The sequence below is a fragment of the Sinohyriopsis cumingii genome, chromosome 2 (genome assembly GCF_028554795.1).
Source record: "Sinohyriopsis cumingii isolate HCF-2022 chromosome 2, ASM2855479v2, whole genome shotgun sequence".
Taxonomy (NCBI): Eukaryota; Metazoa; Mollusca; class Bivalvia; order Unionida; family Unionidae; genus Sinohyriopsis; species Sinohyriopsis cumingii.
In genome coordinates, this window is record NC_142962.1 from 57,758,249 (window position 1) to 57,997,770 (window position 239,522).

At 35.0% G+C, this 239,522-nt stretch overlaps 3 protein-coding genes across 8 annotated transcripts; all 3 read left to right on the plus strand.

The window, feature by feature from the left end:
* The first annotated feature begins 2,050 nt into the window (after window positions 1-2,050).
* On the plus strand, window positions 2,051-212,153 carry LOC149804938 (uncharacterized). 6 transcript variants are annotated; one of them, XR_016417271.1, is made up of 20 exons: window positions 2,051-2,174; window positions 28,379-28,686; window positions 89,383-89,507; window positions 151,244-151,445; window positions 159,976-160,167; window positions 167,807-167,991; window positions 168,600-168,691; window positions 169,518-171,713; window positions 180,274-180,346; window positions 183,756-183,858; window positions 186,157-186,246; window positions 189,100-189,215; window positions 191,819-191,894; window positions 192,784-192,915; window positions 194,880-194,931; window positions 196,505-196,704; window positions 197,740-197,863; window positions 200,116-200,190; window positions 201,834-209,454; window positions 209,537-212,153. XR_016417271.1 is itself a non-coding variant. In XM_089945993.1 (19 exons), the coding sequence occupies exons 2-19, from the start codon at window positions 28,606-28,608 to the stop codon at window positions 201,965-201,967; spliced, it is 4,248 nt and encodes a 1,415-aa protein (XP_089802119.1). In that variant the 5' UTR covers window positions 2,051-2,174; window positions 28,379-28,605; the 3' UTR covers window positions 201,968-212,153. The 6 variants fall into 6 exon arrangements, 4 of the variants coding, with proteins under 4 accessions (XP_089802119.1, XP_089802133.1, XP_089802147.1 ...); XR_016417275.1 differs by having other exon boundaries at window positions 201,834-209,426; window positions 209,510-212,153; XM_089945993.1 differs by having other exon boundaries at window positions 201,834-212,153.
* On the plus strand, window positions 210,540-215,304 carry LOC149804939 (uncharacterized). The gene is made up of 3 exons (XM_089933375.1): window positions 210,540-210,608; window positions 213,054-213,469; window positions 213,509-215,304. The coding sequence occupies exons 1-3, from the start codon at window positions 210,540-210,542 to the stop codon at window positions 214,212-214,214; spliced, it is 1,191 nt and encodes a 396-aa protein (XP_089789501.1). The 3' UTR covers window positions 214,215-215,304.
* A 2,535-nt stretch (window positions 215,305-217,839) lies between these two features.
* LOC149804940 (ribonuclease P/MRP protein subunit POP5-like) lies at window positions 217,840-235,930 on the plus strand. The gene is made up of 5 exons (XM_089946078.1): window positions 217,840-217,950; window positions 224,591-224,736; window positions 231,539-231,676; window positions 233,752-233,835; window positions 234,886-235,930. The coding sequence occupies exons 1-5, from the start codon at window positions 217,931-217,933 to the stop codon at window positions 234,963-234,965; spliced, it is 468 nt and encodes a 155-aa protein (XP_089802204.1). The 5' UTR covers window positions 217,840-217,930; the 3' UTR covers window positions 234,966-235,930.
* Window positions 235,931-239,522: the final 3,592 nt, after the last annotated feature.

Consider the following 239,522-nt stretch of genomic DNA (forward strand, 5'->3'; position numbering starts at 1 on the left):
TTTTAATTTCTAAAGTAAGAAAGCAAGAAAATATGGATCTTCTCATCATAGTGTATTCATTCATGAAGGATAATACAAATCTGTGTGAGTACTGCCACATCTAAATTTTCCTCAAAGAATATTACAAACCATGAAATTGTCACAAATTATTTTAAGCCTGAAAAAGGATTCAGTTAACAGATTTTAGTAGTTGATATTCACAGCTGTTCATAGTCTCCCTTAGACTGTTCATGAAGTGGATGCAATCAGTTTATAAAGTTTTACACATTTATTGAGAAATGGTATGCATAGAATATGCAGAATGGTATGTATAGAACATTTAAAATGGCATGTATAGAATATGTAAAATGGCATGTATAGAATATGCAAAATGGTATATATAGAATACGTAAAATATTATATATAGAATATGTAAAATGATATGTGTAGAATATGCAAAATGGTATGTATAGAATATGCAAAATGGTATGTATAGAATATGCCAAATGGTATGCATAGAATATGCAAAATGGTATGTATAGAACATTTAAAATGGTATCTATAGAATATGTAAAATGGTATATATAGAATATGTAAAATGGCATGTATAGAATATGTAAAATGGTATGTATAGAATATGCCAAATGGTATGCATAGAATATGCAAAATGGTATGTATAGAACATTTAAAATGGTATCTATAGAATATGCAAAATGGTATATATAGAATACGTAAAATATTATATATAGAATATGTAAAATGATATGTGTAGAATATGCAAAATGGTATATATAGAATACGTAAAATATTATATATAGAATATGTAAAATGATATGTGTAGAATATGCAAAATGGTATGTATAGAATATGCAAAATGGTATGCATAGAATATGCAAAATGGTATGTATAGATTATGGAATATTGTATGGATAGAATATGTAAAATAGTATGTATAGAAAATGCAAGGTGGTATGCTTAGAATATGCTAAATGGTATGCATAGAATATGCAAAATTGTACAGAGTGCAGGAGTTTCATTTACATAGCTTGGTTTAATATATTTCTGTATGCAATGGTCCTCAGACTTTAGATAATACATGCAATAATAATAATAATAATAATAAAGATTTTATTTAGAGAAGGTAACTCATTTAGTTACAGAACTAATCTACCTTGAGGCCTTCTATCTGTTATGTACAATATATACGGTATATACAACACTACATGATAAATTTGGCTTGACATGAAAGAATTAAGTGATTCTAAAAGTCAAAATATCAAGCCTTGAACATATGCACTGGCATCTGTACATAAATATATATAAAATATAAATATCACCCTGTATTGACGAAATTCAACTGTGAAAACGATGCAAAAGTACAGAAAAGCAGGCAGTAGTTATATTACTAGAACTTTTCAGTTGTCTTAAGATAATTCATTTCAGGCATGGATTATGAAAAGAAGACGTGCTAGGAGCCTGCCTTATGTCGCTGAGAATGTTGTTCCATACCAATAGACCAGTATATTGAAAACTTTTTTTTTAAACAGGTCCTTCTTTGGCCTTGGTGTTAATGCAATTCTTACTTGTAACTAAACCCATTCTGTCAGCTGAAACTAAGTTAGCTTTGATAAATCATAGTGTCTAATGACCTAAATTGATTTATTTTTGTTCATTACCTATAAACAAAAACCTTGTTAGAGAAATTTATGGTTGTTTTGAAGGAAAGTTATCACAGTGTGTTAAGAGAAGTATTGTTTTGCATAACTCATTGAACTATTTCCTATCCCAATTGCTGGGGTGTTATTTAACAGCAACGACCCACTGAATTCCATTTGCAATCTAGATGACCCTCCAAATTCATGGCTTGGTTTTGAGCTGAAATTCTTCCCTGTGAAGAATTTAAATGAATGACTTCCATACTAGACAATGGGTATGAAGCTAAGTCTGCCAGACGTTTTTAAAAAAATATAGAAACAAAGGAGAATCTGTATAAATTTGGCACAGTATTATTCTAAAGTTATCTGTCTGAACAAATTCACCTTATAGTCAAAGTGTTTACTGTTTTTGTTCTAGGATGGTTAACACCAAGGGAAGGACTAGTGTTACTCAAGTATTCATCTGACTTGCATCATTTCCTGCAGATGTAAGGAGAATATTTCTACAGGTGGTACCATTCACTGAGATACTTACAAAAGGTATGAGTGCTTGTCATAGTTTGATGATTTACTCATACCTCTGTTAATACAGATGTTCAAGGGAAAAGTCCATGAAAATTTTCACTCTTTGTTATTTGATAGATATTAATTTACACATATGGAAGATGTAAATGAAGTTCAGGGATACTCATGTTTATGGGGTTTTATTTTCAAAATTTTAAAAATCTGGCATTCATACTGGGCGTCCATTAATACCATATTGTAGAGGTAAAATCCGTGAATGAAAGCATCATCAGATCTCCAAATGGTTTGTTGCATAACAGGGCTGTTTTTTGTTCACTGTTATTGCTATTTGATATAGAAGTCCTGTAAACAAACTGACCTTGTGACATCACAGTCTCTAATGGCAGCCGACATTGAATGATGATATAGTGCAGCTTTCAGGTGAAATTTTCTGTAGAAACGAGAAAGCAAAAGCAACATTTTTTCTTGTGTAACAGTTCACTGTTTATTTGCATAAATAGCTTAGTTTAGTTTATTGCCTTTACATATTTACAAAGTTGGTTACCATGCCAACAAACATGCATATGGTACATCTTGTCATATAGCATGGACTTGTTCAGGCAGTATGTACAGTTGCATGATTGATTTTTTTTGTTTCATTATATAAATTTATTTACAAACCAATTTCACAACAATCCTGAGTATTTATCGCCTACATTGTCTAATTTATTCAGCAAAATCATCTTAACATCATACAAAATGAATCCGGGAGCCATGGTGACTCAGTGGTTAGCTTACCAGACTCATAACCAAAAGGGTGTGGGTTAAAATCCTACCATCAGACCATCCTGGGTCATTTACCATTGTGTGTCAATGGACAAGGCACTTTTATTCCAATTGCCTTGGTGCTAAATAACCTATGTGTGTTTCTGTGCCGTAAAGCACCATACCAAGCAAACTGAATCTTGTCATAATAGGAGGCAAAAGATGTTCAGCAACTGAAACGATTGAAAGTACAATGATGTAGAGCATGCACATTGCTAGTAGCTCACATGTAAATAGCTTTCAGCAGAAAACTTATGATGTAGTCTCCTCTTTGTGTCCAATGGAAAGGCATTTTGCTCTCATTTCTTTGATATATGATTAATAATGTGTTTAAAGCCAACAAAGAAACAAAGCCAACTAATCCAACATAAATTGTTTAGATGTTTACTTATATGTATAAAACAGTTTTGTTCATTATCACTGAGTCTGTTTTTTAACAGATGACAAATTACAATTATTCCATACTTTTCCACTGTTGACAGTGACAGTAAGGCAGCAACAGTATGGTTCAGTGTTAAGGTCTTGTGCAGTTTAGTCTGTTAGGTTGAATCTTAGCACAGCCCTTGAATGACAGAGACGTTAAGTCTAATACGGTTAGGTTGAATATTATCATGGTCCTTGAATGACAGAAGTCTAATGAATAACACAGTTGGCAGTCCTTGAATGACAGACATAACAACTCAAGGATATTTTTGAAGGTGCAGTTATATTTCCTATTTCATACATTTTGTGCTTACTCAGAACAGTGTGTAACAAGGGCTCAAGAGGCAACTCAGCTTTTTTTAAACAATTTTTTTCTTCATCTTTTTGGTGTACAAAGTTAAACAGTTTTGTCAGCCTTGAGTTTCACTCTCTCAACTATAATGTGGAGTTTCACTTTCTCAACTGTTCCTCGAAACTTAAAATAGTATGATTACCTGCTAATATGGGCCTGTGGAGTCCGCAAGCTGTTGATCAGATCCTGATACCATGTAAATTTTGTCTGTAACTTGCTGAAGTGCCAATATACATGCTAACACACACACACACACACACACACACACACACACACACACACATTAATATTTTACAAACATTTACATATTCAAAATTTTCAAAAAACCATGTCACCATACCTCCTATTTATACAGTGTATTCTCTTTAAATTTCAGTTCTAAATTAACTAAAACTAACAGTTTAAAACTTAAAAATATCAGATGGAAAGCGTCAAATACCAAAATAATACAGATCTCATTTGCAGTTTAAATGTCACATAGTGAAACATTTGGGAAAACAACTCATAAAGGCAACTTGTATACAGTGAGTAGCCCCAAAAGTAGCAAATTTACTTGAGAGATACTCAAGTTCAGATGAACTATACTTTGGCCTCGTATGAGTGCATGTATCCAGTGCCATATTTTCTCAAAAGAAAACAGCCAATGGACAATGGCCTCATCACAACAGTATTCATCCAGTTATGGTCCCTCGGACATCAAAACTAGTTAGGAAAATTCTCCTGGGTCAAGGAGGTCCTCAAGTCAATCTTCCCATAGTTTATTATATTAAATTAACAAACACTGGTAGATTGGGAGATGGTGAACATGAATTCAGTCATTCAGTCAACTTAGCTATAGCTGTGTTAGCAATTCACGCCCCCCACAAGGAGCCCCGGATGGCTGAGTGGTCTAAAGTGCTCACCTTTACCAATCTCACCTGTGTCTGTCTGTGGGTTCAAGTATTAGGCTTTGTCATTGTGGGTATTTGAGAAAGCATGTCAGGAGGTTCTTACCCGGGTTCTTCCTCCACCAGTTTTACTGGCCATCATGTGTAGCCTATCATGCACTACAAAATGGCATTAAACCCCAAACAAAATCAACTCTTCCCCAACACACTCCTGCATGCACACACACACACCATGAAGACAAGAAGAGGGTTGACTTTCAGGGAACTGACATGCAGTTCTAGTTCAAGCGAATGCCTATTTAGTATTGTCAGCATGTCTTCCTCTGAGAAGTACATTTTCACAACAGATTCATGCATGAGATGCATTGAATCATATCATTAGATTTGTGAATTTCAGTATTGTCCAAAGCCATTCAAGGAAATTCAACACTGATGGTGTTTTGATTGGTTCTTACTTTGGATCTTTGGTATACTAAACTGTGGTATCCATCATTACTGGCACTTAATTACACTTGTGAAAAGTAACTTTCACACAGTCCCTTGAATGAAACAGTACCAGAAACTTTAGCTACATGTCATGCTGAATTTAAGCAGAAATACATTCATTTTCTTGCCATTGTTGGTCTTCAGGGCACTTGAATCAGTAGATCTTCAGTCTGGACAGGTCAGCAGTGATGGGCAAATAGAAGCATCAGATATACAACTTTCTTCAGAGATTTTGTGTCATTAAGTTACCATGGTTGCCAAGAAGAGGATGCATACTCAAATAATTTGCCTTCAGGTTCTTGTCAAGAACATTGTAGGACTCTTTCCCTACTTACCATATGTACTCGATTATAAGTCAATTCAAACTGCAAACAACAAAGATCATGACCTGCCATAGCATAATCAGTGTCTACATTGCTTGTTCTACTGATTACTCCTTAGAAACTGCACAGACCCAGATCTGCCAGCACATTATGCAATGGCAGATTTGGGTCTGTGCAGCTTGCAGTTGGACTCGTCCTATAAGCAAGTATGTATGGTACTGCCACCAAGCTCTTTTGATGGAGCTGCAGTTTGCGGAGTCAATTTCAATCATATTTACTTCTCCTCATTCATACCTCCTTTCAGGTGAGAAACTGTAAAATCCAAATATGCCCTTGATGATATCTACAAATACACAAGAATTGCATAAAGGTTGACGTATTATTTGCATTTAATGCATTCGGTTTTAATTTATGAACCGTACTGTGTGTGGCAATGGTATCTATTACATCCTCCTTTAGCTGTTTAACAATACCAGCCTTTGATTCAAAAGTCACAGAAGCTTAATCAAAATTTGCACAAACAGGCAATAAATGTTTCACATACTTTTTTGAAAGAAAATAATTTAATGAGGACACTATTTAAGACCACCTTTATTGTAGCATTAACATAGCTGTTGAAGCTCGTACCAGTAGGATAAATAGGTGTGCATCATATCTGCACATAAGATATACTTTCCTTGTCAACAATGATGTCCATCTTGTCTGCCAATTAGTTATTTGTCTCATTTCTGTACAACAACTCAGTATCTTCAGCATCTACAATTATCAGACGTGGATGGATTGCACTTATGGTAATAAGAAAGCCTATTGATTTTGGGGTCAGATGTCAGGGTCACTTACTGAAAAACAGAAAAGTTTCCACAGAATAAAATTAGCTCTACATCACATACTTAGGCCGGGGCCCCATGTGGCGGAGTGGTCTAAAGCGCTCACCGTTACAGATCACTGCCATCTCACCTCTATCTGCGTGAGTTCGAGTCTCAGCCTCGGCTAACGTTGGTACGTGAGAAAGCCTGCCAGTAGCTTCTCGTGGGTCGGTGGTTCTTCCCGGGGTTTTCCAGGGTTCTTCCTCCACCAGTTATACTGGCCGCCATGTATAGCCTATCTTGTGCTGAAAAATGGCGTTAAACCCTACACCAACAACAACAACAACAACATACCTAAGCCAGAAATTTTGGCTGGTTTGCACCCAAGGAAAAGAAGAAATCTATTGTTTTTGGTCAAAAGGTCACAGGTCAGAGTTAGTATGTCGTTGTGACTGAAAGAAGAAAAATACTGCAAAATAACATTTGACCTATGTGAAACTCTATGGATGGCTTGCTATAGGGAAACGCATTCAGTCTTTAGATTTTGGGGTTCAAATGGTCAGAGATCATGGTTATTGGGATTTAATAAAAATGTTTTTTTCAGAATTACTTTGGTTCAAAACCACATACCTTGACCAGAGTTTGTGGAAGGCTTACACTTATGGTATGGAGGCCAATTGACTTTGGGATTAAAAAGTCCATAATCAGAGAAAAATAGGCTTTAAAAAGAATAACCCTTGTTCTGTAGTAAGTTCCTTGACCAAACTTAGTGGATGGCTTGCACTTAGGGTAATAGAGAAACCTATATACTGGGGGTGGGGGTGTCTAGGGATCAGATGTCATGGCCATGATAATGGTTTGATTTAAGACCCCATACCTTTGCCAGAAATTACAGTTCATTTAGACATGTTCGTCCAAACTCTCCTGAGTCTACCATGTCCTATTAGTGCCTGCATAGACAACTACTCTGCACTGAATGGGCACATAATATACTTTTGTTCAAGAATGGTCTGATCTGTGCTACCATCGGCAGGTATAATGGTACCAACTGAACAAACCCAGGTGGATGGAGCTTAAGGCGTAGGGAACATTGTATTCAGAAATAAACAACAACACTAGCTGTGATTGGTGCATTATGTAAGAGTTAAACTTTCCATTAGGCTTACAAAATGTTGAGCCTCTTGGCAACATGTGAGAATATGTTAATTCATATCTAGATTATATTTTGTTTGTTTTAAGATATTTTTAAAATGTGGTACACATGGCTGAAAATGTGTGTGTTGTGACTGGATACATCTTACCCCTGTCTAGTTCCAGTAAAGTTATCTCTCTTAAATGCAAGGAGTACCTGGTTTTGTCCTTGTCTAATTGACAATCTAGCATTGTTCTCTATGAAACTGTGTGACATGCTTGCTGAGGTCAGATAGAAAGTATATTTATTTCACAAAACATTAGCATTGAGGTATATGGAAAAACATTTGGTACCGTGATACCAGCAAGAATGATAAATTAAAGACCACATGAGTATCTGTCTTTGTGTTGGTTTCTTCTGGAAATAAACTATGGAGTTGTGGAAATATGTACAGTAGCGCCTGTTCATGGAATTTTTTGTCTTAAATCTTGACCATTATTTTGCTGAATGTTACAGGCTGACTAGGAATCAGAGAAAGATTTATTAGATTTAATGACCCCATATTGGATGTAGAAAAGATGTTCAAGTCTTTCGTCAGATCTGCACCTAGCTTTTGACAGCTGGGATTGGGATGAGGTATGTTGGATTTACTCACAATAACCTAAGATGCAGGGAGCTTTGTCTTCTGAATTGAGGACACTCCTTATTAAGACCACTTTTTCCCTTTTAATTTTCATATCATTTTTAACCTAAATAATTATAGGATACCTTCCCATCAGGTACAGATTTATTTGGTTTTAAAGTGTCCTTTATTCTTACATTTGGTTTTATAATGAATCTGTGCCAGGGAATATAGGCTTATGGCTGAGTGTCACTTTTTAGATGTAAGATATTTTTACCGAGTGAGTGTCTAGATGCCTACACATATCCCACACTTCATGGGCCCAGGTGGCCTAGTGGTCAAAGGTTCTTGCCTGTACAGACTACTCACATGTCTCACTTCGGTTTGCACGAGTTCAAGTCTTGGCTTGACCAACATAGGTATGTGAGAAAGCTTTCCATTTGCTTCCCTTGTTTGGGTGGTTCTTCCTTGGGTCCTCCACTGGAAAAACTGACTGCCATATATAGCCTATCGTGTGCTGAAAAATGGCATTAAACCCCACAAAATGCAAACACACAGTTCTCTTTAAAGCAACAGGTCTGTTTGTCCATGTTTCCTCAGGCAGATGGTTGAGTTGAATTTTGCACAGCTCATTTGGGTGCAACAGTAGCCACGCTGTCTAGCTAGAACAAAAGCAGAGACATGCCATGTTAAATACAGTCATAGAAGGGTTATAGACATTGGCATAAATTCAACTACCTGGTTTTTCAATGCATACAATCTTTTTACTGTCAGAAAAATACATTAATGCATGAAAACTAGAAATTGCGCATATATTTTTGCTTGAAAAAAAATTACAAAATTCTAAGCAATTCCTCCATTTTAATTATAACTATAGGCCTTAAGATTTTTCTGTTGATTTCATCTAAATAATTATTATTTAAGCTACCATTGATAATATTATTCATTTAGTTTTAAATTTCACACCAGTCTTATAATTAAAAGGACTGCACATTGAAATGGATGAACAAACAAAGGTAGAGGCAGATAAGTGGACAAGTTAAAGAGTGTGGACGCAGGAATAAAATTAATGAAAGAACGAACAATAAATGAATGTAAAAATGAGTGATAAATAGGAGAATTATGAATTTAGATATATGAAAATAATGAAGAGGATAATAAATGAGCATAACATTTTGCAAATGGACATTGTAATTTTATTGAAACCAAGAAGGAAAATGCAAAAGCTTGCAAATTATGATAGTTCACACAGTATGAGAACGTCACATACTTTAGTGTAAGCATTACATTCAGTACACACCAATGTTATATTTGTCCAAAAGCAATATGACGGTGTACCCAAGGTGTTGTGGGTAAATTGCATTAATTCTATTTATGGCAAGAATTTTGAAGTCATAACTTGCCCTATTCTGCCACCCATTCCCACCACTTTACTCAAATATCTTGTAATTTTTTAATAATAAGCACATGCTTGTCATAAGTTTTCTGTTTTGTGGTTCTCTTTGTGAGGCAATACAGAAATTCCTGTTATAGACAGACTTAATGATGGGTCAGACAAAGGCATAGATTCTCTTCATGTTATGATAGTTTTAAGTGTTGGGTTTTGTCTCGGTATTGTCTAGAAGGCTTTTGACTTGTCATGGGCAAAGAGGTGTGTCAAACACAGTTTTTATTCAGCTGGTTAATACACCCAAACTATACCAGTGGCTGAATGAACAATCATTACCAAATCATTGGGCAATAAATTATTCCAAAGTTTTGATACTAGGGATCAATTTAGACAGAGAGCTGTAAAAGATCCAAGAAGTTGTGATAACATTGAGTTTTAAACCCAGTATTTATTCTGAATGTAAAAGTTATATATGGATTGTGTGCCGTGGATTAGCTAATCTAGACCACAGGTAAGGTATATTATTAGACTAAGGGTTGAAACTGATCTTATTGAACCTGTTAGAGATTTTGTTTAAATTTTTGCTAATGGAAGTAGGTTTGTTGACTCAGAAGACTAGATTAATAAAACACAGTGTCACACCAATATCATCATGTGTGTAATTTGGTTAAGAGTAGACATAGCATGAGGGCAGTGTTAGTACATGTAATTAATTAGTCAAGGTAGCAATTAATATTATTGAGAGTTAATGTACTTCCCTGTTCAAGATATCAAATATGATGCATGACCCAATACTGTTTCACCTTAACTGTAGGGTAGTGGGTTCTTCCTGACCAATATTCTGATGGGCTTAATTGAGAGTGTGTGTGTAATTTAAATTTTTAATGTAGCTTTAACAATGTTTCTGTCATATTACTATGATGTCTGCAGTGTGACAGGTTAAAATGCTGGTCTAGCCCTGGGGCATCATGCCACAGACATGTAGCATCATGTCCCACCCAGTCACATTATCCTGATGCTGGGCCGACCAGTCCTAGCGCTAACCTCTTAATGCTGAGTGCCAAGTGAGACAGCTGATAGTACTATTTTTATACGTCTTTGGTATGACTCAGACGGAGTTCAAACCCATGACCTCCCGCATCTGAGGCAGACTCTAGACCACCAGAATGGTCTTAATTGAGTGGCTTTACTGTATATCAGTTGACATAAATTGGACATAGAGCTTGTTCTTTGCATCTACAGGTGGTCATATTCAGCAGGCAGTTGTTAAAGCACTGGTCTTACTGTAAATGCAGTGGTTGGATAATTGGTGTTTGTGTGTGTGATTTGGATTTTTAACATAGCTTTAACAATGTTTCAGTCATATTGCTATGATGTCTGCATTGTGACAGTTTATAGTGATGTCTAGCACTGGGGCATCATGCCACAGACATGTAGCATAATGTCTCATCCAGCCACATTATTCTGACACCAGGTTAATCAGTCCTAACACTAACCTCTTAATGCTGAGTGCCAAGCAAGGCAGATGTTAGTACCATTTTCATAAGTCTTTGGTATGACTTGGCCGGGGATCAAACCCACAACCTCCCGCATCTGAGGCGGATATTCTAACCACTAGGTCACCGGAGCGGTCCTGGATAATTGGTCAATAGAAACATGATACAGTAATTTTACTGTATACATTGAAGTATTCTTTCTTAGATGCCTCCATATAAATGAAACCTGCTCATGTAATAAAATGTTTTTGGGTCCCTTTTGTTAATTTCATATCAGTTTAACCAGAATATACAGGATACCTGCCCACTGTGAATTGTTTAGCTCTACTGGCCATAGACCAGGAGAGGTTAGGGATGGTCTGTTATCCATTATCTGTCATCCATTAGGCCATTAGAACAAGTTTGATACTGCTTTTTCCTCCTAACCTTCTTGGAAGATTGGTTTATTGCTACTCGTCCTGAATGGAGAGTCATATCTTGAAACTTTTGTTACCTCTCTATTCCACTCCAGAAGGATGGCTATAGCAACATGTGGTTTTCACCTAGTTGGTCCTAAAGAAAATGGTTCTAATCATACATTGAATATGATGACTGGTGTTAAAAATCTTGTTGTCACTACTTCCGCTGAATTGATGATCATTATGAAGCAGTCCCAAATGACAATGGTTCAATCCAATATGACCACCACAATGATTTTCTAAATAATCTCCTTGAATGGATGATCATTATGACATGGGATTTTCACCAAAAGACTTCTAATGATGTCTATTTTGTCTTATGTGAAAATGGTGTCAAGCCGAGATCTAGTATGTGTACCACAGCAGGTGATTTGAAAATCTTGTTATCGCTAATGAATATCAGAGATGGTTTCAACACTCAGCAGTTTAAAGGAAGAAATGATCTTATTTTAAATTCCTGGAAATTCTTTATTGTCCAGTAGAGCATTAGCCCGTTTGTGGGACTCTTGTATATTGATTCTGTGGCAGTGAATATGGGTCTTTGGCTGAGTGTCACTCTTTAGGTGTGAGAAAATTTTACCTAGGGAGTGTCTTGATACCTTATACATATCCCACTTGTCTTTGAACCCACAGGTCTGTTTGTCTGTGTTTGCTCAGATAAATGGCTGATTTGAATGTTACACAGCTTATTTGGGTGCAAATACTGGCCGCACTGTCTAGCTAGAACAAAAGCAGAGACATGCTTGTTAAATATAATTGTAGAAAATACATAGATGTTGGCATAAAATCAACTACCTGGTTTGTCAACACAAAATTGGACAATATGAAGAGAGAATAGATATTTAGGCAAGGAGGCTTTCCGAAAATTGTTTTGTTTGATTACTTTTCCTAACTTGTTTACTGGAATGCTATTATATTTATCCATTATAGAATGGCTTGTTTGAAGATCTTGTTTTTTCATGTTTAGCTATTTACACTGTATCAGTATAAGGCATAATGATATCAACAACTGGTCCCTGATGATAAAGTATCAGCCTGTGAATATCAGCAGTGTATCCTCAATTGTTTTGTTTAGGTTTATATCTTGGTAATAAACAAGATGTACATAAAGTAATAACTTTTAGAGACTCAATTTAGTACAACTACACTTGACAGGTCTCTGATGTTTACACTAGCAATTGGCTGCCATGTGCTCTGTCACAGACTGGCTCATCAGTTGTCATTTACTTCATAAAAAAATTCAAACTTGGTTTCATTAAGTAAGGAACCAGTTAAAGAAGGACACACTAAAATTTGCAACTGATTGACATTGTAAAACCACTCAAGACGATCAAGCAGTTTTAGTGGCACTAAACTAAATTCTACAAGTTGTTACTTTTCAAATAGAAAATGGTAACCTATTTGATGTATGTTGTGTTTATTGCAAACATTACCATTTGTATAAAATCGTTTTAGAAACATGCTCTTATCAACTGTTCTCAAGCTTATTTTAGTTTTAAATCAAAATTTGTGTCCTTCATTCTTAAGTAATTCTTCTCCAGCCATTGGTGAACAAGGGCAATAATAAATTAATTATTCTGTCCAGATATATATGGGCTGGTGCTAGCTATATGCGAGCAGCGTGCATGCATAAGGAGACATTTTCTGAGGGGTGCCAATTTGGAGAAGAAAAGGGGCATGACAGTTCAGACAAGGAATCTAATACTATATATATATATATATATATATATATATATATATATATATATATATATATATAGAGAGAGAGAGAGAGAGAGAGAGAGAGAGAGAGAGAGAGATACCATGGTGTGGGAGAATGTGTCCGTTCTAAGCTGCATGTGTGCGCAGCCACACAGCTGCTCAGACATCCCAGCACATCGCAATTGATGATCGAAAGATTTTGCTCAAATCAGGCTAATGCTTGCACAATGCAGTGTGCATAGCATGCACATCTACCATTTGCTTAGAGGGAATGTTGGTCCTTTCTAGCATCAAATTGGGATTTTGTGCATTTCAAACCTCCCAGAATATAATGCAATTTATTTCACACAAATATAATGAATAATAATGAAGATAAAATTACTGAAATGCATGGTGCAGCAACATTGTTAAATTGCAAATTACTTTGTATGATGTCAGCTTTTTACATATATAAAAATGATGAAAGTTACAACATTTTCTTACTTTAATGTTAAATTTAAAATTATCTGTAAAGGGCTTGTTTCAAATAATGAGGATGTGATACAATGCATAATTACCCCGCACCTAAAAATAGCATGGACAATGTATTGACCCCTACACACAAACTGTGGAAGAAAACAATCTTCTGAGGGCCTAAATAATCATTTTGTCTCATACAAAATCACGCAGGACCACTCCGGTGGCCTAGAGGTTAGAGCATCCACCTCAGAAGTGGGAGTTTGTGGGTTTGAACCCTGGCCAAGTCATGCCAAAGACTTACAAAAATGGTACTAACAGCTGCCTCGCTAGGCGCTCAGCATTAAGAGGTTAGTGTTAGGACTGGTTGGCCTGGTGTCAGGATAATGTGACTGGGTGGGACATGAAGCTACATGTCTGCAGCACGTTGCCCCATTGCTAGACATCACTATAAACTGCCACACTACAGACATCATAGCGATATGACTGAAAAATTTATAAGATACGTTAAAAATCCAAATCACACACACAAACACACACACACACACAGAGTCACTCAGTTATACAGCTGAAAGGGTGGCTACAGTGTTATATCTAAGCAAGTTGAAAGCAAAGGAAATTTATATTCTTTATTTCAGTAATTTTGGCTTCTGTCTTATAATATATTTATAAAAATGGTCAGTATTTTGTAGAGCAATTGATGCACTTCTTATAGTATAACTGACAGGAATTATTTAAAGTTTTTTGTCTGGCTAATAAATGGTATATAAACAGTGAACTTTGAGATGACATCATATTATGCAATTTTCTAAAAATGGATGGTCACACCAATGTTGATCTAATATTATTTTCCTCATATCTTGGTCAATTTCAGAAACAAAAGCTGCGTTATATTCATCATTAACTAATTGTAAGTTATTTCTGGAATATAGGTTTAAAAACACACCCTGAAGCAATATCACCTTTATATCTACCTGCCTCAATAAATATCGAAAAGTCCAGAGGAATGTAAAAAGGTATCATAATTATATGTATAGAATAGATTTTTTTCAACAATGCAGCAAACCAAAATATAATTAACAGCAAGCCCCCTACTAATTATGTAAGGTGGCCAAAATCATAATCACATATAAGACCTCAAATTAACACACTACATCTAAATGCTTTGACATGCTACCCAACAAAATTTAATCAACAGACCTACTAAGCCCATTCTCCCTCATTCTGTTACAAGACAGCATCACGCACCTCATTCCAAATTGTGCAGAGGTGATACTCTAGGACATTAAATCACCTAGGAGGGTGGGTGTGCCTGCTGTGATGCGGTGCAGCTCTCCAGCTGTCCTCCTCACTTGCTACTGCCAGACATGAGAAGTAAGTAGTGTGCTCAGCACACAGAAATGCGCAGGGAAGGGCTCTCATTCCTCCCTACTCGATGAATTGAAAATCCCACTGTGTGGATAAACTAGTTGTGCATGCCCTGTGGAGGAATGCGACTTTAGTCAAGGATCTTATCATAATGACTTGTGTTGTTTATAGATTTTGTTAACTGATTTACCTTTTGATGCCAATTTTGATACATACAATCTTTTTACTGTCAGAAAAAAATGAATGCATGAAAAGTTGTGTATTTTTGTTTCTTTGAGAGAAAAAAATCAACTAATCTTCATAATTTATTTCACCACAGCTGTATCAATTTAATATAACCATATGCCTTAAGATTTATGGGATTATATTTTCTTTTAAAAAATTATTATTCAAGACTGCCATTAATAATCTATGATTTTGTAGTATATGATCCTCGGGGCAAAATTGATTGATAAAAAAATGAAATTGTGTTATATTTTTTAATTTTCTGTATTTTAATTAGGCTCAGTATTCTGCGATTTCTACATTCAGTTTCAAAATACTGCTAAAAGGGAGATTGATTGTCATGCCATCTAGTTTTGCCCAGCCAACATATACATCTGACTCGTATTTGACACCATTTTCAAGCTCAGAATCACTCACTGGTATCCCCATTACACTTTCCTGTCTCCATTAATCCTATGTACTTCATAACTTAAAAAATTATTGTCATCATCACTACCATCAGCCAGTACTTGCCAAAAGAAATCGTAATGAGCCACACTGGGAATAAGACATTTTGGGTTTTCTTGGTAGCCCCTGTTTTAAACATGCATGTATAAAGCATCCTTCATGGTAGGTTCACTACGCGATAATAATGCTTATTCCTGGGCACCATGTGCCAATCAAATTTAGTTTAACCATTAATGACATGTTTAAAGAACTCAGATGAGTAATCAGTTGCCTACCGAAAAAACACATATCGCGACAAGAACAAATAAATAAAAATTTATATACTTTGCCAAGCACATTTTCATATGTGGTACTTTCAACTAATTTGCGGGAGTTCTCGCACATCACTGTTCTCCAAGTTTATGAATTCGTACAAATTTTGCATGATTCATGCAATTGCACACCCTGACAGCATCTCTGTTTAAGTACTTTACATATCAATTAATGAATTTTGTGTGAAGTTTCTCTGTTGCTTTGCCAAAACTTTCTGTTTGTCACACAGGGAATAAGCTACATTAATTTCTGATTGGTGGTTATTGTTTAACCTGGTCCAGAGCAAGCAATAACCACTAATGAGAATTCAGTGTAACATATTTCACAGAGCAAAACACCAGTAGTGTAGCGTTCAAATCGACCAAAGTAGACATAATACAAGTAGAAATTTTCACGTAAAAGCGGTCATTAATGATGAGTAAAGTAGTTCATTATACATGTGGAACCTTATTACTTTGTGTTAATTTATAGATGGTGAATGAGTATTCTGAACAGTCTTTTTTGTTTTTACTAAAAAAAATGAGTGCCTGACTGTAGATGCTGTTTCCGATGAATTCTAATTTTAAAGAATAATAAGGCAAATAAAAATTATTCATTACTACTGAAGACTAAAATAACTTGCATACAGTATCGTTTTGTATAGATTCTCTGTCTCTTATATTGATGTGTTTTGTTACAGCAAAAGTGTCGATTCATCGATATATTGATGAATTGTTTCACCCCTCATCACACCGCTCCAGTGGCCTAGTGGTTAGAGCATATGCCTTGGATGCAGGAGGTCGTGGGTTCGATCCCTGACCGAGTCATACCAAAGACTTACAAAAATGGTACTAACAGCTGCCTCACTTGGCACTCAGCATTAAGAGGTTAGTGTTAGGACTGGTCGGCCTGGTGTCAGGATAGTGTGACTGGGTGGGACATATGCTGCATGTCTGCGGCATGATGCCCCAGTGCTAGACATCACTATAAACTGCCACACTGCAAACATCGTAGCGATATGACTGAAAAATTGTTAAAGCTATGTTAAAAATACAAATCACACACACACTCACCCCTAGTCACAGGACTTGACATGCAGAATCTGGTCTTGTCTTTCTTTAGAATGAGTTACAGGTGCATATTTGTATGAATTAATACATATTTTATAGCAGAAAGAATGGAGATAGTAAATATGTAAGTAAGTAGTTATATTGTTTTCAATATAAATGTTTAGTTCAGAAAATTAATAGCTGGACTGAAAACTTGTGTTAATTCTCTGCAAACTACATGTATTTCCATTACATTGTGGGATAAATGGATAGGATTCAGAAACACCTGCAATATCTTAAGTACCTGTGTACATCCACCTGCATCCACTTCAGAATCAGCTCTACCATGTAGGTCATTGTGTTGTTGGCTTGAAATCAGAAGTAAAAATGAACAACATAGACCCTGCTATGCCTGTTCATACCATGCCAGACAGATCAGTGCATAGTTGGCTTGGAATCAAATTTAGAACAAACAATATCGGCCAGTTAATTCTGTACGAAGTAAATCAATGTATATACCTACATTGTTGGATAGCAGTCAGAAGCAAAATGAACAATATATACCCAGAGGACCCCCTCCCCTCAAATATATTTGTTTCTGCCAAGGGTGTGGACAAAATAAATAGGGTAGGAAGGGTGGTACTGTTATTAATTTTAAATGACCTTTTTTTATTGAGTTCCTGCTCATTTATATCACTTTTCAATCTACATTTACTCGTTAATATGTATTTAAAAAAGCCACCACTGCAGCTTTCTTTAACTCTTGTTATTGTTACTCCTTCAAAATAGATGGTCATATCAACATGGGTATTTAACTTATCAACTTCTTCTAATGCAAGGGTATCAAACGTGGCTCATGGGCTGCATGCAGCCTGCCAAGCCATATCCTGTGGCCTGCAAAATGATTGGCTTCACAAGATGTCATAAGAGATAAAGAGGTGGTTCAGTCCTTGAGACATCAAAAATGCCTACATGTGGCCCTCAGGGTGGTTTGAGTTTGAGACCCCATTTCTAATGTCAGCTGATATAATAAAAATGGTGTCAGTCTCACATCCGCCTGAACAGAAAGTCAAATCAGCATTGGGTTTTCACTAAAAGACTTCTTACTGTGACTAGTTGGTTTTAAATAAAAATTGTGGCAATCTAATATCCAATATGGCCACCATAGTGGCCATCTTGAAGATATTGTTATTTTTTCTTCTTCTGAAGGTAAGTTATATCAGCATGGGGTTTTCACCAGGAGACTACTCTATCATATTTAATTGGTCTTCAATGAAAATGAACCTGTCATTCAAGCATTTGTGAAGGATGAAGGGCATTATTGGAGTAAAGCCGGAGGCTGAGCATGTATACATAGCATGTTGCTCTGTCATTGGCGGGAACGGGCGTTCTTCAAAGAAAAGAAAACTTTTTTATCAGTCATATGATGTGTCACCTGAAGTATCCAATATAAACAAGCCACCCGCATGAGGTATCTCATAGTGTTTTGTTGTCTATATAAGACAGGGAGGGAAAAACCAACTGTAGTAAAACCTCAACTTGCAACAAAGAATGGGTGGTTGTATAAATGCTTGGCCTCCAGCTTTACTCCAATAATGCCCCTCATCCTTTACAAATGCTTGGATGAAGGGTTCATTATTTTTCATAAAGTCTTTGGCCTAACATGTATACATAGCATCTTTAAAGATTGACAACAAAACAACTGCTAAATACAGGAAAAAGGAAACACTTGTTAACCTGTAAATCATAATCAAACAAAAACTATTATTTATATGCTATTAATAACTGCTTCAGCAAAACCCTTACTATTAGTCTGAATATCCCTTAGATAAAATTTGTGAAAAGTCTTTACTGATGTCCATTGTGCTGTTTTCATTATACTGTGCAAGGAACAGCCTTGTCTGAAAGCAACTGATGCTGCAGCAGTTCTCTAAGAATGAGCTTTGAATTTAGATGTATCAATTCCTGATTGTTCTGAAACTGTTTTTAACCACCTTGCAATAGTACTAGATGTCACAGCTCTATAGGAACAATAAGATACGAGAACTTGAGTAGATTTCTGACAATTTTTAGTCCTGTCAAGATAATGCAACAAAGTATGCATAGCACAAAGCTTCTCATCCTTATAATGTAGTAGTTCCAACTGGAAATTCTTACCTGGTCTTTAAGTTTTCAACAGATTCGAAAAATTGAATACTATTTTATCTGCCATATGAGTCATGTTATGTAAATTCAAAGATTTTAGAGTTTGTGCTCTCGGAGCTGTAGATAAAGCAATAACAGCAACCAGCTTCATTGTTAATAACCTTAAAGATATAGTTTCCAAAGGAGAAAGGGTACACTGGTATTTTAAGACTAGGTTTAAATCCCAAGTGTCAGCATATCTTGGTTTTGGTGGACTTTTGTTAAACAGTCCTTTCAGGTATCTATTAATCAACAAAGGGTTGAGGCACCGTGCATTATCAAACATTCTCAAAGCAGTAAGTAACATTGCCTTGTGAGTATTGAGACTTACCTTTAGTTATCAAAGAATCTAAGTATGAAATAACTGTTACCTCAGAGACACAAAAGGGATTAATTTCCCTGATCTTACACCAGAAATTCAATTTTGTCCATGCCAAATTATATTGTTTAGTTGCTCCTGGTCTCCATAAATTGCTAATGATGTCCACAGCTGTTGGTAAAAGTCCTTGGTTTTGGAGCAATCTCCTGATACAGTCACTGAGATTAAAGATAGGTTCCTCCGTAGAGGATGAGTTTGACCATTGCGTGGAAGAGTCAGTATATTTTTGTGCCTTGGAAGTCTAATTGGAAGAGAAATTAAACATGGCAAGAGTAAAGGAAACAAGGATTGTGATGTCTAATGTGGAACAATAAAGAGTGCTTTATCAACATTATCAGCAGTAATTTTATTCAATATTTTCCCAGCAAGATTAAAAGGAGGATAAATGTATGGGATTAAATCATGCCAGGAGAAAGAAAAGGCATTAATTTGAAAAGCACCTGGTTCTGGAAACCACGAGGTGAACTTTATCTGACAGTTTGACCTAGGTGCAAAAAGATCTATGTTCGGGACAAAAGTCTGTGCACACAATATTTGAAAAATGTCTTTCTTTAGCATCCATTCAGTGGAGTCAGAAAAGTTCCTTGACAGGCATAAGAAATTGCTAATAACTCTAGGTAATTTATGGAAAAAATGGTTTCCCTCTTGTTCCATCTACCAGAGACTGATCTGTTTGAATCACGTGCATAAGCACCCCACCCTGAGAGTCATGCATCAGTTTGAATATTAAAAGCAAAATTGTTCTGTCCAACAGATTTCCATTCCTGTCTGCCACATTTAGATACCACCATTTAAGTTTCTGGACACTTTGTGGAGATAACTGTACTGCACTATCAAAATGTTTGTTTTCACTAAGTTCTTTTATTTTATCATGTTCAAAATACCTGTAGTGCATTGGGGCTTCCAGGATTGCATAAATTGCATTAATAAGCATACCAATAAATGGTGCCAACTCTTGTACTCTAGCATACTTTCTGTTAATGAGCTTCTTGGCAAAAACATGGATCTTTTCCACTTTCTGCTCGGTAAGAAAAACCTTAAACTGTACAGAGTCTAAAACTGATTTTTCGAAATTGATAGTGAAACCAAGAGATTTTAATGTCTCAGTCATAGTCCATGTGTTTTGCAAGCAGATGTGACTATCACCATCCAAATTCAATGAGTCGTCAATATAATAGGAACACCTAATGCACTGCTGCCCAAACCAAGCATAAATAGGTTTGAGAATCTTAGCAAAACTCTTGGAGCAGAGAAAAGCCCAGAAGGTGAACATACAAACTGAAAAAGTTGACCGTTCCAAGTAAACTTTAGAAATTTCTGATAATCTATCTGTATTGCATGGAATACTAAAATACGGTAAGCATCCTTTGGATCAATAGAAGTAAAGAAATCATTTTTTTCTGGATGAAATCTAAAACAGTTTGAATTGTTTCTTGCTTAAAATGTTCATCATGAACAAATTTATTCAACTGTTTTAGGTTAATAACTGGCTGAAATTTTCTATTAGGTTTGGGAACAATAAAAGTGTTCAAAAGAAATTGATTTCTCTCACATTTGGATCGAACTATAGCTCCTTTGTGTAGAAGTTCATTGATTTCATTGGATATAATGGTTCTCTGCTCATTCGAAAAGGGATTTTATTTGTTAAAAAAAAGGACTGGAAAGACATGGAATCAAAGTTTTCCCATAGAACTTACCTCTATAGATTTTAATTTGTGGGCTCGTTTGGGGGACTTGTATAAGCAGCTTTCCTTCCTCTATTGGAACTTTGGTATTGATACCTGTACATATTTTGAGCACTATACGGTTGAGATCGAAATCTTGCCCTCTGATTGAAATCTGGACCTCGTATGGGTCCACCACCTCTAGCACCATGGCCTCTATTGAAAGCTCTGTGAATAAGGGCAAAATTTTCTTTCACAATTGCAAACCCAGTGTCACATCTTTTAACTTCCTTGGCCACATCGTCGCCAAAAAGCATGGACGTTATGTGGGTATGCATATTACAAAGATTGGAATATTTCCTTTTCATATGTGGTCGAATCATATATCTCCTTCTTAGGGAGACATGATATAGCACCTGACCCATAAGGGTGATAGCATCTGAAATTAGGATCGTTGCTTTTTCATTAGTGGCAATCTGAGACTTTAATTGGACAACTGGTATAATGCCTGCAGGAACAAGATTTTGTATATCCCTAAAGGCTTTGTCATAAGAGTGAACTCAGTTTGCTAAGGTCATTCCAAATTTCTTGATTGACAAGTGGGCAACCCAACTTATCACAGTTTTCTGGGATATTGTACTTCTGTACAATATCATCTGTTGCACATATAGAAGTGCATGCAGTACTAATCAGCTCTGCTAAGGATTTAGGTATTGGCTCTCCTTTTTCGGGAGTTTTCAGTTTGGGTAACTGCCACATATTATGAGCACTGGTAGTATAAATATGGTTGTAATTAGGCTGCAAAGCATCAAACAATGCCTCATTTATTTTTCCACTCAAAGAAATTTGCATGAGTGGTCTACTTGCATCACCCTCTGCTGGGGTAACATCAACATCGCTATATGGCCCTTCACCTTCTACATCTAATTCAGGTAAGGGCATCAATTTCATTGTCATCTATCATAACAGGCTACATTTCATTTAGACCCACAAAAAAATCTTCAAAAGCTCAATATCTGTTTCCAACAAGTTATTTATGTCTATGAGACTGGATGTCTTCGACTGTCCAACAGTTTTTGCTTGTTCAGTCGCCATAACAGGCTTGCATTTTGCCACTTTCTGAACTTTAGTCACAACAGACTTTAATATTTTCTCTTTATATTTCTGTTTTTGTGGCTTCTTAACTCAACTCTCTTTTGAGAAACTTGCCTCAACTTCGCAAAAGGCTGAATATCCTCAGGCCCGAAATCTGAAAATTGTGAGTTGTCTTCGAGGTCAGTAATTGAGAGGACTTTGTCCTCTTCAGTAGCCATTACAAATAAACAAAAAGAAACTATGACAAACAACATGTATAGCTTGGACTGCGTCATAAGCTGGCTATGACACCACATAATATGTGCCTATTATTGTACCTACCGCTCTGCTACAATGCCAGAATAACTACGAGATACCTCGTGATGGTGGCTTGTTTATATAGGATACTTCAGGTGACACATCATGTAACTGATAAAAAGTTTCCTTTTCTTTGAAGAGTGCCGGTTCCCGTCAATTTCAGAGTAACATGCTATGTATACATGTGAGACCAAAGGCTTTACAGAAAATAATGGTACTACTAAGACATCCAATATGGCCATCACAATGGCCATCTTGAAACTGTTGCTGTCGCTACTTTCCTAATGGGTGGTCATATTGGCTTGGGATTTTCCCCAAATGTCTTCTGATGGTATCTAGTTTGTCCTAAATGAAAACCATGTCAACTTTAAATCCAATATAGCTGTAACAGCTGATAATTTGAAAATCTTATTGCCCAAGAATATTGGAGATGGCTTCAACACTCAACAGTTATAATAATCAAATGGTTTGTCTGGAATTCCTGGAAATTCTTTTTGGACAAAAAATGTGCCAGTCCCTTTTAGAGACTCTTGGTTTTGTGTTGGTCTCATCCGCCAGCATAGTATATGATGACAGATTGGAGTATAATCTGTCTTCAATAAGGGTCCATGGGTAGCCATGTGGTCTACCTTATTCACCTCTTCATATCACTGACACCTCATGGTTTGAGTCTGCTCAGCCAACATGGGTATGTGAGAAAGCTTGCCATTGGCTTCCTGTTTTTCAGTAGACTTTCCCTGGGAATTTCCTTGGGTTATTCTGCCACCAAATATACTTGTCACCATGAAAAGCCTGTTATGTGCTGATAATATTGTTAAATCCACAAAATCAAACTTACATACTTGATAGGTATACATGTAATCTGTTTGCAGGTGGGTATAACTTATACAGAAGCAAATAATGTAAATATATTTCCAATGTATATGCATGATAGGGAAACTGGTGTGGAATTAATAAGAGGTAGTTTTTTGTGTTGTTTTGATCATTGATTTTGATTAAAATATTCATGATAAAATGACTCAAATATTCGTCTACCTCCGGTTTCCGGATTTGCTGCCAGAGCCTCAGTGATTCAGTAGTTTAATCATAGTGATATAGGTTTGATTTCCATCATTGAATCAGCTCTGATATGCTTCCTTGTGTATGGCATTTATCTACTTGTCTCAGCAGGATATAAGCTTTATGTGTTGCTGTGCCATATAACTCCAACCCAGTTCAAAATGGTTGCCTGCTTGCCAGCTCAAAATTGGCAAATTTCAGAGCGAACATTAACATTTATAGAATTCTGATATTTGTTAGTTGTTGCTAATCCAGCAAAGTCTTAATTTTGAATACTGTCAGTTTAATTTTATTTTGTGAGAAATGCTGAACTCAGGGTATTTTACAGCCTTACCACCAGTATCTCTATATCTACATTGAGAAAGAATTTGAAATCAAGAACAGTTAATTTGTGTCAATCTCTAGATGTGTGTCATTTCAGAAGTTTTGTGCTCTTGTCCTGGTACAGTAGCTCTGTCTTGGTTTTCCTGTATCCTGGTGTAATCCAAGATAGGGTTATGTGTATGTATCCCATCATGTGTCAACAGTACACATTTATGACTCCTCCTGACAAATTGACAGTCATGTTTGCATTGATTCCATGAAATTGCATAAAGCAGAAGTTAGTTTATTATTTTTTAAAAAATGGATAATAGAGAGCATGGAAACTTTACATAGGTGGACACGGAAGTCACCTAGTTATTCTAGCAGTGTCTCATTGTGAAATTTTTACACTTTAATCCTCAAAAATAATGAATCTAATTAATCAGTTGAATGGAATTATTAATGTTAATTTAATAAGATATATACATATTTCTAAACAAAAAGTCTGACCTCCCTAGACACACTATATGGCTAAAGGTTTGAGTGATTTTGATTGGGTAATTATGGTAGAAGTTGCAGGGAGGTGTGTTAGGGATAGTACTAGACTTTCATGTTACAGGAAGATTGACAAAGATGTAGCTGTTTGTTTTGTGTTGGACAATCTTGATATGAAAAGTCATTGTCTATCTTTTGTTTGCTGGAATTTCCTGTCTTTTCAACACGTATCACTCAATCTCTTTCCATAGTTTCATTGTAGCAGAGACACATTAAATCACATCTGCTTTACCATATATGCTTGTTTAATTTAACTTGATTTTAATGAAATCATTGTATATACAGGTTTTAAAAAGTTGGCACTCTAAGAATTATTCCAAAGGCCTTGGTAGTTGTGAAGAATGGTCTTGCAAATGGAAGGAAAATGAGAACCCAGAGAATTTTGTTTTTAAATCACCAGTCATGAACATGTGATTACTAATCTTTATGCATGAAGGTTGGCACTGTAAATGGGGCCTGGACAGTGTAATCATAATTCAGAAGCTTGGTATCTTCATGGTCAATACATTATGCTTCAACCCTAAACATTTTTATCTTTGCCAAAACTGTTCAACAGAATTGGACTGAATTTTGCATGTGGTATTCTAACATGTATTTATTTATCACATATTTGTATAGATGATTCTGATCCACCATCAAATATGGCTACCATTACTAAAAATAGTAATACAATTTTAAATGACTTCACAAAAATCCATAATAGAATTTGACTCAAATTTGACAGAAAGCAACGTGGCATGAAGGGCTTTATAACTGGTGCAGATGAAGCTAATATGCCATCAGACATGGCCACCATTACTAAACTTAGAGACTGCTCCAGTGGCCTAGTGGTTAGAGCATCTGCTTTGGAAGTGGGATGTCGTGGGTTTTAAACCCGGCCATAGACTTACAAAAATGGCACTAACAGCTACTTCGCTAGGCCTCAGCATTAAGAGGTTAGTGTTAGGACTGGTCGACCTGGTGTCAGGATAATGTGACTGGGTGGGACATCATGATACAAATCTGCAGTATGATGCCCCAGTGCTAGACATCACTATAAACTGGCACACTACAGACATCATAGCAGTATGACTGAAAAATTATTAAAGCTACGTTAAAAATCCTAATCACACACCTGCTAAAATTTGAAAAGCTTTAATCTGCTTCTCAAAAATCAATCAACAGAATTTGGCCAAATTTGACTTAAAGTATCCAGGCAAGAAGGGTTTGAATTTTTTTACAAATGATGCCGAGTTGCATGAAATATGGCTGTCATTACCAAAAATTAGTAAAATATTTAAGCAACTTCTTTTTATAAACATGCATAGCAGAATTTTACCAAATTTGAAGAAAAGCAGCCTAGCATAAAGAGCATTTAAGTCTGTACAAATCATGCTGACCCAAAATTAAAAGTACACAGAAAAGCCTTTTATGATCTTAAAAATTTGACCAACATTGACATAAAGTGTCCAGGCAAGGTGACCTTTAATTTTTGTTTACATGCAATGATGCTAATCTGGTATCATATAGGATTGCTGTTATTAAAAGTAAAACTGACTTTTTTGCTACTATTTCTCAAAAACCACTGAGCAGGAATTTGACCATCTTCAACCCTGGTATACAGGCCATGCAGTATTGGACACATGATGCTGATCTGCCTTCAAATATGGAAGAAGGTAAACAGTAAAGAGAAACTTTGATACATTTGTTTCCCTAACATTTGTGATCAACAGCAGAGGATGAAATTTCTACAGAAAGAATCCAGATGATCCAGATTACTTGTCCAGCTGCTCTTGCAGTTTGCTTTAAGATAGATGTCATTGAGGGGAGTGATCTAAACCTCAGTTGGGCCTCTTAACTTAAATCTTTGTTTAATTTTTTGGAAAGGATATTTGGTGACTATACGGACAGGCTAGGTGAACAGAGGGTTTATAATTGTAGGTCAACTTTATTCTAGCTGCTTCTATCCAAACTAACAATCAGCTTTGTTAGCACATGATGCAGTAGCATGTCAAGGTCAGCATGTCAAGGTCTGCATGACAAGGTCAGCATGTCAAGGTCTGCATGACAAGGTCAGCATGTCAAGGTCTGCAGTTTATTTGATTGCTTTGATTTTTCTAAAGGGGATACATCATTCTCTGCTGACCATAGGGTCGAGGAATGTTTATGATTTGGGTTGATTTTCTGGATCCACAAGTCTATTAATGGAGTATCAACTTGGTACCTATTTTTTTTAAGGTAGTAAAACTCAGGAAGAACTTTTCATTGCTGTGATGACACATAGGGAACAGCACATTTTCTGATCTACCATTCCTAAGGCTAAATAATTTTATGGATTTAAATTTCTGGCTTGAGTCTGTTTGGTGCTGTATAATACATGACTGTCTGACTTTATGCATTTCCTTCTGTAGATATTATCTTAGTACAACAACTTTGATAGAAAGGGTCCTTTATATCTGGTGTTGAGGTGAGGAAGTACATGCACATTGCCCAAGGGATGCTTTAAGAGAAGTTCTGGACAGGTCAGTTTTAGTGTGATTTGGTTTATTACTCCACCTGACTTATTTTCTTGTTATCAGTTTGATAGGGAGGCACACTAGCTCAGATTGGTAGAGGGAAAGACTTAAAATCCAAGTGGACACAGGTTCCATACCCACAAAAGCCAGCCTGAGTAACTTTGGATGCTTTGGTGTGTTCTTCAGAATGCACTTAGCTCCAAATTTCTTGACATGATATAGATAATAATGTGTTAAAACTTCTGTTAAAGACAACAAGAAACAAAATCAGTTTGATATTTTACCTATGGCTTCGATCTTTGGGCTCAGGGATAATGATAGGTCTGATGCACCCTCCTGCCTGAAGTTAGAGGTCTGAATGATACAATTTTGGACATTTTTTTAAAGAGTAGGTTAATAAACAATATGTGGACTTTGTATGTGTATTTGTAGAATTTTACCCCTGTATTGGGCTGTTATCTTTGTTTTGTATGCCACTTTTAGGATGCCTACACTTGCCACTATATAGCCATGGTTTTGCTGCAGTGCCATTCAACACTAGCTACATAGAGTACCATGGTTGGCATGTGACTCTAAATTGGATAAATATGGTATTGTTGGTAGCACTGAGGCATATCTGATGTCAGAGGAAATGACCCTTGACCCATTATGTTACAAAATACTAGCTATTGCAGACAGTGAAAGGTAAACTATCTCTTAAAGTGTGATTTAGTTTGAGCAGTCTAGAGGTTAGAGAATATTTAACTGTCTGCTTTGCAGGGCACAAGCTACATTTAAAACTGAAAAAAATCCACAGATTTGTGCAAAGGTATCACCACAGATAATTTGTATTTGGGGTTTTAGGTCCATAGAAATTTAAGTTCCATAGCTGTTTGGAAATGTTGTGGTTGAATGGAAATTTTGCAAAAATGGAAGTTAAATGCCACAAGCATGATGAGACTGCATGTCAGTAGCCTGTGGAACAGTTGGATAAAGTAAAGAAAAATAGAAGAAAAACTGGATCAATATTTTAAAGGAATTGCTATCATTCAAGAGGAGATATTTTTAATTTGAGATGTATTTTGGTGAACACATTTTTTTAAAAATGTAGTTGAAATTAGTGATTCTTTGATGATTTTGGAGATATACACTTATGTGTTTACTGGTATGATTTGTGTTAACAAAAAATTCAGTTGACTTGGTGCAAAATGGCTCTATTGAGACGTCTTGCAGTGTTTAAGAAACACAGACTAGATTGAAACTTTGCAAAAAAGCAGAAGAAAGTAGATAATACTTTTTTGCATCATCATTGATAAGTTATTCTTCTATGTATTTCAAATTCCTTAAGTGACATAGTTCCTTCAGAAATTATATATATATATATATATATATATATATATATATATATATATATATATATGTATATATATATATAATATGGAGAGTGATAATTGTAATTAACTATAAAGATGTTTTTTGTTGTATTTTGCCAGGTTCTGAGGAATGAATATCCATGACAGTTGTAGTTATGAATATGCTTCATATCTGATAGCACAAGACATGCTGGACTTATAACCCTTTAGATGTACAGTATATCAGTGTGAAGATAGGAGGAATACATACTGCCAGTGCTGACAAGTTTTAAACCAGATTTACATATCCAAGACTGGGATTTATGTGTGAAGACTTCAGTTATTTTGGCTTCATGGCCTGATTCCACATGACCATGGATAAAAGGAACCATCAAGATATGGACGATGTACAGGTGGACCATGCACCACAAAGGTCAAATTACCTTGTGGTAGGTACCTCATTGTTAGATCACACTTTCTAAACCATGTCTTGTAATTAGCAAGTTGAAACTGAGTTAGTCTGGTTTACATTATTTACCTTCTTTTCTTGAGTAAAATATACATGAACTAACTGCAGAGTAGACCCAGTCACATATGTCAGTTTAAGGTCTACACTGTTTTTTTCCTCAAAGCTCATGTGAACTGCATTAAACAATTGTTTATATTGTGTTCCAGGAGTTGGTATCAAAAGAATTTAAAGAGTCAAAGATTTATATCACTTTAGTATATTTTAAATCTTTTAAGTTAACAGTGACTGGGAAGCATCCTTACACATGGATGAGTCTGTCGAGCTACATGATATTGTCTACTGTTTAATCTGCATCTTCTGGTCTATGGACACATTGGCATCAAGGATGAGTCAATCATCTATTGAAATGTGGCCAGTAGCCTTAAATTTAGTTTATAGCTCCAGTGTGAACTTCACCTCTGCATTACCTTCCTAGCGAAATGCAAGTATATTAATTTCATAATTTTCCTGGGTGATTTCATTCATAAATGATGCGGTCAAGTGGTTTTGCTTTTCCGTTGGGCACCAGTTTGTACAAGATTTCAGGTTCCAGCAGGGCTGGATCAGCAAAGAGTTTGTTTCTTCTTCTTATCAAATTTCAAAAAGGCTCTGACTACTTGAAAGGGCACTAAAGCAAAAGTTTTTTTCTGTTTACTCAGCATGTGCATAACACCCAGCAAACATGCGCAAGAATAAAATGACGGTTGAATTTCAAGTGACTTTATGTTTCTCTGTGTGTGTGTGTATATTGGGTTTTTTAATAGTTTTTTTTTATAGCTCCCCCCCCACCATCTGGCCCTAAAACGGGTTATAATGTGCAATTCAACTATTTTCTTGGTGGACACATCACAGAAATATGGTTTTGGTTTAAGAACACCAGATATTGAAAGAGACAAACAAAATTTTAAATAAAACAAATTAAGGCTGAGCAGAAATATTTTGCTGTGTACTATTTATATAAAATTGTGCAATTTCTGGATTTTTGGCAAAATAATAGTATTAGGCATACCAGCTGGATTTGTAGCAAAGTGTATAAAAATACCAGTTTCAGTCACATTCTCCTAATGTGTACAGAAGTGTGAGTTTTCAATGTTTGTACAGTTTGCCAGAGTAGATACCCCATGTGTGATCAGTTCTTTACATTGAGAAGCTTTTGAAGTATTGGACTTTTTGGCTTTCTTAAAAAGTGATATTTACGATAGCAATTCAAAATCACTTTAAACTTTTTAGGTTCATGTTTGTTTTCTTTCAATCTTCATAGCTGAATATATACTCTTAAATAAGGGTCTTTACATAGAAAAGCATGGGGTACAAGTACCCTGCCACCAATTATCCACCAGTAATAGCTGAATGATTATTTAACAATTCATCACATTTGTACTGATTAAAGATGATGGAGTTCGATAGTCAAGTACATAATGAAAGGTGTTATAAATTTCAGTATAATATGTTTAAATCACAACAGAAAACCAGCACAGTCAGTTAACATCAGGCGATAAGTTGCTGATGAGTTTCCATGTTCTTATATACCTTTCATTGACTTTATCATTTTCTTTCAGTATTTTTTTGTTGTTGCAATCATTAAAATTGTTTATTCAGTTTTGTTTTTCATTCTTTCAAAACAGACCAAATGATACAACTGTGTTATTTTAGGTCTGATTTCTTCCAAGAGTTCATAGCACGATGATATATTTAAATAAACAGTGACATCGTATGAATGATGTCATAAATATAGTTAAATTAGTGAATAGCAAGCTTTGATTTACAAAGTGGACATACTTGGGAATCATGGCATCTGGTTTCTTTGTACACTTCTTGAGTATATTGTTGAAGAATATTCTTTCTGTTAGACCTGCAGGAATGTTACCAGTATCGAAATTTTTGTGTCAGTCATTACTGGAGAAAATTTCATTAAATGGTACATGGTACATGGTAACAGTCTGATCAACAAAGGATGGAGCCTCAGGCACAATCTCAGAAAAATATAGACCTGCTTTGCTTTTTGCAATAACAAGGCTGTGGTATTCATATCACATTTTATTGTTTAAAACAAAGAAGTTTCAGTTCTCAGAAATGTTTAGTCTATCCACTGACTCATTTCTGTTAGGAAGCATGTATAGCATAAGTAACCTGACTATTCCAGTAACATTTAACATGACTTTTGTGTCAGATTCACATAGTGTTTACTGGGCATGCTAGATTTGTTCAGCACAACAATTTTCATCTCTGTACAAGTTGACATAATAGATGACTGGTGTATTTAAGAATCTGCCAGAATTCATAAAAATTGGGAGCATCTCTTAATGCCATCGTCATCAGAACATGTACCGTATGTACTCACTTATAAGTCTAGGCAAACTGCAAACAACATAGAACCTGATCTGCCATAGCATCATGCTATGTTGTTTATTCTAATGATTTCTTCTTGCAAACTGCACAGACACTGATCTGCCAGTGCATTATGCAAAGGCAAATCTGGGTCTGTGCAGTTTGCAGTTGGATTTACCTTATAAGTGAGTATATATGGTATACAGTGGCGTCACTCGGGTTGGTGTCACCCAGTGCGGTAGCTCATGGTGTCAACCCCATGGTCCTCCTTCCATAACAGACCATACAGAATCCTTAGTAATGTCATTTTGGTGTCACCCCCTCTGATGGTGTCACCCGGTACAGTCCGCACCCCCGCATCCCCCTAGCGACGCCACTGCTGTGCCTGCTAGTCATGTATTTAACTATGATCGGTTATCCGCTTATGAAATCCGACTAGACCGAGCAGTGTGTGCTCTGTAAAATTTGTACTTTTTCATTTTGGTGTCACCCCTCTGAGATGGTATCACCCGGTGCGGTCCGCACCCCACTAGCGATGCCACTGATGGTATACACTTTTTGTTAGTCTATATTCTGTATATAATACAAGTTTTTTTATCTTTCCATTTTGCTGCCAAATTTAAACCATTTGTATACACCCCAACCTTACAGTATGTCAGTCATCATATTAGTTATCATAAAGCCATTTATCTTCTGAACATTACCATATATACTCAGAAGTTGAGTCAAGCTGCAAATAACAAAGATCCTGATCTGATGTTGCATAATGAACCAGCAGATCTGGGTCTATATTTGTTTTACTGACTACTCCTATCAAACTGCACTGACCCAGATCTGCCATCACAATATGTACCAGTAGATCTGGGTCTGTGCAGTTTGCAATTGGACTCAACATATTAGTGAGTATGTATGACACAATCAACTTTCCATTTTATTTGTATGTAACACACAGAGCACTGTAAAGCATGGACCCATTTCTACATTTATATAACATGACAGAAAATCAAGGTACACAAATATGTGCTGTTTGGTTTGAAGAGCATAATAAAAAAAAAACAGTGAAGACTATGTTCTTGCTTGGAAATGAAAATGGTGTGATGTTGTTTTGACCAATTACAAATTATATTACTTTTGAAAGCTCATTTTTTATTGCCTGTCAATGTAAAGTCAATTACACACTATAATTTCCATAACCTCTGAGCATAATTTGGTAGCAGAAGTTGAGAGTTTATTATATACAAAGACATCACTCTTGATATTACTTTCAAAAGTTTTTCTATCTTTAAAAGAAAACTTAAAAAATTGATTATTCCACTAACTGTGTGGATGGCTTGAATTCAAGACATAATAGACACCTGTTTATTTGTAATGAAATGGTCAGCGGTCACGGTGATATAACCTGAAAGAAGGATAAAACATTTTCTTCAGAACTTCCTGTAAATAAATTATATGCCACATGCCTCTTGTAAACTTTGTAGGTTGGCATTAAGAGGTCAAAGGTCAAGGTCTGATGGATTCCAAGAATGAAAACAGTTTCTACAGAATAACTTATGGTACAAACCTTGACCAGTTTAATTGAATGTCTTGTATTTAATATAAGAAAGGAACCTATCAATACATTGGTCAAATGATAAATGAAGAAGAAAAAAGGTTTCTGCAAAATAATTTGAGTTCTGTATCCTTGACCATGACAAAATGTTGTGGATGGCTTGCGTAAGAAATAAGGAAGACACCTATTGATTTTGGATTCAAAATGTCAAAGGTCATGGTTACAATGAGTTCAGGAAAAGTCATGTGACTTAGTCCAAAGTTTATTTATAGTTTCATTTTGGAAACCTTTCTGGTTGGCTTGAATAGGCAAGGAAGAAATCTGTGTATTGAGGGGATTAAGGGGTCAAAGGTAAAAGAAGTATAACAGTACTATTTACAACATGGTAGGTGAATAATGTACCATTTATGGTACTGTTGTTTGGTAATTGTAACCATATTGGATGTTGAATAAGTATCTTTTATGCAAGGACGTTTTATGTGAAATTTGGTACTTCTTTTGTTCAGTACTAATTTTAGTAACAATATCCATATGAAAGAATGGATCAGCATCATTTACAAAAAATTGAAAAGCCATTTTGCCATAATATTTTCTGTCACAATTGGTTAAATTTGTAAGCAGTTCTTTTAGTAGAAGTGATTTCAAGTTTGTTTTCTTTATTTTGTAGTTTTAGTAATGCAGCTGATGTAAGGTCAATATTATTTGTACATATTTGAAAGGCCTTCTTGCAGGGATGTTTCTCTTCCCCTTCAGATTTGGTCAAATTCTGTCCAGCCTTTTCTGAAAAGAAATTATAAAAAGGGTTTTCTGTTTTTAGCTTACCTGGCCATAAGGCCAAGTGAGCTTATGGTATGGCTCAATGTCCACCAATAATTGTTTATAACAGCTTTGGAGTCCATATTTCTGGCCCAATTTCAGTAGAACTTGGAAAATCAGTTTATGTCATCAAAATCTCTGGCAAGTTAAGTATTGGGTGAGATCCATGCATAATAATGATGTAATCTTGTATCTGATCATTAGCCTTGTTTCCAGGGTCAGATTGAGTTCCTTGTAGGCCCTAGGCACATAGGTATGCACTTTTAAGCAACATGGTGTTGGTAGGCCCTAGGTATACACTTTTCACTAACATGGTGTTCATAAGCACAGTGCCAATTATGGCCCATGGCTAATGATGTTGGCTTAGCCCAACCCAAGCAACCATGGTAACAGTTTTAAACATCATGCTAATTTATGTGTTTAATATATTTATTAGTACGTCTTGGACATGGAAAGCATGATTCACAAATGACTGCCTTAGCATACTGTTTCCTAATCACACATGGTTACAATTTACAGCAAGTTATATCAGACAAATGCATATTATTCAAATAATTATGTAGGAAATGTACATCAATCAGAAAACGTAGTGCTGTTTAGTAATACTGACATGGTCTTTATTCAGAGGAATAAATGTAGGTCCTGCAACCATGGTTTACTTTTGGTATCGTAAATGGAGAGGAAACATTAGTTTTAAGAAATCTTGTTCCAGCTAACCAATCCAGTCTCTTTTAGCATGAAACCAGAAACACACTAATGTTTGATTAGGTGTAATCATAATTGTGGCAACTTAAGATTTCAAACATTTTTTTCTCACTCCACAGTGTGACTATATGTATGGACTTGGTTTCACAACCATACAGTTAGGTTAGCAATATCAGGCCCACTTGGTCCTCTTCTTTAGCAGCAGCAGCCGTATTTGATAGGGAACTGGCATCATTTGTTCAAATTTAGAAGGTCATTACATGCAGGGATGCTTTCCTTCAAACTTAGTAAAATTCCAGTCATTGGTTTGTGAGAAGTTGTTTGCTTTTTCTGCTTTTTTGTATTTTATGGCAAATTGATATCATTAATATAAATTTAAAAGGTCTTCAACCCCAGATACTGCCTGTCAGATTTAGTCTGTTTTTGAGAAGTAGTATAGAGGTTATTCAACTTTTAGTAATGGTGGATCAAATTTGAATAAAAAGTTTCTGTCAGATTTGGAGTATTTGAAGCAGTTTGGCTCCTGTTTGCTTAACATTAAAACGTCATGATACAAATTGGTAAATGAAAGCTTAACATTAAAACGTCATGATACAAATTGGTAAATGAAAGCTTAACATTAAAACGTCATGATACAAATTGGTAAATGAAAGCTTAACATTAAAACGTCATGATACAAATTGGTAAATGAAAGCTTAACATTAAAACGTCATGATACAAATTGGTAAATGAAAGCTCAGGATGTTGTTTTTTTATGAAATTCACACATTTTAATAAGAAGTCATGTATTTTTTAAGATTTTCTTTAACAAAAATATTTTCTCAGTAAATAAAACAGTATCTATTGTATTATCAATTAGCAAAATAAAGTTAGAAAATGCTTGCTTGTGACAACACTAAAATATAAATAACAATTGTATCATGGGCAACTGAAGTTTCTTTTGATGTTAAGACACTTTTAAATCACTTAAATTATAATTATTCTGGAGGCAGAGTCTAAAAAAAAACAATTACTGACTTTCAGATATTGAAAGCTACAGTACAGCTTAGCTCCACACCCTTCCCTTGTTATCTGATAAAGTACTAGTGTACTTTCACCTCCAGAATATATTACCAGTAGATACAGACAGGAGGGATGAAAAGAGTCAGTGTTAAAACTAGAGCACTAAGTAGTTCAACAAGAAGTTCAGCTATAAACATTTATTCTTGAAAAACAAATTTTAACCCTAACACAGGCATTCTCCTTTTCATAATTGATCAAAATGAATACAGAGAGAGAGAGAGAGAGAGGGAGGGAGATAGAGATGCTTCAATCAAGACAGAATAGAAGAAAATAAAGTGGATTTGATTTGATATATTGTCAAGCATTAACTTTATTTTTTACAACCTTTTGCATCCATTAAAAATCGTAATCCATGAATTCAAAAAGAATGAAGATAGTGAATTATAATAAACTGTCTAGTTTTATTACAGGATATGTGACACTGCATTCATATTGAATTATCTGCTAAAGAAACTCTGTATTATAGTCAGCTAAAATATAGCTACAAATTATTATGAAAGCTCCTGTACTTACACTCACCAGTAAAATGAAAATATATGTTAAACTCAATACACAAATAATATCCCACAAAATTACCTTTCAGTTATCACCAACACTTTTAAATATAAATTACATGACATGAGCAACAACTGCCTGCATGTGTCAATTTTAGTGTTTCCTTGTGAGTACATACATATCTCTTCCATCACTGCCTTTTATGACATTCTTCTGTTCTGCTCTTCTATACTTTATTAACTACCAATTTTAAACATGACTAATATAAAATATCCTAACATTTCTTGGTAAACATTTCCTGGTAAAATCTTTATTCAAGTTCCCAGTGTTTTGTTGAAACAAGTCAATTTTTTGCCATCTTTTGATGTATGCAATACATCTTCACATTAAGTGGGTCAGTGTTGGTGATGCCTAGGGCATCAGCAGCCAATATTTGACATCAAAAGGTCAACTTATAACTTTTAAAGGATCCCATTATGGAATTTATAAGCATAGACAAAAGGAGATTAGCAAAGTTTGAAAATTTCACTGACCCATAATACAAGGCAAGTAGATGTGATTTGATGTGATTTGGATTTTTAATGTAGCTTTAACAATTTTTCAGTCATATCACTACGATGTCTGCAGTGTGGCAGTTTATAATGATGTCTAGCACTGGGGCATCATGCCGCAGACACGTAGTATAATGTCCTACCCAGTCACATTATCCTGACACCAGGCCGACCAGTCCTAACACTAACCTCTTAATGCTGAATGCTAAGAGAGGCAGCTGTTAGTACCATTTCTGTAAGTCTCTGGTATGACTCGGCCGAGGATCGACCCCATGACCTCCTGCATCCGAGGTGGACGCTCTAACCACTAGGCCACTGGAGTGGTCAAGGCAAGTAGAGACAATGCATATGTATTATCCAGTGTAACTTGTGTCATGTTTGGTGTTCCCTCATTGAATTGAATTGGATAATGCATGTGTCCCGTTCTCTTTGTACAAATTGGAAGACCTTGCATTCATCATCACCTACACATCTGCAGTCTTCCAGGACACATGGTCCTAATTGTATGGAAAAATGGGAACCAGCCTGGAAATGGGTGAACATAAAGTAGAGTATATGTGGATTTGGCTGGCAGGATTGGTTAATAACGTAAGTTATGTTTTAGGAAAAAGAATCTTTTGAGAGCTTATCCTATTTGTAAATGAAAGAAATAGAGACAATGTTTTATTGATGGAATTTTAGTCCTTTAACAGTCTTGAGTTTGGAACACTCATTACTGAAATTAGCACCTGACTCTGGTGCGGAATGGAACGCACATGTGCAGGTCCAGAAAATGCTGTGGCTCATATTATTTTCTCTATGCAGAAGCTGACATCCAGGTTTCATCTATACTGATAAATATAAGTTTGATCATGAGCACTGAAAATTTTTAAGTTATTGAATTTTTAATATCATGGTGTTTGCATTGGTTTACTGTGGGAACTGAATTAGTACTGCAAGTCCTATAGATGGCTACAGCAATGCAGTGACTCCACGTATGCAAGTGCAGTTAACTTTACTATAAATGCAGTCATATGGTTCTGTTTGTAGATAACAAGCAAAATGAATACCTTTTGTAAATCAGAGTGACTTTTAGTGGGATATTAAGCACATATTCAGACAGATAAGCTGTTGTCAAGTAGGGGGGATTGGAACAGTGTGTAGATTTGACTATGTTAGGTGGGGTGTTTTGCACTTTGGTTTATATCAAACACTACATATATAAAATTTGTACAATTTACCATTTATAGAGTAATTACAGTAAGCAATATGATATTTCCTAGTTGTATTTTGAAATATAATGCTTTAGATATGATCATTTAGGTCTCTTCCACCATGCTTAAATATGGGTTTCATCATGAGCACTCAGAAATTTTAAGTTATTGAATTTTTAGTATCATGGTGTTTGCATGGGTTTACTATGGGAACTAAATTAGTACTGCGAGTCCTCCAACCATGGTTTACCAGTCTGTTTCCTGTATACCATATAAACTCACTTATAAGTCGAGTCAGACTTCAAGCAACAAAGATCCTGATCTGCAATATCATAATACTCCTGCAGATCAAGGTCTATGTTGTTTGTTCTACTGATTACTTCTACTACTGGACTCATCTTTTAAGTGAGTATATACAGTACTCAGTAAACAAACTGATCAAAACCATCTATATTGTCAGGTTGCATACAAGTATTAAATTGGTACAAACATATCTGAGGTATATTTTCTTTTGTTATACCTGATTTTGTATTGATTATAAAGAAAACAACACTAATTTACTGCCACCATCAACAACAAAAATACTAATAAAAATAATCGTGATGATGTTACTTTTTTTGATTATGGTTGATATAAGATAAAACATTCTTAAAATATCATCAGTGAGCACCCATTGAAGCAAACTGAAAAAAATAATATCATATATATATATATATATATATATATATATATATATATATATATATATATATATATATATATATATATATATATGAATGATCAAACTGCAAATAGACCCAGATATTCCTTTGCATTATGTACCTGCAGGTCTAGGTCTATACAGTTAGGACTACTCAGTAGATGCAGCATAGACTCAGATCTGCTAGCACATTATATGATAGCAGATCATGGTATTTGTTCTTTGCAGTGAGATCTGTCTTATATATGAGTTCATACAGTGGTTCTTTTGGTTCACTGTTTCTTAGCAGATGACAAGACAGGTCCAGCTATTGTATGAATGATATATTTAAAGGGACTTGGTCTAGTCAATCCATTTAGTCTGGACTGTCCTAGGACCAGGTTAGAACTTAGCATGTAAACTTTGTAGGGTGAGCCATAGTGTTTGCGATCTAATACTAAATTATTTGGACTGAACATTTTTATATGAAAAAGGGCCCATTGGTACTGTATCACTTTTCTGCTAGTGATTTTTCCTTTAACATCATTGTTGTCAATGTTTAAAAAATTGTGCTAAAGAGTTTAAAAGTTTATTTTGGCAGATGAGAGGTACATGTTGTATCTTAATGAATAGGTTACATGAATTTTCACTCAGATACTTGTAAGTAATGCACATTCAGACATTTATGCACTTGAACTTTAGGTGAATGTATGGTTTTTGACCAGATCATCCCCTAAGTTGTGCACCTTGGGAAGGTTGTTTGCACACTTTGGCCTACTTTCAAATACTGTATTAGTTTGGGGATGAGTGGTCCACTTGACTGGTACAAGCATTTTATAATGCTTGTCCATGGGACAAGTCTTTACTGTGAAATAAATAGTGAAGTACCATGATTTACTTGCATAAGATAGATCAGATTTTGATCGTTGTCCTTAGTGTTAATTTGATTTGTATGGTACAAACTTTAGCAAACAGGTCTGGATCCCCACATTGGCATCAGAAATCAAATGACAAAGATGTAATGTTTTTCAGGAGTATGGAAGAACAATGTATTGCAACAATAACTACAGCAAGTGTTTAAAATCAAACTTATTTCCAGATGATAAACTTTAGGGTCACACTGCCATTTGCTGCAACCACTCTGGTAGCCTAGTGGTTAGAGTGTCTGCCTCGGATGCGGGAGTTCGTTGGTTCGATCCCCGGCCAAGTCATACCATAGACTTACAAAAATGGTACTAACAGATGCCTCGCTTGGTGCTCAGCATTAAGAGGTTAGTGTTAGGACTGGTCGGCCTGGTGTCAGAATAATGTGACTGGGTGGGACAGCATGCTACATGTCTGCAGCATGATGCCCCAGTGCTAGACTTCACTATAAACTGTCACACTGCAGACATCATAGCGATATTACGTTAAAAATCTAAATCACACACACACACACACCATTTGTTGTCATATTCGCTAAGGCTCTGTTACAAGAGGAGATGTCTACAAAACATTATTGGTAGTAAGAGGGGTGAATAATTGCATGTCTGCCTTTTCATACATTATATTATCCATATATTTAGTATTTTACTTACAATTCATGATAGATATAAGCCCCTACTCAGCCCCTAATTCCTCATGGCTTCCCGTTTCCTCAAGATTGCTAAAGTGTCTCATTAAAGTTAATTTTTTCAGTCTATTCCATATATCTTCAGGTTAATTTATTCCCGTGCTTACAAAGAAGTGCAGGATTATTGTGATCAGATCCATCATTGTTATATGTAATTGTAACATCACCTTCTTAGAAAGAGGGGTGGTTAATTGGATTTAGCTTGCATTATCTAGGGGATGACCTTGTTTGATTTTATAGCCCGGTGTGAATGGATAGATAGAACATCAACAGAAAACTGAGCAAGACTGTTGGGAAGAAATATTGCAATACAAGCCCCCCTTTGACGAGAAAAGTAAAAAAAATTAATCATTAACACTTAATAGTGGCAACTCTAATTCAATCTAAGCTAGTGAATGCAATGTCCACAGCTGATTGCATCAACTTCCTCTCTTAACCCGTGTATCGCGTCATCCTATTCTGAATGCTTCATCTCTCTCCAGACTTCCGTCTTCAGACTACCATGTCTCTCCCAGAAAGCTGTTTTCTTAATGCTGTTCTCTTTCATAAATTGTGTGTCCTAGCACTAAAACCTGTCTTTTCTTGCAAGACGGCCACCTGGTCCCCTTTTCTTGTTTAATGAGGAAATCACTATTCTTTTTAGGCTTCCTCAGAGCCAAAATTCTTCTCTCTCAGGAATTTTGGACTAAAGAATTTTGACTAAGGTCATCACTTTAAATACACATTATTTCCAAAGTGTACGCCTTAATTTTCTCTGTCCAATTGTATGCAGCGGTTCTTAAAGTTTCCCAAGATAATCATTTCTTTCGTCAGATTTTGGACAGCCTAGAATCTCTCAACCATGTTGCAATCAACTTCCCTTTGAAAATGACTATTTGACATGGGTTCCTATCTAATGGTTATGGTTGGTAGCTCAAATGTTTACTTTCTCAGGACAGTTTTTCAAAGCCCTGGTCAAATCTCAATGAGTTGTAGATGTTGGTCTTTCAATTTTAGCACTGACATAGGGGTAGAAAAGAAGAAAGGTTGAAGTGACACTTCACAAAGACTTTTCTGGCTTAAATGTGATAAAATTTTAATGTTCAGTGTATTTAACTTTAATGGCCGAGTGGTCTAAAGCGCTCTCCGTTATGGATCACTGCCATCTTACATCTGTCTGCGTGGGTTCGAGTCTCGGATTCGGCTAATGTGGATATGTGAGAAAGCTTGCCAGTAGCTTCTTGTGGGTTGGTGGTTCTTTCCGGGGTTTACCCGGGTTTTTCCTCCACCATTAATACTGGCCGCCATGTATAGCCTATCTTGTGCTGAAAAAATGGCATTTAAGCCTACAACAACAACAACAATTTAACTTTAAGGTTCAGTACTATTCAAAATCCGACACTTTACAGTAATCAGTCATCAAAGTCTTAAAACGTTTCAGACTGACCTCACTTGGTGATGCTATGGGGTAATTCCCTGCCCTAAGATGCTCATCCCCAGGGTCAAAACATAGACATTTTTGAGATCCCCACCATAAAAAATAAAACATAGCTTTACTAGGCAGGAAGATAAAAGTTTATATATATATGCAAATGGTGTTGACCCTTGGGTCTATTCTTACCACCAGGAATTCAGCCCCTTTTTTAATAATTTGGAAATTATTGAGATCCCCACCTCGTAAACAGTTTTACATTTGCTGGCCATGAAACAGCAAATTCAATTATGTATCTGACTTGGACCCTGAAGTTGATCACTACTACCATGGACTAACCTTAAAGGTCATTGTTTTTTTGGTGAAAATTATTACGATATCTCTGTAACAACATATACACGTACTGGACATGTACACACCTGACACATTTACTTCTAACGCAGCCCTTAACCTCGGGTACTTACCCAGCAGGCTCAAAGCTTGAAATCTAGGTCAGATAGAGAGATGTGTTTTAGTTGATGCTAGTTCTTAAAGTTACAGGATATGTTACATGCTAACGTCAGGAAGTTTTATATCAGTTCTTAAATTTATATGATAATATTTTAAAATATCTTCAGTTTTACAAAATTTCCATTCATCGTGAGAAAAAATCAAATGTATTCAATGCAGTTTACGAATTCATTTAACATTTAAGATATAACAATGAATGTTTGCAAATCTTTTCATAGAGCAATTTTGAACTATCTTTTCAAAGAGGGAAACATAAAATATGACCCTGACTGAACTTTCTGTTACCTGTAATGTTTCTAAACTTACTGAATGAGAAATAGATTAGCTTTCAGGTTAACAGGGATCTTTCCTGCAAAGCAGTGGACATGTTTTCTATGTCTTTAACAAAAAGATCAAAAGTTAAGGAAAAAAATAATGATAAAATGGTTTATTGATCAAACATATAACATAACATAAACATTTACCATGTCCACATGTATCCAACTGTAAATCAACTCGTCTGTTAATAATGTGTACCAACTCTACTTCTCTACTATTGTCTTAATTGCTATAGGCCATTAGTATTCATTTATAGTAGAAATAATTGTTTTCATTATATATATATATATATATATATATATATATATATATATATATATATATATATATATATATTTATATATATATATATATAGTTAACAAAGTGTGTTAAAGCAATGATTTCACAGTAGGTAACTTGTGTGGTAGGGTTCTGTGGATTGTTAAGTCACTGAAATATAATATTTACTATTCTTTCTTTCATGAACCTTGAAGCATTCATTCAGCCAATGGGAATTTGAAATGGTAAGTGATCAAGGAGCACAGAAGTGTATTGCAAATTGCACCACTGTACTCAGATTCGTGGCTTTTTCTAATAAACATAATTATTTATGCCAAGGTATCACATGGTTTTGGTGGCCAGTTTGTTTGGGTTTTTTATTTAAAAATTTGGAGAGTGTAATTGTTTATTTGCTTCATTCTGACAGAGTACCATAGCACTCATTGTTTTTAGACATTTAGACATTGTATTTTAATAGTAAAATAATAGGTTTAAGTTCCAAGAAAAAGTTACCTAGAGGTACCCTGTTTATCTTTGTTGAGGAAAATAGGCATACAGATGTAAAGTTGGTATAGACCTAGATCAGCCATTGCATTATGTGCCATACACAGTAATCCCCCATTATATTGCAATAGGTAACGGGCATTGCAGACCTAGATCTGCCATTACATGATGTGCCAAATACAGTGATTCCTCTTGATACTTGTGTGGTGGATAATGGGCATACATCTGTATAGACCTAGATCTGCCATTACATGATGTGCCCCATGTGATTTCTCATTACACTTGTGTGGTGGATAATGGGCATATAACTGTGCAGTGTATACCTAGATCTGCAATTACATGATGTGCCACATGTGATTTCTCCTTACACTTGTGTGGTGGATAATGGGCATACAACTGTGCATTGTAGACCTAGATCTGCAATTACATGATGTGCCACATGTGACAGTTCCTCATTACACTTGTGTGGTGGAAAATGGGCATATAACTGTGCAGTGTATACCAAGATATGCCTTTAAATAATGTGCCACATATGGTGATCACCCATTATAATGCAATGGATAATATGCATATAGCCATGCTGTGTAGACCTAGATCTGCCATTACATAATGTGCCACGTATGGTGATCTCACATTATATCTGTGGTGGATAATGGGCATACAGCTGTGCATTGTAGACCTAGATCTGCCTTTACGTAATGTGCCACATATGGTGATCCCACATTAAATGGACCCATACAAGTGTAGCATGTTACAGGTGAGGTCACCTCATATTGAGGTACATTGTACGTAATATTAATGTCACAAGATGCAATGGGTTCCATAACCTAACCACATTATAAAGAGAGTGTATTATACTGAGGTACCCTAAAGTGAGGGACTGTTGTAACAGGCTCTACACTATCCACTCCAATCATTATGTGATGGCAGACCTGACTCTAAGCTTTATATAATTGAATGTGTTATACATCAATATGATATTTTTGCCAAGATATGACTAGGAACCAACCTAATGATTTTGGCCCCCAGAAATGTCTGTGTGTGAATTTGTCCCCTAAGATGTGTCTATGTTTGAATGGGTCCACTAAAATGTGTCTTGTGTGAATATGACCCCTAAAAATGTGTGTGAATTTGTCCAGAACAAAATGTGTCTGGTGTGAATTTGTCCCTTATAAATGTGTCTTTGTTTCAATGTGGCCACTAAATGTGTCTTGTGTGAATATGTCCCCTAAAAATGTCTCTGTGTGTATGAATTTGTTTCTTAAAAATGTGTGTGTGTCTTATCATTAAGCTGGGGTTTATCACACAGTAAATAAAGTAATATGGTATTGTATGTTTAGAAGATCCTAGTGTGACTAGACTACTTATGGGTGGGGATTAGATGAAAAAGCATTAGATAAAAGTGTAATATTGTCTCCGTCAAAACAAATTGCAGAGTCAGCAAAAAGCCAGTAAGTAATGCACCCATGGTAAATTTTGTTTAAGTTTTGAAGAGATCATTGATTATTGCAAACAAAACTGAAATATTCACTGAACAAATTAGTTCCTCAAGAATGTAAATATATAATTGGTAAGTAATTTATAATGTTATCTACATAATATTGTCAGATGAGTTATGACAATAGCTTACTTCACTTGTAAATGTTTTATTGTCTGACACTAACATCTATAATTAATTATTCTTGCTTCTAAATACTTTTTAATGTAAATCGTAAAAGTTGTATTTCAAAGAATAGTATCTGTAAAATAATGTAACCTTTTAAGCAAAAAAAGTAAGATCACTACCATATATACTCACTTATAAGTCAAGTCCAACTGCAAACTGCATAGACCCAGATCTGTCTTTGTGCAGTGTGCCGGTAGATCTGGGTCTGTGCAGTTTATTAGGAGTAATCAGTAAAACAAACAACTTAGACCTTGATCTGCTGGCACATTATGTCATTGCAGGTGTTTGATGTTTGCAGTTGTACTGGAATTGTAAGCAAGTATACATGGTTGTTGTTGTTGTTGTTGTTGTAGGGGTTAACACCATTTTTCAGCACACGATAGGCTATACATAATGGCCAGTATTAAGGGTGGCGGAAGAACCCGGGAAAACCATGGAAAGAACCACTGACCCACGAGAAGCTTCTGGCAAGCTTTCTCACATACCCACATTGGCTGAATCCGAGACTTGAACCCATGCAGACAGAGGTGAGATGGCAGTGATCTGTAATGGAGAGCGCTTTAGACCACTCGGCCACTCTGGGCCCCAGTATACACGGTGTATGTTTGGAAAAGATGTAATTATAACCGTGTGTGACACTATGATTTTAAGAAGATATCATGTTAAACAAATTTGTAATAAAGACAACAGTTTTTAGGAATCTGCAAAAAAATGAAGACAAATTATCACTATACAGAGATGGCCTACGCAAATACACATAAGCTAAGATATAGTGAGTATGATCTCATAAGGAATGATTCTGTTCTTTAAAAAATACCAAATAGGGTATTCTGATTGCAATTTTGAAGAGCCTCTCCCCTTTTTATTCTGTTCATTTATGCAGTACCGGTAGTTTATATCATTTATTTTCATTTAATTTTAAAGTAACCATGTTGAATTTACATTTACAAGTTGGCAATTTCTTTAATTTTCGATCCAGTTCCCATTTTGTTATGTTTATAACTGAATTGTTCCATGCAACATCATACTCAAAATATCATACCCAATGTGTAACAAAAAAAAATCGCTTTAACTGGCTAATTTGGAACCAGTGGCTTGCTTACCTGGCTTCAGCTTAAATTCAAATGAAAATTTAACTGCTTTTACTAACTACATTAAATTTGGATAACCCAAACAGCTTTCACACAAATACTTCATTAGCAAAACACAAATTATTTCTCTTACCTGTTGTGGGAACTCTGAAAACTTTAAACATTCCAAACCTTTTGACAAAATTGTAGCGCCCACAGCACTTCCAAGTTTAATGAAAGTTTGACTGTATAACTAATTCATCCTGCGAGAAATTAATACTTCAGACAGGTGTGAACTTTTTTAATTTAATTTTTGTTGCAGGAAAGAAAGAGAGAAGAGAACTTTTTATTTTAGGACAGATATCTAGGAAGATGCCCTTCCGTAATAGGTTGATAGATTGTGTGAGTGCGATGTTTTTTTTGGAGTACGATACTTGTGTATTTGTTGGGTCCAACTGCAAACAACACTGACCTTGATTGGGCATCACATAATGCACTGGCAGATCAAAGTCTTTGTTGTTTGTTCTACAGATTAGTCTTAATAGAATGCAAAGACCCTATATGCCAGTGCCTTGTGTGGTGTTACATCTGGGTCAGTGCAGTTTCTAGTTAGATTCAGCTATATACAGTACAGTATTGTGAAACCATATAGTTAAGTTTTGTAACAATGAAACAATATCTATTGTTATTAATCAGTACATTGATGGATACCATACTATCCTTGTGAACTAGTTTATTATCGTTTTGTAATAAACCATTTAATAGTTTTGTGACTGTTCCAAAAATCTGGGGCAAAACATTTATACTTAACTGTTAACATGGGGTAATTGATTTTGCAATTGGATCACTAAAACCTCAGCAGTCATTACACTGAAAAGTTCCACTGGTCACTATAATAAAAGTTAACAAGTAGTCTTGTGTCCCATGTATCAGATAAAAGGAGGAGACCCCATTCCCTTTTATGATTCATTGATTCATTTATTGTTCTAACTGAATAACTAACAATATCTTGGACTTAATGAGGTACAATAAATCCCCCATTGGAAATGGACAGGTGTTTTCATGGATCAAATAATTTAGGGTGATTAATTGTCAAAACAGTCTGTGCTCACATAGAAGTAGCTTGGTATGCTGGCCTTGAACACTGATTTCATTACCGAAGATAACAAGATAAAGTACCAGGTTATTATTGGCATATCAGAAAAGTTTGCATTGGTTGCCTCAACAAATAATCCAATATTATACCAAATGATGTGTTTTAATATTTACATTCTTATTGATAAACACTTGATACATAGTTTAGTGAAGATTGGAAAGTACATATGTATGCACATATGTAGTAGGGTTTTATGGTGTGGCTATTTGGTGCCAACTAAAGGTTACAAGCCTGAAAAATGATAAATAGTTTTTTTTAAAAGCAGTCACCACCAAAACATCAGAAATTAAAAGATGACATGAGAAAGATCATAAATATAATCAACAGAGGAGAGTAAGAAAGTACCCTGAGTGCTGGAAAAATTTACACAAATGATTAAAATATGGAACATGAGAGAATAGGATGTTATACACTTTCTGCACTGATTATTCAGAAAAATACAAAAGTGCAGTGCTTAGCATGCCAGATTCACAACAGAAAGTGTGCGAATCCTACAGTTGGACCAGCCTGTGTTAACTACTATTATGATTCCTTTATAGGTCATAAACTTGTCCCATAAATGACACTAATATTAGTGCTCCTTAACTCGCCAGACCCAAGAGATGGCACGAAGCTCTGGCATGCTGAAGAAACAGAAGGTTAGTGATTAGGTCTCGTTGATATGGATGTGCTGTTGAATATGACACATAAAATGAATATCAACTTAGCCTTGGTGTGAAATATAGTTGTTGTTTTGAGTTAATGTTCATGGCTAATAAATGTTGAATTAGCAACTCTGTTTTTTGCAAGATCAGTGAAATTTATGCAGGATCAGTAAAAATGTAATTAGGGGTTATTGAAAACAAAATTTTAATTTAAAACTCTGACACATCTTTTTACAGTTTTATGTATATGACATTGGCAGAAGCATAACACAGAGATCTCTTGGGCATCGGTGTATGAGTGTGCCTATGCCCTAGATTAAGCTCCATGTTAAAGTTATACTTTGCAGCTAAATACAAAATCGGACTTGAATAAATGTGGATCTTGTGTATTATGTACTTAAAGCTGACTGCTGAAAAAGTATTTACCATTGTTTCAGTACTTTCACTCAGTGAAATACAGACAGTAATATCCTGGTTGCAGAGAACAAGTGTATGAAGAAATAACCCATTCTGGAGGGTTTGTGATTTTATAAAAAAATTTGATTATCGGGCACTCACTACTAATTAAGAAATTTATTTCTACTGACCCTTGTACCCAGACATTAGGCATAGTTCCCCTTCTTTTCATCCATGACATTTAAACCTTTAGAACACTCACATTTTAGTATTAATTCTTCTCTGAATAGAACACCTTTGTATTCAGCAGCTGTTGATTTCAGATTCAAATGTCTGATAAATGCATGGAAAGCAACATCACCCCAAGACAAGGGCAATGCGTCTCTAACTGTCCCACACTTTGGTTACTTCCTAGTGGTATAGGCTTTGGAGACTGTTAAGATGCTGCTTTCCAAAAATGTCAACAGTGCAAATCCAAGGTCAGCATCTGTTGAATGAACATGTTCTTTTCTGACAGGGATTAAAAGGGATTTCAAAACAGGTGCAACTATAGTAGCGAGTGGCTTGAAATTTCATATGTAAAACATAGAACATCACAGACCCCTAAAATGGACTGTGTCTTACTACAGTTGTTTTCTGCCACCAGTCATGTTAAAAAAAAAAAAGAAATGATGCAGAGAACAAATTCTTTGTCTAGTCTGTCATGGATGGTCATCTTTGCTGCACTTTCTGTGAGGAGCTTCATCGAATGTTGACTGGGTTTTTAATGTGTGTGCGTGAGAGAGAGAGTTGGATTTTTAATATTGCTTTAACAATTTTTCAGTCAAATCACCGATATCTGCAATGTGGCAGTTTATAGATCTGTCTTGCACTAGGGCATATTCCTGCAGACATGTATCATCATGTCCCACCAGTCACATTATCCTGACACCAGGCTGACCAGTCCTAATACTAACCTCTTAATGCTGAGCACCAAGCAGTGCAGTTGTTAGTATCATTTTCGTAAAAGTCTTTGGTATGACTTGGCTGGAGTTTGAACATGCAAGCTCCTGCATCCGAAGCATCCACTCTAACCACTAGGCCACCAGAGCGGTCAGCTGTGTTTTTATGCCTCACATTTGTTTACATAGGTGGGAAATTGCATCTAATGAAGAAATGCTCAGTGCAGTCTAATATTTCATGTATTATGACATTACGACTTTGTTTCATATTTGACCATTTATGGTTGCATTATAATGATTCACTTCAATCTAACAATAAGTACAACTGTATTATTTTATCAACAGTGAAAAAGATATGTATATGACTTTTAAAATTTAAAAGAATGATGCAGTGTAGCATAACATAATATAAAATTTGACAGGTATCTAACAAAAAACTCACTCGTTGGCTGCCCCTCATTGATAAGTTCCTTGAAATGGGGCAGTTGTGAATTATTACTTGCAATCACTATGCAAACATATCCTTGTACAGTTATTCATCCCTGACAATCGCTACTTGCTGACACCTCTGTTTTTGGACACCTGATACAAATGTACAAATCTGTTGTTTTTTTATCATTTATGAAGCAATGCAGTTGTTAGTATCATTTTCTTAAAAGTCCTTGGTATGACTTGGCTGGAGTTTGAACATGCAAGCTCCTGCATCCGAAGTGTCCACTCTAACCACTAGGCCACCAGAGCGGTCAGCTGTGTTTTTATGCCTTGCATTTGTTTACATTGGTGGGAAATTGCATCTAATGAAGAAATGCTCAGTGCAGTCTAATATTTCATGTATTATGACATTACGACTTTGTTTCATATTTGACCATTCATGGTTGCATTATAATGATTCACTTGAATCTAACAGTAAGTACAACTGTATTATTTTATCAACAGTGAAAAAGATATGTGTGTGACTTTTAAAATTTAAAAGAATCATGCAGTGTAGCATAACATAATATAAAATATTTGACAGGTATCTAATAAAAAACTCACTTGCTGGCTACCCCTCATTGAAACGTTCCTTGATCAGGGGCAGTTGTGAATTATTATTTGCAATCACTATGCAAACATATCCTTGTACATTTATTCATCCCTGACAATCGCTGCTTGCTGACATCTCTGATTTTGGACACCTGACACAAATGTACAAATCTGTTTTTTTTGTCATTCATGAATCTCAAGTTTAGATATTTTGCCTCATTATACAGGACAACTTAGTAAAAGACAAAATTGTGTTGATATTAGGGTGTCCAGTACAAATATTTTTTTATTGTATTTGCTTATGTGTGCATGTGTTTCTTCATCTGGGCATTTTATTTCCATGAAAGGCTCATAACAAGTATAATCAGAAAAAAATATTTCTGTATTCAGAGAGGACAGACCTATCCTTTACAAACAGAAGCTTCAAAAAATGGATTTAAAAGAAAATCATGCATGGTTTAGATTTTAACATATTGTAAATTATCAACTGATAAATACTCTAACTGGTCAGGTGTGGCTCACTGCATTGTTGTAGTTATGCTGAGATCTTGATGGCACTTAATGTCATATAAAAACTGAAAGCTGAAGCTTCATGTATGAGCCCAAATATGCAGGGAAACTCAAATTGAAAGTTTGAAATAATAATTACTGAGCAGTGTTCAAGTATACTGGATATATATATATATATATATATATATATATATATATATATATATATATATATATATATATTATTGTTATTATGCCACTATAAGGTGGAGCATATTGTTATGATATTGCTTGTTCATCTCTCTAACCTTGTGTCTGTTTCAAGCCTTGTGCCCTCACAGTAACTCGAGAGATGTCTACCATGGTTTGCACTTGGGGTAAGAAAGAAGCATATTGATTTCATGGTCAGAAGGCTGAAAGGTCAAGGTCACTGACAGAAAGAAGAATAATAGCTTCTGCACAGTGACTTGAGTTCTCCACCATCTATAGTTACCTCATGTTTTTGGACAAAGGTCAAGGAAAATAACTTGAGTTCACAATCTACTACCATACTCAGTGGGTGGTGTGCACTTCTGATAAAGAAGAAGCCCATCAATTTGGAGTCAGAAGGTCAAAGTTTAAGGTCACTTAAGCTGAAACAATAAAAATAGTTTCTGTGCAATATTAGTTCTACATCACATAACTGAATCAAAACTTTTTTTGATGGATTGCACCTAGAGTAAGGAAGATGTTTATTGGTGTTGAGATCTAAGGTCAAGCTTACTGTGGTTGAAAGAAGAACAATGGTTTCTACACAATAGCATTAGTTCGATAGCACAGACCTGAACCAAACATTGTGGATGGTTTGCACTTGTGGTAAGGATGAAGCCTATTGACCTTTGGATCAAAAAGTCAATTTTCAAGGTCATTGTGACTGAAAGAAGAAAAACTTTCTCAACAAAATTATTGTTATTTATATGGAGGACTGTTAACATAGAGTAGACATACAATCTTTGCTGGTTGGTTGGTTTTGATGGCATGTTTAAGATATTATTGGCTATATCATAATAATAATAATGAGGACTTTGTATAGCACCTAATCATTAGAAACTCTAAGTGCTTTACAACATTAGACAACACCTATAAGATAAAAAAACATATAATAATATTATTACAAAAACAATCACCATGAAATTAGAAAAAAACATTAAAAAATAAAAAACATGCTGAGAATATTTCAGGTAGGAAACATTATTAGATCTTTAAGTTTGTTCTTGCAGTCAGAATAAGTGAGTTTTGAGAGCCTATCATGCCAAGGAAATGGGAGCAAAGTGCCTTTCCCAAAGACACACTGAGGCAGCTGATCTGGACAGTATCAAACCCTGACCTTTTTTGTAACATGTCTAATGCTCTACCAAATGTACTTTTGAATGCTATAATCTGTTTAGATTTGGGAAAGTTTATTATTTAAAAAAACAGGTTTGAAATCAGGATTTTTTTTCTTCAAACCCATTGTGTCTCCAAAATTAGATTTGTACTGATTTTGCCTAAATTTCACTGATCCTGTTAAAATAAAACAGAAGCCAGTTCATTTTCTCATCAACAACATTTATTATTCATTAACAGATTAGGTTTAATTTCAGGTCCTGAATAAAGCATAGTTGAATAAAACCCTTTCGTTTCCATGTTTACAAGTAAAAGTTGTACTTTACACTATGCGATTCTGAAGAGGTAATGAGCCATTAAAACCTTCTCCATTGTCAAAAGTTGCAAGCTGCATTTACAGTTTGAAGAATCTGCAAATACATTCTGGCATATTGATGTCTGTCTATATGTCTCTATCTCTCTCAACATACACACACACACACACACAGAGGTAGATAAAGAGATGAGATAGGTTGTAAATATACCAGTATAGTACCTCTAACTGATTTAAATCATTACACGTGCCAATAACAGACTGCTGTTATGTGACTACCAATGTTTGCTATGTTGTTATGGTATCATTCCTTGCACACTTGATGCAATAGGAGGAATGTTTCAGTGTTTGCAGGTTTTACATCCATAACTTGAAATATCATCTACGCTAGTGGACTACAGATTGTGTTAAACATCTGGACAATTATATCAAGGTGTAATCTTTTAACTTGACATTGTGATTATGTAAACATTCTCTTTAAATAAATAAATGCAACATTTCCCAACACATTTTCACTGAATGTTCTGTGTGTTTGTTGTTGAATTCATATCATTTTGTATGAATTTATAATTAAGAAAAAAATCTTTTATCTTTTATAAATGCTGGTGGAGCTGCAGTTAGTCAATCAGGTATATGCAGAACTAAACAGAACTGGATCTGATTTTAGCACAAAACATTTCAACCTGAAACCAGCCTGGCAAATCTGTTGTAACAGCCAATAGAGAACAGATCAGATTGCTACACATTCTTATTATTTCTTGGTCATTGCCCGCAAAATCAGTGTCACATCATTCATTAAATACAACTTTTTCTTTGACATGTTGACAGCCACTAACACAAGTGAAAATCAGAACAGGTTTCTTATTTCACAAACTAATGTATCAGTAATTAAAATTCATTTTCCACTTGATAAAATTTAATGCTAAATAATCTGCTTTTAGGTGTACCATTGTTGAATGACAGTATTATAGTTAAGTGGAGCTGAATAATTGGGACACAAAGGGCATATATTACTCTTTTCTTGACACAGGTATTGAATAACTACTCCCTCCACTTTTAACCCCATCCTAACTCCAAAAAAGCAGCACCTGTCCAATGAAGTTCTTAAGTTTCTGTGGCTTATTATAATGCTGATGACCATATCTGACCTGAAAGGTCAATATTGTTATTATTCAGTTCTACTTATTTACCATATGCACTCTCTTTTTAGTCATGTCCAACTGCAACAACATAGATCCTGACCTGCTGTCACATAATGCATCAGCAGATCAGTGTCTGTGTTGTTTGTTCTACTGGTTATTTCAAACAAACTGTATCTGTGCAGTTTGTAGTTCGACTCGTAAGTGAATATATATGGCAGTTATCAAGAAGGAAAAGATTAATTGTTGTGTTCATTGACTCCAACTGACCTACTAATACAAATCAAAGATGTAGCAAGTAAGCTTAAGTTTGACATAACTTTAAAGATATACTTACTAGGAGTAATACAACACCTGTTGCTACTGTCTAACTCATACTTTTCTGTGTGGAAAATACCTCAACCATATGATGAGAATCAGGGTGAACAAGAAGATTCTAGAACATGAGATCACCGTTGATACACAGCAGATAGCTTGCCCATGTCTTCATCCTTTTCTGGTCATAGTCATTACATGTTGTGTCATAGAGAAAAATGTCCTTTGCTTTGTGTTTTAAGTTGCAACTTGAGTTGTCAGTGTGCATTATATTTAACTCTACTGGTCATAGAGGAGAAGAGCTGCTGGGATGTTTGTCCATCCATTAAGACAACTTTGTTATCACTACTCCTCCTAAACTACTTGAAAGATTGCCTTGAAACTTTACACACATTCATCCATTTGTGCTGATTGGACATCTGGTATGGACATGATGTTTTCACTAAAAGACTTCTTATGATGCCTACCTGGTCTAAAATCAGATGCTTCATTTGATGTCCATTGTGGCCACCACAGTCACAATTTTGAAAATCTTGTTATTACTACTTTTGCTGAATAGATATCATATCAACATAAGGTTTTAACTAAAAGACTTCTTATGATGTCTAGCTGGTCCTTTATAGAAATGGTGCTGATCCAATATGGCCATCATGGTGGCCATCTTGAAAATCTTGTTAAGGCCACTTATCCTGAATGGATGATTGTATCAACATCAGGTATTTAACTAAAATACTTCTTATGATGTATTGTTGGTCTTATATAAAAGCAATGCTGATATGATATCCAATATGGCCACTGTGGTGGCTATCTTAAAACTCATTGTCACAACCCTGCTTAAATGGAAAGTCATATTGATGATGGGTTTTCGTCAGTAGACTTATCATGATGGTACCATCTGTTACAGTCACCACAGCAGCCATCTTGCAATTCTTATTGCTGCTACTCCTACTGAATAGAAAGTCATATCTTGAAAATATTGTTATCTCTTCTCTCCAAATGGATGGCTATACCAATATGTGGTTTTCACCATTAGACTTCTTATGATACATTGTTGGTTCTAAATGAAAATGGTGCCAGTTGTATGTAAAATATGGCTGCGATGATGACTGTCTTAAAATTGTTGTTATCACTACTCTCCCCCTGAATAGATTATCATTTTGATGGAATTTTCACCAAGTCCGAAACAAAAACACTGCCAATCATGCATCCAATCTTCTTTTGATTACTCCCTCTGAATGGATGATTATTATGACACAGGTTTTTTTTACCAAAGAACTTATGATATCCACTTTGTCCGAGATGAAAATGTTGCCAAGTTGACATTCAATATGCATACCATGGTAGCTACTTTAAAAATCTTGTTATTGCTGAAGAATATTAGAAATGGTTTCAACACTCGACACTTAAAAGGAAGAAATGGTCTGAACTTGAAATCCTCTGAATTCTTTTTATCTTTGGATGGATGAGCCCTGAAACCTGGCTGAACTTAGTCAGCTTTTTCAGGATTTTCTGAGTTTTCTTTTCCTGGGTTCCTCAGGACTCAGGGAAGTATTTCCATATTCACTTTTGAGACTCTTAGGGTTAGTGGGACCCCTCCCAAGGGAGGTAATCAATGTGTGTGGAGAGTGAGTCACACCCTTCTGTTAGGGAGGAGCAGCACTCTCCCCATCACAAAGGATCAGAAAGGAAGTTTGCAGGCTTCCTTGTGTCCTAAATTTAGACAATGGTGTTCAGCCCTAGAGACTTGTTCCTCTCATGTACAGTGTTTCTCTTCACTGGTTTACTTATGTGCCAAGCTAAACCTCTTTAGGTCTGGAATGACAGTAGATGGCTGGGTCTTTTCTGTCATAATGGAGGATCCATCATTTCACTTCCCTTAAGTTAGGTCCCTCATGTTCTTCCACCAGCTGAATCTGGTGTGATTAAACATAAGTGTGAGGTAGTTCTTTTGCCCACTTAATGTTACTAAGTATCCCAATCCCATTTTTTGATGATTGATCCACAATGGCTGATAAGAGTACCTCAGACTAGATCCAGCTCGATGTTGGTCCACATTGATCAGGATGGGTCTTCTACCCAACCTAGAGAATTTGGAGCTTACTAAACCTCCAGATTTCTTCTACATGGGGATGAATTTCCTCACCAGCAGTAATAGTCCTTTTCCCTCAGGACAGCATAGCCAAGATGCCCTCTCTGTTAGAGGCACTGAGAGCAATGACCAAGCTCTCAGCAAATTATTTTCATTCTCAGCTGAAGACTTTGTACTCCACATTCAACCAGGTTCCCCAGACAGAATGTGCCTGCACCCTTTCCATTTTCTTCTTTGGCCAACTGGAAACTGCACAAAGCCCCTCTGGAGTGGATTTCCACCATCATGTGATTTTGTGAAAAAATTGGGATTGGTTTCTGACTTCTGACTTTAGTCCCCATGCACTTCCTTGAACCACTCCTGTCTCAAAGACATATGATAGATTCTGGGTGCTGCATTCATCTGGAGCTAAAAGGACTGATTCTTCAGAGGTTTTGTTCAATGAATAAACTATCCTTAACATTATAAATTTGAATTGGTGCAGTAGGATGTGTGTCAATACTAGCAGTCCTATGAGTGCCTATCTTCACTTTCCTTTCACTTTGTAGACCTTAAGTTCAGCTTTAGTTTATTGCTGCAGCAACTAGTGTCATGCTTACTAATGCCTAGAAGGAAGCTCATGTGTCTTGTGATTTCTGGCTAAAAACCTCACTGAACCATTGGACGAAGCTTCCTTTGAGAACTTTCTTTTGATAGTTTAATGCCTATCCATAGAGCCAGGCTTTATAAAGTTAACTAGAATTATGGGTCAGCTTCTCTTCTTGGCCAGTCAGTTGTATCTATGCAGGGGATGATCCATTTAGACTATATTATACAATTAAAACTGTAGGTTTATATTTGGCAACTTTTAACGGGAGAAAAAATGGGTAGGAAAGGTCTTTTTTTCCCCCTTTGAGGGTTCGGTTGCTTTTTAAGCTTCCACCAATTCAAGGTGGATTACATATACTAGCAGGAGAGCTTATCAGTCCTTTTCTGAGCAGGATGGTTAATTAGTGAAATGTAAGTTCTTGAGGTTTGAGCCTGTTTGAGTTTGTTACTTAACAGGCCTATCTAATTCATTAGTAGCTGAAAGCCACATTTTGACACTACCTACTCTTGTTACCTCTGTTTATTAGCTAGCTCATCAGACTGACAGTATATTATCCTTGGGACCATTGTCAGAACTATTAAGTGACCCATATGGATACCATTTGGCAGTAGTATTCTACAAGCCTCTTGTGGAATCATTGGTCTTCCAGCAAACTGACAATTTCAGTTATGCAATAGCAACAGGTTTCGTGTTACAGATATTAAAATGTAATTTGTATGTGACAAAACTAATGATGTAATACTTACCTGGTGTGATTGCCAGATTCTCTCCTCCTGTCAATTACTGATGTACCACTAGTTTATACTGCATCCTAGAAACAATGAAAATGATCTGGGTGGGGGGCAGTCTCATGTTTTTGAATTTTCTGGTTCATTCTAATGGGAATACAGATTTTTGTCATATGATGAGGGTGTATTCCAACTGAAAAATTACCAGCTACATATTCAGTAGCAACAGGAAAGTATTACATCATTAAAATTAGTTTTACCACAACACTTGCAAAAAACCCAACTACCTTTTGATAGGAAGCTGCTCAGAGTACACAAAATTTAATAAAGGAACTTTCGACCATTCTTTAAACAGACAAAATAATTTAAATGAAACTGTCATTAATAGACAACTCTATACAAATTAAGCCTGATCAGAAAGACCAACAAATAACAACTACTTTTCAACATTTGATTGGTGAGGAGACCTGTTCACAAATCACCGAATTTTGTCTGTCCCTTTAAGATACATGTATTTTATCCATAAGTTTAACTGTAAATATGAATCTTTGTAAAGTTTTTCACCCCATTCATGAATCTTGTCAGTGATTATTATATGATTAAAAACTGTAATTTGTTAAATGTTTAACCATCTTTTTTAAAGGCAGCCAAATAGGAATCATGTTCCTGAGTTGACACTGATATATACTGGCTATAGTATTTTCACACCATCCCACTTGCTTGTAACCCCATACTGATTTTAAAAACAGAAGGCATCAAGGATATAAAATATACACAAATCTTAGTATTTCATTCCTTGATTATTATTCTAACCTGACTGTCACCATGGGGGTCCTAAGAATTGTTGACTTGCTGATGTTGCAACACAAATGCAAGCTTCAGATGTAGATCAAGAGATAGACTGATTGCTCTCCATTTTTTGGTTTCTAGAATAGTAAATTTCAGTAAAAACTGTTATCTGTGTCCAATACTTGCAATGTCTAGTTATAATATTTCTAATCAAATTGAACAAGTAAATAGGAAGAACTATTTTATACAAGTTTTATGGAATTATTGAGATTATCCAAGACCTTAAGCTACATCACATCTGTTACTTTAGAACATAGACTGGCCCAAGGAAATATGGCAATTGTTTTGCTAAAGAGACTCCCATTTGATTCAAAACACCAATTAACTGACTGTTTGAGAACACCTGGTGAAAGTCAAGTTAGAATGAAATAACTGTTTTGTGCATTTTTATATCCTTGATGCCTCCTGTTTTGAAATTGGTAATGGGGTACAAGCAAATGGGATGGTATGAGAATACTGTTACAAGCCAGGGGTATTTGCTTGACCAAGTGGTGTCAAAGCCTGGTACGATTCTCGCTAGAAGTCACAAGTTTACCCCATATTTCCAAAGACTTATATACAACTTCAGTTAGTTGTAAATTAGAAAGCCGGACATGTCCATTCTATACATAAATTTTACTCTAATCAATGCAAGACCAAAGATCTCACAAGTTTCCATGGTTTCTCTTCATCAACTTTCCATACCATCAGCAGTTCACGTCATAGAAACTATACAACTATCCCCTAAGTTGGATAGGAAACTATTTTAACTATGCCATCTTAGGACAGTCAAGTTATGGTTTCAACACACATTTTGCCATTACAACTGTACCACATTTGTCACCATGGCAACATAAACGGTATCTGCTGAGTTCCTTCTTGTTGATTCCATTGTGTAATTTACCGTGATCCTACCATAAATACTACCACTGCAATCACACTACCAATGTAGACCACTAGATTTTAATAGAGACTGTGGTGCTCCAGGGACACTCATTTGGTTTTGACCTGAATTCACAAAAAGTGAACCATGGCATCATGAAAACTCACTTACACTTCACTCTGTGACATTTGCTGCTAGTAATCGGCTAATTATTTTAGGCTAAGGAATATTTCCATTACAACGAATTTCAACAATCAAGCAAGTAATCACACAGATCTAAGAATTCCTTAAACAGGGTGCTATAACCAAATGTGCATACTCCAGAATTTATTACAATACTATACTGCTGGTACTTTTCTTTCCTCTTACCCTGTTTTAAGGATTTGAAAGTTTTGCCATCTTAAAATTTTTTCTTTGTCTTTATCAGGTCTTTACCATCCATAGTTTGTATCATTTTCTTCTAGTACTCCATCTTTGTATTTATTTGGAATGCTTTATCTTCCAAAAAACTATTTTTGCTCAGGTCATTATATTTACATATTTAGAACTAATTATCATCACAATATAGCTAAAGTTGTGCTGGCATGCTGTTAAACCCAACTGCTACTACTACTATTTCTACTACTATTAGTCTTCCTCATTCCTCCCCCCCCCCCGTGTGGAATTAAAACGCTTTATTGACGGTCTAGATCAATGTTCTCAAACTCTAACCACCCTGAGGGCCACATGAGGGCATTTTTGATGGCCCAATGGCTGCACCACCTTTGTTATCTCTCATGACAACTTGTGATGCTAATCATTTTGCAGTCCATAGGATATGGATATGCAGGCCGCATGTTTGAGACCCCTGGTCTATATCCAGTTCTTTCATTCTGTATTAGAACAGGTGCTTGACAGCACAACTACTGTAGGCCTGCAAAATATTAACTAGGTGATTTTGATAATGGCAAACTATATAGTTGTTTACTTAATTCTTTAATACAGTGTCAGGAATAGGAACAATTTATTTAGAGTAATTCTAGACACCATTTATTTGCATTTTACTACATACTCTATAAAACTGCAACTGTTTCCCCACCCCCACTCCAGTCCCATCCTCAGTTACTATATAAATTCATTTAAAATATGGTCATTTGTCTAAGTGTCTAAATTGGGCTTGTCTAAGTGTCTAAATTAATTGGGCTTATCAAAAGTTAATGATGACATGTGATTGTTTAGTTCTTAGGTGGGTAGATTTTAGTTAAATATATGTATATTCCAAAATCTTAGTGTAACTGATATTTTGTACATGAATCCTTGGAGACCCCCCCCCCCCACCATCCCACAGGTATCCCAAAGGGATCAGGCAGTCAGAAATGGCACAACTCTTCCAGATGGTTATCATAAATAGAAGCATTGAGGAGGAGATATGGTAATGCCTTGAATGATGGACACATGAATGGATGGATGGAGGGCCAAAATATCCACAGAGGGCCAATATACCCACCCACACAGGGTCAGTATACTCACACAGAGGATCAATATACCCACACATACAGAGGGTAATATACCCACCCACACAGAGGGTCAATATACCCCCACAGACAGAGGGTCAGTATACCCACACAGAGGATCAATATACCAACACATACAGAGGGTCAATATACCAACACATACAGAGGGTCAATATATCCACATAGAGGATTAGTATACCCACACATACAGAGGGTCAGTATACCTGCACAGAGGGTCACTATACCCACACATACAGAGGGTAATATACCCACCTACACAGAGGGTCAATATACCCACACAGAGGATCAATATACCAACACATACAGAGGGTCAATATATCCACATAGAGTATCAGTATACCCACACATACAGAGGGTCAATATACCCGTACAGAGGGTCAGTATACCCACACATACAGAGGGTAATATACCCACCTACACAGAGGGTCAATATAGCCACACATACAGAGGGTCAATATAGCCACACAGAGGGTCAATATAGCCACACATACAGAGGGTCAGTATATCCACACAGAGGGTCAGTATACCCGCACAGACAGAGGGTCAATATATCCACATAGAGGATCAGTATACCCACACATACAGAGGGTCAATATACCCATACAGAGGGTCAGTATACCTGCACATACAGAGGGTAATATACCCACCTACACAGAGGGTCAATATACCCACACATACAGAGGGTCAATATAGCCACGCAGAGGGTCAATATAGCCACACATACAGAGGGTCAGTATATCCACACAGAGGGTCAGTATACCCGCACAGACAGAGGGTCAATATATCCACATAGAGGATCAGTATACCCAGACATACAGAGGGTCAATATACCCACACATACAGAGGGTAATTTACACACGCACACAGAGGGTCATTATACCCACACAAAGGGTCAGTATACCCATACACACAGAGGGTAATATACACACACACAACAAGGATCAATATACCCACACAGAGGGTCAAGATACTATAGAATGTGAATAATCAAACTTATTTGTCAGCTATATGCAATGGGTTATGCCAGATTAAATGAGATTAAACTGTACATCACTCATCTGGCTCTATTTCCTTTTAGCAAGAATGATGGGGATGACAAGATGTTAATGCAGATAGTATACTGGGAATCACCTGCAATAGAATAATGACTGTGCATGATGGGGTACCATATATATTCTCTTTTGATAAATTTTAGAAATAAAAAGTAGTTTGACATCAGTATTAGTTTCCACATGACCTGGAATTGCCTGAGAAAAAACATTTACAAGAATTTCTACACCACCTGTGCTCACCTGTTGTTTGTACGTGTTACAGATTTGTATTTCAGTGTTGAGCCTTTTGGGGATCCTTTTAAAGGACATGTTGGCAGAGTTTTGTCTAAGTTTCATTGGCATATGTCTGTATAACATAACACAGATAATAGTCCTGATGATAGTGATCATAATGTTTAAGGACATGAATTTGAATAATCAACTTGGGATCAGTAATTGACCTCATTTATCTTGGAGATAGATTATAGCCCAGATGATGGAAAACACTTTGGTAGGTAAGATATTGCTTCTTGGCATGAAACTTTCCTGGCATTAAGGACTTTACATTTTACAAATGATGCCAATTTGCCATTACATATGTCTGTTGTTACTAAAAATAGGAAAATCTTTAATAGACTTGTCAATAACCACCCAAAAGAATGTGACCAATTTTGGCAGAAATCATTCTGTTATGAAGAGTTTTCAAATTTTGATGTGCCAAAACATGGCTACCATGACTAAAAACAGACAAATCTTTGAACAACTTCAACCAAAAAATCTCAGTGAAGATAACTTAATTGTGCCAAAATTAAGTCACTGTGATGTAATTTTCATGTTTGATTGGCTTGTTGTTTTCATCTATTCATTTGTCACATGCTAATTATCATAAAACTTATTTTACGTACACTCATGAAAGTTTATATTTGTATGCATCTGAATGAGAGCATCTGTGCCAAAACTTTCTCACAGTGACCTCATTTTTGCACCTTAGTTTTCACTGTGACCTCATTTTTGCACCTTAGTCATGTTTGTGTTTTCAATAGTTTGTTACATCATTTGTGTCTTTAACCCTATTACATCTAATCAAGCTTTGTTTTGATCCCCACACAGATGAAACATTTTATTCATCTTCATGAGAGATATCTGAAAGTAATATTTCCTTCATCCATGTGGTGACTTGGTTGTTAGTTTAGTCTCACAGTCTCAGATCCTGTCTAGACCTGTCTCAGCCTTAATCAGCTACCATGGCATGTCTCTTCACAAGGCCCTGAACTCGCATTGCCTTGGTATCAGTCCTTCATACCAGTCGATATAGGATGCTCCAAATGTGTTTCACTTGTAATGGAGATTCAAGTTTGCAAGCAAATACAATCCAAATTACCACCAGTTAGTTCAACTGCTCTGGTGGCCTAGTGGTTAGATCCCCAGCTGAGTCAAACCAAAGACTTACAAAAATGGTACTAACAGATGCCTTGCTAGGCACTCAGCATTAAGAGGTTTGTATTAGGATTGGTCGCCCTGGTGTCAGGATAATGTGACTAGGTGGGACATCATGCTACATGTCTGCAGCATGATGCCACAGTGCTAGACATCACTATAAACTGCCACACTGCAGACATCATAGCAATATGACTGAAAAATAGTTAAAGTTACATTAAAAATGCTAATCACACACACACACACACACACACCAGTTAGTTCTATTCTGAGCCTATGACAAATAAAATCTTTTGTAATGTGCACAATTGGCTTGCTTTTTTCACAAATCAGAAAGCTTTTTATTGGATAGGGTTGATAAAGTCTGTTGTATCTGCAAGTTGTTGTTGTTGTTGTTGTAGGGTTTAACGCCATTTTTCAGCACAAGATAGGCTATACATGGCGGCCAGTATAACTGGTGGAGGAAGAACCCTGGAAAACCCCGGGAAGAACCACCGACCCACGAGAAGCTACTGGCAGGCTTTCTCACTTACCAGCATTAGCCGAGGCTGAGACTCGAACTCACGCAGACAGAGGTGAGATGGCAGTGATCCATAACGGTGAACGCTTTAGACCACTCGGCCACCCGGGGCCCCTTGTATCTGCAAGAATATTTACCATATATAATCGCTTATAGGATGAGTCCAACTGCATACAACAAAGATCCTGATCTACCATTGCATAATTCACTTGTAGACCTGGGTCTATATTGTTTCTTCTACTGATTACTCCTAACAAACTGCACAGACCCAGATCTGCCAGCACATTATGTGATAACAGATCTTGGTCTGTGCAGTTTGCAGTTGAACTCAACTTATAAGTGAGTATATATGGTATTTACAAAAATGTGAATATATTGATATATCAGACACAGTGGATAGGACATTTTAAAAAAGAGGGCTTGTATGGTCTGTCTTACTGTCTCTTGTTGTTGTTGTAGTATTTGTCCTGGCAGTTGTTGTTTTTGTTGTTGTTGCTGTTGATTTTTTGGGCATTTTTGTGGAGTATGTCCCATCTCTCCACATCTGTTACATATTCTATGGTAGATGCAGCCCTTATACCATGTTTTAACCAGAAAACTGAAAATAAAAGGCCCTTTTCATTCCCTTCAGCTTGGTCTTTTCGATTTCAAGTATTCTAATTCCATTATAGAAGGAAAATCCTGTGACTTTTGCCAATCTTGATTTTTCTACTTAGATTCCAGATTTCTTTTCCAAACACTCGACAGTGTCCTCTAGGGATATCTTCATTAGGATATCAGATAGGTGGAGTTCTCCTGTTTCTTGATCTTCTTTCATATTGGTTCCAGTTTTTTCACTGCTACCATTTCTCCCGTGATGTTTTTGTCTTTATACGGCAAGCCCGGTGTGTTCCCTTGTGGTGTTACTATGTAGCCCTCATATCCCTTTCTATGTACCGAGTGGATTTGTTGTACTATGTCCGGGTTCTCGACTCTTAGAGCTATTATTACCTTTGAAGTACCTGGTACCGTTTCTCTCTGTATACTACTCATATCTAAATATTGGGTTCCCTCTTGATAGTTACATTCTAGAAATGATCCTTCTTTTGTGTCTGTTCACTTTGTCTTAAAATATTTCTCCAGATTTCGTAAAGTGTTATCAGCTGCCACCATGTTTTCTTGCTTTCCTCGTTGTCTGAAATTTGTTCACTCCTTGTATATTCTTCCAAATTTTGTATTTTGTTATAATGTTATTGTTCTATTTTCATTATTCTACATCCAGTCTTGAGAAGTTTGACACTTATGCACTCTTACAAGCCGGTTTGCTTTGTACATGTTATCGCTTTCTTGGCACCTTTGCTCCCACTTTCTTGCTTAGGCAGCATTATGCTGTGATTTTTATGTTCCACCAACATTTTAACTCACTAACCCCTGGTGACGAGTTTACGTGGCAGGAGGTAGTAGCCTACTACCGAGCCCTGTAGCGTCAAGGTCATGTATGATATACTAAAGTGGGTGGTATTACAGAAAGGTAGACAGATGTAGCTCTACAATGATACCAAATAATCTGGAAGTTCTAGTTGCACTACAAAATACAGAGGGAAAAACCTCATTTTTGGGCCTGATTTTTTTTCCACCCAAACTTTGCACGTGGTCAGAATCCGATTTTGTGTCTGGATTTTAGACTTTTTGGTCTCAGATCTACGGCAGACCAGTATGTACTGCAAACAGACAGATGAACCTTTGTAAAAAGTAAGATAAGATGGGCATTTGGAATAGAGTGGTCTCGATACGGAAATAATGGGTCCTTTAAGCAAAAAAAAATAATAATAAAAAACCCCAACTTTTACCCTTCTGCTCATACGCAAGCCAAATAGCCAATGAAAAACAGTTTTTCTAACACAACTAGGCATTAGGTTATTGGAAAATCACCTGGAAGTTGATGTACCTCCAGGGGTTAATGTGTTAAGAAGTTAACTTCCCTTTTTCTGTTGTCCTTGCTGACCTTAGTGAAAATATATTAGGTATGTACATAAGTAATGCACTCTTCAGATTAAAAATTCTTACTTTGATCTACTTTCATCAGCTTAATTTGTTTCATTTTGCACTTCCCAATTAGGTGATTCTTAATTAGGGATTTGTTCTGGTAATAAACAGATTTAGAGTTCAATTAGAAATATACAAAACAATGAAAATAGGTCACTTATAGGTTATGAGTGCCTCTTTAAATATCCCCTTTTGTCCAAAAAAGAAAACAAACAACCTACACATATCAAAACATTTAAAGCTTGTTTGCAAAACAAATTTTTGGTGTAGGATTACTTATTGTATAATTAAATTGTAAAAGAATAAAAATAAACTCCTGTGGCAACATTTTCATACCAATAAGAGACATGTCGTCTCTTGTCTAGACTAGCTAGTTATCATAACAATAGAACCCTACCCAGTTATTGTTATTTGAGTGTCTTGTAAGATGAAGAGGTAAGTTATTATGATTGGTTCCTCTTGACCCCATTAGGTTCCTCTCCATGCCAGAGGTGAAATACTTGGATTGTTAGGGCAATTTCTAATTAGTTAAAATTACTGGTACTATAAATTGTACTATGTATGTGCTTCATTAACAAAGTTGTTGAAAACTTGATATTTTTGTAATTCATGTGCACTATTAATGTGCAAATCATCAAATATGCAAGGAATATTCAAAATGCACCCATTAAATGTTTAATGTTTATGAATTCTGTCTTTTTAACATAATCATATTTATCAATTTAGAATTTAATGAAATATCATTAATGACAAATAAAATATACATTATACTGCATTCCCATGTTATTCTTAAATTTGAAGTGTGTTATGATGCAGATTTTTCTTTTTCTAATTGGGAACTTGGCCCAGCTTGCTTGACCCATCATTCTTGTTGCTGGTGAGGGGTAATGGGAATGCAGTCTACTCCATGACAAGAATTATTAGACAATGCATGATGACAAGTCCACCTTCCAATCTTGCAAAATTCTAACTCTGTTTAAAAAAGATTTGTTTGAGCCTAAGTGCATTCCCAGCCAACATTCAGCTGGTCATGGAAGAAATACTATAAATAATAATTGGGGATATATTTTTATTCTTTACGACTAAAGTCCAAATGATATGTAAATATTTTTCATCGGAACAGGGGTCCATCATTGGCCTCTTGGAAATTCTTCAAACCAACCCTGTATTTTGTGACTGTGTCAGTGGGAAAAATGGTAGCAGTTAGAATGAAGAAAGACTTGTTAGTCACAGTTTAATTTATTTACCAAAATTAGGTGATAATCAAATGTTGTAGAATACTGTTGAGCATAATTAACTAATGGGAATATGCCATATAAATGTTGAGCATAATTAACTAATGGAAATATACCATATAACTGTTGAGCATAATTAACTAATGGGAGTACACCATATAACTGTTGAGCATAATTAACTAATGGGAATATACCATATAACTTGCTTATAAGTGAGGTCTAACTGCAAACAGCAAAGACCCTGATATGCCATAGCATAATGAACTTGCAGATCAAGGTCTATGTTGTTTGTTTCACTAAATACTCCTAAAAACTGCACAGACTCAGATCTGCTGGTGTATTATGTGATGGCAGATGTGGGTCTGTGCAGTTTGCAGTTGGTCTTGACTTTTAGGTGAGTACATATGGTATATTTGTTTTATCGATTGGCTTTTTTTTTGTTATTTTAAACTACCACCATAGGCCAAATCACAACATGATGGCAGGTTGGCACCAGGCCTATATCACTGCATATGCTATGTTTTGTTGATGTTATCTTGACTGCATCTTGTATATCAACTTTATTTACCATCATATACTCATTTAAATCCATTGCTGTTAAACCAAATTGCAACATTTAACAAATCAGTACAGTGTGTTTATAATTGCAACATTTTTTTTGTTAACTAGAACACCATGATTGTGCCAAATAGACTTTTCTTTGCATGCAAGCACTGTGCCTTCATATCCTACATGCATTGAACCCATTTGACATCCTACCCCAACCCCCAAATTAAAAAACAAACATGTAAACAATGCTACACATTTGTAGCTTAAAAACAGATTTCTAGGCAATGTTCCCTCTAAGCTGCGCGTGCACATAGCCGCACAGCTGCTCCGACATTCCTGTGCATTGCAATCGACAAAGATCTAAACATTTTGTTCAAGTCAACTAATTGGTTGCACAAGGCAGTGCTCATAGAGCGCACATCTACCATTCGCTTAGAGGGACCATTGTTTCTAAGATGTATTATTCATATAATTATTTATAATATAACATTTGGTATCATACTGGTATTGGAGGTCATAACAATTTTTGGTAATATAAAATTAAAAAATTAAGGTAACATTCACAGTATCATCCATGATGTTGCAAATCTCCATTTCTTTGAAAGTACTGTACCATTATCTAACAGAATTTTAATTATGTTCAACTATTATGGTGTTGGTTCTTTGCCCTTTCTTGTTCTCATCCTTTCCATCAGTATGTTATGTCTTCATAGTTATTATTACATTATTCAGAAATTGCCACAGTAGGGCTTGTGTTCTCTGACCATGACTGCCAGTAAGTGTACATATCTAACCATAACAACCTCAGTAGAAGTCTTTATTACCATCTATGTTATATGTTGGGTCAAACTGCAAACAACAAAGATCATAATCTGCCATATCATACTGCACCTACAGATCAAGGTCTGTGTTGTTTGTTCTACTGATTACTCCTAGCAAACTGCACTGACCCAGATCTTCCTGCACATTATGAGACATCAGATCTGGGTCTGTGGAGTTTGCTGTTTGACTTGTCTTATAAGCGAGTATATACTGTACACAGGTCAGTTGCAATATGAGTTAGGTACACTTAGATTTGTTCGTATTTTTGCAGAATAATTTAAAGAAAAGTCTTCATTAGAAGAAAATTTGGCAACATTATTCTACATTAGGCTTAATTTGTTACTGTTTCTAAACACTGATAATTTTACATTCCCTCTTGGTGAAAGTTCACTCTCAGCAGAATGAGTGTAATGACCACAGTATCCTTGGCACAGTCTGTGCAAACAGTTTTGTTATGTCTTATTATTTTGATTTCTTGGCTAAAAGCAGGGGTTTCCCTATGTAAAATGGGTAAAAGGTTCTCTGGACTTGAAAGATGGCAAAAGGCCTTTCCTAATGCTATAATTGACCTATCTCCAGTGCAGAGATCTTGATGCAGGATGACTAATCATTAGCACAGCTCTAACTTCATATAAAAATAATACTTTGACTGCTACTCTCATATTGATAAGTATTACTTTTGAGTATGTACTCATTTTTTGGTTATAAACCTTTAAATTTGTATCAAAGATCTTGAAAACACTGTATTAAACATGTCCAGCAGATCAAAGGTTTTGAATGGCAGGTACTATGCATAACAGGACATTGGTCACAGGGTATGTCAAATATCTTGATTTCAAATTGTCTTTGATTAGCTTATCTATTAAACTGCTGTATTATCAACTTGATGAAGTAAAATTCAAAGGGCACTAGGTCTAGCTTTCAGTTTTTCTTTGTCAGACAATCAATAAATGTTTTGCTGACTAAGCTTTATTCAGAGGTGACTAGGTCTAGTTTACATATTGTTTCTCTGTTGGACAATCAGTAGAGCCCCCCCCCATGTGTATGTGTGTGTGTGTGTCTGTGTGTTTAAGTATGCCTCTAGTTGAAAAACATTGCAAGACATGTTTTATAAAAAGCATTACCTTTGGGGGATTTTGTTTTAGTCCGGATTGAGACCATTATATATAATAATTTTAAATACAAGACAATTCTTTTAACTCTTGTCATTAGCCCTTAACAAGTTTTTAGTACATGTCTTGCACATCTTGAAAACATTGGAGTGATTCCATTGCAAGAATAATATTGGATTTATGCAGTAAGGATGAAATAAATACATTTTGTCACATCAGACTTTTAAAAAATTGTTGATTTCTCAGATGACATATTGCATATAATGATTTGTTGATACATTAATTTAACACCTGGTGGTTTATCTACTCTATTGTACAAGGCTTATCTCGATCAGTCTTAAATATGTGAAGATTTTCAATATGTTATGTCAAGGTTGACTAATATACCTTTGCAATAAATGCGTGCTGTCATTCCCACATTCTTCTGGTGGTGTCTAAGATACCTTTGAGATGAGGTCTGTCTTAAACACCAGAAGATATTTAATGGCATGAAATCAGGTTAACAATTCTTGAAACTTTTCTCATATAATAGTGAAGCTCGGTATGCAAAACCTTTTTGGTAGTCACAATTTTTTGGGAATGGAATGGGTATATGGAATAAAACTTTATAGAATCTTTGAATCATCTACATACATATCAAATTTAAAAGACACAGCTACACTGCATGCTCCATGTATATTTGATATCTGATATTAGGGTTCTAAACTTGACTAGCAAACATTCTGTAACTTTGATTAAAAATCATACTTCATAATTAATTTTTAGGATTGTTCTTACTTTTGTTTCTTAAGTAGCATGCCATATTTGATAGCCATGGATATCTCTACTTATGTTGAATGTATAATAAACAAGTTGACTATGTACAGGTTCTTATGGTATGGCTATACATTTGTTGTGCATTGTTCATTGTCATTCCATCATCCATCAAGCATTATCCACTTATCAATAATTGGTTGTTAAACTCAAGATCTTTTTTCTTATCCAATTTCAGTAAAACTTGAAATATCATCAAAATCTCAGAAAAGATAGATAATGAGCAAGATCTATGCATAATAAAGAGGTTATATTGCATCCATTGACTAATCTCTAAATCACTTGGCTATCTTTCTGAGCTGAGTGTGATCAAGCATGGAATATGTGTTCACAGTATTATTTTGGTTTTAGATGTGTTCATGAATGAGCAAGATCCATAGATATTACTATAACCTTGCATCTTATTGGCTGAGCTTGTTTATCTTCTTGGAAGCCATATTTCTGATCCAGTTTTGATCAAACTTGAAATGTGGGCTTATATCATGAAGATCTTTGAGGGTTCAGTAATGAGTGAGATCACTGCATCTTAATGATCCCAATTTTGCATCCCAATTTTGATCCAGCTTGGAATACATGCTTGCATCCTGAATATCTAAATAAAATTTGATGAGCCCGATCAACACATACAAATTAGGTAAACTTAGTCTGATTGGATGAGCTTGTTTCCAGTTCGGAGGCCATATTTCTAATCTGATTGTGATCAGACTTAAAATACATGTTTTATATAATCAGGATCTTGGACAATGAGCAAGATTCATGTATATGAATGAGGTGGGCTTGTATTTAATTGGATGACTTAGATCAAACTTGAAATATGGGCTTATATGATCAAGATCTGGATTGGCTTGATAATGAGCAATATCTATGCATATTAATGATGTAATCTTACATCTGATTGATGGAGCTTGTTTACCACTCTGTAAGCTGTGTTTCTGGTATGATTTTTATCAGTCAAGATCTTGGTCAGTTTGGATAATGAGTGAGATCATTGGTTATCAATGTGGTGTTCTTATATCTGATTAACTATACTTATTACCAAACAGAAAGACCCAGTTTGATGAAAGTTGGAATATGGGCTTCTATCATGAGGAACTTGGGTATTTTTTAATGTGAGCAGGATCCACACATATGAATGACGTGATCTTGCATCTGATTGGTTTGGCCTGCTGCTTCTCTTGAAGACATATTTCTGACCTGATTTTTTTTCTCATCAGACTTCAAATATAGATTAAATAATTAAGATCTAATATGGGTTCTGTAGTGTACAGTCTGTACTTTAGTCCAGATTTTATCAAACTTGGTGAATAAATTTTCTAATGGTGCAAAAGTTTTGTAGGAGTTTTGTTGTAGCACATTTTGTTGTGGCCAGCATGAAATGTAACTATTAAGATTAGATTCATCTATGGGCTAGGCTCACAATAAATTGGTAGCTTGCAATGGTTAACCTCTCTTGTTTGGAGGAACAATCAGATTTTAATCAGGACCCACTAGGATTATGGTGTGACAGATATGATAATGTAGGGTCAGGTGGAGGAAATGACAAAGTGGAGACAAGCCAGAAACAAATTTTGGGAAGTCTTAGGGCATTTGAAATGAGTGTCATAAAATTATATTGTCCTTGAAAATCATTAATAAAGACAGACTAGGGAGAATTATTCTGACTTTAATGTGAATATTAAAAGTTTAGCAGTTAGAGAAAGTTAGTCTGCAACCAAATTACGGTTGATGACCCAAAGAGGTTGGAGAGAGTGAGGGAAAAGAAACACAGCAATATTTATGTTATTAATTACTGATCTGGGCAATAACACTGGGGTTAATCATCTCCTAGATAACAATAACCAAAGCACAATGACAGGTTTGGGGTATCTTATCACTATCACTCATCTCTCCCTTGTTGATTTAAATCATTTTCATTGCTCTATGGACTGTATTTTTTATATTATTTTGGACAATGTTGCAAAATAACTTTTGTTCTTAAGTTTCTTAACCAAACTTTATGGCTTGCACTTTGGGTCAGGTCGTAGCCATGATAATCGTGGTAAATCTAATAAGAAAATTGTGGTTTCTACCCAAAAGCTTTATTTCAGGGCCTACTGTCAGCATAGGTCCAGATCACTGAGACCCATTGGTCAGTGATCAACTCTACCACAGTAGTGCCTGCACAAATACTATTACAAATGTGACAGGAACATAATGTGCCATTTATGTCATGTATGGCACTCTTGTCAGCTGATGATCATGTGACTAACCTGAGCATTTTGATGTGGCAGGAGGGGATTGAAATATGATACTTGCAGATTTTTCTTAATTTTGTAGATGTTGAATTACTTTTGTGGACTTGCAATTGATGTTTCTTCACAGTGACTTGCAGATTTCTTTGCTTTAATTCCTACCCTAACCCCTAAAATATGTTTCTGTTCTTTGTTTATTGTTATGCTTTGCATTTTGACCATATAATAATAGCATCCATTTTTCATGAACACATTTCATGTTCTCTAATCTGGTAACATCTTTTATTGGTAGTTTACATGGATTTACTATTCAGGTGTTTCTGCACTTAATCTGTGTGGAGCCTTGGTGGTGCAGAGGTTAAGGCTTTGGATATCTGGCCAGAAGGGTTCAGGTTCAATTCCCAACTTCAGATGAACCTAGATTGGATACTGTGGTATGTCCTTGAGTAAGGTACTGTGTACTAATTGTTTTTGCACAATGAAAAAACTTCATATTGTACAAAAATGAAACAAAACCAAACCTAATATTGCAGGATGAAATAGCAAGTGATGTGCTCAGGTTGTATCTTTAATGATACATGTAATGGGTCAAAGTCCATGGTTTAAGATTTTTCGTTTTTCCCCCACTGTTTGTTATTTACAGATTAATGTTAATTGATTTGTTAGTTGCTCTCCACAAGGACAATCATAGGAAATAAGTCATGTGCCTTCTGCTGACAGGTAATCAGTAAGGGTTTCATCTGGCTGTGGGATCATCTGTTGTTTCTAGATAATTCCAATATCCTTCCTGTCCATTGCCCTTCTTGTGAATAATGAGATGCTGATAAGAAATCCTTTGTTCAGAGTTTTATAAATTAAATAATTGTGTATTGTTTATGGTGGGACAAAGAATCTTGTATATCTCTTTACAACTTTCATGGTAATGGCTTTTGTTATTCCTTGTTTAAGACCTTAACCTGTTCACACATTCTAAATAATTGCATGCAGCAGTGAAATTACATTTGTACCTGTCTTCAATTTTACCTTGGAAGGCGGTGTGGTATGTGTCTGAGAAATTGGGAATGGCAGCAAGATCAGAAATAAAACAAGAACACAAGACAAAGTTAGCAGATGAGCAATTTGTTTAGTCCAGATGTTTAACATTTTTGAAAGTCAGACCTTGCAGAGTGCAATGACTATAAACATTGACATAATGATGTAATGCACAGTTGATGATGTCATGAGTCATGAGCACATAATTTGCATATTTACACAGAATGGCACTTACTTGAGGTCGTCATTTTTTTCTGGCATGGGCTTTAAACTTTAAAATTTGTTTCGAGTCTCATGGGAATGGTGTTGTAAACAAAGCTTTGATAGAGTCAGTCGTGATAGATGTCCAAATTGCCTGCACTGTTTCACTAGATCTTGGCGAGATTTGATTCCATGAAGAGATCTTCTAAGTTTGATTTTGAAAATGTGCCTACATTTTCAGTTGTGCTGGAGTCAGATCACAGTGATGGTCATTCAAAATTGTTTATATTATTTTCCTGTTCTACACATTTTCAGTTGTACTGGGGTCAGGTCACAGTGATAGCCATTCAAAATTGTTAATATTATTTTCCTGTTCCACACATTTTCAGTTGTACTGGGGTCAGGTCACAGTGATGACCATTCAAAATTGTTAAAATTATTTTCCTGTTCCACACATTTTCATTTGTGCTGGAGTCCGGTCACAGTGATGGCCATTCTAAATTGTTACAATTATTTTCCTGTTCCACACATTTTCAGTTGTGTTGGGGTCAGGTCACAGTGATGGTCATTCAAAATTGTTAATATTATTTTCCTGTTCTACACATTTTCAGTTGTACTGGGGTCAGTTCACAGTGATGGCCATACAAAATTGTTAATATTATTTTCCTGTTTCCACGCATGAGATTATGCCAGATTATGGCAAGGTGCATTGTTATCTTGAAATATGAAATTTTAATTTGCAAAATGTTTTGCAATGACCAGCCATAAATGAAACATAAGAGTATTCATGTACTTCTTGCTTGTAGTATCTCCTGTGATTTTCACCAAAGTACCCAATTCTTGATACATATTTCATTAGCTATAGTACATGTACAAGTCACATGGATCATCTAGGCTTTTAGCACCAACTATTTCAGTAATGGGTGTCATTCTTTAGAATTTGATTCTACATACCTTTACATGGCAAGTATTCACTTCATTTGGATTCGTATACATATTCCTTTGGAAGGTAATTATTTAGATGCCCCGAGAGATGCATTCGGCAAAATCAATGTTAAAGTACATTGACATTTTTGGACAAAATGAACCTAAACGTGTGATCCAATACAATCTGGATTGAATGTTGCATGCTGTGATGTCATAGTGAAAGCTATACATATTGATAAATTCGTACAACCCTCGATTGTGATGATTCCACTCAACGCAATCATATTTTGACCCAAGTTTAGTACATGGCCACCATTGTAAAAGACCGTAGAGATTGATTATTTTCATCAGGAAGTTTCTTGATGACAGTTATGGCACAGATCATTCAAGAATAAGGATTTAATAGAAAATTGGTGTTAAATTTTAAAAGAACAATTTACATTTAATTTAAAATGAGTAAATGTGCATACATGACCCATCTGACTTGTACGATAACATATATACTGACTTATTGGTTGGGTTCAAGTGCAACTATGCAGACCCAGATCTACATTCGCATAATACATGTCATAGTAATCAGTAGAACAAACTTCATAGACCACGATCTGCCTGCACATAATGTAATGGTAGATCAGGGTCTATGTTGTTTGCATTTTAACTTGACTCGTACACGAGTATATACAGTAACCATGAATCCTGATTATGCTTTTTAACATCTGTATCCAGTTTATGATTTAAAACCCATACATTTATGGAGGTCAGTCGTGATGTTAACAATTTTGGTCTTATCATAGAATTGATATTTTCATTTGATAGGCACAAGCATTGTCGTTTGATAAGCACAAGCATTGTCGTTTCTTGAAATGATGATGGAATGATTGCTGGATTATCACTTAAGATACGTCTGGTGACATTGACTTTAAAATCAGCTCAGCTTAAAATAATCTTATCTCAACTGCATATGCCCCAAGAAGGAAGATAGTCATTGCTATCATTATTACCGGAAATATTTATATCCATATTTATGCATGGTTGTCAGTAATCATTATAAGGCCCTGTGGCTGATAATGTGCACACTGTATTATTTGAGCTATAAACCCATGCTTGATGATAAATTCATTTCCAATTTGTACAGAATTTTGTCATATTTCATTAGGATGCCTTTGAATATAATCCTCTCTGTTACTGTTTGTCCAGTTAGTTAGACTGGCCACCAGGTTTTATCATGATAAAGAAGGACCACAGTATTTAATGGTATAGACCCAGATCTGCCATTCCATAATACATTGAGATCATGGTCTGTGTGGTTTGCTTGTGATCATAAAACAAATAGCATAGACTGATATGTTGTCGCATTATGCCAGCCCATTTTGATGTCAGACTTAACTCAATGCCATAGATTTGTTTTGGATGTGTGTGTGTGTGTGTGTGTGTGTGTGTGTGTGTGTGTGTGTGTGTGTTTTAAAAATACCTTAAACTTACAAAAACAGTGTTGGCCATATCATGCCAAGAAAATTGGGCTCTCTGCCTCTTCCAAGGACTGACTGGTCTGGGTGGGTATAGAACCTGCAACCCATGGATTATAAATTTCAGTGCTCCACCAGCTGAACTATCATGGCTCCCCAATGCCATCTACAGTTTGGCCTATATTATATATAGAAGAATAAACTTTGTAGGGATGAAATGTGACTGGCTTCACCACATGTTTCATTTTTATACACCCACCCCCTATACACTGTTATTATGTATAAATAGGGTTTAATGGCACATCAACACAGTCCTGGCTATGTTGTGAGAAAGCTTTGTTATTCCCCAAAAAGACAGGCAAAACAGGGTTACATAAATACAAAGTCAGATTTGCAGTATGAACAAGACACTCTTCTAAAATTATAAATCTAATCTTGACTGAAACATCATTAATGAATGAATCCCAAAAGGCAAAAGGCTGACATATTTTGCATTAAATCATGTTGTAAAACAATTATGGGTGCCCAAGCTTGCAACAGCATTCTACAACACATGAAGATACAATTATGAAAAGATGGGTCAGAAATAATCTGTGTAAGGTGGTCCATGTGTTTGCACTTATTCAATGTTACTGTCAGGGTGGCGGGTAAATGTGAAAAGTCCAGCATGTCAGTATTATTGAAAGGGCATTCTGGCCATTAGATCTTAGATCGTGTCTAAAAATAGGGACGTATATTTATTTTAGAGTGGCTTGTATTTTGTTATATATTAGTATGACCAAAACAAGGCAAGCGTTTGATTAAATTTTAGTTTGACTCTCTCACTCACTCATATAAACACCGTTACAGCAACTAATGATCACTAAGAGTCCATTTTCAGTATTTTATTACCAATCATATTTATCTATTTCATCTTGCCATTTAAGTCTTTGGATGCTTTAATTAGATTTTCTTTATTTAATTTGGATGATGTATTTTCCTTGGGAAGACAGCTATATCTATTGTACATCAAAAACAGTAGCAAACATCATCATTCTGAGATGGATGGTTATGGGACATTGGTATAAGGTAAAAAGTGCTACTGTTACTATTGGTATACAGTAGTCCCCCTCTTGAACGGCCCCCCTGACCAGCGGCCACCCGCTCCTTACGGCCAGAATCCGTTGGCACCGACGAGTTTGTGTTCAAAAGTACCCCTCGCGAAAGGCCACCCGGCTAACGCGACCAGCGGCCAGCATATTAGTGCAAAATCATAAAATTTACCCCTCACAAGCGGCCGCATTTTATTTGAATATGTATCCAGAACCAGTATTGTATTCATAACGTGTGTTAAGTAATCCGATTTCTGTTTCCCGATGTCAGGTTTTCGTTACTGAAAGAAGTGTTGAGTAAAGTACATTTATCACTAAGGTTAATATTATATCATTTACGCCTCACGAGAAGCCAAATTTATTCCATAAAAACCGAGAAAGACTCAAATTTTAATCCATACAAAAGGGTACGTACATGTAATCCAATTAGCCTTACTACTGTGTTATCATAAGATGTCCGGTTTAGTCACTCTGATAATTGTTAAGAAAACAATTATCGAACAGTAGAAACAGCTGAGAAGTGGCAGTATCGATGTGCAATACCCAAGTCAGCAGGAAAATGGTTTAATGGCCTTTATGGCTTCCCTTAGTAAGATGTTGAGCTTGTTCACTTTGGTAATCAGTGGCTATTACCCCTGACAATAATTGTCAAAATTACGAATCCTAGCGGCCGCGAGGTCAAATCTTCGTGATGTTAATGGTACATATCGAAGCCGTTTTGGTTTCTCTCACCTAGTTTCAAGAAATGTATAAAAACAATAGGGTACCAGACTGCGACTAACGAATCACGTGACAAGATCACTTCCTTTAAAAATACACGGCAATTTGTTCAGATGCATACAAAATTGTTTTATTAGTATTGTAGTTGGCAACATGAATAACTTACTGCAAAAGATCAACATGTCATCGAGGAAAATAAAAATTCTCAGTTTAGAGGAGAACGTGAAAGTAATTAAACTGACGGGGGGGGGGGGGGGGGGGATCGTCGAGGATCCTTGCAGAAAACTAACGTCGGGAAGACTCAGATAAACAATATCGTGAAAGATAATGAAACAATTCTGCAGAAGTGGAAAGGTGAAATGGACGGAGAAAGGAAGATTGTTTGAGCCAGGAGACGTTTGTATCCTGATTTGAAACACAAGAAAAAGCAAAAATTTTGTCAGTTGAACTGGGATATGACGACTTTACCGCAAGTAACGGATGGTTGCACAGATTTCAAGTGCGACACAATATCAAGTATTCTGTCATTAGCGGCGAATCAGCTGATGTTAATAATGAAGTTGTCGAAGATTGGAACAAAAGACTAAACGATATATGCAGGGGATATGACAGCAAGGATATTTTTAATGTGATGAGACTGGTTTGTTTTTTAGACTGTTACCAACAAAGTGACGTGATGTGAACTGTAACATAATTATAAAGACAGTTTTATAACTGTATCAATGGTTATTCATAGCATTCTTTTGCAAATGATGACAAAGTTTGTTTTACATTTATTTCACATCATGCATGTAATTTTTTAATTAAAATATTAAATATTTAAAATTAAATGTACTTGTGACTTTTTTCATATGTATTTACCATTCGCATTTGTCATCCCCCTCTAGAAAGGCCACCCGCATTATAAGGCCACTTTCCTGCTGCATTAGGGGTGGCCTTATAAGAGGGGGACTACTGTATGGTGGGCATAAGATTTATGATGTGGTCAGTGTTTGATGTGTCATTCTCCATTTTTATTTAGCCATAGTCAGAACTAGTTCATTAAATGCAGGCAGGTGTTTACGATATAAAAAAACTGAATATTTGTTCTTTATATATACATACATACATACATACATATATATATATATATATATATATATATATATATATATATATATATATATATATCAACATGTTGAACTAATAGTACTGTTTATAAAGTACATAATAAAAACTCTGATTTTGAACAAGTAAACTTAACATATTGACTTTTGCATTAATCAATATGAAGTTTACTGGTTTTGAAACCTAGTATTCAGCTCAGTAGAGGTCAATACAAGTATATCATTTCAGAGTTTCAATTAAAATTGACCTCAATATGAAATTTAAAAAAAAAAAATGTTTTACAACTTTTCCAAACCAGATAGGACAACCAAGCATTTAAATGTCATTATTGTGAACAGAATATGTAACCAGTCTGAGTGTGTGTGTGTGTGTGTGATTTTGATTTATAATGTAGCTAAAACAATTTTTAAGTCATATTGCTTTGATGTCTTCAGTGTAGTCGTTAATATTGATGTCTAACAATGGGGCATCATGCAGGTGACATTTAGCATCATGTCCCAAACAGTCACTTTATCCTGACACCAGGCCAACCAGTCCTAACACTTACATCTTAATGCTGAGTGCCTAGAGAGACAGCTGTTAGTACCTTTTATTGCTAGTCTGTGGTATTAATCAGCTGGGGTTCAAACCTGCAACTTCTCACATCTGAGGCAGACGCTCTAATCATTATGTCACCAAAGTGGTCTATAACCAGTCTGAAGAAAGGGATCAGATTACACAGGGACCAGTTTAGGGAAGTTTCTCTAATGTGATAAGTAAATTCATTATGATAAACCTTCTCTCCCTCCCCTCTCCCAGGTCTTTTATAAAATTTGGCAACTGTTTACTAATAATATCTTTGTCAAATACTATAAGCCTATCCCCTACTTGTTGGGTAACTTTTTTAGGCTTGTCCTCTGGTCTTGTCATGGAAAGAATTACAATGAATGAATGTAGAACTATTTGGTGCAAACTTTAACCAGCCAAGTCAGGATATATGTGGTTCCTTGTCATTGTCATAATATATTTTGCTGTTCTTTGCAACATTGTATCAATATAGTTAGATATTGCCTTCTTTTTTTTTGTATTTTGTCTTTATATGAAAAAATACTACATCGTCATGCCACATGAATGAGAAGCTTGATATCCCCTGAAATATATATGCTTTTAGTTGCTACCAGCTGATGTATGATATTCTTTTATCTCCAAGTTTTATCTAGAGATGGGGGTATGACAGATTGTCAGTCATCCAGATGTTATTTAGATTTGGAAGATTGGTACTAGACTAGGTTACATTCTCAATTTACTGTTTGAATTTAATCTTTTTTGAAAATATTAACAGCTGGTCAGGGGGACCATGAGACGGTCACCTTTATTATATCATAGGGTCAGGGCACAGAGTGTGTATGTACAGTGTGTCTTGAAGCAGAACAATGGGCTTCCTCTACAAAGCTCTCTAACTACAGTATACCATTTGTACTTGCTTACAAGTCGAGTCAAACTGCAAGAAACAAAGATCCTGATCTGTCGTAGCATAATGTGCCTGCAGATCAGGGTGTATGTTGTTTGTTTTACTGATTAGTCATCACAGACTGCACAGATCCAGATCTGCCTATGCTTTATGCAATGGCAGATCTGGGTCAGAGCAGTTTGTAGTTGGGCTTATCTTATAAGCAAGTATAGTTGGTACCATTGTTTCTTTTTTAACCTTGATTACAAATATGGGCTTGGCTCAGGTTGTTTTATTATTGCTGTTTAATGAATTTGATTTATTTTAATAACTGGTTGTTTTATTATTACTGTTTAATGAATTTGATTTATTTTAATAACTGGTTGTTTTATTATTACTGTTTAATGAATTTGATTTGATTTTAATACTGGTTGTTTTATTATTACTGTTCAATGAATTTGATTTATTTTAATAACTGGTTGTTTTATTATTACTGTTTAATGAATTTGATTTGATTTTAATAACTGTTTGTTTTATTATTACTGTTTAATGAATTTGATTTGATTTTAATAACTGGTTGTTTTATTATTACTGTTCAATGAATTTGATTTATTTTAATAACTGGTTGTTTTATTATTACTGTTTAATGAATTTGATTTATTTTAATAACTGGTTGTTTTATTATTACTGTTTAATGAATTTGATTTGATTTTAATAACTTGTTGTTTTATTATTACTGTTTAATGAATTTGATTTGATTTTAATAACTGGTTGTTTTATTATTACTGTTTAATGAATTTGATTTGATTTCAATAATTGGTTGTTTTATTATTACTTTTGATTTTAATAATTGGTTAATGAGAACCGTTTTTGATGTTTTGTATCATTAAATATCCTGGTTCTGTGTTTTTATGTTCCACTGCTTGCTGTGAGGACACCTTGATTTGGTCATGTCCATTTTATCAACCTGTCCATTCTTCAGTCCTTAGAAGCTTGTTAGCAAGATTGCTCCAAACCAGGGGTGGGCAAACTACATCCCGTGGGTCACATGCGGCTCGCCAAGGGCTTTCATGTGGCCCGCCAAGGGTTTTCATACAGCCTAGAAACAAGTCATCATTTGCACTGACTCTGTTTATGTTACTCTGTTTATCAAATAAATGTGCTTCTTTTGAAGTTTAAGTTTAAGTTTTCAAATATTAACAACATATTAACAACTGAAAATTAATTAGATGTTATTTAGAAAAACCTTTTGTTTTTGCTATTTCAAATATTAATTATTTTACATTGTGTATGCGGCACTTGCACTGGAAAGTTTGCCCACCTCCGCTCCAAACCATTCAATGTAATCAAATTAAATTCCAATGTACATGTGTAAATAACCTGATTAGATTTTCAGACTTTTACTGCAATTTTTACACATTTTGGAACTTTGATATTAGATCTCGTTAGCATGATTTTGCAAAAATACCACCCAATGTCGAAAGTGAAATTTGGTATGTTATGATCATATAAAACCTTGTTCAGTTTTCAGCACATTACAAAACATTTCAGTTTGTACAAACTTGTACAGTTTTAAAGCTTTGACTTTTTGAGAGAGGAAAATCTTTGGATAATGAAGCCAGAAGCATTTGAAGTACACAGAGGAAATTTGATAGGCATATTTGTATCAAGACATAGATACCCTGACTATTTTGTAAAAATTGCTCGAACAGCAAATATTTAAAGTTTTTTCACATTTTTAAACGTGTTGAACTTTTACTAAAACTTTTTAGTACGAGTATGCAAAAACCACTTCAAACTGAGTCTGCATGTTTGCATGCATATTTAGATGACACGGTAAGATTTTTCATGCCATTATAGCAGTAATGTAAAAATCACAGTCTTATTAGAATATACATTAGAATATGGTTGCCTGGTGACTCTTATTGTTCTAATGGTGATAAAAGATGAGGACTGTATAAAGAGGATCTTGGATTAGTGTTCCGCTCAGTTTAGATGAAGTGAACACAAATGTAGGATACTATTTTTCTTGAGCCTGTGTTAATTGGAATAAGACATTAGTCACTTTTTCACTATTGATATCATTGTCAGTAGTTCCTTAAGAATTTGGTTAAAGTTTTTCCGAACTGCTTTCATCATTGTCGTGTCATGAAATGCATGTCCTTGCTTTCTTGTTGTACTCTGCCAGTGAAAATTGCAGGGTATTATAGTTAACTTTCATTTGTTGAGACAATTTGGGGGTGTAGTGATGGCATCAAGTTTGGTTTCTGTGTGATAACTTAAGTTCTAGTGAACAGAATTCAGTTCAACTTGGTACATGTGTTCTCATTAGCCCAAAGAAGAATTCTATTGATCATGGAGAAATTATCTCCAAATTCAATGTCATTGTTTTTAAAAATAGATTTTGCTTGTGGATTTCAAATGTTGTCAAATGATAACCACCTAAATTCTACAGAACACAAAATATAATGAAATTTAACATTTAATTCACTTGGCTCCATTAGGAACCTGTTTGATTTAGGAGTCAGTAGTGCCAAGGTCAAGGAAGAATTCTATTGATGTGGAGTCATTATGTCCAAGGTCAAGGTCACTGATTGCAGTCTAGATTTTGATAATTGGTGAAAGTTTATGATGGTTTAATTGTTGTATGGTAAAGTTTGCTGTGCCTTATTTATATCATGCAACTCAATTAGCAGCATAGGATATATATTTGCTTACAAGTCAATCTTCAAAGCAACATTGACCCTGTCCTGTCATTGCATAATGCGGAAGCATATCAGGGTCTATATTTGTTGTACTGATTACTCCTAACAAACAGAATAGACCCACATCTTCCAGCTCATTATGCAGCATCAAGTAGGAGTCTGTTTGGTTTGGAGTTGGATTCAATTTATAAGCAAGTATATACGGTAAAAATACAAAGCTAACATTCACAGATCTTCAACTGCAAGATTATGAATTGCCTTCTAAATCCATCACAATGTCTGTATAATACTTAACATATTAACTATTGCTCGCAGTAAATATGATTATAATTGAATGGAAAAAACCCATAATAAATACAGGAATGCTTTTGTATAAATTGCCTCTTACATACTAATTACTAGAAAGCACTCCATGCTTCAAAGCCTAACTTGACAGAAAGCAATGGAACTGACACATTGCATGTGCCTTTGGAGATGGTAGTTCTTAGAGAAATCAGAAAGCTGCCAAGAATAATAACTTTTGCTTCCTCTTTGGTTTTTACCTGATGTTTGAAGTGGCAAAAATACATTAGGTAATTTTGTCCAGATGTTGCATTCATTGACTGATGAATGACTAGTGTTCTGCTTGATGCGGTTGAGATTTCAGGTTATTGCGGGGGATCTGCTTGTGTCAGTGCCAAAAACTGTTTCCTAAAATTTAAGGAGGGAAGGGTTCACTTGTAATTAGAGTCAAAATTAAATTTACATGTTAACACCTGATGCTCAACATTAATACTAGTGGACTGTTGACCAATAATTCTGTGAGCTAATTTGGGTTTTACATCAGCAACAAGAGGTGCAAGCACAATAGTGAATCATCTTTTTATCTGTCCACCTGACTTCAGTCTGACCATTCAGTTCATATATGTAAAGTTCTGCAGCTTTACAAAGACTTGGAAGCCTTTATATTGGTGAATTGTCTAGTGCATAGGAATGTGCCTTTCAAAGGTTTCATTTTTTTTACACTCCAATTTATTTTGATGAGTTGCTGCCCTTTTTACATCAGTTGTGAATCTCCACAACTGTGGATTTGTTTAAGCATCATAGCTCATGAACTACCCAACAGTTCTGATGCAGTTTGGTGTGTTCATTATCTCATAGACCAAGGGATGCTTGGGGGGGGGGGGGGTAGTTGCATCATTTCCAGTTTAGATAGAGTTATTGCCCTTTTCAGCTTCATATCTTTGCATGAGTTGCTAGTTGTAAAACTGACACCGCTTAAAGCCATTTAGCAGATTCTGATGCAGTTTTAGTTTTAACATTGTCTCATATCACAGACCTAAGTGTTGCTGTTATGTGTTTTGTTTTGTCTACTCCATTTTTAACTCTACTGATCATACACCACAAGAGTTTATGGAACCATCAGTTGTCTGCCATCCAAAGTCTGATATCTGTCCCACATTTCGCAGCAGATGGTTATCACTACTCCTCATAAACTACTTGTCTTGCTGTAAGACTTGACACATACAAATATCCCATGGTCTGATTTGTCCTAAATGATACTTGTGCAGCACAGATATCCAATATAGCAGCCACAGCAGCCATCTTAAAAATCTTGTTATTTGTTACTCCAGAATGGATGGTTACATCCTGCAGCATGAGGTCATCACTAATAGACATCTTTTGACCCTAACTAATATCTAGTTGGTCATAGATACAAAAGTTGCTGATCCAGGACTTACAAATTGATGCTAGCAAGTTCACTTACCAATTTCATTTCTGCACAATAAGTTGTCCATCATCTGCAGTTAATAACTTTGTTGATAGCTTGCACTTGGGATAAGGAAGAACCCTATTAACTTGCACTTAAAGCATGGAAGAGGTTTATTGCTTATGGGATTAAAAGGTCAGAGGTCAAGATCACTGACTTCCAGGAATGACCTTAGCAAACAATGGGCCCAATCATTTTGGCAGGGCCCCCTGAATTTATATGTGGGGCCCCCTGTAAAATAAACTTTGAAGCAAATTTTATATGATATTAAACTTAAAAGTTTCTTCCATCACTTTTACTTTCTCTCTATTGATATCTTTTTAAATTACTAACACGCGAGGGCCCGATTGGGCCAAATTGGTCCAATCAGCCTAAGGCCAGCCCTGCTGACTTCTATAGAATAAAAATGGTTTTGCATTATAACTTTAATTTTATACCATGTAACTGGACCAGAATTTCTGGATGGCATGAGCTTATGGTAATAGAGAGATCTATAGAGCATATCATGTTGTGGTTAGAGGTCATAATCAGGGTACTCTAATAAGAAAATAATGGTTTCAGCACAATTATTAGCCTGCCTATTTTGACCAAAGGTTGAGTTCATTGAGACCCATAGGTCAGTGACCTCTAGATACAACCATACCCTACCAGTGCCTACATAGAGGACTATTAAACAAGAGGTAGGCATACCTTGTGTTATTAATGCTACTCTTGTTTTAATTTCATCCCAGATGCACCGGATTGTATCTTTCTTTACATACCCTGTATGAAAACTAGTAATATTACGTGATGTATAAACAATAAACCATGAAAGGGTGATATTTTTGTCATTGTCCAGTGCGCCTCTGCTTGCAGTGAGCACATTCAGGTTGTTGTGTTGTGGGGTTTAATGCCATTTTTCAGCACACAATAGGCTATGCATGGCGGCCAGTATTAATGGTGGAGGAAGAACCAGGGAAAACCCCGGGAAGAACCACCGACCAATGAGAAGCTACTGACAAGCTTTTTCACATACCCACATTGGCCGAATCCTAGACTTGAACCCACGCAGACAGAGGTGAGATGGCAGTGATCCATAATGGAGAGCGCTCTAGACCACGTGGCCATTCAGGTGTTTGTGTGTATAGACTGTAAAGCAATGTGCATACCATATGTACTCCTTTATAAGTCGATTCCAACTGTAAACTGTACAAACCCAGATCTACCATCGCTTAATATGCCAGCAGGTCTGGGTCTGTGCACTTTGTTAGGACAAATCAGTGGAACAAACAACATAGACCCTGGTCTGCAGTTGCATTATGCCGTGGCTGATCAGGATCTTTTTTGTTTACAGTTTGACTCATGCAACCCAAAACATGGACAATTTCATAATTATTTTTAAGATTTTATAATTCAGAATTAATATGTAGTCTAGTTTTCTGCCTAATCTTAACTTTACACATTGAATTGGATTGTTCATGAATTTTTAAATGGTGATGGAGAAAAAAGGACAAAAATTAGTTGTCAATGTCACATTAGTTTGATCATTGATTATTTATAATTACTATGTCCTTCCCTAAAAATTACTTCATTTGTATCATTGATTTTCAGTTATTTTACTCGCTTGCATCACATCTGCATTGCATTGCAATAAAGTGAAACTAAATGATTCACAGACATCAATTTTTAGTTGATCTTTGATTCATCATTATGTCATTACCATAGTTATCTGCTAATAGATCCATGCATGATGATAAGCCTATGTCCAACTTTTACCAAATTCTGTTAGATAGTTACCAAGCACTGTATATACTTGCATATAAGTCAGATTCAACTGCAAGTGCATGGACCCAGATCTGCCATTGCATAATGTACTGACAGAACTGTGTCTATGGAATAATCAGTAGAACAAACGACTTAGATGTTATCTGTCAGTGCATTATGTGATGGCATATCAGGTTCTATGTTGTTTGCAGTTGGGAGTGAGTAAATATGGTGTATATTTTGTCTAATGAAAAGGACACTGCTCCTGTGGCCTAAGTGGTTAGAGCAGCCACCTTGGATGCAGGAGTTAGTGGGTTCAAAGCCCGGCTGAGTCATACCAAAAACCTATTAAAATGGTACCTACAGCTGCCTCCCTAGGCACTGAGCATTAAGAGGTTAGTGTTAGGACTGGTTGGCCTGGTGTCAGGATAATGTGACTGGGTGGGACATAAAGTCTGCAGCATTATGTCCCAGTGCTAGACATCACTATATACTGCCACCCTGCAGACATCATAGCGATATGACTAAAGAAAATTTAAAACTGCATTAAAAATCCAAATCGCACTCTTTTTTTTATACTAGAAAAGTTATTTGGCTGGCATTCTGGTTTCATCTTGGGAACAGTACTGCACATCTGATTTTTCATCTTGACCTTCTTTTGATGTGTTCTGGTGACCTATCTTATTACCATAATCACAAAAAAAATTATTAGCCAATACCTTTATGTTTGGGAGACAGAGCAGTGTGGCTAATGAACATCAAGGTGTGCCAGATGATTTGATTCACTTTCACATTCACATTTCAGAAAACTGCATTTCCAATGGCTAATTCAAAGGTCACCAGAACATGACAACTATGTGGTCAATGTTTGACCTTAACATAGGACAGTGTCCTAATTTTAATCATATTGATGTGCCATAAAAATTAATATGATTTGATATCATATATGATAGAAATCTGCTTTGAATGGTATAGTGTATTGTTTTGAATTAAATGCAAATCTTTATTTTTTGTTTTACATTTATTTTGCATTGAGGTAACTTTGATTAAATGTGACTACTTAGCATTTTTTAACATCCTTTATTATTTCCCATTTAGGTCACAGCTACACATAGTTAAGCATATAATTTAGCATGGCTTATGATTTATGTATCAATAAATTGTATTTAACCTGTAGATCATAATCCTGCAACAGAAACATATAATTTACCATAAGTAAGATCATAAAGTTTTTAGTCAGGGTTTACAGTTAGGAACAAAGAATTGACACAGACTGCTGCTGATACCTGTTTAGAATCAATCCACTACTGGTACTTATATGTATAGTATATTCTTTCCTACCTGAGTGACTTTTCCTATTAGGGACAGAATTATCAGTCTAATCAGTTATGTAGCCCCTGCTTGAGGGCATAAGAATGTAACATTTGACAGAATTGACAGAGTGGAAATAGACTCAGGTTGTTAGTGTACAGGCCATATCAATTTATAGTTATGTCTGTGTTCACATATTTTGGGATCATGAAAGATGGAATGCTTAAAAATGGATTGATATTTTGAAAATTTGTTGAACACTTAACAGATAGACTGAGACACAGGTAAGTAGAACTTAGGTCAAGGCTTAACAGAGGTAATGGAGAGAGGTTGTCAGTACAGAGACAATATAAATTTATAGTTGATATCATTGCTTATTAATGCCAAGATTCCTTCACATGAAATGCATTGAATGGATCTGTATTTAGAAAAGGGATGTAGGTTAGGAGAAAGGATTATTTGTTAAAGTCTGTTGGAGATCAGCACCTGAAAAATAATGGACAACTTAATGGCCTGTATTCTTACACTACCCTTCATATGTGTGCACTGTTACAAGGGATCTTCTGTCAGAAAATGGTGTTGAGCAAGTTAACAACTACCTATTAGGTGAGAAGCACTTATTTTTATGTAGAACATGTCAGCATGTCCAACAATCCAGTGGTAATAGCAAAGAATCTGGATTCAGGAAGCAAGGTAGATGAGAATCACTATTTGTTTCATGTCTGATTTCTGTTGAAATGTCTACAGGGGATCCTATTTGCCAAAGTTGTGTTAGACAAGTTATCAGACTGTTAGGTATGCAGTGCTAGTGTGAGGCTTATGGAATGTTTAAGCTTTATTTTCTGAACCTTGTGTACTGAAGGACTTGTTGTTTAGTGTAGTTCCTGTTTTCCAGTGGCTCATTTATTATCTTTAGGTATTTACTTGGTAAAGGTCCTTGGCTTTGGTTATTAGAAAAATTCTTAACTAAGGAGGAGAGATATAAAGGAAGGAATTTATTTGAACAGTTTTCAGGTTAAATTGTTACTTTGTTATATTACAACTTATTTTGGTTATTTTCATCTTGAATGACATTGATATATGTGATTTAGTTTATAAAAATAACATCATTATAATCTAATTATTTTGTAGGGTTTTTTTAAAGTTGATTTGAATTATTGGAAAGATTTTTTCAAGATGTGTTTTTTTAACTTGGTAATTGAACTTTTAAATATTTGGCAGTGTGAGTGTTTGTTTTGTGTGGGTTTAATGTAAATTTTTCAACACATGACAGAAAATACATGCTGGTCAGTGTATTTGGCAGAGAAAGAACCCTGGAATACCCCGGGAAGAACCATAAATCCAAGGGAAGCTACTGGCAAGCTTTCTGATATAGTTACATTTTTTAGCTGAGACACAAAACCATGCAGACAGAGGTGAGATGTGAGTGACCTGTAAAGGCAAGTGCTTTAGACCACTGTGCCTCCCAGGTCCCCCTGCTTTACAGTATGTACAAAAGCCAATGTACACAATTTTTTGGGACAAAATATTCATCTTTTCATTGGCATACTAGTTATCACATTCTGATCTATCACACCAAAATAAGACCGTGGTACCTTCTTTTTGAATATGAACATAAGTGGATTATTATCAAGTGTTAATATATGCCGTCTTCAACAGTGGTTCAACAATGCATTTGAAAGAGAAATTATTGTTATGACTTTTTCCATCAAGCATTCATAGAGGGTGTATTTTGGTCTAGCTTATATTCTTATTTCATAAAAAGAAACAAAATGCAATATATTTGACTCTTATTTACAAACCAGAATGCTTGTCTTCTTGGAGTAAGGGTTGGAATAAAACTGTGGTAACTAGGTGTAAACTGTGGTAACTAGGTGTAAACATCTTGATGAATCTACATGCTGTGCCATGAGATGCAAGGATCTTTGGTTGCCCTTGTATGTTAATATTTGTTCCTTTATGTCAAAGACAGATTACAGTAGTAATACATTATTAAATGATAAGGCCAGGGGCATGCCTTGTAAATTTGTTAAAAGGTTGAATGTGGGCTTACTAATGCTTACAGATTTCCTAAACAAAATGCCAAAATTGTGTAAAATCGGGATATGAGCTTGTGATAGTGATTGTTAAGAGAAATGGTACTGCTTTTGCTTTTAGTGAACTTAATACTCCACTGAAGTAAAATAAATTCTCGTCAGTTTAATAAAACCAAGTTTGTTAATTGTACACTTGTTTTTCAGATGCTAAACAACATTACCAATGACCTTGACCTTTTGCTCTCAGACATTTGCCACCTGTACCCATCATACAACGAAGAAGGGAGCTCTAACAAGGTGACACCAGCTGTCCCAATGAAGACCTTTTCGTAAGTTTGAATTGAGCTTTCTTTCATAGTTTTTACCTGACACAGTCAGTATTGTGAACCATGGACGAGTCCATATTCTTTGTTTTTACTTGACACATCAGTATTGTGAACTATGGAAGAGTCTATATAACTTGTTTGTACTTGACACATCAGTATTGCATACCAAGGAAGAGTCCATATTCTTTGTTTTTATTTGACACAATCAATATTGTGAACCATGGAAGAGTCCATATTCCTTGTTTTTACTTGACACATCAGTATTGTGAGCCAAGGAAGACTCCATATTCCTTGTTTTTACTAAACATTTTACTTTTACATACATTTTGAATCATGGAAGAGTCTTTATTCCAAGGTTTTACTTGACACAATCAGTAGTATTGTGAACCTTGAAGTGTCTTTATTTCACTGTGAGTAAACATTAATCATTGCAACTAAAAAAAAAACATTGGAATAAACAGAAAGTTGAATAAGATGAATCAAGTGACTTTTAAGAAATTGTCTGATAAATAGATGCCAGATAAAAGAGACTAAACTGTATTTTGAGTTTGCTAAGTCATACACTGTGCTTATACCATCTGATTACACTGGTACCATAACTGACATGCATAATGATTATTAATTAATTGGTGCTGTGCATCAAAGTGTTTCTCTATAAGCATTTAATCTGTCAGCTTTTTTAATACATTTTTTCACTAAGATCAGTAAGAGATAACCTGGTATCCTTGTGGGTTTTATTGATTGCTCAGTTCTCTCCTTATCTACACCTTCTGCACCACTCCAGTGGCCTAAGTGGTTAGAGACTGTCTGCCTCAGATATGGGAGGTCAAAGGGTTCGAACCCCAGCCATGTCATACCAATAACTTATAAAAATGGTACTAACGGCTGCTTCGCTTGGTGCTTGGCATTAAAAAATTAGTATTAGGCCTGGTCAGCCTGGTGTCAGGATAATGTGACTGGATGGGAAATGATGCTACATGTCTGCAGCATGATGCCCCAGTGCTAGACATCATTATAAACTGCCACATTGCAGACATCGTAGCAATATGACTGAAAAAAAAGGTAGAGCTAAGTTAAAAATCTAAATCATACAACACATATACACTTTTTATTATGACTATATTTCACAACATAACCCCATGTGATAGATCTTACTGCTCTTTCTAATGTTTCAAAGTATCTGTTCATGTGACCTAACTTGTCTAATAAGAATCAGCTTATTTCTTCTAAGATACAACATGGTCGATCTGTACAATGGGAAAAAGGATGAATCTCATAAACATATTTACTAACAATTGTATTATTAGTAGCTGTCAAGGAGTATGTAAGCATCTATTTATAGATCCTATGCAATTTTGTGTCCTTTAATATCTCTAAAACAGACCCTCGTCATATAGGCAAAATCTAACTTAGATAATAGCTACAATTTACAGCCATGAATAAAAATTGCAAAAATTAGATAAAATCATGTGCCAGGAGTTTTAAAAAATATAGATATACACAACACTGCAATAAGCATATAATAAGTACCATATTTTATTTATTGCACACAAATGTGTGATATGCATTCTGATTTTTGACCCAGCATGAGGTAAAAAACTAATTTATGATGTATCACATGCATGTAATATCCTACATTTCACAATCTTGGTGATTTCTCTCAGCTTTTGTTATGAAACAATATTCAGGATTACACACTGATCATCATTTGTTACATGATGTTTGATTGGTTTACAATAAAACAGTGCTTGACTATTTGCGTTATTTTCTGTCAGTGTCTAATACTTATACGTGGCTTTGAAAGCTTCTAAGGTCCAGTATTTATACATGCTTAGAATAGCATGACACCTGAAATACATCTCATAACCCAAACAGGCATCATCACAAGAAATCCCCCACAAAACTTAATTATGGGGCTACTTTCCAATAATAAAGTTGTTTGATGGGAAGTTTGGGCCCCACTGGGCCTGGCAACTTAAAACCCACCACCACCACCACCACCACCATTGCAGGGGTTGCATGGGCAGTTGCTAAGCCATAGATTTAAGCCATATAATGCATTGCAGTTGCAAAGCATTATATGACTTAAATGTATAGCTTAGAAACTGCCCATGCAACGGCAAACTGTAAACAAGTTTGCTTCCAAAACCTTCTAGGGGCATAATTATGGCTAAACCTCAAATACAAATTCAACTAAACATATTTTTTAATTATATTGGCATATAAAAGCTTTAACCAACACAGATTACATTTGAAAACAGCGTGCTGGTCAGTGGGGTATTGATCACAGTATGGTTATCAAGATGATTAAAATACTTGGATTTAAATTTGATACAATAATTTATTTGTTAGTTTAATGGTATGTATCAATCTTACCAAAATGCTGTCTTTTGCACAGCTTGAAGATATTTATGACAGAGTAGATTGTTATGCATATTTCATTTGTATTGTGTGCTTGACCTTAGTCCATAATTGAGGGTAGGAGTTTTTGCCTACTTGACTACCGGTAATGTAATTTTTTAAAAAAAGGATGTTTACTTGAATTTGTGTTTGAGATCTAGCCATGATTATGCCCCTAGAAGGTTTTGGAAGCAAACCTGTTTACAGCTTGCTGTAATTATCCATTGAGATGATTGAGTTTTGTTTTACAAAATGCTGTTGCAACATAGGTCAGGTGGGCATGTATGTAAAAGAGGTTTTGTCAGCAAAGTCTTCATTCCAATTTTAATACAAGTCCAGGATAAGTTTAATTGTGCTGAGATATATTTTGAGAGGAATCATTTAATTTATTCATTGGAATTACAAAGTGCTCATTGACTTTTCAGACTAAAACTCAAAATTGGGATTATTGAGGACTGTTTTAAAGATATCCTAGAATTCTTGGAAAATCTTTTTGGTCACTACAGTATTAGTCAGTTCCTTAAAGGGATTCTCGTTTCTAAAACATTTTAGTGTAAACTGCATATACTGATCTAATTAATTTCATTTGCAGTTTCACTAATCATCCTTTAAATTAGTGTAGGTTTTCGAAAAGAAATGCTTGAACAAGTGAATGAACAAGCATGTAGAAACAGTACGAGGGTAAGCATTCAATGAATGCGTAAACAAATATGAATGTACAAGAAAAGCAAGCAGAAAAAGAACGGTGAAACACAGGTATACCATGCATAATGTGCCTGCAGATGAGGGTCTGTGTTGTTTGTTCTACTCCTAACAGACACCACGGACTCGATCTACCAGCACATTATGCAAATTATGCAAAGCAGATCCTGGTCTTTGCAGTTTGCAGTTGGTCTCGACTTTTAAGCGAGTATATACAAAATGTATGCACATACAAATGAGGATAAACAAGAGGGATAAAAAAGAAAACATTACAGGAGTGTAAGGTTATAAGATCCAGTAATAAAAAAAGGTCTCATCAATTCACAGGGTGAGCTTTCATTTTATTTGTGGACATTTTAACTGTAGTGAAACCTGAGGAAGTGAAGTATGGTGGTTAGATGTATGACAGGTGCTGTTTTGAATGAAGGGTTTGCTTTCTTTAGACAGATCAATAAAGTAATCATCTTCTTAAGCTAGTCACCTAGGGTTGCACACAGTAAACTATGATGGTAGCTGTCAAGCCAATAATCTCCTAATTATTTAATCAGCTACATTGGGTGTTTATTTCATGTTGTTGTTGTTTTGTTTGTGCACCCCAATATGGCAGAGCATTGTGATTAAATAAGACAATTCTTGGTCAGCATAATAAACACCAGTCTAGGTTAAAGGTTTTAACATGATCATAAGTGGAGATTATCTACTGGTGATAAACATATTATACTTGATTTTAGACTCAAAAGCTTAAACGTCAAGGTCTTCGGAACTGGATAGAAGAAAACTGTTTCTACACAGCAACTCAGGTTTTCTGCCATCTATATTTAACCAAATTTTGTGGATAGCTTGCACTTGGGGTAAGCAAGAAGCCTATGAGTTTCATGGTCTAGCACTCAGTGTTTTAGGTTACTGTGACTGAAACAAGAAAAATGGTTTCCACAAAATAACTTGAATTCTCTATCTCTACACCTTTCAGATGGCCAGCACTTGGGTGGAAAAGAACCCTATAATTTTTTTTAACTTGGAAGGCCACAGATCAAGGTAGAAGTAACATGATTTCTGCCTGGAGTTCAATGTCAACCGTGGTTAGCAAACTTTGCAGATAGTTTACACTTAGTGTAGGGAAGAACCAGATTTATTTTGAAGTCAGAAGGTCAAAGGTTAAGCTCACTGGGTAACAAATAAATGGTTTCTGCACTATGATATTGGTTCTGCATGACATATTTCAATCAGACTTTTTGGATGGCTTTCATGTCAGGTAAGGAAGAAACTTATTGATTTTGGGTCAGAAGGTCAAAGTCTCTGACAAAAATTGAAAAACGGTTTCTTCACAATGACATTGGTGCTATATCCAGGGCTTTCCTTATCAACCAGGAGTTGGTTATTTACCTGGCTACTTTTTAATATATCCCTGGCTACATTAAAAATTAAAACCTCTATCCATATTTGGGGAGGTCCCCCAAACCCCTCCCCCCCAGCCTACTTTGGCAACTCACTTTAATAGAAGGCCCCATCTATCCCAGATCTGACCCAGACTTTGAGGAAGGCTTGTACTTAAGGTAAGGAAGAAGTCTGTTGATTTTAAGGTCAGTAGGGAAGTTGTCTGAGGTCACTCTTCCTGAAAGAAGGAAAAGTTTTAGTTATCTTTAATAAGGACTATTAAGCATGGGGCCATTCATGGTATTCTTATTCACTACTTTTAGACTTTGGTAGTAGAATCAGTCAAACCTCACTTGAAGCAGACAAACTATTTGGTAGGTAGCCTTATTTGTATTTATATGTAAATGGCTTCATTAAATTTCAGGCCATCACAGCAGAATAATGTTTTTCCTTCATATTTGAACTCAGATATTTGACAAAACCTTGCTAGCCTGATTAAGGAAACACCACTTGAACTATATGCATGAAGTTTAACAAGCTTATCTGGACTTATTCTTTTATATTCCCAATAATTGTTCATACTGTTATATATTTTAAAAAATCTGAAATTTTAAAAAATTTTGAACTTAGTTTGCAGTGATGCAATTGGGACATACATGTTTACAAACACAATCTAGATACACTTGGCAGTGAGTTATTACAAAGAGTGCAGTCCTTAACAGTCAAGCCTAAATATCATAATGTGAATTGTCTTTGGTTTCAGCTGTCTGTAGGCCATGTGAGCTTAAGGTCCATTCATAAGCCATTGCTGTTTACCACTTAGGTGGCAATATTTCTGATCTGATTTTGATCAAACTTGGAATACAGGCCTATATCAGGAAATTTTGGACAAGTTTGTGATCATGAGTGAGGTCCACATATTGATGAGGGGATACTGTATTTGACTGGCTGAGCTTTAATACTCTGGAGATCTTATTTCTTTTCCACTTTTGATCAGACATGAAATATGGGCCTATTTCATCATGATCCTGGACAGTTTCACTGATGGATAAGAATTATGCATATTAATGAGGTGATTTTGCAAATAAATCAGTGGAGATTTTTGTCACTGAGAGCTTTCAGTTTTTGGTCTATATCATTATTATCTCAGATGATTTTGCTGATGAGCAAAATTCATTCATATTAATGAGGTGATTTTGAATTTGATTGGCTGATCTAGTTTCTACTCATTTTGACCATATTTCTGGCCAGATTTGGATCAGATTAAAAAAATATACTGCTTATATCATCCAGCTTTACCATTCAGATAAACCTGGGTAACTGTGACCTAGATTTCATGCTTTTGTTGTTTGTGAAGTTTTTATTTTATTTCTCTTTTTATTTCTCAGACACTGTTGTATGCACTCTGCATGAACTTGAGTTACAGGTGCATCATGGGAACGACTTATATTATACGTTTGAGGCAAAACATGGTCAGAGATTCAAGATTATCAAGCCGCTTTGATTTGGCCTTAAGTTTTGTATTTTGCAGAGTTTGTCAGGCTGTTGCCTGCAGTTATGAAACTTACGGTATTGATGCCAGATAAGGATTAACACTTCACTGTTCATAGAACACTAGGCTTAACAGTCTAGCCATACTGTCTTTTGTGGTTTTCTTGTTTATTTCTAGTTCATTGAATTGATCTATTTGATTTGCATATGTTTTTATGAGAAAATTTATTACAAGCAAATTAAATATAAAAGCAAACACATTAAGTTTATCATTGTAATATTTACAAAACTAAATTTTTCAGTTTCAATGCACTTACTCTGTTAACTTATTACAATTGAACTTGTGCAAATTTTGAGAAATATAAAAACTGAATATTTACTTAAACCTTGCTAACACTGGGATGTTTGTTTGATTGATTATATTAGCACACCTTCCTAGATTTTTGTCACCAGCTTAGCGTAAATTTATTTTAAGATGAACACTTGTATCATAAATCAAATTTACAACTCAAGTTTTGTTGAGTCAATCAAAGGCTTGGGTTTAATTTTCATATGTTAGGTCTGTGAGTGACTACATGTAGTTGGTTTGTTTTTAATATATGACATGACACTTTTACAAGTGCCACAGTTGATTTTAATTCTTTACACATTGACCAGTTCCAAATGTCACTTTATTCAAGTAAAACAGTACAAGTTCAGGAAGGAGTTTTGGAAATGTTTACAGTAAAGTAAGACCAAGTTTATGCAGTGTTTGTGCATGTGCAATATGTCAAATAAAATAAAAATAATATCCTGCCGAGAAATATATTTTTTTAATCCATGTGTCCTTAGAGTTAGTGTAAAGAGACATCATGTATCTCTTTCTGAAACATTTCTGGGTTGGTTTGTTGTGGGCACATTTTGTAGTACATCATGGATAAGTCTCCTTAAAGTTCCTATCTTGTCCACTTAAGCAGAATAATGTTTATAGTTGAGACACCAGAGAGCACTTGTATTATAGTACCGTATATGCTCACTTATAAGTCATGTAAAACTTAAAACAACAAAAAAGATGATCTTCCATAGCACAGTGTACCTGCAGATCAGGGTCCATGTTGTTTGTTCTACTGATTGCTTCAAACAAATTGCACAGACCCAGATCTGCCAGTACATTATGCAAGTATATACGGTATTGGAAAGGCACTTAAATATGCACCAACTGTGATCATACTCACTTAGATATCTTTATATCGTTGACTTTATTTGGGACATCACTTTGAGACATGGCAAGCATAATCAGTGCCATTGAATATGAAGATTTATTTTGGAAGACTTTAACTTTAAAAAAAATTCCCCACCTACCTGCATTCTGCTGAACATTTGGTTTTGCTCATAATTTCATGTATCACAGCTAGTGGTATATATATAAAATTATTATCCTCATAATTTCATGTATAATGCCTACTGGTATATGAGAACGTGTGTTTAGATGCTCTGAAAAGATTATGCCAAATGTTACTAATCTACCCAAATGGACAGGTATACTCATTTCTCAAATGACATTAATAACATTTGATAATTGTTGAAACTCTATCAAGAGTGATCCTCTGATCTTCTGTCAAGACTGGTCCTCTGATCCTCTATCAAGATTGATCCTCTAATCCTCTATCAAGAATGGTCCTTCAGTCCTAATTAAGAGTGGTCCTAAGATCTTCTGTCAGGAGTGGTCCTCTAATCCTCTATCAAGATTGATCCTCTAATCCTCCATCAAGAGTGGTCCTCCTATCCTAATTAAGAGTGGTCCTCTGATCTTCTGTCAAGAGTGGTCCTCTGATCCTCTGTCTAGAGCGGTCCTCTGATCCTAATCAAGAGTGGTCCTCTGATCCTAATCAAGAGTGGTCCTCTGATCCTAATCAAGAATGGTCCTCTGATCCTCTATCAAGATTGGTCCTCTAATCCTCTATCAAGAGTGGTCCTCTGTTCCTAATCAGGAGTTGTCTTCCGATCCTAGTCAAGAATGGTAATCTGACCCTCTATCAAGAGTGTTCCCTCACTGTAAAGTTCCACAATAAATTATCTTATGGTGCAGCTATAGTTATTATGACAGTCTTATTCATACAAACCAACACAAAAGCCTGCATGGGCAATTGAGAACCAGTCAATAATGAGCAATTTCCCAGATATTTTGTATATTGTATATACTTGCATATAAGTAGAGACCATCTGCAAATAAAGATAGACTGAGAGCTGCTATTGCATAATACACCAGCAGGTCAGGGTATGTGTTGTTTGTTCTATTGATTACTCCTAATAAACTGCATAGGCCCAGATCTTCTGGTGCATTATTTGACAGCAGATCAAGATCTATGTATTTTGCAGTTGGATCCAACTTGTAAGTGTTTATATGTCTTTGTTGTTTTGGGTTTAACGCCATTTCTCAGTGCAATATGGGCTATACATGGCAGACAGTATGTTTGATGGAGGAAGAAACAGGGAAAAACCCTGCTAAGAACCGCCAGCCTACAAGAAGCTACTAGCAGCTTTCTCATATCCCCATGTTGGCTGAGCCTGGGACTTGAACCCAGAGAGGTGAGTGGAAGTTATTAGTAAAGGTAAATGCTTTAAGCAACTCTACCACCTGGGCCCCCTGTAATTGAATATATCTTTTATTTCATTCATAGGACAGTCATTACAATAATTAAAATTATATGCGTATTTCTCTTTTTTATTATTTAATAAAAAATAGGCACAGTCACATCATTTTATATACAGTCTCTCCCTCAGTTGATAGCACTACCATATCTATTGGTAAAAAGAGATATCATGTTGATGACATCATAATCTAATTATCACATTGTTTCAGTCTGTACAGTTAGCATTAATTTTACAACTGAACCACCATATAAAGTATTTTAGATGGCAAAGGTTTGCCCTTGGAGTAAACAGAGGAATTTTACCCTACAAGTGGAAATTTCCTCATTCTTAAATTTCCATGGATTTATGACTGTGGTCTTAGCACTTGATGTTACAGACCACTTCGGTGGCCTAAGTGGTTAGACCTTCTGCCTCGCATGCGGGAGGTTGCAGGTTCTAACCCCAGCTGAGTCGTAGCAAAGACATGTAAAAATAGTATATGCAGTTTCCTCGCCTTGTACTCAGCATTAAGAGGTTAGTGTTAGGACTGGTCAGCCTGGTGTCATGATAATGTGACAGGGTTGGACATGATGCTACATGTCACTGGTGCTAGATGTCACTGCCACACTGCAGATGTTGTAGTGATATAACTTGAAAATTGTTAAGGCTATGTTAAAAATCCAAATCACATACACACACTAACACACTTGATGTTGCACATTATTTTTCCTAGGTTAAATTTGTACGCTATTTCCACTTGACTGATAAAGTCAAAAATATGAAACTATGTTGACATTTCTGCATATATAGTATTCGGTACGGTCTATATTAGGATTGCAGTTTTCTTTTTTTTTTAAAGTATTGCCAAAAATAAAATGCATGAAAACAAGTAATATTTGCAGGCCCTACCATTGTTTACTTCGGTAAATCCCCTGTAGTTAAAAATTCTTCCATTTTAGATATGTGGTGCATGTGGGGATCTTAACCTCCTAATTTATCAGATAAACATTGAATTCAGACTGATTCAAGATACATGTTACTAGATACTTGTTATGAAGTTAATGTCAGAATTTTGACACTGTGAATGGCAATGTTGCTGGTTCCTGCCTGGAAATGATTTAAGGTACAGTCACCTTTATAGGTAACATTGAATCTTGTCAACTTAGAATAGAAATTTGGTGCTCAGAATATATGAGCAGAGTTTATCATAATAAATGTAAAATTAATTGAAACTACACCATGGGTGGGGGAAGAAATCTTGGACATTGATGGATTGAGACCTCTGTACACAGTAACTTAATTTACATTAGCTAGTATTTAGACTTATATGCACACATGTTGCCTGCATTATTTTAGAGGGTGGGGTTTCACTGTAAACAATGTACTGTATCGACCCCTAAAGTAGTTGTTTATGACAGTATGATACAATGCTGTACATTATTGTAGTTGCATGCTAATGTAATAGGAAGGGTTTTGCCACAGAGCAGATTACATGTAAACTGATGATGACAAAAAGGATGGGCTGGGCACAAGTCTTGATCTATTCTGCCTGATGCGCTCCTTTTTTCTCTGAGTGACTTACAATCTCACCCACTGCATTAGTCATTCAGTAAGTACTGTAATGTGATTCACAGTGTAATTGAGTACTAGTTATGTACCTATGGTGCAATGATAGTAACAACAGTTAGTCTGGTTCACAACATTATGGAATACTTTGTGTTTATGGTGTGGAGTTCAAATATTGTACTGCATTAAGGTAAGTACACATGGACCAGTCAGTGGGTTTATTTTATGTAGCCCATGTTGATCTAAATTGGAACTGTCATTTATAAAGTGAATGAAGACAGGCAGATAAAACCCTGTCATATCTACAACCAATTTACTGAAAAATCAACAGCTATTTTTATGAGTTTATAATTACAAATTGAGGAAGATAATTCACTTGTCTAGTGACTTATTTATCACATGCTACCATAGCTAATAAGATATGTAAATTCTTTCAGTCATGAAGCATTCTGTGTTTCTAATTTTCATGAACAAATCCACATGTCTATATTGCTAAGCTCTTTTATAATATGTACACTGGGTAATACCTCTCCAGCAGGTTTTGCTTTACAGAGTGGAAACGTATAAATATAGTATTATTCAATACATGTGGATCATAATCCCCAGACATTTTGAAAATAAGGTGGATATTATATTCTCTTGCTGGTCTTTAATCTGTCTATACACCTCATTATCTGTCTGTCCATTGGAGACCCTGGTTGGCTGAGTGGTCAAAGGTTCTCACCATTACAGATCATTGACATTTCACTTCAGTAAGAATGGGTTCAAGCTTCGGGTTCAATGTGGGTACATGCTTGCCAGTAGCTTCCTGTGGGTCAGTGGTTGTTTCAGTGGATTTCTGTTGTTCTTCCTTCTCTAGATAAATTGGCTGCCATGTATAGCCTATCATGTGCTGAAAAGTGGTGTTAAACCGAGAACAATAAAAGCCTGTCCACCAAATAGTACTGTGTGTTTTGTATATTTCCTCCTACATGGTTGAAGATATAGACTTTAAACTTGGGCATATAACCAGAAGTGGTTTGTAGATTTACAATGTATTTTAAATATTTTAATACTACCCCATAAACAATTTCTTAAATATTGTAGATATAGGTCAGAAAGTTGGCATGCTTATTGAAGCTGTGTTGAGAACATGCATTATGGGCCGCATTTATAACACATGTAATGGGCTTTTCAGTTGAACCCTTGGGTCATGTTCCAGGGGTAGCAGAATATTGACCCTGGGTCATAACATGGAAGCTTCCCCATTCTATAACCATATATAGGTTTGAATGACAAGGAGATGAATTTGGACAATTATACAGATACTTTGTCATCTTTCACAGGTAGGGGACTTGCACCAGGGTACAGAACTTGCTGCTAAATCATAGCTTGGAATTTTTTAAAATTTTCTTCCTCTAACCATGCCAATAGTGGAAAAGTTCATAAACACTTGCAAGTGCAAAAGAATATTATTATGATAAAAAAAATTTATTTATCTTTTTTTAATCATCTGATCTTGACACACGCTCTCATCTTGTCCCGTGTACATGCACCTGCTTTTGCATGATGAATGTAGACTTATAACACAAGTACTTTTACCAAAATGATTTCACCTCCATATCGGAGTATTTATTATCCAATATTTACCAAGGTTGTTTAAGTGAATACATTCTACCATAACCAAACATTCCTGGTCATTTGTGCTCTTTTCAAGTTCTGATTAACAGTTTTGCACAGATAATATATTTGATTCTAGATGATATTATTACATATGTGCTTCTGTGCCATATATACTTGCTTATATGTTGAGTCAAACTGCAAACAACAAATGTCCTGATCTGCCGTAGCATAATGCCTCAGCAGGTCAGTGTCTATGTTGTTTTTGTTCCACTGATTACTATGTTGTTTGTTCTACTGATTACTCATAGACCCAGATCTGCTGGTGCATTAAGTGATGACATATCTTCGTCTGTGCAGTTTGCAGTTGGACTCGACATATATGTGAGTTTATATATGATAACATTTTGGCATCATGAAGAAATTATCTGTAGCATTCTATTACTTATTCAGTCTTTCTGAAAATACTGCATGATGTCCAGAGAGTAACAGTATTCCCTGTTTTTGTTTATTTCTGTTCCCATTGAATGCAGTTTGGGGAGACTGCTGACTGTGGATGCTACTTCAGTGTGTATTCATAGTCACAAATGCAGCATGGACAGAAAGCATCAATTCTAGAACTGAAGATTTAGTGTGGATGTTCATGAGTCTGTTAGAAAATAAGTTTGTTTTTTTATTACAGGAGGGATTTAATAAAGAAATAAATATAGGGAGTGAGAAAATTATGTGAAATTATAGTAAGGTGGTCTTGCATATGATTGGTTGAGCTTGTTGCAACTCTGGATACCACATTTCTGATCAAATTTTGATCAGATATGGAATATATGCTTATGTCTGTCATCAAGATTTTGTAATATGGAAGTTGTACATGTATTCATGAGTTAATCTTGCACCTGATTGGCTGAACTTGTTGCTACTCTTGAAGCCATATTTCTGATACGATTTTGTTTGGAATTGAAATATGGGCATACATCATCAAGGTCTTGACTGGTTTTAATAATTAGTGTGATCCACTTATACTGAGATAATTTTGCATCAGGATCTGATTTTGATTTTGATCGGACTTGGAATATATGCTTCTGTTATCAAGATCTTGGACTGTTTCATTAATAAGCAAAATCCACAAGTATTTAGATAATCTTTCATGTGATTGGTGAAGCTTATGGTCACTCTGGAGCATAATTCTGGTCTGACTTTGATCAAAACTGGAATGTGGGCTTCTATCTTCAAGATCTTGAGCATTTTCAAATGTAAGAGGGATGTATTCATGTTAATGATGTGATTTTGCATCTGACTGACTGAGCTTGTCACCGCTCTTTGATCTCTTTGGTTTTTTTTATAATCAAAAACATTCAGTTATGAGCAAGGATCTATTCATATTAGCTTTGCTTTTGTCTTTAGAAAGAATATTTATAAGGCAACTGTAAATTGGTTACTGCTGTTGTTGTTGTTTTCGGATTTAATGTCATTTCTCATTGCAAGATAGGCTTTAAATGACAGCAATTATAGCTGGTGGAGGAAGAACCAAAGAAAACCCTGGTGGAACAACTGACCCAGGGAAAGCTACTGGTAACTTTCTCACACTGACACATTATCTGAGACTCAAACCCACATTGACCAAGGTGAGATGGCAATGATTGATAAAGTGTAAATAGGTAAAATCAATACGAGATAAAGCTTGGGAGACACAGTACATGTTTTTTTCTTTCTTACAGTACTACATAAGATTGCTTATTGATTGGTCAGTTGTTAAAGTTATATAAGCCAGATGATTAATATCACGTTCACTTGGGACTCTTGTTACATTTTAATTTTTTTTAGCACCTTATAGCCTTTGTAGTGCTGAGGTGCTATTGAATACTAATATATGCATCAACTGCTGTACAACACATTTATCTTTTCCAGAGCTCTTGAATGACAGTGGAGATATACCATCTATACATGCTTATAAGTCAAATCCATCTGTAAACTGCACAGACCTAAATCTGCACTCATATAATGTGCTGGAAGATTGGGGTCTGTGTAGTTTGTTAAGAGCAATCAGTAGAACAAACAGCATATAACCTGATCTGCTGTCACATTATGCAATGGCAGATCAGTGTCTTTGATGTCTGCAGTTTGCCTTGACTTGCAAGCAAGTGTATATGGTATGCCCATATTGCATAGTTTGAAATTTACCTTGTTCATTTAAATACAAATGCTGCCAAATGGCAATCCATGGTCAGCACAATTGACCGCTGATTCTGGTGTATGTGTTAGAGCTACTGACCAGGCAATCAAATGAATATTCGAATAATGATTACTTTTGAATTAATCCTGAAAAAGATCTGATTTAGATTCTTTGATTATTCAATTCAGTTTCAGCTGTCAATCCCACCAACCACAAACAGAACATATGAATTACTGCTTCTGCATTAAATGTTTGGTGATATTATGAAGTAACACATTATGCATTGTTATTGAATTTGCCTTGGAGGTAACTTTTGTTTCCATTTTGATTTTCTGTAATTTGAGATCACAGGTGTTCACTGTTATTGTTGTTCATTTGTGCCCCACAGTAGTTGGAGCACACTATCCTTACACAAGCAAGATTCTTATGTCCCTACTGGGCAATGTATTTAAGCCTACCAATGAATGTCTGAAAAAAAAAATTCATATGCATGTTATGATACATAATAAGCCATAGCTGTTTTTAGTATAGAATCGATGAATCTGTGACCACAATCTCTGGTTCTGGACAAGCAGGTTCAGAATTTGGTCTGCAGTTTTATCATACTGGACCTGCAGTTCTTTGAGATTCACATTAAATGACTCCTATTTTAAATAATACCAAGTTCTGGACAGTGCTCGAAGATGATATTACAATTAGATTCTAATTCTAAGGACGTATTGCAGTATGATACACAGTGTATCAGACATTTCTGCGTGGCTTGATTTTCAGGGAAATTTCAATATTGTGAAGATTAAGTATAAGAGTATTTCAGACAATACATTTTTGCAGAAATTTAACAATGCATAAATTTTTCCATGTAGTGTAATCATCTTCAATATTTTATGGATTATGTGTTCTTGTATTCATTCGTTCTTTAGATAAACCTTTTGTTGCATTCATTTAACAAGAACCATTGAATTTAAGAACTGGCACCTGTATTGTACTGTGACCCATTTCAAAACTTTTACTTCAGTTCAGATGTCAGCACAGCATTATGCAAGAATGAGCATTTGATTTAATCTGAATTTTCCATAAGGTCCACATGCTCACGCTAATTATTCACTATTATGAAAACATAAATGTGTCTCAGATGATTGGGACATAATCAATTTTATGTGGTTTGGCATGTGGCCTTCCATTCACAGATATGAAAGCTGTCTAGACATTCAAATTTCATTAGCAATATAGTGGTCCAGTTACAGTTACCTCCACCCACCTTCAGTCTAATGCAGCACACTCACTTTACTGCCTTGGGTATTAACGCAGTGATGGGTTGATAAAGGGAAGTCTCCTTCAATTAAACAATGCTAGTCCTTTGTTAAGAATTATAAAATGTGCTCTTTTGGAAATATACCATATATGCTCACTTATAAGTTGAGTCAAACTGCAAGGAAAAAAGGTTCTGATCTGCCTCTGGATCAGGATCTGTGTTGTTTGTTCTATTGACCAGCAATTACAAACTGCACAAACCCAGATCTTCTGGCACATTACGTGATGACAGATCTGGGTCTGTGCAGTTTTGCAGTTGCGGAATTTGATTTTGTGCAGGAATTTTTGAGAGGTTTCAGAGACATTGTACAAAACATTAAGGATAAGGAAAAAGATAAAATTAAAAATCAGCATGCAAAACTTATGAAATAAACCATGCATACAGAATGAACAACTAATTCTTGATGCAAAAATCTGGCCTATCAAAGGGTACATGCAAATTTCAAGTCTGTGACTTTAGCAGCAAATTTAAAGGTGTCAGTTTTTGGGCTCCCATTGTTTGCAGTGGGGCTATCTGTTGTCCTGTCCATCTTGAGAAACAAGTTAGTAAGATTATGCAAAAATCACTGAATGTAAACAACAAAAATTATGCCAGCATATTTTATTCATATGCAGAAAATTCTTTATTTGATTTTCAGGCCATTACATCAGTGCTCATTTTGTTTCCCCACACATTTTTTAACTTTATGGACTTTTCATTTTTGGTCACTGGTCTTCGTTATGGAGATTGTCCTCATTGTCTGGCATTTTCAGTTGATGACTTTGAACATCAAATGTTCCCTTGTAGAAAAACTTGTTTCCCTGCAACTAAACAACAGTAAATGCATGATTTCAGTAGAGTTCAAAGAAAACCCCAAAACTAAGTGCATTTGAAATAAAAGAAAGATGATTATGCACGAGTTAAATTTTAAATAATGGAATCCCAAATCTCAGTTCATGTAGATATGAATTATTGACCTGTCAGATTTTAAGAAAAATAAACTCTTCTTTTCATATGTGCCTTGAATGAATATTTAAGTGAATGAAGATACATATACTGAAGTTATTATCAAATCCACAGAACATCTTTAAAGATATGGTTGATTAATTTCAGATAATCATGTAGATAGACTTGGCCATAAATGTTGTCATGATGGATATAGTCATGACAACACTATGTCACATTTGGTCTATCACTAGTACAATGGTCTGATGACTCACTGTTTCCAATAAAGTTCATTTTGGAACTGTTAACAACAATGTTTAATTATTCACAATATGGAGATACATAAGGAAATATTTTATAAGGCTGTCTGATTTGTGCAGACGTCTCCCAAAACCTACTATTTTTCACTATGGTAAAATAAAAATAAATGATTTATAACCTAAATAAATGATTTTATAACCTAAATTCAAATTGTAATCAAGAAACTCCCTGCTACTGCTTAAACAAATATTTTTCATACAAAATCAAATTAAATCCAGACTTTAAAGTCATTTTCAATTGCCTGTCATCTTGTCACATAACTGGAAAAGGCTTAACAATTAAATAGTTATGGACTGTTATTGCTTTCACTGGTGAAGAATTTACAGTATGATAACATCCTTTGCATTGGAAAAGTTGTCAATTACAGAAATAAAATCAAGAAATTATAATATACAGAGCAGTTCATTTCCTTCATAGTCATTCTAGAATACCTGAACAGGAAGAAAGGATTTAGTATACTATTTGTACTGGTATGCTTCCTTTGTTTTCGATCCTGTAGATCAGGGGTCTCAAACTCAAACCACCCTGAGGGCCACATGAGAGCATATTCAACGGCTCAAGATCAGCACCACCTTTGTTATCTCACATGACACCTAATATGAAGCCAATCATTTTGTTCCATGGGTACTGCAGGATTGATGTATTTTGTTGAAATGTCCCATGGGTACTGCAATGTTGATGCATTTTGTTGAATTTTTCCATAGGTACTGCAATTCTGATGTATTTTTGTCTTTTTGTCCGATAGGTACTGCAATGTTGATGTATTTTATTGAATTGTTCCATGGGTATTTCAGTGTTGATGTATTTTGTTGAATTGTTCCATGGGTATTTCAGTGTTGATGTATTTTGTTGAATTGTTCCATGGGTATTTCAGTGTTGATGTATTTTGTTGAATTGTTCCATGGGTATTTCAGTGTTGATGTATTTTGTTGAATTGTTCCATGGGTATTTCAGTGTTGATGTATTTTGTTGAATTTTTCCATAGGTACTGCAATGTTGATGTATTTTGTTGAATTTTTCCATAGGTACTGCAATGCTGATGTATTTTGTCTTTTTGTCCAATAGGTACTGCAATGTTGATGTATTTTATTGAATTGTTCCATGGGTATTTCAGTGTTGATGTATTTTGTTGAATTGTTCTATGGGTATTGCAATGTTGATGTATTTTGTTGAATTGTTCCATAGGTACTGCAATGCTGATGTATTTTGTCTTTTTGTCCGATAGGTACTGCAATGTTGATGTATTTTATTGAATTGTTCCATGGGTATTTCAGTGTTGATGTATTTTGTTGAATTGTTCTATGGGTACTGCATTGTTGATGTATTTTGTTGAATTGTCCCATAGGTACTGCAGTGTTGATGTATTTTGTTGAATTGTTCTATGGATATTGCAGTGTTGATGTATATTGTTTAATTGTTCCATGGTATTTCAGTGCCGATGTTTTTTTATTAAATTGTTCCATTTGTATTTCAGTGTTGATGTATTTTGTTGAATTGTTCCATGGGTATTTCAGTGTTGATGTATTTTGTTGAATTGTTCCATGGGTATTTCAGTGTTGATGTATTTTGTTGAATTGTTCCATGGGTATTTCAGTGTTGATGTATTTTGTTGAATTGTTCCATGGGTATTTCAGTGCTGATGTATTTTGTTGAATTGTTCCATGGGTATTTCATTGTTGATGTATTTTGTTGTGTATAAAGGGCACCCAGTTGTTGAAGAAGCTTAGATTATGGCACTTAGACTAAACTGTTTATTCTACTAGTAATTTCTGTTCAGTAGTATACACATTGTATTATGTATACTACACCAGACTAGGTTCTACACTGTTTGCAGTAGGATGTGTGGTATACTAAGAAAAACAAGGTAGTGTGTTCTGATGGCTACTTAATTTTGAGACTGTTCACTGACCTGCAGCAGTATATTATGTTTAAAATATTTATACCATATTTCACAAATGATACGGATGTTTTTGGGAGAATAAGTTGTTGTTTTTTTTTTTAAATGTTGCATCAATCTACTTATTTGTCAATTATATGTCAGACATAATTGACCAACAGGTGATCTTTCTGACCAACATTAAAATGTCCACATCTAATAAAAGTTTGAATCTAGATAAAAGAATTGTTTTACTTAAGTTGGTAAACAGACTTTTAACCAAATGTTCCATTCAAGATGTACATAATTCAGTCATCATATATTGGCCTCATACAGCATGGGAAAGAGCCATACCAGTACTGCACAAAAGTTGGTGAAACTTTCAGCACCAATAATTTCCAAGTATGTAAATTAGGTAATTAAGGCTCCATGCTTGGGCCACTTTATTTTGTAATCTATGATATTGCCAGTTGTATGAGCTCTCTCACTCATCTTTTTGCAGATGACTGATCTCTGCATTATTCGTCCCCTTATTGTGCTGAAATAGAGCTTGTCATGAATAATGACCTAATAAAACTGCGTAACTGGTCCAAGAAATGGCTCTTAAAGTTTAATCCAGATAAAACAGTGGCTATGTTTTTCATGAACAAAAACATTACAAACAATCCTGAACTTGTTTTTGACAATATTGGACTTAAATATGTGGATTCTCATTGCCAGCTAGGATTAATACTTTCATCAAATTCCAAATGGACTTGTCACATTGATAGTATTTTAAAAACAGCATCATTTTGAATAGTTGTTGTTGTTGTTGTTGTAGTGTTTAACACCATTTTTCAGCACAAGATAGGCTATACATGGTGGCCAGTATAACTGGTGGAGGAAGAACCCTGGAAAACACCCGAAAGAACCACCGACCCACGAGAAGCTACTGGCAGGCTCTCTCACATACCCACGTTAGCCGAGTCTGAGACTCGAACCCATGCAGACAGAGGTGAGATGGCAGTGATCTGGAACGCTGAGCGCTTTAGACCACTCTGCCACTTGGGGCCCCCATTTTGAATAGCTAGTCTCTAAAAACTAAAACAAAAACTAAGTAGGCAAACTTTATCAAAACTGTATATAATTTATATGAGACCTATCTTGGAATATGTCAGTGTAGTCTGGGATGGAGACTGGTTGATCAATTCAGAAAAATTGAAAAAATACAGCTCGATTAGCGGCAAGAATAGTTACAGGAATTCCAAAATACACTAGTAGGCAATCTCTGTTTGAAATAGGGTGGAAAGACTGCAATCTAGAAGAAAGAGACAAAAATTACTAACACTCTACGACATTAAAATGAGCCAAACTCCAGATTATATCTTTGAATTACTCCTTCCCCTGTGTTCGAACAAACAAATTATAACCTTTGATGTTCAAACAGTATAATCATTTGCAGTTTCAGGCTAAATTCTACCAAATCATCTGTTATACCTTCAACAGTATCTTTGTGGAAGAATCTAGAACAGGATACTTAAGTCTTACAGAAGTTTGAAAAAGTGTTTATGGCCAAAAATTGTATCTGGCAGAATGCCAAGTTTTATTAATTAAACACTGGATATTATCCCTTCTAGATTAGAACACAATGTAAGTTCATTAAAAGCTGATCTATACCATGTTCAACTTGCTGACACTCTTTTTTGTTCATGTGATGTACTTTTTCATGTTCTGCCCCAAGTACATTAGACAATGAACTGAGTTGGTGAGAAATTTACTTTCAATGTCATATGCAACTATTAGCTTATATTTACTGCTTTGGGGAAAGGGCTATGCAAATGAAAAATATAGAATTTTGCATCACTTATGCAAATATATAATTGCTACTGGACATTTCAATAAATTATTCAACTTGTTGTCACTGTCATTGTTCCTGCTCCCCCCATCTCTGTCTCTGTCTCTGTCTCTCTCTCTCTCTCTCTCTGTCCAACCAAATTATTTGTCATGTTGAATATGTTGCAATACTTGTATCATGTAGGAGGAGGACTAATTTAAGTTATTAGAACTTTTGTCCAATCCCATTGTATCCTATTGTGACAATAAACTATGTTTAAAACAATAAAAAGAAAATGTAATTAACATAAGCATTCAGAAAAATGAATATTGAGACCAGTTTAAATATGCTAAAGTAACACACATTTGTAAGAGTGGATCAAAGGATGTTCCCATTATCTGAAGGCCAATTTTAGTCTTATCAATGCTGCCAAAAGGCTTTGAAATGAACCCACACACCCCACCCCTGTTGGTAACCTTTCTAACTAATACCCAAATCATAATTCTTTCCTGCAATGAGCAGTGTGCTTTTAGGAATGCCCATTCCTATCAAAAAGCCCCCACAAAATTCACTGACACTTGATTAGATATAATGATTAAAAGAACTATGACAGGTGTTGCTTAGAAATGATTGTAAAAAGGTATAGGCTCTAGCAGATAATGGTATTCTTATCTCAGAATTACAATACTACAATTTTGTTGACAATGCCATAAAATAGTTAACTTCAGATCTTGACACAGAAGGTACCTTGTAGGCAAATGTATAGGTTGCACGAAATCTGTAGTACAAGGGTCAGTATTGGGTTAATTGTTACTGTAACCTTTATTAATTACCTTTCATTTACTACTAAGGACCTCTACCCATACATATGCCATTGTGCTGTACCTCTATTACACCCATACATATGCCATAGTTCCGTACTTTTGTTAAACCCATTCAGATAACATAGTATCTGAATGGGTTTAACAGTTGTACCTCTATTTTGCCCATATATATATATATATATATATATATATATATATATATATATATATATATATATATATCATAGTGCTGTACCTCTGTTACACCTATAGAGATACCATAGTGCTGTACCTCTATTACACCCATACATATAACATAGTGCTGTACCTCTGTTACACCTATACAGAAACCATAGTGCTGTACCTCTATTACACCCATACATATACCATAGTACTGTACCTCTGTTACACCCATGTAGATATCATAGTGCTGTACCTCTGTTACATTCATACATATATCATAGTGTTGTAGCTCTAACAATATAAATTCTTACAAGTCTATAGAAGAAAAACTTATCCCCAAAAAATTAAGATTAGACATATATTGGGATAAAAAAAAGACTGTACATTCAATGGTTTTCATTGGGTACAAATTAGTGTGAATTTTGTGCTTGCTATAAACCATAAATTTAAAGACACAGCGAACAGAATTTCTTATATGGAAACCATAGAACTGCTTCCAAATTCATACCAACAGAATTTCCACCATGAAAACCATGGAACTACTCCCAGAATTCATACTAACAGAATTTCTACCATGGAATTGGAACTACCTCCAAACTTCATACTAACATAATTTCTACCAATGAAACCATGGAAGTACTTCCAAAATTTATACTGACATAATTTTACCATGGAAACCACAGAAATACTTCGAAAATTCACACTAAAATAATTTCTACCATGGAAACAATATAAATACTTATAAAATTCATACTAACAATTTCTACCATGGAAACCGTGGAATTACTTTCAAAATGTATGCTAAAATAATTTATAAATTGAATCCATGTTAACATGTCCACAGTTTGTATTAAAATAATTTCTACCATTGAAACTATGGAGCTACTTCCAAAATTCATACTAAAATAATTTCTACCATGGAAACAATGGAATTACTTTCAGAATTCAGACTAAAATCATTTATTTAGAAAGCCACAATAATTGATAGCCATACAAATAAATGAAATTATAGTATGCATTTTAATCTTCATATTATTATAATTTTTCTTGATAAAATCTGTTTCTAGGTGTATATATATTCAGATTTTAGCCGTATATTTTAACAGACAATTGACACATAGGGATAGGCTCTTTCTGCCTATACATTGTGTGTCAGCAGCATTAATTTGATTCTTTACCAAGCTTGGTTCAGCAGAAGTGTATCTATTTTGCAGATGCTTTGAGAGCATAGAATTGGTTTCTAGGTGTACACCTTATTGGTAACTGTTGATCAGCTGATGGCTTCTGACCCACTAATCTAGACATAATATCAACACAAGCAATCCCTCCATTGTTTCACCTGTAATCAGTAATTGCTCTCACCTTGAAAGTGCTTGACAGATTTCATATCTTTACAAACCTAGTTCTTTATCTCTTTATTTTGATTTTATTTGAGCCTCAGTCATTTGTCCAGGGTTAGATGTGTAACTCTACCTTACAGGTGTTTGGGTCAGAGGGAAAATCCTAAATACTTGGGATACACTGTTACAAACATACACTATTAATTTCAAACAGCTTTCTTTACTGGTATTATGCCTGGATGATTGTAAATCAACGCGGTGCTTGATAGTATCAAAACACACCATAGGACCTAGTCAGTCACATGACACAATGAGATTAAAACTGAGGTGTTATTTCCAATTTTAATTCATGCAACAACACTAGTTGTTTGAAAACAGGCGATTTATTTGTAGGGTGTTGTATTTTGACAAATCTTCTCCTGCTCTGATGTTATTATTGAACAGCATGACCTCGCTTTTCATCTGCAAGTTTGTTCAAGGAAAATAAATTAAGCTAGTCAAGATAAATTGGTCTGCCTTTGGGTACTGTGGACTTTTTCACTGATCCATATGATAGAGATGACAGAGAATACCTGGAGACAGTTTATATTGTACTACTTTCACAGTGTTCTATTTTGATCCATATATGGGGATTAAAAATGTGATTGAAAATCTCTGTACTGCACAATGATATTTCTCAGGTAAAATCTTTTTTTGGATCATGAGATAATCAGATACACTCACTTGTTATGCTGGCCTTAAAAGACATTGAACTTGTACCCTTAAAGTGCATGTTGGTATCAAAAGCTTTTGTTTGCATTCATATCCAGTTGCTTTATGTATTTCTTATTGTTTAGAACACTGACATTGAAAGCTTTACATTCATCAGTACAGACCAATGAACTTATGTGCGGCTTTTAATTTCCTTGTGACTAAATTAGATTTGAGGAGTTCATTAAGTTGAGTACTGTGTTATGGACATTGTGTGTTTTTCTCATCTAGTGGTGCTGTCTGTTTTAGTTCTGTGTAGGAAAACTTCAGCACTGTGATTCATGGATTGATGCATTCGAGTCCTGTCAGAACAATAGTGGAAGTCATATGAATATAGAGTGTTGACATATTCAACTGGATCAGAATGCTTGCATCGGAGTGCTATTATAAACATTTTTATAGGTAAGCATATGGTTTCTTCTACATGTAGACTATTATTTCATGTGTCTGTCAGTGTTGGGGGTGGGGGATTTGGTTTGGTTTTGGGGGTTTAACGCCATTTACCAGCATGTGATACATGGCAGCCAATATATTTGGCGGAGAAAGAACTAAGGAAACCCTGGGAAGAACTGCCTGGCTTACACTCAATCCCGCTTGGACCAAGGTGAGATACCAGTGTTCTGTAAAGGCAAACACCGAAGACCGCTTAGCTTTGTGGGGTCCCATGTCTGTTTGGTTCTAAATGAATACAGTGTGTCCTATCAGAGAGTCATATTGACTTGGTGTTTCACCACAAGACTAACTTATGATGATTAATTGGGGCTAAATGAAAATGGTACCATTCAGATATCCATAATGGTTATCACAGTGGCATTCTTGACAATCTTTGTTATTGCTACCCTCCTGAATAAACATGAGGTTTTCACAAAAAGACTTTTTAGGATGTCTAGTTGGTGGAAATGAAAACTGTGTCAGTCTGGCATCCAGTACAGTCATCCTGGCAGTCTTGAAAATCTTCTTGTTACTTGTCATCGTGAACATGTTATGAGAACATAATTTTCAATGAAAGACTTCATATGATTTCTAGTCAGTGAAAATGGAGCCAACCTAACAACCAATATGGCCACCATGGCAGAAAAGCTTACAGTTGTATATAAGATATCTTTTAAAGTCTGAAAGAAAATGCGTCCCCATCCAAAGCATTCCGGTACTTATAATGTGATGGAAAATGGATATTATTGGAGTAAGTCAGAGGCTGAGCATGGCTAAATTAGTATTTTCAATGAGGCATTTGCTTGAGAGGCACCAATTAAAGAAATTCAGAAACAAAATCACATGACAGAGTTCATATAAAACTAGCTCTCACCCTCCATAACTCATAGTCAGGTGGGAACCTATCAGTTTGAGGGCTTAAAGATGCTCAACTTCCAGCTTACTCCAGTAATGGCCCCCTTCCATCACATCTAAAGTGTGTTTCAGTATGGGCTTTGTTTTTCATAAGCCTTTAGTTTTACATGTATGAATAACCTGTTTAATGAAAGAGAGCAAAGATGCTAAACAATCATTTCATTTTGAATTTTTTTTAATACAAAATTCTTGTTTGAATTTATATCCTGTAACTAGAATTCATGAAAATTCTTGACAGAGAATAAATCCTGAGACTGTATAATAATTTTCCAATGGGAGCATCAGCCCCTAAGGGATATCAGTGCATGACATTTGTAGTACCACTTTCATCCACCTTGCTAATATTCTGCTTGTAATTGCTTTAAAAGTGTGTGCCAAGGGCAAACTCTTTCCGCAGGAAAATGAGGGATTTTGAAACAAAACAGCTTCTTTTGTCATGAAGTTTTCAGTAAAGAAGTCTTTATATTTTGAAAAATAAAATTGAATACCCTTGTTTGTCTTGCACATTATGAATATTCATAGCAATCAATGTTTGTGCCCTTGTTGCAGTGGAAGTTCTTGGAGATCCATTGTTTTAAACAACAGTAACTTAAAATCTATATTCTTTAGGGGAAACATAGTACTTAAATATTTAAGCACTTGTCCAGCATCCCAGGTGAATGTACATTTTGCTTGAGGTAGATTCATGATGAAAATGCATGTCATAAACCTTTTAATTAAATGTGGTTTAGAACACCAGTTATGACCTAGCAGTCATAGAGTTTGTTAATATCATAGACTTGTGCCTGTTTACAACACTATGATTTACCAAGGGATACCATGCAACTCAAGTATAACCCAACTATTGCGATGCATTATAGGGACTGTTTCCAAACAGTACCCCAAATGTTTGACCTCCTCCATGCAAGGTCATACTACATTTGTGTACCTTTTCCAAATGAATTGCAGATGAGTTAAGTAGCTTTGTTAAGAAGTCTGTACTTCGGAGGTTTACCGTGATACATCCACACCTATCAGCTTCACCTATTCCTTTAGGGGATGTGTCACTCTGGGTGTGATAGTATAAGCAGGTCCTTTTGTCAAGGAAGACTGGTAGGAATATCAACAATACAAACCATAAGTTAAGGAAACCAAGGCTGAGATCGTCAGAATGGAATTATGATAGGTGCTTTGTCAATTTTGTGACAAATAATCTTATTCATAATTTTCCCAAATAAGCAAAAAAGGATGAAATTATATAGTTCAAGCTAGGTTCAGGAAAAGGACACACACATGCATGCATGCACACATGCACGCATGCATATCACATTTGCTGTAAATTGTTTGATCCACACCTAATGCATGCAAAGGTGATTTATTTTCAGGGCTCACTTTATTCAGCCCAACAAAGTTAAGTCTTTTTTACCTTTCTCCTGTTCCTAAGCCAAACTTGCTAGTTGACAAGTAGTACACAACATTATGCTTGAAAGAGTTGGTACATTTACCATTTTCAATAACTGACATGACTTTAGATGCAGGATTTGTTCTATTTTATGGAGGATACATTAATGTTAATAGCAGTGCTCTCAAAAAATTAAGCCCAGCAAAACCTTACATGTCAGAGTCAAATGGGTTGAATAACTGTATGTGGCCTTTGTCTGCAGCCATAAGCTTAACTATATAGGAGTGTGTAACTTGACCTGAATGGTGTTCATAGGTCAGCTACTCAATTAAAAGTACCAATAATATAATAAGCAGCATCAACGGTATAATAAACCTTAAGTTGATTATTTTTTAAAATAAAAACTGAACAAAATACCAGCCATGCTGTTGAAAATCTCAGTGTGTATATATTGCCTTTCATTAGCGCAAAGTGAAAGATGACTTGTAGAGAGTTACATCTGGTTTTATATAACCTGTGTCTTGTGATTTTGTTTCTCTTTAAAGAGCACAACTCGGGCAAGCACCTGGATGAAAATATAAAGCTTACAAAAAATAATTGAATTATTATGGATTATTTTCTTTACATCTAGAAGAGCACCAGTATCATCAAAGGACTCTTGTTATAAGTACTGTGAATGAATGGCACAATTTTCCACAGGTGATAATGATTGAATTAGCAATTTCACTTACATGGTTTATTCTTTTTTATTGTAGTTTTATGATATAACTAAGGTAATTAAGGGGTGTTTGATCCCATCATTTATTGTAACTGACAAGAGTGTGTCTATCTAACCTACCATATGAAAAGTTCATTTCCTTGGATAGAGCTTGTCTCTTCTTGTCCCCTGCAGCTGTTGGTACTGTGTTTGGAAGGACAAAATTTGCTTCCCTATGCACACTTTCCTTTTTAGTACAAAACACACATCAGTCAACTGTCTAGATTTTGAATAAGTAGCCTCATTGTAGAAACTTGCAGTAACCACCAGTATGTAAAAGTACCACCAGAATTGTAGAACATTGCAATAACCACCAGTATGTAAAAGTACCACCAGAATTGTAGAACATTGCAGTGACCACCAGTATGTCAAAGTATTACCAGAATTGTAGAACAATTTGCGGTTTACCACCAGTATGTCAAAGTACCATCAAAATTGTAGAACATTGCAATAACCACCAGTATGTCAAAGTACCATCAAAATTGTAGAACATTGCAATAACCACCAGTATGTCAAAGTACCATCAGAATTGTAGAACATTGCAATAACCACCAGTATGTCAAAGTACCATCAGAATTGTAGAACATTGCAATAACCACCAGTATGTCAAAGTACCATCAGAATTGTAGAACATTGCAATAACCACCAGTATGTCAAAGTACTGTCAAAATTGTAGAACATTGCAATAACTAGCAGTATGTCAAAGTACTACCCAAATTGTAGAACATTGCAGTAACCACCACTGTCAAAGTACCATCAAAATTGTTGATTGTCCTATTTATTCGGAGTCAACAATACAAAACATAAATATTAAAAAACCTCACTCTAATGAGTGATAGCATCAAAGAAATATTAACATATTAATGGGTTTTTTATGTGTTTTTTTTAAAAAAAAAACCTTTGACTGGAATTTGATGGTATGAGTTTGGTGTTTCATGGCATAGCAGTACAAGTAGGTTATTTGGTGCCAGGGCAGTTGTATTAAAGTGTTTTGCCCAAGGACATGCGATAATAGCCAACCTCAGCTGATCCAGTGGTAGGATTCAAAACCTGCATCCTTATGGTCATGAGTCTAATGCTATGCATTTAGTTAATTTGGTGTTTTGTGCACTTTTTAGTTAGACTAAGATTTGAGCTCCAACTTTTAGTGTGCTCAAAACAAACATATCCTTAATCACCTTTTTGCAGTTTTAAAAGTTCATCATTTTGAGTATTGATTATATAAAGTGTGTGTGTGTGTCTGTGTGTGTGTGTATCTGTGTGTTTTTTTTTCGTTTTTGTTTTTCTTCAGATTTGTGATATAAATCTAGCTCTTTTATGAAGTCCAAGTCATCAACACAGTCATGGGATACATCCCATGTTGCCTCCATTAGTCACTTAATGTGACATCTACAAGGGCCATTTTCAGTCTCTTCTGTATATCTGAGCCAGAAGGGAGAAAACAAAGTCATTGAAAATCTGCTGGTATTCTCAATAAACCTCTCCAAATATTCATAATTTTGTTTTACAAAAATAAATTTTATAATTACTATAATATAGATAATTGATTACATTTGTAATTTATAGACATCTCATTATCTATATATCTCCATGCTGTTTACATGAAAGTTTTCAAGGACAATTTTTTCTCATCTGGCTGTAAGGCCAAGTGAACTTGATTTATGGCCCAGTGTCCATTGTGTATTGTGACATCTGTGTACATTTGCTATTTTAAACTTTTTCTCAGCAACCATTGTACCAGTTTTACCAAATTTGACACAGAGAAGGCTCTTAAATTTGTATAAAGGAACTTTTTTTTAGAAAAAACACTCTTCAGAATTAAATTTGACAGAAAGAGAGTTAAATTACATAAATAATGCCCAAATTGTTTTTCTCACATGACTGAGAATTGATGTGTGACTAATGACCCAGGTGTCAACATACGCAAGATTTGGGACTCAGGTTCATATACCAGGATCTTTCCATATCATCCAGGGACTTAGCCCCTGGATTATAGTTTAGAAACTGTTGAGATCCCCGCCCTGTAATCATATATACATATCCTGGCATAAAAAGTAATTTATTAATGTAACTGACATTTACCTCAGGATATATTCCTAAACCACCCCACCCCAGTTCAAACACAACTTGGCCCTAGATCAAAACTTTGTCATAGGTCACCCTATGAAAATATAAACACTTCTTGGCATCAAATGACATTTATACAAGTTATTTGATATTGACCCTGAGGTCAGTCCTACCTCTGGAGACATTCTGATGGTCATAATTTGGAAACTAAGAGATCCCCCCACATGCAGCTATTATGTACACTTACTGAGCATGAAAAGATAAATGTATGCATGGAGTTGATGTTGGCCCAAGGCTCCATCCTCACCCCAAAAGGGAATTAGACCCTGTGTCAACCCCAAGGCTCCATCCTCACCCCAAAGGGAATTAGACCCTATATCAACCCCAAGGCTCCATCCTCACCCCAAAAGGGAATTAGACCATGTGTCAACCCCAAGGCTCCATCCTCGCAACAAAAGGGAATTAGACCATGTGTCAACTCCAAGGCTCCATCCTCACCTCCAAGGGAATTATACCCTGTGTCAACCCCAAGGCTCCATCCTCACCCCAAAAGGGAATTAGACCCTGTGTCAACCCCAAGGCTCCATTCTCATCCCAAAGGGAATTAGACCCTGTATCAACCCCAAGGCTCCATCCTCACCCCAGAAGGGAATTAGCCCTTGTTTCAAACCCCAGGTTCATAGCCTGGAAACTATCAAGATCCATACTGTGTTCTTTGTGCATACTGAATGGGCATGAAAAGATAAATCACACATACCCATCTGAGATCAACTTTTGGTGCAGTCCTTATTGGGACCTTTTCAGTAAGCTCAGACTTTGGAGATCAAAACAAAGCATGGGTATACATTTTACAAACACACATTCTAGTTATTATTATGCATCCAATCCAAAGTATCAGAACTAATTTTTGTGTAAATTAGTGAATTCTGCATGACACCTTTTGAATTTTTACTTGAAAACTTGTTACATAGATATTTTAGGAAGCCAATCATATTTTTGTTGAGTTTGGAACTGTTTCCTCTCATTATTAAATTAGGTAGGTAATTAATCTGGGTACTTTAATAGAGCTCTCTGAAAGATATGGCACACACTCATTAAAGAGGAATTTTCGGTAATCAGTTCTTGCTGTTGATTTGTATATTTATACCTAGACAAGCCTATACTTCTTCCTCCCTAATTATTTCTAGGTAATGGTATACACTTTTGTAATGGTTACCTTTATTCTCAATTAGATTGATTCTTTCAAAACACATGTGCAGTTCTTGGATACAGTCCAAGGAATTTGCACTGTGAATAATTAATATATGGCAAGGCAAAAAAGCTTGTTCTGATATCTTCGTAAATATTCATTCCAGAGATATTTTGGTCAAAACATCTTTATTTACCAATGCCAAGAGTCAAGCAAGTTATTTAGATACTTTCTTATGTGGACCCATGATAACTGGTACTATTCTAGTTTCATATTGCTTGTTTCTAGCCCTGCTTTATTCCATCATCCTTCCATCTGTTAACACAAGTTTGTTATTGCTGCTTCTCCCCCCTCAAAAAAAACTACTTGGAGAAGTGCCATGAAACTTTACATACATAAAAATGCCACGGTCTAGTTGGTTCTTAATGAAAATGGTGCTGCTTGGACATCTAATATGGCTAGCATAGCATCCATCTTTAAATCTTGTTATCGCTGCTCATCATTAATGGACGGTCATATCAATATGGGTTTTTCACTGAAAGACTTCATATGATGTCTGATTGGTCCAGAATGAAAATGATGCTGATCTGTGACCAATATGGCCACCATATCTTGAAAATATTGTTATTGCTTTTCCTCCTACATGGGTAGTCATATCATCATCAGGCTTTCACTATAAGACTTCATATGATGTCTGATTGGTCAAAATGAAAATGTTGCTGATGTGAGGTCTAATATGGCTTCCATGGCAGACATCTTGAAAATATTTTTAAAGCTATTCCTCTTACATGGATGGTCATATCAACATGGGGTTTTCATTGAAACACTTCTTGTGATGTCTGCAGTAGCTGGTCTGAAATAAAAATGGTGCTGATCTGATATCCAATATGGCCACTATGGCAGCCATCTTAACAAAATCTTATTATCACAACTCTGCCTGAGCAGAAAATCATCTTCATTTGGGTATTTCACCAGAAGACTTGTGACGTCAACTTGATTGTAAATAAGAGTGGTGCCAATATGATGTCCAGTATGGCTGCCACACATTGACCATCTTGAAAAGCTTGCTATTGCAACTCCTTCTGAATGGATGGTTATATCAACAGGTTTTCACTGAAAGATTTCTCGTGAAGTCTAGTTGGTTTTAAATGAAAATGGTGCTGATCTAACATCCAGTATGGCCACCACAACACCAATCTTGAAAATCGTGTTGTTGCCACTCTTGAATGAAAGTCCAAGTCATATCTTGAAAATAATGTTATCTCAACTCTTCCAAATGGATGGCTATATTAACATTGGGTTTTTTTGCCAATAGTCTTCTTATTATACCTAGTTGATCCTAAATGAAAATGGTACCAGTGGTACATTCAAGATGGTAACAACAATGAATATCTTAAAAACTTGTTGTCACTGCTTCCTCTTGATGGATCATCATTATCTTATGATGTCTGCTTTGTCCTAAATGAAATAATGGTGCCCAGCTGATGTCCATTATATGCAGGGGTTTTATCTTGAATTCCTGGATTTTTTTTTCAACAATATAGTATCAGTCCCTTTGAGATACACTTGTTCTAATTGGACTTTGTTGTCTCAAACATTATATTCATGTACTGAATGAAGTCTGCATTTGATTTAGGGCAATAGCATTTTCCAATCCACTTTAAATGGTTGTTTTTTAGCTCCAGTTCTCTAATTCCTGTTATCTCTTATGTTTTCTTCTTCTTGTGAGACTTAATTAACAGTTTGAACTTTACATTTGATCAGTGCAGTATAGTCATTATTGTGCTGATATTCCTTTTATTGCTAAAAGATATATACATATTATGCGACTTGTTGTGTGTGGTTCAGCATTATTATGATATGAAATATTTATGTGTATTGAGGGGCTCAGGGATTGTAACAATAAATAAGCAATATTGTTAATGGTTCTTGTCCAAATTTAGAAACAAATGTCGAATAGTCCCAAAATGAACATAGTTCTAACATGAAAATGATATTTGACATAGTCCCTAGTACTAATATAACTAATGAAGAAATGTTTGCTATCTAGATGGAAAATATATTGATTAAACACATCCTGCCTATTTTGAAAAAGACTTTATTCTGGTTTAAGGACAAAATGTGTCATTTTTATGATCCACCTCAACAGTGATACGGCATTTAGGGTTGCCCTTATTATTACACACCTCAACAGTGGTAGGGCATTTAGGGTTGGGCTTATTATTACACACCTCAACAGTGGTAGGGCATTTAGGGTTGGCCTTATTATTACACACCCCAACAGTGGTAGGGTATTTAGGGTTGGCCTTATTATTACACACCTCAACAGTGGTAGGGCATTTAGGGTTGCCCTTATTATTACACACCTCAACAGTGGTAGGGCATTTAGGGTTGGCCTTATTATTACACACCTCAACAGTGGTAGGGTATTTAGGGTTGCCCTTATTATTACCCTCATCAATAGTGGTAGGGCATTAGGGGTTTCCCTTTGTATGACCCACCTTAGCAGTGATAGGGCATTTAGGGTTGCCCTTTTTATGACCTACCTCAATAGTGGTAGGGCATATAGGATTGTCTTTTTATGACCTGCCTCAGGAGGGATAGTGCATTTATGGTTGCCCCTAGTTTTACCCACCTCAACAGGGGTAGGGTATTTAGGGTTGTCCTTTTTATGACCCACTTTAATAGTGGTAGGGCAGTTAGGGTTGGCCATTTTATGACCCACCTCAACAGTGGTAGGTCATTTAGGGTTGCCCTTTTTATGACCCACTTCAACAGTGGTAGGGCATTTAGAGTTGCCCTTGTCTTTCCATTCATATGACCATCCATCACACCTTGGTTTTGCATGAGGTTACTTTTCAGGCACCGTTGTAGGGCATACATGTTCCAAGAACATATTTCCATTATATTTCAACTATTTAAATTGCTAATTGAACTTGCAAGAGGGGACTGTGTAGTTTGTTGTACTGATTGCTAATAACACCCAGTAGAAATCTAGATCTGACTGCATGCTATGCAGTGGTAGATCTTGGTCTGTGCATTTTGCAGTTGGACCTGACTTACAAATGAGTATATCATGGTATACAAATCCAAACGTCATCAGGTGTGGATGTGTACTTTTTTCTTCTTTGTGACTTTGTTTATATGAAGAAGGGGGGTTTGTTTTGCTCAAAATGTTTCACTTTTCCTATTTTCACAGACAGTCATACATGTACTATATTTGACTGAAAAGGGTTTTTGGAGAGTTGACACCCCATTCCAGCAACACTGGATCAGCCATTGAATAATAATAATAATAATAATAATAATAGTAAAGATTATATTCAGAGAGTGACTCAGTTTGTTACTTAATAAGAACTCTATTTTGAATCCATTTATTTGTAAATACTTGTATATACATGCTAATAATAACTATTCATGTAAATGCTATATTGCTGCAGAAGTGATAACTAGTTGATGTATCTATATTTTATTACAATACCCAGTATTATTTCAGATTTCATCCATTAAATGTACCTGTTGTGCAAGGAATAGGTACTTGGGGCTGATTCTGTCTCATGAGAAAAGTCATTCCGAACAAGAGCACTTGAAATTCAGAGCTATTTTTTAATTAGCTTTCTTTGCTTGGGTACTTCAAATTTTGACTTTTTAATTATTTTAAACTTAGATTATTCTGCAGCTTCTGGCATTTATTGATAATGTTATCATTGCTATTTTATATAGATATTTTTGATTTTGTGTACACAAAATCAACAAGCTCCTGGCTTATTGACCATATTACTATGACCGCTCTGGTGGCCTAGTGGTTAGAGCGTCCACCTCGGATGTGGGAGGCCATGGGTTCAATCCCCAGCCGAGTCATACCAAAGACTTACACAAAAATGGTACTAACAGCTGCCTCACTTGGAGCTCAGCATTAAGATGTTAGTGTTAGGACTGGTCGGCCTAGTGTCAGGATAATGTGACTGGGTGGGACATCATCCTACATGTCTGCAACATGATGCCCTAGTGCTAGGCATCACTATAAACTGTCACACTGCAGACATCATAGCGATATGACTGAACAATTGTTAAAGCTACATTATAAATCCAAGTCACACACACACACACACCATATTACTATTACATTTTATTATAGATATTTTTAATTTTCTGTACACAAAATCAACAGTCTCCTGGCTTAATGGTCATATTATTCCAGCTATTCAGATGGATCCATGCATTGTGTACGCATTCACAGGATAATTAGGTCAGTTAAATGTGGGTTGGTGGATTGGCCTGCCCTTTTTTGTGATGTAAATTATTGCATCTTACTAATAGACCCATGACTCCAAGGATAATTGATAATGACTGGACTGGTATTTGTCATGAAATCAAGTTCCTTGTATCTCTGCAGTCATTGTACTGTGAAGAAACCACAATTTTCTGTCATAGCTCAGTGAAGTCCTTATGATAATTACAGTTGAAAGCCTCGTGATACATTAATCAAAGGTGAAGTGCCTTTTGTTTAATCACTTGTAGGTGATGGGGACAGGAAATAGCATCTTAGCCATTTGTATTTGTCTTGAACTTTGGTAATGATCCTTTCACAGTGTTTTATGCTATTGTCATGTTTGGTGGAAGTAGTCATACAAGCTTATCTCTTGGTGCAGAAAGCTGAAGGTGGTGGTTAATTAATGTATTGATTATGGATGTGAAATACCATTCATTAATGGGTCATCCTTGTCTGTACTGCAGTAAGTTGAACAAATTTGATATTCCAAGTAAGTTTATTTTCTTTGTATAGTTGATTGGTTTATTAGAGATACTTTACATGCTAACTTATAAGTTGGGTCCACCGCATGGAAACTGATCTGCCACTGCATGATGAGCTGGCAGATCTGGGTCTGTGCATTTTGTTAGGAGTAATCAAACAAAAACCCTGTTCTGCCAGGGCATTATGCGGCAGCTGATCAGGGCCTATATTGTTTGCAATTGGATTTGACTTGCCGGCATATACATGTACGAGTTTTGGTTTATTGTGCTTGTGTGGAGTTTCACGCCATTTTTCAGCATTTGATAGGCTATAAATGAAAGCCAGTATATTCGTTGGAGGAAGAAACACCAACCCACAGGAAGCTACAGGCAAGCTTTCTCTGACACATGCACATTGATCAAGCCAAGACTAAAAACTCTGTGAACGGAGGCAAGATGTGTGAGTGATCTGTAAGTGCCTTAGAAAAGTCAGCCACTTTGGGCCCCACTTGATCTTTAATTGTTTGACAAGTCATTTCACAACAGAAAAATTCAGAAAGTTCAGAGTTTGGATCTCATTGGTGAACTACGTCTCATTCTTTGTTGTTCAGTGCTTTAAAGTCTTGACAAACGTTTTGATTTTTCCGCGTTTGCAAGTTTTATTTGCTTTTAATAACAAATCTGAAGTCACACGGATTGATGGTCCTTCTGTGAAAATAATATGAAATTCTTCTGCAGTTCAGATATCAAAGAATATTCCATTTGTTTTAAACACCAGAAATATTGATGCCCATGAACAGAATTGAATTTATAATTGACTTGTATTATGTTTTACTTTTCTTTGTAATACTCGAATATATTTCATTCTACCACCATAATGTTTTCTCATGCATAATTTAGGCTTAAACAAGCAACTTTGTAAAAAATCTAAAAGCACTTCCAAAAAAAAGTAGATATTAAAAACGTTTGCTGTGACAGAAATTGAAAAGGTTTCAAAAGTCTTCAGTGCTTTCTGCATATGAAGCTACATGCCCTTGAAATGGTGGATTGTTCCCATTGCCTGAAATAGTGGATTGTTCCCATTGCCTGTGTGTGCTTATTCTTTTGCATGATGTGGATTTTTGGATGCTTCACCATTTTATATATTTATTTGGCTCCACCTAATCTTCTAAACCTAGGGCTACTTAATTTGCATATAATATTATTTTCATTTGGATTTCTTGCTTGAAAAGTTGGAGGGTGGGCACTTGAAGTGAGGAAATGAAAAATGGACTTCAATTACTCTGTAAATTGGCCCCAATCCACATGTAAAATAATTTCAAATTGTGCATAATCCCCAATTTACTCTGCCAAATTGAAAAAAGAAAAATCATGGAAGTTTGTGCAGATATACACAATAATGATTCAGAATAAGTTTTTTGCTCCATTGGTTATAGACCAGAAAAGCTTATGGAATGGTCTATGATCCCTCAGCTGTCCTGCCTTTAGCACAAGTATGCTACTGCTTGCTACTCCTCTTGATCTAATTGGAGGATTGTTATGAAACTTTACATGAACATGCATTCATCCTATGGTCTACTTGGTTCTAGATGGCAATGGTGCCACTCAAACATCCAGTTTCCAAGCCACCACAGTGGCGATCTTGAAATCATGTCAGTGCTACTTCTCCAGAATGGATGGTCATATCAACACGGATTTTCACTAAATGACTTTATAATGTTTGGTTGGTCCTAAATGAAAATGGTGTTTATCTGACTGCCAATATAACTGCAAGAACCGCTCCGGTGGCCTAGTGGTTAGAGCATCCGCCTCGGATGCGGGAAGTTGTGGGTTCGATCCCCGGCTGAGTCATACCAAAGACTTATAAAAATGGGACTAACAGCTGCCTCACTTGGTGCTCAGCATTAAGAGGTTAGTGTTAGGACTGGTTGGCCTGGTGTCAGGATAATGTGGCTGGGTGGGACATCATGCTACATGTCTGCGGCATGATGCCCCATTGCTAGACATCTTTATAAACTGCCACACTGCAGACATCATAGCAATATGACTGAAAAAGCATTAAAGCTACGTTAAAAAAAAATCCAAATCCAAATAACTACAAGATGACCAGCTTGAAAACACTGAATGTGGCCATCTTAAAAATGCTTTATCAGTACTTCTTTTGAATAGATGGCTATATCAACATGGGGTTTTCACTAAAAGGCTTTTTAATGTTTATTTGGTCTTAAATGAAAATGATTGATCTGACTGCCAAAATAACTGCAATTATAAACATCTTGAAAATTTTGTTATTGCTAATCCTGACAACTCAAATCATCATGGAAATTTCTTCATAAGACGAAGGGGGTCCCGAGTGGCCGAGTAGTCTAAAGTGCTCTCCGTTACGGATCACTGCCATCTCACCTCTGTCTGCGTAGGTTCAAGTCTCGGATTCGGCCAATGTGGGTATGTGAGAAAGCTTGCCAGTAGCTTCTCAAGGGTCGGTGGTTCTTTCTGGGGATTTCTGGTGTTCTTCCTCCACCATAATACTGGCCGCCATGTGTAGCCTATTGTGTGCTGAAAAATGGCGGTAAACCCTACAACAACAACAACATCAGAAGACTAATAATGATATCTGGTTGGTTCTGAATAAAAATTATGTTTGGCATCCATTATGGCCACAGTGTTAGCCATCTTGAAAATCTTTTCACCAGTCCTCTAGAATTGATGATCACAGTGACAAGGTTTTCACCAAAAGACTTCTTATGATATCTAGTTGGTCCTAAATGAAAAAATGTTGTCCCACAAACATCCAGTATAGCAGTGAATATATTGAAAATCTTAACAGAAATTCTTTTATCATGGAGTTTTCGTCAGAAAGTCTTCCATTTGTGTCTTGTTTGTTCTGATTGAAAGTGGTGCCAAGCCTACATGAATTATGGCTGCCACATTGGCTAATTTGAAAATCTTATCAATCAAGAATATGAGATAGTTTCACTGCTCAGCAGTTAAAAAGAAGAAATGGTCTGATGTTGAATTCCTGGAAGCTCGTTTTAGACAGTAGAGCATCTGTCCCTTTAAGGGACTCTTGTTTTCATTTTGTGATATATTTTAAAATAGTTGCCTCATACATTTTGATGAATTCATCTGGAGATTGGTTGATGTAAAAAATATAATTAACCAAAAATTTTCATTTTGTATGCACCTTTTATAAATTTCCTGTACATTTGACCTTTTGTTATGAAATTTGTCTGCATCATATCTTTCCATAGATCTGCCAGCAGAAGTACAAAGTAAATTAAGAATTTCATGCAAACTTTGTGTGGTCAACCAGAATAAACTTCTTTAAAGAATTTTCTAAGATATAGCTGACTACTGTATGATAATTTGCCTGAATGTGTTTTTATGAAACTGATCATTGTACATAGATTTCACAAGCAAAACCACTTCACCCAACCTGTAAGAAAGTCTTAGCATTGATCTTGCAGTTTCCTCACATGTGGCCTCTTTGTGCATTGTTTGAACCGATTCAAACAACAAATTTGTGTTTTCACCATCTTATCAAAAGAAGTAATGGCTCAGGAGGTCTGTTTAATCACTTATTGTTGTGTCATGTTTTACACCTCTTCCATATTTAATTGATTAGTCTGAATTTTCACAAAGGGACTTGTATTGGAAGTTAACATCCAATGAGGTAATGCAAACACTTTTACCCTTCCTGAATTGGGCAGAAGCTTGGGTCAAAGCGTAGGGTGTACTATTTGCTCTGCTAACAAAGACAGCATTCTTGTCTGATCTCTCCGCAGTAAGTTTTATGAAGATTATTTTATTGCACAACCTGTCACGGATTAATGTTATAGTAGATTCCTTACTGCAATAAAGCTTATCGACTTGTTGACTTTGATTGAGTGGGTTCTTGTTGACAATCCATCACAGCTTGTCATTCTTTCAGAGTATCGTTAGTTTTTCAAAATATTTCAAGACAAATCCAGACACCTTCAGAATGCACTAAGGCCAAAATCCAGGGCACATGAGAGATTCTGGTACATGTAATGCTAGCTTTAATCCAATGTCAGCTTAAATCCACTAATTTGTACCATTGTAGATTACCATCATGCAATGCACCTTTAGTTATTTGTTTCCTGTACAAAGAAAGTATAAATCCATGCATTTCGAGGTGATCCTCTGCATTCTTATAGGTGAAAACTTGGTCTTCGTCTTTGTGTTTATCATTACATTCAAGACTTTAATTGGAAATCAAAGTTGCACTCTGCATACTAAAATTCAGAAGAACTTCAAAATCTTGAAGTACTGTGGGCCCAATGTTTACTCAAGTTTTTACATAAACTCGCTTACAAGTCGAGTTAAACAGCAAATTGCAGACCCAGATCTGATGTCACATGGGTTTTTTGTTTGGAGTAATCTTTAGAACAAACAATATAAACTCTGATCTTCAGGTGCATTAAGCTATGGCAGATGAGGATCTTTGTTGCTTGCGATTTGCCTCAACTTATAATTACAAGCATGCACAGTTATCAAGTTTTTGATTCAAGGATTAAATGCATTGGAACTGACTAACCAGGCTATGCCAAGCAAACTACTGATAATGATACTGGAGTAAGTAACATGATACAGTATTCTCAAGTTATAATGATGTCCATGGAAGCCACAGAGTAGACTGCCTTACAGTGAGATTGTTTTACAGTGAAGTACACAATACATATATTACTATCACTTAATGAAACAGACCCTTGACCATACCCACCTTATAACAGAAATGGTGTTATAATGAAGGGTCTTATAATGAGGGAGTGCTATATTTGTTCTGTGTACTTGTGTATAAAACAATGAACATTTCTTTAAAAAATCTCAACATCAATTTGAAGATCAAATTCTTTGATGTGAATGATGTATTAAAAAAAAAGAGTCATGAGATGGCTATGACTCATGTATTGTAACTGAGTGAGTCACAAAAAATTGTGTTGCACATAATATGTACAATTAACCAATTTTTAAAAATGTAATGTTCCAAAAATATTGCCATATGCAGCATTGTTATTAATATGCCTAATAGTTGACTTTTGGAAAAAATGTTTCATTTAGGTACCTTTTACAAACCTAATAGATGACTTTCGAAAAAATGTTTCATTTAGGTACCTTGTACAAACCTAATAGTTGACTTCTGGAAAAAAAAAATTCATTTAGGTACCTTGTACAAATCTAATTCTTCATGTGGATTTAGAGTGACAGTGAAATAATTTAAAAATTAAATTAGATGTTTCTGGCTTTTTAATCTATCAGTATAATGTAAAAAATATATTAATGTCAGTTATGTAAGGTCTACAAGGTAGCTGAAGATCTATACACCTGTCAGACTTTTGTTTCAGATTGAGATAGGTCTATTAGGAATTCCAATTACCAAGTTTGTGTAGGGAAGTATTTTTTTCAAGAAGAGTTTTGCCTTGTACTCACTTATTTCATCCTTCAGCTTGATATTGTAGGCTGTCAAGCTCTTTTGATCTTTAAAACATGTTACTTATGTAATGTATACATAATTATGTAATTTAAATGGGATATTATTTATGGAATTATACTGTATGACCCCTTTCTCATTTGATGTGCTTTTCTTATACACCTTTATCAGGATTTCTTTTAGTTATACATGCTGGTCTACTATCGCTACACTAATTAAGTTCTGTATATATTTCCTTCATTTTATTTTATAAAATCCAGTCTGTTAATTGCAAGTTCAGATGTACTAAGACTATCATAATTGTGTGCAGCAAAATCTTTGACATAGCATTTTAAAAAAGTTGGCATAGGTTATGATGCATTTGTTTGAAACAGTTGCACTTGATTGAAAGGACTGGAATTGTTAGTGCAGGCAACCTCTGAGGCAACCTTCCCAGAACCAGCCATATCATGCCTGCTTGATTTGTCAACCCACTTAAAAGCTATAAGGCTGAACTCCATAAAAATATTTTATTTTCTGATTTGGCATTAATGCTTCTTTCTATTTAATGCAAGTAACATTTTTCATAGTTAAGCTAAATTCCAGGAAAAGTCTGCACTAAAAGAAATTTGTGGGGAGGCATAGTAGCAGCTGCTTGATTCCATTAGTGTCATGGTATCTTTAAAAAAAACTTGTTCTTTAATTGTTATAAACATAAAAATTCTTCACCTCTTTTGGCTTGATTAACAAACACCCCAGGGGTAAGGCAGGCCGATGACTAGACATCATGCTCAGCATCTTGAAAGAGCCCCACATTTGTTTTGTTTTGTTCAGTTTTTAAGATCACTAAATCCTAAGGTAGGTACCAGTATGCCAGTAGTGCAATTATTAAATGCATTATATAATTTTTAACAGTCAAATATTGATTAAAAAATGGCTCATCATGAGCTAATGATTTGCCTCTACCAGTGAAAATTGAGATCTTCAGGGGCTAATGATTTGCCTCCACCAGTGAAAATTGAGATCTTCAGGGGCTAATGATTTGCCTCTACCAGTGAAAATTGGAATCTTCAGGGGCTTATGATTTGCCTGTTCTGATAAAATAATTTCAGAACCCTGCAAATTTAGCAGATTTAGAAGAAAAACTATTCTCAGTGCGTTTATGTCTATTTTCTTTTCCTGAATGATGGGGTCAGTCAGTATAAAAAAACCTTGACCAGGCCATTGACCAGATTAATTGTTCTTTTTATCTATTCTTTTTAAGATGTATTTTATTTATGTTAATATCCCAGCAGCCATGTACTCTTACTGGTTCAGCATCTTGTGGCAAGATGGTTTTATAGTTTCTACTAAGCCAGCTTATGGTATAGCCCAGTATTCATTGGCCATCACTCACTGACCATCATCAATGCTGTTCCCAACTTCTTAAAAAATCTCTGGGCCAATTTGAGTCAAACTCAGTAGAAATGTTTATTTTGTTTTTTAACAATTTTGTTCTGAATGACTCTCTAGCAACCATGTGGCTTGCAATACAGCCACAAATTTTTTTTTGTAGTTGCAACTTTTTCACCACCCAAATTTCTCTTCCTATTTGGATTAAACTTGGTAAATTGTTTCAAAGGACATGTTCTGTCAAAACTCTGGTGTGGCTTTCATAGCAGTGGTATTACTTCCTTAGCAACTAGATGCAAAACTTTGACTGAGTCAGTTTCAGTCCAACATAGTAGGAGTTTCTTAGGATAATGCTTTTTAAAAGTTATATCTGGGCTTGTTTCCAGAACAGTGGTGTGGTTTCCATTGAAAACCTACCTTCCAGATTTAGCCTTCAGAAATTAGGTGGTTTTCAAAACCAATCACTTCTGTTCAGGTATTATGGGTTTGCAGATTTCATGCATGATTTCCTTACATCAAAAGTTTTTGAATATGGTAAAGTACAAAAATTTGAAATTGAAGATTTGAGCATGGTCAGTTTAATGTTAACACACTTTTATGAAGATGTCTGCTTAGTTCAGTTACAGTAAAGACATCATTTTATCAAGACATAATTATTAGATTGGCCTTAGCAATTCATTACATCAGAACAAAGTAAAGTGGCCATTTGTTTGGAAATATTTTGCCTGACTCTTAGCACACATGTCCAGCAAGCTGTTCAGGGTAGGGATAATATCCAAAACCATACAGTAAATCAATAGATAGAAGATGTGCTTTCTTAGCAGCAGCAATGGTGCAGAGTGCTTATTCTTTCGAATGGCTGAGCTAGTCAGACCTGGCAGGAATATTTCTCTGGACATGCTGTATACAAATTTTGTTTGGGTTGTAATGATGGCTTTCATATCAGTGGTGCAGCTTCCACAGCAATTGTGTAACTTCCATAGCAATGGTGTGGCTTTCATTGCAGTAGTGTAGGGTTTTCATAGCAACCATATGGAAGGCCTGCTTTCAATGTCTTCTTCCAAATGGCTTAGCCATTTGGATCAGACATGGTATATGAAAGTGGTGTCCATGGTATATGAAAGAGGTGACCATGGTATATGAAAGTGGTGTCCATGGTGGTATTACTGGTAATTACGTGAGTTTCACAGCAGCTTGGAGAAATAACTGGAAATTATACTTAGCTCTAATCAAGTTGTTGCTCTCATAGAATTACTTTTTCTACCATATCAGACTTAATATGATAAGCTGAGTTCTAGCATGAATAATGTCCACATTCATACAAGGTGCACCATTTAGTCCAGCAGAAGATACTCAGAGTAAAAATACAGTTGAACAACAAGTTTCAGTACCACCAATTTATACCACGTAGCCTTAAGGAAGAATCTATATTTCTTAGTTAATGATGTGCAGCAGTGTGGCAGATCCAAGATGTTTCTATGGAATTTGATTTTGAAAAGTGGGTAACTTTATTTTTTTATTTTTTTGCTGGAGAATACTATTCTCGATAAAAGAGGTGGAGCAATAATGAACCTCACCCCTTTTTGGTTCTAATTCTGCATTGATGCACCATACATAATAGCACTGAGTGGGACAGATTTTGCCTGGTATAATTTTGGATAACAATTGTGGTTACAAAATGAGAAAGCTTGCCAGTAGCTTCTTGTGGGTCGGTGGTTCTTCATGGGGTTTTCCTGGGTTCATCCTTCACCATTTATACTGGCTGCCATGTATAGCCTATCTTGTGCTGGAAAATGGCATTAAACCCAACAACAACAACAATTGCAAGATTAGAGCCCTGGAGACTTAAAGTATCATCAAAAAATTGCAGGCAGTTCTAATTATTTGTTTACTCATACTAAGTGGTTTTGGTAAGTGAGCTGTGATAATTGAAGGGAAAGCTGAGTTGAAAGTGGTTCTCCTCAAGAAGTGTGTAATGGAATTTAGATCAAGTTGTGGGCCAATGCTAAATAATCAGTCCCATAAACTGTAGTGGCCTTCATGCAAATATGGAAATTACAGTCAAACATTAGAGCTGTCCACTCTGGTAATTATCTGCATTTCTAATGATGATGATGATTGTATACAAAAATGTAACTTGTAGAGGTGGATAGACCATGTGGTATTAATGAAGATTTAGATTTCATCTATTTAATATACCCATGGTTAAAAGCTGATAAATGCATATTCTGAATTTTAGAGCAAAAGTGAAATTCTTGTAGGAGAACATCTACATGTTTGGGCAGAGTATTACCATAGGACTGCAGTAGGTGTGGTCAGTTGGTCATATTAATTATATCTTCAGAATCACTTGATTTGAATTAGAACATGAGTATTATTTCAATATATATTAATTCAATGTCAATCTGGATTAATATATAACAAAATTTTTTTACAACAAGCACATAACATGTATGCTGGTTTAGTTGTTGGAATGTTCAAAGTAACTGTTAAAGTTGAAGAAACTACAAAATGACAATCTAGAGGGGAACAAAATAAATAGTTTTGGGTAGCAAGTGGTAACTGCTAGCTATCAGTTTACTTGATTTGTGAATTGAACCCAGGACTGCAAAGGTTCTAAGTAAGTGTTCAGTATATTAACCACTGTTTTATCTGGAAAGCAATTAGAGTTCTATCAATGCTTTTTGTGCATTTAGTTAAATTATTGCTGCTTGAATTTTCTTCATTCTAGCATTAGAGCCAATTTTCATTTTACAATGTGAATAAGGGTACAGCAATCTTGCTCTGAATTCGCTTTATTATGCTCAACATTTTGTAAGGGGGGTGGGCATTCAGTTAAGTCTGTATATCCATCTTTTTGTCCTTCTTTCAGTCCATCCATCCATCTGTCCAATTAACTTTTATTTCCACACAGTAACACCCTTAATTATAATGGATTTAGACAAAATTTAATATGCAACTAGACGCTGATTGTTGGTATTCTATGTCATCATTTAGCTGAGTGAGTGATAGCCTCATAGTGCCCAAACCATCCTTTTTCATTTCTGTGCAGTAAGTTCTGTGACTATAATTAGATTTCAACCAAAGTTTGTATGCAGCTTGATACAGCCCCTTGATTGTCAGACCCACCTACTTTTTTTCACACAATTAACTCCCTTTGGGTTCGACGCAACTTTGGTATGCAGCTAGATTTTCATAAGACATGCATTTGCCTGTCAGCTTTCTGCACTGTTTACGTTGAGTTACAGCCCTTGACTTCAGCCAGATATTATAGTTGGCTCTTTCTTGATAAGGCCTACAAAAGGCAGGGACTGGCATTCCTAGAATGTATTCTTTGTGTTTCAACGACATATGAAAGGATGCTTTATGTTGTGATTTTTTGCAAGATGAAAATAGTGCACTTTGAACATACTGAGAATGATGTAGAAGCCAATAGCATGACAGTATATTCCTGCTTACTTTGTGAGACTGGTAAATTACATACCTGTGTATGAGAAAGGGGCTGGAGTTTACAGATATAAAGCATGTAATTGAATGTTTTATGCCTCAGCTGCAAAAATTCTCTGCATTTAATTGTGAAGAATTTATTTTTATTAAAAAGAGAATGCTCAGCGTTGCTTTATAAGTTGCATGTGCATATGATGGTGTGACAAATAAATTTTTGAAATCGTGAAAAAGAAATGACTGTAAATCATTGAACAAACTTTTTGTTGTAATTAAAGCTGTGAAAATTTAATTATAAATGCCAGGAAACTTAGTGTACAGTCTCGGTTATTGATGTTATTGAGCATTTTCTGAATAAAATCATAAATTGCTACATTTTGTAAAATTGTTTGTGTCTGAAAATTTTATTTGCTTATGATATGAAAATTGTAGCAGTTGTGCATGCAATAATTTTTCATGTTTAATCTTCTGTTCATCCTTGGTGTATGCCGATGATAGACGACAATGTACACACACATCATCATAACCTCTATCTTCTTCTGAGAATTACTTGTTTCCGCGATATATATCAACAGGTGTGGACTTATCACTGGAGAATTAAAAATACACTATGCAATACACTATGCAAACCTTTAATCATCAGATGTGGACTTGTCATGGGAGAATTAACCAATCTGATTAAAATCAGATCTCCACTGTCAGACACGAAGATCTGACAATGACCACTTAGGGGGCATGTTCTGGTGACCTATGTTATTATCATAATCACAACTTTTATAAGCCAGTCAGATGAAGTCTTGTATTTTCGCATTTGGAGACCAGTTTGGAAAGTAATTTTTGACTGTAGGTGTAGTCACAGACTAAGACCATGTCATTGCTGGTGCATTGTTAAGTGGAATACCTGTTATAGTCCAATATTGTTTATTTTGTTATCTATAAGAAATGTGGTGTAAACCTACCAAGCCTAGCTTTTACAAGTTATTAATTTGCAAATAGATTGTATAGTTGATTTTATTAAGGTATGTTACATTGATTACACTATAAATAGTTCATATACACATTTATCACAGAAAGTGCATTAGATTATTCACCACCAACATTAAAATAAAAAAGACGAGTAGATTTTTTGCAGATATGACTCCAGAGAAATTTGGCATATCTTGGCACTTCTCTCCAGCTTTGCAATGGTTGTTGGTGCAGCCTTTCCAGAGTTTGACAGTTTGGTTCATATTTAAATCAGGAAAAGCAGGCATGAAAGGAGTTATAAAAAAATGTTTACAAATCCCAATTTAGGAACCAGTCAATGTTATAACATGCTTCAGTGCAGCTGTCTTGAAATAGACTTTTATCATGTCAGATTCAGTTAACAATAAAAACAGACTCCAAAGATTCAATTAGGCCATCCTGGAAATGTGTTTGGTTCCCAGTCCTCTGAGCCAGATGTTGTAGTAGTGAATAAATAGGTGTTTTATTTTAGTTTTTGTCTTTGCATGCTGCATCATTTTTAAAAAGTTTTAAACTTTATAAAGGCTATTCTGGAAATGTTATTGGTTTCCTAGTCCTCTGAGTCAGCCTAATGTTGTAGGAGTGAATACATAGGTATTTATTTCAGCTTTTATCTTTGCCTGCAGCATAGTTTAAAAAAAAAATAAACAGCCAACATTGACAATTAATGGGAAAAATAAAAAATAATTCATGAATCATGGTGGGAACAAGTCAGTTGCATTGATTTTAGGGAATTAGTGGGAGGACTGCAAACAAGTGAATTTGTAAGGGTGGCCTTAGAGATTGAAGCAGTATAAATGATGTGCTCTTGCAGTGATGTGCAGTAGCAATCTGAAACATGCATGCAGATATGCTTTCCTGATACTTCTACTATCATCTTGTCTGACAGTTATGCAACATACACATGCAAAATTGGCCCCAGATTTATTTTTAATTGGCAGTCAAAAGCTTTAAGTTAAACAGATGCATGTTTTGGAATTTTGTAAAGTTTGTTTGATAAGCATTTAAATTTTTGATTTAATCAGAAATATTTGAGAAATGCATAATATACTGCTCAGTTCATCTGCCTCCATACTGAAACCACAGTTGTGTAATTCTAGTCCCAGTTCATAATTAGTATAATTAATAATTACTGCCATAAATGTTTCCCTGTTTAGCATGTATTAGCTTTCCACCAAAACTGGAATTGATGTATCATTATATGTCACCAAACTCTGACAGCTGCCAATACCTCAAGACCATTGACCAATGGTGCCAATACCTCAAGACCATTGACCAGTGGTGCCAATACCTCAAGACCATTGACCAGTGGTACCAATACTGCAAGACCATTGACAATGGTGCTAATACCTCAAGACCATTGACTGATGGTGCCAATACCACAAGACCATTGAGTAAAGCTATTGCTGGCTCCAGTGCAAGCTTCAAATGATTTTCATGGACACGTGTCTACCACCATATATCATCTACAGATTCAAATCATGACTAAAATATTTTTCATGAAAATTTCAGGATTTTAAAAAAAAATTACAATCAGTTCACATAGGTTATGTGTCACCATAAAATAATCTGAAATTTATATGATATTCTATACTAATGAGTGGCACATGGTTATTTCTGCAAAGGTCAAATAGTTCAGTTGAATTAACCTCAAACATTTGAAAAGAATGCTCTGGGCACTAAGTATTTATTTAAAATTTGTATAAAAAAGGACAAGAATGGCAATTAACTGGATACAGTTGTGGAAGTTTGGAAGATTTCTTGAAATTTTGATGAAAAACTTTGGGATTGAAAAGATTTGTTATTGTACATGTTATTTGTACATGTTATATACAGGGTTAGCCAAAATTGTCCAGGTGGAAATTTCAGTTGTACAAACTCTTGTTTGAGCAACTAATTATACCTGTAAATTTTAATCAGGTAAGTGTTCACATCTAGCTTGTAATTGGATCAGAAAGCAGGTTCACTTGAATGTTTCTTATGTGATATTGATTGACAGTTTGTAAATTTCTGATGTCATTATAATGAAACCTGTCTTGTATCTAATGGAAGTTTGTTCATGAAATAAAACATTCATGAATTCCATTTTGAAATTTCACATATGTATTCAGCCTTATCTAGAAAGGAAATCTTTCAGCAAAAGACAAATGTTTCCTTTGGTGTTCTTTAAAGATACTTTTTTGTTTATTTTTACAAGTAGCATAAATAGAAAGAGAATCAGTGACATTCTGTGATACAATTATTTTCTCAAAGTTTTGGTAATCGCTTGAAATTTGTTTTTGGATCATTTGCCTATATAGTGGAGACAGTATTAAAGATTCCTCTTGTGATATTCAAAAATGATTAGGTAGTTTTTGCCACCATGTAGGTTCCCATCACACACTGGAGTGTATATAACCACACCTACCTGGCGCACTCAGTATATGAATGAGTTTGCAGTAATTGCTAGATAGACCAATAACAGCTGTTGCATGTTGTATACATATAAATACCATACTTTTAGCCAATTGACAAGATAATAATGAGATCTTGTGTAAAAGAAGAACAAAATACTGTAACTGAGAGCTGTGGTTTGAGTATGCACTGGGTATACATTTATATGCAGTCATGCCGCAGGACATCTAATTTACAGATCCTTGAATCCAACTGCTTTCACTGATACCTTTTAGCACCTGTCCAATGAGAGTCCAGGATATTACAGAATTAGTAGGTGCCACAGGTAAACATCTGCTCATCAACATTGTCTCACTTGGCTAAAACTCTGATTATTATTTAAATGACAGATTATTTATTGTGAAAAGTTCAGGCTAAAAACCAACCTGGGATAATTCATGCAGCTAGTCAAACTGTAATTATTTATATATACTAATCTGCAGGACATGTTTTTGTTTCATAATGGCTGTTGAGTTTTTTGTTTTTCTTCTTCAGGCTGTATGTGCATATGATTGAAATATTTGAAATCCAAGTCAATTTTCATGTTGAATCTTTGATTATACCCATTTTTTAATAGCAATAAAATCCAAGACTTTAGATAGATCAACAATTGTAGGCCATACGGTGTGCTGAAAAATGGTGTTAAACCCTAGAACAACAACAACAACAACAGCAACCCTAGGATTAAAAGTCCTGTGCTGTACTCACTTGGTTATTTAATTAAACTTGAAATACTTTCTTTGCAGTTACAATTGAAGTAGTGATAGAGTTATACTTCCTTGTGTAATAGATATTGGATCATTTGGTCAATAAGGTACCAGATTTAATCTAAACAAATTTTTATCTTGCACAACCTAGTGTGCTAGACTTGTAATAGCATAAATGGGAACAAATAGAGTAATAGGATTCAGTTTTCCATGTGGCTCAGGTTTCAGCCATTTCCAGTATCATTCATTTTGAATCATTGTGAAAGAACAATAGAGAACTCCATAACCCAAATTTTCCATCAAAAGATCTTTCAGTGTAACTTTCAAGTCAATATGCATTGCACTTGAAATGCTATATGCTATATTGTTACTGGATAAATTGATAAAACATTAATTACAGGTATAGTTGACCTGCTCATAAACCAGATGCTGAACATAATAAAAGTTACATGAGTAGGAAATTTGAGCAAAGTTAGTAAATGGACCTGAATGTATCAGATTGTCTTCACATGACATACTGTTGTAAAGCATAATGCACATTTGTGCTTTTCAGTTATTTAAAATTTTATGACGCAGTTGAGCAGCAAGGCTCTAAGACCGTTGTGGTCTATCGCATTATGCATAAGAAAGCATAGTTTTGAATTCAGCATATCTCAGTAGTTTTTCTACCAATATTAGATATTTCTGAGTGATGCTGAAATTTCTTAGTTTATTGAGATATTGTGGAAAAAAGGAACTGGGGTCTTAGATGGTTTTTGGTTTTTAATGGCACAGCAACACATTAATGACTATTAATTTCCCACACAGCCTGAGTAAACTGACATGCCTGGTGAGGGTTGGGTTGGATTTAAACCCACAATCTTGGGTTGTGAAATCAGACACTCTACCACAGAAGTACTACAAGTGCCTAATTCAAGTCAAAGGCATTATGTTTGATAGCCTGGTATTTTCAAATGCTAGAATTTTACTGAGGCTCTTAATTTTGAGTTCCAGTGACCATTGACTAGAAGAGTTTATATGGGATGGTCTTTCATCTGTTGTCAGAGGATTACAGTGAAACTGTACATGGTCTGCTGAGTCATAAATGAAAATGGTTTCTGGTCAGACATCCACTATGGCTACCACAGCAACATCTTGAAAATCTTACCATCACTACTGCTTCTGAATGCATGGTCATATCAACATAAGGTTTTAACTAAAAGACATGATGTCTGTTTGGTCCAAAATAAAAATGGTACCTTACTAACATGTTTTCGTCAAAAGGCCTCTTACAATGTCTAGCTGGTTCTAAACAAGAATGGTATATATGTCAGTTCAAATATGGCTACCACAGCACAGAAGTTTCACTCAGTTTTTCTGAAATGGGTCCAATGTAATACACTTCATTTTGATGATTTATTATATTTTTAAACCATTTGTAGGATTCCATCATGAATATTATGTCTTAGTGGAAATGAAGTTTACTGTGGGTATGCAGTAGGTTAGAACTGAAATTTGTATTCCACTGCTTGCATTGGTCTTGATTGTTCTTAGTTATTGTTTTTATATAGATCTTAATACTTTTCTGCCTTTCCTTTAAAATATCTGCCTAAAACACTATCAAACTTTTATGCTAATAATCATTTCTAGCACATATATCAGTTTATTAACCAGTTATTTTTCCTGGTAATTACAGCAAAACTTTGTTAATCTGGAATGCCGGTCCCTAAAAGAAAAATTGGTGTCCAAAAAAACAACATCTTGAAACAAATTCTGCCATTGTTCTTCCGAGAGATTTAATAATCTGGATTCTTCATTAATGTTATATGGAAATGGGGTTGGAACAAAGTGTCCTGATTATCCAAGTTCCACAGTAAACATAGATTTTTGCTGTTGTATCAGTTTGGTAGCAAACATACAACAAATGCAGTTTTACATTACCAGTGTAATATAAAATCTTGAATATGTTTTATAATGATGATAAAATCCAGTTGGGTGCACACAAATTTTCTTTATATGAAAACTCTCAAAACCTACATTTAAGCTAAAAATAATTAAGCTAGTAATATGAGCCAGCTCTGTTTGGAATACACCATTGTGAAGAAAGGTGTATTCCCAGTTGCTTGTATTTTAATTAAATGTATTCAACATATACCTTCATTTAGATTCTGCACAGTGTCAGGTGGTTGTTTATGTTTGAATGTGGTTTGTTTGGCACCACTCTATACATCACAAAATCAAGGCAGTTGAAATTTAGGGTCCAAAGGCACATGATGATGAATTTCATGTAACATCCTAATGGGAAGTCTTTACAAAGAATATATGACTTTACAGGGCAAGAACTGTGTCTGATTTTAACTTTGTTAACTTACTGTGAGAACCAGAAAATACTACTGGATGGAATGCCAGTCTATTACAGATTACCTACCACTGTGCATAAACTCTTGATCAGTTCCCAAATTTTGTGCATGAAAGTCAGCTGAGCTGTATTGGCAGTTTTGCTACCTCAGTGTCAAAATATGCCCTTTTTTTATTAGTGGTATTAGCAGTTTTGCTACCTCAGTGTCAAAATATGCCCTTTTTTTATTAGTGGTATTAGCAGTTTTGCTACCTCAGTGTCAAAATATGCCCTTTTTTTATTAGTGGTATTAGCAGTTTTGCTACCTCAGTGTCAAAATATGCCCTTTTTTTATTAGTGGTATTAGCAGTTTTGCTACCTCAGTGTCAAAATATGCCCTTTTTTATTAGTGGTATTAGCAGTTTTGCTACCTCAGTGTCAAAATATGCCCTTTTTTATTAGTGGTATTAGCAGTTTTGCTACCTCAGTGTCAAAATATGCCCTTTTTTTATTAGTGGTATTAGCAGTTTTGCTACCTCAGTGTCAAAATATGCCCTTTTTTTTATTAGTGGTATTAGCAGTTTTGCTACCTCAGTGTCAAAATATGCCCTTTTTTTATTAGTGGTATTAGCAGTTTTGCTACCTCAGTGTCAAAATATGCCCTTTTTTATTAGTGGTATTAGCAGTTTTGCTACCTCAGTGTCAAAATATGCCCTTTTTTTATTAGTGGTATTAGCAGTTTTGCTACCTCAGTGTCAAAATATGCCCTTTTTTTATTAGTGGTATTAGCAGTTTTGCTACCTCAGTGTCAAAATATGCCCTTTTTTATTAGTGGTATTAGTTTTAAGTTATATTAAGCTACAATCTTTTAGAGAAGCTGATGACAAACTGCCATTTTCACTTTTCTGATTTCAGGTTTTAAAAAAATGTATAAAAACTTGTCACATTAAAAAGCACTGCAATACATTGGGTTGAATAGGGTGCCTTACTGGAAAGCTTAAGTGTAGTGTACATAGTAAATCACTTAATGACTTTTGATAATAGTAGTGCCCATGGTAACTAGCTTATTAATGACTTGAGACTATCTTGAGATCTTGAGTGCTGATGTATGAAATGACTACTTGTCCAACTAGAGCAATTATTAACAAGTTATGGAGCTCCTGCATCATATTATCATGTCAACTGTTCCCATGAAAAATATTTTGCTTAAATTAATAAGGATCTGTTCTTGGATGTGTAGTTGTAAAATGAATACTTTTTTCTAACCAATTACACCAAAATTTCAACACCTATGCAAAAAACATGCATGATGTTTACATTTACAGCTTTTGTTTACTTTATTAAATCTCTCCTTTATGTAGAAAATTTCCCCCTTTTTCCATTGGAAGGGGAAGACCCTGATTTGCTGGAATAGCAGTTTTGATTTTGAGTAATTTTATTAAGCCAGCTTTATATATTATGTTAAATAATGTTTTAGTTATGATGATATGAATTATGTACGATATGGCAGTCAGATGGATCGCTGGCTTAAGACCTGGGTGTCCAACAAGTAAAACAGATGATGCGGACTATTTTGCCAATAATTGGTTGGTGTTCTATAGGTATTAGTACATGTAATGGTAGTACCATAATAGTAATAGCCTGGTCCGGCATTTGTCTGTTGATGTTGACTAAATAAAACATTTAACTGTCAAATATTTTCATACCCAGTATTTCCCAGAGTTCTGAAACCTATTTTAAGTCAAGTATGCAACTTATTTTCTTGAAAAGCTACAACATAAGTTGAACAGGAAATTATAAGAGAGTTAATTTAATTTTAAACCCTAAAATAGAAAATATATTGTGAAATTAGCAAGTTGCTAAACACCATATATTAATACACCTGGTACTTTGGTATGGGAAGGTGACTCAGGTTTAAATGACTGGAACAAAACACTGATTGTGATGGGTAAATTTAGCATATCATTCCCAGATTGTGCCAAAAATTAAAACTGTTGCCAATTACATAATTGGCTTTGAGCATATAGTTCTTGAGGTCTTTGAAGTGCTATTTTTCTCAAAAATAACAGCAGCCAGATCAAGCAAAGGAAATTTTTCTATCAGCAAATGTAATTACACTAAAAAATTTTAAGCAGTGTAAACAAGATTAATTGCAAGATTCATATTTAAATCCTCTGATTTACTCAGCTCTCAAGTGCAATAGCTTATTAGCTTAAATACATTGGAACAGGTGGGTGGAACTATACAAAACAAGGAGACAAGCCTGTACTTACCGTATATATTTGTGTATGAGTTCAGTTCAACTGCTAACTACCTAGGTTCATATCTGCCATTTCATAATGTGTCAGCAGATCTGAGTCTATGCAGCTTGTTAGGAGTAATCAGTAGAACAAACAGCATAGACCTTGATCTGCTTGGTCATTATGTGACAGCATATTAGGGCCTGTGTTGTTTGCAATTAGATCTGACTGGTATGCAAGTATCTGTGGTAAGTATAGTCATCATACATTATATAGATATGTAGATTCATTATTAGGAAATAAAGTTTTTTAACCTTTAATATCATTGTGAGTCTCAGAGTAGATTAGGCTTGGAAATATATAATAATTAATGTTTTCATATTGTATTCAAAAGCATAATATGGAAAGTTAAATGTTAACTAAGTGGCCAGATAACAATTCAGTGATGGAAGTTTCATTTTAAATTGGAGGACGTTATCCGTGTTAATTGAGAAAAAATGCATATGGAGTCAGAAGTGTGTCAAAATTTTTCAAAAGTCCTGAATTCTCAAACTTTATCCATATTTCACTATAATAAAATTTTTTGTTAAAGTTTGTGTTTGTCACACTTGATAGTCATTATTCAGTATCAACATTCTGGGCTCAAATTTTATGTACTAGAAGTGTTTTGATAGTTGTAATATTTTCAGCTAGCAAGTATCATGGTATTTTTGGTGTCTACCAACATATTTCCTATTTTGTAATCAAAATATGAACAAGAAACTTTTTCTTCAAGCTAGCAATTTACTGACACATCAGAATTGTAAGCAGCAAAATGCTAACTTGCTACCATCAACTTAAAGTCTGAAGGTACCATATATACTTGCTTATAAGGTGAGTCCAACTGCAAACTGCACAGACCCATATCTGCCATCGCATAATGTGCCAGTAGATCTGCATCTGTGCAGTTTGTTAGGAGTAATCAGTAGAACAAACAACATAGACACTGATCTGCAGGGGCATACTGCTATGGCAAATTAAGATCTTTCTTGACAGTTTGATTTGACTTATAAGCGGATACATATGGTATATGACAGTTCGAGGTTTAGATCAAATATTCCTGCTCAGTCAATATGAAATTTATGTAATGTAGTTCTATCCCAAATAGATTTCTCTTACTTTAGCCAGAAGGATTTTCAAGATTCTTTTTAGGTCTAGTTTGTAGACAAAATCAATAGTAGTTGTCACTTGGAGTATATTAGATAAGATTTTTTTTCTGGAATTTGTCTTCCTCAGTGAAGAGGTTGCATCCATTTATTATTCAGAGATTTCAAGAGATTTAATATGACATATTAATCAAACATATTTATGCTAATATTAAAATGAGATGCTTATTGTTGAGAAAAAATTGGTTTATTGTAGATTCAGATGGAAAAGAAAAAAGCATTTTAGGTTTGTGAAAGATGAGATGTAGTCACTCTGAACCCTTTCCAGGTTGAGGATGATACTAGCTGATATGAGGTAGCATCCTAAGGTTATACCTGGTACTGTATTAAGTTCACTCTGAACCCTTTCCAGGTTGATGTTGATACTAATTGATATGAGGTAACTGCCTAAGGTTATACCTGGTACTGTATTAAGTTCACTCGGAACCCTTTCCAGGTTGAGGTTGATACTAGTTGATATGAGGTAGCTGCCTAAGGTTATACCTGGTACTGTATTAAGTTCACTCTGAACCCTTTCCAGGTTGATGTTGATACTAATTGATATGAGGTAACTGCCTAAGGTTATACCTGGTACTGTATTAAGTTCACTCTGAACCCTTTCCAGGTTGAGGTTGATACTAGTTGATATGAGGTAGCTGCCTAAGGTTATACCTGGTACTGTATTAAGTTCACTCTGAACCCTTTCCAGGTTGAGGTTGATACTAGTTGATATGAGGTAGCTACCTAAGGTTATACCTGGTATTATATTAAGTTCACTCTGAACCCTTTCCAGGTTGAGGTTGATACTAGTTGATATGAGGTAGCTGCCTAAGGTTATACCTGGTACTGTAATAAGTGCCACTGCTCAGGTAGTATGTTTACTCCCGGCTCTTTTGCAAGGTGTGATAAATAGACAATTTCGCATCTTTGTTGTCCAATTCAGATGAATCATATTTAAGGCTCTAGATAATGATCTAAATTGGAGTCGAGGTCATGAATACAATTTACATCGACTTTACAAATGCTTTTTCAGTTTCTGTTTAACTTGAGTTTTTGGTTTACAAATGCTTTATCAGTTGTTATTGTAAAATATACGACCATGCATTACTCAGATATCATTCCCACAAAGTTATTTTCAGCATGAATCTGTACCTGATTTCTCGAGGGTCGGTGTAATCCATCTGATAGACAGTCAACAGACCTGTATAGGCTTTGTGTGAGAAATTACTTTTTGTATAATAGCAATTTCGTCCCAAACATAAGTAGTTGTTTAAAGATAGATTAAATACAGTATACAATTCAGATTCAATTGCAATCTGATAGACTGAGATCTGTCATTGCATAATGTGTGGGTAGATCTTGGTCTCTGCAGTATTTTAGGAGTAATCAGTACAACAAAATAAAATAAAACCTGATCTGCCAGTACATGGTGCAGTGGCAGATCAGGGTCTGTAATTTTTGCAGTTGGACTTGTTCATGAAAATATATGGTATGACACTGCAATGTACATAGAATATACACATTACCAGATATATATGGTATACTCAGAAAGGAACTTATGGATGCATTAGAGTTGTAATAATGTATTGATTCACTGATCAGAAAGCTTGTAGTTACTGATGCTTCAAGTTATTCTGATTATATTCCTCAGTGAAGATCTTTGATCATCCAGTCTGGCATTCACTTTCCATTAGCAGAAATTTGGCACAGTGGCAGCAGGAACAGGAAGCAACAGCAGTGTGAAGTTATGTCCTATCAAATTTTCCAGTGCATTTGCCGATGATGATTCTTTTGATGACGATCAATTAATTATCCACAGAAGACTGGATATTATCATTAAGGACATTGCTTATTTTGATAAAGTATTTATTGCAAGGTATTTTGCTATTAATCAGCATTCAAGTACCAATTCATTGGCAGCTGATTTTACAATAACATTGTTCACGGCAGGCTAACTGTAGTTACACAGTGGTGTTATGGTAGAAATGTGTTTATTTGCAAGACAATTTTGATGTAAGAGAAAAACATAGAAAGAAAAAAAAAATTCATAGATCAAGTTGGATTTAAGATTCTGTGTAGATCAGACAAAGAGTGATAGCTGATTTAGACCTGCAACTTTGTGTTTTTTCTCCCACATGCTTTAGACTAAGGAAACAGAAGAGTGGAATAGGCCTCAGATTGTCTTGTTATCATTATGTAAGTTAAATAAAACTACAAGAGATTAATGCATTAAGTAGTTTTCATCTATGTCTTGAAGTAGAGGTGAGACAAAGTTTTGGTTCATATTTAATGGGAATTAAGGGGAAGGATAATGGAATTTCCATTAACTACTTCATGTACTACTACTACTACTACTAACACTTACTGTTATTATTATTATTATTATTATTATTATTATTATTATTATTACTATTATTATTATTATAATACCTTTCAGTGATGGACAGCTAGTTACTCTGATTTTAAATTTGTTCATTCAGCAAACAGTGATAAGAAATATTTTCATACCCTCAGTGCACAAAGAAATTTTGTTTATCGGAGACAGGCTTAGGGCAGGTGACCTTAAACAAAAACCTGACTCAAATTCTATTTGCTCCAAGGGGCCATATTTTTACCTATTTTTTTGACAATGTTGAAATTGCAGTTAAGTTTAAATAAACATGAAACATGTAAATTGCTTTAAATTGACTCTTTTTTCAGTGTTTTCTTGCCTTTCAAAATCAAAGTCTACTTCAGTTGAAATTTAATGTAACATTTGTCTACTAACAATTTGATTTGATTTATTTCATTATAAGCAATATTTGCTCCAAGTCATGATGCAGACCATTTGTCAGTACCGTAATAGTTTTTTTGTGACAGTGTTTCCAAACAACACTTTTCTCTCTCAAGTTTGGATTCCATTTGATTTGAAGCAATGTTTTTCTCCAGCTTCCAATGTCAACTAAAGTAAATGTCATATAGGTCATGCATGCACATTTACTCATCTGAAATTAAATATTAATTGTTGTTTTATAATTGAATATTAATTTTTTTTAAACCAAAGTCTATTCAGTCCTGATTATTGGATGCTCAGCACTTTAACTGTCATGAAGAAACTTACGATGAAAATTATTGATAGTTATGGACTTTTACAATAGTGGCCAGGTACTAAACTGGGTCAAGAAAAAGGAATGCCAGGTTTTAATCATCACAGTATTGGCTAGTACGAATTTGTTTATCAACATACATAGCTTTCCTTGTGACAACACAGTGCGGGATATTTTAGTCAGGATTGTACTTGATCACATCTTAAGGTTGATTGATCTCGTCTGAATGTAAATGTACTTTAACAGTGATGTTGCTTTATGTTCTTCTTGGGGTATGTAAACAATGACCTTCTATAGGAATATGGATGTATGATGATCCAAATAAAATGAATAATTGCCATTTACAAGCATGTACAATCAAATTCTGAGAGAAATGACACTCATTACTGAAATTGTCTGTGTTCATTGACTACAAGACCTGCATTACATTTACTGTAGTGTCCATTTGCTCTGTTGGATAAGCACAGTTGATGTTCCTAAGCATTTGAAGTGTGTTCTGCTTTCATTAGTTGCTTGATATACTTTTAATTTTGTTATAAGATTGAGTTTTCATTCACATTGTTGTAGAGGGGCTCACATGTATATTAGCTTCTTTTCCAATAATTTCACAATTTCAGTATGATCATATGTGGAATTCATAATAATTTTGGCATACATCTTTGCTCTTGTGATCTCAGACTGTTTATGTGTCTTCAGCTTGGTCTTTAGGTCAGTGAGTACAGTCTGTATTTCATGTGATCTGTAAGGAAGAGTGGCCTTCAGGTTGATGTTTACAGTCTGTGCATTATGTCAAGATCCCTAGGGAAGAGTGGTCTTAAGGTCAGCGTGTACAGTCTGTATTTCATTGTGATCTGTAAGGAAGAGAGGTTTTAAGGTCAGTGTGTACAGTCTGTATTTCATTGTGTTCCCCCATTTATTGGTCACATTCTCTACTTTGACGCAAAGTTTATAGCTTGTGATACAAGTAAGTAGTGAATCTCCATAAGGGTGAGAGACCTAAAAATGAATCACCAGCAAGGGGGGCTGATTGTTAATAATTGTAAGATTTTGAAAGACTCTCAAACTTAAGATTGAAAATGTTGCATTTGGAGGGCATGCTCAAGGTCTTTTGAGGCAAATTAGACAATACATTGTTTTGTTTAAAAAATGCAATGGGCAGTTAACTCGCCAAGAATATAGGAGGACACATTCTAGATTCAGATGGGGGCCAGGCTTTGGCCATAATTTATTATCCTACTTCTGTATGAAAATGAAAATCAGCAGATATGGGTCAAATTTAAAAACTGCATTTTGATACCTGAAAATTTTGTGTGCTCACTGCATGGTTTGGACATTGTGTACACAATCTTGGATGATGATCTATAACAATAGATGTGTGTGGCCATTCAACCAATTTGTACGTCCGTACATCCACTTGAGGGATGGGAAAGTAGCCACCATCCAACAAGATTTGATCCTTAATCTGAGCATATGTGCACGCATTTGGGGGGTTTAAAAGTGCACACCATGCATTGCTTATTTACTCATCGAGTGTGAAACAGGAGCCACCACTCAATATTTTTCTGCATACACTGCATACATGGGTTTCATGTCTGGTTGTTGCAAAGGCAGGAGAAGGTACTGCAGTGAATGGCTCCAGAGATCCAAGTTTGTCGATTTGCTCTTAATAATTTTCAATTGATGTAAACAGACTCTGTGACATTAATAACTACATGAGGGTTTTACTAGTTCTAGGATTATAATCATTGTCACCTTGTGCGAGCCGGCCTGATGGTTTAGGGTTTCAGCCACCTTATAGTGCCTGGTTTATTGAAGGGTTGTTGTTACTTTCCTTCCAGTTATTGTGGGGTGATATTTTAAGTCAAATTGGTTACGAACTTGTGCAATGGGCCCTGATGGTCTGGGCTTATAACCACCTTATACACTTAAGTTATTGGGTTGGTCAGTTGGTTCAGATCCAGTTGCTAGTTGATCTAGTTGCACCAAGCATTGCCACCTTGTGTGGCAGGGTCTGATGGTCTGGGTTTATGACCACCTTATATTATCTAAGTTTAATCGAGGTTGGGATATTTGTTCATATGCATTTTCTCTTGTGATGGTGAAGGAAGAAGATCAAGATGTTAAGGGAATGTTATATGTTGGAGTAGGATTGTCTGGTTGGTTTCTGTGTGTAAAACTTGCATTTGGATTGACTGAAAACAATGGCAATTTTTGAAGATGTGCTTGCACCAGCTGGTGCATTTTGACAGGAGATTTGTTTTCTCTTTTTCCATCCTCTTATTGAGCCCAACCCATGGCACATTGCACCCAGTTGTACCTGCCGTGTGAAATGAAATTGGCACTTCACATTTAATTTTGATTCTCATGCAGCAGAAGGTCAATGAAGTACCACATATATTTCACAGTAGAAGTTACACCTATGCTGAATATATATATATATATATATAGATTTTAGTTTATGACATTAAAAGTGTAAAATGTTTAAGAGTTATTATGAATTTCCCATTTGGCTCAGAATATTTGTTACTCACCATACATGCATGGATATTACTAATAAAAAAAGAGAAGCAGGAGGATTTGACCGTATCAATAACTAAAGTAGGACATGTTCAAGTCCTGAAGATATTTGCATTTAAAAATAAGTGAATTACTGTATTGTTAATTTAGCTTTAATAAATACACTGTATGTACTTGTACAGTTAGTTATTAAAGAGAAAGAGATTTGTTATCAAGACATAATTGATAAAGGGTGCAGTGCACTGACTTCAACCTAAGAGACCACACCAACCATAGTGTAAGGTCAAGGATCTTAGTATCTTAATGGCATGGACCCTGTCAGATTAAATTTCTTAGTGTATGTTATATGAATGAAGCTAGATAGGCATGATGAGGCAGCCATGTTTACAGATATAGGCATGTCTTAGGTTGCAATTGAAACACCTTAAATCATTTTTGGGGAATTTTGGAGACAGAGATTGACCTTTGTTTCAGCATGTAATTTAAGTTGATGAGTACTTTAAATTCAGTAAAGTACAGGTGCACAATGTGTGATTATTGATTTGTGTGTTGTACTTGTATCAATCAGCAAGTTTGATCCCAGTGGTGTTATACTACAAATATTTTGGTTAAAAAACATAATTATCCTGATGATCTATTTTCTTTTCTTGTGTTATAGTGTTCCAGATTTTTGATAAGGGAGTTTTATATAAATTGTATCAAAAAAATATTCAGTTTCAGATTCATTTATTTCAAGCATGTTAGTGAATGTGGTTCTGATAGCATTAATATGAGACTATATAGGCTAATTGTTATTGACCTGAACACCACCACCATCATCATCATAATCATCAACAGCAACAGCACAATGTGAGCAGCAAGTAGCACATACATTATATCACAACACATTGAAAGCTTTCATTTCAGTTAAATTTACCTTCACAAATCTGCCAGATTCTATGTTCATCCTTGCACTAACTTTGCTATTGGGACCAGCTTTTAATTGCTATTTTTACAACTGACATTTACTGCTCTGGTGACCTAAGTGGTTAGAGCATCTGCTTTGGATGCTGGAGATCGCAGGTTTGAACCTGGGCCAAGTTATGCCAAGGACTTATAAAAATGGTACTAGCAGCTGCTTTGCTAGGTGCTCAGCATTATGCCTCATTGCTAGACATCACTATAAACTGTCACACTGCAGACATCGTAGTGATATGACTGAAAAATTGTTAAAGGTATGTCAAATCTAAATCACACACATAAAATTTACATTTCTTTCCCTTTCATTGCAGGAAGAAACCCTCTCATTTAGAGAACTGTTCTGCATTTGGCGAAAGTAGCACAAGTGGGACTCTTACCTCCACAGACAGTAACACTAGCTTTAAAAACACACAAAGTGGGACTTTAAATTCAACTGATAGCAATAGTAGCTCCAAGCCTAGGCCCTACTGTGATCACTCTGCTCATCTTGACGTCTTTGGACTCGATGTGAAGGTATTTATTTCTCAACGTTTTCTGCACTTATGATTAAGTAGGTTTTCATTATTTTCATTTTATGAATGGAGTTCATAAATCTGCGACCTGATGAAGTGTCACGTGCACATGCAAGGTACTGTGACCTGCTTGTGATATTTATGTGAATTCTTAGCTCTCATAATCCGTGGAGATAGTGTGTAGTGTTACCCATTTCTGCAAGGTAACTTTTGAATGACTTGATAAATTAAAGCTAAATTTGGCATGAGACTGTACATGGTGAAGGCTTGGACAAAGTCTTATTTTTAATAAATTTTTAACAAAATGCTTATAAATTATGTCCCCTGTTTGACTTAAAATATTGAGCCACAATGTCATTTTATTTGCAGGTACATCCATGACATATCAACACATTTCTAATTTATCATGCAAGGACAGATATTTATTTCCTCTCAACAGCTAAATATAGTGCAGTAAACAAATTCTTACAGTATAAAACCTGCTTTATTCTCGCATCTTTAGTTTCCATTCCCGATTCAGGAATGTGCTTATACAAGTTTCACTACTGCACAAGGAAATGTCTAACATGCATAGAAATAAATATCTATACTTTTTTCAAACCATGAAATTCAAAGTTTTTGTTAGAGAATACTATTAGAGTAATAATAAGCATTCCTTAACGCAGCATACACTGTCACATGTAATACTTATGCTAATGACTAGCAAGTTACCATCTATACTGACTTATAAGTCTAGTCCAGTGGCAAACTGCATAGACCCAGATCTGTCATTGCGTGGGTTTGTGCAGTTTGTTAGGAGTAATGAGTAGAACAAAGAGCATAGACCCTGATCTGCAGGTACTTTATCCTATGGCAGATCACGATCTTTGTTGTTTACTGTTTTGACTCATCTTGTAAGTATGTATGGTATACATCATCATTGTGTTAAATGTAGGTGATTGTTTATGGTTTATGTCCTAAGATGTACAGACAGCATATCATATTGCTGTTGTATTGTTAGCTTGATCTTCATGAACAACTATCGCTTTTGATGTGCTTTTAGGCAATTTACATTCACTGAAGTAAAAGTACAGTCTAGACACCATAATCTGATGTCCTTATACCTAAGTACAGTGAAACCTTGTAAATACAGACACTTTTGTTACCATTCAGTTATATGTGTTGATATTTGCAAGTCAAAGAAAAATGTGATAAATTGAGTATTTTGCTTCCTCGTTTGCAACTAAGTACATTTTAAAATATTTTACTTGGCTGGTTATCTTTTGACCAGGACTAATTCAGGGTGCCTTCATTTATATGGTCCCATTTGAATGTTCTCACAATCATCAAGTACTATCACTTTGTATGTGCACAAAACAACCAAAACTTGTCCTGATAGCATAGATTACATTGATTACAGTCATGGAAGTGTACCTACATCAACAACAATATGCGGTATACTTTGGAGTAAATGCTTAAGATTAAATTGACTTGCATAACTTGAATGCATTAGACAATTTCATTATGTATAATTATTTGTGTAAAATATGAAGTTACACTGTTTATTAGAGCTCTTAAATAATTTTGCTTCACTTTTGGGAAGTTATGTTTAATGAAACCCAAATTAAGTAAGTCTCACTGTAATACTGTAATACAATGCCATAAGTGGGTCTCACTTTATTACGCTAATACCATACCATAAGTGGGTCTCACTGTACTAATCCAGTACCATTCCATAAGTGGATCTCACTGTACTAATCCAATATCATTCCATAAATGAGTCTCACTGTAATACTCTAATACCATGCCATAAGTGGGTCTTACTGTACTAATCCATACCATGCTATAAGTGGGTCTCACTGTGCTACTCTGATATCATGACAAAAGTGGGTCTCACTGTACTACTATAATACCATGCCATAAGTGGGTCTCACTGTACTAATCCAATACCATGCTATAAGTGGGTCTCACTGTGCTACTCTAATATCATGCCAAAAGTAGGTCTCACTGTACTACTATAATACCATGCCATAAGTGGGTCTCACTGTACTACTCTAATGATGTACAAAATTGTACTGTATAATTTTTTAAAATTTCGTTTACAAACCTTCTAAATAATTATGACAGTCATATCATTATTGAAGTCAGTTGTACCAGGAAGATACATTTAAGATAATTTAAAAGTATCAAGTGATAATTTTAAATGCAAACTGTGCATCTTGTGACAGTATCTTAGGAATAACTACCTATATATGGCATGAACAAGGTTATATTTGCAGGTAAGGCCAATCTCTTTCTTTAATGATTGTTTTTTTCTTCCTCTATTCAGCCCATTAAAAATCATGTTAGCTAACACTGCAGGCTCTTCACATAGCTGTTTTGCATTACTAATGAGATTAAAAGAAAGCAGAACAAAATATACAAAGCATCAAAAAGACATTTTTGTGGACTAGATGGTAAGTCAACAGACATTTTAAAAAAATTTACATAAGGGTGTCAAGGTAATTATGCAAATTTGGATATAATTTAATGCATGCTATCCAAGACTAAAAGAAATTCACACACAACTTAATACAGGTAAATTTAATACTGGTAAAAAGAACTATACATATTCTCTTATAAGTCGAGTCCGACTGCAAACTGCATAGACCCAGATCTGCCATTGCATAATGCATGGCAGTTCTGGATCTATGCAGTTTGTTAGGAGTAATTGGTAGAACAAACAACAAAGACCCTGATCTGCAAGTGCATTATGCTACAGCTGAACAGGATCTTTGTTGTTTGCAGTTTGCCTCATCTTACAAGTGATTACGTATGGTAAAGTTAATATGTAACTGTTGGATGAAGATAATGAGATAGGAGGGCACATGTGAAAATCGCAACCAGCAACAAATAGGATAGAAATTAGCATCTACTTGGTGTTGCTGTTTCTAACTCAATAGTTACAAGTAGCAGATTTTGATATCGATACGTTGCTGAACTTTTCTGCATTGAGCCTTACTGGTAGAAGAAAGCATGTTGTCCAATTTTTTTTCCTTCTTCTTATTATATTGATTTTTTAAAATAATTTTAAGAAGATAACACTTGAAGTCAGGAGGATTTTCATTGACCCAAGCATTACCAGTAGCAATTCAAGAACAAAATAAACTCATCCCAAGACTTTTGTGCATAGTAAAGCATGTAACATTACATTCTGTCTGGAAATTAGAGAACTGGTATAATCTTAGTCCCAGTTTCTTTTTAAACTGTCAGCATCATTATTTATTCACAAAAAGCATATAATGGCATCTTCACTATCTTCGGTATATAGATAAAATCACTTTTACTTTGACACAGTTGCAAGGAATCTTTCATAAATAAGGTTTATAAAGTGGAATATTGTTTTTGTACCCCCCATCAAATACCCATACTTTGATTTGGGTTAGTAACTATAGTAACCATAGCTGCTCTATGATTTAGATTGTTGTTGTTGTTGTAGGGTTTAATGCCATTTTTCAGCACATGATAGGCTATACATGGCAGCCAGTATTAATGGTGGAGGAAGAACCTGGGAAAACCCTGGAAAGAACCACTGACCCACAAGAAGCTACTGGCAAGCTTTCTCACATACCCACATTGGCTTAATCCAAGACTCGAACCCACGCAGACAGAGGTGATGATTTAGATAGAAATAATATTATAAGAATCGTGAACTTTAAGACTGAAGATAAAAACAAAGCAAACTGACTTAGTGTCTGAAACTAAATTATTCAAATTACCCCAATAACATCAGAAGATTTTCTTTTATCTTGTACAGCAAGTTGAAGAATTGATTTTAGATGTACTGTATATACTTGCTTATAAGTCAAACTACAAATTGCACAGACCCACATTTGCTGGCACAGAATATACTTGTGTATCTGGGTCAGTGCAGTGCATTGGGATTAAGCAGTAGAATAAACAAGATAGATCCTGATCTGCAGGTGCATCAGGCTATGGGAAATAAGGATCTATGTTTTTTGCAGTTTGACTTGTAAGTGAGTATATATGGTAAATGTATGGTCTGATTTAAAAAAAAAACAAGATTAACAGCAATAGTAGGCAGCTGATTAGACTGTGTTTTATAACTAAACAGCATTATCAGTGCAGATGCAAGTAGCGTATGACACCAGGACTGGAAATTCTGTCTGTTTTGTTGTTTTGTTCCTAGAAAGGGAGACAGAAGTTTCTAAACATTGATGGGAGTGACAGGAGAAATTGCTGGTACTGGCAGAAATGTCCTCCCGGTTAGGAGGTTCACATGTACGTCTTTATGACCACCGTATTAGTCCAGACAAGATAGAGGGACTGCACCAGCTGACACACTTGCATGTTATGGCCACCTTTTTAGTCCATATGTGACAGAGGGACTGCAACAGTTGACACACTCACATGTTATGGCCACCTTTTCAGTCAGATGTGATAGAGGGACTGCACCAGTTGACACACTCACATATTATGGCCACCTTTTTAGTCCAGATGTGATAGAGGGACTGCACCAGTTGACACAGTCACATGTTTTGGCCACCACTTTAGTCCAGAAAAGATAGAAGGACTGCACCAGTTGACACACTCACACGTATGTCCTTATGGCCACCTTATTAGTCCAGACAAGATAGAGGGACTGCACCAGTTAACAGTGTTCTACTGAGGGTGTTCTATAGGTGCATAAATATCATAGATGGCACATTAAATTCTTATAGGTGAGTCATCGAGTGCATACAAATTCTGCCAGAGCACATAAAAAAATTCTGCTGGGAACGAATCAGCAATCAGAGTAAACTGTTTGAGTTTGAATAAAGAGCCAGTTTGATTACTGATAAACACTAATATCTAACAGATAAACACTAATATCTAACAGATAAACACTAATATCTAACAGCCTTTTAATTGGATGCAACCTTTGATCTAATACATGTATTGAAAAGCAATCAGTTTCATATTCTTGGAATCACTTGATTAGTAACACTTCAGTCATATAAATGACATCTGGGAATTCAAAGCTGTGGATGATTCTAAGCATTTTTTGACCTCACAACCAAAGAAAATGAAAATATTTGAAGGTAATAACATAAACGATAGCAATAATAAGATGCCAGACAATCAGGCTAAATAAAATGAGAGTATTAGTGAGATTAAATCCGATCAAATGAGATAGATGGTTTTCCATGGTTGGCATATGATTCCGACAAAAAAATCCTGACCTGTGGACTTAGTACTGTATAAAGCATAAAAAGTAGAATTCATTGACTGAACATAACACCAATTTCAGAACTGGTACACTGACCAGACATGCAGCAAGGAATGACCACAGGGCTTCTGTTATTGCTGATTCAATGGTCAGGGAATTTTGGAATGCAGTGAATAAAATTGTCATTGAAAAGGAGGCCAGCATTCTAGTTGCTATGAAAGCTATATTTTAGATGGCCAAAGAGTATATTTCTATTACTAAATATGACTATTTGATGAAGTTATTTGAGGAGCTAGATTGTCTGAACGTTTATAAGGTTGAAAACTGGGGGAAAATGTTATTCTTCACAGATAAGTCAAAGGTAAGTATATTAAATGAAAGCTAACACACTATACAGGTAAATATTCTTATTTTTTGTTAACAGCACTTGTTCTTCAACAGATAAAAATATATGCAAAAATGATAGTCATATTGTTGACCCCACATTTTAAAAAATAGGGTCATTTTTTAACACTTATGGGGCTGAATGCCCCATTGGGTCATTTCTTGTCAGAACACTGTTATTGTATGCATATTCTTATGGCCATCTTATTAATCCGGACAAGATAGAGGGACTGCACCAGTTGACACATAGACCGTTCCGGTGGCCTAGTGGTTAGAGCGTCTGCCTTGGAAGCGGGAGGTCGTGGGTTCGAACCCCGGCCGAGTCATACCAAATACTTTAAAAAATGGTACTAACAGCTGCCTCACTTGGCACTCAGCATTAAGATGTTAGTGTTAGGACTGGTTGGCCTGGTGTCAGAATAATGTGACTGTGTGGGACATCATGCTACGTGTCTGCGGCATGATGCCCCAGTGCTAGACATCACTATAAACTGCCACACTGCAGACATCGTAGCGTTATGACTGAAACATTGTTAAAAGCTACGTTAAAAATCCTAATCACACACACACACACACACCTGAGTTGACACATATGCATGTCTTTATGGCCATTGTATTAGTCCAGAAAAAGAGTTGACGTGCATGTATATCCTTATGGCCATCTTATCAATTCAGACAAGCTAAAGGGACTGCACCAGTTCAAATACAGTACCATTTGCTGCATGATTCTCACTTATTTTCTTCCAGTTACACTAGTTTTGGAACTATATTCAGAGGAAATCAATAACTAGAAATGTTGGGAATATTTTGTATCTGCAAGCACATCTAATAAATAACAGTTGTACAGTAGCTTGTTCTGTTCACTCTCTGCAACAGTCCCTTTATGTTTTGTAATTGTATGCCTATTCATATACCCTCTTTATGGAGGTAATCTGCTCGGCACTTGCATGCTTGAAGTCATGTTCTATGTACTATTTAAAATGTTTAATGATGTATTTGCAGGTGTGAGTCAGGTTAATTGGTTATTTCCGTTAAAGTTCTTTATTTACAAACATTACATCAGGTGGGCTTTTACTGATTGAATATAATACAGGTCTCCAAAGTGTATGAATATAGGAAAAAGAGACCAGACCTTTGATGCTGTATTGATTCTTGTGTAGATTTGACCTAAGTGACATCATAATATAGGATTTATGTACTCTTTAGATGATTTTGTATTTCAGATTGCTATATAAAATGATTCCTTTATGCTATAGGGAAGTTTCTGGCAAAAATGTATGTGCTAGAAAAGAATTGACATGCAGCTTTTTGGACAGAATTTTCTTTAATAAATTAATTGGCAATCATTTGTGTAGGGCCATAGTACTCTGTGAATGTTGTACTAAAGGTTAACACTCAGATATAGAGTTATGCATATCAAAAAGATCTGTGTGTATTGATAATTTGTAACTTAGCCCACCATACTGGACCAATCACAAATAGACCACATTTGGATGAAGAAAAAAAACAACTGGAGAATTGATTCAGAGACTTGAGCAATGAGTCATTTTATGCACAATGGATTTTGGAGTAAAATGACACAGTGAAATTCAAGAGGTTTAAAAAGTTCTGAACTTGTGTCCTTGATGCTCAACTCTTCAGACATCAAGCAAGCACATCATTCAAAGCGCATCAGCATTCATTGCACCCATCTGGAATTAACTGGAATATGCAAAGAATTTTTTCCCACTGTGCAGGGTGTTTTTCCACGTCCTCTTGTTTGGAAGTACAGAATGACAGGGATACAGTTACATTGCCAGCAAGTGCTAATTGTTATTTGGATTCACTTGTCAGAGATTGAAACTAAGTTGGTGATTTTTTTAAAATTGTAACACTGCAAAATGAGGTTACAGACATCTGTTCTTGCAGGATATTAAATTGTGTATTTATTACCTTTGTCATACAAATAATTTTGAGGTGTTAAATATGGACATCTAGGTATGGAATAGTTCCCTTGAATTAAAATTAATATTACACTAAATATTTTGTATACACTTTTAAACGGTTTTTGTCGCAGCCTTTCATGCTTTTATGTATCTATATTTATTTATGACCAAGGAATGTTTATAAACGGACATGACACTTACCTTGATAGAATTCTTCTTGACAGCTTGACATATCTATGGACCCAGACATAACTGTGGCTTTGGTAGGGCTTAAGAATTCAAAAAACAAGAACAGTTAAGAATGCAAGTTCTAAATCAAGAAAAAGTTACTGAAATAAGTACAAAAATATGGTCAATGATGGCTCAGGCCCCAAAGGCATTTCCCTTAATACATGACATTGTCTGCATAAATTTGAATGGTATTTGTGAAAACTTTGTGCTGCAAAGCATAGTTCTGTGATTACTGAAGCTTTACACCTTGAAAAAAAAGAAGAGAATTAGGCATTTTGACACATGTTTAACCATTTATGGTCTATTTGTTTTCTCATTTTTGTTCTTTGTTATATAAAACAAGCTAAACTTTACATGAATTAGATTTCGACTGCTTTACTTGAATGGCATACTCAGTCCAGGACTAAATGCAAAATGCAGTGTATTACTAAATATTAGCCATCAAATATTAATTATTCCTAGAAAGGCCAATTTTGGGGTGGGGAAAAGTGGTAGCTGCTGCTGTATGCCATATACACTAGCATACAAGTTCAGGTGCAAACTGCACCTACTTGGATCTGCCTTTGCATTATGCACAGGCAGATCTAGGTCTATGATGTTTGTTAGGAATAGTCACTAGAACAAACAACATCAATCCTGATCTTCTAGTGCATTATGTGATGGTAGACCAGGATCTATATTATTTGCAGTTGGACTCAGCTTATAAGCTGATCTACATATGGTATTTTGAATTTGTTTCACATGTACTGCAATAACAATGAACCTGCCACTTGTCTGATTGATTGAATCATCTCGTTTTTCAGGCTTTGGAAATGCCCACATACCAGGATGGGCAGACAAACAACCTGGACAGACACTCAAGTGGAGCTGCTTTGGAGATGGAGCCTCGTCAGATTACATGTTTGGAGCGGGTTACCAAATCATCTCCAATCTGGTACCTTCCAGAGTTGGGACGATCAGGATCTGTGCACTTACTGAAGGATAGGGGTCCAGGGGTAGGTCCCGATCATAGTGGATTGATGTTAGTGTATTTTCTATGGTAAATCAACCGATCAGTCACTATTTAATGACAGAAGGGAAACCAAATGCTCCTGTAATTAGACTTATCTACAAATTTATCAAGCAGACAGCATGTGTATATTTTTGGTCTGTTGGTTCTGTATTTCTAAATTTTGCTTGTGGGCATAAGTCTTTTGAAATGGAGGGCAATGTCTTGAAGTACAGTGTGTGTGTGTGTGTGCATGTGTGCGCGTGTGTGCATGCATTTGTATTTGATGTAAACCGAGGACATTCACGAGATTACACACCAATGTACCGAGGACACACCTCCAACCGAGGACGTCCTCAGTTGAAAAAAATGGTAAAATCTTGCTTCTCTCAACTACTTTAGCCTAAAATAATGTAAAATTATAATCTGTAGAAAGGTCCTCGTTTACATGCTTGGTACTTGTTCACGATTTTGGAGTGTATCTTGCTTCCAAGGCATACGATACACATGCCTAAAACCATATCCTCGATTGCCCAGTTATAAAACTTGTATCAAATTTCACTTTGCAAAAACGTATTTTTTCCCTTTAGATCCATGCATCAGATACCAACTACATTGTACTTAGCTAAACTATAAGAAGATAAGTTGGTGCATATAACAGTCCCTGTTATTTTTTTATATTAATATTTCATGCATGTGAGACAATAGTGTTGGGAAACTCATGATACATTCATACTATACACATCCAATACAGGCAAATAAAACTATGACACGTACAAAAGCGGTGCATCAAAATGCTATATAGGAAATACACATGAATTCATTGTAGAGTTGTTCCGAAATCGCCTAATTATCCAACCCATCTGTAAAGTTAAAATGTCCTGTTTGCGGCGAGAGTTTTACACATCTAAAGATATTGAAAAGACATCCTTGATATGTAAAATTTATTTTATGATTATTAAATGAGCTATATCTGCCCCTATTTCATCATTTGCCTACTTAGTATTCAAACAGGATAGAACATATGTGAATCAAGTAAAAAATCCCATTAAGGTGAGATCGAATTATCACTAACCGAATTTGGAAATTACATGCACAGAACTTCAGTATAATATATAGAAAGATAAATATATTATACAGAGGTCGAACATTTATCATCAAGAGGATCAGTCCCGAAATGAAACAGTTAATTACAGCAATATGTTTTTCATTTATCACACTCTTAAGACTTGCGACTACACGTGCAAGCAGTCATAAACTGTTGAATGCATTCAATGTTTTTTTTTAATATATATACTTCCTTCAGTTGGTGTTTTGATGACTTTGCTTAACATATCATGAGTTATATTTGTATCGATAGTTCTGTTGTAAATGAAGTCCTATTAAAACAACACACAACATGTAAAATCGAGGCATCAATCTGTATTGTTTTCCCAAATTTAAGGAGGTTTTTAACAATAGCCAAAATGCTCAGGATGTTCTACTGGACCAACTTGTATTTATAACTCAAAAGAACATTTATTTAGAGCTGAGTCTGACTAATATTCTTACTAATTTAGTCTTTTTTCGGTATGTTTTATACAGAAGGCGATGCATAAAAAAAACTGTTTAAAACTTCCAATCAGCGATACAAAACATCTTTACGTGGTACCTTGAATTAGCAAATGTGAAAGAACTAAATGATTTGGAAGGTAAACCAAGAGAGTATTGTACCATTAAAGTATATTCTTGTTCATTCATGGCTCCAAAACAATAAAACAGGATAAATAGTTTGTAAAAAGGTATTAGAAAATTATCCCCATCCACCAACTTTATGCATACATGTACTCTCACAGAACTCTGTTTTTCACTTCTGCAATTACTGAACTTTATAGCTATTTAGGAGGTTTCAATTCAGTTAACATAGATAAGTTGTTGTTATTGTTGGTTTTGGTAAGTTGTTGTTATCATTGTTTTTAGTCTATCATTATTCTTTGTGTTGAGGTTGAGATAAAACACTATACAGATTACAACAGAAATAATGTTGTATGCACCATCAATTTATTCAGCCAAAGTAATAATAATGGTAATAATAATAATGACCTTATTTAAAGAGGGTAACACAATTAGCTAAGAACTAATCTACCTTGAAGCCCACATAAAATCTCATAAAGTGACTGAAAAATACAAAGTCTATGTGAAATAAATAATATGGGTAACACAAACTTTCATTCTTATTTTCAACATTACATCTACACATGCCAGAGAGAGAGAGAGATAGAGAGGATTCGAATGCATATTATGCAACGAAGATATTATTCTATTTTGTCAAAAAGTGAATAGTAATTGCCAGTGAGGTGAGTTTCCTGCCATAAATGCTCAAATCCAGCCAAATAGTATTGTTACAAGCCAGGGGTATTTGCTTGACCGAGCAGTGTCAAACTCTGTTGTGATTCCACTAGAAGTCATAAGTTTACCTCAGATTTCCAAAGACTTCTATACAACTTCAGTTGTAAATTAGAAAGCCCAATGTGTCCAATCTATACATAAATTTTTTGCTAATCAATGCAAGACCACAGATCTCAAAACTTGCCAAATATCTATCAACCACACATCTGCATGGTTTCTCTTCATCAGCTTTCCTTACCATCGGCAGTTTATGCCATATAAACTATAAAACTATCCCCTAACACAGGGAACTATTTTTACTGCGCCACCTTAGGCCAGTCAATTCATGGTTTCAAGGCACATTTCGCCAGTACAAACTGCGTCACGTTTGCCACCATGGCAACATAAACGGTATCTGCTGAGTCCCTTGTTTATTCCTTTGTGTAATTTACTGGTCTCCTACTGTAAATACTGCCACTGCAGTAACACCACCAATGTACACCATTAGGTTTTAATAGGGACTATATTACTCCAGGGACATTCATGCAATGTTGACCTGAATTCACTAAAGGTCAACCATGGCATCATGGAAACTCACAAACACTTCACTCTGTGATGTTTGCTCCTACTAATTGCCTAATTATTTTGGGCTAAGGAAAATTTCCATTGCACTGAGTTCCAGTAATCAAACAAGTAATCACACAAATCTAAGAATTCCTTAAAATGGGATGCTACAACCAAATGCACATACTCCAAATTTATTACAGTATGATCTCCAAAGCGGTGGATTAGTCCGAAGCATGTTATGTTGTACTAAAGTCTAATTGCAGGACAATCAGTCAATCAATATATTCATTACTCAGTCAGTAACAACAAGATATATATTCAAATAATAATGTAATTGTCCTAAAGAACAGTTGTAGATGAAACCCTTATGGAGGTTACATTTACTTAATACTAGTATATGATTTGAATTTGATTTTAATGTAGCTTTAACAATCTTTCAGTCATATAGCTACGATGTCTGCAGTGTGGCACATTATAGTGATGTCAAGCACTGGGGCACCACACCGCAGACATGTAGCAATCACATTATTCTGACACCAGGCTGACTAGTCCTAACACTAACCTCTTAATGCTGTGCGCCTTGCAAGGCAGCTGTTAGTACCATTTTTATGTCTTTGTTTATGACTTGGCCTTGGTTCAAACCCGCAACCTCCCGCATCTGAGGTGGACGCTCTAACCACTAGGCCACCTGAGCAGTCATATTAATTGTTAAGACGACTAAATATGCAAACATGTCCTCATTGGTCATAATGTACAAATGTCCACAGTCTCCATGATTTTGTCAAATAGTTTGCGTCCTTGGTTTGCATGGAATGTACAGAATATTTGTGTAAATGTGTGCGTCCTCGCTTGCATTGCTAAATTTCATATTCCTTAGAATTGATAATACAGTTCCCTCCTTGATAATCACCATTTGCTATTAATTTACTGCCTCAAACTTTATACTTTATTTCTTTTCGCTCTAACATCGCCAAAACAAATATCTTCGGTATGCGTTTCCGTATGCGAGTCCTCGATATCCACCAAATACAAGAATGTGTGTGTGTGTGCATGTGAATTTGGATGTTTAATATAGCTTTAAAAAAAATTCAGTCATATTTAACTGCCTAACCAGAATTGTTTTGTTGTACCAGGTAGGTACTTCACAGTTTGACATCACAATATGCAAATATAGGATCTGACCTGAGTGCTCATTATTGGATTAAATTTAAGAAATTTTCAAAATTATTTGCAATTTTTGACAAGGAGAAGATTTAAATCATTCAATGAGTTTCATAAATTGCATTGAAAACTAGCACTAATCAAAGTTTGTATTATCACTTTATGAAAAATACTGATTATATTTATGACACCACAAAATGTGAAATCACCGTCTTAAATATTTGGAATGCCTTGGTCATTATTTTTTGCCATACTTGGCTTAATGTCATTTGTGACATGAGGTGTTAATATTGATGTTATGTGAATTTGTTTTTATAATTTTGGTGTATTAACCTACATAACAAAGTAGATGTGTTAAAAAATATGGAATTGTGAAAGCTTTAAACTTTAACAAAAATGAAAATAATGTAAAGTAAGTAGCTCTTTTAAAATAAAATCACAATTTTCATGGAAAATTCAATATTAGGTTTATTTTCAGTTAATATTAAATGTATATGACTTGTATGACAATTCATTTGTATATTTTTGGCAAAGCTCACAGAAGGTAGAAATAATTCAGATGATTAAACTTCATATAAATTAAACATTCATATAAGATTGTGTGTTAATGGTATGAAAGTGGCTTTTGGAAATGTGGACTAGAAAAATGATTGATGGCCCAAAGTCCAGTCTGACATGTGTGTAAATTACTCTCTGTATTAAAGTTAGGAAGCTTTAGCAATATGATGCTATATTTATAACTGTACCATGAAGCTATTTTTCTTGCTTTCAAAGGCACACTGGATTTTAACCTGACAGGTCTTCATGTTTACAGGAAATGTGACAACTCATATGACTACAGTTATGAATCACATTTTCCTGTTTTATTTTCTTTACTTTTTCTGTTTTTTTTTTTATTTTGTATTTTGCGGAAGTCATATTTTAGTTAGAAATGAGAGCAAAGATTTACAAAACAAATGCATTAAATATGATATCATAGCATTAAAAATGTTCTGGCTGTCTTGTTAATTATTTTTTTTATGCGATAATGTCTTGCTCTGAGTTTGTGTACGACAAACAAAATGGCTTTTTATTCGCAGTGTTAAAATAGTGTCTTGTTTATATTTAAGTAATTGGAATATTTTGACACACAATTTATGAAGTCTGCATTTTATGACACTAACTGTTTAAGATGTAGACAAGTCTGGATTGATAAAGTTTTAAAATAAAATGAAGCATGTCATTTGTTTGAATTTAGTATAGATAATAGAAATGTGGTTAGGATAATCAGGATTTCACATCACTGAACAGTGAATATTCTGGTAGTCAAAATTCTAATTCTAAAAGGTTCTGCTGTATATATGTGTGTATATATGAGTCTATGTATATATTGCTGTTTTGTGTTATAATGCCATTTCTTAGAGCTAGATAGAGGCCATATATGGTGGGGTGGAGGAGGAAGAACCCGGGAAACCTCAGTATATAGCTGACACTTTGGAAGTGCTATAGTAATGCACTTACTTTGTGCCTGTTGGGTCCCAAGTTCAGTCTGTTGGTTCAGTATATATGTGAGATCATGTGACCTCCAGTCTAAGATCAGTGGTTCCAATTGGATTTATCCCACTTTAAGAGGGCAGGGAGGCTAGCTCTTCCTCCTAGCTGACTATTGGTATTTCATTATCAACATACTGCAGAGTAACCATGGAAGATGTATATGCCTAACATCAGTTTCAAGAACAACACAAGCCCACAACACCTAGTTCGCAAATATATCCATATCTTTAAATAGTAAATATAATAGTTGAAAAAGTCACACCATAGCCTTAAGAAAGTTAAGAAATTTGCCAGGGGCCAATTCATGAAACTGGACCCTGCCACCTTAAAGACCACATTATACTAACAATGTAAACTGTCAAAAGTACATGGTGTAAGTACTTGCACACATGTTATATTTTAAGCATTTGCTAGAGTGTATAGGTATGGTCATATATGGTAGTCACTTTTTCACCATTGGTGGTGTCATCAGCAATTGTACAATTTTGTGTTTCAGTTTTTAAAGTCATATGTCTTGAACATCAGTAGCTGTATTTAAATGAAACCACAGAATAATGTAACTATGGATGTAAAATTTATTCAATGATATGTGAGGAGTACCAATCCTGCCTGCTTATCAGACCACTCCAGTGGCCTAGATAGAGCATCCACCTTGGATGCGGGAGGTTGCAGGTTTGAACCCCAGCCAAGTAATACCAAAGGCTTGTAAAAATGGTACTGACTGCTGCCTCATGGGGCACTCAGCATTAAGAGTTTGTGTTAGGACTGGTCGGCCTGGTGTCAGGATCATGTGACTAGATGAGACATCATGCTACATGTCTGCAGCATGATGCTCCAGTGCTAGATGTCACTATAAACTGCCACACTGCAGACATCGTAGCGATATGACTGAAATTTATTTAAAGCTACATTCAAAATCCAAATCACATACACACACTTGCCTACTTTCCATATAAACTCACTTGTAAGTCGTCAAAATGCAAAACCAAAGATCTTAATCTGCTATAGCATAATGTGCCTGCAGTTCAGTATCTATTTTGTTTGTTCTGCTGATTATTCGTAACAAACTACACAGACCCAGATCTGCTGGAGCCTTATTGGACAGCATATCTGGGTCTGTGCACATTTTAGTTGGACTCATCTTGTAAGTGAGTATATACATTATGTAGAAAATTTTGTTGCATCATGGTCTTCAATATCAAGGTTTCATTTGAAAATTTATATGGACACAGTTGAGGCATCTGATTCGGCAGAACACTTTTTATCATGTCCTGCCTCAAGAGTAGTACGGGCATATAGTGATTCCTTTGTCTATATCTGTATGTTCGTCCATCACACATTGGCTGGATTTTGCATTTAGGTTGTTTGATGCACTTTGGTGGGGCATCCTTATTCTGTTAACGCATTTCTAGTTGACCTATAATTTTAATCAATCTCCGGGACCTGCCCATGCAACATCTCCAGCAGTTTATACATGGTATTGCAAATAAAATTAGGTGTGAGAATATTTCAGATAATTAAAGAACGGATGATTTGTTGACTACTGTGAACTCTTAAAATTTCATGATTTGGCAACAGGTGGCATTTTCATTGATAATTATATTTGTGGCTTCAAGAAGGAATCCTATCATTTCCAGAGATAGATCATTGTTCATTGTGTCTTTAATTTCATGGCTTGCAGCAAACATTCAATCCATGATAACTGGTACCCAGTGAAAACCGATATCCTGTGAATTTTGGTAACCAAAGAGAAATAGTAAATTAACAATATTTGGCTTCAAGTTGGATGGACTTGATGTCAGAACTATATTTTAAAATTATATTTATGTCCACTAAAGGATATCATTGGTGGTTAACGTTAGATTTAGGAGAACTCTCTAACATTTGCATTCAGTGTTCAGCATTTTCAGACAGAATCTCCAACATTTTGCTTTTGAGCAAATAACAAGTATTGACTTGTTGTTTAATCTTTGTAAAATATATGAATTATAAACTTTACTGTTATTTTATTCTTGCAGAGTTTTGTTGTCCGCAAATCAAGTCGTGAGGAAATAATGGCACTTTCAGTCCAGATCCCTGCCAATGGCAACAACAATGTAGATCATTACCTGATTGAACCCACTGACAAAGGACTTCATCTCCAGGGGTCCACCCACTACTTCAGAGAGATACACTCCCTCATAACACATTACATAGACAATCAGTGAGTATCATGTCATCAGTTTGTGTGCTTAAGGGATATCCCCTCCCTCCTCAAATATTACATATGCAGTCAGAGAGAGTATTACATCATCAGTTTGTGTGGTAAAGGGATATCACCTCCCTCCTTACATATTACATAGGTAATCTGAGAGAGTATTATATGTGCATGCCATCACATGTCAGGGATATACCACATGTGACAAGTCTTTTTGTATATATTTTCAAACAGTAGGCATTCTTCACTCTCAGCTTTAGGAGGAGGGCTGTTCATGGGTTAATTATTAGTGCGATGTGTCTATGTGTATTTCATGCTTGCATCTGATACCATTGACGTATACTTTTATTCAGTCCATTTACTGTAAAACATGTAAAATAACTAAAGTCAATAATCATTCAAATACCCCATTTGCCAGTCTAGACATAGCACTTTTAATTATCATTACCAGGCATGTTTATAACAGCCAGATACAAAATTCTGATTTTTTTAATAGTCTTTTATTGTTTTTTCTTCTTGAAGTTTTGGATTAAAAAGGAAAGAATAGTTATGTTATTGCAATTCAGCAGGAACATGAAGGAGATTGATTATAACTTTTTTCTTAATTTTTGCAGAGATGACTTGCCACATAAATTAGTTCTGCCCCAGGCAATCATGGCAGCAAAGACATCTCAAGAATTATCTGCCCTTGCAATGCTTGGACAAGGTACCTTATTCTTTTTACCAGAAGTAGTTGCTCAGATCAAATGAATCAAGACTTTTCTCAGAAACCTTTTCCATGTGATAGTTTCGTTGAATTTAAAATTTTCATTAGGTACCATTTTCACAGTGAATTTTCCATACCCCAGGTTGGTTGCTGCAGTATGTCTTTCCTGGGAAGGGAACATAGCTCTGATTTTCTTGACATGATATAGTGTATAATATGTTAAATGTGCTCTTAAAACCAGCAAAACAAAGACAAAAATATATGAGTTTGGACAAAAATGACAGTTATAATAAAATAAATTTGTATATATTTATATAATAAAAACTATCTATGTGTCTGGGTCCCATCAGCAATGCTGGAGACAAACAGTTAGTACAGTGTGATTATGCAATAGGTCTATTTTAAGGATCATTTGTAAGCAATAGTTACAATCAGAACTTACCACTTTTTATACTGACATTAAAAGAACTATTATTATCAAGATTTATTTCTTTAATTTAAATAATTTTAGCAATAGCTGGTATTGTATTAAAATATGCCCATGTGCTGTGGTAAGTATTCGACTGAAGTTCTGCCTTATTCTATTGAGCTTATTATTATTTTCAATAATTTTATGTTTAGTGGTCCAGGTCAGGGCTGATAAGGAATATTATAGTCCAATGGAAGTACTACATGGGGCAATAATTTTCATCCTAAACCTTCAAAACATTTATTGAAATAAGAAAGCAGCCTGTTTCAAGACCACAATTTCCATTATTCTAATACTTTTACCACTAATTTTTATAATAAGCTGACTTGCATACTGTGCATCTTCACTACTTTTCAGATTTTTGGACAAGTCCAAGATTTGGTGGTAGCAGGTCATCTAGCAAAGCTAGTCTATACTCAGCTTCTGCTATACATAAATCAGTCAGTGAACCAATCAACTTTGCAAGCAGCAAGATAGGCAGTCAGGAGAATCTACCACCAAACAACCCTCCTTCCAAATCTGTGATAGACTTCTCCTCTTATTTGATTCAAAATCGGAAAGAGAGGGCAAAAAGTATTCCTTCAGAGCCACATGGTTCGAGTGAAAATATCCATTCAGATGCATGTGAAATTTCGAAATCTGCAGAGGATATTAAGAGTAGAGCCATTAAACTTGAGTCAGCACATTCTGATTCTGTGCTTCATCACAGGGACTTGAACTCATCAACTCCTGATTCAGGTTCCACAAAATCTGCACCACATAATCATCAATGCAGTGTGCCGCACAAGTCTCGCTCCACAGACTTATATTTCACAACGCCAATAGGGCTGTTGACTCTCCCAGAAAATACCTATTTTACAAGTAATTTGTCAGACAAACTGAGTGATTATGAGGATATATGGAAAAATTCAAATTCTCAGCCAAGTTCATTAAGTGTGCAAGCAGAAATTGCAAGCCGCTTGCAGATATCATTTCCAGCAAATGCAAAAAATAGTCAAAATGGTGCTAAAGATTCGTTTGAAAAGGAAGAAAATCTTAAATGTAATAGTGCTATGTGTAATGGTGATGTGATGAGAAGAGATTCTTTGGAGAATAACTTGAACACTTCGGACAAGTGTGAGAATAAAATATCACACAAGGGATGTTTACCAGTTATGTTCAAGTCTTATGAATATGAAGAAGTTCAGAGTGATGATGAGGATAGTGACGATGAATGTTCATCTCTTGATGGAGAGGCAGATGAACTTAAATGTGAAGATGAGGATACAAATCAATCATTCTCTGTGCAAACACAAACAAGTCCAATTTTCGTTAAATCAAAACCATCACCACTGCCAGCATTGCCCAAAAAGTCAGCCTCAACCAGCACTCTTTCTAATTCAAAAAGTCCTGTATATGCTGAACCTTTTGATGCAATAGATCCCATATCAGGGGAAAACAAACAGACTCGGTTCAAAAGTGGACCACAGAAGGTACGCAGAAAATCTGAACCTGCTTTCATTGCAAAGAAAAGGTTGCCCTGCTATGCGAGGACATCCAAGGTTGAAAAAGTAACCACACCTCCTGGAAAAAAGGATAAAGAGATTATTCTACCATTTGAAAGCATAAATGAAGAGGATCAGGAAGGGAAACGGCAGAGTATTGTTGCTCCAGTCAAACCATTTAAAAGAAGTACAAGTTTAAAAGTGCAGTCATCTCGAAAAGTTGAAATTGGTATTAACAGACAGAGCCTAAATGAGGCAGCAAGACAAATAGAAAAATTAAATTTGCAAAGAAATATGCATTCTGTTAATTCTGTTGTGAATATTCAGAGGCCTACAGTGTTACAAACTGGAGCTAATGTTTGCAATGGGATTGAATTTAAGGAGCTTGAGGACTTTGAAAACTCACATAAGAACAGCCCATCCAGTCCGACATTGAAAAAGTTTCCTGTCCTTGAGAGGCAAACATCAGAGAAAACCAGAGAGACTCAGTACACAGAGTTGTCTGAGTACACAACAGTCGAGGACTTAATTTTGTGTTTCAACCCTGAATTGACACTCAAGCCATTGCCTCCATTTCCATTGGAAATTCAGGCCCCGGCACCAACGATAAGTGGTCAGGTCTCCGAATATGATAATCTTATGAACACTACATATGTTGCACCATCTTGTGCCAGTGTCGGCACTATTTTCTGTAAACCATGGGATAATTCACTTTTTGATTCATTGCTTAGGTGTTCGGATCCAAAACTTGTGCCAGCAATGAATGTTCAAGAAAGGATTCATCATTGGCAGAAATATAATGAGGAATATAATGGTGTTCCAACAGATAATGAAATTGAGGACAACCTTAGGTTTAGTATGTTATCTGATGAATGTTCAGTGGGAACCAGAACATTTGGTGGAGAAAGGAGTAGCTTTGTTCCACACTCAAGTATGGAGCAATCCAAACATTCCTCAAATGCCAAACGAATATTCATCGACGAGACAGAGACAGCTGATGATACTTATAACAATGGAGATAGACCCTTATTTGGTGCTGATCTAAGAGAAAAAATTGTACCAATTCTAGGTAGGAATTCTGATTACTACCAACCCTCTCATGAGTGAATCTGGCTACTATGAAATTTCGAATTAAGTAATATAGAAAAATACATATCTGTGGACACACTATCTCATTGCAACAGACACTGACTCCTTGTTATAAAGTCCCTCAGTAGACCATGCCCTCCATGTAACACAGGTATGATTATTGCTTGCGGTAAAATTGGAAAAAATTTGTACAGGGTTTAATTTTCTTTTTTTGTGTGGATGTGGTAATGAATATCCACAAAATTAAATCCACCATGTTATACATGTACTAATGAAAAGGTAAACATTAAGACCCTGCAAAAGTTTGTATACCTACCAAATCATCTCTTTACCTCCAAATTGCTAAATTTTATCCCCACAAATATATCTTATTTTACAGTAATTGATTTCTTTTCAATGTTGTTCCTGTCTTATTAGAACGAGTTTCAAATATGGTTTTACGTCATTAAATATCTTGTGTCTGCATTACTGTGTACGACATACATCATTATGTCACAGGTGCCTCATGTTCACTTTTTGAATAATCAGCTACACTTTTATCACTGTCATGAACCACATCATCATGAGGAAATACGATATTGTAACACACTCTCGGTATAGACTCCAAATAATTCATTATATTGAGGTCCTGCTATGTTCTGATTTAATTGACACATTTTGATACACTCAGCTTAAGGCATAGTGTATTATGTAATGTTGTCTCACTAATCGTTAACAATTTCATTCTTGCACCACACCATCACTTCTTCAGCATCTACAGTTAACCAAACTTTTAGGATAGCTTGCTCTTTAGGATAGGTAGAATCCTATTGATTTGGAGTCAAAGGTCAAAGTCACCATGACAGAAACAATAAATGTGGTTTACAGGCAAAAACATTAGTTCTGCATCACATACCTGAACCAAACATTGTGTATGGCATGCACTTAGGGTAAGTAATAACACAGATTTTGAGGTTCAAGGGTTAAAGTTACTGTGACTGAAACAATGTTTCAGCACCATAGCATCAGTTCTCTTTCACAGATAATAATGTTTTTAAATGTCAGGGTCACTTTGAGTAAAAGAAGTAAAATGGTTTCTGCACAGAAAGTTTGGTTCTTAAACATGTGCCTTCACCAAAGTTTGTGGATGACTTACAAGTTGGGTAAAAATGAATCTATTTGAATTTGAGGCCAAATGTCAAAGGCAAAGGACAGAAGATAAAAGTTATTGCATAATGACCTTTTGACCATGTGACCATCATGTATCTTAAGCAGATTTTTGAAGGGTTTGCACTTAAGGTATGTAAGAGGTCCATTGATTTAGGGGTCAAAAGGTCAAAGATCAAGGTCATTTTGACTAACAGTGTTTTGTTAAGAACTTTTGTTTTCAAGTTTGTTCCTTTTCCATACTTTGTGGATGGCTTGCACATGAGGTAATAAAGAAACTTATTGATTCTAGGGTCTAGACATTAGAGGTCATCATCGTGGCAAGTCTAATAAGAAATAATGCTTTCTAAACACCGAGTTTAGTTCAAGACCTCATTCCTTGACCAAAGGTTCAGGTCATTGAGACCTATTGGTCAGTAATCCCAAGAGTCAACAATGCCTTCATAATGGACTGTCAAACATGGGGTGGACATACAGTATGTTGTTCATCATCCTCTTGTTGAAAAAATAAAATTATTAGGTGAGCTAAAATAAATACCAAATTTTCATACTCAGTTATTCCCTGAATATATTTGGATAGAATTACAACATTCATCAGTGTCAATCAAGGTATCAAATCAAATCCATCTTCTGTATTTTTTTGCTTACTTTGGTATTTATTGACATTGCTCGTTTCCTGTGAAAGTGCTCAGAAGTCAGTCATCTAAATCTAATTAAAGAGGTCTTCGTTCTGACTAAAATCAAATGAATTTAGGTGTTATTTTCCATGTTATCTTCAAATTTGGTATGACCATAAAGATTTCTTTAGTGCCAATGATGGAAAGTAAACAAGGGCAGAAACTTTACACCTATTCAGTTAAATGCAGGACTGTTTCGAAAATTTATCTGGGAAGTGGCTCATTTGCCATAAAAACTGCACTGAGATGTTGCAAATTTAATTTAATTAAAGTTGTTTACATTGAACTTGGTGCATAAAGGTTTTGTTGACTTTGCTATAACCCACTGTTCTTTGCCATGTTCTTTATCAACTTGTCGTAGTGCATGTTATCTTTTTAGGGATCAGAATGACAATGAATAAAAATAATGATTTTGTGAGCAATGTAACTTTTAAGAATTGTGACATTATGATTCTCTTGTAAGATGGGATTTGAACTTCAGGTGACATAGCAGGTTTGAAGCTATTCTTTTGGGAAAAAATTCAGCATTATATAGTTTGCCTTTTACTTTGTTTCTGTTACAACATGCAACCAGACTTGCTAGGTACAGAAACAAATATATTTGAATACCAGTTTTTTTTATTAGAATATTTGCTAAAAAGTCTTCTAACTTAAATGTTGCTCATTCATTTTAGCTTATATTTCATTGCTGTTGAACATTTTTTCAGGTTTGTTATAATAAAAATTTACATTTGTCAAAACAAATTAGCCAGAGAAAAGAAAAATTTTCAAGGTTTATTCTATATGAGATTTTCTTTTCCTGTAGGCTTGAAAGAGTTGAACTGTCTTTATTGTTTATTATGGAATCAAAAGCTGAATTGTCACTCTTAAGAAAAAAGAACCATGGTCTCTAATTTGTGTATCTTTCATTTCCTGTGTAAAATAAACTTGTTGTGTTTGAAGAAAGATATGCCATATATGCCATATATATTAGCTTGTGAGACAAGTCCAACTGCAAATTGCACAGACCCAGATCTTCTGGCACATAATGCACTGGCAGATCTGGGTCTATGCGTTATGTTAGTAGTAGGTGCAGCATGCTTCAGCAGATCAGGATGTTTGTTGACTGCTGTTTGACTCCACTTATAAGCAAGTGGATATGGTATCATTGGAAATACTGCCCATTTAATTTCTGCTTGGTATTCCCATTTGCATTAAATCTGATCATCCATCACACTCTAATTTCTTCTGGCCATTTGACCATTCATCACACTTTCATTTCTGCTCTATAATTTTTCAAGCCATTGGAGATAAATGGATAAAAACTAGTATACTTGTATATCATCACTAGCAGGTGTGTCACATTTCATATTATGCATCCCAGTTTTCTGGTTAAGGTCACAGGTCAGTATGTTTTATTTTCTGTTGCATTTTCCATTTTCCTGTTATACTTAATTTAAAATCCATTCGAGACAAACATCCACTTTAAGGATCCTATCTTCGAAAGATTACATCAAGTTTTAAAATGATGAACCTTGGTATACTTATTTTAACATTTTAATGGCATGTCACATGGTACAGTCATTATTTCATCTTTAAAGATCAATGTCCTTTTATCCCATTCTGCACTTAATTCTTCTAATGCACTTTGAGATAAAGCCATGAGACATGGTTGCTTTCGATATCTTTATAGTAGATCTGGGTATCTCAGAATATTTTGTACAGTTGTAAACCACACTATTTCTGAACATATCACTTAACACATTAACCCCTGGAGGTTTTTGTCATTTTCGTCTGAAATTTGAGTAGGAATACATCCTAAAACACTAACTTCCGGGTGATCTTCCACTAACATACTGCCTTGTTGTGTTAGAAACATCATTTTTCATTGGCTGTTTGGCTCGCACATGACAGAAGGTTAAAAAAAATATTGTGTTATTTTTTTTTTTTAATTTATATTTTCGTATTGAGACCACTCTTTATTCCAAATGCCCATCTTATCCTACTTTTTGCAAAGGTTCATCTGTCTGTTTGCAGTTATACTGGTCTTCCTTAGATCTGAGACCAAAAAGTCTAAATCCAGACACAAAATCCTATTCCGACCACGAGCGAATTTTGGGTGGAAAAAAATCGGGTCCAAAAAATGAGGTTTTTCTCTCCGTGTTTTGTAGTGCAACTAGAAATTCCAGATTATTTGGTATCATTGTAGAGCTACATCTGTCTACCTTTCTATAATACCACCCACTTTGGTGTATCATACATGACCTTGATGCTACAGAGCTCGTCAGTAGGCTATTACCTCCTGCCACGTAAACTCGTCACCAGGGGTTAATGTGTTAATACATACCACACTGTATTAGGACCAACAGTTTCATGTTCTGGATCAGAGGCCTGACACCCTTTTTGAAAAATTTCCATCTATCAATAAATGGAACAAATGTCTTGTTCTGATTTATAGCAAAATACATGTAGCATAATAAAATATCCATTTCATTATTTTTTTAAAAATGAATTATCTTGAGATAAAATAAAAAAGTAAAAAATGCAGCTAAAAAGAAAATTGAAGTTCCCCCCATTAATGAGTCAAAACCTTATAGTAGATGAATTTGCCATGTGTATGTTAATTGTTGTACAAGTTGTAACCTATAAACTATAACAAAAAGTGGCATGATCAGGTTTACACTATTGCTGACACCACATCAAAGATATTTTACTGACATTAGAAAACTTGTTGATAAAAATAGGAAGTGTTACACTGAAGAATTCAATTTACTAACCTCTCTATTAACATAATAGACAATGAAACCCAGACAAGATATTTACCAGATGGCCAAAAAATATAAAAACATTCAACAAACAAGAAAATACTTAGTGTACTCTATAACTTATGTAAATTTCAAACAAAAAAAAACCCTGCTCTCTTGAAAATTTGTATGATGATTTATAGTCTTGCAACGTATTTAACATATTAGCCTACACTAGTAAATAGCTAAAACTGACATATTTTTGGTTTTATTTGTTTATATTAAAATTTTTTCTCAAATTTGGATTTGGCTTGAATATCTTTCACACCATCCCATCTGGCCACCACATTGACATACATGACACGTCAAATACTCTGTGTGACTAAAGGATCATGAATATAATTATATTTGTAATATAAAAAATTAATTTGTACAGATGTATCAGTTTTGTAAAAACATGAAAAATGAAAATATGCTATTTATATCACTAAAGTTGAAATAAGATTTCTCTGGAATTTCTATAATTCCTTCCTGACAGATACTACTGAAGTACCAGTACAGGAAAAAGTACCATGGTATGCACCAATGGAGAAAAAAAATACTGTGGCAAACTGGTACATGGGTAATACTGTCCAGTGCCTCATCAGCACTGTCATAAAGGTTGAAGTTCATTATTGTACACTCATGGTAGACAGGGGACAAAACTCACTGAATATGCTTGTCACCATTCATGTTTACCTCCCATGAAATAATGGGGTTTAAAAAGAAGCCAGGAGCAGGTGTGATTATGCTAATTATAATATATTAATTAGGGCCACTAGGTTGCAGCTCCAATTTCTGTTGGCTGTCTCAAAATATTTTTTGCTTTACAGTTCATATAAAGTGCTATCCCAAAAGATATCTGGGAGTGATTTCAGGGAGGTAATTATGGAGGCTTATAAGATGACATAATTCAACCATGATGCAAACACTCGTCCTTGTTTGCCATTGACTCCAATAATGATAAGCATCAATAGAAAAATGTGACATTGCTTCAAATCTTTTGTCCTGTTGAAGTGAATCTCAGTACATGCAATTATTATATGCTCATTTTTTTCTCCGTTCACTTTACATTGTCAGAATTGTGCAATATTTTACAATATTAAACTTGCGAGCAATTCATATTGCATTCACATGCATAAAGGAACTACTTTCTGTTGTAAACAAACAATGGACGCAGAAGCCAGCGCTTTTGATTTGTAAACAAATCATGTACTCTCACATTGTAGGCTCTTTACCTTTTGGTTGAATAAATGTTTCTGAATGAACTAAAGCAGATGTTTCGTGGACTACCACATACCAGCTGCTTTGACACATAATGCATTAACTTTTTTGATACAATGTTTCAGATTTTGGCTAGCTATACAGTAGATGCCAGAAAGGGTCCTTACAAATAACATGCAAGTGACAAGGCATAAACTTGTCTTTTTTAGCTGGTAATAAGAATGGCAATTTTTTTTCTTCTCAAAATGTAATTTCTTAGTTCTGCAAATCCGTATTGCATGAGCCACGTCATAGGTTCACAATGTTGATTATACATTTCGAAATTGTACTGCAATTTCAAATATATTCCAAGTGCAATTACATCCTCCTTACTGCACTTAAAATGAAATAAGAATTAAATTCCATAGCATCTTTTTGATAATTGCAATTGAAAGACTTCATATCTTTCCCACATTATGATTTCAAACATTCAGTGACAGAAATAGAAACACATTTGCAGATGTCAACACGCTTCTCCCTTGCTTCTTCAATCTGATGTATTTCATGTGGAATTGTCACATATAAATCCAGTCCATATTCATGAAATTTCCTAGAATCGACAAAAATACCAAAATCTTTTCATTCCAGATCAGATGGAAAAGTTGTTGCAATGCACATTCATTCAAAATATGACTCCAAATTTAAATGTTAACTAGACATGCCATTTTCTTTTGAAAGTTATGTCTAGCGAGCAACTAAGTTAAAATTTATCTGGGCGGACTTATTTTCTCATTAATAATGTTGTTGTTGTGTAATGATGAATCTGTGGTTGTGCATTTAGTTTCGAATACAGCATACATTCAGTTACATTGTTTCTTGTTGTGTATTTTTGTTTATATAATTAAGCCTTAGGTAGAATAAGAAAATGAGCATATAATAAAAGGTTACTGCATTTATATGGGAAAATATGAACTTGTTTTGTCGGATGGATATACTGCACTCCCAAGTTCATGCAGTATTTCCATCCAAAAACCTTGTTCATATTTTCCCATACAAATGCAGTAATTTATAAATGCTACAAGTTGACTTTCATTTATAGGGTACTCATTTTCAATCTATTTTGTTGTTACTGTGAATCAGGAATTTTAGATACAAACAGAATTGTAATTATCCTCATGCATTTCATTGTGATACCCTCCTTCTGTCAAACCTATTTATCGCTCTGCAAAAGCTTCTCCGAGATTGTTGGGTTGAAATTCAACAAACTTGGAACATTGGTTACTCTTAATGTAACCATCAGCATGAGGGACACGATTTTAAAGTGAATCCTCATGGGGTCACAGGGAGTGGTCAGAGGTTAGATATGCAAAAATTGTAATTACATTTACATTTGATATATCTTTTGTTTCTCCAAACTGTGTACATGCATTCTTTTGAGTGGAAGGGGTATGTTGGGATGAGATATGTAATAAAAAGCCCAGAAATATGCCATGGTGAGCCATGGAAGTAGCTTTAGTGTTTGTCCCAGTGGTGACCATCTGCAAGAGTGATATTCAGTATTGACCCCTCCTTATCAAATTCCTGGGAGGGGGTGAAAGGTCTAATGTGCACAATTTCAGTTACAATGAAGATGCAGAAAGAGCATTTTCAATGTTCAGAAAATGTAAGCAATATCTTTTGGGGAAGTTTGAGCATCACCATGTACTCTCTGAGTGCACAGATGAACAGTAATGAAACTCGCATAACCTTTAAACTTTACAATAAACTGTTGAGAGCAGCAAAGCCAGCAACTAGATTTTATTACTGTATTGCACAGTCCAATTAATTTTAAAACCAGCAACTAGATGTTATTACTGTATTGCACAGTCCAATTGATTTTAAAGCCAGCAACTAGACATTATTACTGTATTGCACAGTCCAATTGATTTTAAAGCCAGCAACTAGATGTTATTACTGTATTGCACAGTCCAATTGATTTTAAAGCGAGCAACTAGACGTTATTACTGTATTGCACAGTCCAATTGATTTGAAAGCCAGCAACTAGATGTTATTACTGTATTACACAGTCCAATTGATTTCAAAGCCAGCAACTAGATGTTATTACTGTATTGCACAGTCCAATCGATTTTAAAGACAGAAACTTGGTGTATGTTTTTTATCTAAGGTCTCTTTGGCTGTGATATGTGTGTTCACATGTGTGTGTGCATGTTGATATATGACAGTGCTAAGTCTGTCAGCATTTTTTGTTTGGAAGCGTATTAATGCTTCAAAGAATACATATTGTATTGTCTTTCATTGAAATTTTAATTTCTAGTAATTTTCTGTAGGCTGATATAAGTAGGTAACATATTATCATTTGTACTTCATTGCTTATTTGGGTCACATACATTAACCCCCACACACATATATGACCCAAGAAAAACCACATTTTTCTTTTAGTTTCAAAAACATCTAATGTCTGGAAGGATTGGCAGGTGTGTAAACAGCTTAAAGTGTCTTTTTTAATACTTAAATTTATTGATGTGATGCTGATGGTTGACAAAATCCAAATTACTTAACAGGCCGATAATTTTTGTTTTTGTATGGCTTAAAGTAGCCAAAATAATTGATTCCCCACAAATATGCATTTTCCGATTAACAGAATTTGATCTAATCTAAATTTGTCTTGTTTCAAGGCCTAGTTTTAGAATATTTGTTTTACATGAAGAAAATGAGATATCTGAAATGTTTTAATTTGTGTCATCTTTTTCAGCAAACCCAAGATTATTGCAACAGTGTGCAAGAAACAGAAATCCAGATGCCAGAATTAGAGAGTATATATTCAGGTGAGGAAGACAAGTTATGTAATGCAAATGTTGAAATGCCTACTGCAAGTATTTTATCAAATCATAGGCGGGCAATATTTCTACATCCAAGGTATTTAAGCATTATAGTCAATTTCTGTTTAATATCAAAACACAGGCAGACAATATTTCTTATGTCCAAGGTATTTAAGCATTAGTATCAATTTCTGTATAATATCAAAACACAGGCAGGCAATATTTCTATGTCCAAGGCATTTAAGCATTTTAGTCAATTTCTGTTTAATATGAAAACACAGGCAGGCAATATTTCTATGTCAAAGGCATTTAAGCAATATATTCAGTTTCTGTTTAATATCAAAACACAGGCAGGAAATATTTCTATGTCCAAGGCATTTAAGTGTTAATGTCAATTTCTGTTTAATATCAAAACACAGACAGGCAATATTTCTATGCATAAGGCATTTCAGCATTGTAGTCAGTTTCTGTTTATTACCATGTCTTAGTCCACATCTTTAAAAGAACATTTAACTCGCAAAAAATAGAAATGCTCATCCTTTTCAGTTCAGTTCATTATACGGAAAGTATAGTTTTTGTGTGTTTTGTTTGACATCACCTGCAGTCAGTTGAAGTCAATCTTTAAAATGGACAATGCCATGCATATTCCTGAGGCCAGCTGCTGACCAAATACATTGATTGCATGATACACTCACTGTTTTGGGCATTTCTGCATTAGCCTTGACTACATTTGCTTTACTCTGAGGAGTAATGGTTGGCTCATCTAGCTGTACATTGGCAAGTGAGCTTATGGTATGGCCCACTTAATAGCCTGTCTCAAAATCATATTCAGTATATATACAATACAAACAGTTGTTTCATTCTCACTCAAATATACATGATTCATTAATCATCTACATCATTATAATTTTATGCACATATTTATGAGTATTGGAAACTTCTTTTGATTTATTCCTTATTTGGTTAGAGAATTTTACACTGTTTGGTAGACATGGATCTCAGGTGGAGAGTGTTAACAGGTTGCCTATACTGGAATAGTGATTGTAAATAGTAGCACTGTTATTAATTACCTAGTACATAAATTTAGCTTTTCTCAGATGGATTCGATATTAATAGGTAGCATTTTAACTTATCAGCTAAGGTTTCCCTGTTTTCTATTTGGATTGATAAAGCCTTAATGCTCTTTTTTTGAAGATAAGCTAGCATGGGTATGTTTTTCTCTTCTGAATTACCCTTTACAGTATTACAGTAATCTAAGTAGAGTTGTATGTAACTTTTATTAAATATTTTCATGTGCCTTTGTCGGAGAAAATGTATTGACTTACTAAGAAGCATTAAAGTTGAATAAGCTTTTATGTTCAGTTGTTATGACTTGGCTGTCTGAAACTATGTAAGAGAAAGAAACAAATCCAACACGTGTAGTAAAATAAACAAATAATTTATTCCTTAGAATATAAAGCAAAACTTGAAAAGACAAACATCCAAAAATATAGAATGTTCAAATGGATTCCAATAATTTTGAATGGGCTTGAATGTGCCAATGTACCAGTAGTCCTTAATGCATTGATGTACCATAATGATACAATCCAGTATGTCCTTGAAAGAGTCCTTGCAAATCCAAAGTTGTGTTTTCATCCAAAAAGTCAATGAGCACTTTATTATTCCAATGAATAATTTAAATAAATAATCCTCTTAACTATCAGCGATTACACAGATTGATCATAAGACAGGAATGAAGATTTTATTTACAAAACCTGTTTATATACAAAACTGTCACCTGATCTATGACACAACAAAATGTCCTGGAATTCCCTAGATGTGGGTTATTTTTATTGGAAATTTCCATCAAATTGTCAACAATATCACTTCCAGAACATTCTAAGCTCATAATCAAGGTTAAGCCTTGAATTCAACATTTTAGTAAATATCTTCAAAAACATGACAAAATATCAGGTAGGCACAACCTTCAGTTTTACAAAAGTCAGGTATTCAATATATATTAAATACAGTGGAACCCTGCTATAACAGGATAATTGGGGTCCCAAATATTGGATTGCGTTAATAGCAGGGTTGCATTAATGTGGGGTTTTGACAGTATTTTCCTTTTTCCAGAGAACAACTCATTAGTACATATATGTGTAGTCATGTTTAATGTATATCATGAATAGGGCATCAACACTGTTTACTACTGTGCCATTGTGGCATGCAGTTCATCCATAATGCATATAATTCCATTGAAAAATTACACACAGATTGAAAATATTCAATAATTTTGCCCCAGATCATTGTGTCTGAATTCAATGTCTAATATATAGCATAAACAGAGTATTTACACCATTTACTTGCTGTCTGATATCGTACCATCAGGGCTTGCAGTTAATCCATAATACATGTAATTCCATTGCAAAAATTGCAGACATATTTAAGTTATTCAATAATTTTGTTACAGATCATTATGTGTCTGAATTCAATGGGAAAAATTAACAGCAAAATTAGGTTAAGAAAGACAAAGCACATGTACAGTTCATTACGTTCCAGGGTCTATGAATGGTGTCTGTACAAATTTCATACTGCTAAAATTTTCTCATATGCGTTTCCGTGTACATTTGTCCATTGTAAATTTCCAATAATTAATGCATGTATGCCTATTTGTTTGAATGACTACAGCAAGAATAACTAACAATCAACACATGCTTTCAGTGAGCATACAACTTTTGCATCAGATCTTGTGAATATCGAAAGAAATGTGAAAACTGCTATACTAATAATTGCACAAAGTGCAGAGAACGACTTGGCGTTTGTGAACTTGCTTTTTCATGACAGTAAAATATTTTTTATAAAAAATAGGAAATTAATAACAAGTTCATAAGAAAACACCATGGACATTTACAACCCGAGAACTAAGTACAGCAGGTCTGCAATGGTCACGAGTCACTTTTATTAAAAAAAAAATAAGCTGAATGCATGCACAATTTCATACTCTATCAGTTGACCAGCTAATAAAGTGGACATTATTTACTGGTCAACTGATTTCATCTAATAACACTGCAAAGCCCAGCAAACATTTTGGCAGTTTTCATTTTTTTATGTTTATTAAATTGTGAAAATCTTTTATCAACCACCGGATTGTCTGCTGCTTAGTTGTGTATGCAGTTAAAGAAGAAACACATGTTGGCTATTGTTTGAGCAATGATTGTATACAGAATTAATTGAAGACAATTACAAAGACAACTTACTGGCTTTAGTCATGGATCAGTAATAAGTAACTCCACAGACTTATACACAAGTCAAGACGGTCTTTTCTTTTTTGTACTGAAAAGATAACAAGTATTTACTCTAATACTTCCCTGAGATGTTGCATACCTCATCTATCCGCCTTTCAGTTTGTATTGTATGTTTTGTTTGTTTTATTCAGGTTATCCCAGGATACTAGTACAACATTTGGTTGCACGATTAAAAACTTTATAACGTGCACACTTGAAAGCCAAGAGAAGAATCCCCACTTTGTCACCAGGAATGTAAGTTACCTGCATGGTTCAGTGTTAGACATTCTCAGCATGTCTTTAATTTGTACATACATCAAGAAACGTAAACATGATTAAAGTCTTTACTTTTGTGATACCCAGGTCTTTAACCTCTGTAGAAATGGACTGGTTACACTCTCACTTCGCACCTCAGTAGTCTGAGATTTGGTCCAAGACCCAGCACATACAAAAGTTAGTGATGTCTCCATGCTGTATCATCAATGAGTTACAAAAGTTAGTGATATCTCCATGCTGTATCATCAATGAGTTATAAAACCTTCCCATGTCGCTGAGCAGTTCACAGATGCCAGGTTCCAGGTTAGAGTTTTATTCTGCAAGGGTTAGATCTCCTTTCATGTCTAAATTTGTAGGAAAAGGTCTTTTTCTTACCAGCTAGAGGTAAAACATTGAGAATATGAAAAGTGGCTTTAAAATTTGCACATTATAGTAATAATGAATAAGTGAATAAGATCACATACTAATCTTATGAATTTATCTTCTCATGGTGTATAGATTTATGTAGCACAGAAACAACTCATAAGTATTTTGTTCTAAAGGTGAGAAATCATATCCTCCAACAATCCATTAAACCACTGCCAGTAGCTCATATCTCCTATATATTGCTTTGAGGAGACTCATTAAGCTTGGCAGTCATTTTGCCCTATTATAACTGTTTGTAAGAGGTGTTTTAGCTCTGCCTTGGAAGGATTTCAGTCCCTACATGCCTATGGCATAGTATCCATTCAGTTTTACTAAATACAGATTGTATTTCAAATAACAGGTAAACTTTATGTTCTTACTAAAATTAGTAATAAAGTGTAAAGCCATTGTCCTTTTAGGTCAATTATATATATATATATATATATATATATATATATATATATATATATATATATATATATATATATATATATATATATATATATATATCAAGGCAGGCTACTGAAAGTAAGATAAGAATTAGACATCACATTAATCTCCTCTGATGATAATACTTTAGGTAGTAATAGAGAGTACTTTTAAATGGAAATCACTACAGTAATTCCTCTAATAAAGTTTCAAATATAGATATAATTACTCAATTTATTATAAATAGAAAGGAAATTGAGAAAAATACTATAAAGATTATTTAGAGCAGTACCTTTATGATAGTTGTAAGGACCGAGAATAACAATATACGTGGAAAAATGTTTGTCCACTTGATCTTATGTAAACTAGCATAGCTTCATTTCTTTAAGCCATCAGTATCCTAAAGAATTTGGTTGATTCCAGTCCTCAGGCGAAGTGTACAATCCCTGGGGTGGGGTGGGGGGGGCAGAGATTTAAAGGATCTTACATTAATGCTTATTTCAGAAGTAATTATGGAACAATTTGAATAATTCTATCATTTGGAAGCCTTGGTGAGCAAAATGTTTTGAGCTCATAATTTCGTTTGAAATGTGCATGAATGTAAGATTTTATTAATCAAAATTATACTTATTTTATTCAATAAAACTGCAAACTAGCTTTGTGAAATGATGGTGAAGTGCATTTGGGCTGCCTTGGACATTAGATATTTGTCTTGTATGACTATGATGTCTTTTCGGACATTTTGAGGTGTTTTTACTTGATGTACTATCAAAACTATATGGGTTTATTAACTTAAATAACACAGGATGAGAATTGCATACTAGTAAATATCACTTTCTGGGACATTCTAAAATGTTGTTACATTATTAACAGGGTGATGCCTAAAATGTGTAACTGATTTTGGGTTCTGATCCCTGTCCCATGGGATGATAGTCTAGATGCGGTGAAAAGGTTAAAGATCGGGAATGGCATTATTATGCATTGGACATTAGGGAAAGTTTCATTTCTCAGATTATAATTAATATTGTTCACTAGAAAAAAATTCTTATATTTCAGAGGTCTTGTATCTGTTTCTTAACAAGTTAGCAATTAAATTCAAATAAACAGATATAATATCATTTTCATTGTTCCACACAGCAAAGGATTATTTGATAACGATAAGGTAATTTTCTATCTTGTCATTACTATTACATTATATTTTCAGAAATAACTTTATATTTACGAAGGCAAGAAATGTCTTACAAGAAATCATAGTACATTAGAAAATACATCAGATCTCAGAAGAAGAAAAAATGCCTTGATTTTCACCATGTCTGTTGTAAATAAGGGGTACTCCAATATCACTGTATTTGCCACAACATGCAAAACTTAAAATTCAATTTAGGATGTCAGTATTCTTTATGAATTGTTATATTACATGGAGGTATTGTGCTTTCTTACAAGGTGAGGCAGTTTATGAATGGTATCAAGAACTACCTGGTGAAACATGGAGAAGGGGAACTTGAGGACATGATAGAACATGAGAGAAACAAGGTATATTCATAACATTGTAAATGTGTTAAAGTAACCAGATAGTGGGAGTAAGTAAAAGTTTCCAATTTCTTTTTCTTGTTTCAATTTGTACACCTGCAATTCTATGTGGCCTTTGTTTTCACAGCTGACAGGTGTAACAGATGCAAGATACTTTATATGTTTTTTTTATATGTACAGCAAACTTTGTTTATCCAAGTCCTTTCAGACAACATGCAGATAGTCGGGACCATGTTTAATGTGGGATTCACATATAAGCATCACAAATGGGAAACAAATTATGACCCAAATTGGTGCAGATGTTGTTCATTCAGAGAAGGAATTTGTAGTATTTCATCCATTTTTAATGCATAATCAACAGATCTCTGAATTTTTTATCAGATAATTTCCTTTTGTTATGGAATCTACAGGTGTTTCAATGTCATGTGAATTAAAGAACCACTGCTCACATTTTTTATGTCAAGCAATGGATTTGAATGATGGCATTCTGAATCAGTTTAGATGGAGAGCTCTTATTAAAAAATACATAAGATGTTAAATTAGGAGGCAGCAGTTGTAGATATGTGAGCATAAGTTTTTGCACAAATGACATCAAACCCTTTGATTATTCAAAAGGCAAAAATGGGTTAAAAAGTTACATGGGCTATATGACATCTTTTAACACTTTGAAAGGCTTTTGAGCAAAGAGATATGCAAACCATTCTGATGTTTGCAGAATTTTCACACAGTTTTAGTAAAAATTCAGTATTCCAAATTGTACAGGATACAAATTTTAGTTTTCCTCTTTAGTACTAACAGCTTACACATGGAATATAGTGTCTTTGTGTAGACAAAGACAACAATGTATAGAGCAAGAAACCAGTCCATTAGAGTGTAAATACTTGAAAACTAGCGACAAAGAAAGATGTAGATACCATCTGTACTCGCTTATAAGTTGAATCCAACTGCAAACTTCACAGACCCAGATCTCTCATCACATAATGTGATGCAGTTTGTTAGGTGTAATCAGTAGCACAAACAACACAGACCCTAATCTGTAAACATATTATGCTACGGCAGATCAGGATCTTTGCTGTTTACAGTTTGACTCGACTTATTGGCATGTATATACAGTAATTCACATGGAAAAATAGAGTTTATAACTAATGTTTTATTAAAATGTTGAAGTGATTTAGGATACTGGAATTGGAATGCTGGATGCACCATATATATTCTAACTTGACCTTAATTGGTGATGATCATGTACAATTAAGTATACAATGTTGGGAAGATGAAACATGCTGTAAAGAAGTTGTTAATTTTTAAAAACTTTAATATGTTTATATTCTCTACCAGCTGCCAAGATTTTTTTAAAAAATTGATGATAGGATTCCTGTGCAAGCTAATGAGTTGTCATGTCAGTCATGCATGGTAACAAGATATCGTTTTTCAATAAATATGGCAGAAATTAACCTTGAAGTTGATATATCTATTGAAATGCTTGAACTCAGGACAGTCAGTCAATTTCATCTTATACATGCATCTGAGTTTTTTTTGTTCGGAGGCCTACATGCATATAGGTCAGTGTAAGAGTTTTTGTACAGTGGAGTTCAGTAAGGGATAAATGTAGATGCTGTGAAATTACTTCAGAGGTGGTTAGTAGGAGAAAATAATGACCAAATACGAATCAGAAGGGAATAAAGGCTTATTACCCTTTAAATATATAAATCATGAAAGAAATAACTTCCTAACTTTCTTCTTTTTATGGATCGCTGCAAAGTAATCTTTAAATTGTAGTGTTTTGCAGACTGTATTTTTTAAAATCTAGTACAAATATTTGAGGTTTTTCTTCATACGTGTGCGTGTGTGTGTGTGTGTATGTGTGTGTGTTTATTTGTGTTGTGTGTTTGTATGTGTGTGTGTTTGTGTGTGTGTGTGTGTGTGTGTTTATTTGTGTTAGTGTGTTTGTATGTGTGTATGTATTTGTGTGTGTGTGTGTGTTTGTGTGTGTTTTTAACAAAATTTCAGCTAGACTGACTTAATCTTTCCAAGGTGAAAATGTTTGTTGGAATCTCCATTGATCAACAAAGGTACACATTTATTGAGATATATCCGTTTGACTGTATCTCTGTGTCAAGATCAGATTTCGCACAACACTGATGCCCTGTTGTATTATACTTTTTATAGTCCATACCGAAAGCAAATGATCACACTCACAACAAGTGTTTGCAGATTATTTGGGCTCAAGTCATCGAGTTATATTTTGTTACCCACATCAGGTTTGGTCCTCCATTTACTTATAGCAGGGTTTGGTCTCTCAGTTACTTACAGTAGGGTTTGTTGAAGAGACCAAACTGATGCATTTGTTTGGTAAAGATATCCTTTGTTAATATTTGGTAAATGTTTATAAGAAAAAGGGTAGTGGTATGGGGCTAATCCTCAGGATTTACTTTCTTCCCTTCAAAATATTATTCGTCTTAAATTTGGTATAGATATCATGCATGCATCACAAGTGTGAAGAGAATCGGTAGGTTGATTATGATATTAGAAAAGTGATTTGCAGGTGATATTAGTGATGTACACTAAGTTCTAGAAGAATATTGAAGAAAATTATACAAGTGGTTATCCAGCTGTTAACAGTGTCCTCTTTGAACAAAGGTCATTGCCACCAGAGTATGATTGTCAACATTGTTGAAAGTTTATGTTAAAGTTTGTCAGAAGTCATTGACAATGAGGCACAGTGTATTGTAACAGGGTTTGTAGGCATTATATAGCATTCTTTAAAATGTATGTCTTAAGAGAGATAAAAAGAGCAATTTTGGGTATTCAAACTTGTTAGCACAAATGCTTGCACATTTTCTCTGTTCCCTGTTTCAGCTGGCACCAAATGAGATTCTGAATATTGATGCCATTTTGGAGAGTGCCCTTCATGTCTGTGTCATCAAGCCTCTTAAACAACACATATACCAGCTTTTTGTCAAAGAATACAGCAGGTAACGTAACGTTGTTAATTTATTATCAATACAGTCAACTCTCATTACCATAATCATGCAGGTTGCAAGCAGTTTTATCATTTGTTTGAGCTTGCTATTGTATTGACTGAGGCCAGGGTAGGGGTGGGGGTGGCTAAAGTGGCTATCTTTCTTGTATGGTCATACATTTTCAGTAAGGACTAACACCTGCATCCTGGTCAGTGGATTTTAGGCCTTAGGGCTGTGGCTTTGTAATGGTCAGTTTAAATATGTAATTTGCATGTTTGTTACCAAAAATATAAATGATTGTTTAAAACTGAGTAGTGTTTATATTCATTCTGACTGATTTTTATTGTTACATAGATACTCTATACTGTCAGTTAGTCACTTACATATAAGTTGAGTCCAACTTGAAACTGTACAGACCTAGACCCAGATCTACCATCAAAAGATGTGCCAGCAGATCTGGGTCTACGCAGTGTAATAGGAGTAATCGTTAGAACAAACAACATAGACCCTGATCTGCCTGTACATTATGCAGTGGAAGATTAGGTCTATGTTGTCTGCAGTTGGACTCAACTTAAAATACAGTATTTACAGCATTCCAGTTATAACAAATGGCATTGTAATGTGAGCTGACTGTATCTTTCCTGTACCTTCAGCTTGCAATGGATATTTTCATATGTACAAATGTAATGCATGTCATACATTGAAAAATGTCAGCTATGAACTATGACTAATATTTTAGCTCTACTGGTCATAGACCAAAAGAGCTTATGGTCAGGTCTGTTGTCCATTGTCCATCTATCATCTGATGCCCATCCATCCATTATAAGTTTATTATTGCTACTCCTCCTAAGCTACTGGGAAGAGTGCCTTGAAATTTATACATACATTCATCCCATGGTCTAGTTGGTCTTAAATGAAAATGGTGTTGCTTGGAGATGTAGCATAGCCACCAGTTTGAAAATATTTTAATCGCTACTCGTCCTAAATGGATGGTCATATCAACATAGGGTTTTCACAGAAGTTGGTCCAAAATGAAAATGGTGCCAATCTGACATCTATTATTACCACCTTGGCAGCTATGTTGAAAATCTTGTTATTGCTACTACTCCTGAATGGATGGTGATATCAACATGGGATTTTCACTAAATACTTCTTTTGATGTCTCGTTGGTCCAGCATGAAAATAGTGCTTATCTGACATCCAATATGGCCACCACAGTACCATCTAGAAAATCTTATTATCACTGATCTTTCTGATCATCAACATGGGGTTCTCACTAAAATATTTTGTATGATATCTTGTTGGTCATAAATGTATATGGTGACAATCAGATGTCCAATAATGCCACCTCAGTGGCCGTCTTGAAAATCTTTTTAGTGCTACTCCTCCTGCATGGATGATGGTATCAGCATGGCATTTTCACTAAAATACTAAGTAAAATCTGACATAATATGGCCATCTTAAAATCTAGTCATCACAACTCAACTTGCACAGAAAGTCATTGACATGGGGTTTTCACCAGAAGACTTCTTAAAATGTTCAGTTGGTCCTAAAAAAGGAATGGTGCAGATCTGATGTTCAGCATGGCTGCCACACAGCAGTCATCTTGAAAATCTTACTATTGCTACTCCAGAATAGAAAGTCACATCTTGAAAATATTATCACTACTCCTCTCCAGATGGATGGCTATATCAATATGGGGTTTTCAGCAGTAGAGTTCTTATGATACCTTGTTGGTCCTAAATGAAAATGGTACCAGTCATACATTCAGTATGGCTGCCATGATGACTCACTACTTCTCCAGAATAAATGACCTTCATGACATGGTTGTTTTCACCAAAAGACTTCCAATGTTGTCCACTTCGTTCTAAATGAAAATGGTGCCTAGTTAACATCCAGTATATGAACCACAGCAGTTAATTTGAAAATCTTGCTATTGCTAAATAACATCAGAGATGGTTTTAAAACTTAGCAGTTAAAAGGAAGAAATGGTGTTGTCTTGCATTCCTGGAAATGGTGTTATCTTGCATTCCTGGAAACAGTGTTATCTTGCATTCCTGGAAGTGGTGTTATCTTGCATCATTCCCATCAAGGGACTCTTGTTTGTTAATCAGAACAAATTATGCAGTCTCAGTGATAACATTAATCGTAGTTAGACTATTTGTTAACAAGACCCACTGCTGATTTTAAACATTTTTGGTACCTATGGTTGTTTAGAAATGGATGTTTTCAAGTAAAAAATGCAGACTAATAGAAACTTAGTGTCACTTTAGTTGAGCATTTTAAGTTTTGGTGTCTTTTAACTTTAATAATCTTCAGTAAATGGAAATAATCTTAGATTATAAAACTACATATGTATAAAATAGACATGATATATTTCAGAGTTCTCAAGGCCTAAAATATTTCATGTTGAACATGTCATCAAGTCTGTGTAAGAAAAATGTAAAAACACTTTACAATTCATATTTGCGCATCTTTACAAGCCATTTTTCCTGATCTTTACAAGCTATATTTCCTGATCTTTACAAGCTATGTTTCCATGTTTCCTGATCTTTACAAGCCATGTTTCCATGTTTTCTGATCTTTAAAATACTTGTTTCCACATCTTTTAACAGAAATGGGAGTATTACATTGCTGTCCAAGAACATCAAGTATGCCAGGACAAAGACAGCAGAGGAGATTGGAATCAGGGTAATCACTATTAACGTTGTCAAAATCTCTTGTACAAAATTGTTAGCCATTTTCTAATGCATTTTTAACAAATCTCAAGAAATATTTATCAATATATTTCCCTGTGGAACCACATTGCAATGAGCAAAATCTACAATTAACTGTTGAAAAGTTTGATGGCACTGAGATGTATTATCTAAACGTTCCAGAATTTATGAGAGAAATGTCTGAAAAATCTAACAGATTTTTAAAAAATGTATAGTATATGCTGTATAAGTGTGCAGTATATGCTTTTTAAATGTATAGTATATGCTGTTAAAATATATAGTATATGCTGTGATGGTATACACATACATTTATGGGACATCAATTCACACATCATCAGAGCTTTCATCCTGGCCACTAATCGATTGAGGTGATTTCCTCATGGCGTAAACTTGTACAAGTTCTCTTGCCAAGGAAACATTCTTTTCTTCAGCAGATAATTCTATAAAATTTTCATGATGCTTTTAGTACAGTTCTGTTTTACCACATGTTACATGCTGGACTTGCAACCAGAAGTGTTCAGGTTTGATTCTTATGATTGGATCAGACCAGAGTGGCTTCCACATTTTGTCCCTGGGTAAGACATTTACGCAGTTGCTTGGCACAAAATAACTTTCATTTGTTAATATGCCATAAAATACCAAACATGCTGAGTTCTGTGCTGTTTTTGGCAGTTTCCCCCTTTATACACTGTATCACTTCATCAAATTATTTCCAAGGATGATTTCCATTAGAAATACCATAATGTGTTCTGATTAGATTTACTGCTACAAATTATATTATTTGACCCATTAGAAGGCATGTTACATTCATAAAATGTTGGGATAAAGTTCTCATTTTCATTCATTGGTGATTTATTTTGCAGCGTGGACTTTCTCCACCAGATGGCAGCACAATGGAGGTCATCAAGCACTATCTTGTAAATATGCAGAAGGCTTTTTCTCCACTCAAGAAGCTTGAAAATCTACTGGGAGCAACATCATCCATATATAAATGTGTAAGTGTGCAGTATATGCTTTTTAAATGTATAGTATATGCAGTGTAAGCATATAGTATATGCTGTTAAAATGTTTAGTGTATGCTGTGTAAGTGTGCAGTATATACTTTTTAAATGTATAGTATATGCTGTTAAAATGTATATGCTGTCTAAGTTGCAGTATATACTTTTTAAATGTATAGTATATGCTGTTAAAATGTATACTATATGCTAAGTGCAGTATATACTTTTTAAATGTATATTATATGCTGTTAAAATGTATAGTATATGCTGTGTAAGTGTACTGCATATGCTTTTTAAATGTATAGTATGTGCTGTGTAAGTGCAGTATATGCTTTTAAATGTATATTATATGCTGTTAAAATATATAGTATATGCTGTGTAAGTGTGCAGTATATGCTTTGTAAGTGTATAGTATATGCTGTGTAAATGTATGGTATATGCTATGTAAATGTATAGTATAAGCTGTGTAAATGTATAGTATGTGATGTGTAAATGTATAGTATATGCTGTGTAAATGTATAGTATATGCGATATAAATGTATAGTATAAGCTGTGTAAATGTATAGTATGTGATGTGTAAATGTATAGTATATGCTGTGCAAGTGTGCAGTATATGCTGTGTAAGTGTGCAGTATATGCTTTGTAAGTGTATGGTATATGCTGTGTAAATGTATAGTATAAGTTGTGTAAATGTATAGTATATGCTGTTTAAATGCAGACCTGCCAACCCTTACAATTTTGCCGTAAGTATTAGAAAAATAACCCTTAAAATTCGGACTTAAGGCCTGAAAGCAAAAACTACAGAAAAAAATATTTTTGCCAAAAAATCCAGATAAGTTCATCCATGTTTGATTTGGATCTGGGTTTCATATTAGAATTAGTGGAATTATTGAGGGAACCAGACTAACTTTACAGCAATATCTCAGACACTTTCAACTGCACATTATTTTTCATTTGAAGTGTCTACATGATCAAACTATTGATTAAAGAATTTTTTAAAAATGGCATCCAGCAAGCAATGCATGTTGAAGATGGAAGGGAAAATAAACCTCTTAAAAATTTGTAATACTCATCATAGAAGAATAAAACAGAATATTCAGATTCTTGTGAATAAAAACAGGAAGGGACACAATTACATTTATTGGACATTCAAGTAGGTCTCATGGTGGGAGATATGACTGCCATTGTCATGTGAAATGGAAAAAAATGCCAAGAATTTAATCATATTGAGAGATAGCAACAAGCCATTGAGCTGCATATGGTTTGGAACTGAAGTTTGTGCAACTGTTGTAGTGGTAAACAAGGTCTACATGTACTTTACAAACTTTCCAGGGGCTCCGAGTGGTGTAAAGTGCTCACTGTTGTGGATTATTGCCATCTCACCTCTGTCTGAGTGGTTTCGAGTCCCTTTTTCGGCCAATGTGGGTATGTGAGAAAGCTTGCCAGTAGCTTCTCGTGGGTCAGTGGTTCTTTCCGGGATTTTCCTGGGTTTTTCCTCCACCATTTCTACTGGCTGCCATGTATAGCCTATCTTGTGCTGAAAATGGCATTAAACTTTACAACAACAACAATAAACTTTTCAGTTGAGCGTAATATTTGCTGTTGCTGCATTTTCTTTTCACTGAACCTTTACATATGTTTTCCAGCTTTACAATAGCGATTTATGACATTTTCTTTTACCTTACTGAAAACTGTTCAGACTTACAGCAAAAGAATCAACTGCCTTGCTGAGATGGTCTCGTCAGTGTTGGAAGGTCTGTAAATGTACAGTACATGCTGTATAAGTTCTCCCAAGACTAGCTTATAGAGCTATGTATACACACACACACACACATGCACAGAGTATGTATATGTTACTTATCCCCATGGCAAAAACTGGTAAGTAAATGAATTTGAATTATATACTGAAGGTAAATTTAATTATTTTGATATTTAATATTTTACCCCTTTCTTTTCAACAGGTAATGAGCAAACCTCGTGTTGGAACAGCGTCTTCATCTTTTGGTGCTGATGGTAAGTTGCAGCAGGTTTAAAGTATTTTCAACCATTTGGAATTACCTCCCCTGATACACATGTAAGCAATCTTTGTAGTCAAGCTTCCATATTTATATTATTAAAATAAAACAGTTTGTATACTTCAAGCCACAGTATACTTGGCAATTTTATTGAATTACTTACTACTTACATTATGTCTTACTTGCCATAAAAATGTTCTGTATGCTATTGGATTTGTATTGCTGCAGAAAAAATGGTACAACATAGGTATTGCTTTTCAGAAAATGTTGTTGTTGTTGTTGTTGTTGGCTTAGGCACCCATGTTAACTTTTATGTATCTAACTCAGTTTCTCTGACATTCTTGTATGTACAGACAGGTCACAATGACCTACTTTTCATACTGCAGCATTTATGTGAACTCCTGAATTAACTCTCTTTTTTTACACTGTTGGATTTAGTCATGAAACTAGATGGATGTATTCATTTGAGATGGTCACTGTGACCAATTTTTCATGCTCCAGCAACTTTACAGTTTTTTTATGCTACAGTTGAGCAGGCAAGACATGGCATTCTATGGAATTCCTGTTCCAAGAATCTATTACTGTTTGACACTTCATGCTGAACGTGAGTTACACAATAAGTTCAAGGGAGGTAAATAGTCTTGATTCAGTACACTATTTTACTTGGTATCAGAGAGGGGAAAATGTAAAAACTATCAATTCCACACAGAATGAGAAATACAAAGATGCAAAGTCCAGAGAACTGTTCTAACATTCTGTTTTCAAACCAGTCAGCATATAGTACTATTGCTTTATTCTCAAGCTTTATGTTGTGACAAACTTGTCAACCTATAAGAGTTACTGCATCGATTACAAGGTATAATATGTTGCCACTCACTGAATCTTAATTCTGGGCAGCATTTATGTTCATTTCATATGAAAGAATGTATTCCTTACATTTTACTGTGTTTTTCAATTGCTTTTGTGAATACAAATACTATACTGAATCCCAGATGAGGTTGGTTTTTTGTGTGTGTAGCAACTGGTTTTGTGTAGGAACTAACACAGATCCTTAGTGAGTACAATATTTTTCATACAGCAAAATGTGTACCATTTCTTTCATGTTTAGGGCTGTTTCTTAATTCACATTTTTTCATGAAGGAGAGATTATTGTAGAGAAATCAATAGGTAGTGAAAAGCAGATACAGAACTTTATGTTTTACAAAGAAAAGCAAATGTCTGTACAAGATGTGGAGTGAACGTAAATTTTCGTTTTAACAAAATTTATTAGTGAAAATATAAAATGGAACAATTTTCCAAATACTGTGTAGACACAATTAAATCAAACAATTTTTACAAGCTTAAAAATTGCAAATTCAGTATGGAAAGTAAGTGTACAGAAATACTTATTATCTGTAAAGAATTCATTGATTGTCAGCTCTTTTAAAAAAATTTTAAAATGTTTGCAATTTACATGTAGTAAAATCTGTGAAAATTTGGTAATTCTAATAATATTTTATGATTCACTGTATAATTCTGTTCAATTTTAGCATGTTCTTTGATTTAAAAGAAACAACACGTTTTTTTTCCAGACTTTTTGCCAATACTGATTTACACTATAATCCAGTGTGGGAATGTCTCAATAGAGGTTGAGGCAGACTACATGTGGGGACTGCTGCACCCCTCCCTTCTAACAGGGGAGGGAGGATATTACCTGACATCCCTCAGTAGTGCCATACTTGTTCTGAAAAACTTCAGGCAGATGCATGAAAGTAAAGACCCCAGAGCTGAGGTTGGTTTTTTTTCAGATATTCTGTGCATGGTTTCCAAAATAATAACTTCTGTTTTTTATTCCAATACTAGATATTTTGCTTACCTGACTGCAAGTTCAGGGAAGCTTATGGTATGACCTTGTGTCCATTGTGTGCCATCTCATATCCCTCCATCAACAATTGCATGTTACCACTTGGAATCCATATTTCTGATTTATTTTCAATCAAACTTGGAATAGGGGTTTAGATAATCAAACTCCCTGACAAATTCATTAATGTGCAAATCTACGCATATTTAATGAGGTGATCTTGGATCTTCCTGGCTTAGCTTGTGTGACCAATCTGGGGTTCTATTTCTGATCTGATTTTGATGCAACTAAGAATAGATTCTTATATCATTAATATCTCAGATGAGTTCAGTAATAAGCGAAATTCATGCATATTAATTAGGTGATCTTGCATCCGATTGGCTGAGCTTATTACCAATCTGGAGGCTACATTTCTTTCTGAAACAACTGGAATATATGCTTATATCAGTACATTCTCAGATGAGTCTGATAATGAGTGAGATCCATGCATACAAATAAAGTGTTCTTGCATCTGATTGGCTAAGCTTCTTTCCCTTCTGGAAACCATATTTTTGGTAAAATCAGCTGATGTAAAGTTACGGAGATAGTTATCATAGCATGTGATTTTGCACTTAAATAAACCTGCTTAGTGAAACTGTCAACTGTTAAGTTACGTAATCCTTGTTAACAACATCAGGCCCTTTTATTTAAGCACTAAGCACATACAAATAAATTCAGTGGTTTTGAGATCAAAATCAATCATTTGTATTGTGTGTTGGATTGTGTGTGGGAATTTTAATGTAAGAAAATTTGTAAGGAAACAAATCATATTTTAAAACAATGACGTTTAATTAGATTTACTGTATTATTAGACTAGTTATTCTTAAATATTTATAAATTTGCCACATGCAGAAAGTGAGCCTTATGTACCAAGTTAATGCAGTAAAAACAATAAGGAAAAGAAAAATGAGAATATATTTGTTCCAGGGTCCTCTTCCCAGTATAAGTGACATGCAAGGTTTCCTGAAGATTGCTATTCCAGATGAACTGAAGGACAGCATAGAATGGAAAACTCTTCCAGTTAGACCTAATATGACCACAAAAGATGTCTGTAAGTATTACCAAGTCATTTCATGTACAAGTCAGAACCAACTGCAAACTACATAGACCCAGACCTACCATCACATAATGTGTTACTGATCTGGGCCTGTGAAGTTTGTTAGAAGTAATCTGTGGAATAAAAAACAGAGAACATTATTTGCTGTGTATTATTTGATAGGAAGTCAGGGTCTGGGATTGCAGTTGGACCTGTAAGCAGGTGTATGGAATTGGACCACAAATTCTTTTTTATATAACTTAATGTTAAGATACAAAACCATAAAATAAATTTCTTTATTAGATTGGCATACAAACCACACAAGCTTCCAATCACTAGAGTCATAGAATTGTTTTAAGTCTTAAACAAGTGTTTTGCAGCATTCCCCTTGCTAAACACAAAACTCCCAGGTCAGTATCGAATAATATGGTGAATAGCAGCTTCACACCAAGAGTCCATCTGGTATTTAGTCAGTGGGAAATTAAATACAGGATATCAAAATAAAAGTAAATGTTTTGCTGTCAACTATAGTACATAGATTGTTAAATTTAAAGTTAAATCCATTTACAAGCCAGTGGGTGCATCACAGAATATTTAGTACTCAATGATTTGTATTTCCCCAGTAATACAATAGTTCTCTGGCTGTAAAATACCTATTTAAAGCTTCATTAACTGGATCAGAAATATCCAGTTTTTTGTTACTACTTTTTTACTTATGAGATTTAAGTGGGACTTCACAAATATTCATTTTTTGTCTCTCATAGGCTACATAAAATTTGTACTAAATTACCAAGAAAATGTGCTTACCCAATACATTGTTTCCTTTTTATATGCATTCTCCAGTATGGTCTTTCCATATCAATTAACCAGTATTACGATAAATTGAAATAGACCCAGTTGTCTGGCCTACTTTTTTAATACTTTTGCAAGTTAGAAGTTACTTAACCTTTAATCTCGCACTATTTTCAGTTCTGCCAACCCTTAATATTAGCCTTTCTGAAATGTCCCCTAAACTGGAGACTTTTGGAGCAATAGCAAAAATTATGATCATTGTGATCAAATCTGGTGACTAGCTTATCTGCATTTGATCCATATCAAAGTTTCATATTAGATTCAGTGGAGTTCATCAGGGAACCAGTCTAACTTTACAGAAGTACCTCAGATGCTTTAAACTGACCATAGTTTTCATGTGATGCCTGCATTATCATGCTCTTGCTTATATATCATTTTCTAAAAATGATGTCTATTGAATAAAAACTTGTTGCTGACAAAAAACACGATAAACCTCTTCAAATGTCTCGACAATCAGCACACAAGTATAAAAATGAATATTCAGATTCTTCAGGAAAGAAAGCAACAGTAAAATTTATTGGACATCATATGTTGTTTTGAGCTTCATGGGGTTCAGAACTGCAGTTCTTGAGACTATACTAGAGGTAATTAAAATCCAAGTCTATTTTAGATACCTTTTTGTTGAACATAATGTTGGCCTTCACAGCATGAACCTTAGGTCACACTTTGGAAGTGTTTAAATTTATGTTTTCCAAGTCGACAATAGCAGTAGATGATATTGTGTAATACCTTCCTGAAAATTGGTCCCACGGGTGGAAAAATATAGACTGCATTACTGACAAAGTCTTATCAGGTTTGGCAGGTCTGTATTTTGGATCTTCATACATTGGTTTTGTCTGTTATACTTTATACTCTGACATCTGGTGTCCAAGGCACAATTCTCGTATATCCACTTTTGTTCAGCTGAGTCTAAGACTCATGTAGACTGAGCTGGGATGCATGAATGAAATGTAAAGGCAAGTGCCTTAGACCACTCAGTCACCCAGGGTCCTGGTTTGATTTGGCACTTTATAGCACAGTAATGCAAGTGCCAAAGCAACTGGAGTAAAGTGCCTTGCCAAAGGACACACCAGGGCAATCAACCTGGGATGATCTGATGGTGGGAATTGAAACTACACCCATTTGCATGCAAGTCTGGCAGATTGAGATACGGTACCACTGCTTCAGGTATTTGTGAGTACTTTTTTAACCTGCAGAATTACAAATACACTGAAGGTTTCCAAGACTAAAACTTCAGTATACCAAAATTCCATGAAGTTGAAATAGTTTCCTTGTCTTCAATTTCCCTTCTTTTAATTGCATTAATGTAACAAAAAAATATTTGATAGCTTTAACTGAGTCATTCATTCATGTTTTGTTTGTTTAGGATCAAGGTGCATTGTATAGTTTATAGCAGTGTTTTATCATCTTTACAGGTTCTATTATTGCCCATAAATTCAAGATCACCAATCCACAGGATTACAGCTTCTATATCCTTGAAAACAGAGAAGGTAAACATTTTCTTTTCATTTCCATAAGCTGATATGTGAGACCTTTTTTCTTTTGGGACATAGAATTTTGATTTCACCATGTTTAAGGTTAGGGAGCAAAGATTTCAAATTATTGAAATTATAAGTGTAAGCTGATAGCTATCTCATAAAGTAAATAACTGATTTTATCCGACAAAACTGCTGATTAACATTGAAATGAATTTGAAGAAAATTTGCAAGCCAACCACACTGCGTTTCTTTTATATGACATTGTCGTATCATAAGTGACATTAGGCAGTGATATTATATATGCATAATGTTGTATAGTGTCATATTGATGATGTCATGTGTTCAAAATGAATTTGACATGCTTCCCAAATTCCAAGAAAAAAAGTCTGTTATTCATGTAAGACATGGTGACATTTCAGTGGTATCAGAATACAGAATTAAAATTTTCAAAATTTGGTTGAATATTGATTTCAGAAACAGTGCCTGTCACCAGTGAAAGTTAAAGGAAATTTTGTTAAACACCTGGTTTGGAATTGATAACAGTGCCTGCTGTGAATTCACTGACTTTGCATTGTGTGTACCATTTTTTAATTTTTGTGTGGAAAATGTTCACTTTCACTGGTGCTTACTTTCTTTGATTGAGGAATGGGTCTATTTATATCCACAATAATGGGTCTATTCGTATCCACAGGAAAGGGTCTATTTATTTCCACAGGAGGATCGTTGTTCATTGAGTCTTTAAATTTGTCATTTTATCAACCACAATATACACAAAATTGTTTCCATATGAACAATGGTGAATTCACAATATTGGGAAGAACAATACCCAAGTATAACCTTTGACAATAATTAATAAAAGATTCCCCATTTGTGTAAATGATTTAGACATTAGAAATTTTGTGAATGATGTAGGCTTCTTGAGTCTCTGACATGAAGCTTAAATGAAAGAGTTGGCTCTTTATAATATACCCATGTTCTTGGGAAAGATTATTTTTCTTACATAACAAAAATCTTTTTTGTTTCTTCTGGGAAAAGTTCTCTTTCTGGTGAAAAGTTCCTTTCACTAAGAGTCTCATCTTAACCAACTGGGCTAGGTAAATAAAGCTTGACAGTAGCTTTCTATGGATAGCTAGTTCTTCCTGGGTTCTTCCTCCACCCAGTATACTACATTCATAGCCTATCACGTGCTGAAAAATGATGTTAAGCCTACAGAAAAGTCCTGTTATTAAGAAATAGCAGGATGCAAGTAGGATTGACTTGAAGGCAAGATTCATGATACATGAAGTAATGAACCAGGTTGCACATATGCTTCCTTTTGAAAAGAGATGTGTCAATTCACATGGTACAAATTTTCATGAATTTTATGGTTGCTATGATCACATCCTTAAGGCCCAATGAACAATAATCAATCTGTGAAGACAGTACAACTTGATTCCCTACTCAACGATGAAAATGTAATATTTTTATAAAACCAGAAACATTGATACTAATGTATCACATTATTTGTATACATGTAGAAATTTAATCCTAATCACAAGCAGCGTTATCTACCGAATTAATAGCCAGGATAAAATTTGAGGAATCTCAGAAAAAAATGAACAACTGTCGACGACAGACTAATAGCAGCTAACTTCTTCTAAACATTCTTGTTTCAGAGAAAAAGTTAACAGACGCGGAATGTCCACAAGCCTTAAAGGCCCAGAAAATGGCAGAGGGGAAAGAATGTGTATTTGCCTACAAGAGAACTGCTGCCAACATTGCCTGGCCAAAATCTGTCAAAAAGTCATAAAGCCAAAGAATTTACTGAGAGTTTTCTCATAACATTACAGAATGGGAGTGTCACATACATGAAAGATGGACAAAAGCCAGGCCTCAAAATGGTCATAGATTGAACAGAAGATATAAGATTTTTGACACAGATGTAAAGTGTTGTTATGGCAATCGGATAATGTGACAAGGCCCCTCATCCAATTTATATGGACAAACCAATTTTTGGGACATTGTTTATCAGACAGCCTTGGTTTAACAGAAAAGTGCAAATTGGATATATAAGTTCACTGAGACCTGAAATTCTCTTTGATTTTAAGAGAATTGAAGCAAAAATTCAGGACTTAAACAACAATCAGCAGCATATGTAACTAAAATATTAAGAAAGCTTTCTGAAGAAATTAGTGTTAGAGATCATCTTGCTCTGTCCAAAGGTTGCACTGATAATTAAAACTTGAGTTGAAAAGAGAAGTTGATTTTGTAGATAAATATATCACATCAGTCATACTAATGGTTTCCCAATACCTGGAATACAGTAAACTGAGAATCTTCAATTGTTCATTAAATATCAGATTTAGACAATATGTTGAATAATGTTACGTTTAAAGCATATCATAGAACACAAGTTTAGAGTTTCTGTTTGCCAGTGAAAATGCAAATAATTCGGTATTACTTAGTGATATTTTGATGCTGTTAGTTGTTATGATGAAGAGTGATATATATATATGTGTGTGTGTGTAGAGAGAGAGAGGATGAGTTGATGCTAATAAACACATACATATATGATATCTGTTAAGATATAAAATTAACAAGATGCTTGTAATGATTTTGTCAAATCTGCCTTGGAAGAATTTTAACAGTTCATGCATGTATGTGAGCACTCATGTCCATCCATCTGTACCTGTCTATACCTTAAATTAAGGTCACTGTTAAAGTTTTTTTTTAATAATCTTAATGTTTTTAACTTTCTCTCTAAAGAAAAGGTGGGTCTGACAGAAATGGAGTCTAATGTTCATGTTTTACTACTTGCATAGTGCTTTTTCTGGATAACTGAAAAACATCACAGAGTTGTTTGCATTATAGCTGTATTTAATTTTCACAGTTTTTAATGAAACATTGATTGTTTAAACTTTTGTGCAGTATGGATTATATCCTTGAAGCCCTGACAAACATAAAACAAGTCTCTTTCCTTCTTTTGACAAATTGTTTGGTGGTAATAACTGCATTATAGGGTGGGTGGGATTGGATTAACTATATTTAGAAGAAGTTTCTATCATTATTTCTTTTTTGATTTATTTAGGTGCTAAATAAATAAATCAATGTAGTTCTTGACTCCTACTGGGGGTGAATAACACATAAATGTAAATTTCTGTCATTTTTACGAGTTCTTATGTGTTTTCATGGTCATGCTGATGTCACAGCAGTAACTTGATGGAATGCAATGATCTGGGAGGTATGTAGAACAGTGGAGAATAAATGAAAATATTTCTAAAACCGCATTAAAATTTGGCATATTTCTTATCTAGAAGATAAATTAGAAAGTTTAAGCATCATTAGAGAATTGGTTTCAATAAAAACAAGTAAAAGTCTCCATTTTTAACATTAAGTTATCTGTTTATGCTATCCATGTAGTGATCAAAATTAATAATCATATAACCATATGACATAATGTATGAATGAGCTTGTACTATCAATCATGTGACATAATGTATGAATGAGCTTGTACTATCAATCATGTGACAGTGTATGAAAAAAACCTGTATTATCATTTATGTGATATAGTTTGTAAAAGAGCTAGTATTATCAGTCATGTGACATAGTGTGTGAAAGAGCTTGTATTATCGTTGTTTATTAACAGTGAAATTATCCACGTTTAAGATTACAGTATTATAGATTTTGCATCTTCAATTTTGTGTCAAAACACTTGATGTAAATGCAGCTTCAGCTATTTGAGTTGCATTGGAACATGCAAGATTATTTTGTTTCAGTTACATTTTCATTGATTTTAAGAAAATGAATGGATCATGTGGACATACTAGATTTAAAGAATTCATTTTCAAAGGTTATATATATATATATATATATATATATATATATATATATATATATATATATATATATATATATATATATATATATATATGTATATATATGAACATGTTGATTTTTCATTTTAAATCCCATTTTTTGCATGATATCTTTATTGTGAGAATGTATATTCTACTTAAAATGCTTGTCATTGGGTTGCTGGTATGGTTGCCATTAATGGTTTCCATTGTACAGATTTTTATATATTATACAAATATCACATTCCATATCATATTTGAGAAGCAAAAGAAAGTTAGATAATTGTGCCACAAAGTTGCTAAATGTTTAGAGTTTAATATTTCATATTTTATATTGAATTCATTTACATATAATCAAATCATAATTTTCATACATAGGTGTTTTGTGTTGCATTAGTCAACATATGTTTAAATAAACATTAGTAAACATAGCGTATACATTGTTGGAATTGTTAAAAAGTTCTGTGATTAAATCACTTGCATGTACTCACCTATGTACATGTTTTGTAATTTGTTTTCTAGTTGCTTGTGTATGCATTGTATATCCTTTACAAGGATCACTTTTGAAGCAGTCATTGCTTATCATTATTTTCTCATTTGTAATATTCGGTTGATATTCAATTAAAATATTTTGTGTTGTGTATTGACCAAAATCGTCAAAATTTATAAAAACAATTTCATTTCCCTCTCACTGCTTTTTGATTGTCAGACATGTATAGAGTTTATGAAATTTTGTTATTTTAAAGCACCATTATTTTGTATTGACAAAAAGAGCACCTGGCTGAGAAAAAGTAATACAACACAAATGTCTTTCATATGTGTCAAACACTGGAATTATTTTGTTGTCAAATTTACCATGTATACTGCCAAACCATTTATGTAAAACAACAGTACATAGTTTTTGTTGTTAATTCAAGGTACGTTTTATTTTTTCATGATAAAAGTTTCAACAGAAGTCTCTTACACATTGTTGGTATTTTCACCAGTAAATCTCGTGAATCAAAACACCCTCTTAAAGCTGACAGGCAAAATGTTTAGCAATGGTTTTGTATTTTTACATAGTTTAATTTATCAGATATCTGAAAGTCATGCTATATTTTCACCTACAGATGATGTTTCTATTTTTGTTCCAGTAATCAAAAAATTATTGTATCACATTAAGGTCAGGTTTTCCCCTTCACATCTGTTTAATGTATCACCATAGTAACAAAAAGAGTTGAGTGCTTTGAAGTCTTATGGGTATATATTTATAATAATTAAATGGATTACAAGTAGACCAAACAAGTTGTTATGTGCCACTCTTTATGCTTTTTCCATATGGGTATCGATCTGCTGGGTTGTCCATGTGTGGGTGGGAGTTGATGTGAACAGCAATGGCTGACGTTTCTTCCAGCATTTCTATCGTAGTAAATCCTTAATCTATTCGCTCCATATTTGGAAGATAATATCATCTAATAATCTCCTTCTTTCAGTATCACTCCAGCCACAGGGCTCTGATCTTGTGGGTTCAGGAATTATAATAGTGACACATTTTGATTATATTTCCATAACCCTTTTGTCAATTTACCATGTGTTTGGATAATCATAACATACACCCCTTATCCCAGGACTACTCCTGGGTTTCAACCTGAGGTGGGAACCATGGGTTCAAGAATCATTACGGAGACACATTTTGTTTTAAGTTATTGGCTAAAGTATTTTATTTACTTCATGTTTGGAGGTCCTCAGGTGATCAAATGGTCTAATGCACTTGCCTATACAGATAACTCACATCTCACTTGAATTCTAGTCTTCATGATTAATGTGGGTATGTGAGAAAGCTTGCCAATAGATTCCTAGCTATGGTTTGGTGGTTCTTCCCAGGCTCTTCCTCCACCAAATATACTAGCCTATCATGGTGTGGTCATGGGTCAGACAACATTTGGTCACAGTTTTGATTTCATCTCTTAAGTTTAATTGAACTTTTTTAAATAGTCAATATAAATTCAAAATAGTGTATGATCCCAAATTCATCTTCTGTACATCAATGGATGGGTCCATAGAATCAAAGAAGTAGGACACCCTTTTTCATGACTAAAACAAACTCTCATAGCGGACTTAATAGTTTGAATAATATATAATCCCATAATTTCCTTTCTTCCTGTACAACTGTTGACTGTTGCACCAGCATTAGGTATTAGAGTGAGACTATGGTGTCAAGAAGTAGGGCACCTTTTAAAGTTAATTTTATGATTATTATAATAATTATTATTATCATGGGGGAAACCAATTACAAAATTATTTGGGTCTGTAACTGCAGATTGCATTATGTAGCAAACACTGTTATAATGAGAATGATCAGAAGCTTGATGAATGTGTGCATGTGTTGATGGTGGGAGGGGGTAATAAGCAAAAGGATAATAAATGTAATAATTGTATTACCTGCCAATTTATGTAACAACTGGGATTGCAGTGGCCCCATAGTCAATTAAAAAATCTTTCATCAGCTTTGCTGATGTTTTGAGAAATTTTAGCAATAAGAAGTGGCTAAGACAATAAGACAGAACCTTGCACAATCACTGGAACTTAAAAAATGGGTGACTGTGACCTATTTTCCTCATAGTAGTAGTACCCTTCAAAAGGAATATACCCATTAACATTCATGACTGATTATTCAAAAGTGTAAAAGAAACTGGACAAAAATGTGAAAGCTAACATAATTGCTAGAGCACAAAAGTAGGTCACTTTGACCTGCTTTTTGCCAGTGGTGAATAGTGTTCTTATAAAATGAATATACCCATCAGGTTCCATGATTGTACATTTTGTCAAAGAAACTGACCTAAATGCAGAAACATCAGGGAGCCATGATTCAGCTGTTTTGTATCCAAATTCATGTTTACAGTGAAGTGTATTTACAGTGGGTTTCACCTCTTTTATTGTTTTAATTATTATTATTATTATTTTTTTTTTTTTTTTTAAATAGAGCATCATCCAGTTCATTGCATATTTGTAACATTACATTATCATAGCATTCCTTCCTTGGGTCATGCCCCTTGTTGGGGTGATGGTGTTATCCATCTATCTATACCTTGGCATATCAAGCAGATATTTCTGTGCTTCGGGTCTGTGAATTGCATTAGATGCAGTGGCTTGCCAATCAAAATTAAGTTGTTCAAATTTGAACACTGTTCCTACGTGATAAAGACAAGGGGAGCACATAACTTGAATGGACTGAGAAATAAGCAATTTTCCAGTGTTCATGTTTGCACAAATACCTTTCACTCAAATACATCTGTAATGGCTTCCCTCTGGTACATAGTCATACTTTTGATGTTAAAATTACAAAGTATCTTTTTAGGTCAATTGCAGCCACCATTTTCGGCAGATGTACAATGCACCATGCTATTGGTTAGTTGGCATTATATACTAAGGGAGGCAGCTCATGAAATCCATTAGATGTCACTAGGACAAAGCACCAGTTTAGCTGTTCAACCGCCTAGGTGTAGATAGGGTTATCAGAACCTTGGCTAGTGAAGACTTGGGTTGTATTTCTTTGAAAGCTTGTCTCGGAGGACATTTCATTTGTTTCTTAAAACAATTTCATTTTTATTTTCTTGCATTCATTGTGGTGGAGAACAACCATAATGCATATAAGTGTGGACCATCTGCATGCACGTTGGTAGTTGATATAATATTTCAACACCTGTTGGACTGATTGGTGGTTTATATAATACTTCAACACCTGTTGGACTGATTTGTTGTTGATATAATACTTCAACACCTGTTGGACTGATTGGTAGTTGATTGAAAGAGGAATAATTGCTAAATAAACAGTGTTTGGAAAGGTTTGATGCAGTTGATTAATAGAAGAGGGATTTGACATGCCATCTGGGTACAGAGATCAGTTCACTTAATTGAATTCATTACCTGCAGACTATCCATCAGTGAATCTGTTACTGTACAGTTGTTCTCCACCACAGCCATAAGATAAAAAAAAAAAGTGGCAGAAAAATAATCGGTTTGTCAAGGAGTACATTACACTGTATTTATCATTTGCTGTGCTTAATATCCACATAGCTGAAAACTGCAGAGACCCAGATTTACTGGCACAGTATGTTTTGGCAGAACTGAGTCTACACTATTCATCTGAAATCTGGTCTCATTCGACCCAACTCTCAGGTAGGATCTCCACAATATGTGGGTCTGGTAAAATGCTTAATTGATCACTGTTACTGATAGCAAGCACTAAATTCAAATTTTGTACAAGGTAAACTACAGAGGCATTTTATAATATATCATTTAAGTTAAAAAATTTTTGTAAGCTTAAAAGAAGGCCTATCTCAACTAGCCAGTGAAACCATCAATGTGTACACAAAAGATCATGTCATCTCATTATACCATTACGTAATAGGGGCCCCGAGTGGCCGAGTGGTCTAAAGCGCTCTCCGTTACGGATCACTGCCATCTCACCTCTGTCTGCGTGGGTTCGAGTCTAGGATTCAGCCAATGTGGGTATGTGAGAAAGCTTGCCAGTAGCTTCTCGTGGGTCGGTGGTTCTTTCTGGGGTTTTCCCGGGTTCTTCCTCCACCATTAATACTGGCCGCCATGTATAGCCTATCGTGTGCTGAAAAATGGCGCTAAACCCTACAACTACAACTATAACTTCCATTACGTAATACATCCCTTCATCTCATCAGCCAATGAAATCACTTATCAAAATTTTGGGAAAGGCTCATTCAGGCATTAAAGAGAAAAATATTTATGTACACCAGATCCTTGTTTGGTAAATATTTTGCAGAAGAATATGGAGAGGTCTGATCGAATGAGACTACCTGAAATCAAGAGATGAATATCATTAACCCAGATATGTTAGTTCATTGTACAACAAGTAGATCTGCATGTATGATGTTTGCATTTGGTCATGAATTATCGGTGTTTCACCTTGAGCACAGGGTCACAAGTTTCGACAATTTTCGTCCTATGTCCCCCTAATGTTGACCTAGTTGCCCTCCCCCCTCAATGGACATGCTTTTTCATCAGGAAAAAAATTAAAACTACACCTGCAGTTTTCATTAGTAGATGTTCTTCCACATCTATGTTGGCACAAGCAATGGCCCTAGTCACTCAAGGTGATTAAGATGACCTTAGTCTCTCAAGATGATTAAGATGATCTTAGTCTTTCAAGGTAATTAAGATGGCCTTAGTCACTCAAAGTGATTAAGATGGCCCTAGTCATTCAAAGTGATTAAGATTGCCCTAGTCATTCAAGGTGGTTAAGATGGCCTTAGTTACTCAAGGTGATTAAGATGACCTTAGTCTCTCAAGGTGATTAAGATGGCTTAGTCACTCAAGGTGATTAAGATAGCCTTAGTCACTCAAGGTGATTAAGATGGCCCTAGTCACTCAAGGTGATTAAGATGGCAGTAGTCACTCAAGGTTATTAAGATGGCCTTAGTCACTCAAGGTGATTAAGAGGCCTTAGTCACTCAAGGTTATTAAGATGGCAGTAGTCACTCAAGGTGATTAAGAGGCCTTAGTCACTCAAGGTGATTAAGATGGCCTCAAGGTGATTAAGATGGCCTTAGTCACTCAAGGTGATTAAGTTGGCCTTACTCACTCAAGGTAATTAAGATGGCCTCAGTCACTTAGGGTGGTTAAGACGGCCTTACTCACTCAAGGTGATTAAGTTGGCCTTACTCACTCAAGGTAATTAAGATGGCCTCAGTCACTTAGGGTGGTTAAGACGGCCTTACTCACTCAAGGTAATTAAGATGGCCTCAGTCACTTAGGGTGGTTAAGACGGCCTTACTCACTCAAGGTGATTAAGTTGGCCTTACTCACTCAAGGTAATTAAGATGGCCTCAGTCACTTAGGGTGGTTAAGACGGTCTTACTCACTCAAGGTGGTTAAGATGGCTTTAGTCACTGAAGTTGGTGAAGATGGAAATGAATATCCATTTTCAAAAGAATATATCTGGCGATGAAAACATTCAGGGTTGGTGTTAGTAGGCTTAGTTGCAGTGTAAAGTCTTGATGGTCACTAATGTTATATACTTTAAGGTTTAAGTCCAGACCCACAGAAAGAAAGATTTCATTTAACTTGCATTTAAATTAATGACAAATGAGGCTAAATTGGTGCAAATACACAATTTGTCTTTTTATAAATGACTTTTTAATTTAAAAAGAAAAGTAATTAAGAAAACATTTGTATTTATTTGAACAAATGCTGCTAGGTAATAAGTGTACACTAAGTTAAACGAGAACAAGATCCAGAACAGAAAATTCCATTGTACAGTTCATATCAGGTTATTCAAGCATATTAATCACAAAAAGGATTGTACAGTGCAAATGTTAAAGTTAAGGTGGCAGAGCTGTCAAATGATTCTACCGTGCAGATGACAATGTTAAGGTGGCAGAGCTGTCAGATGACTGTACAGTGCAGATGACAATGTTAAAGTGGCAGAGCTGTCAGATGACTGTACAGTGCAGATTATAAAGTTAAGATGAAAGAGGTCTCAGATGACTGTACAGTGCAGATTACAAAGTTAAGATGGCAGAGCTGTCAGATGACTGTACAGTGCAGATTATAAAGTTAAGGTGGAAGAGGTCTCAAATGCCTGTATAGTGCAGATTACAAAGTTAAGGTGGCAGAGCTGACAGATGACTGTACAGTGCAAATTATATGGTTAAGGTGGCAGAGCTCTCAAAATGACTGTACAGTGCAGATGACAACGTTAAGGTGGCAGAGCTGTCAGATGACTGTACAGTGCATATTATAAACTTAAGGTGGCAGAACTCGCAAATGATTGTACAGTGCAGATGACAACATTAAGGTGGCAGATTTGTGAAAGCAAATAAGATTATTTCATTTTTTAGGCAACTCTAATCCTTTATATACTAATTTTTCCTATGTCCCTTTCAAATGTTTTGTGCCCCCCCCATTTGGAGGGTGGGGAACCCAGTGCCCTGTCCTTGGGATCCTAGGTGCAACACTGCATTATACATTCTAAATATGTGAATTCTCATCAAGCAGTATACAAACCTTACATTGCCATGGAAAAAAAATGTTTCTTCATAGTAACTTAATTATTATTATCTTATATTATCTGACCCCGCCCAAAATGAAACCCATTATATATTTTCATACTTTTATCTCCTCCTTTATAAATCATATTTTTGTGTTCATATTTTTATATTAACTAATGGTGCTAAAAAGATGTACTCACATGCTGTGCACAATCACTCTTAAAGTGTGTTAATATAAATTCAACGTTTACTCTGTCACTTTCTTTCTTTGATTGCTGTGTAATGTTAATTTGTTCATGAGATAAGAAAAATGAACACAGAAGACTTTGGTTGCTATTAACCAAATAAATAAAATTCAGAAGGAATCTTATTCTCTTTGATTTTTCATCATTTGTAACCCCATGAGATTTATCAATATCTTGAACATGTACATATTTTACTTTTTAATGGGAAAATACAAATTTAGTCATTTTCAGATAAGAATACCAATATCAAAATTTCCAGCATCATTAAATACTTATGTCAGTCTTTTAAAATAAAACTATTTTTAGAGAAAAGGAAACAAGTACAAAAATCCATATTTGGATAAGTTTATTCTTTTAAAAAAAACAATTATGCTCACATTTATCATGATTATGATTGAGATAGTTTTAAATTTCAAATTTCTCAGTTTTATTGGATTTTATGCATAAGCATTTTATGATGTCATTAGTCTATGACCTATTTCACAAGGCTAATCAAATCAAATTTTTAAATTCCCTTATTTTTGTTTTATCTATCATACTAAACAAGTCTACTTCACCATTTCCTTTGTTGTGTCTTTTATTAAATATGAATTTTCTGACAATTTTGTATGCTAATCTTATTATCATTGAGCAAAACACATCTACCTTTTTTCCTGTGTTTTGCCAGCAAGATTATTATATCAAAACAAAGATCGGAAATATTTTCCTGATATCTCAATAATAAAAAATTGCCACAAGTCACGATTATGGTTAACATTACAGGAGTGCAATTTAAAATTATACACACTGACATTCATGTTTCCTGTAAAGATAGTCTTCCATTAGTGTTATCATCATAATAATCACTAAGATTCATATGAACATTATTTACCCACTTGGGTCTCTCTTTTTCTTACACTTTTTTCAGAAATCATATCTGCATTAAATACATAGCCATATTTTGCATTGCATTAACAGTGAGTGTTTGTTGCTTTGTTACCTGTATATGATATCAACCAAAGTATATATACTGTTTGATGTTGAGAAGTTTTGAATGCAGTATCATTTTCTCATCAGTTGGATGGCTATTTCATGAGTAGATGATCAAACTTACTAATGCTGTTACTTTTTTAACTTCATATTGAAATGTTTCATGAAAATATATCTTTACATTTTAAATTTACTTCTTAAATTATAAATTGTAAACATGGAGAAGCCAAAACAAAAATGCCTCATTTTAGTTATTAGTCTGAAAAAAGATGAGATTTTACTTTGAATCCCAAAGAGGAAAAACTTTCATTAATGAAACAGGGAAATAGAAATACCTCAAAAAAGTGAAGATATTTTACTATTCAGTGAATAGTCTGTGTTTAGTATGTCTATGCAATGAACATCTGTAACATAATATGAAAATTGTATGATTTCTTGTAATGATGAATTTGTTTCCTCATCGTGCTTGCTGGTATGAAACTTGTGTTGTAATGTTTTGCTCTGATATGCTATCATTTTATCGATCTTTTGAATCTGAAGCAAGTTTTTTTTAAAAATGTGCAGCCGTTGATACTTGATAAGCATGTTTCAGTTCTCTATTCTATTTTTGTGACTGAAGATAATTATCGTTTGTTATTATATTAAGCTCCCCTGATATAAGGAGCCTGCCATATTTGAGTCGCCATTTTGTTGTTCTTTATGTTTAATGGCTCATCAACATGTTGAAAAATATTTAGTCCTAAGATCCTGTTAGTAATGAACCTTGGCCAGTGACACTGACCTGGGCTGGACATGATTTAGAGTCCAATATTTTTACCACTTAGCCCTCACAGCACCTTAATAGAAGTATTATTTGTCATGTACAGTACTCCATCAGTGTACCATATGTACTCACTATAAGTCAAGACCAACATAATGCTCTATCAGTGCTGGATCTGTGCAGTTTGGTAGAAATAATTAGTAGAACAAACAAAATAGACCCTGATCTGCAGGCACATTATGCTACAGAAGATCAGGATCCTTGTTGTTTGCAGTTTGACTTTACTTATTATCATCTATATACTGTAAGGCACATCAGTACTAGGTGGTCCATTGTATATACAGTAAGGCACATCAGTACTAGGTGGTCCATTGTATATACAGTAAGGCACATTAGTACTAGGTGGTCCATTCTATATACAGTAAGGCACATCAGTACTAGGTGGTCCATTCTATATACAGTAAGGCACATCAGTACTAGGTGGTCTATTGTATATACAGTAAGGCACATCAGTACTAGGTGGTCCATTGTATATACAGTTAGGCACATCAGTACTAGGTGGTCCATTGTATATACAGTAAGGCACATCAGTACTAGGTGGTCCATTGTATATACAGTAAGGCACATCAGTACTAGGTGGTCTATTGTATATACAGTTAGGCACATCAGTACTAGGTGGTCCATTGTATATACAGTTAGGCACATCAGTACTAGGTGGTCTATTGTATATACAGTTAGGCACATCAGTACTAGGTGGTCCATTGTATATACAGTAAGGCACATCAGTACTAGGTGGTCCATTGTATATACAGTAAGGCACATCAGTACTAGGTGGTCCATTGTATATACAGTAAGGCACATCAGTACTAGGTGGTCTATTGTATATACAGTTAGGCACATCAGTACTAGGTGGTCCATTGTATATACAGTTAGGCACATCAGTACTAGGTGGTCCATTGTATATACAGTAAGGCACATCAGTACTAGGTGGTCCATTGTATATACAGTTAGGCACATCAGTACTAGGTGGTCCATTGTATATACAGTTAGGCACATCAGTACTAGGTGGTCCATTGTATATACAGTTAGGCACATCAGTACTAGGTGGTCCATTGTATATACAGTTAGGCACATCAGTACTAGGTGGTCCATTGTATATACAGTTAGGCACATCAGTACTAGGTGGTCTATTGTATATACAGTAAGGCACGTTATTAATTACTAGTATTAATTAATTTCTATAAAATTTCTCATTTTAAGGTTACCTCACCTATAAAGCAGTTCTACTTTCACAACTCTATTAACGGTATTGTAGTGAGAGAGTACTGTATTTAAAGATTGAGCTTCAGTAATTTAACATGAGAGTAATATTTTATATAAATTTGATACCATTTTGTGATCATTATATAAATTTTTTATTTTAAATAGCCTTATTAAATCTTTTAATTTAATCCGTATGGCCATATATTAGTACTGGAAAAATAATCTGTGTCAGACATTGATTTCAGGTGGAAAAATAACCTATGTCAGACATTGATTTCAGGAGAGGTTATTATGGTAGCTTATGATGTTGTATAAGATCTACTGGCATTTAAAAAAAATCAAAAACTGAATAGATTTATGTAAATAATTTTTATTTTGCTTCAGACTCTTGGATTGAGTTTATAGTAATTATTGATCTGTGTGCACAGGTCTAAGCAAAATAGAAATGTTGTACTTTAATGAATAGTGAATCCTGATTTGATGCATACTTCAATAAAAGAGACACCTGCTCATATATGACAATTTATTCAAGTCCATTCTCTTATATTGATGACCATTTTAGACCTATCTATAATGGACAGTTGTCAATAAAGGACAAAATTCTAAACAAGTTTCATTGTACAAGACATACAGTATCTCAAAAATAATTTTTTAACCCCAAAATGTTCATGCTATGTGTACCTTATATATACTCGGTTGCAAGTGAATCAAACTGCATAGACCCAGATCTACCATTGCATAATGCACCTGCAAATCTGGGTCATTGCAGTTTGTAAGGAGTATTCAGTAGAACAAGCAACATAGACCCTGATCTGCATGTGCATGATGCTGTTGCAGATTAGGATCTTTGTTGTTTGCCGTTTGATTTGACTTATAAGTGAGTATATGTGATACTTTAATGTTTTTGATTAAGAAGTATATTGTTCCATGTGTTTGACATTTATCCTAGATGAAGTCAGCAAATCATCTAACATTACACGATACATTATGTTGCAATGACATGTTTTATAGGTTAATATAAATTATTTACCATAAAAAATATGTTTTCGTTGTCATTTCATCCCATTATTAATAACATACAAGATGGAAAATAAAATGATCAGTCCCTTTTCATACAGGCAGCATGTGTTCTAGAAGGGCAGTATTTGAGAGGATAAAAAAATATTCAAAAATACATATAATATTAAAATTTCTCAGTAATTTTAGATACATTTGTTTTTAGTAAATCTACATCAGAATTATATTTTTTAGGTCTTTCATCCAATTTCCATCATCCATCCATTAATGAAAGTTTGATATTACTAATGCTCCTAACCTACTTGGAAGATTGCTATGAAACTACACACACACACATTCATACCATGAAATCACACACATTTATACCATGAAATCACACATTTATACCATGAAATCACACACATTCATACGATGAAATTACTCGCAGTCATACTATGGACTTGTTAAATGAAATGGGTGCTGCTCAGATATCCACTATAGCTTTCACAGTGGCCATCTTGAAAATCTTGTGTTAGCTTCTCTTCCTGAATGGATGGCCATATCAAAATGGTGTGTTTACTGAAAGATTTCATATGATGTCCAGTTATTCCTAAATGAAAAGGGTTCCAATCTGACATTAGTTTAACTGCCACAGAGTGACCAATCTTGAAAATTTTGTTATTCCTGAACCCAAAGGTTGTATCAACATGTTATCACCAAATGATTTCTTATGATGTTTTGCTGGTCCTAACTGAAAATGGTACAGGTTTTACATTCATAGCGGCTGTATTCCCACACACCATTGTCTTTTTTTTTAGTTTTTGAGATTCCAGTGTGTTTTGAAGTCCCAAGAGGGTGGGGCAGTATATGTGATCCAAAAAGCAATATAGTCCAGTTGAGAATAAGGTGACTCCATATAAACCCATATAAAATGATTGGAAATTCAAATCGGAATAAAAGACTTGTCTGTTTTCCTCCAAGCATTTCATACACTTACAAGGAAAGGAGGAAAGGAATACTTGGTTGGTAGACTTAGCAATATCAAATATCATCACCATAAACGTACACCTATATGCAAACACTCGAATAATCTCAATCACACTGACATTAAATGAAAAAGTACACCAAGTTTAACCAGGTTGTGGGCATGTATATCTCTCTCTATCTCTTTCTTTCTCTCTCTTATTGACATTCATGTTTTTCAAAACACTACCATCTCAATGGGTTTATGAAGTTTAAAAAATCATTAATTGGTGACATGTTTGGGCACATACAATGAATTTACTAAGGAAGTAATTGTGTGGGATGAAGAAATTAATTGGCTAAGCTTTTACTGTCCATAAAGGCTTGATGACTTAAGTATGCAAGCTGGTATAAAGTCTGAGGTGGTACTGAGTAGGAATACTTTGCTCACCTGTTGATAATGTAACATAAAGGCAGACAAAAAGGAAGCACAAATTTATTGCAAATGAAGGGTCAATTTTTTAAATCTTCCTTCTCTGTTCACATCCACCCCTTTCTGAAGATAAAAAGGTCAGTCAGTGCCAGTTGGCAAAACCCTGCACATAATATGAGGCAATCCAGGATGTGATTGGGTGAACTTGTTTCCACTCTAGAGGATGTATTTCTGCTATAGTTTGGGTGAAACTTGGTATGTTGACCTTATGAAATACTTTTGTATTTCTGCTATAGTTTGGGTGAAACTTGGTATGTTGACTTTATGAAATACTTTTGTATTTCTGCTATAGTTTGGGTGAAACTTGGTATATTGACTTTATGAAATACTTTTGTATTTCTGCTATAGTTTGGGTGAAACTTGGTATGTTGACTTTATGAAATACTTTTGTATTTCTGCTATAGTTTGGGTGAAATTTTGTATATTGACTGTATGAAACACTTTGATAGTAATATGTATTATTACTTAAGTGATGTAACATAGAGAACTACCTCAGATATACAGATGATATATTTTTATAAGATATTTATACAAGCTTATGTTGAATTTTTATAACATGAAGATGGCGCATGAATTTAACATGACAGAAGCATGCAAATTGCCTAAGGGTTTACCATTTGCATGTAATCTTCAAAGATGGGTGGGTGGGTTCTTGTCATGAAAACAAAAGCTTGAAAAAAATTTACCTGTTCCGATTTGTAAAAAAAAAGGTGAGAACCCTTATTTTATCCATCATTATAGTTGAGAAAAAATATTATCTTTTGATAACGAAAAAAAATGTATCCTGGGGAAAAATCATTCTAGTACTCCAGGAAGACATATGGTTGGTTCTTACATGTATTTAATTGGACATCTATTTTGGTTTTATTTTAATCAGAGAGGCTATTATTCCTTTAAAGATTTTCATAACACTTGGCAAAATACATGTTAACTTAATTGTATTGCCAAGAATCCTTGCTATTTAACTACAAGCATTTACAAAATTAAATTGAAATGTAGATCTAAAACATGTTTCTTTAGTCTCGATTCGTTTGTATTTAACTATCAATTTATTTACGTTTAATAAACACTATTCCGTTGCTTGGAGAAGAGAGTAAACAACGTGAAATGTAGAGTATTGTACCGTTAGTCAAACCGACGTTTACTAGAACCGGGTTCGATTTTTATCTTATAAACAGCCTCTTTGGAAGGGGAGCAACTCTGTTGTGATTGCGCGAGAAAGAAACATGGTCCGATACAAAAACAGGTGCGTTATGCGAACTATAGCTATTTATTTTACTTAACATCGATTATCTTTCATCCAGCCTTGTGTTACAAAATTATAAAATGCCATTCTCTTGGTCAATTGTTTTATTTATTATAAAACACTTTAAAACTGTATTGAAAGATCTCAGTTGCAAGTGTTACATATTTTCGCTGAATTTATATTGTGTATAATTCTTATGGTCATTGCACAGGTGCTCGACGCGAGCTTGATGTTACGAAAAAAAAACCCAATCATCTAAAGGAAAAAAAAATCATACAGAGTGACAAAAATACCTTAGATTACCCCGAAGACCCGTTCTGACATAGGACACTGTATCATAATATATGAGAGAAGGTACGGAACTTCCAAATACTTCGCTCCACCCATGACACTCAATTTCCTTCTGCTATTTCCGTCTTTAAAGGCACACGACCATACTATATGGCTTGTTTTACTTCTGAGATATTTTTCTATCCATCAAGCCATGAAGCCATGATTGACTTTTCTGCGTTGTACCAAACTGAAGTTACGGGCTCCGAAACGTGCGATTTTCGCGTCGAGCACCTGTGGATCATTGTGGAGGAAAATGCTGCGTGACATGTCAAGTTGTGATAGAGACAAAATATTATAATTGTATTGTCTTTTGATATATATTTATGCAAATGTATTTGTTATTTTATCGTGAGATCTGGTATTAATATTTCTAATAAAGGATCGGCCGAAGAAAGTATCGAACGCCAAAATACTGTACAGTAACTTTCCCTGATTTTTTGAAAATAAAAAAACTAATTATATCCAGTATATTGTATGAAAGAAGTAAATTCTCCTCAAGACAAAAGAAAATAAAATTATCTTGGGTGCTCAAAGGTTTTTGTTTTTAGACACAGGTCCCGGGCTGGTGATTTGACAAAATTTACAAACCCTGACTGAAATTCCACAAGCCCGGACTCCAATTTCCATATGCCCAAAATTTCCCCTTCTTCAGTATTATCACAACAATGCAATAGCTGCAGTAGGGTTCAAAGGATTTGAAGGTAATGCATGTGTCATTAGTGTTCATCACTGCACTCACTATAGACCTTTTTCAGAAAGTTGAATCTGGGTATTTCCACTCCAATATTTAACACATGCACAATCAACGTAGGGCAACTTTTAAGTGATTGTCATGAACATAGTGTATGTTCATGAAGAAAGTTTCAAACAAATTTTTAAAGGTTTGACATCTGTACACCCTTCACAGAAATAGTGTGTTTAAAAATCATGAGTAAATAGTTCAGTAACCTGCCTAAAACAGAAAAGTAGATATGAGCACAGAAAGCATCAGAGAGGACCAGGGCAGCAGACAAGATTTGTGGGCCCTAGGAAAAATTATCCAATAGGCCCCAGTGAATCACAAATTGAAACAACAGTTGACCTCCTGACCATTGTGGTCCAGAGGAATTTGTCCTACTCTGTCTGCGGTCCTGGATATCACGTACAAAGTTGTATGATCCATTTCTGAAAGGAAAGGAGTGGGTGGACGATTTTCGTATGTGACCAAAATTACAATTTGTACAAATCTACCTGTATTGAGATGATTCTTCAAGACTATATAACTGTGAAAATATGAGGACTTACAAACCTCTTTATTGCATGTTGTTCTTGTTGTTGTTGTTGTTGTTGGGTTTAATGCCATTTTTCAGCACGATAGGCTATACATGGCGGCCAGTATTAATGGTGGAGGAAGAACCCGGAAAACCCCGGAAAGAACCACTGACCCACGAGAAGCTAATGGCATTTATTGCATGTAATTAATTTGATAGTGGATGAATGCATACAGGTGAACACAGCATTATCAATGCAAGCGTAATCAGATCTCAAGCCCAATGAAAGAAGCCACATGAGTTACACATAAATGACAGTACTGTAGCAACTGGCCACTGCAAATGTATAGCAGAATGAGTTAACTCATCATTATTATCCATATTTTTTCATGGAGTTAGCAAACTAAGGAGAGAGAGAGAGAGAGAGAGAGAGAGAGAGAATTTCTTAGCCAATCCAATGTATCATAAGCAGTTTTGGGATTCACATTCATTCCCATTTAATTTATTAACTAAATGTCAAATCTTTGAGGAATCTGCTAATGTATGATGTGTCGCCTTTGGTATTCATTGTTTGCTGCTAATTAGACAAGTTAACTTGTTTATTTTCGGATTATTCATTACCATGCAGTCGGGCGGGGGCTTAGTTTAGATGAGAGTCACGATGCAGTAACATAAAGCAGCAGATACTCATTTATTGTTATACTTGATGAAAACATACATTTCAACTCATACTTGTATGCTGGCATATTATTGTTTACTACTATCTGCAGCGATCTATAATGACAAATGTTCTATTCATGTAAAAAGTGTAGGTCACTTGAGTTGCCCTACGTCAAGTGCGCATGACCGTACTAGATGCGGCTATGGGATAGGTTTGGCCAGCTAAAACTAGTATCTGGAAATGATCTATAGTCTTACAACATAAGACACATTACCCAATATTTTTGTTCTGGGTGGCGATGGGTCTTACTGCCTAACTAATGGCGTTGTGTAGCGTGTTTTAATGTCAACTAACAGTGTAACGAAAGTCAAATTTTCAGGAATATCACACCCAACTGGCAACCAATAATTACACTTTTCTACAAAGTAAAGTTATAATGTTTTTGCCAGACTTTACTTACCCTAATGTCTTTTCTCTAATAAATTCAAATTCTCACAAAAGAAATGGACCTTTTTTCAAGTTTTGCATTTCAGTTGGCTGGAAAGCAATGAAAGCTGGGAATGCTGAAATTGGGTTAAGTTGAAATATTATTCTTTAACAAAATGAATAAAAATATATTATGCCTATTGGAACTGTAAGCAATGTTTCATTTCGTTCAAGAAACATATCCCCCACATGGACCTACTTAACATACTTCAGCATACCTCGACTACCATCGCATTGCAACAAAATTCAAATGTATGTCAACGGAACATGAAAATGCATCCATTTGCTAGTGTCATAGTTTCATTCCGCCAGGATAAAGAGAGCACAGTAAATATATTAATTACACATAAATTAGTGGAAGAATGTCAATATAGGTGGCCAAGTGTGTGAAATATTCCTGAAACTTTGACTACTCATTCCAATGTCAACCGACATCGGAACAAGCTATACAAGGCCATTATTTGGATAGTAAGACATAGTACTAAAACAAAAACAACATGTGCTATGTCTTACATTGTAGGACTACACTCATTAGGGACTGGATCATCTGGTGTTCAAACTTCTCAAATTAGTTTTAAACCAAGCATATGAAAATGTACTCAGTATAGTATTCACTCTTTAAAGTGCTTATTGTGAGAAAAGTCAAGCCAGTAGAAATATTGTAGTGCTTGTTTCAGTGGATATTTTTTCTTAACTATTTACACATCTGGTTTCTTCAACTTGACATGAATGGTTGTTAAACTAAATTTGATTGGCACATTGGGCCCCATAACAAGCATTCTGTCACAGCTTGAACATTGCATCAAGGAAGTTTTACAAATGCATGATTATAATATGGGCCTTCTAGAAGACCCAAAATGGCTGATTCACAATGTCGTTCATCTTTAAATGATGATTTCATTTGGCAAATACTCGCTGATCATAGTGATGAAGGCAAATACTCGCTGATCATAGTTATGAAGATAATTTTTTAAAAGTTAGGTAGTATATCAAATTATTGGACCCAGGAAAGTGTTAATGGAGATATCGGTGAGTGACTTTGAACCTGAAAATGGTGTTAACTATGAGTTAAATGTACATGCTGTCTAGGCAAAAACAGATGGCATGACATTTCAGTGGTATTTTGAAATGTAGATAAGGCAGAAAAATGAGCCAAATTAAAATACACACAATATAAAAGGTGAGTGCAGTTTTCGTTTCTTATCACAATTTAGTCCTGAGGGATAATATGCTACAAAACCATATAGCCCCTGCATAAAGGTTAAGATAAATCTAAGAAATAAGAATCTGAAAATGAAATTAAGAAGTAAATTTATTTCTTTTATCAAAATACCTCTGTTTAAACAAGTAGAATATGGCATTTTAATGGACTTAAAATCCTAATGCAGCATTATGGAAATGTAAATCTAGCATAGTAGTCAGTAGAGTGCTAACTCAAGAAAACTGAACTTTGGCAGAGCTTATGTTAGTGAAAAATCTTATTTTTAAGCAGAAGTAACCAAAAGGCAATACCTGTGATCTGTGGAAAATTGTACATAACAACCCTAAAGAACAGTTTTCAAACTTGTTCCAGCTGGCTAAGGTAGCTATGTAAATGCCCCATCAGACTGTGAAAGAGGATTCTCAGTACAGAACAGTATTCATACACGGATAACTAACAGCTCAGAAACAATAAACAAATTAATGTTTATACAACTAGAGGCAAGATTATTTAATGCTTTTGATTTCAGTAGGGGTCTTACAGAGTGGAGCTGGAAGAAAGAGAGCTGTTTTGTTTTGTAAATATTGAACTAGGGCCACTTCTTCTTCTCTTCATGTTTTTTCTACCACCCACCCACCCCCTATTTTTGGACAAGGGGAAAATCCCCCTCACCCATAAGATCCATTCCTGGAGCATCTCTGATGTAATGTAGTGAAAATGTTCTTCGATGAGATTGTGATGCCTGCAAACATTAAAAGAAAGGATTCCTCTGTAAAGCCAATTTTAAATCATTTTATATTAAAAACATGGTTGTAAAGATAAAGACAATGAAATTGGAATGAATATTACCCGCACTGTTCATTTTCCTACCAAGGCCTGTTCACAGGAGCACATGCAGTTACATCTAACATTTGTATGGTATAGGAAAATATGTATACACATTCAAAAACATTGTTACTAATTTTAGAACTCACCTACAGTATCTAAAAGATATGAATGGCCTTTTTATTGACAATATATCTCATTGTCCATCATAAAATATAAAAAATATTAGAATGAAGGGGGAGTAATTAAAACTATTTTCATTTTATTAAAATTTGTTTAGAAATAGGTTGTTTGGCAAATAAGCAGTCATCCCATGAAGGTCTCTATATATACACATTCATTTTTATAAATTTGTTGTTGTAGTGCTTTTACATAAAGATTTAATCCCAGTTACTGAAACCAATATTACTCTGAAAAAGAAAGTGTATAAATCATTATATATCTCATCCATGAGAACCTTTTGATCACTAACCTAGATTATTACAGGTATTTATCTGTTCAAGTTCCATATTAAGCTGAGATGTTGCAGGCTTCTTGCTTTGTACCATCATCCTTATTTAATTTGTGCGCCATCTGCTGGCTGCTTAATGTGTCTCCTAGCAACCAGTGAGAAGAAAAGCCAGTGGATATATTTAGCTGCTATCATTCTCAACCTTTGCTAATAACCTTTCACCTTTAGTTGAAGAGCAAGCCAGTTACATTCCCACTGTGGCTAGGCTAGTTGCTTGTCATCTTTATAGTGAGAATATGGGTCTGATTACTGAGAGGCCTGAGAGACGATTGTAACCAGTCTGTACAAAGGAGCATCCATTTGACTGTATATTCTCTCTGTGTTATATTATTCTTCAGGGTGATTGATCAAGCATCGAAATTTAGACAGTTAAAGAACACCATAGCAATATATTCGTCTTTTAAAAACAATGTTTATATATTAGATATACATGTATATACATTTTCTACTTCAAGAAACAAAGGTTTATATTTGAAAAATCTGTAGCTAGCATATGATAAATCAGCAATTTGAATTATTTTGCCACATCATATAAACCATGATATAAATCAGCATTCACCATACAAATTAAATGAATATAAGTTGTGGAATACAGACAGAATCCTGTGTTGTACATTAGATTGTTATGCTCATTTTTGTCTAGACTATTATATGCTCATTTTTTGTCTCCATTAGCTTAATATTGTCAGAATCATGCAGCATTTTTCCATACTGCACAGATTCATACTGCATGACACATGTCAAAAAATAGTAGCAGATGCAGGAGATATTGATTTACTAGACTTGTATGTGAATGAACCAACATTCTTTCCATATACATTTAGGATGATAGAGCTAACTTTGTTGGCATCATGGTTTCAACACTCAGAAGATAAAAGGAAGGAATGGTTTCATCTTGAATTCAGGAAATTCCTATCACCAATTAGAGCTTCAGTCGCTTCAAGGGGCTTTTTTTAAATCATGCAGTGAAAAAAAAAATAATGTCTTGATTTTACATTGTTATTTCTAGGTCTGATTGAAATTTGCTATTACACAGTGAAATGGTATTGCTTGACAAGAGTCCATAAGACACAGTTCACTCGACTGTATGAACAACTCTGTGATTTCCCATACAAAGGTAATAGCAGACAGTTTGTTCTATGTAAGCGAATGACAACAATGTAATGGATATCATTTTCTAAAACGGTGGAGGCTGTACAGGCGACTATCAGACTGAAAAACAGTTGTTAAAGCTTTTGCCTATTGTCAAGCCACTTTGCTACTGGCTCAAAAAGTAGGTAGCCAAAATTTGCAACCTGCATGTTTTAATTTTACTCCTTGTTTGAATTTTATCCTTTATGTAATTAATGCAGTAGTCTTTCATGTATTTGCAGATACATTTTGTGCGAAATAATATACACTGATAATCAAAGGATAGAGCGACATATGACAGATTATATGGTATATGGAGCAGTCATTAGTGCCTTACAAACAGCCCATGGAGACTTTGGGATTGGATCTTTGCAATCATCCCTATGTGGTATGTTCTCATTTTTAGTTCACCTCTGTGAAGTTGAGATCAGCTCTTGTTTTACCCCCAGCATCATCTGCATCAGCATTGGCATAGGTATATATATAAATTTACAAAAGTTGGTGTGGGGGTACATCTTGAGAAGTACTACGCCCTCATCATAAATGTTGGTTATTGTGACCTTTATTTTATGCTTCACTTACTTTGGTTAAATTTTATATTTTAAGTTTATTTCTCAAGCTCAGTTATGCTAGAATCATCAAACTAAATGAATGCATGCATCTCTTTTTGTACTACACCCCTACCACAAAAGATTGTCACCGTGACCTTCTTTTCAAATTTTACTGGCTTAGGTTAAATGTAACATTGTCTCACGACCAAATAGGTTTTAGCACCCTCTACACATGTTTATGCTTAGATTCATTTAGTGATCTGTACTACATTCTCATCACAAAAACATGATGAGAGTACTGCAGCACAGTTCATGCTATGATAATTAAACTAGCTGATCATATGCATCTCAGTTACTACCATACTCTTAGCAAAAATGAATGTCACTCTGACCTACATTCCACATTTTACTGGCTTAGGTTAAGTTTTTAGGATTAAACTCAAAACCAGATTTTGCATATTCCTTAATTAATACACCCATGCCTATTTTTTAAGAACAGAAATTTAACAGATGTAGTGCTTTTTAATACACATCTGCTTTTAATCCATGATTACAACAGAATACTGCAGCCATCTCAATTGATCACACTGTTACAATGTATATATCAATGTATACAAAGTCACAGGCACACAAACATGATAGTTGGGAGGCAAGATCAAAGATTTACCAGTCCTACTTCAATCTTCTTCAGAGTCGGAAAATGTGTTGATTGATCATTTTAACTGTGCTGATAGTTACAATGACTGAATTCATTGTCTGAAAGACACCCAGATGTACATGCAGTCATTATAAGAGTGCTTTAATTATTGTGCTCTTATAAATGCCCCACATTTGGAAAATGGAATGCCCCTCGCGAAAATGTAATTCCCCAGGGAAAATGTAATACTCCTAGGACGTTAATTAGGGAATATCCAGTAGGTTCTTAGCACCTGTATGCTTATAATTATAACTGGCTTCTTGAAATTTGGTAAAGGGATCTATCTTAACAAGTACTACACCTTCACCACAGAAGAGGTCACTGTGACCCATATTTCATGCCCTATTGTCTTGGATTCAGTCTCAAGCTGTTTATATGCTCCCTTTTACTGATCATTGCCATCTCACCAGAGTCCATGTGGCTTCAAGTCTAAGCATACCAATGTGGGTATATGAGAAAGCTTGCCAGTACTTCCCTTGGGTTGGTGGTTATTACTGGTGCATTCCAGGGTTCTTTCTCTGCCAGTTATGTTGGTCGCCATGAATAGCATTTCATGTGCTGAAAAATGATGTCAAACCCAAAACAGCAAAAACAACAAGCTCAGTTTATGCTAGAATCATCAAACTTGGTGATTTTATGCATGCCTGTTAGCACAACACCCGTACAACAAAAGGTGATTGTGACCTACATTTAACATCTTGTTGGCTTATGTTTGTTGATCATATTGGTTTTTTATATGTTGTATAATACTGCTACTATTGCTCTTTTAAATACCTGGGACATGGCATGAGGGCACATCTTGATAAGTTTGACATCCTTTATTGGCTAAAGAAAAGTCTCACTGACCTTTATTTCATGTTCAGGGACTTCTTTCAGATTTTTGTTAAAAAATTGTCTTTTGATTGCTGTTTATGTTCCATTCATGAAACTAATAATTAGATAACTGTTTGTTATGACAATGCCTGTAAAACCAAAGATCATTGTGACCAAAACGTTATGCTTTACTAATATGAGTTATGTAAACCACTCCCTCCATAACTCACACCCTCATAACTTGAAAACCCACTTAAAAAACAGGGTCAGGCATGGATCAAATTTTTTTAAAACTAAAGATGATCCCAAAAATGTATCCCTATTTTTTGAAGAAAATCATGATCACAGTTTGTAACTGAATCTTTAATATATCGCTCGTTGTGTCAAGAAAATGGTAAATAGGACCTGTAAATTTAAATCAACATTTTGAAATTGTCAACTTTTAATAATATGTCATACTTTTTTACATTTTCTTTCCAAACGACATTCTTAGTTTACTGTAAGTAACAATATTCAACAAAATTTTGATCAATAAAAATGTCGCTTACGCCTCCTAATAAATAAGAACCAATTAAAAACATCTTTTTTTCAAGTGAAATTTATATTTTAGTTATGTCAGTTATTTAGGTTTAAGTGTCATGATCATAAATGCAATATGCTCTCTTGTATTTAAAATGTAAAATGTGTCAATGTACCTGAACAGCTATATCCGCAAGCATTTCTCTGAGAACTTAAGTGCCGACCGTGTTTTGATATCTGACTTGTGGAGGTATTTCTTGTTTTGTTGCATTGAATTTAAAACTCTTTTGTATTATCATGTTAATTGTATTTTTTGTATCAAATAAAGGATGTGGAATAAAAGAAAAGTTAAAAGGCAGGCAAATACTACATGCACAAGATCTAGCGGGCCCCAGTCAAATGTCGAGTAAACTCGTTTTAGTTGATCAATCAAACACTTATAAATATTAATGTGTACTTAATATAATTAAACTACCTTAAATTAACCTACTTAATCATAAATGTGATAAAAATAGCAAGGCAACCAAGTGAAATTAAGTGCTGATAAAGTGCTCAATCAGACACTGATAAATAAAGTGATCTTTATTATTGATCTGATAAATAAACTGATACAGGTAAAGTGATCAATAAAGTGATCAGTCAAACACTCATAAATGTTAATGTGTACTTGATATAATTAGACTACCTTAAATTAACCTACTCAATCATAAATGTGATTAAAAATAGCAAGGCAACCAAGTGAAGTTAAGTGCTGACAAATGAAGTGTCAAATAAAGAGCTTTGTTTCAGAGATAAGGATCATTGCTCCACAAGTGAGCTTCAGCAAAATCCTGAATTAGCACTTAGAGATATCTTCAAGGATGAGAAAAATCATGGCTTCAATATTTTACTAACTGAAAAGACAAAACTTAAGTTTTGATGCTGACGATTGTCACACGAAATAAATGTCACTAAGTTTTGGAGAAAAACAAATCTTGTTTCATCATGTATCAACATTTAGTCTGCTACCCTGCTTTAAAGATCCATGCTTTGAACTTTCCTTTAATATAATTAGCAGAGAACCAGACTAATCAACAGCAACAAAATTCAGTGATGTAATACACAATTGTTTTTGTGTACACTTGAAGGTATTTGAAACTAGTTGAAATAACGCTAAAGATCATTCAGATGTTAGGCATCTTGAAAATAAATGTAATTTATGCAGAATAACAAATAACTTAGTTAGAAAAAGTGTTTCATTGATAAATATTCTCAAAGCAGTTATATAACTTTCATTCAGCCATTAAACAAACCAGTTTCTCCCCACCCCTTGCAGTTTTGTCCAGCAGGGATGGCATAACTCTATTTTTCAGAGGTCTCTTGGTATCTCACGCTCTCACTTATAGTGAGGTCTATGTTTTTGGACCCTGTCGTGCATGAGTTATCGAGGGAGAGGTGTATCTGTGTCTATGATCAGATCTATTCTTCTATGTTGGACATATATCTATCCATTACATTTTCCTTGTCCACATTATAACTTAAGTTCTCTGTCATCTTGCTACCAATTCTTTTGGATGGCTTGCACTTGGGCTGGGGAAGAAGCTTATTAATTTGGTGGGTGAAAAGTCAAAGATCAAGGTCATTATTAAAGAAGAAGACTAGTATCTGCACAATAACGTTGGTTCTACATCACATACTTGGATCAAACTATATGGATGGCTTGCACTTGGGTTAAAAAAAGCATATTGATTTGGGGGTCAGAGAAGAAAAATGGTTGATGTACACAGTTTTCAGTTTTTGACCATGTACTCTCAATAATGTTTGTGGATTGCATATATGTTTGGTAAGAAAACAGCCTTCAGAGTTTTGGGTAAGAAGATCAAAGGTCAAGATCACTTGGAAAAATAGGTTTTGCATAATAACTTTAGGTTAGTTTGTGGATGGCTTGCACACAAGGTATAGAAGATGCCTATAGATTTTGGGGTCAGATTAAAAGGTCAAAGGTCATTGTGGCTCATTAAACAGTTTTGAGTAATGTTTTTATTCCAGAATAAGTTCCTTGTCCACACATTATGGATGGCTTGCATTTAGGGCAATAAAGAAACCTTCAGAGTTTGAGGTTTGAAGTTACAGTCATGGTAGGTCAGTTAGGAAAATAATGGTTCCACACAGTAAATTTAGTTCAGGACCACATACCTATACTTAATGAGATCCATTGGCCCAGGTCCAGAGTCAACATTCTCAACTAGTTGGGACCCTAGGTGATAGACCCCAAAAATATACCCATCTTAAAGACTACTATCTCATTGGTAACCTATGTATCAAGTTTGGTGAATTTCCATCAAGAAATTTAGCAGGAGATAGATTTATGGATAGAATGATGGGCAAACAGATGAAGAATATCCCAATAGCCCCAACATTAGTGTGGAGATAATTACTCATAATATAGTGGTATTAAATTTTTTGTAATAAATAAAGGACATGTTTTCCACATGTTAGAATTAATAATGATATTGCATGACAGTCAATATCATGAATAATACTTGTTATTTTAAATTGTCAATTCATTTTTTTTCATGAACAATAATTGTCAAGACTTTGAGACAATGCACATTTTGAATGGTACTTAACATGTGGCTTGGGAAAGGAATGTTATTGTTTCCACAGAAAAAAATATTTTTCTATTGGGCCATGTCTGTCATCCATAAGCAGTCATATTTATGGTGTGGTAATAGTATGTCGTCCATAAGCAGTCATATTTATGGTGTGGTAATAGTCTGTCATTCATAAGCAGTCATATTTTTGGTGTGGTAATAGTCTGTCATTCATAGGCAGTCATATTTATGGTGTGGTAATAGTCTGTCCACTGTATATAAAGCCTTTGAAGTGTTTGGTATTAGTCAATCAAACAGTACATGATGCCTTTGAAGTGCTGTGTGGTAATAGTCCAACAGTACATATACTTTTGAAGTGTTGTGTGGTAATAGTCTGTCCAACAGTACATAATGCATTGAAGTGTTGTGTGGTAATATTCTGTCCAACAGTACTTGATGCCTTTTAAGTTTTGTTTGGTATTAATCTGCCCAACAGTGCTTGATGCCTTTGAAGCATTGTGTGGTAATTTTCCAACATGAAGCTTTTTAAGTGTTGTATCATAACAGTCTAACATCCTTAAAGCCTTCAAAGTATGATGTGGTAATAGTCTGTCCACCACAATTAATCTTTTAAATGGTACCTTTTGTTGTAAGCATTTCAATCAAGCTATCATCAAGCATATTCCATGAACTTTTCTCTTTTAGAAATGAAACTTCGTAGGAATATGATCAACATGGCACTTGTTTCACAATACGTAATTAGTCTAATCCAGAAATGATGCCAATTTGACCACTCAGCTTTTTCTTCTGAACAGATGGCCATGCTGACATGGTTTTAACAAAAATAATTAAAACCCCATCCTTTTTTGCTCTATATAGCTGTTCTTGTATGAAAGTGATGCTGATCCATCCTCCAAAATTGCTTCTGGGTTATCTTTTTATTGCTCCTTTTAAAAACAAATGGTCATATATACTGTACATGTTTTTGTGAGAAACATTACAGCAATATGTGCATGGTTCAGAATTATAATGGTGGTCATCTGACTGCCAACATGACATCATAGTGGCCTCTAAAACTTTTATTATACCTACTCTTGCATGAAAGGCAGTATTGACACTTGGTTTTCACTAAAATACTTCATTAAATAACGTATCTCTTTTTGAATGGAAATGGTGCAGATCTGACAAATGAATATCTGCACTTTTGTGAAGGAGTAGGAAACAAGACCTGAATGACCTTTGTGTCATGGCCCCGGGTGGACAAGTGGTCCAAAGCACTTGTCTTTACAGGTCACTCAGATCTCACCTGTCCACATGGGTTTTTTTCTGGGTTCTTCCACCATCTAATATACTGGACACCAAGAATAGCCTATTTCGAGCTGAAAAATTGTTAAACCCACAAAATCTCACACCTTGGTATCACTGCTTGCATTTTTGTACTGCAGTGAGCTTTTGAAAACAGAGATGATTGTACAAATGACATTTGATTATACTTTGTATTTAGTTGTATTCCAGTACACCAGCTGACAATCATCACTAAAAGACTGATTTTAGGGTTAACTCCTTGACTTTTAGCTGTTCTGGCTTGTGAGTATGAAAACACAAACAAGTATGAGTGGATTTGTATCAAACCTAGCTTGTGGATATATTTAAAGAATAACTTGAATGATACCAGTTCAGTAACTTCAAAAAAGTAATTATCGATTTATCCAAACTTAGCATGTGGCGGCAGCTTGACACTGAGTCCAAAAAGCTCAGTGATCTTCAATCCATGACATCACATTCAAAATCAAATGGCATGACATTACTGCACTTAAACGTGTCTTCTGAACATGGTAATTCATTCATGCAAGGAAAATATTTTTGTTACCAAGTGTGACATGTTGGAGTTCTCAAGAATATAGATGGTTTTAATACTCAGCAATTAAAAAGAATAAAGAAGCAGAAAACAAACTTGTAATGGATTCCATTCAATTTTCATTGCCCAGTACAGCATCAGACCTTTCAAGGGACTCTTGTTTTTCCATATATTTTCAGTAAAATATGTGAATCCTATAACCAGCATGGTGTTGATCCGAGCAAGGCGAGGGGCGCACAAAATGGTCCAGTCAGCTTTATATTTTGTCAAGAAAATTGGACAGTATGAAGCCTTCTTCAGAACTCTTCATCTTGGAGGTTAGTTTGTTGTTTTGGATACTTTAAAATATCATAATGAATGTGGCAGTTTAAACATTTGCTGGAGGACAAGTAAAAATTCTAACCCATAGGTGACGCATGAGTATTCAGACTATTTGCTATATGTTCTGGCAATATTTTGAATTTTGAATATGGTATTATATGTATTCGCTTTAAGTCAAGTCAAACTACAAACAACACAGTTTAAAATCTGCCACAGCATAATGCATCTGCGGATCAGGGTTTATGTTGTTTGTTCTATTGATTACTGCTAACAAAATGCATAGACCCAGATCTGATAGCGCATTATGTAAAGGCAGATCTGAATCTGTGCAGTTTGCAGTTGGGCTTGTCTTGTACATAAATATATACGGTATTTTATCATTCTTCTTGCATAATAGATCTGTTGATGAATTATTTTTAAAACAACTGAGTTTTCTGTACTTGTTTTACCAGTATATTTCCAATATACAGTCAGACCTGTCTACAATGGACACTTATGGGCAAAGTTCAATGCAGTCTTTGTTGACAGATGACCTCTGAAGGCAGGTTCAAGTCTGATGCCAGGTTCATGACAAAGTGCATGTACACCAGTTAGCATTAGCATTAGTAGCAGTATTTTGCATGTTAGCAGTAGTAGTATACACACATATTTCCACTCACATTTTTGTCATACAGTGTTACCTATGCCCATCTTGCCACATTGTGTGATCCAGTGTTACCTGTGTCCATCTTGCCACATTTCTGTCATATAGTGTTACCTATGGCCATCTTGTCACATTCTGTAATACAGTGTTACCTATGTCCATCTTGTCACATTTCTGTCAATATAGTATTACCCACGTTCATCTTGTCACATCTTGTCATACAGTGTTACCAATGTCCATTCTGTCACATTTCTTTCATATAGTGTTACCTATGTATATCTTGTCACATCCTGTCACATAGTGTTTCCTACATCCATCTTGTCACATTTCTGTCATATAGTATTACCTCTGTATATCTTGTCACATCCTGTCACATAGTGTTTCCTATGTATATCTTGTCACATCCTGTCATATAGTGTTACCTTTGTATATCTTGTCACATCCTGTCATATAGTGTTACCCATGTCCATCTTGTCACATCCTGTCATATAGTGTTACCTATTTATATCTTGTCACATCCTCTCATATAGTGTTACCTATGTTCATCTTGTCACATCCTGTTATATTTATGAAAGGGGCATATAGTGTTACCCATGTCCATCTTGTCACATCCTCTCATATAGTGTTACCCATGTCCATCTTGTCACATCCTCTCATATAGTGTTAACTATGTTCATTCTGTCATATAGTGTTACCTATGTTCATCTTGTCACATCCTGTTATATTTATGAAAGGGGCATATAGTGTTACCTATGTCCATCTTATCACATTCTGTCATATAATGTCAGGCATGAAAAATTTAATTTCTGCTAAATACCTTTTAAACAACTTCGCAGAGTGAGATAAACATTGTCACGAGATTTTGCATTAGAAAGACCATTTTCCAGCAAAATTCTATGTAATTATGACTTGTGTTAAAACTCTGCCCTTCAATTTTATTTCAGCTAAATTATGTTTGAAGGGCTTTATGCTTGAAATAAAATTTGGAATGAGATTTTAAACTAAGATGATGTAGTTCAAGTTTTATTTTCACCATTTTCCATACAATTTTAGGAAGTTATGGCTCCTGTTTGATTTAGGTCTTCATCCTTCATTATCATTTCTACATAGTAACCTTTGAAGGACTTCATGCATTAAATTACATATAATAGGAAGCTTGACATTTATAAGACTTTGGCCAAGTTCAGAAAATGTTTATGGAGTTTAGTCGACTTGGAACTTTGCAGTTCAGTATCATTTCCTCTTAATAATATTGGAGGATGTAATGGATTGAAATCAAATTTGATATGATGCTTTACATCCAAAAGAACAAGTACAAGTTCACTTTGCACCATTTTCCTGTCCCTGTTTAACTTTGTCATTTGTTTTCGATTCTATTCAGTAACCTTAAAAGAACATGGATTGAAATCAGATTTTATCTTTTCTTAGGTACAATACGATCATGCTGCAAATTTTTAATCAAGTACCACAAACAGAAGCTGCCAAGGTTGTTGAGTGAGTGCAAGGATGAAGGTATGTTTTCATACTGTTACGCCTGAAATGATAAAACTTTGTGATGGGCTGCACCTTGACAACAGGGGCATCAGAGCTGAGGCAGCAGAGGCAATTGTCGCCGCCCCAGTAACTCGTTAAGATAAAAACAATCTGTGCTTAAAATTCACTCTTAACAGGAAATGTGCATAAATATGACATGTTTGTATTTGTCACCTTGGTGATCACAGTGGATATTGGAAAATGGACAGTGCATGCGGGGAATGTTAAACAATGCATGACCAGTTATTGGATAATTGGAAGTAATTAATAATCTTGACCACCAGTAGGGAAGGTGAGTAAAATACTATTCTGTTAAACTGGCAACCACCTACCCTTTGTTTTGGAGATAAAAAGAAAGTAGCACCATCCTTACATAAAAGACTTTACCTTTCTTTCCCCTCTACAGTTTCAGTACCTGTGAGAATTTGCATTCAAAAGGTGAAATGTCAACTGCCCTGGTGATGAATATCAGGCTGACTTGGACATCTTGTTCTGACAATACACCTTGATGTTAATGAAGGTGAACATTATATGATAAATGCATATACTTTTTATTTCTAATGGCCCAGGTGATCATCAAGCTGGAGGAAGTTTGAGAATTTTGAACAGCAAAACATTGACTATCCAGACCCATGTGGAAACATGGATTTGTCTGGATAATTAATTATGTGGAAACTGATATGCACAAAAATACTTACATCTGGTGGATTTGATGGATAAGTCTGGTTAGCTAAAATCTGGAGAGCTGAATTTTTGTTCAATATAAACCTTTCTTTGCCTCCTTTCTTTAAAATAAAATTCTGTTTTATGAATTTCATGGGTCCCTTGAGATTTGTTTATAGAAAGTTTCCACTGTATTTGTTTGACAGGATAGTGCAAAACCTTATCGACTGGTACCCTGCATGTATAGATGTTACATATGACATTAAATCAAGTTGTTCATATACCTGTTTGATAGTCTTTTTAGCAGGTGTGTTTTACACTGAGGTGTTCATAATGATAAATTTCACTGTATACCTTCCATTGCAGAAGAGAGAAGGAAAGTCCAGGAGATAATTTCATCCTACTCTGATGAGTACAAAAAAGAACAGTTGATAGCTTCATTCTAATGGACAAGAAGAGCAATACTGTCATGTCGAGGGTGAGATCAGAAAAGAATCAGGGCAGAAAATATCCTGGAATCTGACAGTATCATGGTTGAACAAATGGAGGGGTATTGTTGGACACACAAGCAACATTAAACCTTCTAAATATTCATTTCAAGCAAGGTTCAACTTGGATTTTGCTCCTCCAAGCTATGGTGCTGTAGAAAGTCGAGTTTCTTTGTGGATGCTTGTACGATTATTATTGAGATCTACAAACAAATCGAAACTGGGAGTAATTTAACAATTAAGGTGATAAAAGCAATGCACCATTGTACATTTTTGATTAGGATCCCACTTGACAAAATCAGTGGAGCTATATCATTATTATGTTGTCTACCCAATTGGCTGTTCGTCTGTTTGTCACCAGTTTGATTTCCACAAGAACTTTAGTGTTAAATGTTGGATTTTAACCACATTTAGTTTGCAGTTTTATAATGAGGAAATCTCAAAAAGATTTATTTGTCCTTGTAATTATTTTTAGTTTTATCCCCAGATTGTCCATGTTATTGATATAGGTTTCTGCATCATAACTTTACCATGGATTGTTGAATTTCAATCAAAATTTTGTTATCAGTATTAAGTTCATAAGACCTTGAATGTTTGAAGTTTTTGGCATCTCATGACTTCAGTTACAAAAGTTATAAACCCTGATTTCTGGAACATAACTTTACCAAGGCTTGTTGGATTGCAACTGGATTTTGCATCCCATTTTCTTTAAGCAAAACTTTAAATGAGTTTAATTCCCTGTGTTCCAAGGCATTATTAACAGGAGTTATTGTAACTGATTTCATTTTATCCTGACTTTGGGTTAGCACAGCCATACTTTACCAAATATTTATGGATTTCAACTTAAGTTTTCATGTGTATTTATATTGATGAGACCTTGGATTGCATATCTTGTTTGAAAAATAAACATATTTACATTGAAAGTGTCAATTCAGTGGTTATTGGAAATGATGCCCAACCGTTGCTCTTTACATTGCTGTCAATTATGTTGCACATTTTCACTCATAAACTATGGCTCTCTGTTGTAAATGTTTGCTAAATCTCCCCCATGACTAGCAACTTTATTTCCATGCAAGGATTTACATTGAGCTGATTAACAAAATGCCTACTCAGAATGAGTTCTGTGTTGCATAATGTTTTAGCGAATTCAGCAAGCAAATTTATTTTTACTGAAATTTTATATTCTTAATAATTATGTGCATGATAAACAGACCACCATCTATCCATATGACCAATTATAAACATTTGTACCACCCATTTTATGCATGATAGAAACAGTCTTTCCACATGACCAATTATAAACATTTGTACCATCCATTTTATGCATGATAGAAACAGTCTTTCCACATGACCAATTATAAACATTTGTACCATCCATTTTATGCATGATAGAAACAGTCTTTCCACATGACCAATTATAAACATTTGTACATTCCATGTTATGCATGATAGAAACAGTCTTTCCACATGACCAATTATAAACATTTGTTACCGTCCATTATACGCATGATAGAAAGACTTTCCACATGACCAATTATAAACATTTGTACCATCCATTTGATGGGGGCCCCGAGTGGCTGAATGGTCTAAAGCGATCCCCGTTTCAGATCACTGACATCTCGCCTCTGTCTGCGTAGGTTTGAGTCTCAGATTCAGCCAATGTGGGTATGTGAGAAAGCTTGCCAGTAGCTTCTCGTGGGTCGGTGGTTCTTTCCAGGGTTTTCCAGGGTTCTTCCTCCACCATTAAAACTGGCCGCCATGTATAGCCTATCGTGTGCTGAAAAATGGTGTTAAACCCTACAACAACAACAACAACAACCATCCATTTTATTGCACGACAGAAACAGTTTTTCCACATGACCAAGTATAAAATTTGTAACATCCATTTTATGCTAAAACACGCTTAGAATGTTATACCTAGAGTACACCAAGTTTTCTACATTTTTTTAGCTTTTTATTAGTCTCAGAAATTTTGGCAATGATGGAGCACCATACAGAGACAAAATCAGAGGTGGATGGTCAACACATGTATTTTGCTGTTTGCATGAGAGTTAAATAGCTGCAGAATTGATAGGTTGTTGGTTCAGAGGGAGCTTGCAAATGAACAATAAATGTTTAGAAAGACAATGCAATGGATCAACCTAGAAAAATTAAACTTGCCATCCATATACAAAGTTCAGTCCTTGTAAATGAATTAACAAGGTATAAGCTGACCAAAGTCCAGAATTACTATGAGGTGGACTGTCCACCAGTGAATCTGCCACTGTATGGTTGTTTTCTGCCATGGCCATAAATGACAGAAAATAATAATAATAAAGTAGTGGTTGAGAAAAAATTGTTGGGCTGTAACCAGGAAGTGAAAAGATGGAGCTGTGTTGCATAAGTTCTGTTACAACTGATGATTTGTCTCTAATTTTATGTTAACAGCCATCATTGTCGACCATGATTCATTCATTTTATGTACAGCTTTTATAATATCTCATGTTGGAATTAAACAATCACACTTTATTTAAATTATTCTGACATGTCACTTTGGCATTGTTTTCTCTGGAATGCATATTTATTTGGCACAGCAATTTTGCTATTGATGCAACTGATATCAGTCACTAAAGTTTCAAAGACATACTAGCAATTTTGAGTGTATTTTATGTAATGCAGTGTCCTTGATAACCAAATTGCTTTATTTGCATGCTAATTACTGCTAAAGCAATTTGACGACTAGATCACTGATTAATAATGTGATGAAATTGGACCATCTGCTGCTTGGATGGACATGTTGTAGTTAGAATGTCGAAACCACCTAAGCAATGGTAATGATCTCAGTGTTTTCATCCTCCCAAGAAAATCAGTCTGAATCACCAACATTGTGACCAGAACTATGATTTTTGTTTTGAGAGATGCAGAGGCTGATGTAACAAAAGACTCAGAGTATTCCAACACAAGTGCCAGGCCTTTGACATAAGAATTTTAAGCAGACTGGTTTCAAAAATCATTTTGCCAGTCTTATTGGACTGGGCTGTGCATTGTTCTGTCATAAAGGAATTTGGCTCAACGTTGTTCCATTTTTTATATCAAGATGGGGCTTGGCATTGTACCGTCATATCATAATGGAGCCAGGCATTGTTCCATTTGTCATATCAGGACAGGACGTGCATAATTCCATTTGTCATATGAGAATGGGGCTTTGCACTGTTACATTTGTTGTATCAGGATGGAGCTATGCTTGGTTCCATTTGTTGTATTAGAATGGGAGCTATGCATTGTTCTGTTTGTCTTATCAGGATGGGGCTATGCTTGGTTCCATTTGTTGTATCAGGATGGAGCTATGCTGGTTCCATTTGTTGTATCAGGATGGAGCTGTGCTTGGTACCATTTGTTGTATCAGGATGGGAGCTATGCATTGTTCTGTTTGTCTTATCAGGATGGGGCTATGCTTGGTTCCATTTGTTGCATCAGGATGGAGCTATGCTTGGTTCCATTTGTTGTATCGGGATGGGGCTATGCTTGGTTCCATTTGTTGTATCAGGATGGGGCTATTAATTGCTTCATTTGTTGTATCAGAATGGGGCTATGCTTGGTTCCATTTGTTGTATCAGGATGGGGCTATGCTTGGTTCCATTTGTTGTATCAGGATGTGGCTATGCATTGTTCCATTTGTTGTATTAGGATGGGGCTATGCATTGTTCCATTTTGTTGTTTCAGGATGGGGCTATTGTTATGCATATTTAATCTGCATTGTTTGTTATTATTTTTTTTATTTCATTATGTGCTATGGAAAATTGTATGTAGGACTTGACCTTGTCCAATATCAAGTTCATTTTCTACTTGACCTGTTTCATTTTTTTAAATTCTGTGAACAACTAAAACATAGCAAATAGTTTCCTACAAGTATGGGTTAACTTTTGGGATTACTGTCTTGGCCTGAGTCAAGGACATTGTTTTATATTCTAAGATTTTATTTGGTAAACATTATGAACCTTCTTTGTTATTTTCCATTAGGCAATAGTTTAATTTCTTTTAGAAAATGCTAATTGTGATCAGAGGTCAAGTAGAGGACTATATAATCTAGTTTTTCTATAAATTATTCATTTATGCATTAAGATCTGCGCAAGATTAATTTTTGTTGTATTCTGTTCATTTGGGATGGAATTGTATTTATTCAAATTATTTATTCACTGGAAATACAAAGTGCTTATAAAAATTAAAATTCTTGGAAATAGAGACTTGAATTAATAGTGAAATTTCAAATAAGGATATATTCTTGCATTGTATTATTGTGATCCAACAAACACTTGTCACATTACCACTGCAGGGGCCATCACATACACATCAACACTTCCTCCATTGGATTTAATTTGGATTTCCACTAAAGTTAATTCAGAACTTTAACCGTTAGGACTTGTGTCTGTTAATTCTAGGACTATTTGGGATTTAATTCTCAATACTGTAAGATATTTTTTCTTACATTTTCACTTTGTATTCTAGGGAAATTATTTGTTGAATTTTACAAAGCTT

Coding starts and splice junctions, on each gene's coding strand:
- LOC149804938 (XM_089945993.1), top strand. CDS start 28,606: ATGACCATGGATAAAAGGAACCATCAAGATATGGACGATGTACAGGTG. Junction 89,508..151,243: donor GTCCCAATGAAGACCTTTTC/GTAAGTTTGAAT, acceptor CTTTCATTGCAG/GAAGAAACCCTCTCATTTAG. Junction 171,714..180,273: donor AAAAATTGTACCAATTCTAG/GTAGGAATTCTG, acceptor CATCTTTTTCAG/CAAACCCAAGATTATTGCAA.
- LOC149804939 (XM_089933375.1), top strand. CDS start 210,540: ATGGCAGAGCTGTCAGATGACTGTACAGTGCAGATTATAAAGTTAAGG. Junction 210,609..213,053: donor GGAAGAGGTCTCAAATGCCT/GTATAGTGCAGA, acceptor TTTACCACTTAG/CCCTCACAGCACCTTAATAG. Junction 213,470..213,508: donor GTAAGGCACATCAGTACTAG/GTGGTCTATTGT, acceptor CATCAGTACTAG/GTGGTCCATTGTATATACAG.
- LOC149804940 (XM_089946078.1), top strand. CDS start 217,931: ATGGTCCGATACAAAAACAG. Junction 224,737..231,538: donor TTTGCAATCATCCCTATGTG/GTATGTTCTCAT, acceptor ATATATTTTCAG/TAAAATATGTGAATCCTATA. Junction 231,677..233,751: donor CAGAACTCTTCATCTTGGAG/GTTAGTTTGTTG, acceptor ATCTTTTCTTAG/GTACAATACGATCATGCTGC.